Source organism: Melanostigma gelatinosum, assembly GCF_949748355.1.
Source record: "Melanostigma gelatinosum genome assembly, chromosome: 16".
NCBI classification, from domain to species: domain Eukaryota; kingdom Metazoa; phylum Chordata; class Actinopteri; order Perciformes; family Zoarcidae; genus Melanostigma; species Melanostigma gelatinosum.
This window is the reverse complement of record NC_136649.1, coordinates 16883632-17167267: the sequence shown is the minus strand read 5'-3', so window position 1 is coordinate 17167267 and position 283636 is coordinate 16883632. Positions and strand designations below refer to the sequence as shown.

Below are 283636 nucleotides of genomic sequence, written 5' to 3'. Positions count from 1 at the left end.
AGTTGTGATCAATACATTTTTTGGAAACTGTCTCATAAGAGCCAAACTATTGTTTCAAAGATATACCTTGTATCAAGACCAGCTATTTTTAGCAGAACTAAGCAGTAAGATTCATACCATATTAGTAATCTGTTAAGTGCGTTGTATTGATTTGGCAGCGACGACTTCTCCTCATCGTCATAAATTATGCAATGCTTTTCTGTGCTGCACTTAGCTGTCACTTACTGACACACATACACACCCATGCACTGTAAACTGAAGAGGATTGAGAATGATTGTTTCTACTATGATTTATCCTCTTTCACATATTCACACAATCTGTGGTAATATTGCACAGCCTACCTATCTGCCTGTAAAAAAGCCCATGGGATATTTTTTACCCGGTGATAGGCACTTGTCAAAATTACTCATCGTGTCTCATAACATGGTGGCATTTACATTTTATTTCAAATAGTGCCATTGAGTTGATGAGGTGTCAGGAGAATAATTTCTCAGTCTTTCAACATCCCTCTTTGTCACACACACTGTCAAACACACACCTACACACATGCATGCGCACTCCCAAGGGTCTAACAACACAGTGGCTTTATGGTTGCTGGGGTGCAGTCAGTGAGTTGAAGCGTCTAATGAAGCATTTGCTGAGGTGACACTTTCAGCTTAACAACCGCACGCAGTGGCATTTTAACATATTAAAATAAATGAGCGACCGTAGAAGAAGCAGAGGAATGTGTAATGTTCAAATCTTAACTTCATGATACAGTACGTCTGCTGGATGCTGATAAGCAGGAAGAATATACAGGGGATTACCAAAGTCAGTAAGACACACCCTAATGGAACGATGATTGACCACACTCCATCCCAAACATTTCAGTTTTGACCAAAGTAATGGACCGACCGACCAAACACATACTAACTACACCAACAAAGAAAAACAGAGGTCGCATTTTTAAGATCCAGCAGTGATATGAAGTAAAGTGTTGTATGTAAAGGGCTGATACAACCTGGGCACCTGACATGCAGCCTAATGACCCGTCTTTGTAACAGTCCTTGCCGACCCCCCCCCCCCCGCCCCCCTCCTTGTGGTTTTCTGAGTACTCGTGAAGTCACATTTTTCTGTCAGTTCACAATTTCCGAAAGAACCTGTCTCTCTCCTCACCCCTCTGGGCTTTCCAACATGGAAAGGGTGCAGGGACATAACAGGTTCTTTCAAGCATTAACTTATGAGTTACAGAGTAACCTGGAGGGAGAGTTGCCATAGAAACCTAGCTCATTATAATGATGGCAAGTATGATGGCACAGATGAAGTGCACACCTACTTTTTTTAACCACTACCAGAGTGGGTTTTCTTTCGTTTGTACTTTGGCACCAGTCAGAGATGCTTCAGGACACATTAAGCTCGCCAGCAGGGGAGACGTGAAGACCACCAGGTTTGTTTGGAAGCAGCTGGAAGAAATGGGGCGAGTTGGAGAGTCGATTTTAAACATGTCTTTCTGCAATTGACAAAGTTTTAAATAGGGAAGGCCAAAAATACAAAGGGATTCCACCACTTCATGGGAAAAGTTAATAAAACCAGTGGACCTACAAAGACAGACCCGACATGTCTGATGAGAAGACCTTAAAAAGGTGGGAGTAAGTGTAAAAAAATAGCATTAAACTTGTAGAAAGATTAACTAAGTTTTTCACATCTCAAAGTTGAATTTAGTATTTCAGTTTGACAGCATTCGGACAGGGTGTGAGACAATGGGCTCCACAGGCTCCAGACCCTGGCTGCGTAAAGTAGCTCCGTGTAATAGCCTGCAAGAAGAGGGGGCACAACTTGAACCACAATGGACCCTCCCTGCTCTGCCAGTCACTGTGGAGCAGCCGGCAGGATTTCTGGGAAAAAGGAAGACAATCTTACCTCCGCTGAGACAAGAAACAACCCTTTCCACACTCTCAGGTTAGTACGTCTCCATGGCTCTAATTATGAATTCACATTCAGGCTTTTATTATTTTTTACAGACCGTTCTGTGTTGTGATACTGATTCTGATACTGTATAACAGTGTTGGCATGTGTGTGCTGTAAGAACCATACTTTGCAGGAAACCTCCCACCAAAGCAACGTAACAATTCAAGCATCATTCACTCCCATCCACCCCGAAGGACGCAGGTTAGCATGGGCAAAATCAGCTGCCCAATATGGTTTTATTAACTATAACAGGCTATTCTTGTTGAATGATTCATGTGAGACGTTTCTCATCTGTTCAATCCCGTGCTGGCAGACATAACTCTGAATTATTGTTCCTGACTGGTTGTGAGTTTTACCCAGACGTGCCATCATTATCTTTCCTCAGACACTGCTACCACTGGCCCTTCAAATTGGCCACACAAGCACTGCCAATCAAATTGCCATGGTAATAAAACAAAGAAACGTGTCGCCGCTGACTGTCCCAGCGTCACCGACCCCATGCCATCTCATAACCCAAGAAGGAATTTGATGTTTGTTGTAGGGCAGGGAGTCCAGAGATGGGGGTGTCCACCTGTTTTCTACAATCGGCCCGACAGGACACTCTGGCTCCGGCAGAATGATTCAGGTAAAGCTTGATGACAAAGTACGGAAGAGCTGAAGTGCATCGATAACATAAATAATTCAGATCATGCATTTTTATATCGAGACAAAATTAAAGAGTGTGCAGCCGTGTTTGCGAGAGATGGGGGGGGGGGAGATGGAGAAGAGAGAGAAAGACAGCTGTGAGCTGTGTGGGTTCTTCCAGTCCCAGTGGATCTGATTAAAGTGTTGGTGGAGTGGAAAGGTGGTCTCCAACCATGACTGGCCCCCCCCCCCCCCCCACTATTAGACACAAACAAAAGTATAGTCTTGACAATCACATGAATGGTTTGCTTTGAAATTACGTCAGTCCAGGAAATATATTAACTGAACTACAAATCCCATAAAGCATGTATTGTAATGCACTGTGTATATGCATCTTTACCTAAATAAAAGTACCAATACAGCATCGTAAAGATCTTTTATCCTGCTTTCAAAATCCTACGAAAGTAAAAGTACATAAGTATCATATAGAATCTCTTTTGTGGGACTGCCAACAACTGATCGACATCTGGCACTCGACACAGTTTCTTTGTAAGGGGACACAAGCCAAAAAGGTTGAGTTCTAGTCTAATCTGTAACAATGCATTGTATTTTATAAGCTTGTCATTTTTTTAAATGTAAAATCTAAGTATGAAAAGTAACTACACCCGTCAAATAAATGTAGTGGAGTAAAAAAATAAGTGTTGTAAAATAGTAATAACAAACAACATATTTCCATCTGAAATGTAATGAAGTAGAAGTAAAAAGTAGCATAATATGGAAACACTCAAGTGAAGTGCAACCAGTGTTACCTAAAGATTGTACCAAATGGACTTTCCACCACTGGTGTCTTGACTGTGGTCTTTCTAGGGAGGATTCCTGGAGGCCCAAACAGCTCTCAGTCAACAGGCTAATCGGCATCGGCGAGCTCACCTCCGACATGCCAGAGAGCAGAGAAGACATAAGGTTGTCTACTCAGTTAATGGTAAGACTATGAATTGTTAATCTAACAAGCAAGCGTGATACTAGGTGGGACACATGAGTTACCACCTTGCTCAAATGAATAGTCGCTGCCAGCTCATCGTTGGTCAGGTGATCACTAGCTGGCTTCGGCAAGGATATAACCTCCGCTGACTTTCATCCCTTACCCTGCACCACACAAATACAGAAGGCATCCAGAGGCTGAAACTTGTGAGAAGGCCCACAGAGAGGGATATCTTCTGGGATGAGACCACAGGAGAAAGTCTGGACCCCAGCTGTCTTCGGGACCCAAAATCTCTGCCAACTCTTTGAAGAGAGACACCTTAACCAGCCAAACACACAGCTCCTGTGCCGTGGAGAAGACGGGATCCAGACAGAGCGAGCTCTTGGTCCCAGAAACAGAGAAGAAAGACAGTCTGGAAACAAAAGACTTATCAAGGAGAACTGAAAGGGAAGTAGTGAGAAAAGAAGACGGGTAACACACAGATGGATGTGGCCTGAGTCTGCCAGAAAGTGTCAGACAGCAAGGATAAAAGGTGCATAAGGGATCTGAGACAATGAGCTGGACTAAGGACACTTAGTCAACCAACTTGCAATGTGAACAAACCTCTTGATGTGCTGCAGATACTTATGTCTGAGTGTATGATGCCCTCTATGGGTGAAAGCTGTCGAGGCAGTGAGTCTGAAGCTCATGCAGCCTTACTACAATATTGATAGCAAACATCCAAAAATAGATTTTATATTTAGTTCAAAGAGTTGAGATTCAGCTCAGCCAGCTTTGAAGCTTCTGCCCTATTATTGGGCATCTGCTATAGAAATCAGCACTGAAGAATCCCTCAGTATGAAGACATCCCACTATTTGAGAAGATCCGTGGCTCTTGAAGAATAATTAGTCTGAAAACAGGAAACGGCTAATTGCACCGTCGTTCCTCAAGCGGTCCCCTTGAGGCCGGCTCATAGCGGGTTTAGAGAGGCCGAGAAGAACTGGACTCCAATCAAACACCTGGGGGCCACAGTGGCCAACAAAAGCCTGGTCCTCAGGCACGGTGCGTTAGATGAACATTGCTGGGATCTCATCGCACAGAGGGGGCATGGGGGGAATTAAACAAGCAACGATTATCTGGCAGTGGTTGAGTAAAATGATTTCAATAGATGAAATAAGTATTAAAGTGTATTGAAGAAATCAAAGGTCGAACATGAACTTTATTGTACTCTACCACTGGGTGTCATTATTGGGTTAAGGGACACAGAGAAGTACAGTCCCACAGTTAGGTGGATAACAGTTGCAGTGTTTATAATAGTGTAGTTAATGTTTTGGTGTATAAATATTTTGGTATGAAAGTTCATTTTGAGCATTTAAGGCTATGCAACACTGAGCTATATTAACATGTCTGACAATCCACAGTGCTACTTTACTTTCACAAATGTATTTTGGCCTGTTATTGTTGTACAAAAGTGTTAATCCCTTTTTTGTATATGTGTATACAAGAGTAAAAAAATGATGACATGAATAAATAACGAATGATTCTGAAAAACTGTGTCGAACTAAAGACCCAAAGGTATGAGCTGAAGGCACTGGAGCAGAACAACACATTAAAACGAGTCCATCTACTTAGCAAGCCATTCAAGCAAAAAGGCAAAGTCAGCCAGTGAGAGGCCACTGACTGCAGACTTGAGGAGCCAGACCGACCACATATTGGGAAACTGAAGAGATTTAGAGTGGCCCAACTCCCCAAAAAAAAAAAAAAAAGTCTCCTTTTCCAGTTCGCTAGCCATACACACTGGGCCTTAAAGCCAAATCATCGTGCAGGGGGAGAGCCGAGAGGTCTCGGTGTCTGCCACTCCGTACCGCTACATAAAAAGAAGGTGAAGGATGCCGTGTGAGCAATTGGTTCCAATTGACAGAGGATTGGTCATGGTCAGCCTTCTGAGTGGAAATCCACGTGAGAATGTAGCATTTGGACCAGCAAGGGGCACAAGAGGCCAACAGCACACAATGAGGGCACTCAGAGGAGTCTGGCTGCTGTGGAGTAGTGGGGCACAATCTTCTTTGATTTAACCCTTCATCGGCTGGTGATTCATTTCCTTCATGCACTGAGGTGGAGCTTTCACAGTAGAAATGTAACTGAGTTGGTATGAAACCAATCATAGTTCAGGTAAAAAAAATAGTTAACAGTGAGAAACATGTGGAACTACGGTACATGCCCCTTGTTAAATACTATACTTTTAAATTAATTGAATATTGATTATAATACTGCACTGATACCTGTTATTACAATATCAATGAAAATAACATACTAAAAGTTCTACATGAATTCATTTAAAGCACTTATGCAACCTGGAGGCGACCCAATCATTTCCATTCTTGTGACTTTTTCACCAATTAGGCAGGTCCTTCTCTCTGAATGGGGCCGGCTGCTTTTTAAGTCTCAGAGGGCCAGAAGGTCAGCGCTCAATCACAGTCTGGCTGGAGAGGTTGAGTGTTTGAACTAGCCACTAGTTGACAGGGCGGGGATGGGTTCAAAAGGGGTGGGAGAGTGATTGGTGAAGGGGGCAAGGACTCCTGCCAGCTCTAAAAGAGGAGTCTTTTGTAGCCAAGGCACTGGCCAGAGCAGCCTGGCCTTTCACAGCCCAGCCGCCCCTCTCCTCCAGGCCCACAACAGCTGATGACAAGGCCCCAGCTGCTAATTATCCGGGTGATAGAGAGTCACTGAAGTGGGACTGTCAGAGCGAGGGGTGGCCCTTGTGTCTGCAGTGGGATACATTTGAGGGAGGGTGAAGGTTGGGGGATGAAAGAAGTTGGACGACAAGAACAGGTTGTTGTTGTTTTTTTTAAGTATCCACCAATCAACAAAATCAATACTTCTGTCAGTGAAAGTTTGCACATTGTGAGCTGTGCTGAATGAAAGCAAAATGATGACATGATTATATCAATTAATTATTTGTAATGCTGTCTAAATGTTCTATCATTTGTGAGCTCTGCAGTAACAACAGGACAGTAACATGTTTTATGGGGTCACATATCTAGTATGGATCACTGTACAGTATTTGCTCAACAGTTTTCAGTCTTGTTACGTTACAGTGAACCGAGCACCGAGCTGCTCTTAATGTATCCGTGCTACAGCATCATCGGCCCAGAGGACACCGGAGCAGTTCCAGTTGAATTCCATATGAAGTACTCTTTGGATTGAAGTTCTCGGGCTGAAAATGAAACAGACAGAACATTTGTTTAGTGCCAGAAAATGTGTATACAGCAAACATTTTGATCGGAAAACTATTGTGAGCTTACATGTTATAATCCGCGGTTTGGCAGAGGAATAAACCTGCACTGAATGCTGGTCAACACAGCATCCAGAGAGCGTCATGTCCGGCACTTTGAAATACAACTGTGAAGATAACAATGGGAGTGTTAAACACTTCACAACACAATGAGTATACATTAATAAATTCCATTTTACTGTCTCCCATTAGCTGTTTAAAAATTGCTACAAAATGCTGGAAGTGTAAATAAACAAACTGGATCATAAAATATATATTTATATATACACACACATATTAACTTACTTTGATATAGGCTGTAAATTCTGTGCAAATGGGGTCAGTGGGTCCTGGTGTCGGCCCAGAAAAGCTGATCTTGCCGTCCATTGTGACCTCACGAGATTTAGGGAACTTTTGTCCTAAATATCAGTGAGAGGAAAACTACTCATTAGTATCAATTTCAAATAGACAGCTGCATTAAAGTGATGTTTTTTTAAACATTTAACAGCAGCCTACCCAGGCCCCAGACCAGGAGGTTCTTCTCCTTTGAAACGTCCATTTGTCCAGAGCTCACCTTCACATCCACAACACCCATCTGATCCCTGCACAAGACGCAGAGTCCACATTCAGATGTTAGTGCACACATACTGATTTAAGTGGTTGGATTCAATCACTTCAGATTTGATTCTCTCTGCTCTACAAGAAAACCCACAGGGACAGTGTACTGTAGGTGTATCAGGACAGCTTTCTTCCATATTACAAAGTCCCACATGAGACACAATAAAACAAAACAAATAAATACCGACACAAAATCTTCTCAGCAATAGACATATTCAATGATATGTCAATCGTGTGATAAGTAGTGTTTCCAATGTTAGTAGCTGTTTTTAAAAAGCAAATCTCTAATTGATGGTTGTATTTGACTGCCAGCTGGAATTAATTCTACATTAGTTTGTCTGCATAGCGAGTAAATATAAGCATTAAAATACAAATATTTGACCTACATGTATTTATCATAGGAACATTCATGAAGCTCTTTGCTCTACAGGAAACAAACACTGGGAGGGGCTCAGGTCTGAAGGATGACATCCTCTTGTGCTTCGTACCTGTTAAAGAATGGCAGGTGTGCCTCACAGTACTCAAAGCTGTTCTTCACACTCTCGTGAAGTTTGAGGGTCACTGACACATGTAGCTGGTACTCTTCCTCCCTCAGTTGATACGAACCGAGGATAGGAGGAACAGGGACCTAATAAAATATTGTAGGATTCACTTATGACATTAACAGTAACGTGTGGGATGATAAGTATGTTTGTTTGTCTGTATGTTTAATACCTGAGATGTATAGCTGCATAGTCTGAATGGCTCCAGGGGAGGCGAGAAGGGGAACTTGTATGGTCCAGAGAAAGCTGAGCCATCACAGTTATCCACACTGCTGGCAGTGAGGATGCAAGAATCCAGTGAGGTGACACAAGGATGGACCAGGATGTCCTGTAGTGGAGAACCATTTGGTGGCAATGTGAGGGTCACTGTCACATTTGGGAGCATGCCTTCCACTTCACACTGTTAACAGAAAGACAAAAGAGTAGAATAAAGGAAAAGAATAAAAACAGGCGAAGAAAGTTGGAACATTACTGGCTTTCCTTTACACTGTGCTCTTACTTTGCATGTCACAGTGCCATAAACATCCCACAGGTCCTGTCTGCTCCGGTCGCCATACTGCATGGAGCGCACCGTTTCTTTCAGTGCTACGTTCACCACAGCTCGACCGCGGTGGAGCCCCGTCTTCCAGGCTGGCTGCTTCTGGCTCCCAGCGGGAGTAGGCACTGTGGATGTAGCAGGCGCCCCCAAAAGTGGCACATCCAGGGGTGTGCCAAGTGGACAAACCTGTAAGAGTACAGATGGGAGAATGGCCAGGCGAGAGGCCAGCCCCTCGTTATCAGGCTTTCCCCCAGAGCCAAGAAGAAAAGTTTGCAGACCTGCCAAGAGTGTTAGGCCCTGGGAGACAGACAGCAGACTGGCAAGGGGTGGCCGTGGTTCAGTGGGGGCATCCACTATAGGCAGGCAAGCTAGGGTCAGAGGCCCGTGTGAGATGGCCAACACTGGCCACAGTATTCCCTTTCCAGGACCGTCCACACGCAGCTCCAGGGCTGGTGATCGCTGACGATGAAGGCAATCATCTCTGAGAGCTACATAGTACTTGTCCGAGTCTGAAAGTCCCATCTCAGTGAGCAGGAGCTGCAGCACACTGTAGTCTTCTGGGACTGCCACATATGAGGAACCTGCCAGGCTCTTTGCACGGTGCTCCACAGTAGCAAACCTCCTGTGGGGGGAGAGACACAAGACATTATATTACAAAATACTCGAGGCTGCCAGCAGTGAGCACAGCGGAGATTTTACGAGATTATAGCGTGGCGACACTACACTCAACACTAGTATTGTAAACAGGAAAAGCCATTCAAATAACATGACGTTACCTTGTAAAGCGTATTGACACATTTTCTCCCTTCTCGTGAGAAATGATCCACAAAGCACGCACACTCATTTGTCCGGCTGCACTTCTGCCCTCTATTCACAGACTATAATGTGACTTCAATATTAATATTCACATCCTATCGTGCAGTTGTTAAATTCAAATGTTCCGTATCAACGCTGCATTTTTACTTCCTGCTGCTGTTTCATGTGACACCAACCACCAATCACGCGACATCCGCGCTTGCGCACTCGCCACCATTTATTCCCACCCATACAGGAAGCCGGACTGCTAGTCAGCCGACGCTAGCTGTCAACAAAGGGCGAAACTGTACGAAATCGGTAAATCCATGTGGAAGTCGGCGGTATTGTCGACTCGGAGAGCCTTCCTCTAAATTGCATTTCACTACGCTGAATCTGGAACATGGCGACAACAGCGCAGCTGTTCGAGGTAAAATGACTGCTGCACCCGGGAGCTGTGTTAGCTGTCAGGCTAGCTAACACTAGGTTGCGAACTATCATTACCGGTAGCTTAACGGTCAGTTATAAGACAGAGACAAATATAGTCCTTTGAGCTATTCGGGGTGAGGTCAATGTTATTAGAAGACTGTAAAACGTTACAGTAGGGTGCAGGTTATTCGTGTAACCTTACCGTTTGTTGGTCAAGACTATTGTTCTTCTATGTTTTGGGGTCCTTAGCTGGTGTTTTGCTGATGTTGTTATTGTGTGGGGCAACGATCGGTGCACTCACTACTTCCTCTTCCCCCCCCCCCTCAGGAGCCCTTTGATGCAGACGAGTACATCGAAAGGTTGGCATGGAGGACACCAGGGGGAGGCTCCAAAGGAGGAGCCGAGGCATTTGACCCCAAAAGGTACTGTAGGTGCATATCACTCAGCTTTACTGTACACATGAACATGAGTCTGTCAATCAGTAGAATATCACATGCCATGTTTTCACCTCAGTTTGGTGAATATCACTGCCAATGTGTCCCCTGGGTCCATACATATTTGCTGTCTCGTGATAGTTTAAAAACACACCAACAGTTGCATTGTTTTTTCTTTATTTTTGTACATTTAGCTCAGTGACGAGCAAATTTCTTTAAAATTGCTTGCTTTGTTTTCTGTTGCAAACAATATTGTTTTCAAGGGCAATGCAGCATTTCCATTCGTGTCTGCTGACAGTGTAACACAGCTGAGCATCTCTAACACAGAACTCTTTCTTAGAATGACATAATTCAATTAAATTCAATTCAATTTATTTTTGTATAGCCCAAAATAGCCCAAAAAGAGGAAGAAACCTGTGAGGTGAGAAAGCACAGAGACTCTGGTGAAGAAGCAGGTCAATAATGTGCATTAATGGTATCGGTAATATGAAATGGTAATGTGAGTAATAATAAAAGTGATATTAGCAGTTGGAGTCAGCAGGGCCATGGTAGGAGGAAGGACCAGGGTCCAGATGAAACCATGCTCCATGGAAACCTGTGAGGAGAGGAAGCACAAGGACTCCGGGGAAGAGACAAAATCAGTACTGTGCATTAATGGTATCGGTAATAGGATTAATAATGTTAATAATGAAGATCGTAGTAGGTGCCATGGCTGGTTGAAGAACCAGTGTCCAGATAAAACTGCGGTCATCCTGTGAGGCGAGAAAGCACAAATACTCCGGGGAAGAAGTAAAGTTAGTAATGAGCATTAATGGGACATCAATGCATACAGACGGAGGTGAAGAAGAGGAGGAGAGAGGTGCTCAGTGTCGGAAGTCCCCCTGTAGTTTTTGCCGATACCAGTTTGTCCATGGGCCGGTCCAAGGCAAGCCAGAGCCAGCCCTAACTATAAGCACTGTCAAAGAGGAAAGTCTTAAGCCTACTCTTAAATGTGGTGAGTGTGTCTGCCCCCCGGACTGAAACGGGAAGCTGGTTCCACAGAAGAGGAGCTTGATAACTGAAGGCTCTGGTTCCCATCCTACTTTTTAAGACTCTAGGAACCACAAGTAACCCTGAATCACTGGATCACAGCTCTCTAGTAGGGCAGTATGGTACTATAAACTCTTTAAGATATGATCAAGATATGAGCCTGACCAATTCGGGCTTTGTAGGTAAGTAAAAGGATTTTAAATTATATTCTAGATTTTACAGGGAGCCAGTGCAGAGAAGCTAATACAGGAGTAATATGATCTCTCCTCTTAGTTCTTGTTAGTACACGAGCTGCAGCATTCTGAATCAGCTGGAGAGATTTAAGAGACTTATTAGAGCAGCCTGAAAATAAGGAATTGCAGTAATCTAGTCTAGAGGTAACAAATGCATGAATTAATTTCTCTGCATCACTTTGAGATAGGATGTGCCTGATTTTTGAAATATTACGTAGGTGAAAAAAGGCAGTCCTAGAAATAAGTTTTATCTGAGAGTTTAAAGACAAATCCTGATCAAAGGTAACTCCAAGATTCTTGACGGTGCTGCTGGATGCCAGCGCAATGCCATCTCGAGAAACTATATCATTCGATAACTGATTTCGGAGGTGTTCTGGGCCGAGTAGAATAACTTCAGTTTTGTCTGAGTTTAACATCAGGAAGTTGCAGGTCATCCAGGTTTTTATGTCCTTAAGACACGCTTGCAGTTTAGCGAGCTGGTTGGTTTCGTCTGGTTTGATCGATATGAATATAATTGAGTATCATCTGCATAACAATGAAAGGTTATAGAGTGTTTTCTGATAATATTGCCAAAAGGAAGCATATATAAGGTGAACAAGATTGGTCCAAGCACAGAACCTTGTGGAACTCCATAACTGACGTTGGTCTTCATCGAGGCTTCATCATTTACATAAACAAACTGAGATCGATCCGATAGATAGATCCAAACCAGTTCAGTGTGGTTCCTTTGATGCCAATATAATGTTCCAGTCTCTGCAACAGGATGCAGTGGTCTATAGTGTCGAACGCAGCACTAAGGTCTAACAGGACAAGAACAGAGACGAGTCCTTTGTCTGATGCGATTAGAAGGGCATTAGTTATTTTTACCAGAGCTGTCTCCGTGCTATGATGCTTTCTAAATCCTGACTGAAAATCCTCAAATAAACTGTAGCCTCTGGTTTAGCTAACTTCACGTTTCTCAGAATAGAGCTACCTATGACCAGAACTCTGCTGGGTGCAGAAGACCCGTTTGTAACGCGAGGTGGCTGCTGGGGAGTCGAGTGCTTCGCCCCAGGTTTAAGCCTCCCGGGAGCAGTCACCCGGCCCCCCGGCTGCTCGGGGGCTGCAGGGAGACGGTTAGCGGGAGCCACGTCTGTTAATGATGCCTTCCTGGCCTATTCCACAATTCCACATCTTTTCCTTTCACTGAAGTTGACTTGATGGTGACATTAAGATATTTGTCTTTGTCTGGTCAAGTCATGCTAATAAACCAAAAAATGCCCGTATCTATTCAGATTATATTGTGACTTAGTACAGCTCTTGTCTGCATTTCTTGGCAGCTTTTAAAGGGGTTGGGAGCAAACAATTTAATTCAGCTTTCCAAACATAATACTTAGGACATCATTAGATGTGTGATTATTGAAAGTCTTCCAAAATAAATCAAGATTTTTTGATATTTTCAGCCTCCAGTATCAGCTTGCTAAAGCTGTCATCTTGGTCTCTTATATGCTACGTGTTGGGTTGGAGAAATGCATCTATGTTCAAGATTTTGTTTCGTGGTATTTTCACTGCTTCTTGTTGTGTTTACACTTGAGGACCGAGTTACTTCTCGCAAGCAAAAATGCCATAACAGTTTAACTATACTGTGGATCCATTCTGCCTTATCTGCTCCCTCCACAAAACTGTTGCCACCACCTCCTCTGAAGCTCTTAGAGAAGAGCCAGAGACAACATATCTGTGGAGGCCACCATACTGTGAGTCACCAGCCAGTGAATGAGTGTCTATTGGGAAGGGATGGGAGATGTCTTTAAGCTGTAGCCAGTGCAGAGGGAATTAGTCAAGAGATTATACACTCATCATTTTGGGATGTTTCCTAGTCTGTGAAATGTGGTGCTGACTTAGAACATTTGCTCTGCCGTCCTGATGGCACTTAAAATGCAGCTGACGAAGTAGCTAGTTTTCAGAGCTTCTTAAGCCTGGGGACCCAGGAGTCAAGCCTCCGGCACTATTCTGTAACTAACTATAACTATAACTGTGCGTTCAGTGGGACGGATTTAACCTTGTGGTACCCAATTACTCCTCCAGAGTAATGCCATTGTCTGTGTGTTTTACCTGTAGTGTATGTTGATAAAGACCAATGTGAAGTTCTGGATCTACAGCCTGTCTTTCCTCTGTGATAGGCTGTTGGAAGAATTTGAGAACCACATCGAAGAGCTGAAGCAGTTGGACGAGAAGATCCAGCGGCGAGTGGAGAAGCTTGAGCATCAGTGTCATCGTGAGGCCAAGGAATTTGCCCACAAAGTGCAAGATTTGCAAAGAAGCAACCAGGTGGGTTGAATGGTCAAGCAGCCAATCGCACGTACCTCAATGTCTTTGAGCTTTAGGTTGTCGTTTTATTCATCACGTTACAGTACGGCTTTATCTTTTCTACACATTCCCTCGGCTCTTTGTCTACGCAGGTGGCCTTTCAACATTTCCAGGAGCTCGATGAGCACATAAGCTATGTGGCGACTAAGGTCTGCCACCTTGGCGACCAGCTGGAGGGGGTGAACACGCCTCGACAGAGGGCCGTGGAAGCTCAGCGTCTAATGACCTACTTCAACGAGTTCTTGGATGGGGACCTACGCAGTGACGTCTTCAATAACCCCGACAAGGTGAGTATTCTGCATACGCCCTCCATTCTCTTTAGTGGAGGTGTGTGTGTGTGTGTGTCCATTGACGAGGACCCCCACTGTGACACAGCTGGAGGTGAGAATGAACAGGATTATGAGGTAAACCATCCATATTAATTTGTCAAGTTTATCCCTTTAGTTGGATCCCAGGGCTAATTTGGATTAATAAACTGTCATTTTCTGTCTGACAATAGCTGGATGATTGACTAGCATGGATGTCAACATGCTCATGTCAACCCTAATTGCATTTACAGAAGGTTGTCTGGGAGCGAGAGTTTGGTTGGTCCTCAGCTTTGTGTCGCATTATAGCGGCGAAGAGCTTGTGGCATTATGGTACATGTAAGGGCGGTGATAACATGCATGCAGGAAGATGACTTGCACACTTTTACTTAGTTCCTGCCTACACAGGGACCATGTTGATGTTAGACAAGTGACCCATTAAAGTTTGATTTTGCAGTTTTCTAAGTGACAGTAGGAAGATTGGGATGCTTTAGATTAATTCCTGTTCGTAACACCATCAGTGGATGCAGAGCAGTGAGTCTCGGGGTCAATCCCAGAGACGGAAGCTGGAGATGGAGCTAGTTTTCCAGAGAGGCATGCAGAAATATCTGGTCAGATTCCTTTTTTCCTGAGCATACCTCCAGACGAGGGGGAAAGAGGAAAGCTGCAAGTGAATAGCTGAAGGGGGATGGCTTTGCTAATCCTTCTGAAAGGGAGGGCTGGGCCGCCAGCGTGGAGACAAGTGCTGCTAAACCCTGACTGCAGGGAGACGGCTACATTACTTACATGGGATTTAGCTAATCTTAGCTGGGGGACAGATACTTAGAAAACCTTCGCCGAGCAGAAAGGCTGGATCCTCCTCACGGGAGCAGAGTAATGATGTTAGCTGAGGCAGGCATCTGCGGGAACAGAGGAGTTGCGGACGGCGGGCCTTTCGTAGGTCTGGGGCTTTTTCAGCCAGTGTGTATGTCAGGAGGGGCGGGGGGGGGGGGGGGGCTCTCGACAGGGCTCCCTTTTTTAAGACAGATATCCCTGGCCGGACAGATTATTGAAGGCGATTTAGACTCCTGTGGGATTACAGCCCATTCAGAAAAGGCATGCCAATATAGAGTTGGATGTGCTGCTAAGTCAGGACTGCTGCTGTTGCTGCTGCCGATGCCCAGGTGAGCGCAGCCTGTCTGTTATCATATCCCTGTTCAACATGGGGAGGTGCAGATGGGCAGCTCTAAAATGATGACCCCCCAAGTGGAGACACCGCCGGAGGCCTGCCAGCTTTCTGTCTGGATGTCCACCTCTCATGGTCTTGTCTCTCTCTCTCTCTCGCTCTCTCTCTCTCTCTCTCTCTCGCTCTCTCTCTCTCGCTCTCGCTCACACACTCACTCACTCATGCTCTCTCTCCCCTTCAGATTAAGGAGGCTGCTGATATAATTCAGAAGCTGCATCTCATTGCCCAGGAGCTGCCATTCGACAGGTGAGTCGGGCATCCTGGAGGCAGCTTTAGACAAGAGCACTGTAAAACAAGGGGAAGGTGGAGTATTAGTGATGTAGGCTATTCCTCACAGTGTAAGCCCAGCACAGGACATATCAAGTATTAAAGTACTGAATTCATTTTAAGAAATGAAACACATTAACCTGTATGAATTAATAAAAAAGTATAGTTGTATCATTTGTAAGTGTTTCCTTGAGGATTCATTGTCTTTTCCTCTGACAGATTTGCAGATGTCAAGGCAAAAATTGCGAGTAAGTTTCAGAAAAATGAATGGCCTCATTCCAAATACAGTAGAAGTTATCTACAAATGACAATGTTATTTTGTGTCTTTGTTTGCGTTACTACCCAGGTAAGTACCATGACCTGGAGCGGCAGTTAATCCAGGAGTTCACAGCTGCCCAGCGCAGGGGTGAGATCGGACGTATGCGGGAGGTGGCAGCGGTTCTATTGCATTTCAAGGTGACCAAGAAGAGTCTACATTTTAATTTGAGTCCACATTTAGTCTGACCATAAGTCTTTGATATTTGGGATTGTTACTAGCTTCAAACAGTATATACTGTTCTAACGTGCACTTTTTTTTACACGTCTCTGAACTTCACAACTGCACTTCAGTGTAATCTTGCAGAAAAGTAACTTGCTGATCTTTTTGTTGAAGGGCTATGCACACTGTGTGGATGTCTATATCAAGCAGTGTCAGGAAGTGAGTGTAAAAAGTTTCTCTTGTACAAAACATTCCACTTTTTTGTGTGTAAGTAATATCCACAGACTCCTGGTTAACCCTTTGTTTGCCTCCATAGGGGGCCTACCTGAGGAATGATGTGTTTGAGGACACTGCAGTCCTCTGCCAGAGAGTCAACAAGCAGGTGGGCGAGGTCTTCAGCAGCCCAGAGACTGTTATGGCCAAACTCATTCAGAACATCTTTGAAAACAAATTGCAGGTATTTCTATTACTTCTCCTCCTTTCTTAGTGATATTTAGACATGCTTTCTCTGTTGTATTTAACACCTTTGTGTCTGCAGGCCCACGTTCGAGAAAAACTGGATGAAACGCGACACTCAGATGTAGAACAGTACCTCAAGAACCTCTATGATCTGTACAGCAGGTATTTGTTCTCTTGTTTTGATTCACTTTCTGTTTACACAGTTTCCTTATGTTTACGTTTCTACACACTTTCTTTTGTTGCACGTTCTCCAGGACCACAGCATTGGCCACGAAGCTGACTGAGTTCAACCTGGGATCAGACAAGCACACTTTCCTGTCCAAGCTGATAAAGAGCATATTCTCCTCATACCTCGAAAGCTACATCGACATGGAGAGGGACTACCTTCGCACTCGAGGTGCCATGATTCTGCAGCGCTACTACGACTCCAAGAATCACCAGAAACGCACAATTGGCACCGGCAGGTCAGATTTTGGGTTTAACTTTTTCCCCACACAAGGACGGGTTCGGATTAATTATTTGAATATGTTTTACTAAATGATAATGAATAATGGTGAAACAAAGTAATCACTATCTGTGTGTTTCTACAGTATCCAAGAACTGAAGGAGCGGATCAGACAGCGCACCAACCTCCCTCTCGGCCCTATGATTGACACCCATGGGGAGACTTTTCTGTCCCCAGAGCTAGTTGTCAACCTGCTGCAGGAGACACGTCATGCCTTTGAGAGATGCAACAGGGTGAGGAGACTTTTTTTTTTCCGCTGAGAGCAGCGTTAGAGAGAAAATCCTGCTGTGGGTGAAAATAGCTCAACCCTTTCTATCGGTTTTGGGGCGACATAGCTTTCAGATCCTTCAGACCTGCCCAAGAACGCCTTCTCAATCTTCCTGCTGCTGGTTGACCATCTGTGTGTGGATCACATCGACTACGCCCTAGAGATTGGCCTCTCAGGTACATTCAGCTCATTCTAACCCCATTCTGTGGGTGAAGACTGGGGCCACACCGCTCACTTCATCACAAATCAGGGCCACTGTGTCGTAAATATCTAAGTTACCCTGATGCACAGCGCGTTGTGCCTCTGTGGCATTTCTTTTCATGCTCCATGTGGCTGAATACAGGATGTAGCTGATCATTTTCAGGCAGCTACAGTTGAACTAAACATGTTCCTTCATCTCCTAGTGCTCAATTCATAAGATATATTCTTCATCAAAGAAATGCAACACTGATGTCTCCATAGTTTGATGCTGAATTAGTACATTGCTGTGAATGTTCTTTTACATTGTATTTCTGTGGTTACAACCCATATAGAGCAGGCAACAGTGCTTTTCTGGGAATCGTAATGACTCGTCCTTTCACTTACCTTGTTTGTTTTTTTGCCTGGACTTCTTCGCTCTCTCTTTGATCTACAGCGATTCCCTCATCAGATTCCAAGAATGCCAACCTGTACTTCCTGGACGTCGTTCAACAGGCGAACTCTATCTTCCACTTGTTTGACAAGCAGTTTAATGACCAGCTCATGCCTCTTATAAGGTCGGTTCCAGGTCAAAGTCTTGGTTATTTATGCCACTGCCTTTCATCAACACATACCTTGTAGATGAAAGGAAGAGCTCTGATTTTACCTTTTTAATATCTATGTCTCCAGCTCATCTCCAAAGTTGGCAGAGTGCCTGCAAAAGAAGAAAGAGGTGATTGAACAGATGGAAGTGAAGCTGGACACAGGAATCGACAGGTCAGTGTGTTTATAAGACGCTCTTATATGTGATGTGTTTCAAATGTCACCAAAACCCATCATGGAACAATGACTGCTCTTCAGATCAGTTTCTGAAGTGTTTTTCTGCTACGCACAGAACAATAAACTGCATGGTGGGACAAATGAAGCACATCTTGGCAACAGAGCAGAAAAAGACAGATTTCAGGCCTGAGGACGAGAACAACGTCATGATCCAGTACACTACAGTAAGACACAGGGCCTCAGCTTCCACCACTCGGCTCACATGCAAAGCTAAACAAATCAGCAAATGTGACTTGCAAATCACTTACATCTTCTTGTTCTTTGAACACAAATTGCACGTTTTTGGTATTCGTCAGCATGTTTTCCGTGTGTCTCCTCCCGGCAGGCTTGCTCTAAGGTGTGCGCCTACGTCAGTCGGCAGGTGGAGCACGTGCGGAAGTCCATGGATGGGAAAAACGTGGACACGGTGCTGACAGAGTTGGGCGTTCGTTTTCACCGGCTCATCCACGAGCACCTACAGCAGTACAGCTACAGCTCAATGGGAGGCATGCTGGCCATCTGCGACGTGGCTGAATACCGACGAAGAGCCAAGGATTTCAGGGTGAGCGGGGGGACGTAGGTCCAGGATATGTTTGTTGTCGCATAAAGTAGTTTTGTCAATTCAGGGGAATGCTCTTAGTTGTTGGGTTATTTTACATTCATTAAATACAAAAAGAGCTGCAACTAAGAATTTTCTTCATCATTGATTATATAATAGGATACAGAAGAGATGGAAATTCTCACGTAGGAGGACCTTTAAATGTTGTAACTAAAATGATAAATTACATAAAATGATCAATAAGTTAAAAACATTCTTTTTGATACATTTTCTGACAAGCGAATCATCAATAAGTTGCCCAATCAGCACTACATTACAAGTACATTTGCAGGGTCGGAGGAGATGGACCATGCGGCTATAGAGATATGGATATTATATATTTAATACGATACCCTGTATATATATTATACAGGGTGCATTTAAATGTACAGGTTTACATCATGTTTTGCATCTTCAGTCACAATACAATGAAACCTGTGATTATAATTTAGAGCATTTGTCATGACAGGTTTGCATGTATGCAGGGAATAAACGTGGGTATACTGTATATATTTAACATGGTATGATACGTTGTCTGTTCTCCAGGTGCCTTTGGTGCTGCAGCTCTTCGACACACTCCACGCTCTCTGTAACCTGCTGGTCGTTGCGCCTGACAACCTGAAGCAGGTTTGTTCAGGTGAGCAGCTCACCAATCTGGACCGAAACCTCCTGCACGCCTTCGTCCAGCTCAGAGTGGACTACCGTTCAGCCAGACTGGGCCGGCACTTCAGTTAATGACTATTTCAACACCTCGCTGCCCTCCGTCCAGAAACCCATGCTTTGATGAGACGACGCGCCTTGAAGAAACCAGTCCTGCTTCACAGAATGCGTCGTCCGGGCCCCGGCATGCAGACTCCACCGGGGCTGCTTCGTACATCATGGAGACAAAAGCCTTCTGCTCCTTGAATGTGGGAAATGTGCATTTCAACTTTTTTTTTTTCATTGTTCATTTCTTCAAGCTGAAGAAATCTAAATGTCTATTGACTTAATATTTCATTTGTTTTTAAATGCTAATCCATCACCAATCCACATGGCTAAAAAATTGACATATTATAGTAAATGGACAACATTGATTTCTGTGCTCATGTAAAACAATTTTTTTTTTGATTGTGCCAAATATATGAATTCTGTGGCTGCAGTTGTGCACAGAAATAGACCCCTAAAGCTGCTGTAAAGGGAGACTGTCAACAATCACGCTGTAACGGCATACTTAAAGGCTGCAGTAGCACTGTGTATTGGGAACAGCGACCCTTTGTAATGAGGTGCAGGGGACCTGACAGAGACAGCCCCACCAAAGCATGAGATACAGAGCCCTGTGTGGCTAAGAGAGACACATGACCACCTCTCTATCCTTTGACTTCTGACCACAAAGGAGAGGTCAAGAGGCCATCACAGAGAAGTGTGATCTGAACTATTAACAGGTCTGAGAACCTCCTCTGGAGGTTTGGGTGGTCCCCTTTTAGGCTGAGATGACTGGTGTGATGGGTCAGTGAGTATGTGTCACTGTAATTGCACAGATCGACACTTGCTCATCCAGCGGAGCACACAGTCCAAAGACATTGTTGGCTTGATCTGCAGTGTTTCCGGGTCAGGGGACATTGAAATGTTGACCTCGGCTGATTAATGAAACAAACTAGAGGGGACTTCTTCACACAGGGCTTATTTGGTCTCAGTCACTGTCTTCTGCACTAAAAAAGAGCAGTCAGATGTCCCTGATGCCTCAAACTGTCTGCGACGCAAAGCTGCTCCCACTGTACTGCTGTTTACCTTAATTAGTGACTCATTAAAAAAAATGTTGCATTTTATTATCGTCCCTCTTCTGAACATCCTTAATACATGGGGAGCTTTGACTCGAAAGTTTGCCCAGTTCCTCTCCGAATGTCACTTTCAAAGTGAGATGGAAAAAGTCTTCCTTTCTGTGGAAGTCAAGTATTCATGGGAATTCTTGTCACCAGAGTAAAGTTCTTTCTTAGACTTCAGGACGTGAGCAGAGCCGGAGGGGATTAGATATCTACGAGGTGATGAATTGTGTGCAGTAGTCATGGACTGGGGGAGAGCCGGGGCGATAGAGACGCCTGAGAGCTCAGTTCCAGCTCCGGCTGGTTAGTGTTGTGTAGAATGTACACACGGTGCTGTGCAAGTTCAAACAACATAATTAATTAGGCTAATATTAATATTATCAATGCCACATAAATTCAATTCTCTCAGCCCTAATCACAACTGGATAGCTTGTAAAAATTATTTTGTTGGGCCCTGATGCAAACAGTGGGTCTTTTCCAAACATTTGAAAACTATTTGTTTTTGCGGCGATTAATGTGCACGATGCAGGAAGGGTCGGGGGAGCGGAGCCGGGCCGGGGACGATAACTGGTGTGGAGACGGAGGCAGATGCTCAGCCTGGCCCCAGGGACTCCCAGCGCAGGCACATGGAAGAGGCGGAGGGGATGTGTTTTTTGGGGGCGGGTGTTTGAGCAGGTGGAGGGGATTAGTAATACTGTCAACACTGGAGAGCTGGATAAGACTGTCCTCTCTTACTCGTTGGTTTGAGCAGCTCTTGCATACACATTCAGACACATAAAGACGCCAACGCATACAAACACGGGGGCATCGGGACAGGAGAGGGAAACGTATCTGCGGTTGAACTGACGGCCATGGACAAGTTGTTTGTGTTCCACCTTTTGATTCTACTTCTACTAGTTTTACATCCACATCCTTCCAGACATGGTGACGCAATAGTTACTCCAGTGAATTTAGTTTTGAAGCAAAGTTTAAACAAAAAAATGAAAGCTGCTAATTAAAGTTGCCAGGCCTCAAACACATCTGTCATTTAGAAGATTTTTAGATTTGAATAGAACCTTCTGTAAAGACACACAATTTAAATATTCTGCAAGTGAATCCTCTGTTCCACTGACCACAGATACACTCATTTGTTTTTCCCTTTTTCATGCATCTCCCTCCCTTTGTCTCCTTTGCCAAATAATCAACCATACTTTCCTGTCTTTCCACTCTTTCTGCACAACAGGCTGGTCCTCCAACATCCCATAAATCCTTGCTCTCGGCGCATTGCTGCTACCCCAACTAGGCCGGCCCTCCCTCTGCCTCCTGGAGCACTGACAATAAAGCATTACAGCAGTCAATCCATGTCAACAACAGCTTTGCTTAATTCCTGCTAAACACGTTTAAACTAAATCTTCACCTAATGATGCATAATGATTTTCTCTTTAGTGTGCTGGCGGCTAGTATCAAATTTTGGTGGTTTGTTTTACCCGCCATCGCAAAGATGACTGAGGTGTTCTTAACTGTAGCAGACAGACGGTAAAGATCTCCCTCATACAGAACATATCAAAATGAAAATAATACTGTGTGGCTGAGTTGAGAATGTGGGAAAACTAGGTATCCATAGAAAGCACTTTGTCCTTTTCAAATCTATTCTTTAGGATTTCTGCGTGAGAGACTTTCGTGATGTGGGCACACAGCCAGGCCCTCTGATGTGATGCAGATGTTGCCCTGGCCTTGACCTCCTGCCCATACGATGCCGGGGCCAAAATGGCACAGGTGCCGCGCCACCTTCAGTCTTGGGCAGCCGGGAGCTGCGCTGTGCAGGATGTGAACGGTGCCAACTCTCCTCCTTTGCTCACTTTTCTCATTATCAAGGTCTAGTCTGATGGGGCTTAATGAAACTCTCTGATGGGGCTTAATGAAACTCCCTTGATTCCTGCAATCATACACAACTGTCCTTTTGATGATGCAAAACCAGTGTCCTTTTTCTCCACCCTCCCTCACGCCCTCTCCAATAAGAACACTAGTAATTCTCTGCCATAGTGGAGTGTTTTCCAGTGCTATTTCCTGGCCCGGTGCCTGTGCCTTGCTCTCTCTTGGCTGGGTTTGTCTGGTTGACTGCTCCACAGGAACAGACTGGCACTCGAGCTGAGGGCTCCAGGGTCTGCACACACAATCCACTAAACATGTCTCTGTGTGAGGAGCTGCACGGTTTCCCAAATAGGAACTAGCAGTCCTGATTTACCACAAAGTAAGCCTATTTAAAAGCAATCATGTATACTATTCTTTGTTATTATTATTACTAATGTGTATGACTATCATTTTAGGGCAATATACATTTGAATTAAAAGTGCTAAAATGCACATTTCTACTGTTATCTTGATATAATGTACATGCCCGCATGCTTAAAATCATACAACATCCACCCACTGGCTGTCAAATTGGCAGATGTACAAAAGCACATAAAAAAAGCATACTATACGCAACATATTAAAATCACACAGACAGTAAAAAGAACAAATTGATTCTGATGGTTAAGGGACTTTGGTGCTAAACACATTCACTCACAGGGCAAACAAACATCTGTTTGTATGTAAGGCCTATGGCCCTCCTAACCCACTGATGTTGAACCAAGCCTGCACACATGCCAATGAAACAAATGAGGTCTCTCTCTCCTCCTCTGAAGATGAAACACTGCATCACCAAAGCATGTGCATTTGTCGAATCAAGCTTTTGCCTGCGGCTACACTGAATGTAAATGAATAGGCTTTTGTGTGTCAGCCTCTATTTCTGTTCAGACTGGCTGGTGTTTGATGATGAAATGGTGCGGTGCACATCAGACAGAAGGGGGCACTAGTGCTCCAGTATTGCTCTCCTCCCCTGTGGAGCCCTCTCTTCCTCAGAGCTCCTCACAATGGGGATCTGCCTGAGGGGGGGAAATGTTGCTTTTTTTAGGTCTGTGAGCGCATATCCCTTAATCCCAAGCCATGATTGACAATCATGATTTAGGGTATATGGTGTCCCATTCTAATCCACGAGCAATGATTTCATTTGCATACCTTCCATACGTGGCCTCATTTAGGAGGAAACGGCTGCCTTTGTAAGTGATACCGAAAGAGAGACGGGGAAAGCTGAACAGAGTGCAAGATAGAGAAAAGAGAATGGATGAGGGAATGTTTGTGTTTTTTTTCCTTCTTCTTTTTTTTGCCAGAAGGAAGATGATAGCAGTCGCCATGCCCAACCAAGCATCCCTGTATATATGCCTTTTCCTCTGCAGCACATTCCCCTGTCACACACTCACACACACAAAATACATGTGCATATACAAACTCTCACGCACAATCACAAGAATATTCAAAGATGTATGGAGACACGGCGACACGGAGGAACACACAGAGATGCTCCCTCACACGATGCAAAACTAAATTGCTATTTGCTCATTTTATAACCAAGTCAGGCTTAATTATAATCATGGGAGTTTGGGAGTTACCGTATAATCTCTAGAAGGTATTAAGAATTACCCTGAGCACACCACAGTGTAAAAGAAACAAATACAAATGCGTACAATTATTTCCCAGTCATAACACCCAGGGGAGTCTAAATCAAATAATGCTCAGTGTTGGGTATACCCACAGAGACCATTCATCCTCACTTTTATCTGCTGAAGAAGTGCAACTAGAGTGAAACACTGAATAAAAGGTCAAAAGGGTCACATTTCAGGGTAAGGTAAAGGAACCAATTAAAGTTAGAGATGTATTCGGAAAGATTAATTAATGTTACGCTTAGATATAATCTAATCTGAATACCCAAAAATATTTTAAGGTTTTTAAGATTTCATGATAATTTATGTTGCTTTTAATTCACTGTGCATACCATAAACCCTACAGACTTCACATAATGTATATAGTACATAAAGTCATTTTAAATAATGAGCAAATAAATGCAAAATTACACCACTTTATCTGTTGTTTAATTACGATATCAAATACTGACAAATTAATTTGGAATTATACCATTACTTGTAATTAATTTATTATTGTTCTACTATTACCAAAAAAATAAAAAATATATATGATGTGTTATTTTTAGGGCATATTATTTGATTAAGAATTTAAATAGTATCATTTCAGTTTGCATCATCCTGTGAGGTAATCATTACTAAAACATTGAAACATTTCATTTAAATCACAGTATTTAGTGGACCTCCAAACGTGTATGAAATGACGCACAAGACATCTACAATATTTCTATTTGATGAAATGGTGCAGCCATAAATGCTTGAAGTTTGAACATTTAATTCAATGTTATAAAGGAAATATCCTGTAGCTACATATCGATCTACAGTCCAATTAAGAGTTGAAAACCAGCTGATTAATTAGTTTTATATCATTATATATTCATCTCTTACTTCAGGAGAAGCAAAAGCAGAAAACTGCGTGTTAAGGGGTTAAACTTCTTAAGATTTAACAAAAGATTGCATTAAACGCACAGCCCCTACTTTGCACCTATTTACATGCACACATCAATCCACACTTACAATATTCTAATAACAATGGTGTCATTTTCAAAACAAATGTCAAATATCCCTCATCTATATTTATCTGATTTTTAGCCCCCTAGGCGATGCAGCCAAGGTTATGCTTACAACAGAAGGAAGAGATAGTGAGGGAGCCTCTTCCCCTCAGTAATCACCACCATACTGTACCATCCATCCTTCCTTCCTCTCTGACTGACTGAGCCTGGCCAGGTCTCTGTGACAGAGGACTCCCCTTTGGAACAATAACAGCCTGATAATCTCCTCTTATCTCCAGTGTGTTTAGTGCCTGGTTAACAGGCTGTCTACTTGATGGGTGTCTGTCCACGCCTCCGCCATCGGGGAATGATCGTGTCATCATGAACCTGAGGGGGAAAAAGCAGTACTCTAGTCTTGTGAATGAAGGCTACATTAGAGCACGGAAGAATGCAGATAAAATCAAGCAGAGAACAATGAATGTTTTAGTATGAGTTGCACAATATTACATGTAAAAAACAGATGATGTACACAGTTACTTATAGGATGAACAGGCAAATTGAATATACTGTATGTTGAATTTCTGCAATACTTTCTGCCCTCTTAAAAAAATCGAAATACAGCATGACAATGAGGGCATGTGTGTGGACAGAGTTGTGTGTGTGTGTGTGTGTGTGTGTGTGTGTGTGTGTGTGTGTGTGTGTGTGTGTGTGTGTGTGTGTGTGTGTGTGTGTGTGTGTGTGTGTGTGTGTGTGTGTCTACCTGTCCTGAGTCTCCTCCCCCTCTGGCCTCGCCCAGCCCACTTCTCACCCAGGGTGTCAGTGTGGGAGGTGGAATTAGGCTGCCTGAGGATGTGAGCACTTGAGCGTCGCACCCATCACTCCACCTCCATGGGCCATCCCACCTTCATAGCACTGTTTACCAGGCCTGGTCTAATTGATTCCCTCTCTTTATCTTTTTACCTCCTTAATTTTGTTATTAAGTGTGCGGGAGAGGCGCGAAAGCTCCTCTTTTTCCAATTTTCAGAAATTATACTCTTGCACTTGATCCAGCTAACAGGATTTTCTTAAATTACTTCATAAAAGACCATCTTTTAACTTTCTTCTTTCTCTCTCTATCCATTCATTAGCAGGTCTGCCTGAAGGCCTGCTCACATCAATTTCTTGGGTTAAAGTTACAAACTTAGGCAGCTCAGCTCGACGCTCACGGTGGTTTGCGGGCGAGTGGGGGTGGCTGGGGGTGGAATGGGGACGAATTATTAATTTTTGAAGTATTAGAAAAATAAAGAGATTGAATTAAGAGTATTGGTCCTCTTTTATCCAGCATGGCCTCAGGGACTTACTGTGGTGGAGGACATTATGCAAATGCTCTCCCTCACTCTCTCATAGCCTGCTATCATCCATTCTCTCTCCCTCCCTCCCTTTTTTACCCTCTCTCTCTCTCTCTCTCTCTCTCTCTCTCTCTTTAGCAGTCAATCTCTGCTCTCCTATAATCTCTCTCTCCCTCTCTCTGTGTCTCTGTCCCTTTAATCTTCATCAGTCAGCAGAGACCGAGACAGTAGAGAGAGAGTGTCTTCTGTCAAAACAGCCCCTCTCTGGCTTGCTATTCTCTCCTATCTCGCTCATGAAGCGTTGGTTCCCAAAGTCTACAAAAGCAAATTAAAGGCACCGACAGTTCATAATAATAAATAAGGTTTAAAATGTGCTGTAAATTAGAGAGGAACCCACTTATTGTCTATGACTTCATCAGTGGGGTGGTGCATCATCTGTGGTTAGGATCAACAGGCTCAAGAGGTGTTGGAGTATAGGATCTAGAAGGGCACGCGACACCAAAACATGTTTACAGGTGTTGAGGAGTATTATAGTTACAAAAAGTTTGAATATGAAAAACACAGGGTGTGGAGTTAGAAAGAAGTGACCTTACCAGACCTATGTGGCTCCTCATCTCTAGACTAGCGGCTCAAGGCTATACTACTAGAAATACACACAAAGCATGGATTCATATAAGATGATATCTCTGGTTCTGGTGCATCGATTTTCGTCTTTTTTGTTTTAAACTGTCCATCATGAGTCCAAAGATCTTATCAGTACTCTTTTAATGGTCATAAAGAGGGGTGGAAGGTGGTTCGGTTGACGGGTGACATGGAGAAAGAAAGAGGTGTTTGTTGTACACATGATGACACAGAAACCAAGCTGTACAAACTCCAATATTCATGCATTCTTATTCATTGTATGTAATGGTCTGTTGTATCATGAATAAAACAATTCAAAATTTCAAGTTTTCAAAACACAAGTGAAAAAGTGGCGTTAACAAAACCAAAGATATGAACACTGGATAAGTTTTGACGCCTACATATTTATACTCTTTGACACATTCTTGCACAGATGTCAGTACATCAGACATACTTTGTATCCATTCTGTTGTTTTTATTCTGAATCTGATGTAGCAATTACTTTTTAGGTTGCTTAAACTAAATGTCAAAGCCGAACCTGGAACGGGGCCACAAATTACCTTCTGCTCGTTATTCAAATTTTTAGTTCAATAAGCTAAAAAATAAGATAAATAAATAACTGCAGAGTCAATGAAAGTCATTTGACTTACATTGTAAAAAAAATATTAAGATTGCAAATAGCATTCCTTCAAATGCTTCCAAGTACAAAAACCTATAAATATAATCAAATCTTCACATCTCTCTTTTGATCTTCTCCTCAATGTAGGTAGTCAGGCCAATAAATATCACAGGATACACAGGATCTTCCGACAGGTAAGTATAGCAGATTAAATGTACAAATTATCAACGCGTCTGTTGTACAATGACAATAAATAAATATACCTTGTAACATTGTAAAAATACAGATAGCCTAAACTGACATGCAAAACTTTGGTCAATATTGATGTTTATTCAAGAAGGCTGATGAGGCCCAAGTCCAGTTAATTAAACCTTAATAGAGGAGATAGTGGAAGAAGAAGAAGAAGAAGAAGAAGAAGAAGAAGAAGAAGAAGAAGGGGCGGTTTGGATGATAAGAGGAGGAAGGCCAAAGGGGAGGCAGAGAGGAGGAAGAGGAGGGTGGCGAGGTATGGTGTCAGTAACAAGGCTGGTAATCTTACAGCAGGAGGGGGAGAGGTTCCCAGCAGCACTGGTGACATCCTGCTCCAGCCGCGTACACGGCACTAGAGGCAGAACAGACAGGTTTGATGTTCGCAAATATTAGATTTGTGCAGGACGTGGGTGTACTCTCTTTGACACGCTCATTGCATATTCAGAGACAGATGTTTCAGAGGACGAGGCGGGAGGAGGGCGGGAGGCAGAATGAAAGGCCTGAGATGGCAGCGTTGCTCTCGGCGGAGCAGGTAATTGGCCCCTCGACGGTAGCGGCGACAGAGAGAGAGGCTCTTACACACACACACACACACACACACACACCTCTTTCCCTCGCTCATCTCCTCTGCCTCTCTTCCCGGATCTGATAAAGGTAAACGTGTAGCAAATTTGTCATTTGATGAGGGAGGATTTTCACAAACAGAGCTGACATGATGAGCCTGTGATCTGCCTCTATGAGAGTCAGCAGGGGCCCAGGCAGGCAGAGATCTCAATCCTCCCTCTTCCTCCCCTCTTGCTCTGTGCCTCTCTCTTCCTCACATACTGTCTCTCACACACACACACACACACACGTGGCGGTGTTCACATGGAGCCTCAGTCTCAGTAATTGCTGCCTGCCATCCATATCTTTCTCCTTCTCTGTCTCTGAGTCCCTCGCTCTGCTGCTGTCTATCTCTCCTCCTCAGAGACATCCTCTTCTCCTTTTTCCCTGTTTCCTCTTTGCTCCATCAAATAAAGGGCCCGGCCCTCGCCTCAGCATCACACTCAATTTCTGACTCTTTCACTTATCTCTGGGCTCCATGCCTGCAGACTGCTCAATTATCCACACTCACCTAGTTTCCTCTTCTTCTTCTTGCCCATGCAAAAAAAAAAAAAAATCAAATATTCCCATTGCCATATTGACAAGTTAAAGGGGTTAATGGTCAAGAGCTCAGTCGTAGACATGAGCGGAGTGATAAAGTTGCGACACATTCCTATGATAACTGGAATAATACAGGGATATATGAACAGGTTTTTAGCGGACTCTTATCAGATGGATTCAGAAGGACTGAGTTAAACTAGAAAATGCATTTCCTGCTGAAAATGCATTGGAATGCTGAAAGCTGAAATGAATCTCAAAAACATTGCTGAAAATAGATATCCAATTTTAAAAAAATTGCAAAAAGCTTTATAATTCAAAAAGTTGAAAGATTACAAATATGAAGTTATATCACCCCTCTCCTGAAAGAGCTGAACATTTTGATATTCGAACGGTTTCTGTAGCTTAAAAGAATTCCAGCAGTAGTGATATTTGTTGTAGTAGTAGTAGAAGTTGTAGTCGAAGTATTATTAGCAGTATAAGTATTAGTCAGAAATCCGTCAGAAAGCTGCAGCTGATTCAGAACGCTGCAGCTCGAGTCCTCACTAAGACCAGGAGGGTGGATCACATCACTCCAGTTCTGAGGTCTTTGCACTGGCTTCCTGTCCAACAAAGAATTTACTTTAAAATCCTACTGTTGGTTTACAAAGCACTGAATAGTTTAGGGCCAAAATACATCTCTGATCTGCTACTACCTTATGAACCATCCCGACCCCTCAGGTCGTCTGGGACCGGTCTACTTTCTGTTCCCAGAGTCAGAACTAAATATGGAGAAGCAGCGTTCAGTTTTTCTGCTCCACATATCTGGAACAAAGTCCCAGAAAGCTGCAGGTCTGCTGAGACCCTCAGCTCATTTAAATCAAGATTGAAGACTTTTCTGTTTGCTGCTGCCTTTAATTGAACCACATTCAATTAATATATTAATCAATTTCCTGCATTTCTGCATTTTACTACTGCATTTTATTTCTTACACTGTTTTTTAATTGTTTTTGAAATCTCCTTTTCTTTTGCCTTGTGTTTTGATGCTTTTAATGGTTTTATGTGAAGCACTTTGAATTACCTTGTTGTTGAAATGTGCTATACAAATAAACTTGCCTTGCCTTGCCTTGCCTTGCCTTGCCTTGCCTTGCCTTGCCTTGCCTTGCCTTGCCTTGCCTTGCCTTGCCTTCATCAGATCTGAGAAGGAGTCACTGGGTTTGAGCCCTTCCACTCAGAGGTACTGGTCCTGCCTCTGCCTAGTCCCATGACTATAATCCTGGGACTCGGGACCCAAGCTACTGCTCTCCTCCATGCTGCCTGCTCAATGCCCCTCTGTCTCTCTGGAATACCTCAGTTAATGTTAACCCTTTAGCACAATTCTATAAATATGTATGCAAATTAATTCAACTATAATAGGATTGCACAAAGTTCCGTTTTTGGGAAGATACGCCTTTTCACTTTTTTGCTGAAGGTTAAATGAGAAGTTCAATACCTCTCACATACATATCAAACATGTACAGTAAAGATGAAGCCAGAGCAGCAGCCAGTTAGCTTAGCTTAGCATAAAGACTGAAATCAGGGGGAAACAGTAAAGACGATCAAACAGAAGTCAAAAAGTCAAATTGCAATACAGACAAACAGAATAACAATTTTGGGCAAATATAGAGCAAAACATGATGAAGAATTACACGTGATATTTTGTGAGGGATTATTACTAATGTGGCGCACTCATGAGAACCTCCAAATGATGTGGTTTAGGTGAGTAATTCATCAAACCTTTTCCCTTCTAGTACCACAAATTTAAAATCTAGAATACCTCAACGTGTAAAACTAATTATAACCATTGTTCTCTACGGTAATATAAGGACAGGGATTGCTGTGGCACTGAAAATTGAGTCAGCAGTCCGCTGGGAAAGAATTCATTTAATAAGGATATTGATGAATTAATGTGGATGTGTCACATCAGTATGTACAGATATCGATAACTGCTAAATTATTGGATTTCAACCACCCGTCTAATCATCTAACAGCTTGTGTTTCTTGCCCCAACAATTACAGATGATGATGTTGATGTTCCCAGATCGCAGCAACTGACATGGTCATCGCTGATAGAAATAATTTAGAGAGCTAGGAAAATACAACCAAATTTGTAATTAACTGCAATTATCTTTTCAAACTCTAACCAGGCCTGGAGCTCCCTCAGTCAGCTGTTTGCTCTCTTATGTACATTCTTCCTGTCTATTAAGGCACGGTACCCTGAAACATCATTCGAAAAAAAAAGCCGTGCTGCTTGGTAGAGGTCTTCTGTTGGGGGGGGGGGGGGGGGGGGGCTCAGAGGAGAGCTGAACTTTGTTAATGGAGTGTTTCTCTGTGAAAGTCACTCAGCTTTGAAAGCCAAGCCCCCCGGGTGAGGACTCTGAAGCGCAGGAAAATCAGACATGCAATGCAGACATGAAAATCAGTTCCACTCCTTAAATCTCCCTCAGAATCATATCTTTTTGAGCAGCCTTTCCTTAATTTATTTCTCTATCAGTTAGTGGGTTGTGATCTGGCGAAGTGCTTCGGGAATAGGAGGCAATGCTGAATGGTGAAATGGAGAATGTTCCTCTCTTTCTGTTTTCTGCTCCCTCGCTGATTTCCACACACACTTTTACTCTCTATCTCTCCCCCTGTGCCCTCACCATCCATTTAGGCAGCGCCTCTGACTAATTTGCCCATCACGCTTGCTGTCTGGTGCTTTACGGTTGGAGATGTTTTGACGTGTCTCTCTCGGCTCGCTCTCTCCACTGGCACTGTCTCCACTATGATTAAGAATATACTGATAATAAGCAAATGCCAAGAGTCACCGAACGGCTGAGGAATCTGGAGTGCCACAGCGTGAGAGAGTGTGTTTCTCTGCATCAGTGGAAAAAATGTTTAGAGTGAGCGGTGCATGCACAGCATTTTCACTCAAAGGAAATGTAATCCAAAGCGCAGAAAGAGTCGGGCTTCTAGAGGGCAGACTCTTTACGCTGAAGATGAAAGAGACGCACACTCACAATGATCATTTATATCTCAGATTTCCCATTTAGATGAATGACAAATGGAGTCACATCACTTATTGATTACAGCCAATTGTTCGGGGGGGGGGGGGGGTTTAGGTGGATTTGAAAGTGCCAGCATGGATGTGGGTGCCACATGCACGCACCCACGTGGCCTTTCTGCAGGGCCTGAGACAACGCCTCCCGCCATGCAGCGGCTCACTCCGGAGGTCGCCCTGTTTGACTCTTCCCACAATCCCCTTGGAAAAAAGGGCGTGTCACTGACAGGAAGAATGTGCCAGGCCACAGCAGAAGCCCCCCATCATACCGGCCCCAACCCCAAACCTCCACCCACTGGACTCACCAAGTGATTAGTTGGGGATTAAAATATTTGCTGGGCAAATATCTGCCTTGGCTGTCTGACCCAACATCGCAGTTCAAAGACATGGGCTTAACCAACTTTTCTCTTTACTTGACAAACCATCAAGACATCCCCAGACCACACCCAGTACACAGACCTTGAATCATTTATAACCTCCGCTGAGAATAAAAATCTCATGTAAAGCTTTGCAACGGTAAATCTTCTGATCTCATGCTACATATAGCTGAAATGCTGAGAATGCAAGTCAAGTGCTGATGGGTCATGTGCTCCATTGAAACTGAGGTAATTACCAAAGGGCTCTAAAGAACATAACGTAGACTGTGGATTAGTACTGGCTGCTGGAAAACACAAACCTGATGCAGTTATGGAAGAATTCGATTCTTTACTTATATGCCACGATGTAAAAAAATAGGATTCCTGCATTTGAAATGATACTCAGGCAAAATAACTTTCAGCAAAATGTACTTAAAGTATTCAAAATAAATAACTAAGTACCGAATTTAGCCAGGACATTTAAAAAATAAAGTTTAATTTAATATAGATAATTACTTATGCTGTTTTGTCTAAATTGTTGTGTCTCAGGCCAAAAACCGTACAACTGGAGACACTTGGTGCCAAAGCAGCCTTTTGATGTTTTTATAAAACACGAAAAGAAAATATATATATTATGAGCTTTAAAGAGCAGTTTGAGTACTGAGGAAACATCTTTTTTTTTTATTTCCACATAAAGTGCTGAATTCAGGGGAGAGGAGGAGAAGCTGCCAAGTACATTATTACCCCTCAGGGCCAAACAACACGCACCCCTGGGGACTTACATCACTCAGCAAATTAAGAGCAGACTCTGTGTGGACGGGGCCTTCCACCTCAGCAGCCTCCACCTCCCTGCCGAACAATACAACCTGCACTACCACCGCAGAGCATTCATCTCAACTCTATGCCTGGTCTTGTTATTCCTTTATTATGAGTCCTTGCCACTGACTCAGGGGGCTGATATTTTTTTGCTTCCGACGGTCATTTGGCACTGAGTGTTCTTAATTTCTTGCGCCCCCCCCCCCTCTCCATCCTACCTTTTCTTTGTGTCTCGTGAGGGTGGGGGCAGACGAGGCATGTCGGCAAAATGCAAAGGTTTAATTACTTTTTGTTGAATTAATTAAGGAGGAAAAACTTGTTCTTGGGGAACAAAAGTGAGGCTGGCTGGAAGCAGCGGTCGAGAACGGGCGTGGGGCACAGGGAAAGCGTCATCGTAGCCTGGCAGCCTCAGAGGATTTAATTTAAAGTGGGTCTCCTGGAGGGCCCATCTACTGGAGCCTTGGGCCCCAAATCGACCACTTGGAGGCTCTTATTGGTACCAAGCTTACAGCTATCCATCATTGTCACGCCACTCTCTGGAAACCAGGGCACACTGTGGAGAAACTGCATCAACACTTGTGGCTTCAGGAATCTAGAAGTCGCTGTGTGCAGGGTGGGTGCGTTACACTCCAATCCACCTGGGCATGCAATCAATTTGCCTCTTTTTTCACTGACAAAATTCAGAAAATTAGACAAGCAGTCAGTGCCTCCACATCAACCACAGGATATGTGTTGTCCCGATCTCTGAATAACATCCATTCAAATATCATGACACAATTTCATTCAATCGACCGTAGAAGCCTGGAAGACATTATACAACATCTGAAGTCATCCTCCTGCTGCTTGGATATTCTACCAACACACTTTTTCAAAAATATTTCAAACTGCATGACCACTGATCTTTTTCACACATCCCTTCTCTCAGGTGTCTTCCCACAAGCCATAAAAACTGCAGTTATTAAACCACTCCTAAAGAAGGTTAGTTTAGACTCCGCAACGATGAAAAATTATAGGCCAATATCAAACCTCCCATTTTTGAGTAAAATAATTGAAAAAGCGGTTTTCCAACAGCTGACCAACTTCTTGACCGTAAATAACTGCTTTGATGTTTTCCAGTCAGGCTTTCGACAGCACCACAGCACTGAAACTGCTCTTGTTAAGGTCTTCAACGACATCCACTTAAACATAGACAATGGCAGAAGTTCAGTCTTAGTCTTACTAGATCTCAGTGCTGCATTCGACACGGTCGACCATGCCATACTCCTAGAAAGACTAAACATTTGGGTGGGACTCTCTGGCACAGCACTTAACTGGTTTGAATCCTACTTGAAGGGCCGAGAATACTTTGTATCTGTAGCTCATTACACATCATTACACATGTATTCGCTTTCCCATCTTTCATTACATTTTCTTCCCTCTGCATCAATTGTTCTCTTCGTGGACATTTTGGGATTATTTGTCGACCTTTTTCAATCGTTGGAAAACCTCTTTACGGGCTGTTGCCTCTCCTGTCCACCTGTTGTGATATCGGTACACAGACAACATGCTATCTCATAATTTCAACTTTCTATCTCATAATTTCGACCATGGGGATACTTTTATTTTCAGGTCTAACTTTTAATTATTTTTCCAAAAAAAAAAAAAAAATCTTTTTATTTTTTTTAATAAATTTTTTTCCTGGCGGATTCGCGGGCCACATAAAATGACGTGGCGGGCCGGATACGGCCCGCGGGCCTTGTGTTTGACACATGTGGTGTAGAGTTTCTCCTACCGGGTGGCCGTGCAGCCCCTTAGCTCTGTGTCTCTCCATGTGTCTGCCCACCCACAGTATGGAGGTGTTCAAATCTCCATTGGGACAAATCTGCATCTCTCTGGCCCACGGCTCCCTCTCTCTGTGTTCTTTCTCACTAACACACACACATAAACACGCATAAAGATCCACTTCTACCCTACGATAACTGGTAAATGGAGGTGACGGCAGCCAGAGTTCTTTGCTTTTTACCTCCACTAAAAGTATATGACACTGCACACACACATTCACACACAGGCATCAAAACACAGAGGTGTCCTTGCTGCAGAATCTGCAACTATGCTAATTAATTCCCAATTAAAAGCGGTGTAGCGTGGCCTGTTACCTAAAAGTGTTCACTTTTTTAGAGGCACCGTCTTCCCCCTTAATCACACTATCAAGTTGTAAGATCAATAAAGCTTAGTGCTTAAGCTCTGTTTTATTTTAGGGAGGAAAATGGAGGCAGTGTACTCTGTAAATGTTCTTCCTGGCACATGTGAATTTCTTTGCACTCAAATTAAGCAGGATTAAGGAGTGTGTGTGGGGTGGGGGGGGGGGGGGTAGAGAGGGACAGAGGGGGGAGCACCGGCGTCTTCAGACTACAGCTCATGTGACAATAGCTGAGTGTGGTCAGCCAGACTATCAGTCCAGCAGTAAGAGCCGTAGCATAGTTGTGAGGCTGCCCTCTGTTAGCACAACCGCCAGTGACTACAGATGGGTGGCAATTTAAAGGAATAAACTGAATAAAGTGTTAAAATAAGGTGTCGGGCCACCACAAGCTGCCAGAACAGCTTGAATGCACTTTTGGCAAAGATTCTCAAAGTCTCTGAAACCTAGCCTGATAATGAGACTGAACCGCCAATGTGCTTCACTTCCTTTATTCAACCTGACATCGTGTTAATGTTCGCCTCTTTCTAGATGTGAGGGGGGCCATTTTTGTTTGTTTTGCCGGACCAAATCAGTAGCTGGTGACGCATCTTTCTCCCTGACGTCAGTTTGAGTTTACACAGAACCTGCAGTAGAAATATTTAGGTGTAGTTCACAATATTTTTTGTTTATCAAAGAAATATGTCAAATTAGTTCTGTAAGTTGACTTACAACTACTACTACTATATCTGTGTCAATCTTATCCACACTTCTCGCCATTTTTCTGCTATATTTTCAGTAATTCATATTGGTAGCTTGCTAAACCAGTCTATTGAAAAACCGACTGGGGAGATACAAATATTCTTTGAAAATATACTCCCTTATCTGGTGATTTTAGGATGATGGTCTCCATGAATGAATTAGTCCACTCATTTTAATTGTAACATCTGTCTGTAATACATCAAAAACAGTGTCAAAGGTGCATAATACGAGATATAAACGTGGCAAAGCCTGAGCCTGTGACTTGTAGGTGACGGTGCTTACAGTGCAAACTACGGCAAACCTGCCGACAGAGCTAACAGTGTTTACCTGAAGGGTGCTCGGCTTTTTACGGGCGGCATTATCAGCAGTAACCACCGTATAAGCGCAGTGCAGAGCGGCAGTGAGCTCACCAGTGGGGCACGATCACATGCACGAACATGGGCCGGTCCGGCTTCATCAACAAAGTCTGAAGAAGCTTTGATTACAACATACACGGAGGGTGAGCGACTTCATTCTCTGCTCAGGAAGACATTTCTCCACTATATCGTTTTTTGCTGCTGTATTAATGCTCTGAATGTCTTAAATTGATCCTTTAATTTAGTATTGTTTTAGTGACAAACACTCTCCAGAGGGATCATTTCTATTCGTGAACAAACAGCTTTTCACTCATTACGTGCCCAAACATTTGGCACTAGAAACACATTTAACATATTGAGGAAGACATACATGGTAGAAGTCACTGTTGGAATATCATGAGTATTACCGTTCTTATTAGACGTGTATAAAAGCTATGTAGCTGTACCAATGTTTTCATGAAGCTACACTAATCCTGAAAAACGTGGTACAATCAGTCAGCAATGTTCAGTGTGACCAAAGAGGGATACTGTCGCTTAGGACGCCGATAGCTTGGTGTTGAAAGATGGATGATTGTAGATTGAGTTGTGCCTCAACTAAAACAGACTTATTAGCCAGGCCTCGTTATATTATTACTGTCCTTCTGTCTCTCTACATCATTTTCTGTCTTTATTTCTGTCTCTCTCACACATACACATGCGCACATATACAAATAAACACTCTCATACACACATCCCTCGCTCGTGTTGACCGAGAGCAAATGAAAGCAGGCAGACCCTAGAGAATGGATGAGGCTGTGGCCATAGTGTGAGGAGGGGAGTAGGCCCCAGTGTGCTGAAATAGCTTAGGCCCCAAAAGAAATGAGATCCAGGCACTTATTTGTCAGGGTGTCTGCCTGCTCTTTCCCCGTCTCTGCACTGTGTGAATATGCATGAGGATTTGAGAGGTATAAATAGCGGAGGTGTCCATATTGCCACTGCGTTTTCCATCAGCACAGAGAAAGGCTTTAATGGGCTTATTATGAACCGCATTACATCACCAACGGCAAATTACAAATTCCTCACAGGAGAAGGAAAGGGAGAGCTTACTCTGTGGCAAAGTTTATGCAGCTGACAGGTCACATGGCCCCATGTTTTGGTTTAAGTAGAGGCATTGGTCCAATGGGTACCATTTAATAGCTGTAGTGTAACACTATTTGTTTGTCTCCTTAAAAAACATTTCTTACATATTTATCATCAGATTATTGCTGAAAACATACACCTTGTACATCTGAGCTCACTCTAAAATGTGTTGGTAATATAACTACATGTCAGTTGAGACCAGTTTTGAACTAAAGGGTCATTTCACCCAAATTCAAATGTCATGTTTTGTGACATCCATCCCTGAGATTTCTGCCTCCACTCCAATTCAAAGGAGGTGAGCGGAATCTTTTCAAGTTGAAAAGAAAAGTCTCAGCGCTTGACTTGATTCGTCAACTTTTCAACGGGACGCCTGTGTGACAAACTAGGGCTGAGGAGGTTGAAAGACATTTACTTAGCATAAAGGGTCCAATGAATTACACTCTCCAGCTGTATTATGGGAAATATCCCAGCCTCTATTGCTTTGATTTCCTCTAATCTGTCTCTCGCAAGTCCCCTAAATCAATAGAAGAGCAACAGTAAATCGCAGAAGTAAGTGAACCTAAAGTTGTAGCAACATAACAGTGAAAAAACTAGAAAAGTGCACTCAGTAAAGTGCAGATCTCCCTCAGGTATAGCCACAGCGCAGGCCTCTGCTACCCACTGCTAACAGCTAGCTTTCTCTCATGAGAAGACACGCTCCGTTGTAGTCAGCGATCAGTTCAGTTTGTCATTTGCCAAGCGACAGCCACACATACCTATATACATACATGCAATTGCATGGTGTCCAAATAAAAAGAGAGACAATTTTTTATCCATCGCAGAAACAAGAGTCCAGACTGAAGCAGTTGTTGATCACATGTGACCCCGACCGGCCAGTTAAGAGTAGTGAGGAGTCAGCAGTCAATGACGATATAAAACGGTCAATAAAAGTGTGAATCACTGCAACCACGAGAGGTCCTGCAGTCATAAACGAGCTAAAAAATATGAAGCTAAGTAGTAGTATGTGAGATTAGGTGAGGACAGACTGACACACGCACACACGACCGAATGTGTAATCTCCTGGTGGAGATAACAAAAATTGAAACTCAACAGCAGTTTTACGTTGTTGTTACCTGTGTTTTGACTCTTGTTGGCGAATCCGATCCCCGTGCGTTTCTGAATACAATCTTTGCTTATCGTATTTAAATTTGTTTAGCAGCGTGCACCCTGGCCCACTTCCAACCATAGTTCCTGATGGGGAATCACTCAGTCAGACTTCTGCTCCACTTTCTCCTTACAGTTCTGTCTTTGACCCACTTTGATTGATCTCAGTCTCCTCAGCGTCCCATTAGAACCACATCTGAACATAGCGACATTGGATGAAACAAAACTGGAGGACATATGGATGTATAAGCGAAACATTCCATCCCTTGGGGAAATGAAGAGATGAGTATGAGGTTGCGTCATCAGAGGATGGCAACTACATGGTAAACGGTGCATTCAAGAAGAGCACAGAAGGTCAATAGCAGAACGCTCCCTGTGTGGCTGAAGAGAATGCGTACAGCCGTGAGAGATTAACACGTGAGATACAGCCAGAGTCAGTGTAGGAGAGAAAGAGAGTAAGGAAAGTTGAGGAGGAAATGAAGCAGTGATCTCATGATAAGCCTGATAGAAAGAGGGCTCAGAGTCCTCCCAGGGAGCAGGTCGAGGGAGGTGGATGGATGCAGCAGACGGCACATCGGGCACCCCTGCCATCAGCGGGACCTCGGCACCGGCAGAGGGCCTGCAGACGGGAAGGTGCCAGTGCAGATGCAGATGAACGAGTGTCAGAGAGAAACAATTGGGCAGGGGGCAACGGGACGGGCATGAGGGGAGGCAGATAGAACGAGAGAGGGAGCTAGGGAGAGGGTACCATCCCTGCTGCTCTTTATCTCAGCCATTGATCGTGGCGTGTGTGCATTGATCCAAGTCGACCATCTGCTAGAGTTAGATAAGCGTGCGAGGGCCTGGGCATTGTGCTGTCACTCATGGAGTGTGCACTAAGAGAGAGAGAGAGAATGAGCGAGATGGAGGGAGAGCGAGATAGAGAAAAAGGGAGTGGTGATGTTGAGGAAGGAGGGGTACTTTGGCTGCAGGGAATTATGGGGGCAGGATTAGCCTCCTCACTTGCAGGAAACAGAATTTTAAACGGCTGTCTCCTGGCTCCCTCACACAGACACACACACCCACACACACACACCACCCCCCTGTGTCTTCTCTCCCCGCCCCCGCCCTGACGCCTCACACACTCTCTATTACAGTGAACTTCATCATGGCAGTTCCAGTGTGTGTGTGTGTGTGTGCGTGTGTGTGTGTGTAGGTGTGTGTGTGTGCGTGTGTGTGTGTGTGTGTGTGTGTGTGTGTGTGTGTGTGTGTGTGTGTGCGTACCCCCAGAGGCCACACAGTGAACTGTCTCGATGACTTCAGTGGCCTTGAGCTCCGGCCCTCGACTGCTTTCTCCCTCCTCTTGCCTTAGTGGCTTCAACCATCCCATAAGGAAGGGAACCCCATTTCATTGAGATGTCTCATATCACATTCAAGTCTCATCATCATCGTCATTCTTTTAAGTTCGTTTTTGGGAGATTTCTGATGCAATTCAGTTCCTAGAGATGGCTCAAAAGTAGGGGTGTAACGGTTCACAAAATCCACGGTTGGGTTGGGTACCATACAGTGGAGCCACGGTTCGGTACGGTTCGGTACAGTAGAAAACTATAAATGCCAGAGAAATGTACTTGATTTTAAAATATATTTATTCATTACAACTAACATCATGAAGTTATTCTTTGACTTTGCACAATGATGGAACTATACCTGAGTGACCCATCTTCTGGGGTGTCTTCTTAGCAACACATAAGCATAAAAAACAAAAACTGCTCTTTAATGTTATGTACTATTGTTACTTACATCTTGCTTACATCTTGTATTGTTACTTACATCTTGCAAAAGAGATTTTTAATCTCAATGGGACTACCTGGTTAAAAAAAATGTTTTAATTGTTTTTAATTCAAACGTATTCGGTTCGTCATGCGTACCGAACCGTGAGCCTCGTACCGATCGGTTCAATACGAATACGCGTATCGTTACACGCCTACTCAAAAGACATCCAATTTGGTACAAAATCCTGAATCACCACAACCTGATTACAAAGGCACACAGCCAGTCTGTCCCATGTGAACATATCCAAGTAGGCAACTCTTGTTTAAGGAGCCTGAAATGAGATTCACATTTTGTTAATGATTTCTGAAAAATCACTTTTGATCCACCAGCAAAGAGAGCCCTTGGAAGCCAGAATCCCCACTTTTTTCTGTTTGTTCACATTTGGCTGCCTTTTTGTTTTACTGGCTAATCCAGCAGGATTTAGAAAGAAACAATATGGTGTATCACAGTCGGTATTTGTGTACAACGGTAAGCCCATGTGCATTCGGCTGAGTGGCACCTGTCCCCTTCCCCCTGGCTCGTAGTCTCTCCAGAAAATGGAAAATACGGAGGATTCGGGGAAACATTTTGGTTGCCAAGGAGACCTATAAAAGAGCAACTGCGGCAGCATCGGGGCCCGACCTGAGGGGGAGAGAGGCAGCAGAGGGAGCGTGTGTTCTCGCAGCGACGGAGCCTACCATGCCCCCACCCTCGCCCCAGAGCTCACCCTATCTTCTGTGCAACTGTCTTTAAGTCTATTCTGCTCTGTTGTTGCAACTTTTTCTTTGCTCCATTTTCCTCTTTAGAATTTGCACATTGGGGTCCAACGCACAAGACCGCTGCTTTGTGGGAGGGTGGGGGGGTTTTTGATGTGAAGGCGAAAGTGGTATGGAGGGATTAGTGTGGCCGGTTGGATCATCTTACAGCCGCCGACCCCCCCACCAGACTCGTGGACAATGGGGATTAAAACTTCTCTTATTCTTCGGCCCCAAACGGCAGGATGACAAAGACAGTATTCCTCGGGGTCTTTTAACACCGGGCTGCACAGCTGAAGTTGTGGACAGGGTGGGGGTTGGGGGGTCTGGGCAGTGGTGTTATACAGAAAATTAATCCTATGGAATTTTCTCCTCATTGCAAATGGAGATTTGTAGCTTTTGCCTCGCTATCTTGGTCAATCCCACATAACGCTTCAGTGTCACTCAATAGAGGATAACAGCATCCGGTGGAGTGAATGTTTGTATCTGAGGCACCCAGGGGCCAGACACAGCTGATACGCATCTACATCCACGCAGCAGCACGGCTTCAAAGGGAAGGTGTCAATGGCTCATTTGGAATAGATGTGATAGATTAATTATATTTCACTTACACTGGCGTCCCACAACACAGCTCCTTTGCAAATTACAAGGCCCAGGCAACAGTCACCGTGTCCAGAATGCTGAACAGGCCTCGATTTCTTCCTCATCATTTCACTGAGCAGTGCAGGACTGTAATTCTCTGCACGGGGGAGCGAAGGTGTTTCTCATCTGAAATTGACCATTAAACACCATGTTATGTATTGTGCCTGCTAGGTCATCTGAATCATGTGAATGTCAATTACCTGACTATTATAACCTGCCTGCCGCTCTATGACTCCACCACAAGTCAACAAAAGGTTACTTCTAGGTTCATTTATGCCGGTGTCTGAAATCACTCTGCCATCATCACATTGCATTGTGTTGTTGTTGTTGTTGTTTGGCTTTATCCCACCAGAGAAAACTCACAATGTCACTCCGTTCCCTTTCACTGATGAATGGAGAAATGCAATGTCGTCTTTGGGGGTTGACAGCAAGCAATTTCCAACAACAAATGACAAACTACCCCCTCCTCCAACCGGGTGTGTGGTGAAATTGTTTCTCTAATAAAAAAAAAGCATATTTTGATTGTGAGGGTGCAGATATTTTAAATATATGCATATTATCTTTCTCTCTTTCACCCTAGCCTCTCTCACCCCCTCCCCCTCTCTCTCTCTCTCTCTTACACCCTCTTCTCCCCTCTCTGTCTCTTGCTCTCTCGCTCCCCCTCTCTCTCTTTGCAGTAAATAAAAGATTAAAATGACTGTTCTAAAAACACCGACTGGTCACCAGAAGATAATTGTTTCAGCTTTGTTTACTGTGTGAATGTTTTCTCCCTTTTTAGTCCTTTTTTCTTTTTCATTGTGTCCATAATTAAAATTCCTTTATTTTCAAAGTAGTTCTAAAAGAGGGAGCTAAATTGCCTTTTCTGTGTTTATGTTGTCATTGGCCCACTGTCGGGAAGGGTAGAGGAGGGGGAGAACGGGAGACAGCAGCAATGTCCTTGGGCTGAATGGAAGATCAACTTTTAGTGTATAGCAAATGGCATTTACACCACAAATGTGTGTGTGTGTGTGTGTGTGTGTGTGTGTGTGTGTGTGTGTGTGTGTGTGTGTGTGTGTGTGTGTGTGTGTGTGTGTGTGTGTGTGTCTGTGCATGGCAGGCAACTAAGTCAATGTGTTTTCTTTTGCATATGTACATTCAGAGGTGCACATCTGCTGCAATCAGACATTGTGTGCTCATTTTAATGCTAAGATTTACAAAAAACATCTAATCTTACTTTGTGGTTCGGAATTAAATTCCCACCTGTCTTCTGTGAGGTGGTGCATGCTGGGTGGGCTAATCTAATATCTTCAAATTGGTCGTGATACGCAATTGAGGTGTTGATGGATCCCAACAACAACAGTACCGGTATGTAAATGTGAATGAAAATTACACGAGCCACTCCAACACCTTGTAATGAACCCAGCGTCTCCTTAAAAAACGCACTGCACAAACACTGACCTGAAACATGCTTATGTGGCACAGGCGACAGAAATGAATTTCCGGAAGCCTGACTTTCACACACATTGATGAAGCCACGGTGTAGTCCCAGTTCGCCTCCCACAACCAGGCTTTACGTCTACACCTCCTCCTCCCCCTTTTTCCTGAAGCAATGTCAGAACTGAGAACACATTTGATGATCAGGGAACTCATTAGAAAAAGGTGACAATGAGTTTCACAACTCTGAATTTCCACCAGCCAATTTTCCACATCTCCCTTTGCTACCCAGAGCACGGCCCGGGAAGACTGACGTGGGCTGCCTTTGAATGATGACGAGACTCCTGGAGGGAGAGATTGGACGGCCTTTTGCCCCTGATTCAAGCCAGCAAGGGAAAGAAACAACACCACATTATAAGCCCTCATATATAACTCACCCACAGTGACCAGGAATGTTCACGCATACATACACTTCACACAGATACAGAAACATATAGACAAGCTCCACTACACAATCACAGTGCCCTCACCCCTGCTCGCAGTGCTATCCCTCTTCTGCTTAGCCAGGCGCCCGTAATTGAATCTCAGGTTGGGATTAATTCTAGGAGCCGCACTTGACTCGGTCAAAAACAACTATTACAGAGAGGCAATGTATTTTTTTACACAGCACTTCACATTGATTAGGCAATGTGCAGCGATGAGAGATGCATTGGATTCTAGATGACTGTCATTTGCATTAAATGAGGGGTTTGCCGCATCCAGTGGAGTGGGGCTGCCTGACACCGAGCGGAACAGACTGAATAGCACTTTCCATAATGTACTGAGAGCTACACACACACACACACACACACACCTGCATGCGCTAGTGCATGCACAAACACAAGCCTGCACACAAGTTTGGATTCATATAAACATACCAACTCTATCTGCCACGCACACAAACACAGCTGGTCATATTGTATGGTTCAACTTCATACAATCAAAGACTTTTGACTGAGAGCCACACTGTTTTTGCTAGAGATGGGTGGAGTTTACATCTTGAGAACAGCTGATTAAAATGACCAAATGTAACTCTGTTGAGGATTGAGGATGAGCTCAATGAAATGCGGTGTGATCTCAGGGGAGCTAGTGGTCCAGAGAAAGCTAAGGCCTGTTTCATTGCAGGGTGAAAAGAAGAAGAGGGGTGAGATGATGGAGGGAAGGCAGAAGTGGTTGGCGAGGAGGTTGGGGGGGGGGGGGGGGGGGGGGACTGAAAAAGGCCCTCTTTGAGTTTTGACTGAGAGCAGAAGAACGTTTTTCTTGCCTCCTCCCGTCGTGCTGTCAAACTCGATCAGCACTGAGGAGCAGTGACGCTGCTCGCCTCCCAGACTCCCCCTCTGCACAATGGAGTCTGCGAGGACCCACCATGCATTTCACATTCAATTTAGCCCTCCCCGGGACATGGCTGTCAGGGTCAGCATCGGCGGTATGAGACAAGGCTGGGGGTGGAGGCCAATGTCTTGGACTGTGGCAGGTTTCGAGGGGAGGAGGGGTATAATGACAATGCTGATGGGTTTGGGCTCATAGTCGAGAGAAGGGGTGCTGGTGCTGGTCAGGTTGGAGGGAGGTCGGCGGGGACAGAAGATCCAAGGAGAATGGACAGGAGATTTGGGGTGAAAATGGGGGTGATGGAGGGTGGCCTCTTCCCAATAATAAAAAACTCCAAAAGAAAGGTCTGGCCAGGGCCTTTATTCGATGGAGCTTATGTTGCTTTCCATGGGGTCTTCAATGGGAGCTAGGAGACTGTTACTCTGCCGAAGCCCATTAGCCAGCATTAGGAGCGTCCACACATCCGCACAAGGAGATTTGAGACAAACCCTAAACAGCCCACAATAACCGCGAGGTACAAGCCTTGAGCCTTAAGACCTCGGCTTGGCCCAAAAGGGCCTTGAATAGACGCGCCCCAAATCATGTTGTTGAACAAATCAGGTATTAAGGAGAGAGGAGTTTGTCCGAATTTACTTTCCCTAAAGACTTTAGTTAAGCTAGTTACTGCGGAGCTTTAGTTAGGCGTCGGTTGCTTGTGTGTGATTGTGCATGTGTGAGGGGCCATCATTCTTCAGACGTCTTACACTATGACACCCTACAACCCCCCCTGCAACATAAAGCACAGCCACACTGAAGCCTAAATTCACCCACTCCAAACAATGGGCTGCTATTGGCAATTAAATGGCATTTGGCAATCCAGGGTGCAAGTTAATGGTATTACTGTTGCAATTCTTCTCCTGAATGGCAAAAAGGATTCCCCTCTCCACCAATAAAGCCCTACTCACTGTCTTACCAGCATTACATAGCTTACCTTAGGCTTATGATTCACGGCCTTCCGATTACCATTTGAATATTTCCCTTTTCCGAAGCTCTGGCAGATGTAGTTTTAGGTGCGGCTGGGCCTCCAGCTATTCATGGGTGAGGGGGCCGGGCTGTCGTCACCCATCGCAGGCCTGTCCTTCAAGCCGGCCTCCGCTCTCCCACAGCCCGTCACTGGACAGCCACCCAGGTAGATATGCTGTTTGGATTTGTCACTCACACCCTATAGAAACTTCGAGCATAAAGACAACCAGTTTCAAATGCATCAGTAGCTGTTATTGAACGCTCTAAATCCTTTCAGGTGTGATGGATGCTTGTTCAATTAATTAAAAGTAGTTATTGACGCATGAAAGCCTTTTTATTTCCACCTTTATGCTATTAGAATTAGTCAGATTTCCCCTACGATTTTCTATTGCAACCAGTAGCAACGTGGAAAAGTGGAAGGCAGAAATAAGAGGAGACAATTTTATTCCTCTTCGGTGGTTAAATAATTTGCCTCCAATAGGTCTCCCATTTCTCTCTTTCTTCACATCTCGTGTTTGTCCAGAGATCTGTTTTGGCAGGCGTCTTTTCTATGGACAAGATGCTTTGAGAGGAATATGAAAAGGCAGATTTAAAGGTGACGGCTGGTCAGAGGGGAGAGTGAGAGAGAGAGACTGGTTATCACAGCTATGCGACTACATTTAGAAGCCCCCCCCCTTCACCCTTAGCTGAAATGAACAAGAGGGGAAACGGTGCAATTGAACAAAGTCACAGCGAGACAGGTCTGCTCCTTACAAAGATGAATGAAATGATGAAAGGACCGAAAAGCTCAGGGGAAATATCGAATGTATTTCTCTACTGCTTTACTCATTCACACCTTTATTCTGCTTTCACAATGTGAAGTGAGCCTGAAACTTTATTGCATAGATACCGCCAAACCTAAAATTCATGTGCGTTGAAATATAATCCCCCTACTTCAATATGGAACAAAAAAACTGGCCATTTTGTTGTAGGGCCCAATTAAATAATGATTCCCATTGAAGGAGCAGGGACGATGCCAGGCCAAGGACTATACATAGGAAAGGCTCAGAGATCGGTGGAGGGTTTGTTTATAGATTTGGTTCCCACAAGCACTAGAGGGGCTCCCTTAACTTGACAGACCAAACAGATCAGGCGGAGAACAGAGCAAGCCCTGTCAATAGTGAGGATTATGGGGACGGCTGTTTGGCCTCCAACCATTTTGCCCACCAGAAGACACAAGAGGGCTCCAGTTTGATTCAGTTCCACTCTTATTGTCAAGTGTCTCTGGCGCTAACATGCCCAGGCACTAGCAGACAGACTGACAGAGATTTGGCGATTGACCTACTGTAATCTTTGCCTTATTTACATAAACATTTGAATAAGCAGCAGAGTACCATGTGCTCAATTAATCAACATATATTTTAAAACGTGCCATGACATTGACACCAGCACACTGGGAGCAGTTCTCCTTCATGCTTTGTTAACTTATATTAATGTAAAGAAAAATATATGCAGTCATGCACCCTGCCTCCCGATAAAACGTAATAACTGCTCTTACCCTAATGTGTGCATTCATGGGCTGCAGGAAGATGGCGTCTCACTGGCATTGTTCAGTTCCTCTGGGACCCGACTGGTATTGCAGTACAGTTTAAGCCATTTCAGCCACAGCTATGATCTTAATTAGCTACACCTAAAGCCCATCTCTTCCCCAGACAAGTCTAATTAAGCACAGCGCCTTTCCCCAGCCAGAGCCCTTCTGCTCGCTAAAAGGGAACCCACGATCTCTTGTCCGAGGATTACAACCTGGGATACATCACAAGCAATCATCTTCCCCCACAGCCCCAAAACCTTGAAGGCTGCCACCCACCAATGCTTTTTTCATGAAAGGCACAATACCGTTCCCTCACTAATTTGCAGTGTGTGTATTAAACAGCCTCTTCACGCAAGTCAAAGAGGAAGAGAATCCCTCTCACAGGAGTCTTATAAGTCCAGGGCACAGAGGCTAACTGTGTAGCAAAAAGCAGTCATTCCTTTGTACGTGGCAGCAGTCGCTCAAGCTAAACGGCTTGTTATTAGCAGACGGGGGTGTATCTTTTCTGCATTAGCTCGAGCAGCGACTCTTGCCTCGCTTGTGAGGCTCCAACTTTGTGTGAATGCATTGAAAGGCGCGAATCCTTAATTGGATAGTTCCCTTAACCCTGCGAGAATCTTTTGATCCTTATTGTAAACTTTCATTGTTGTCCATCAGTCTTACGGCAGCTACTGCAATTGCTGCGTCTCATCTTAGCATCCTAAACTCCTTAGTGTTAGTATCAGCTCAAGCTCTTAGCGCTGGATAAGCCCTTGCTAATGTCATAATGGTGATGATTTGGCTGAGCCCTCCGGCGTTATGTCAATTCAGCCGAGGGAAGTAAGAGCCACAATTAACAGAAATTAGCTAAATGCTGTTGAGTGGTTTTGCGTATTTGAGGGCAGGGCACTGACCCCAACAACCCCACACTGTGTTGCCAATCAATTGTATTTTCACTGCTGCAGGCCAACTTTATGATTGTGAGCATCGGGCACAATCATTCAGTCAATTATCCAAGTAGCTGTTTGCAATAATTCCTGGAGTTTGAACACTTTTTGCCTCATCATCAGTTCACCCTGACCAGATATGAGTACACACTTTTATAGAAATGTCTAAATGTTAATCAATGATGCACTCTTTGTCTCCATAATTACATGACTGTCAATGTGTGAGACATAAATGTATGCTATTGAGTAAACGGAACATTTTAATACTTAAAGGCAAATTATTTCAATGTTAAAGTATTTATAGAAGTGTTATGGTCGGAGCACAGTGGAAGGTGTTATTGGCTCCACTCTGAGTTGAAACAGCTGAAATGACTCTGAAGCACTCTCACTTTGAAGTTCCTTAACAGACATGTGGGTCAGACCTCCTGAGGAGAAAGAAAGACTCAATTCATCAGGGTGCAATACAAGTGAAAGTAGAATACTCTTCATGTCCAATCACTGGAGGGGAGGCAAGAGTGTGAGGCTGGAAGTGAGACCGCTGCAGCAAAGACGGAGCAGAGCTGAGGAGTGTGTGGGGAGCTCCTGCGAGGAGGCCAGCCCTGGGTGGTTCTCACTGAAAGCCTATTTGTGGATGAAAGTGCAGCAGCCCTGGGGTCCACTCGCACAGAGAGACGAGGCCAGTGATTAAAGGGGCGCGAGGGCAGGACGGCCCTTTAATTTGGGGCTGCGGAGAGGGGGGGGGGCGGCACTGGTGTATCTGTAGCCAGACAATGGCGATTACCTTCCTCTTTATCTGGCAGAGAGGGGGCTTTGAGAGAGCAATCTGAGGAGCGGAGGAAATGGCACGACACAGGATTAGTGGCACAACAGGACGGTAAATTAAATGTTGGAGATGAAAGACTGAGGCTCTGACATGCATCAACAGAGAGCATTTGCTGCATTCTAATAACAGCAGCCGAGGAGAAATACCTGTAGAGATTAGCGTGTGTGAGAGGGAGGAAAGATACACAATCATATAAATGACTTTGGACGTCTTTTGTCATGTAACAACCCTCAACGGGGACGCAAACAGGAAGGTTGTGTTGGTGACCATGAATGTTACTCTACTTTAAAGTGTGTCTGAGAGAACATTGGCTCCACGTCATTATAACTGCACAAACACTGAATGTATAGAACGATCCATAGTGCAGTACCTCTACCTGGTCAGGTGGGATTTAAGTGTTGGTTTTGCACGGCCATCCCTTCATGAACGGTGTTTGTTGTGACTTTTTGGACTTTTCTTTCACTTTGTCACTCCACGATGACCCCTGAAGGATGTTTAAACACATGAGAAACAAAGAGTAGAGAGAAACGGAAAGTAAAGAATGATATAAAAGGTGAATGAATAAACAAATATACTAATGAGCAAACAAGCACAAATATTCAATAGATGCATAAAAGTACCCATTATTTAGCATGGATTGGTTAACTCTTTGAAATTCTTCTTTTTGTAATCATTTTCAGTGGTTGGGTTAATCTTATCATAGGATACTATAATTTATCAGTTTCTATCTTGTCAAAGCTAGGACAACCTAGCATGGGACATAATCACATTAATCTTTTTTTCTAAATTGGCAGATCACTACCATTTACATTTATTCTTTGCACATGGATAAGTATAAATACTTATAAATGAGGGTTATTATGAATTTCTTCATGCCAGTCCCAAAGGACCAAATCCTTGAGTCAAAGGTTAATATCGCCGCAATTATGCCATAAATATGACAACCCAAAAGCATTAAGAATGTTTCCAGGTTCTTTACTGAGGATTATGGGAACCCCATATCTCATTTTTATACAGGAAGATTGGGTTTTATCATCTGGTCAATCAACTCACATGGAAATCACCTTTTTACATAACATTTACATGATGTGATGTATTTGAGTGCCATGATTTCAGTATTCAAACAGAAGTCCAACTCAGATTTCAAAAGCCCCAAAACCTAAAAGACATGCTGCACCATTTCCTGGCCTCCTAATTTGAATATGAGTGTGTGAGTGTGGGTATATCTTTATGAGGCTGGCACCTATCAATACAAACTTCGCACTGAATACGATCCACAACTCCCCCGGAAAGATCATCAAGTCACTGTTGACTCCCACATGACGCCAAAACACAGCCGGATTCTCCTATAGCCCCCAACATTACAAAATAATCCTGCATTTATAGATTCCTGGGCATGGCTGCTCAAATGAGTTACATCATCCGGGGATCAAAGGAGGACTCAAACAAACCTATCAGAGACTTGATGCAATAATTAAAAGTTCAAGCAAAAGTTCTGTCCTGTGTTAGATACAGTTGGGATATTTACAGACAATATTCAAACATATTCAAGCCATCATTAGTGAAAAATCAACGCTCACAAACATTCTCATTAACGTCTAGCATGGTGACTGACAGGTATTACAGATAAATAACAACAGAGATGAATGACATAGTGACAGCGTTATAACGGGAAAGAACGAGTAGAAACAAAGTGTCTGATGCACAAGCGACAGGTGACGGGGGTGAGCGAGAGCAGGTCCCGAACACGAGCAGAAATGATTCAATCAAAGAGTAGCTTTATCTATGTTATTACTACACTGGAGCAGGATGATGAAGAGGAGGTTTGCCTTAATCTCAGCCACAATGGAAGGGAACAAAGGCGTGCTTACAAGCACTATCAGCCACAAATATCAAATCAGCTCGAGCTGCACCTAATCCTGCCAGACAGCATTGTTGATTCAATGAACCTGCGGTCAGAGACATACACAGCCATATGTGCAAAGGAGGTACACACACTGACATGCACACATTAGGTGAGCGCTGCAATGTGTCTCATGCTGTCACGTCCTGCACCGATGCAAACTGCTGTAACTGGCTAACAACCAGAAGTACAGTTATTATTCATACTTAAATCGTTTTCATTTGGACATATTATGTATTTCAGACGAGTGGTGTAATAGTCACCTGTTTTTCGGTGACGAGCACTGCTGCATGCATCTGCTCCAAATCATTGCTATCATTAAAAAATGACTTTACCGCTGCACCACTGTCATAAGGCAGTCTCTTAAACATTATACTACGAAACATCATACTATGACCTAACAAAAGCCTTCAACAGATCTCTGACACACTTTGTGACCTGTGAACTTCTCGACAGCCTTCTCCTCGGGGCACTGTCCACAGCAACAGCAGCAGTGGTGGGAACGTCCTTGTTCAGGATGGCACTTGGCAGAGGGAAAAGGACACTGGCAACTTCATTATCCCACAATAACAGGCTCATTATTGTGTTTGTTAGCAACAAATCAGAGCACAACAGCCTGCATGTCCCTGTCCTGTTTTGAGCATCTTAATTACTTACCCCCCCACTCCCCCATCCTTCTCTCTGTTGCCACTGCTGCTGTTGTTATTTTGCATATAAAAGGCAACAGCTAATTGTCTGGACTATAAATATTCGGCATGCAATTAGCGTCCTGGCCTGCCTCTGCGTTGTGTTATCACCTCGCTGTTTGGAACGCGGTGCAGACCGCACACTCAATTCTCCATATCTAATGGGAGTTTGATAGCAGCACAGAACCTTTGTTTCTAAGAACAAATGACAGTGAGCGCCTCCCTGTCGTCTCGCCCCTCCACTCGGCTTTGAGGAAAGAACACATCCACATCATCATTTGAGTAAGGGCGCCCTAGAAGGTTAATGCCCCACAGATTATACCTGTGAAAGGGGTGCTATGCGGTAGGTAAGGAAAGGCAAGTTTATCTGTACAGCACATTTTAAATACAAAGGCATTTCAAAGACGCATTAAAAACATTTAAAAAGCATGAAAACATTATAATGCAAAAGAAAGAGAATAGAAATATTTATAAAGGATGTTAAAGGGGTCATGGTAGGGTCATGTTGTAGCAGCAATGAAGAGTGCAGCACATGTGAGGGAATTTGGTTGAAGAGAATTTTTTGTTGTAATCTGAGAAAAGACAAAACTCATATTTGAAGCTCCAGGTGACAACAAAGTCAGCACCGCTGTTGCAAGTGGAATACTGCAAATGAAATGTTTCCCACTGGAAGAAAAAGAGCAAAAGCATGAGCAAGATGAGGAGGGACAGAAGTGAAAGAGTTCAAACACCCAGTATGCAGACACTCTCCTCCACCTGGCCTGAAAACAAAGAAGGAGGGGTCTAGGGGAGAGGTGCAGAAGAGAGACAGCGGGGGTGGATGGGTAAGAGAGTCTTCACGGATGATTGCAGCCCAGTTTGAGCTGCTAAAGTGCAGACGTGAACTTCTTTCATCTACCTTCAGGGTCACTGTCCATGGAGGGAAGGGTCCTGTCATCCTGCTCTCACTTCCCCACAGTGAGCTCCTCAAGATTCTCACCCATCAGAGCCATGGCACCCTGTGAAAGCCTAGCAAACGCAACAGGAGTAGCATCACCCCAAAGCTGAGAGCAACTATTTGCAGCAGAGAGTTCAGGCATCACATGGCCTGAAAGAGGCCTTATTTGCTCTCATTAAGTAGTTCACTTTAGGGCGAGTCAAAATATAGAGGGGGTTCACAATAGGGCCAACAAGGATGATTGCATGGAGCACATGGAGTAAAAAGGAAGACAAAAGCTAAACTGTGGTTTGAGTATAACTGTGGTGACAATTAAAAATACCAAAGAAAACTCTTGAGACCACCGCCCTCCAAAGTGGGTGAAACCAAAAATGATCAATGAAAGGCAGAATAAAGCAGGTGGAGAGTCGTTAGGGGGGGAAGGAGGCGGAGAATGAGTCAGACTGACCCCAGTCTGTGTGGAGAGGCCGAGTGGAGCCTGGAGCCTCGTTAGAGGCAAGATCCTGAGGGCTCCTAATTGGGCCGGCCAGGTCCAGGCAGTCTTATAGAGAGAGAGGGGAGTCAGTCTCAAGATCTGGGTTTGGAGAAGGGGAGGCTGGAGGGGTGTGGGAGTTAATGGTGAAGGGGGCTTTCCAAGTCACATGAAAGTTTGTGGGGATGAATGTGCCATAATTAGATTAATAAGTAGCTTAATTTATCGCAGCAGAGGATATCAGCGGCTCCACATTCGAGGCAGGCCAGAAGATTAGCCTCGATCGGCGTTTCCAAAACACGATTAGCCCCCCGGCACAAAGACCAGGCTCTTTCACAGGTTCCTACCACAAGGGCTGGGATTAGAGAAACATGTTGAATAATCAGCAGTGCCCCTGCATGCTCCCCTCAAGTCTGCACCGCAGCCAGGGGTACACTGCAACCCTTTGCCCCCTCCCTGTCCTGCACAACAACGCTTATCAATTAGACTATTACAGGGCCAATTAAAGTCACGAGCAGCTACACTAACACCAGGTCTGCCTGTACCACCCAGGTTCAGAAACCTTACGCATGTTCCCTTCATCCACCTGCACCTGTCGATTCATGAAAATCGGTGTATGGGCAGTATTCACCCAATGGCATTTGCCCATGAAGTCAAGCCCAGTTGATTAGCATCTGGGTGTGTGTGGTCACTAAGTCATTTGGATGTCCCGAGAGCCCATGGGGACAGACAGCTTCATGGCTTATTGATTGTCCCTCAAACATCCTCTAGAATGCCAGTAAAGACCTCAGCATATGTTCGCTCCAGCCCCGGCCACCAGCCACATGCGTCATGAATACAGTGCTCTTACTAAGCTTTAGATCCCTTGATCCTCTACATACAACCTCCACATCCGGCCTCTTGTTTGAAAAAAAATAATAATAAAGTAGATGAAAAAAACCTTGGTAGAGTAGCCCATCTAGAGTAGAGAGGTTGCAGCTGTTAGTCATCTCCTGATAGGACTCTCGAGCAAAATCTCTTTTGGATTTGTCAAACGAGCAAAATCCTGGCACAAGAGGACACTTGACCGGTCTTTGTTTCTGTTTGGCTGGACAGTTAAGAGAATCGCAAGGAATGTGGAGAGAAAAAGCATCTCATACATTGGAGACATTTATCCAACCAGACGGCGCATATTTCTCCCAAACTGAGAGCCTTGGTATTTCAGTGCTTCTGGGCACCAAAGGAGCACATTTACAGCATCTAATGCCACTTCTGCTGCAGATAAGCTGTTCTTCACATGGTTTGTACCTCTCAGAATCACAGTGTTGTAACAAATATTCCAAATAGCTAACAGGATTTAATGCAACACCAACACGATGCTAGTTTTGGCCACTAAAGTTGCAGATCTCAGAGAGTGGATGTCCCGTCATGAATATGGACCTTCTTCCCAAGACCATGTTCATAAATCAGTTTGCTGCCACCACCTTGTCAGGGAGGCGAGTCCTGTTTACCCTTGAAAAACCAGCAACTTTTACATTTCCCGCTGCTCTGCCGCCACTGCAGGCCAATTATCCTGTGTGACTATGCAGCGCCATGCATTTGGTGATAATGTGCACAGAGTCAACATGTCTCACAGACTGAGCTCGCTGGCTGGGGTTGGCCTACAAGCTCCAGACCAACCTGTCATACAGGTCACTACAGCAGGGCTCACCTCTGTTAGCAGAGCTGGACAGTGTGTGTGTGTGTGTGTGTGTGTGTGTGTGTGTGTATGTGTGTGTGTGTGTGTGTGTGTGTGTGTGTGTAGGTGTGTGTGTGTGTGTGTGTGTGTGTGTGTGTGTGTGTGTGTATGTGTGTGTGTGTGTGTGTGTGTGCGTGTGTGTGTGTGTGTGTGTAGCTATACTACTACTTCCCTGCAATTTGATGGAAATATTGTGTTGTTTACTCCACTGCAAATATTTGACTGTTTTAGCTATACTTTCAAATTTAGATTTTTAAACATATAATAGCACATAAAATATGTTACAATGTCATAAAAATCAAACAACAGTACATAGAATTAGCTCCATCTCAACCAGATACATTAAAATGTGGCTTACACAGAATTATAATCCACTAATATATATTAATAAAACACTGGTTGGGCTCAATCTGCTACAGAATGAGTATTGTTCTTTGGCACATTTGCTGATAAAAATTGTGAATGTAATTTTACTTACGGTATTTTTATATCACAATCTTGCTTGTTTACTTAAGTTAAGGACATTTACAGTGTCACGTATGTTTTGTAATAAAATCCTCACGTGGAATTTTATGAGCTTACTTTCACTTTACCAGAACTTTGAAATAATAACCGCATATTGGAACTGGAATATAGAACATACTTTTATGAATATGAAACTTTTTTCATTGCAATTACATTTTTGTAAATAAAAGTCTTACAGTGAACTCTAGTGTCGGCAGTTTCCATATCCGCTATCACTCCCAACTAAACCTTTAATACCTCTGGGCTGTTTATTATATGAATTAGTGCTTAAAGCCGAAATCAAGCTTGGTTTGACTTTTTAAATTGGTATCTTGACCTTTGAAATCCCTCAGTGGCATCAGGCTGTTAAATCTAAAGGGTTGCCTGGAGTTGAGAAGAGGACTTACCTAGCTGGTAAAAAGCAGTTTAGATGTACAGTATGTGCTGTGGAGAGAAAGCGACAGCTCAGATATCTCGTTGAAGCAGTGGCCAGCCAGCTCTCTCCAACACCTCAGCCCAGCATCACGGCCCAGCACTCTCGCTGCACTCTGCTCGTTAGATAGCAGCTGTTACACTCTCTCTTGGAGAAGCAATGTCTGTTGCTGAACAAACGAGGGAAAAACAAACAAACTCTGGGCTTGATCGGGCCATGTGCAGCGTGCGGCGCGTTGCGCACCCTGCTCCGCTCCGCCAGATACCCCGGCAGCTAGCCTTCGCCATGCACCAAATTAGAAGCCCTCGCCATCGGGCAGACAGCTGGCAGCCTTCCCTCGGGAATGCCAATTAAGTTTGTGAATCATTTAGACAACAAAACTGTACAAGAGAAAAACATCCCATCGAGGCGGACGTCCCCACAACTCCCAGCAGTCCTCACCATGACCGCCACTGCACCCCGCGCCCATCTGTAGCAGCCTCAGGAAACATACACAGGCCCAAGAGATCAGCAAATATGCTGAGAGAAATACATGAATATCAAATCAAAGTCATTGATTTTGTCATGCTAATGTGTTGTTATAGCAAATTAAGGGATGATGTTTTATTAATAAGCCTACTCCATCAGATGAGGATTGGCAGAACAGTCTTCTCGTAAACAGTCACACATTAATCGACAGCTCCACGGCATTGTAGTTCATATCACTTAGTTTGACAGTAGAGTCAGTCGAAGACAGGTAGGCATTGAACACCTCAAACCTGCCATTGTTGTCTTCTTATGCCACACACCGTGTTGCGACAAACTAAACCGTGGGTTCAAACTTCAGCACTACGCCTGATCAAGTGTCCAAAGTGGTAACCTGAGTGTTTGGCCTTGGGGGGGGGGGGGGGGGGGGGGGGGGGGAAAGCTGGGTGGGGATTAGAATTATACCTAAGTAGCTTTCTGAAAATTGAACCCTTGAGTAGGAAAGGAACATGGTGGCCTTAGGCAGGAGTGTGACCCACGCTCTCCTGATGAACACTCGTGCTAAGACTTGTTGTTTGTTCAGCTCAGGCAGCCCACTCCACAGTTGTTTCAGTGTGACACACCAGGATGTGACAGACAGAGTGACAGCGCGGGTAACTAATTGAGACGGGATGCGAAAAAGATCCTCTGAGCTTTAAGTAAATGGAAGTGGGAGAATGCCCTCGTCTCCCAGCACCCCCCACCCCTCCACACACACACACACAGAGCACTATCCCTGCTCAGGGCATCTCAATTAATGTTAATTAGCTGAGCAATGATTAATATGGAAGCTAATGCAATCTGTGTTTCTGTTGAAAGATCATTCATTATGTCAATAAAACTCTGAATTCCTGGAAGACAACATTGTTACAGCGAGAGAGGAGAGGTGACGGAGCTGAAAGACCTAAAATGAAGAAACCATCTATGAAGAATGTAGTCTGCAAATTACCACACCGGCTCAATTTATTCATTCATGACAGAGACTTTCTTTCATTCCGTCCGTTTGAACCAAATTGCCCTTCTCCAGTTTCCTCTCTGACTAGCACTGATTCAAAAATGTCTTTGTATCAATAGTACATCCATGTGTTGGCCATTTTCTGCTGCAGATGGTTTAGAAAAACTACATTTTACACAATTAAGATGCAAAAACCACAAACAAAATCAATATGTCCGACAACTAGCATTCAGATTTTATAACGACACTTCTTCGAGCGAGACTTACTTCGTTAGACACAAGGACTAACAGACCGGATCAAGCGAAAAGGTAAATAAAAATATTCTATTTATTTTTATGGTCCTTTCCATAAATTTGTCAGACACTTATAAGAGTGGCATTAGCAAAAACAAGCACTTTTAGTGGACTTACATTGACAGTGAGGAGTTGCCCCGAGCGATTACACTGCAGCTTGTTTAGCAGCTGCCGTCTGCAACATTTTGGCTCAAAACGCCACCAATTTAAAGAAATTGTTGTCCTCATTAGTCACCTAGACAAATCAGGGTGCATGTTGAAAAATACAGAAGTTAATGCAACATCAATTTGAATTGACTAAAATGTGTAAAACCTGAGATCCATCCCCGTGCTCCGAACAAATAGTCGAAAAAATCAAAGTTGGTATGGGCGAAAAATTTAGCAGTTTCCTATTGACACCATCAAACACAGAGCGAGATTATTATTCATCACTGACTCCTTAGCTGCTAAATGCTCCACCGTGTTTACCAGCAAGTTGCTAACTTCTATCTGCTGTTTACTCGGCACGTACAGCACACAGTGGGTTTATCTGAGCCTCTTCACTGTAAACAGCTGCCAGCTGATGGGAACTATGAAGTTGAGCGCAGTGAGAGTGAACCAAAACACCAACCACGAAGGCCGTCAAACCAAAACAGTGAGCTGAATGACGCTAAAAGCCCTCGGAGAAATCCCTTTGGCATCACACAGTCATTTGATTAATTGCTTAAATATAAATTATTGATCACGGCAGCTTTAAGCGTCGAGATAACTTCTACTCAAAAATATGTAACAAGTAACAAAAATGTCTCTTTCGCCTTCAAGCTGTGATGACCAACAAGAAACCCCACCACCAGTAACACCACTCCATTGAAACCCCTGTCTTCTTCATTTCACCTGTAAACCTTACATACAAAGGAAGTTGATTCCATCTGCCTCTATGGTAATGAGAAAGTACACTGTAGGTGACGCAGAGCATCAGCCACTGGAGGCAGTGCAGCACAAAAACTCAAAATCTAACTTTCTAATGTTTCAGCTCTCTTGTAAATCAAGAGCGGCAATCAGTAGATTAAACCGTTTCCATTGTCGGCGTCTCTGCTCCTGATTTACTCCTCCTCTCTCTCATCATCGCTGCTATCAGATGACCTCTCTTCCCACATATGGCACAAGAGCATGATGCTGACAGCTTCATAATTGTCCCGACAAACAGCTCAGTAAATGATCACTTTGCCACGATGCTAACTGCCAGAGTGGCTGTAAAGCACTCAGAGCCAGGAATGAAGCCAGAATTTAATTTCAGCAGACTGTGTGCTCCATCTAGATATACTTTTTATTAAGAAATGGAAGCTAGTAATTTTAGATACAAGCAGTGTAAATGCACAGACAGCTAATGGAGTTCCATTTTGGAGAGGCCTTTTCCCTTTTGGGGCTTTTAGAATCTAATCTCGGCCTATTGTCAGGATGGTCAGGGTGTCTAATCACCCTTAACCTTGCATCAGTGCCATAACCCCTTCTTTTTTTCTTGCCCTCCAACAATTTAAACATGATTTTAACATAATAACGAGACTTTAAGCATCATAGTGACTGCACCTTCCACCAGAATCACCACAACTAATGGGATCTAATCTATACAATAAGGGACATTAATATATATGCAAATCGGCTGAGGCTACATCTCTCATGGGGGAGACAGACCGAGCTGGCATACACTTGTATCATTTCTGTCACATGTGTCACTTAGTTGTTAATTACTGTTAACATTCCTAAAATGCAAATATGTAGTTCTGCAAATACCGCAGCACGTGTATCCTCAAGTAATAATGTTGTGGTGAAGTGAAAGGCCCCCTTCCCCCCTTGAAGGTCCAGCAGTGTGGAGAGAATTTGAGGAATTGGGGGTTGCAGGTCGGCTGTTCAAAGCCACTCTGTGCATTGTTGGGTAGTAGGGGATTAGGTCTCTCCGGGCTGCAGAATTTGCTTTCTAATTAAAAGGGATAAGATGTAGAAAAATAGTGAGGGGCATTACTACTGTAGAAAAGAAGGGAGAAGGGCAGGGGGGGGGGGGGGGTAGAAATGTTGAAAAGAGGGGATAGAAGTTTGCAGTTTCACCACTGGTGTTTGATCACAAGACTAAGCAAGAGTTACCAACCTCTTGTTCTGACTCTCACTGCCCATTTTCCCCCCTCTGTGCTCCATCTCCAGCCGCCATCTCATTAACTCCTGTTGTTTGCTGTTCACTATTGTTAAGGCAATGAATATGCATTAATACTGGATGACAGGCTGCAAGAAGTACAGCGGCCTCAAGTTTCTGTTCTGGTCTCTCTGTTCACAACATTTAAAACCTTATTAGAATTAAACCTCACTTGGTACACTTTCCTTTTAGTTGGTGTTGTGGAAGCAACTGGCATATTATTTCATTAGCATAAAGCAGATACAAATAATGCAGCTAAATACATTTACTCAAGTACAGTAAGTACAATTGTTGAGTATTAAAACGCTACTATTGATGGTGCTATTAGTACCACATAGTTCAACATTTTAGGAAGTTATTTAAATGTTAGGCTTCAGCCAGCAGCCGGTTAGCTTAGCTTAGCATTGAGATGGGGGGAAACAGCTAACCTGGTTCTGTCCAAATGTCTATAATAATAATAATCCATCTACCAACTCCTTTAAAACTCATTAAAATGTAAAAACAACACTTGGCAGTTTTACAGAAGGTTGTGATTCCAGTTAAAGGATTCATGCTGCACACAACCTCCCGCAAATGTGCTGTTTTTCCACTGGCTTTCATTCAGATTAAACGAATTAAATAGATTGTGTTGATGTAGAGGTGCTGTTAGGAGGACTTTGTTACCTTTAGACACAGGCGCAGGCTAACCGTTTCCCGTTTTCAGCCCTTTGTGCTAAGCTAAGCTAGCTGCTGACTGTAGCTTCATATTTACCGTATCATTCTTCTCATATAACGTTCTGTCAGAAAGCAAAAAAAAAAAGCCATATTTCCCAAAATAGCCAACAATTGCTGAAGTACTTTAACTCACTTTTCAGGGGGAAATACTATATCCTATTTGGTCCACTAAATTTATCTGACAGTTAGTTTTCAGTTAAATACTGACTAACTAGTTAAAATTAGCAGCATGCCAAACTACTGTAACAGTACAATGCAACTTACACACACAGAGATTTGCTTATTTCCCCCTGAGCCCTGGGAGGTTAACGACATGCCAACGCCATGCCAGTGGAGAACAAGACCTCCGTCTCACTCCCCTCCTCTTTCAGCCCATACCAGCACACACTGGGACTTTGTGGTTGTTCTGCACCAGCACAAACCTCTCTCAAACCTTCGAACAGAGCTCATTTCTTGGTAGTGTCTTGTTGCGGGAGCACCCCCCTTACACCACCACCCCTACTACTACTACCACCTCTATTTTTTTTCCAAGCTCCATGAAGCTCTCACCTTCTACTCCCAGGCAATCCGATCCTATTTGGAGTGTGTGATGAGGGCCATTCTCCATCACCTCACTGATCAAGAGCCCCCCTGTAAAGCGGGCCCAGGGATGAGCAGGTACAGATTTGGTGAGAAGAGAGAGTGGGGCATGTAGTGAAAGATTCTGCAGTGAGCCAAGGAGAAGATTAAACAGGGGCTAACCATCAGTGCTCCTCTAACCCCCCCCCCCCTCTTCCTTCAGCACTCCCTTCTACTTTACTAGTGTCCTGAGGGGGAGAACCAGGGGGAGAGAGGGGAGGAAGGAAGCCAAGGGAGGCCAGTGGCACAGTGGTGGCTGAGCCATCTTGTCATCATAGCAGGACAAGCACATTCAACCGTGTCCTCTGTACCCTCCCATCTTATTCCAGACACTGTATTGCCCTCTGCCCCCCCCCCCCCCCCCCTCTTGTTGGAAGAGTGCTCTCTGCTGGTGTCTTTTCTTTTTTAAAGGGCAGAGATGAGTCCTGGGCTCTGCAGTCTTTCCAGGCATCCAAATTAATTTGCGTCTGGGCAGCAACATAAGCAGCACGGGGCTATTTGATGAGAGTGTAGGACGATGACATGCACTGGCAGTCGTGCCTTGATCTCTTGCTTTCTTTCCTTGTCACTTTCCACCTCACCTTAGTGCCAGACTCATGCCAGCCTCATCCACATGGGTGGCACATCCAGACCAATGCTTGCATTTCTAAGAGGAGTAATAACTGGTGCGACTGAGAATACACTTCAAATCAAGTGTTGTTTTGTGTTCATCAAATGTCCTTCTTAATGCAATCTTAAATTACCAAACCAAAACCACCAGCAACCCAAAAAACACATAAATCACAACGTGTATTGTCCTCACAGTGAATAAAATGAGGATGCGCTACATTGAGCAATTTATGAAAATCCCTCTGCTAATTTTGCTGATCAATACCTCAAAAACAGATCAGTTTCATAATAATAAAACACACTGAGGACATCTACAAAACAGCATTCCTTTAGTTTGATAAATGGATGTCAAAGTGAACTTAATGCAATTTGACAAGCATTTGAAGTTGTGATCCAAAAAGGGGCCCACAGTTAATGCCTAATTAGCGTCCCTAAATAATAAAGCAACTTAGACTAATAATTATTGCATGTACCCATTCTACCAGTTGCACTGACAATTAACCTTTCTCAACTGGTGATTCGCAATTTGAGTAAATCCTGTTATCAGCAAATATAACACATGGCACACACACACACGTTTCAAACACCACTCAAGGAAATCTATGCAGTGTTTACGGTCGGAAAGCAGAACAACAAAACAAACAGCAGATATCCACTTTCAGTAAACACCACCCAGCCACTTATGCAGTATCTTCCCAGTGGCTTAGAGTGGGTGGGGAATCAACTTTAGGTGGCTGCTGTGAATGTCATTGAACTACTTGTGTTTACCCAGGCTTAATATTGGCATGACAAGGTCTCTTTAAGCACACAACGAATGCTTCAGAAGGTATTGGGTCAATTCTGCTCCAGGGCCTAGTTTTATAAATGCCTGGCAAAATAAATTGACAGTTAGAGTTTTAGAGCCTAAAGAGTGGTGGAAGAATTTAAGTAATATGGAGCAGTGGTGGAGGAGTCACAAACGAAAGCGTGGTTGTCTCTGCTGCTGCTGACCACTGTTCAAATAACGAATGCTGTCCAAGTCTCCGATATTACATCAGTGGAGCCAAAAACATGATTACTCAGAGACAAAATAAAGGTGAAAAGATTCAGGGTTGAGCATTATCCCAAAATGTCTCTCCCTCATCCCAATTTGGCAGCACTTGGCTTGTTGCCCACTCACATTGTGTGGACGGCCCTGCCACTGTTGCCATGGGGATGTGTGGACCTGCGCAGGCCCTGAAGGCAGAATGGCCTGGTGGTGAGGTGGTGAGGCGGGGGTTATCATCAGCAGCAGACTCCGCTGGGCCCTCATCCAGGGGCCTGGGTGCATGAGGAGCACCCCCAACATCTCTGCAGGGCCTCTCTCCCGGGTGGACGCTGCTGCCGATTCAAACCCAGTATAGAGGCTCTGAGATGGGACGCAGTAGTGTAGGGCTCCGGCCTGTCCGCTGGGGGTCGGCTGCCTGACTCCCGTAAGCCTGGGCCAGACGGGGTGGGCTGGGGTGGGTAGGGGCCAGGCGAGGCGAGCTGGACTGAGGCCCAGTGCGGTGACTGCCTGTCTGCCCAGGCGCTGGGCCGCGCTGCCACTCCTCCCTGGGCTCGTGCCCCTGCACTTGGATTTCAAAGGGATGTGACAGGGGGGACTGGCTTTCCCTCTCCATTGCAGGATGCCTGCCCTACCAACTTCTCCAAAGCCCTCCCCTCAAACAGCTTTCAGCCCCCGCTCTCCCCCAGCCCCCAAATGCCCCACCAACAGCTTTTCTGTTTCAGCCATGAACCCAGGCTCCCTCTCACACTGTGCCATTCCCACCACTGCTGCCTCACATTTGGGAGGGGAAGGGGGAGGTTGTGCTGCTACACTGCACCCATCTGCCCCATGTCTTTCCATGCTGTGGACCATGATGCTGCAGCATGGCTCTCTGGGCGCCGTAAAGACTTTGGCAAGTACACTGGGCCTTCAAGCACCCCTCCCGTTGTACTCTCCCCGTCCACCACATGCACACACTGATGCACACCATCTGATTTAAAATGTACTTACACAAAAACTAGTGCATGTGATCATGCTCAGGTCTTGGCGAGACAGATGGTGGTTACTACAGATGGATGATTTACACTGAAACTGTAAAACAATGTGTTTAAAATGCACTGACTTTACTTCAAGCTACCTCAGTTACGCCCACTGAACCCCAAGCCATCTGCAAAGGATCTAAGTCGGATGCGGTGCCACTGTGTCTGTGTGGCAACCAGCTCATTCAGCAACTGGCCCGTCATCAGTAAGCATCCTACAAAACTGAGATGACACTGACAGGCTGTGTTCAATTGGCTGAGATCTCCTTTTCTCCTCTCTCTCTCTCTCTCTCTCTCTCTCTCGATCGAGGTTTCTCTCTTCATCGCTCCCTGCATGGCATTTCTCTGGCAGGTCCTCCAGTAAAATTCCTCCCCTCCTGGTCTCGGCATTCCCGCAGCACAGCCTCCCTGCCTGGGCAGAGCGGAGTGGCAGGGGCTGGGTGGGATGGCGCTTCCCCCGAGCTGGTCCCAAGCTACGGCTACAACTCCAGCCCACAACACATTCCTCCAGCCGCTGACCAGTCCCCCCAGCAACCAGGAGAGAGGTGAAGAGAGGAGGGCCGGAGGCTTAGTGGAGGTTTTTATCTGCTGGGGTGCTACACAGGAATAATACGCATGTGCATGAAATACCTTGCAGGAAACAGCTTCCACTCATCAACATGCTCATCGCTGAACATGGTCTGATCTGCAAGGCTGTCAGATCATCCTGAGTGATCAGTTTATTTTGTAGTTTCTCTACAAAGATTCAGTTCAATGACGAGCCTTCTCAGAGGTTCACTGATGCTCAACAAGGTACAAATGGAAATGTGATGTTTCTCAGCATGTTAACAGACTGCACTCCCCTCCACATCTCAGAGATGCGATGGGGAGTGTGGTCCAAAGTTGCTCCTGGACAGCTCAAGTAGCAGTAGGACAGGAGCCGGACGGTCCCCTCCTCCGTTGCCTCCTACTTCTCCCCCAAGCCGAGCCAGGCGCTGTGTTTACTCTCCTAATTACAGGGGAGGGGCCGGCTGACAGGCGAGCCATCACAGATTCCCCACAGGCCTGGGGCTGGGAACGTTACAAACACCCGCCGCTGTCTCCCAAATGTGAGGGTGATGTCCAACTGTCACAGGGGAGCCTTTACTGGCAGAAGCCAAGGGCCCAAAGAGAGATATTAAAGACATGAGAGGAATTGGCAGAGTTGGCACTAACAGGGAGTATGCTTGAGAAGTCGAAGTGGGGAGCTGGGGGCATCGCCAAAGTGTCATTCAAAGCAAAGTGGGGTTTGGACAGGGCATAAACACTGATTTACACACACACACACACACAGATACACGCACAACACTGCTCTCGCTCTTATCGAACTAAGGCGGGAGAGTTACATGTACCAGACAAGAAATCCAAGCAGGGAAGCCATCAAATGATTCTGGACCATCTAAAACGCATTTAAAGCCCCCCTCCAGTCGTAACATACGTTTGCTTATTGACACTTCACTTGGATGGTTTACCTTCACTCAGCAGAATGATGCATGTACAGAGTTTGACACCACAAAGCAGTTTTCTAATTAATTTGCTGAAGGAGGAATGTTTCTCTGTGCTCACCTTAAGTATAAGTGCAAGATTGTGTGACGTCACAACGAGTCTGGACCTCAAACACAGAAGTGCGATGTGGAAACTTGAAACGTGCAGTGATCAAACACTGAGAATGGATTTTTACACAAAGTAGGAGACAACTTCTGTCCAGCAGTTCAACTTTTGAAATTCAAAATATTTTGAATAGAATGCTTAAGTTTTCTACTTCACTGTATTAATGCAAAGTATGGAGCACTTTACAAGACACGCTGGAGAAAAGAGAACGGCTTATTAATCTACAGCTGTGGCTTTGATCAAATAGACACACTTTAATAAACTGTACCCTCAGAGAGAGTGTGTGTGTGTGTGTGTGTGTGTGTGTGTGTGTGTGTGTGTGTGTGTGTGTGTGTGTGTGTGTGTGTGTGTGTGTGTGTGTGTGTGTGTGTGTGTGTGTAGGTGTGTGTGTGTGTGTGTGTGTGTGTGTGTGTGTGTGTGTGTGTGTACACTAACCCTCCTACCAGGGAGGTATAATCCACTAGACTAGAGGTTGTAGTAATGCACCAGTGCTGTTGGGGGGTCTTTGAGAATCCCTCTGGAGGCACGGTGGCTGACCACATATTCAGGTCCAGAAAGAAAAGTGTTGAGAGAACGCAGGAATCATCTCCTCAACGGCTCTCCCGTCCGACGGACGAGATCTTCCCGTTCCCTGCCGGCAACACACACACACCTCACCCCCGAGAGGCAAGACAAGAAAACCACTTGATAAATCATGAATAGTCACAGTCGTGCAAGTGCTGTGACCATTTCTAAAATGTATTATGGGGATTACACACAAAATCACACAATGTAACATTTTCAAATGTGTTATGAATGCCTCCCAGAATCCAATTCAAATCCTAGGTTACCAAATAAGCCTGAACAAATCCCCCACATTGAGTTCCTACTCCTTTGAAGACTTGAGAGGTCCGGTCTGCAGGGCAGGTTTTACTCGACATGCAGACACCTCAGCACACAGAGGAGAAGGCTACTGGTGGCTCAGGTTGAGAGGGAGAGAGGGAGCCAGCAGGGTGGTGGTTTGACAATGATAGTCTTTATTTGCAAATTCGTTTTTTAATTACTTTCGGGACATTGTGGAGGCAGAGAATGAACAGAACAAACACTTTTTTAGCAAAGTTACAAAATATAACATCAACGAAGAGTTATTCGGGGTGTTGAATTCAAAAACAGCGAGTGATGTGTGTGTGTTTGTAGAAGAAAGAACGATCCAGATTGCGTGAAGTCGAGTTCTGAACACAGTTCAAGTTTAACCTTGAGGAGGCCGAGTCTTCTTCCCTCTTACATTCGTCCTTGTTGGTTTTTCTACCAGTCTTGACTTTGCCTCCTCATTGATGATCTGAAGGCGAGAGTGTTTAATTGCATCCGTTTGTTTGTTGGCGAACTCCTGCACAAACAGAACACAAACAATTATGGCACTAATTAAAAGGCATGACGTATTAATGGAAAGAGCACACTTGGCAAACACACACAGCCACGGCTTTATTGAGGCACCAACGTTTGAATTGACGGAGAAAAGAAATGTGTGTTTGGAAAATAAACCCAATATTTTCAGGATCAGCACATCTTTTTCATTACAGAGGCACAGCACTGAAAGCTAGATTACAGACTCATTCAACAGCATTCTCTACAATCATTTTAAGCACAACTTTGAGCCAAATCTAAATTTGTAACATTGTGAATGATTTTAGAGAGATAAACTCCCAGATGCAGATTGCTGCCTCTGTGTCAGTAAACTCTCTCCAAACTGACACTGAATGGGGTTTCTCCCTCTTTAATCCCTGGGGAGGAGACTGAATGTGTTTTGATGACCTTTCGGGTCAGTTACATGTTACATTACACAAAGGTTTAGCTCCTTTGTGATAAGAAAACAGTGTGGGGAAAGCCCTCTGTTTAGAGACCTTTCTCACCACGCACTGCACCTTTTTTGCAAAGCAGCAGCAGCAACGTATCTATCAAACCTGCCAGGCTAATTAAAATACAGCTTGTGATTATCCTACTTCAGCTTCTCTCTCTCTCTGTCACCCACACACGCACACAACCAAACAGACACACACACACACACACTGCATATCTATCCACAATAATAGCTTCTACAGCAGGTTTTAAAAAAGATGCGTACGTTATGACCCAATAAATTGAATTTAAAGAATTTTAAAAACATTATAACACCATTTAAATGTCAGCTTTTCAGTCACAATAATAATTGAGATGTGTCAATCTGTAAAGCGAGATTAGTTTAAAGGTGTGCATATCTAAAGGAGGTTTTCACCCAGTAGGTTTAAATTATAACTTTCTGGTTTTAATAACAAAAAAATAAAGAAGCTAAAAAAAATAGATTGACAAAAGGAACTCTAAAATAACCTATTGTTGTAAAGTAAAATGGCAGTATCGACTCAGGTAGATTCAAATCTCAAATGCCGAAGGAAAAGCTTTGTCTTGACATTACAGATTGTCATCATTTCTATATGAATAGCCTTTCTTGGATTTAATTCTCTTTTTTCAGGTTCTTTTTTTCAGCTCAGAATTAATACCACCAACACATTCCTCATATTCAGCCATGCGGATATCAAACAAGGAGGGAAAGAGGCAAAGGAGAGTAAAGCTGCCTCGATAGTTAGAAGATATATAATGTGGTAAATATGCATATATTCTTTAAATTCACAGAACTCACAATCTGTCTGTGATTTATTGAGCAAAAGAGACGACATTTAAATGCTAATGTTGTTGTGTCTCCATCTGCTCTATTAAATCTGTCGAACATGCATTTCCCCCATTCTATGATTTGTTGATTATTTCTTTTTATGCCTGGGTGAGGCGCAGAGCAGGGGGGAGAAGGAGGGCTGCCTGCTCGGTAATTATCCAATCTTGAAAAAAGATTTTTCTTTTCAAAGCTATCAAACAAGGGTCAAACACCCATGCCTGTGCAATGCATTAGTAAAGATGCATAGGCTATACGCATTAACTGGTAGAAATCACAGGTTGGAGCCGGCCTGGTGAAATCCTCGCCCTCAGGTTGAGTGTAGCAGAGGCGGAGATAAAAGCCGTCGTCGTCAATTAGCCGGGAGTCAGTGGGAGCGCTGCTCGCCAGAGGCGTTTAACTCATTCTCCCTTTAAACCTCCTTTTAAGATACAAAGTCCCTGCGGAGGGCCTGGCTCTACACTTTAATAAATTATTTAGCAATTTAAACGGTGAGATCCAGCAGATAACTGCGTCAGACGTCACGATTTTGCACGCAGCCGTTTGAAAGTCTCGCGTTCGGGTACATTACCATGCAGCTGCTAAAATATTAGCAGCTTAAATTCACGTTTTTAGAAATCTATTTTTTTTTTTTAGCTGCAAGCTGACTACTCTGAAATCTCAGGCTATAAAGTAAGGGAAAGAATATAAAACATTGTATGTCTCTATAGCATCTCAATATAAACGTTGCACCCCGTGATGAATATGGGGATTTTTGTCTGGAGTCTGTTGCAGTAAAAATGTGGGAAGCATGACCTTTGTGATGGTCATAAGACAAACAGCAACATAATTAAAATACCCAAAGAGTTGATCTTTCCACCCATGTGAAGCTGCTCTCTATAGGCTCGATGACATGGATTTGAAATCAACATAAACAGGTGAGTTTATGTGGTTTTATTCCACTTTTTTCATCTCGTCAGCTGACAAAATACATGTGTATTATCCATCAGTAAAAACACAAATAAAAAACAAAAAATAAACAAACAGGGATACCTGATTGTGTTGCAGTTCCTCGTGTCCTAACAGACTCACAGCAAAACCTCCCCTCCTGCAGATAGGTGGTTAAAAGAAATCCGGGGTTATGATCCATTCCGCGGCTTCTTCTGATCGAAATCTGTCAAAAGAGATGTCACTGAGTTGGTAAAGTTGATAAATGCTGTGTGAGCCCCAGCAGGCTGCAGCTCTGAGTGGAAACCAGTTCTCCCAGCAGCTGTCACTGCACCTTTGACTCTGGCCTTCCACACCAGCCACAGAGAGAGGCAAAATGACGAATCATAAAACCCACGGTCTGCCTGTGTTTATAAATCTAAATCAATATTCAAATCAGTTTGAAGGGAGCGGGTGTGTCCGTGCAAGCGCGCAGTGTGTGTGTGTGTGTGTGTGTGTGTGTGTGTGTGTGTGTGTGTGTGTGTGTGTGTGTGTGTGTGTGTGTGTGTGTGTGTGCGCGCGCGTGTGTGTGTGTGTGTGTGTGTGTGTGTGTGTGTGTGTGTGTGTGTGTGTGTGTGTGAGAAAGAGAGTGTGTAGGTGTTCCGCAAAGCCTCTTAAGATGATACATTTACCAAGCCGTGACAAAAACCTTCGGCATATTATTTTGAGATGGGCACGCGAGTTCAAAATTCAAGTGCCATAGAGGAAGCGTGTTTGTCCCTTGCAGCTTTTCCTCCGGTAATTATGAAATAAGATGAATCCTGAGCTAAACGTCATCGTAACATCACGTTTTTAAAAACGACACATTATTATTATTTGCTTATTTATTACATGCTATTTCAATGTTGCAACATACAACTTAAAAATACCGGGTTTTTTTCATGAATCAAATAAAACAGTCCTACCTTCATATTTTCACATCTTCCTCTTGCAGAACGCGTGTCAAGTGAAATCAGTGAAAATGTCTCCATCAGTGGAACCGGCCTGTATCTTTCATGTCTCCTCATCTCTGCAGCTCCAGTGCTGCATGGAAGTCGTCGGCTGATTGGCGTCTCTCGGTGGAAACCCCCATGTAAATATTGTCGGTGGATTTTGGTGCAGGCCCGTATCAGGCTGATGGGAGCTGACTGACTGGCTCTGTGGATGGGAGGACAGTTTTAAGTAAATAAGTCGCTCTAAATCCCCTTTTTTTTTGCGACGCGCTGGAATGTGAGAGGACGGTGCAGCCTTCGAGCACTGCTTCAGTCCAGGCGATTTTTTTCCCCTGCATGTCTTTTTGTCACATCATTCATTTTATACTCTTCTATACGAATGAACAGACCTATACACAGTTTACATTTGTTTTGTTTCGGGTCTGTCCGCATTAAGATACTTTTATATTCCTCGATTGTCTGAAACTTTTAAAATGTGAATACATCTGAAAATAGAATTAACATTAATGGATGACACTGGAACTATTACAAATATGTATATGAGTAGGCTATGCATTCATATAAACTGGACATACATTGTGTTTTTAACTCTTTATTTGCGCATTTATCGCCGAACCAGCCGTCATGTAACTTTCCTCAGGTCAATGCATCCACAGCAACAGTAATGTCGAATATAAAATGGAATAAAAATGTGACTAAACTGACTTTTCCTCGATTTAAACTCCACTTCTCGACATCCACCGGCATACCGTTTATTTATTGTCATTGTACCCTCTCTGCGGAGGGATGGGGATGTTGTCAGTCGCTCTCTCGCTGCCATTGGCTGAGGACTGTGCGTCAAAAAAGTAGCTGGAGACATTTGTTTCCCAGGAGAAAAAAAGAAGAAGAAAAAAAACCCCTCATCCTCCCCACCGGTGAGAGAGACGGAGACAGAGACAGACCTCAGTTCAGTCCTGCGGCTCCCATTGGCTGGCAGTTTGTACAAAATCCAACTCGAACCACTTCACTCACAACACACCAACAAATCCTAAAGGCGTACATGCTGTCTCCTCCATCACTCTACCGCTGTCGCACCGCTTCTAAACCGGATGCAGACGCTCAACCTTTAACTTTTATCCTTCTATTTTAGCTGTTCTTCTGCCACTAAAGAAGACGACTGCCTCTGCTTCTACTTGGTTTTCGTTTGTTTTACGCGCCAGGACGCCGTTGATCAGCACCGAGTTGTATTTTTTTTCTCCAGGAGGAAACCAAGTAGACAAAGAACTTTACAGTCGTCGATACCAGGGTAAGTTTCACTTGTATTACTAGTGTATTATTATTTAAAATCTCGTTATTATTATCGTTATCATCATTATTATTATTAGCCCATTTGTTTTATTATGATCCTATTTCAAAATAAGTAATCGCGAAAGAGTCAAATAAGTAAAAAAATAATTAGAAGCTGAATCACACCTATAAAAACACATTTTAAAGGCTTTCAAAAGCATTTCTTTAAAAGACGGAATGCAGCGTTTCAACAGTGCTGGTGCTGAAATAAAACACACTGAAAAGAAATGGCATGAAGGCTAAACCCTATCTTATAAACTCAGCCTTTTATGGGCACAGAGAAGTAAGTCTGTCACCAAACCCTTTTAGAGCAACACAAGTCTAAGTAAATGATGCACATGCACACAGAGCATCCGATAATTATAGCAGATACCAAACTGATGAAGTGACACCATGATGGTCTCTGCTAATGGAAACAAAGACAGATGCAAAGCTACATTAAAGCTTTTCTAATATTATTATTATCAATGCCTTTTTATAATAATGGTATGATTCATATTTTACTCATTTCTCACTAACTGAAGCCAGTGCTAGCGAGGACTAATTCATTGAGCGAAGTTTCAACTTAAAACGAAACCCTTTTCATTTCATGCTGCACACTTGACCTCGACATGCATTTACAGACGACATAATGGATAACTGTGGAGGAGTGAAAAGAAAGAACATTTAGGCCTGCTGTCGAAATTAAATGTTTCGGGGCCTTTAGTCTCTGCTGACTCTCCTCCAGAGACGAAACATTTCGAGGACAATAAACACATCGCAGTTCATATTTCACCGGTGTATTCGAAGATCTGGTGATAGATTGTTTTCATGCGTCTAATTCGGGAGTTTAGCTCGGTTCAATAAACATTTTCAAGAATTAAATATATCTCCTCTGTAGATACATTTTTTTCTGAATAAGGGCTGATGATTATTCACGTCAGACAGTTGCTGATTTGTAGCATCATTTGAAGGAGCCTGCAGCACTTTATGCTGTTTTAATATCAAACCGCAGTTCCAGCTCGATGCCACTCGGATTATCTTGTTAATTCATCAACAGAAAAAAACAAAACGACATTTATCATAATTAATACTTGGACAGGGTGATCATTATTGAGCGGGTGTGTGCAACTGGTAGACGGGTGTGTTTTAAGTGTGACAGATTGGGATGAGGGGGTTAAAACCGTTGGATGTTGAAAAAAAAATGCAGCTAATCAAGACGCGCAGTGGGGATAGCGGGTGAGGGTCACTGCAGTTGAAGTGACTGCAATCACACATATACCAATCAACATCACGGAGCACATTTATTTCTGATTAAACAACTGTTACGTGTTCAATACGGAAGCACGAGTTGTTCTACTGAAAATAAAGCGTATCTGCACCAAATCATGTCGTGTTTTAAATACATATATAGATATATAGATATATATAAATAATGAATTGCCTTGAAAATCAATTCAATCTTGTTAAAAAGATGACAGATTATTCAGGATTTCTTAAATGACAGAGAATATAATTGAAAAGGTTTTACATTGATCAGTGGTATTCATGTTGACTAGGCGTGTTTCATAGAAAAGGTTCAATTCAGTTTCTTCTTCCACATGCCACTGATTTTCTGTTAACATTTCTAAACATCACTTTAAATAAAATAAGGTCGAACTATAAAATAGAGCCAAAGAAATCGAAACAAGGCGAAAATGAAGTTGTTGTTGTTTTTGTTGTGTTTTATTAAATAGCCTGGACAGTTAAAAGTTCCTGTTTTTAATTGAATTGTACTTCATATACAGGAGCCATTGTCTTTGAACTTCCAAGTGATGTGTTGCGATCACAGTGCCGGTGTATTGCTTTTTGTTTGTGGGAGGGGTGGGGGGTTGTAGAGACGGGGACAGCTGGACAAGTGCTTGGTGTTTTTTGAGGGGCGCCGTACGTTTTGGAGAGAGGTTCTTTTTTCACGACAACAGACATAATATCTCTTCACGAGGCGCATCTTCATCGGTGTCTTCTCCTCTTGTCGTTTTTGGAACAGGTGCCCGGTGTAAGACGGACCACACGGCCAGCAGAGTACCCCAAGTACATATCGGGAGCTCCATCCATTTTTCAAAATTTTTTCCAACTTCAGCCCTCAGACAAACATTAGCATGATGTCGTATCTAAAGCAACCACCTTACACAGTCAATGGCCTCAGCTTAACTACTTCCGGAATGGACCTTTTGCATCCATCAGTGGGCTATCCAGGTGGGTTTATTAAACGTTTTGAAAAATAAAAAAGGTGTAATGAAATGACTGTAATTGCTTGGGGACATAAACTTGATGGACTGGAAATGTTACAGCGTGTAATCTGGACCGATTTCAAAACTTCCAAATCTAAAGATTTAGTGAATATTGCATTCTGGGGGATACAAAGCAGACGAGTTATAATAATTGCTGAAGAAATCCAACATTATATTACAGTCCTTATTTTACCAAGTGTCTTGCACAAACGCACTCAACAGTGAAGGGAACTCTCACTGTGGTGTGCGTCTCCTCTTGTGTGACTTTATTTTTTTATGTGCCTTTCAAATGAATTACTGACAAATTGCTTTGATTTCTGCTCAAACTGCATACTTATTTTGGCCCACTAGTCTAAAGTACGTCGAGTGATTTAATTTGCCACCGGCGTCTAAGTCTCACAGGACTTGTGCGTAATTACGCAAAACAATAACACATAAATATACCGTGATTCTGTTAGACATCTGCCTTTGATGACTTTTGATCTTCGTTACTTGCTTTACCTTCTTTTTCAGATGGACATATACGTTACATGTTTCATTTGATTTACATTTTTCTTTTCATTGCAGCAACGCCACGGAAGCAGAGGCGAGAGAGGACTACTTTTACGCGCGCGCAGCTCGACATTTTGGAGTCGTTATTCGGCAAAACTCGGTACCCGGACATATTCATGCGCGAAGAGGTGGCGTTGAAAATCAATCTACCTGAGTCCCGAGTACAGGTGAGTTAACCAGAACATCAGCCATATTTTGAAAATGATCAACATCGAGAAATACTTTAGATGTGAAAAAACAAACTTGGCTGTTATTTGTGAGACAACAAAGCGAAAGCGCATTTTGTAAGACATTTTTCAATGTTAAGACAAATATTAGATTTTATAATGTGAAAAATAGTATAAACTACTCCTACATCTCTTTAACGGGGGAGGGGTAAATTAAACAAAAGAACCTCGAATGAAACTGAAAATATATCTGATGTCTGCACTGCAAGAAACACTTGTCGTAAACCCGTGACTGACAGTAAATCTAAAGCTTAGAATTTCGTTTTCCTTAAATTTCCTTAAAAACGTTTGCCAGTAGGGTGAGATAATTCAATTTAAATTCCTGTTTCGAGAATTTGAGCAATGAAATGAGACCGATCGGTCCACTGATACCAACAACTTAGTTTGATTATTATTAAAGAGAAGCTCGATCTCTAGACATCTCGATTTGGACTGAAATAAATGAATCACTATTCATTTATGGATAAATAAAAACTCCATATTATTTGCACGTGAAACTACACTGTATGTGTATTAGAGAAACGTAGAATTTGTGTTTTATCAATCAAACACTTACATGTCCCAATATGTGACTATTTCAGGTCTGGTTTAAGAACCGGCGGGCAAAGTGTCGCCAGCAGCAGCAGCAGCAACAGAACGGGGGCCAGAACAAGGTGCGACCTGCCAAAAAGAAAAGTTCCCCAACCAGAGAAGTGAGCTCAGAGAGCGGGGCCAGCGGACAGTTCACGCCCCCCACAAGCACCACCACCGCCCCCGTCATCTCCACCACCACCACCGCCCCAGTGTCCATCTGGAGCCCGGCGTCCATCTCTCCGCTCTCAGACCCCCTGTCTACCTCCTCCTCCTGCATGCAGAGGTCTTATCCCATGACCTACACCCAGGCCTCGGGTTACAGCCAGAGCTACGCCGGCTCGACGTCTTACTTCGGCGGCATGGACTGCGGCTCTTACCTCACTCCCATGCACCACCAGTTGTCAGGCCCCGGCTCAACTCTCAGTCCGATGAGCACAAACGCGGTCACAAGCCATCTGAACCAGTCCCCGGCGTCCATCTCCACCCAAGGCTACGGGACGTCCGGCCTGGGCTTCAACTCCACAGCAGACTGCTTGGATTATAAGGACCAAGCGGCGTCGTGGAAGCTGAACTTCAATGCCGATTGCTTGGATTATAAGGATCAAACTTCCTCGTGGAAATTCCAGGTCCTGTGAACAGAGCAATCAGCTGTCAAAAAAAAAGTGCACAAACAGTGACGATGACATCAGACACGGCGCTGCCACCACTCAATAAAACACATCGGACTGGTTAAAATGTCAGCCGGGCTCGGCCAGGCAGGGCTCTCAGGGGCCTCGGGTTGTTGGCATGATGGTCTTTGATCCTCCTAGAGGAGAGGTTTAATTTATTTTAGCACTGGCTAAGAGATTTTCTCCGTTCGTTCACAGGTTGTAGCCCCTCATCCATGTCTGTCAGTGTGTGCCTCTATGCGTAAAAACACCTGTTGAGGGCAACACAGGATGGACTGAAAGAAAAGTACACCACAGCCACGGAACTAATGTTTATCCAAGAACATAACTCACGTTCATTCTCCTCGTGAAGGGCTCGGGCTGGACAGACCTCCTTAAAGCTTCTTACACAACTTTGCCGACCTGCTGGCAGAGACATGAGTATGGTGTGTGGACATGGATGCACTACTTTATTTAAGAAAAAAAAGTGTTTATAAGGAATCAATATGTAGTTTCTAAGAGACAATCAGTGTGTGTCTTATATAAATGGTACATATGTGTTTTTTTTGGGTTTTTTAATCTGTGCTAGCCTTCGAAACTGTGATCTGTTGTATTGTATGCAATTTGTGAGCCCCCCTCGCATCAGACTCTGCTGTGATTTTAATAGATTTCTAACTTTTTTTGAACAACGAAATATGCTAATGGTTAAATGACCGGCATCACAAAGAGAGACGAGACTTTCCAAGCAAATGGTAGATATAATCAAGAGTTAGCCACACTGGAAATGACTCTCGGCTGCTGAGAGCTCCACACTTGCTCCCCTCCATTGATCTCAACACACGGTGATGGTGGATCCTTAACTGGCTCCAAAGATGGTGTGACCTCACCGCTGAAAAGACATGAATAAAGGTCCTGTGAGCTTACTCTTTCATCAACAAACGATCTGTGTGTGTGGGTGTATGTGTGTGTGCGCGCGAGCGCGTGTGTGTGGGTGTGGTGGGGAGAGAAAATGGAGAATGAACAAAGTGACAGGCAGTGTGTGCAAAAGAAAGCGTGTATTTTCAATATGCTTTATTTGAGGTGAATAGTATGTGTTCATATATACAGAACTACATTTAAAAATCAATAGTAGGAAAAAAAACATGAAGGCACATTTGACCTTTTATCAAAGGAAATAATGGTGATAAAAGCCAACAGAACCTCAACTTATGATGACGACACTTTTCATTGCGAAAAAAGATTTGAGGGTAAACTAAAAGGGAAAAACTCACTGATTTAAGAAGAACATGAAGGCGTATTTTCGAAAGGTGGAGGACGGCAGTTTTGCATGCGTTAATTAGACCAATAATTACCGTCTCTTGCTTCTCAATGGCGACCACACTCATGAATCATTAGTTACTCAAATATATGTGATATCATCAAATTAACACAATGCGGATAATTACATGTATCGATTGTATTGCATAGTAATATAATAATATGGGACGATACAAATATGTTCAAGTTCTGTTTACATCAAATAGTCGAATTAGTCAAACGCTTAAAAACATATGGGGTCGTAGTTTATCCTGTGCTAAGATGGCAGAATAAAAAATTCAAAATAAATCCCCTTTCTTACAGTTTCCGGTAGTTCAATTCAGATCGTCTCAACAAAGAGAGTGTGCGGCTTGAGAAAGCAGAGTTTAATCCCGGCCTCCAAGAGATGTTAATCCCAATATTTTACCGGCGGGGGGTTCTCTGAGGCGCAGGGGCAGCAATGCCTCAATCAAAGCCCACCACATGGGTTTACATGCCTGATTCTCAAATGTGCGCTCTAATATGAAGCCTGATATTTCATCAAACAAACACACGTTGATATTTCATTAGCCATCAAGAATCTGCACCAATTCGCTTCACCCACTTACTGCGTAAAACCCTGTAATGCAAAGCTGTAAATCCTCAGGGTTAACAAAGTACAAAAACTGAACTGAAAATCACTGCACTTATTGTTTTTACTGATGATTTTTGGTAGCTGGCAGTGTAGGTGATACTTTCTGTAAGTATCATATTTACAGAAATGATCACTGCTGAGTGGTGAATTTAAAAAGTGAGAAATCTAAAGACACTCGGCACTATAACCCACAAAGTCACTGCTTTAAAGCAACGTTATGTGCTGCATTTCTCATTTGAACCTGAACTCAGAAAAAACTCAATAATAATATTACTATTATGATTTGAGTTATCACGAGTGTAGAAGACTTTTAAATACCAGGATTACAGCTTTTTCACCTGCATAAAAGGGTTATTTACACATTTCATGTGACGGTGCACATGAGAGGTTAAAGCTTCTTAAAATAAATCTGAGGAGTCAGAAGGTGAAGGCTGCTTTTTTAAATGTAATTATTTATTAATGGTTTAAAGGAGCGTTTGTTTGTATTTACTTTTTTTGCCCAACGTTACTGTCAGCATGAGGAGACAAACAAAGTCAGACCGGCTCTGGGATCTGCAACGAGTCGACATGGCTCTGCAGCGGGCTAATTGTTAGAAGTCCAACATTCATTTAGCATCCTTGACATTGCCAATAATCTCTCTTTCATTGGCGTCTCCGCCAAAGGAGCACACTAATTAAAAGCGTTGCTTGAAATAATTGAAGCTTTAAAGAGGAGAGCGACTTTGATTCCACTCCTGCGTGGACATAAAAATAGGTGTGTGTGTGTGTGTGTGTGTGTGTGTGTGTGTGTGTGTGTGTGTGTGTGTGTGTGTTAGGCGGTTGGATTGTCCTTTTGAAAGACTAAATTATACAATAACCCGTATCCATAACTTATTCAAGGGTGAAGCAGAAATAGCTGTTTATATCCGGGTCCTGTTGGTGCCTTTGCTCTTTTAGTTTATCACACAGGCCAATTTAAACGTTATAATATTCAATAATAATTTATAATATCGCCACAGCGCCAAGTCTATCAACACACATGCATCGTTATGGCGATAAACAATGCGACAATTGAACTTGGAAACAATGGCCTCGGCTCACAGAAGCCTGAATATTCATGAGACGCGTCTCCTCTCGGTGTCAACAACTCCTCCATCCAGACTGCTCGAGCAAGAGAGGGAACAAGTGCTTCAGGCTGCAGGGGTCACTGCAAAATGTCAGCTGTAGAAAAACAAACATTCCTAACGACTGAGAGAGATGCATCGAGCGACTGAAAGAAGACAGAACCACGAGTTTCAAGACTCCACCCCAAAACAAATGTACAGCTACAAACATCTCTCAATATTAGGTGGCAGGCTAGCACATTATAAAATCATATGGAGTCACTATAAACTGCCAATTAGGAAGTAAGGCCCCCATAGAGTGATTTAAAGATGTAACACAACGAGTCACCGTCCGTGTCACTTTACATTTCCACGCTAAACAATGCACTCACATGGCCCGAATCAATGGCCACTGATAGCAACTGAAATGCAAGGCTTCACCGCGCTTGTTATTGTAACATTGCAGCCTCGTGTCTTCAAAGTGCACAAGTCATGAGGAGGATTAGACATCCGGCCTCCACAATGCTTCATACATACAATGAGTTTTAATCACGACCAAAGCAGCGCTAAGGAGCATATGGGCCCAACAGACGCTGCATTAATCCCTCTTGCTTTTTGTCTAACAGCGCCCCTCGTCCCCCGGTCTGGATGCTGTCCGGTCGGTCTCAAACACGAGTCCTCCGCAATACATCGGCCTGTTTAAAGTTGACGCAAAGCTGCAGCGCCTGCGGGGAGGGACGGGGGGGGGGGGGGGGTTATTCACCGAGTATGGCCTGATCATCATTTAGGAAAATTATATCAGAGTTGAACAGGCAATCTTTTTTTCTTTTTATTTTTTTTACTAAATATCATTTGGAATCAATCCGCGTATCATAGTTAGGATATGGTGATTGTGAGAGCACGATTCAATCAAGGTCCGGCACACGTCTGCAGGTGTTTCCCCTTAAACCAAGTAATCCAAGTCAAACGAGCTACTTTTGCTGCTGTCGCTGGAACTCAATGAATGAAGCGTAAGTATAAAGGAGACGAGAGGGCAGAATGATTGACAAAAAAGAGAAGGAGAGAAGGAGACACCATGAAAACTGCCCAGGAATGTGGGAGAGTTTGCATTAAATGTTTGTTTTTTAAAAGAAGAGGAGGAAAAAAAAGACTAATAATAATTAAGAACAATAATTATTTATGGCTCTCAATAAAAAACATCAGGCAGTTTAGATTGAAATTGCCAAATTGCTTTTAGATCTTAAAACTTGTTTGGAAGCCTGTAGGGTGCATGATATATACAGTATATGCATGTGTATTTATTGTAATGAAAATAAAATTTAAAGCAATAACGTAATGATGTGGAAAATGTGCCAACAACTAATAAAAAAAAATAATAATAATAATATTTTTTAAGCTAATCCAGCAGTATCCCCTTGAAAGTGCTTATCCAGGCTTAGTCGACATTTTCTGAAATTATTTAAGTTTGTGACATCATCAATGAATTTGATAATCTTGTCAAAGATTAAATTAAAAGGGTTTTGTGTAGACCTACATAATAACAGATTTAGATGTTTTAAAAAATGAAGTCTAAAGAGATTTGAAGTAAGCGCAGTAAAAAGCATGTTATTTTAATTTCTCAGACTGCTCACACAAATCCACGGATTTACAGAGATCCAAACCCGATAATGATACGAGCAGCTTGATAGCTGGAGGTCTGATGAAGCAAAGGGCCACACATTCTTTGCACATCAGCCAGCATCGCAGAATCTATATGAGATAAATCAAAATTACTCAAAATAGTTCACCATTTCCCCCACAACCTGCAGGGATTTATTAAAACACATTCTCATACTGTTGCGACCGAGGCCCTATTTTTTTCAGCATGGGTCCTTTGCCCACATAAGTGTTCTTTCAAAAAAAACGCTCTCACCAAATATGCCTAAACATTTGGCTTATGATCTTCATAAGCCCCACAGGACACAGAGGGCTTATCAGTTCATTAGCCACTTGATGGCCTATTTCAAGTTATAGTAGGTGGGAGGAGGGCGATGGATGAGGAGACAACCATCCATTATGAGGCGTATTTTGTTAAGCTATTATACAGAGAGAGAGAGAAAACCTCAAACCCATAAGAAGATTACCAGATCTCAGCATATGCTAAAAAAACGCACATTATTATGCTTGGGTCGAGTTAATACCCAGTTAGTTAAAGCTCAAAGGAGGCGGTCTGTAATGAAAGGACATTTCTGCTTAAGAATTGAGGTTCTATTTTGACAGTTTAAGTATAAACAAACTTTTTTTGGAAATGTTAAAACAAAAATAACAGATATAGTCAATGAGTTAATGTTCGATGACCTCATTGTTCTTGTGGATACATTACATTCAAATGTTAAAAAAAATAGTGGTAATGCACTTTGAGCTAACAGGTCTTTCAAACTCCTTGGATTAAATATTTACTGACCATTAATTAAAATCTCTTGAAGAGACAAATGGAAATATTTCCATTGGGGATCATGCTTCGTCCTAATAGGGATGCCCCCCCCCCCCAACACACACACACACACACACACAGCGGGATGGTAAAGAGTACAGTGCTGAAATATTACAAGTATAATCAGCCCTAACTGATAACTAATTGTGATTGGTAATACTAAAGTATAGAGTTCAAACTGACAGCTCAGTATTAAACTGTGCAACATTAAACTTCAAGGCAAAGGGCAGTTCTCACTCTTGCTATGTTGGTTTCTGTCATACATGTGTATGTAAAGCCACAATATGAAAAAACACTTCCGCCATATGCAATCAGAGTTCAAACGTGCACTCAATCCCAAGACCTATAATAAATACGTTACTTCTACGTTACATCTACGATCTAGAATTTACAACTCAAAATATACATGTTGACATAGAAATCCTCAACAAAATGTCAGGCTCATATGTTTGGTTTCACATCTCGTGGTTTTGCTCGGTGGATGGAGGGAGACGTAAAGAAGATTTCAGTTCTTGAAGCTATATATTTTCTTTTTTCAAGCTGCTGCTACCAAACAATGACTCTTTAAGTCATTTACATTTCTGCACGGTACAGTCCATCAAACGTACACTATCAAGGCGTGTTGCCGCAGTCCAAAAACTGATGGACGTAACCGCCTGTAATCCCACTTAAAATTGAAGCACAGTGAGGATTTTGAGCATCAAATGTGAATACAGTAAATAAGCAACAATACAGTATAATAAATGCCAGTACTGGTATTTAACAACATTTACAAATTGCACTTTTGATATTCTCTTCTGGTTTAATACTTACTTTCAACGGAAATCGGGGGGGAAATCGCAGGAACAGCTGACATTTGACATTGCATGGAAGCCATGATCAAACTCTATAGTTAATGGCCTCAAACACACCTTTTGATCACAAATGGCTTTCGAATGTAATGACTTCATGGTGAACGGAGCCAATTTCTCACCATCCTGCCAGTATTCTTACCACAGGCTACACGGTGTTTCAAAAACAGCTACAGTGTATCTCCAAAGAGACAAAGTAGAACAATAATATCATTTACTCATGCCCCATGAATTCATTCATAAAAACCAAGACTTCTCTCAGTGTAATTTACCATTTTCAGAAACACAATACAACAATCATCTTTAATTTCTATTTAACATGTTTAGACTATATATCAGTGCATGTGGTGCCTCTGCTTCTCTTAGAGTCTGCAGTTACGTGTGAAAGACCCACTTTTCTCCTCCTCACAGGCCGCTGAGCCCACGAGACGCCTCATTAGAACAATTAACACAGGTGCATGTGATGAGGCCTCACTGATCATTCACACCTTTCCAACTCACGCGCTATCTCTTAATCTCCTGCAAACACAAGTCTCTTGTGAGACAGTGGGCCTATAGGAAGAACCAACAATTAATTAGCTGCATCCAACAGATTAGAGCTTTGAGACCCCCCCCCCCCACCCCCCCCACCACACACACACACACACACACACACACCTAGATGGACAGTTAGGCAAATCAGCCTACAAGGCGGAATCTCTTCTTTGCTTATTTCAATATTTCATTGAGTGTTATACATCAATGAACTGTTCCACAGTGTCATTGCACAGAAGCGAAGCCTTTTGAATTCACAGCCCACATGCCTTCGTCCAACGTGCCTCGAACACATGGAAGCAGCCGTCTCTGTCGCGCAAGTTCATAACATAGTTCATAACTTCTAGAAACATCACTTCCACAAGACTGGGGCACTTTCCTACCAGCAGCACATAAACCACTGTAAACCCCAAAATCAAGCCAACACAGCATGCACGCCTACACCTTGGAATATACTAGATGTTCTTTGTTTCCCAGTGTGAACGCATGATGTAAATACTGTACTCAAAAGCCCAGTTAGAATGAGCTCGCATTATGGACCAGGGACAGCTACAGCGTTGGAAAATAAAGGCATGAATGCAGGCCTTTTCCATGGCAGACATCTTGGCATGTCACAGCAGGACAAGCGAAGGTGTAATTGATAACATTAAAGAACACCCGCTCTCCTTTTCGGTGAGCTGGTTCCAGGGTTCTGGTATTGTTGGCTCACTGGCTCATGGCTTACTGGGATACTCGATGGAGCTGAGCCACTGGTACATTTTCTGTTTCCCTACTGTGACAAGTCAAGATGACGGCTGTGGAAAAAGGTCTATTCTGCTCCACATGCACCGTGCTGCTCACAACTGAAAAAGTATCTTCACCCTATTCGGCTTCAACTGCTTTGTTAGAGGTTAGAGGCACAACTACGAATCGTTGTCATAAAAACTACCATATGTGAATGTTGTTTTGCCATTGGTCTGCTGCACACACATAACAGCTCAATATGAGGCTACTGAGTAAGCGTCACATTTACAAATGAGTACAAATGAGTTTCTGGCTTGAAAACAGAGCAGATTGCCTGAACACACAAACACAGCAACAGTTGCCTGTTGAAGGGATGACACTCTAGGGTGGGAGAGACAATATGGCCGTTATAGGCAAAGACAAAAAGTGCCTCCCATAATGCAGGCCAAACATTTAACATGGCTTAATAAGGGTTGAGAAGCTCCTCTAAGTGAGATCAGGAGATAGCATAAATCTCCTTCTTTCTTCTTATACGGCTAATTTGACCGTTTCAAAACCCCTCTATCCTCCTCTGATCCGTTTTTTACCTCTTAATCCCTTTTCCCCTCCACCTGTTAGTCTGGGTTTGCATGCATGCCTCCCTCTCTCCTTAGAGCATATGGGGCAGTGGCTGACCCAGGGAGACGTTGAGTGTGGGGACAGATGCAACCTCTTCTCTCCCCCTCCCCCTCCTCCCCACTCCCTCTTCGTCCACCCGCCACAACCAGCCGTCCCTCCCATCCACCTGTTTGGGTCACAGACCAGGGGGATGTGTGGCTGTGCGCGTGCCACACCAGCGGCTTGGCCACTGCGTTGTTCTCCCGCCCAAGACAAAAGGGTATTTAGGGAGGCCGGCTGCCTGCCCAAGGGGAACACAATGCCATGAGGCTGGCAGGCCTGTGGACTCGGGGCCGTCGATCACGTGCCCGCTTTATGCGAGTGAGCGTCAGGGGGCATCTGTTGTGTGTGTGTGTGTGTCTAACCTGAGGTCTTATGCCAGACGAGGGGGCAGGAGACAAAGAATATGATGTGCGTGTTCATTTGTGTGTGTGTTTGTATGAGAGCGAGAGAGAGAGAGAGCGAGAGAGGCAATAGGGGGGCACTTAAAAACAAGTGCATCTATTGTAATTAAATTAGGTCTACAATTGAATACATTGTGGTCCAACTAGTAACAGGTCAACTTCTGATGCTAATCAAATTCATATTGGAGTACTTGCCAACTTATGCTTCATATTGTATGCTTTTAACTGGTTTTAACGTGCTAGATAAATGCGATTCAGTCTTCAAAATGCGTTGTCCGTCCCTTATAGTGAAGAATGGTGAACTTGAGAGCAATTGTAATGTGTCAAGAGTAAAAGCCCTAAAAATATCTTCAGAATGTTAAGGAATGTTAAGGAACATCAAGCCGATCCAAATCTGTAGTTGAATATTTAATATCTTTAGAAAGCAGGTCAAAACATTAACTTCCTTATATCGTGGCCTCTGTAATGGAGGTTAAAGGGAAGGTTTACCCCAAAAACAAAAATGCATATTGATCCCTTCACCTAGACTGTTTGGCGTTGCCTAGTTTTGGAGATATCGATCATAGATATCTTCCTTCTCTCAAATATAATGGGAGTATATGGTACTATTTTCACCATTTTCTTTCTCACGGTAAGGTTTGTGGATTACTTTGAGTAACCCGGTCATGAGTTCTGTAAACATTGCTATTTGGTCTTTCAAATGTATTGTTTTGAGAGAAGGCAGACATTTCTACGGCCGCCATCTCCAAAACCATACAACTCACACTACAACAATCTGGATTCATAAACACTCGAGGTAAGAGGAGAAATACGTATGTGTATTTTTGAATTTGGGATGAACTTTCCCTGTAAAGAATAAATAGCAACTTGAACCTCCACTCTTTCATGTGCTGCTATATATAATGTGTTCTGACATTTTGACTACAGTTCGTCCCGGTCAGCACTTACCACAGTCTCTGCTCACTCGTATCGCTTCACAGGTCAATGAAATCGATCAGTTCAAACAAGCAATGATTAGCTGCTCCCTTCAGTGACTGTGCTGCTGTGTGATTAATGAACTCCAGTGGGGAGCGACGTTTCAATCAATCGACCCGTTTGGATTTCTGACTGACGTTGCTTCAAAATCCTTCTTATGAAATCTGAATTCTTAGACCTCTTAAACGCTGACACAGCAGCAGCAGTCAGTTGAGGTATATTTGTCTTAATAACTGCGTTTGTAACTGTTTAAGTCATTCATGTAATGTTCCTGTTATTTTGTCCACTGCCTGTATGCCGACTCTGAAAACTGATTTATTCACGCGTGTGTTTTTGTTTGGTCTAGACGATGTTACATCATTCTGGCAGGGCTGTTTGTATGTTATTGTGTCTATTGAGGCTTACTACATCGTGTCATGCTCTCTCATCAGGCACGGTTACACATGGCTTGTGGTGCCCTGACCTACAACTCCCCCTCTTGTTTGTCAGCGGTTGTTTGGCCTACTTACATAAAGACAAACACAGGACATTTGTTTTGTTTTGCATTTCCATGAAAATGGAATAAACAAGTGGCAGGGAGGGGGACAGTTGGAGCAGTTGTTTTTTTCCGTATGGGACGGGGAAGACAGATAACTGCTGTAGAGCAACTTTGCAACGGTCATAAAACAAACCAAAACAAACTCTAACCACTTAAAATAACCCAATGGATTTTTGAAAACCAACAGGAAAAATATTAATTTGCCAGCTTTACTCTTCATCTCAGTGGGTCTCCTCTGACCTTCTGGCCACGAGGCCAGCAGAGCATTGAACCGAATACGCCCGCCCTCCCCTCTTCTCTCACCGGACAGTAAGGATGCTACAGTTCGTTAATGAGTGTGCTCCATAGCTCTCCAAGAGTCCCTTAATTAGTGGCACACTGACACTGGCCAGCCATGCACCAGGAGGGGCATGGCTGGGAAGATATGGGGAGGCACACCGGGGGAGGGGAGTCAGGTTTATAAATCCACCGTTGGCTTCGTTGTTGAAAAAAACAAAAATGGACATCGAACCTACTCTGAATTACAAGTCCACCAATTGGATTCCAAAAGAAAAATCAATTGTTTTGACATGAGGAACTTGATCAAACACAATTGATTAGGTCTTTGAAGGGGTGTGACATGGATAGCACTCCACGGCTGGGCAATGGACTGCAGCAAACACATGTGATTGAAAAGCTTTAAATGGGTGTCAAACAAGCGCGGACATAATGTTTGACTTAAATTATCAGCGGTCCCACAGGAGGCTGCTGGGAGCGCTCCCCAGAGCCGGGGTGTGTGTGGAATACAAACAGGGGATTCACCAGTGACCAGTGGGTCAGCGCTGGAAGAGGGGCGGGTGCTGGTCGCTCCTGTGGGACTTGGCGAAATTCCTACAGCAGCTTTTTTAATTTGCTGGACATGACCCCCCGCCCCCCCCTCCCCAGCAGGCGCTAACAGGACAGACAGCACTTTAACATACAGCCACAGTCGAGTGTGTGTGTTTGCGGGGCAGGTGGGCTGTTGTCGGGTCCCAGATGGGTTAATGGGGAGTTTAGCATCAGGATTACAATGCAACAGTGTGGCTTTGGATTGAGTCGTGATTGCCCCCAAGCTCACACTGGCTACCCCCTTCTACTGCTCACCAACACCACCGCTGGGCCAACAAGACGGGCGTCGTTAGGTGGACAAATTAATTAGATATGAACATTATTGCTGCAAATATAACAGAAGTAAATATTTTCTCGATAATTACTGAAAAGGAAATACAATTTACAACATGTTTTGGCCTAAAAACAAATGTATACCACCAAATGTCTTTTAAAATTAGTTTTTTGTGTAGAAACATGTGTAGAAATGAGTCTTGATGATTCTAATAAACAAGTTTAACCAAAAATATTGTGCAGAAAACAGAGTTTCTCCACAACACCAAAAAGGTATCATATGTTATTTAAATAAATAATAAATATCCTAAGACCTCAATTGTAGCTATCAGCATTAGCTACTGAATCCAAGTGATTTAAAAAAAAATAAAAAAATGTAACGATGTGCTCCCTCTCATGGCCATAGCTTGTTATTACGATTTTAAAAAAAGCAGGATGTATAGCTATAATAATGTGTAATGTATAATAATGTCTTCATGCCTTTTCAGTCCTCATCTACTCCATCACCTCCCCCCACCAGGAACACTCCACCAGGGTGCTAGACGAATCTGTTTGTCAAACGCGTGTCCTTCCTCTGCACCCTACATCAACCCCCTTCCTCCCTCCCTACCGCCCTCCCTCCCTCCCCAGCAGCCAGCCATCTCAGGTCCAGCTCCAGCACCGCCAGCCAGCCCACGGAGATTGAAATGTTAAGGGCAGGGACGACAGCTCCACTAATTAAATTCCCCAGGTTAATCCCTGCCGATCCCCTCCACGCACTCTCCAACCAGGCCCTGCAAGGAGACAAGGGGCAGCGACCAGGGACACAACAAACAAACATTCAACACCAACAGTGGGCACGAAAGAAGAGGCTGAATGAGAAAATGAAAAGACTGAAACGCCTCACGTGGTGGGGGTGCATGGTTTGAACAAGCAAAGATGTGGACAAACAAGCATTCCTCTTCGTCCTCCTGACAGATTTTGTTAATAAATGTAAAGTAAAACAAAGCTCCTGCTGATTACAGAATTGTTTCTTGGAAACAGACTTATTAAAGTTAACGAGTAGCTCCCATGTTGACCGCCTGTGTGACCCTCACACTCCCAGTGCAGCCTCAGCCCTGTCATTATCTCAGCATGTACAGTGGCCTCGTGTCTGACCCTGTGCCACTGTACCGACATGCTGACCGACCACTAGCACACTATGTGACCGTGGCAGCATCAGAAGAGGTCACACATTCCACCCCTTCATATGTGCGGGGTGGAGAAATTACTTTCAAACTGATCCGAAGGTAATATTGTGCTTTTTTTTAACCCTGAAAGAGAGCACCGATCGGCCTTGATATCATCATCCAAAGCAAACTGACCCTAAAAAAAGGAAAGGGAACGCTTAATTAAGGCTGCCAATGCTTTACACCCCTTCTGGAGTACAGTAAGTTATAAACAGGCTGAGCAGGAACACCTTATCTACCATTGCACACGTCAAGTGTTGAAACATCACCTCTTATTAAACTGGAAAATAAAGACACATATATGCATCTGTTCTAATATTCACAGCAGATCCATCATGGAAAAACAGCACTGCCGAAAACAATATGACTGTCTCAATAGCTCTTCAGTAAATGGACGCAGTGGATACAGGGACGCAGATTGAAAAGGAAGCGATTAGAGCAGGTGCTTTTGTGCACGGTGGTGGGCGTGGGGTTGGAGAAGACGCGGGCGGATCACACAGTGTGCCGCGTCACTGACGCCACGCGCCTGCGTTGTGGCTTCGCTCAGAGGCGTAATGCCTGATTAGGGGATTACAGGAAAGTGCTTCTTTGCAGTTCTGTGAGAAACAATTATTAACATGTTGGTGTCTCTAATCCTGGATAAACACAGCTTTTCAAGAACAACAGCGAGTCTTTCTTCCCCCCCCTTTAAAAAAAAAAAAAGAATCTGTGTTTAAACCCCGTAGTCACTTGAACTCCAAAGCCCAACTAATACCAGCGGAGCAGACAGGCCAGCCGTGTGGAACACTGTCATTACAGAGGTTGTGCTCTTGGTGTGGAAGACATGGCTGGCCGGCAGGCCTTCACATCAGAGGGGAAATCCAAATTTAGCTGAGGGAGAGAAGAGCATTGTGCGGAGCACAGCTTGTTGAAAGGGCATTAGACTGAAACATGTTCGCAGCCTGTAATCTTGTGTTTGTTTGTACACTTTGCTCGTGTAATTAATGCTCTGTAATCGTCTACAGAGACGATTTCCTAAGTCATGCTGGGGAACCCGTGGATAACAGATCCAGGTGGGGTAGCGTCACAAAGACTCACGGCAGGTTGACGTCGCACACTACTGAATGTTACCACGCACACGCTTTTGTCAAATAGGCCTGCTAGCCGGAGAATTGCACTTTAATCCTGGAAATGTTGATTGGCTAGTTTAATCCACTTATTTTAGGTACAAGAAGCAGCACAGCCTCTGTGGGATGCTATCGGGGCTTTTAGAGCCGTTGTTCAGTTAACATTAAAGCTAACCTGAAACAGAATCCTGCATCTGATACCATTGTGAATTAGACCTGCTTGCAATCATAAAATCCCAGTTTATGCTCCTGTAATAGTCAATGAAGTGTGACGAAACACGATTAAAGAAGAGTGTCTTCCAGAGATCATAACTCTATGCATGAATAACCTCAGAAATAAACACACAAATCTAGTGACTCTCGAACTGAACTGGAGACTATTTAGTGCCGGTTGTGTGCTTTAAAAGTCGAGCAGGAAGCAATCAACACACTGCTGATTCCTGAGCCGCCAATCTACCCTCACACACACACACACACACACACACTATCATCTCAGTGTTGCCTGTGGCTCTGAAATACAGCACATCAAAACAACCTGTAAGTTTCATTTCCGATACCCTTGAACCTGCTGACTGGCCATAATGTCCACTAGCTGACACTTTGAAGAGTATTCCTCATCTCAGTCGTTTCTGCTGCCGCCATTCTGAGTGGCCCTGTGAAGAGATGACCGATGACACATTTACGAAGATGGCTGCTATGAACACACGTAACCAATCTATACAAGGAACTAAGTAATTCTAAAGAAGGGATATTCTTTGAATGCAAAAATTTGGTATTTCTTTCAAATTTAATAGAATCTATTGTGACCATTTCAACGTACTGTAATTGACTTCCGAGTCATTGGAGAAGCGTACCAGTGAGTATCACCCTGGTTCCAGTCGCCTGCTTTCCACAGAAGAAGGTGCTGGTGCTCGATGCTGAGTTTGTGATGTGCCCATCTGGCAGGGCAGGGTTTAGCCCTAATCCCAGAGCCCCTCAGCAAGGGAGCCCCAGTCTGTTGATCACTGCCCCCCTGTTGGCTTGTCCACACTCATGACCTCCTCAGCGCAAAAACACACAGACCCCCCCCCCCCCCTCCGTCACAAGAAAACAAGCCTGGACACCACATCAGCACATAAACTGCAGGGCACTGTATGCGAGATTAGTTTATGAGACCTTCATATTCCACCAACCCGTCTCTCATCTTTCCAGGCATGTGTCAATATTGGGTGAAGAGTTTGGATGTCCAGTAGAGACATACAGGCTTCGGCAGCAGCTCCAGTACACAAATATAAACAAACACTGTGAAAGACGAGAAAGAGATGTGACCCCAACCAACAGGATAACACAGAGACACGTATCCACGCACATGCAGAGGGCGCTGAGACTTGTTTTTGTGAGGCAATGTAGAATAACACATTTATCACACACACACAAGTAGAGGCCGAGTAAATATACACACACATAATTACAAAAACACAGACAGACAGGCAAACACAGAAAGACACCCAGAAGCAGTCACCCAGCCATACACACCACACACCTAACCACTGATAATCCCCTCGACACAGGAACACACTCACGCACACACACACACACAGAGCATCATTATGTTTATCACTGTGAACCAGCCCACCGACACCCATCACTCTAATTCCATTTGTCTGTTTAGATTCGTTTGGCTTTAATCCTCCCTTGTTTGTGCACATCTGCAAGCACTGCAATAGTACCGACACAGCGAGACCGGGAACGAGAGGGAGAGAGACAGGCAGGAAGAGACACAGAGAGGGAGAGGGAGCTCACAGGGAGCACTCTCCCTCCTGACTGGTCCCTGTAGATCCGGCAGAAGGGGGGAGACAGGCGTATCTCCTTACCCAGGGAGAAGCTCCCTGTCCCAGCCACGGAGCCGCCGCCAGGCCCGCGGGCCCCTGTAATCACTGCAAACAGTCAAACACCCAGTCACACAGGCTCTTACACCAACACAACATTACAGGCTTTTTACACAGTATTACACCACATCTTATTATCCCATTCAAGTCGCCCCATTAGCTCAATTGGATGGTGGGATTTTCATTTGTAAATTGGGGGATTTTAGATTAGCTTGTCTGTCAGCGATGGAATGCCCCCTGAGACTGTGAATCATGTGACCAATCACATATAAATCAATGCTTACGCATACTGTAGCGCATGAATGGATGGTGTCAGCCAGAGAAAATGAACAACCTTAACCTAGATGATGTGCTGTATGTCTACTACATCACAGATCTTATCGATGCAAGCATCACGGCTGTATTGCTGGCTGGTCACAGATTAGACACACTATAGTCCTCAACTGAAAATGCTAAATAGAGGCATATAATTTACCCTTAATGCAGCAACAAAACGTGAATGACAACATCTTTGTATGGCTGACAATGGGCAGTGTTAGCTTTTATACGGCAAATAATATTCAGGTCTAACAGAGAATTATTAAAGAGATAGATATTAGCTGCAATACACACCAAGCAGCAACATTATGCAGAACTGAAGCCGGTTGGTTGAAAGGAGGCGAATGAATTACCCCTCATCCTCCCCAGGCCTTCCATTCAGACACGGCGTGAGAGGGAGAGCGAGGAGAGAGAGAGAGGGGGGGGAAAAGGCACCCCGAGCTAGCCGAGAGACCCGGCAAATTATGAAAATGCCTCTCTGTGTCCTAAATGGAGGCCGAGCTCTTTAATGTGGCACAAAATTAGAACCTGGGGGAGGAAGTGTGGCCCGCTTGATTGGCGAAACCCCTCCTGGCCCACTACCCTGCTTCCCTCCCCCTCTCAAAGCACACAGAGATATTATCCTGTGGCTGGTGGCACTCTCTTGTATTGGGGAAACTGAAGGACCCCAGAGAGAGCCCAGGGGCGTCCATAAAGGTGCCTAATTTGTCAGTTTACTCCTCAATTATTTAAATAGATCTAAGAAGGGAGCGGCGAATGGGGCTTTTTCTGCCTCGTCGCAGTCAAAGGCAGAGAGAGACCTTTCTTCACGGTAGCCATTTTCAATTGCGCTCTGCACTGCTGTATTTGATATACAGAAGTGCTGTAGTGGAGAGGGGCTGTATCAAATAAACAAATGTGTGTACACAAGATAACAACGGGAACTTGGGGATAATATTCAGTTTGCTCTGAAGAACTCAAAGTTATTTCACATTTACAGATTCAAACAAACTTTACCAACGTGTGCACACAAAGTACACAGACACACTTTAACGCGTCTGTGTCGTACATGGGCAAACACACACATTTGCACATCTATCGGTGAGGATTTAGGTGAGGTCTCGATATAAAGTGAGTCCCCTTTGTTACTCATCCCTCTGCTCTTCTATCCATCCACACTATCAGCTTCATAACCCCCCCCCCCCCCCTCTCTCATATCAGCATCCCCACATCCAGCAGGAGTACCAGCTCACACAGCCGGGCAGTGCCAGCTCTCAGCCAGAGAGTCCACTGGAGGTATGTGGGGGCCTGGGGCCAGAGATTACCAAGCGGTTGAAGATTGATCCTGGAAATGGAGATGTCGCATTCCCCAACCCTCTGACCTCTAATCCCTCACATATCTGCCTCTATTGTTCGGTTTGTTTTACCAGAGGGGTGAGGTTGTGCGGTCTGAGGAGGATGAGGATGCTATGAAGGTGGAGCGGGTCCACACAGGGTCCTAAGGTGACCTTATCTCTCACATGCGTCTGGTGGCGGCAGGTAGAGGACCCTCTCCATTTGTGAATGCTTTGCTTCAGACCCCTATTGAGAGGAACTCACATCTGTGCAACAACAATCCCTTTCAATAAGCTCTATATCAGCAGCGATGCCAGCACTGCATCCAGTGGCAGTACAATAGTCTGGGTGCTCCGACACAAAGACGTGAGCACAAAGACAATAACAGAGTCCTTTAAAGACCGGAGAGAAACAACAATACTTTGTCCATGTAGGTACAATAGACACATAGCAACCCAAATACAGGGAACACAATGGAGAGCACTACAAACACCTGGACAAATAAACTCAGGAAAACCTGCAAACATGCTGTACCCGACATACAAACGGTGGCTACCACACACTGAGGAACACACGCATCAAGAGTGATAGCAAACACAAACCTGAGACAAGTCAATCATGACATGTCAACACAGACCGACGGTAATAGGTCTAATTCTACCCAATACACATCCCTGAGTCCATAGGAAAATATTGAATGTAGCCAAAACAACAACTTTAAGTATGTCAAGTGACAGTTCAGGTTCCACTGTATTGAAAATCTCCTGGTATCTAACACATTGCAGTTAACCAACTGACAAGAGTTCCGGGTAAGCCTGCAACTTAGTGCACTAAAATAACAACAATCCTCGGCTATAAATATGTGTGGAGTTTGGTAGCAGGCATTGGCAACCTTCCCAAAGATGGGTGGCACCTCGTAAACATCCCTGAAACAGGTTTCTCATGCTTGGGAAAGGGATCGGCAGGCAAAGTTTTTCCAGAGTGCAAGATTCTGCAAAATCTGCGGCCAGCTGAGTGTATCATGCCTCTCACACCCTCTATTCTCTTCCCAAACACTAACCAACACACCCCAGCCCTCCGCCTTCCTCCACTCCAAGCCTACATCCAGCCAGGGAGAGGAGAGGAGATAGGCCCAGTTGCTAAAGCTGTCTTTTCAGCCCCTGCTCCCGCTCGGTCTATCTGAGATACACAGCAAGCGGAGGTGTCGCTTTTCCGCTGGCATTTCGGACAGTATCTACTTATAGACGGGAGAAAAAGAGAAAAGAAAAACAGAAGGGGTATTATCAGGGAGGGATGAGAGCAGCAAAGGCATTTTGTCTTTTTATTCCCCTCCTAAGCCCTGGGCTTTGCTCACAATCCGATTGGTCGATACGGCCAGGGATGTAAATGAAATGCAAAGAGGAATAAGGCTGGCTTCCCATCTCCAGTGTGTGCCCCCCTAAGTCCTCCGCCCCTCTTTGTCTGTCTCACTCTGTCTTGCTCTCTGGGCTGTTTATGGTGTTGTGTTTTCTGTCTCTCCATTCACAGACTTGCTGCACTCCCTGTTTCCGTCTCACCCTCCTCACTCTGCGCCCCCCCCTCCCTCCCTTGCTCCTCTCTCGCTGCATCCCTCCCCTCTCCCCGGCTGGGCTCACAGCTCTTATCTCCTCAGACGCCCCACATTCCAGCGTTGCCGTGGCTCCCTGCCTGCATCCCTGGTCACGGCGATTCCATGGGTTCCCACAATCCTCGGCAGCTTGCTGATTTAGGGTGGGCAACTGACTCTCAGCTCTCAGAGACAGGAGAGAGGAGAGGAACAGAGGGGTTAGGGAAAGACAGGGTGAGAGGGGATGAGAGGGTGGGAGACAAGAGAGGGATGAAACAGGCGAGGACAGGAAGAAAGTAAAGTAAAAATAACAGGAGGGCAGGAGGCAAGAGACGGCAACAGTTTGGAATGTAAAAACAATATGGATGCGGAAAATATAATCAATATTGATATATATTAGGCCTCGTCTACCGTGGAAAAAGGAGTCAAAAAAGTAATAAAACAAACGGAATCTTTATTGAAATATTTGAATTTGTAGAAAAGCAGAGTGACAGATTTCTTTCTACGAGAAACCAAACCGTCTGTCAGCAGGTCGAATCTCATCATCCGGCCAGCTGACAGCCGCTAACCAGGCCTGCGAACAGAGAGGGAAGATTACATTCTGAGGAAGCTACACATGTACTTTATACCGTCCTACGCCTTCTAGTGGTGTTTCAAACAGCCGGCTCCTCCGGGAGTGTTTGATGAACCTCATAGCAAAGGACTGGTTTCACCTCTGTGCAACACATTTCAAGGGCCGAAAGGTTCAGCACCAGCATTTACAAAAACAGTGTGGAACTGAGGGCTTGGACGCTGAACACTCCAAAGACATGTGACTCTGGTCCACTCGCTTTGTTTCCGTGCTACATTGATCCTCCAACAACCTTCACAGGGCTAACAGTCTCATGAGTTGGGGGGCTGATGGGCTGAGGGTCTTGCGTGTGTCCCTAGAGTTTGCATGATTTTGCGCTTGTATGATGATCAAAGTAATTTGCCTTTCAGTGTGCCGATCAGTTTATCGACTATGTTCATATGCAGTTCCGGCAGGGAAAAGGCTTGGGTGGAGATTTAAGCGTGTTCACACACATCAACATGCAAACACAAATCAACACACAGTCACACAGGAATGCACCTCTAAAAGGGTCCCTGGCATTGTGACATTTCAGATTTCATATAAACCCATGAGGGATTACACGTTAGGAAGCAAGAGAGGACAAAAAACACCCATCGAATCCATTCGTTTTTGAACATTTAAAGGACCATCTAAGATAGACTGATGTGAGGATAGAGGGGTGGGTGGGTGGGTAGGTAGTGCTGGTTATGCGGAGTGAGGTCTGTGTGGTACAGCACAAGTCTGTCCTAGATTAAACAGTCGCTCTAATCCCCCATTTCTGCCCCCAAATTGGTTTTCCCTCAATCTCGGCCTTGCCATCCTAATGTGAGGAAAAGAGAAGTAGAGCAGCAGCAGAAGGCAAAAATAATCAGCACGTTAAAAGCTGCGAGAGCAGAAGAGGACAGAAAAAAAGAACGAGATATATATATATAACGATAAAGCAATCGAATGGGTGATGTTAAGGGGAGCGTGCACAGTTCGATTGGGGTCAGTCGAGGCTTCCTGGAGTCAAGCTCTGTCCCTGGTCAACTGTAAACGTTGATCAAATGAAGCATTGCCGAGTGGTGGTTGTCTGTCCTTTGTGCAGAGTTCTGCTTGATGTCTAAGTCCCAGTACGTCTGCATCACCATTCACTCCAACTCCCAACTCATAAGTCCAATTTGGCCAAAACCTGAACTAAACATCAGTCCAGCCTTCTGGAGCACCACCTTCAAACCATGAGAAGAGGCACGTCAGCTGGGCTCGTGGCACTCTCTGTGGGCCGGCTCTGTGTCGGTCTCTCTGGGTCTTGTTATGGGGTTTGCCTCCAGCTCTGGCGGAGCTCGTCCCTCTCTTTGAGCAGGTCGGTAATGGCAGAGCGTATGGCAGGAGTCTGGGGATCTGTGGGTTCCTTCTCCAAGTAGAGACCAAAGTGCCTGGTGCTGCAGGTCAGCAGGCTGTCTGGACTGTAGCCCCGGTGACCCGATCGTAGCAGCCTCTCGCAGGCCAGAGCCAAGTTCTTGTCCCAGTTTGGAGGGTAGTCTGAGTGGGCCTCCACAATCTCCTTATACAGCTGCCCATCAAACACACAGACACACAGACAACAGATGTTACGTCAAAAAACAAAACAAGGCCCTGAATATTTTATACTTTGCCTTGTGTGGCACTTAAATCTGCCCTGTTCCGGTAAAGGAGAGTGTTGTTGCGTGTTTGCCGAGGTCAGACTCACGGTGTAAGACAGCTCAAACAGGCGAGCTTTCCCCTCTCCCTGCATCCTTTCTGCCAGGTCAAACAGAAAGAAAGCCGTCTTCATCCTGAAACAAAGCACGCCGGGCTCAGGGCTAAGTGCTGGATGGATGAGCCATGCAGATCCACACTCGCAGACGCACCACTCCAATGGAGTGATTTATGTAGATGCCGCCACCAAATAGAATGTACATGTAGATGCGCCACCGCACAAGACTGGTTTATGGAGATGCTCTAGCGGGCTAGTATGCATCGTGACGCAGCTTTTTATCTGCACACTAAAGTATACAAACTCTTTAAAGATGAAACCAATGTAAAAAAGAGTTGACTGTACCTGGCTTGCCACATCTCCTCATTAGCGACACGCTCCCAGGACGCGGGATGGAAACTGCTCACACGTGAAAGAAATACATATTTTTTTTATTTGTAAACAGCTTCTGGCTTGTGCACAGTTCCACAAACTATAAATGATTATTTATGTGAATATATTGTTCCACTCGACTGTGCAGGTTTTGGATACACTAAATATCAATCTTTGCTGCATAAACATTAAACGACTGCGCAACAATACCAGCGAGCAACATTAGACATGGAGCGAAACCACGTCTCCCTGTTTCACTTTGTTGACTGTAAACACTTGACCTCTTCTTCAAAAGAATATTTGAGCAGGGTTCCCGAGCTAATATTTGGCTTGTGGGCATCGGCGGACACGCTTGTCGTGAGGGTGCGGGAAATAATGTCACAGTATTCAGTCGTGGATATCTGAGTGAATGAAGGGCTGCTGGCAACGGCAACAGAATATGGAGCTTTCACTAATTCCACTTTTGACACAGTTATTGACAAAATGCAATGAGAAAGTCATTATTTTTCATCTCCAGTCTCATTTCAGACTGCTGAGGGCCTAATGTCTTGCTCTGGTTGAATTGACAAAGACCTGGATCACAGGCGTGGAGAACAGAGGACAGCCTCACTGAGGCGACCTCTGTGGAGTCTTTGGAAGGCCGATTGAGGAGACCACAGAGAGACGAGGGGGCAAGGAAGGAGGTGTTGGCGATGAAACACGCGGTGAGGACTCATTAGTTGGGGTTTATTATCTTTCTGAGGGAATATTTCTTGTGTCATTGAAAAATCGTGAGTTGTTTCAACAATATGCACGAGGATTCTTCTAGTATTTCCTGGAAATGACATCCTCTTAAACCAACTGACTTGCTACTGGGCCAGTCTTTACGAACGCATACTGTGGAGCTAAACAGTGTTCAAACCTACAGAAAGTCTCGTCGAGATCCCAACGTTTTCAGAGATGAATATGTCAGGCTGAACTTTAGAGGTGTCGAAAACGATGCACAAGACGGAGAATATTTCCACTGGATGCTGCTGTCAAAAACATGGACTTTTGGGTTTGAATATTTCACTCAGTGTTGTCATACAGCTTCAATGGAGAGGAGGAACAGGTCGATACAAGGTCCCTATATTATTGTCCAACAGTGTGGAATAGGGCGATTATTTCAACCTTAAAGCTACTTAAGAGGCTTAAGAGAGTGAAAAAGAGAAAGCTCTGATTAGGGGTTGAACCCTTACCTCTGGGGGGATGTGAATGATCGTGTATATTCGTGTATGCACCTGTTGTGTGGCTCACTCCAGTTGTAGATGTTGCGAGTTCGCTGGGCCCACCTTTCAGGGTGAAACTGCCTCTGAACTGGCACCAAGTAGTCACACACACCCAGGGGCCAACGAGAGAAGCTATGTTCCCAGCTTGGGTCTCCTTCAGGTAGCCCGATGCAGGCAAACACGTGTCTCCTGCAGAAAAACATGGGAAAGAGGTTTTCTCACTTCCTCTTTTATTATCCATGTCAACACCCCTCTTTCCCCGGGTCACTGATGCCGAGACAGAGAAACACCATGTAGACAAACCTTTCCTCACATCACAACACGTTCTAGCTTCCCTCCGGTCACCAGAGACTTGGGCCTTGAGGGTTAATCCAACAGGTCAGTGTTGCCCCGCTGAGAGACTGGCATGTTGGCCTGGCAAACACTGCCCCCTGGTGGGCTTGGTATTAACAGGTCTCCAGACAGTTTCTGTGTCTGAAGTCCTCTTGGAGGAGTGAGTGATGAGAGCAGGGAGCAGCAAGGAGTCCACCAGAGACTGTTTCAACCAAATTAAGTAGATTAGTCGACTTCTGTGGTTCATCAAACTCCTTTTAGGGCCTCAACAGTTCTACGGATTTATCTTCTCCCTGCACTCATCCCACTGATCTCTACCTCATTAGATCACCCACTTGTTCATTTGGGCCATTGTTGCCCTCCCAATTCACTCTCTCTCTCCATTTTACACTCTTCCATTCATCTGTTCACTCTTTCATTGTCTCGGCTCTCTCCCGGTGACTCAGTGACTCACTGTGTGTTGTGGGACAGAAACTGCTCCAGGCTGAAGGTGTCTCTCTGCTCGGGGTGGCCTGGGTCCCACCAGCGGCCAGGAAAGTGCACCCCAGGGTGGTGTTGCGCCAGCTTGGCCACATACCAAGCATATGTCATCATCTAGAGTGAAGAAAGAGTACCACCAACTCTGTTAAACTATATGTATCGCTATGATTAGCAGGGTGCAATTTATTGAAAGAAAAGGGCTCATTGACTATTGCAGTGGCTTTTACTCCACATTTGAAGTTATCAAAGGGTTTTTCTTACTTAAGCGTCTAAAGTTGGAGGCTCGTGTTTTCACTGAAGCCCTTTATGATTGCGATGCTGAAGAGATATATACGAACGTATGATGTACTAACGACGACATACTAAAGCCTGCAAAAGACTTCCTGATGTCTGGCTGTAATTTATTGGATTCTGTATGAATTTTAAACAGTTATGATACAGCCAAGGTAAATTGCCATTCTGTCCAAATATATAGTTTGCCACAAAGATCTCCCTTTCATTTTATATTTGTTACGTACAGAAATCATCCTCATCTGAAGAAGTCTATCTTTCTTACTTGACAACCAAAAGAGACTGAAGCAATTCTGTCAAGAACCTTAAATTTCAACACAATGCAATCGTGTTTAACTTCTGCTTGGCCTGCAAGTATTTTTTCTCTACGTTTGCAATACGAACTGAACTACTAATTGAACGACTTGAGTTGATTTTTGGTTCTGAAATTGAACTATTCTTATTATTACTAAATTCTTACTTTAGATTTGTATCAAATATCAAAACGTCCATGAGAACATTTCCACATAGACAAAGAGAGAAGAGAAATCACAGCTCTGACCTCCTGGTCGACCAGACGTACGTCGGGCCGCACACCCTGGCAGTAGTATAAGTAGCGCAGCGAGTTTCCGGGCAGATCTCCTCTCGTCAGGATGATTGAGTCTGTCGGGACGGAGGTCAGAAGCTCCCTGCCGAACCTCTCGACCACACTGTTTCTGCTCTGGTCGCACTCCCTTCGGATTATCAGCACATACACCATCATACTGTATAACGTCATCAAAACACAAGTTGTGTTTACTTGAATTTAAAAAATCGTGTCGAGTGCATCCTTTACCCGTTTAGAAGTGTGTGATATGTGTACAGCTGTGTGTATGTGGGTGTTTGTACGCTTTCAAGGTGCTCTGAGGGTAAGTTGTCAGTGCCCCCGCCCCTTCCCCTCTGCACAGTGTTCTGGCTGCCTATCTAATCGTGGGGAGACAGGTGTGATGGGTCTGACAGCACAGGCCATGCTCTCCCCTTGATCAAAGCCGCTCGGTGATGGCTGTCTGGCACTCCCCAGCACTACGCCGGTGTAATCTGCCTTCTCGGACAGCTAACATCTCAGACTGAGCTCTGTGAGTGGAATCTATGTGCTAACCGTGCCTCTCTTTAGCCCCTACCATTGGGTGAGCAGAGAGAAACCTGACATGTGGGGTTCAGACCTGCGGTATGAAGCTCAGAGGAGAAACAAATCAGGTTGACTCAGGGAAAACTTATGCAAGGGGATTTCAGAAGGAACTAGAATGAGAGTTTTTATTTCACTTTAACTTTACTCATCAGCAGTATTTAAAAGAAACTGAGGACACATTTGTCTCTAGTGTGGTTATTGCAACAAGGATACTGTAAAGTGAAACTGATTCCATAGACACATGCACACAGATTGTACAGAATCTGACAGGACAACTAAACAAAACTCTACAACAAGAGCATCTTGACACACTAGTAGAGCTTGAAATCACGAACATGAAGAAGTACAATGTAATGCAGCTAAAGTTATGTGTGATCACAACATTTCCTGTTGTACAAAACTGTCTTGTGTCTTAGCCCTAAAAGAAAATGGTATTTTAAGGGCAGTTGTTTTTTTGGCTCCATTTCATTTGAAATGAAAGAACCCAAAAGCAAACAGTGCTGTGGGCCTGAGAGCTCAACACACTGCAAATAGACACAACACAAGCGAATGAGGAAACATCTTCACCAACTTGACGACACACAAAAACATCGATTTGACACCAAAATGTGCAGCATTTAGAAAAAGCGCTGCAAGAAACTTACAGACAACGGAAACTGTTTCCAGGGACATTAAAAAGTGATGCACATGGCTGAGACGTGTTGGCCTGTTGCTTATTATTAGACTGTCAATTCAAACTGAGTTATCTAACTAGTACTAGTATCCCCCATTGGAGATTAGTTAATTGAAGGATGGCCAGCTAAGGTTACCTAATTAGTAACTGATAAATAAATTGAGCAAAGGGATATAATGTTATTCGTCATGTCAGCAAAACCTTCCGGTAATTTAACTTCCTTGTCCTAGTTACTACAGGTTCTGAAAGTAACTGTTAAATAGCCAGCTAACATAAGGTTAACCTGTTTTTGAATTAATTGTGTTGATTTTGTCTTCTTATTCGAATTGGCAGTTGAATAATAAGCAACAGGCTAACAGGCTAGCCTAACCGCAGATCTGTAATCCCCAATAATATCTGAATCGGGGGATCACAGTGGGAAAATAAGCCAAAATAGATGTGTCGCAAGTTGGTGAAGAAGTTTTCCGTTGTTCACACCCAACAGGAAGTTAGTTACTGCGGCTGAGTGCCATGCTCACCTGTGATTGGTGTGCACCATATGTGCCAGCAGAGCCACGGTGAGGACCCAGCCTGTGGTCTTCCACAACCCCCCACAGCCCAGCCTCCTCTCCAGCTCAGAGTGCGTCCGGCTCAAGCCGAGGCCTGCCAGCACACACACTGCAGCGTCACTCTGGAGCCAGAAACGCTCGACCTGCAGGAAGTGAGCGTGCATGTGAATACAGACAACGTGAGCGTGCATGCGAATACAGACAAACGCATGCACCAGTGTTTCCTGCAGTGTTTGTGTTTTGATTCTCAGTCCAGTCCTGGGTTTACTTCTGGACCCATCCCAGGATCAATATCAATATATACTTCTGTTTCGGTGCTTGCATTTCTAGATGTGTGTACCGCCTACTGTACGCCTACTGTACAGCTCTCTCATATATTGAACATTGAATTGTAACTCAATGTATAAGCACTCATTTTAGACCACTTCTGGTAAATAAAAACAATAGAAACACGTCGACTTAGAAAGGATGTAAAACAGAGTTGAAGCTCACCACTCCAAGCAGTAGGGGTCTGCTGATGTCCAGGTTGGCTCTCCAAGCAAAAAACAGTGAGTAGACTACCAGCATGGCAGCAAACAGCCAGGACACTGAGCGGCACGCCCTAAGATAAGATGTTCAGCATACAAATTATTATTCTCATTTTCATTATCACTTCATGAATTTTGTTCTGCATACTCTTAGACTGCCATTTCCACATATCAAGCCAAACATATTATATTGTCTGTTTACTTGTTTTGAATAAGTCCATAAAAACATGGAGATCACAAGCCTGAGAGCAAATGTATACTCCAGCCCGCTAAGAGGTGCATGATTGATTTTCTAATGCAGACTGAGTCATAATGAGCTGGTGCCAACCCGCTGAATCACAAACGCATTACAGTACAGCTGTAAAATGTACTCATGCACTAAAAGAAACACACACGTTGGCCTTGTGGCAATAACAAATCATCATCTGAACTGGAAGAGACACCTTCAAGCCAGAGAAAGTTACTTTTGCTTTTCCTTCCAACGAATTGATCTGATGGGTTCCACTGGCCACTAACGCATACCGACAAGATTGTGCTTTTATTTTACTCTTCACATTATGCGCTGTTAGTAACACACAAAAAAATATTTTTGTAATAAAATGTTCTGATGTTCTTCCACACTCCATAGTTCAACATTAGGTAAATTAGCATTTGCATGGCTTCCTTTTGGCATCCTATGAAATGACCTTGCTATTTTTCATATGTGTGTGTGTGTGTGTGTGTGTGTGCGTGCGTGCGTGCGTGCGTGCGTGCGTAGCCAAGTTTATCAAAGTGCGCCCCAGGAGAGGGGGAAGCGGGGGGTGGCCGGTGCACTAGAGAGCCCAGGGCTTCGCGAGGCTTTATCAGCTCCACCCCACAGACCCCAGAAAAGGCGCTGCTGTAATGAATTGCTGGATCACACTGCCACATGCAGATAAATACAGGCAGCCATTTACTTCTACACACAAACATGTCTTTGAAAATCCAAAGTACACATCAACCTCTCTTGATTTGAATGTGGAGCGTTGCGACATCTTGACAGTTGGGTGCCTCAGTGGCTTTTTGTATTCTCCTTTTCTAAGATCAGCATTTTGTCAGTCGTTTTGTTCCCCGTCTTTTACTGCAGGGGATTAGATTTTGGTTGAAGTGGCTGCTGGGAAGCGTCTGACAGAGTTTGGTGTTTTGTATGCCGGCATCTCACTCATCCTACCTGTCCCACGAGGAGAGGAGGAGGCCTATTCCTGCCAGCACCAGAGCAGGAATTGAAAGGTCTTCCAGGCAGTGGTCCAACTGGGCCCTGCACACACACACACACACACACACACACACACGTATGACTTACAGTATATGACGGACACCAAAGACAAGCTCAATTACCCTCGCTGCTACTGAACTCAAGGACACTAATTATCCAATGCCCTCCATCCCCTGTCAAAACAAACTCCTTGGACTGTTTGCTCCTTCATCCAATCGGATTGACAGATAGGAATGATTGTGTCATCCACCCCCCCCGCTGCCCCATCCTCTCCTCACAGTGCCCGTCAGTCACAGAGCGCTTGCTCAGAGCAGAGCGATAGTTTCCTGCCTCTTCCTTAATACCCATCTCTATTTGACAGCTTATTGAGTCTCTATATCTCCCAATGTACACCATGTGTGAATGTGCTCACCAGCGTGTGTTGGCGGGTGTGTGTGTGTGTGTGTGTGTGTGTGTGTGTGTGTGTGTGTGTGTGTCAGCTTCTCCAGTGGGTTTACGTCTCCAGTGCGACATGCCTGTCATGTTCGCCTCTCTTCCCCATCTTGAAGGTGTGCTTGTCCATCAAGCAGCAGGGGTGATGGGAAGGGGTGGGTGAGAACGGGGGGGGGGGGCTGGTAGTGGGGGGTCTTAAGACGCACATGCACCCACATCCCGTCAGCTGGAAAGAGATACCAGGAGTGGGATGACTGCGGTGGTGGTGGAAGCAGGGAGCAGGGGAGGGAATCGGGTGGAGGAGGTGGGGGGGTTGCTGGAGTGGAAAAATACAATTTCTCCAGCTCTATTGCAGTGTCTGTCATCACAGCTTGTCACGCTTAAACACCAGAGCTGAGTGATCATTTGAAACTGCTGGAGAAACAGAACACAGCGATTTGGCCCTCTAAGCAGGTTCAGTTCTGCTTTGATGGGAGAGAGTGGAATGGGAAGAACAAAAGCTGCTGGGGAGAAGAGAGGGGGAGCGAGAGATGATTCCGGGCTCTCACAACAGATTGGAGTGTCTGTGGTGAAACAGCAAAGCCAGCACAAAGAGCGGTTGGGTCCTCCGTCTGTAGTTCCACTGTGCAGCCCTTTGCTCCTAATACTTAGGATAGGTTAAATGCACAGGCTGAATTTTGCTACACTATACTGTGTACGACTGTATGTGATGATGTAATAGTTGTTGTTTTGTTTTATCAAGTTCCTCTCGAGTTTACCAATTAAATTAAATTTTAAATATGTTATAAATAGTTGTGTTTAGTATTTACAATGTGTGTACAATTAAGGAAAAAAGGACAGAAAACTGAAAAAGGACCAAGCAGACTCACTTTAGCACCGAGGTCAGGGTTACAGAGCTCTCCGTCTTTGCCTGCATACAAAAATTTTTTTTTAAATATAATGAAAACAATTGGGATACACGGTGAAATGTGACAAGAGTACATTGACGAACTAATGGCACATAATATATATAATCTATAGTGTGTTGGTTTTAGCTTTATTATAGTGGGGCAAGCTGCACGTACCAGACTGAAGGTGCCATACTCGGCCCTCAGCAGGTGAGTTAGCAGGCCTGACAGCGTGGTCTGATCCCCCCAGCTCCAGCGGGCTGTGTTGAGGTAGGAGGAGATGGGCAGGTAGACGTACGGCAGAAAGCCAGCGAAGAAACACGCTCCCAGAGACACGAGGCGGCGCAAAGTCAGCTCCTGTTGATGTCGTTTGGAGAGAAATGATCTCAATTTTCTTATGTTCTCCAAAATGAAAGTAAAACTGACCAACATTCAAAAAAGCAGCATCCCAAGAAATTCAGATTTTCATTTTCCATGACTTCATATTCAGTATAGAGTATGGCAAGTGCCTACACTGTAGATGGGATGGCAACAAGACCGGGGAAACCTACGTCTTTAGGTTTCTTAAACACCCATTTAGACTCTGTTCTCAGTGAGCTTGTATAAAAAGAACTTACCCTGAGAGAGTAAAGTCGGTGAAGCACCCAGAGAATGATGACCAGTACATACAGCACCAGGGTGTGCTGGTTACAGAGCCCCAAGCCACAGCATAGCGCCCCCCAGTGTGCAATCTGACAAGGTCAAGCATTTGAGTACAGCACTGTGAGTTTCAATTTGAAGTCATCTTAAGGAGGCATCTACGCAGCGATCAGAGGAAACTGAAAGACGGGTCCACAAAGTGGGTGGAGGATTTACCTTCCGCCTCTGAGTGGCGTTGTCAGCACAGTGGAAGCTGGCAGCCGAGAAGAAGAGAAGACCGACAAAAAGGTTGTTGAGGGTGAAGACCTCTGCCACCACGGACCACTGCCAGCTCAGCCTGGACACAGCGAAGAGCCCTCCAGCCAGCACGGCTCCGGGGCCAGGGCCCTCCAACCTGCCAGAGCGAGAGGAGACGCCTTCATAATCATCAACAACTATAAACAACAAACTACATATATTTAATACCACATCCAGTAACTGATTCCAAGCAAACTGAGTGATCAGACAGCCCAATATTCAAACAGACCAATCCAAGCCTTACTTCTTCTTTGGCACTTTTAAAGGCTACAGAACTTCAAGTGATTTCTTTTTTGTATTTTATTTGATCCAAGTCACACTTTTCTGACACAAAAGGCAAAACAACAAAGTCAGCAGCTTTTTACAATTATTTTTATTTTTGCCGTAACAAAAGCCACCGCTTCCCCCAGACTAATGTGGGGACCCACTATAATCTTCCCTCGACTCAAGTTTGCTTCTCGGACAAGACCTTGAAAAACACCCAGTGAATTGGGCCATTCACATATCATGAGAACTCCCTCCCCAGCAGCTGATCTCCAGCAGACTGGAGCAGAAACCACCGTGGTAGAGATAGTACTTTATCCTCCGCTTCTTAAATATAATGTGTGCACAAAAGTTTCCCCTTCCTCCTCTCCTGTACTGTCTCCATCTCCTTTGCGGTAATTGAAGCAAACTTGGGATAATCTGTCATATGCTAAGACCCACCACTTACTAAAATGAGAGAGACAGAGGGGGGGGGGGGGAGAGAGAGAGGCGACAAATGACGGCGAGAAGGGAAAGAAAAGAGAAATAGTGCAGAGAAGTGTGCGTTAAAGGGGTGAGACAGTGTGCGGGATAAAGGATGAAATATAGAAAAGGGAAGAAAAAAGTTCAAGAAGAGAGAGAGGGGAAAAAAGAGAAAGGAGAAAAAAAAAAAGAAAGAAAAGCAGCCCAGTCCCCGGCATGCTGGCTCTGAAATATGAGCAGGCTCGACAATTAGGGAAGTCAGGCAGTATGGCCCTTTCCGCCATTGTGTGGAGTGGCTTAGAGTCCTCATCAGCCTATCAGCTAACTGACAGGCAGAGAGCTGCTCTATTCACCACCGCAGATACAAGCTGCAGGCCAAATGGCTGCCAGGTCCCTTATGACCCCACAATCCCTTGCCGGTGACAGCTTCAAGCTCCATAGCAAATTAGGCGCTCTCACATTACAATCGCAGAAGACAGATTCCATTAACGGTATCTGAAATTGAGTAGAGAGCAGGCCCGTTATCAGACCTGACTCATGAGCACCGCCATTAATCACAAGGCATGATACCATTTATACATTTCCAGCTCTCTGCCTGCCGCTGTGATAGTCAGCCACAAAAGGCCTGATGAGACTTAGGCTAGGGGAACAATGGAGCTTTCTGAGGAAAGCGCGGTAAATCTGGAAAAAAAAGGAGAGGGAGAGCGAGAGCAGGGTAGAAAAAAGAACTCTTGCTTGCTGACTACTTCCCCCTTTTTTCTTGGGTTTTCTCTCTCCTTCCCTCCGCTATTTCTCCCTCTGTGTTCACTGTAAGGCGCGCTTGGTGAATGAATATGTATATGTGTGTGTGTGTGTGTGCACTTAAAGCGGGGGTGGACTGTGTTGATTGGGCGTCTAGGAGTGGGTCTTAATAAGAGATAGCGGCGTCTTTCTCACTGCACCGCTCCAGGAATTAGTTGGAACTTGAAGGCAGGATGAAGAGGGATGGGGCAGATGGGGACTTTTGTTAAGGTGCAGAGACCCCCCGCACCCATAATTCTACCTCCCTGCATGACAATTAACCCATAGCTGCCTTACACCCCCCTGCCTTACAGCAGGGGGGCTGATTTTGGGGCAACACTGGGTGCACAAAAGTCGCGGGGATCCGTGGACGAGGTTATTACACCGAGCACATCCCTGCCTCCGAAGCCTCGTCTGACAGTCGGGAAGCACTCGTCACATCTTCAGAGACACACACAAACATGCACACATACACATTCCTGTTCTTCAACTTCTTTATTCTCCCCAAGTGCCTGACAAATCTCTCTGTTGGAGCCTGTCAGTGTGTAAGAGCCCAGCGATGTGTGCGGAGTGCAGGCTGTAAATGACCTGTCTGTCTGCGCGGGACCACCCGGATCCCAGTCCGCCTCTCCAGAGCTCATTCTCCAGGCTGCTCCCAGGGCGCGCAGATAAAGCAGGACACATTCTGACACCGGTGTGGCCGTGTTCCCCGTTATCACCACTCAATGCGGTGCAGGATGCTGCTGTGCTGAAATGTTGTGGCTCAGTGACAATGGCCTGGTTGAGACGTGGCAGAAGAATAACATGGCTGACAACGAGACCATTCTACCCTGAACTGATCCGCCCTGCCAAAAAAATGTCTGTGTCATCACTTGGGTAATTAACCCAATGACAAATAGTTTGCATGAGGCCTGGAGTGAAGCACAAACTTGGTAATAACGCGAGTTGTTAGAAAAGAAAGTTACAGATAATTACTTTTTTTTTTGGCAAAAAAATCAAACATAAAGAATGAAGATGGTGAAATAGAAAATATTTAATGCAAAACAATTAGTGAAAACGGGTTCAAAGGTAAATAGAGAACTAATGAATGACAATGATAAAACGGGCTCTGGTAAGCAATGCCCCCTTCAAGGACACAACAAAAGCTCAGCACAATCACTTTGAAGTGTCAAAATGGGACCTGCCTCATTCACCCCTCGGTTCTACAGTACGGGCCAGAGGCGTGCCAGCGCCAGTCGTCTGTGCTCAATAACAGCACACAAAAAGCCGACACCAGCACTCTGCACTATTGAGGCTTTCACAATGGAGCTGGCCAATGGAGGCACTGTCACACGCCACCCTGGGGAACAGACAATACCACAGCTGTGCCATCGCGGATCAGCGCCGCACTGTTCGCTAACCGAGCGGCGGTTTGGGGGGAAAGCGGCGCTGGAAAAGAATCACACATTCCTGGAGAGGGTAGAGAGCCCGAGAGAGGAGGTGGGCCTGCTCGGCCTTGAGACAGAGGTTTCCAGCTGGCCCTCGCTGACACCCCGGGGCCCTCCTCTGGCAAGGACACCAGGCAGGGTACTTAGTGGCTATTATGTGACAGTAAGTGTCTGGTGCACTGCTTTGACATTTCAAAGCCAAGCAGCAATTGATACAGAAATTTAAGCTTTTAAATAATACTTTATGGATATGCGTCATAAAACCAAATACTAAATAAAATACCACAAAGCCGGTCAACGTATGAGTTAGGGCTGCGCAATAGCATCTTTCAGTGGAATTGTATCATTACAATATGATCATTTTGTGTTTTTATTTTAGCAGCCTGTGGAAACAGATGTCTGTTTTGGTGGCTTGACTTATGTCTGCCACTAAAAGTCTAAATATCTCGGCCTTTGCTGCTTCTTTATTCACATTCATCTCTGGAAGTGCAATAACAAAATACTGCAATGCCCCTTTAAGTTAATGTTTTAAAGCTTCTTGTAATGAAAGACAAACAAAATTATATATTATTAATGCTTTGTGTGTGAAGAGCATATAGTGCAACAATTAATTGCACTGTACAATGTAGTTTTGCTTAAATTTGCAATATCATGATACCTATTTAAAAAACTGGTTTCTTACCAATATCATGATTTTAGCCATTAAAAAGCCATCGTTTTATCGATGTATTATGCTTCATTACATAATATTTTGTTATAGTTCTATCTGTGTGAAATACCCAATGGATGCTTCTACTTGTTTGTATCATGTTGTTTTCATTTTTCAAAATTATTTGGTTTGAAATTATCTTCTAAGAAAACCATCATCAAAATAATACATTATTAATACTGAGGTAAATATAATACATATGATATCCCTCTTTAGGTATTGCCCAGCCATCATCCTTGTTTATAACTGACTTTTAAAACAGTATATTTGAATCTGTGATGCCACAGCCTAATTTTCAGCAAGTCACCAAAGCAGCCACTTCCCTGTCTGTCCTGCCTCATCCGCTGTGCGAATGAGAGGCATTCTGCTCGAACAGAGAGGAGGGGAAAGAAGGGTCCCGGCGCTCAGACACCCCTCCTCCAGGGGAGAGCTCCAGTGCTCCAAGTGCGTGTAAAATTAATCACCACAATTCTGCTCAAACAATGCAGCCACTGACATGACAATTTCTTCCAGAATGCCATCTTAATCTCCACCCAACACACAAAAAATTACAGGAAGAAAAAAAAACTATTTACAGAAAAAAAACTATTTACAAGAACCCCGTGTTTATGCAATTCACTGAATGCCATTTTTATTGCTGCTTTTTCTAACAGATTCATTAGGCACACACCAGTGACACATGAATGTTGCTGTATAGATTCCATTAACTAATTCTGGGTGAATTGTAATTGCCGAGTCTGATCCGCCTCCGTGCCCAGTGCCTTATTAAGACTGCCCGTGGTGGGTGAGGAATGTAATATTGACGTCCGAGGCAGACACAATCTCGAGCCCACGGGCGAAAGGAATATTAAACTGGTACTGTATTCTGCTGTCTATCTAGCCCTCCTCCCCCCTCCTCTCCATCCCCATCCCATAACCAGTAATGAGGAAATAACATCTTCATTAGACATCTGTTTAACTGTATTAGAGGATGAGTCCTGGGGGAACCATTGGTCATGCTGAGGATGGGGGGGGGGGGGGTAAAGGAGGTCTGTTGGACTACAATATGACGGATGAGATACAGCAGAAATGGAACAACGGGTTCACAGATTTGGGCCTTTTTAAATAGACAAAAGTAAAATTGTCTTCTGCATTTTCAGGAGAAAATAGCAATGGGTGTATCCTCTATTGCCACTTGGGATGAAGATTTGAATCGGGACCGTAGCAGATGTGAGAGGGAGGGGCAGCTTTGCCACCTGCAGGGAGAGGTGAGAACGTTACCCGACAAAAACTCAGACGTTTCCGAGAACAAAACAAAACTGGGCAAATGGCTGCGAAACAACGCTCCCCACACACATTGCTCCTGACGTGACCCCGACAAGTTACATGCAACCCCACCCCTGTGGAAAAACAACCCACCTGAGCGAGGAGGGACGGCGCCACCGGGACCATATGGTGAAGGTCCTTATAAGGAGCCGGGGATGGCACCACGCCCGCCCTCGGGTCCACTAAGGTATCAGCTGTGCCACATGGGCCAGCTCTTGGTGGGGGAGCCTCTCGCAGGTGTGCATTTTGTTTTCGAGAGCCGCCCAGGGAAAGGGGAGACCAGGCACATTTGGTGCGCTTCGACAGCCCCGTTATGTAATCACGTGATCCACCAAAAAGTGCTGATGACTGAGCGTCGCCAGGTTGTTTTGCAGCTCCCGGCGGCTGTCAGCACGCCCACGTGTCTGCTCCGGGTTTCTCAGGATAAGCTCGGGAATGGAGAGCGATTCTTCTCAGGTAGCAGAGATTCAGAGCAGCTTTAGCAGATAAACTGTGAAACGAGAGAGCACCAAATACCGAGCTGTCTGGATTATCCCGCTACGAAGGGTGCATTCCTCCAGAGACTCATGATGGCTGGGGCCTTTTAGCGTTCCTCAGGCAAAAAACGTGTCTTTCTGTGAACCTCCGAGTGCAATCGACAGTAATTATCGTTACGTCCACCATCCTCAAAGGCTCGTCAGGCCATGGTGTGAAAACATAACGAGACATGCAATTTGGCCATTTAACCATATGATCAAGCCAAGAGAACTGTAATTGACAAATCAAAGGGAGGCTAAGTGCTACATTTGAACTTATGCAAGAGAGAGAAGTGGCTTCCAAGCCTATCAACTTACATTCCCCCACATTGAACACGGCAATCTGGCCGACTAATTTAAATTGATACATCAAAGGCTTGCCATGTTGGGTCTGCTCCAGATGAATTTCAAGGTCTTACAATTTACTATTTGAGAGAACTGCCTTCAAGTACCCGTATTAACTTCAATACATTTTGCCATCTGAAAATAATCACACAAAGCGATGATTTGTTTGCGGGCGGGAAACTCTACTTCTCAGCTGAGGCAAACCTAAAAATAAGAAGTAGTGGAAAAGTTTATAAGGGCCTCATAGGGACAAAAACAACAAAATATAGATCGGAACTTAATTATGTCGGGAAAAGACAGCAAACTGGCGTCGCTGCGAGGACGGAGAAGGTACGAACGGGTGTCAACTGGTCAGTTTTGGCATTTCATCTGAGGGACGGGCCTGGCCAGAGGATCCCTGCAGGGATGTGGCATGGAATCTATGCCAGTCGTCTTGGTACGGTCAAAGCACCCAATGCCCTCTGTGCCAGAACCAGGAGGGAGGTCTTGACCATCCGGAAACCCCACTCTTTCACCCTCTTCATCTTTTGCCCTCTCCAGTAACCCCTCACCAGGCAGAGTCTGCCAGCTGATCCACAGCCACAAGCTCATCCCAAACTAGGCCCTGAGCAGATAATGACTAAAACCTTTTATGCTTATTTTTCAAATTGAAAGCTTAGATTACGCGTTCATACTTAAGCGCTTACACGGTGTGACTGTGTACTCTGGCTGAAGTCCTCACTACCCATCATCCCTTTTTTGAGTAGTGGGTGGGGTTGGAGGTCCTCATAATGACTTTTTACTTGACCACAATCCAAAATTGGATCTAAATCCCCAGAGATTACAAACAGGGCTGCAGTTAACATGCACTCTGTGAGCCAAACATCACCCAGACTGCATGGATATTTTCTGGCCTCAAAAGAACTATCTGTAAACGTCTGGCCAAGAACAGAGTCCAATCCTCCAATTGACTGGTAACTCATCAAATCTATTAAGACTAGGGGGGGGGGGAGTACAGAAAAGCCCAGAAGAAGCACTGTGTTCCTTCCCTTTCTTTCCGTCCTCTCTTCATTATTTTCCTGTACTATCCTCGGAAGAGTGGTTGAAGCTGGCAAGTGTTGATTCACCTCTGAGAAGCAGTAAGGCCCTCGTCTTACTGCTTCTCAGAGATGAAAAGACTGATCTGATGCAGTCTGGGCTTCGGGCCAGTCCCCTGGGGAGCCCTGCCCTACTGTAGCAGGGCTGACCCTGAACCCTGACCTACTCCGGACCATCTGCCCCCTGGCAAACACTGGCCAAGCACACAGGAAGTATAGGCCCAGTGCTGAGCTCCATTTTCACCTGCTTTCCCCCCCCCCCCCCCCCACAACTGGGTCCGCACAGCCTGCCAAGATGTACAGCAGGACAAAATGACATCACATTCAACAATTCCTATTCTGGAAGAGTCAATTACAAGTATATGACATGCTTGGAACTGCCCCAGTATGCATAAACGGCGACAAAAAGGAAAAATGTTGACACTAAGCTGCCACCAACAATGCGATGTGTAAAACTACTAAGATCAGCAAAAGGGTGATGTAAGGTAGTCCAGCCAAACCATGGGAGATAAACACACACAAAGAGGGAAGGGGTAAAATACTCCTTACATGACAGGGTCAGCAGCAGGAGAAGCTGCAGGGTGGTAGATAGATGGCAATGCAGAGACCGTAAACTGTGCTCATGACTGAGCAAGGGGAGAGATGGTTGAAGAGAGGAGAGAGGGAGGAGCAGAGTTAGTGATCCAGGAGGCAAGAAGGGGGAGATAAGAAATCGTGCCATGTCAGGATTGGGAGCATGCTGGGCATTGGGAGAGGGGGGGGGAGGCAGAAGAACAGGGACGCCGGGGTGGGGGTTGGAGGGCACGATAATTGCGATATACATACACACACACGCGCACGCTCACAATGGGTGGCTGATGGGTAAACAGGCAGGGCAGGGTGGTGGGAGGGAGGAGAGCGGCTGGGCTCTGCTCCTGAATACTGAACAGAGGATCAGGGGGCGACGCCGGCAGGACCCAAAAATACCACGCTCTGTTCCAGACAGCATCAAGATGCAGAACGCCAGTGAGGGAATGTTTGAAGACCCCCTCCACTCAAGAAATGTCTTCTTTTCATTGTAACTTCCCTTGGATGTTTGACTTTTGCTGTACAGATTTGACGCATGTGCAGAGTTTGTCGCTAGACGCCTGCTGCCAGATTCCTCTGCTGAAGGGGTGAAAGCTTCTCTGTGCTTTCCCCAAATCTAAATTTGAGACATACACACACAAGCTTGTGACATCACAGCTTGTGTAGATGCCAATTATGAGAGAGAGTCAGGACCACTTACAATGGCCTGTCTGGGCAGTGTTCTTACTGACGCACATTGCTTAAAAAAAAAGCAAAGGAATTACACAAATACGACAACAAACTGTGGAAAATGACATTGGAAACGTATATTTCATGTCCCTACCTGCAGACTGTAATGCAGAGGGTTCCACAAGATGCAGCCCCCAGCAGGCTACTCATCAGGTTGACACTGTGGGCTGGAGAGAGTGAGGGCAGAAGACACATAGCCAGTCGAGCAAGTAAGGTAAAGACAGGGTATCCTGGAGGATGGGCCACCTGAGAACAAAACGACAAAGTATGAGATTTAAATCCCACGATGCAACGAGAGATACACTCACAGCAAGATAATGCCTCACTCCAGATGTACCTGTGTGGATAACAGGCTAAGATGGCAAAAGTGCAGATGCACCTTGTTCTGAAAAGATATGTGAGGAATGAAAAGAACTGGAGAAAAGCAAGGATACAAAAGCCAGAATGACAACATAGGAGGTGAAGCAGTAAGGGTGCGTTAACTTCTTCCCTCGGTAGATGCCAGTAGTGGTGTGCTGTAGAGCTGCAGTTATAGAAAAGCAAGACACATCCCTTAAGGCCTGACAACAGACTAACTGCTATGACACCAGAGCCCTTCTCTCCCTCTCTTTCTACATCTTCTCACTTCTGTTTCTCTGGCCTTCTTCCCAAGGACAGTGCAGCTCCCTGGAGCCCGCGGTACAGCACGTGGTGCTCGCCAGCCCCAGCCCCCCCAAACCACCTCCAAGCCGCAGTCATTCTCGCCTGAGGGATCTCGGCAATCACAGCAATTAGCCGCTAAGTCTCCTCCACCCAGATAAGGGCTCAGTCATTAAACACAGACTCATTCCCTGGCACTGATAACACGAGCCATGCAGGCAGGGAGAAGGGGGCAGCTCTTCAAATGAGAAAAAAGAGCTGAAAGGTGAGAGTGCTACCGCCTCCCTGGTCACCTCAGACACAGCAAAAGGCTCCATGGCAGCATTCAAACATAGAAACAACTTCACCCAAATCAGAGGGATGGGCATGTAGGTCAGAAGAAGTCGGGGGGCAAAAGACAATAACTCGTGTACAGAATGAAAGAAAGAAAAAAGGATAGCAGACAGCTTGGTGAACTACGTGTTGGTGTCAGACGGGTAGGTAACATCGGCTCAGAGCATGTGAAGGAGCGACTGTGTGGCCAACAGGAATGGACAGACATGCAGCGAAAGCACAGCTGGGGGAGAGAGGCCACGGGGAGCATGGGGAAGCAGAACTCTGGAGCTCTTGGGATCAGTAGGGGGGGCAGCAGCCTGGGGCCCAGGGACGAACTGAGAGGCCCTGGGGAGGCCTGAAAGGCAGACAGGCAGGCCACACGGACTGCAGCACTAACGGCAGGATTACTGGCATAGTGACACCGACACAGCCTCCCTAAAAGGATCACAGCAGCGTAATAAACTTTATTAAATAATAAAACTTATTATAACTGTTAACCCGATTTAGTTCATTCTTCGCGGCTTACACACACACACAAAAAAGAGGGGTGGATATAATAAGCCTTGTACCGTACATAAGGCAAAGCCTACAAAATCCATCGCCTTACCATTGACTTTAATTGGATTTGAAAAACGGGTTGCAAATTATAGCATTCTCTACATGCAACTTAGTAAAATAAGTGTATAGAAAAGAAGGGGAAAACCTGTGGACTGAAAGTAAATTAATCTGCTTTCTGCCCATGCTTAATTAAACTTCCTTAATGCGTATAAGAGTTAATGAGTGAATTGATTAAACAATACAGCTAATACTTACCCCCAGCTCACAAGCAGTGGTGATCAGCTCTCCTGTGGAAGAGAATAGGGGAGGAAATTAATGTAAACCCAATAATTATTATTAACAGACAAGTCTGCTCCCAAAGTTTTCCCAAATCAAATACTTGCACTGGGGTTTTGCATTAATTTGCCAGGATCAAAACCTACAAATCTTCCCAGTGTGACATTTCCTAAGCGGCACGCTCATTCTCTTCATCTCTCGCTTCTCCCCTGATGCCTCCCTCTCCGTCTCTCCAGCACACAAGCACACACACACACACACACACACACACACCCATTAGACTCCCTCGCCAATGCTCTGTCACACAAAGACACACATATGCTGATGTGAAAATAATGCTTCCAGTCCCATCCTCCCCATGCATCAGGGTCCTTTTACTTCCTCTTTCTTCTGCTGCTCTACGTGCCTCTCTCTTGCTCCCACACTCCGAATGCCTCACTGTCTCCTTTAGTCCGTCGGGCACAAACAGAAAGGCAACGTTGGTGACAGTCACAGAATGAGGTAAGCTGTAAAAAAAATAAGAGCCGGTTGCACAATTTTTTGACAAGCTCTGTGTGAGGCGCGGCACAAAGTGAAAAGAAAACCCCTAAAAGCTATTTGAGGAAGCTTTAATGTATCTGGGCACAAACCCATTTGTGCCAGAATACACCCGGAGCGTTTCAAATTATACTGATTTCTCACCCAATGTTTGCATCTCCCACTCATGGAAATTGAAATTTGGTTCAGATTAAATGACATTGATAAATGTTAGGGTTCAAGACAGCTCCCTCTACTGGTACTAGATGGGTACTCATCATCTCCTCCATCCAGTACAGCCAATTAAGCAGTGGCCTTGTTTCCCACATCAGCACTGTTGAGTAAATGAATACATAGTTACATTAAAAAGGTAAGTGTTTTTAATTCGATTTTAACCAAACATTACAAACAGCTACAGAGTAGAAGTTCAAAATAAACATGTGAAGAGCAAAGACGTGTGCCCTGATGCAGCACCAGCCCTTATAGAACAGAACGGCTGAGTTTCAGACGGCATTGGCTGCATCACGTATTTTGCAACCTTGCCGATACAGTGAATTATTATGCCTAAATTTCTGCCACACGAGGAGCCCTAACTCTTATCACTCTAATGGACCATGAAGTCAGAACTCCTGCACCTGCACAGCTTAAATGTTTTCTCAGCTCCGTTTCACCTGGCATGAGCCGCCAGCGAGCTACCGGCCATTATTTTACATCGCACTTTTCTCATCCCTCATCGGTTTCTCATTTCACTTATTTTCCCTCAGTAGTTGCACACTTTTACGCCATTCAACACAGGGGAAACTCAAACTAACACTGAGCCAAAACATCCATCTCGGTGCCACAGAGATGCAGTTCTGCAGCCCCAATACTGAAACGGGAAAATATTGACTCAACGAGGTAGCAGCATGGGTGCCAAGAGTCTTTGTGATAGTGGAGCATGGGCACCCACATCAGTCTTCCCATAATCCCCATCATTTCCACACTCCACATTCCTAGACAACAGCGTACCCGCGGGGCTGTGCTCAAGCCTCTCCAGGGCACATCACACCTAAAGAGATTAGGACACAGAGACGGAGACCTGGAGAATTCAGAAGGGTGTTCAGCTGGCACTATCAGAGCGGGCATCCTGCATGGTCCCTAAACACTGTGGAGAAGGGGCTGGCCGTTTTTTCAAAGGCCCCGTTTGCAAGGCGGCAGCACAACCAGCAGGGCTACTCCGCGCTCCAATTGCCTGCTCTCTCCTCGCTCATATCTGGCGGAGCTTTTCGCACGCTTTCATTCTGCGAAATGAGCATTCCCCTCCACAGCGGCTTGTGTGCCAGAGCAGCGCAAACCTAACAAGCACAGCCTTCATGCCCTCGAGTTCACATTTACAAGTTTGTAACCTTGCTATCACTTCTAAACACTGTTTGTAATTGTGCGAGGCAGTCCTTCATAAACTGCATTACAAGAATGTTGTAAAATGTGTTGGCCTACAACATAGGACGGTACTGAGTGGAATACATTGTGGGACCACCGTTAAGGCTGGTTACAGAAGAGAGCAAATTAGAAGTATGCACAAACATGATATAACATGTAAACAAACGGACCCACGTTGTTTATACGTCAAGGGCTGTCAACAATACTTTGTCATTACAAATGGTGTCTATATTACCGTACTGTCATGGCCTTGTATTCAGTATTAAAAATACTGCTCTACTATTGTTTTCTCCTCGCGGCTTCTGAAGAAATAAAAGCACAAATTGTTTAAAGAATAGTTTTTGCAAATGTGTAAAAGGGACAACATTTTGACTGTGAAAAACACATGTTTGGTTACAGTGCGGGAGAATATTAGGTGTGGGTCAACGTTAATACTGTGATAACTATCAAGGCATTAACTCACTGGGCCAAATTTGTTTTTGATCCGGACATCAGAGCATGATTAAAACATTTTTAGATTTCAAAGACACCGTCTTCTCACAACCTTTCATTCAAAAGTAACATTGAATTCCTTCTAAAAGCATTATCTACATTTTAAGACCCTTTCAAAACTCATCTTTATAATTGAATATATAAACTCAGTTGCCCCACCGGGGCAGACAATTCACCAAGAATACACTTATTTTTCTTTGCCAGAAATGTTCGTGCAGCAGGAATTATCTCAAATGTATTTACTCTTCGTTGAATTCTGCCTACAACATTCATTCAATAGCATTTAGTAGATTGAGAAACCAATGCTGGTATGCTCTTCAATCTTACGTTATTAGCTAATGATGTTGAGTTTTCTAAGAATATGTATCACGTTTCAATCATAACGCAAATCGTATGTGTATTTCAAAATAAATGTATTGGTGTGTTTATGTATGTTGTTTTTGAATACAAGCCTTTTGATTCTCATATTAGCAAAAGTTTGGCTTTGGACCTGCAGCACCACGGACAGCACCCGTTTAGCCGCAGCAGCTATCGTTACAACAATGCGCCACGCGATTGGCTGGCTGGCAACACAACAAAGCCACGTGACCAGAGGAGCATGAGCTAGCTGGCTAGCACCAACCTGAGTCTCCACCGGGGACCGTCCTCTGCACACAGGGCACATAGAGAGCGGCGACTAAAGCAGCCGTAGTGCCCGTCAGTATCCAGCTTGTCCTTTGCTCAGCAGACATGTTGAATAGCGGTAGTGTTCAAACAACTGCTAATGTCGACTATCTGGACGGCGTGATACCGTTAGCACATAGCGTTAGCATCGGTACATTTAGGGTGCTGGGGGCTGTAAAAACAACTGTCCGCTACCAGTAACTTGAACACCGACATTAGTCGAGAGCTGAAGTTACAGTTACACGATGCAAAGTAAAGACCTGACTTAACTTTACGGTTTTAAGTCTGGCGGCTTAACAGTTGACGTTAGCTAAAATGAAAGTCTTCTGTTCCCGGGGAAGAAGCGGCTCAATTCACGCCAGCGACTTAAACTCGCGATAGTACCTGACGCAGTCATAGAAGTAGTGATATTTTACATTATGTTTATGTTCGTTGAAGACGAGTGTTCATTCATCGGATGCGTTGCCTGTGTAACCCAATGCCAATGCCTCCTAGTTCACTGTGACCTAGAAGCTAAGAATGAGGAGATGAGATCTCAACACATCAGTTCATATGCACACTGTCTACACACGCTCTGTAAACTGATCTGAAAATATCTCATGATGAATACTGTTTATTTGTTCCATATTTGTGTTACTTTCTTCAAATTAGTTTACATCGTACTTTCAGGTTTTTTCAAATAGGCCTATAATATGGATGTGAGCTAGATTGTTAAATATATCTACAGACAAATACCACATTTTGCCGACTGCTTTTTCTCAAGAATTAACTCTTAATCTAAACTTTTATGGACGACAACAACTGTGATGCTGTCGACGAATCGGGTGAATGATCAATGCAATACAAGGGGTTCGATAAAGGGGGCCAGTTTAAGAGTGTTGACATTCCAGGTAAACCCAAACTCAAACATAGATGCCTGTCTCACCCGATTTGGATTTGGCGATTTTGAGCCTTTAAAAAAAAAAAAAAGCTCCACGTCATAGTCACTGTAGCCCTCCGTAAACTCCTGGGAGTATAAGTATGATAGATGGATTTGTCTGAAATTGCTAATAGATGTTTCATTATTACCAGTCTTTTGTAAAAGGAAAGAAAAGGCATTTATTGTGTGGAACACTGCCAGCACGGAGACACTTTGATACTCCTTTAAAACTTTACTTCACAACCTTCATTTAAAACACTATCCTATAGCTGTTACTTTACTGCAAATACACAATTAATTGTTGCAGGACAGCAGTAGATTATAAGTGAAACAAGATACATGCACCCATAAATGTCTCACAAGTGTCCATATTTCACAGGTTGAAGGGTGACTGTAATAAAGAAATTGCCCTGTTGAACTGATAATAATCAGCCCAGCATAAATGAGTCTGATCCCTCAGTAAATTGAGCCCTTGGTGAGGTGGAGTGGTGTCAGCACCTAGCCAACTCAGATGGCTCTCTAATCCTCGCTTCCCTCTCACCACCACCCTCATCGTGTAATCAGTCTTGAACACACACACATAACGCTCACACCCATCTGACACACACACAAACGCACCCGAGTATACTCACCCTTCCTCACACTCGGGCTCAGCCATCTCTTCAGTGTGATGTCACTACTAATCCATGCTTGGTTATCCGCCGGGCTGCAGTGCTGCCAGAGGGATATGGGGAGGAGATGGAGTGAATTTGGGGAGGAGGTGGTGTAGGGGAGGGGGGGGCGTCATAAAGTTTTCTTGCTAAAACCACCGCTTCCATTAGCCCCCCCCCCCCCCCCCCCCACCAAAACCAAAGTCTTGCACCCAGCCAAACTGAATAGCATATGCACTGACAAAGGCTCAATAGAGTGTTTATATGAACACATATTACAGCTCTGATAGGAAAGATAAAACACAGCTGTGGCGCGAGGCCTGTAGCTCCCATTCGAGGGACAGAGGAATCATTAGAGAGTCTGCTGGATTAAGCACATCCTCCGGCCTCCCCTCCCCCTCAACCACATGCATCCACAAAATGCAAGGCCTTTTTATTGACAGCTTGTCCAAAAAGAGGAATTACCCAGACTATTAACAAACATTAGTTGACTGTAATAGCGGTGGTATTAAATTCATTATCTTTTCTATGTGAGGTGTGTGTGTGTGTGTGTGTGTGTGTGTGTGTGTGTGTGTGTGTGTGTGTGGTGCTAGAGTGCATGCATGTGTGCCAGTGTGTGTGATTAGAGACTTCTAATGTTCCAGCTCTGGGGATTTGTAGCATGAGATAAGAAAGGGCATTAATGGTGAATTGTGACGGTCCAACAGAGCAAAACTGTTGTTTGAAATGTGCGTATGTTTCCTTTGCTGAATCGTTTTTTTTACCCTAACAATCTACATATTGTCTCACATAGAAAGGCATCTGATTTTTTAGCTCAGCGCCTCACAAAAACACACAGGAAAGCCATGCATGAGCAAGTGGCTTACAAGACCAGTGAGCGAAATTCAATCTATTTGATTTTCTATTTTCCTCACTTACCACATATCTGTTTTAATCTTACCTTAAGCATCCTTGAAATTAATTGTAATCCAGTTAAGCCTTTTTGAATCTGCTTCACAGCCATATTACACCCATTCATAGTACCATAAACATTCACACTGACAAACAGTAGCTCACTGAGTGACAAAATTCACATACTGTAGATGTTAAAAGATCAAGCACTGGCATTTGCATTCGTGCAGACACTGCAAAAAGAAACGGTGTTTAGTCGACGTTCCCCAGGTTAAAACAACAAGCAATGTTACAACACATACATTTTAGGCACAATACAATACTGTAGACAGTTTGTCAAGTCACTCTGGAGAATCACAACTTCCTGTCATGCAAAACTGTCACCCTCTCCTTTTACTCAGAAAAACATCGAGCAATATTCTGGGCATAAACTGCCAAGCGAAAGCTAAAAGGCACATGACAAGTGTTTGTATTAATATTCTAAACCTTGGATCAAATGCTGGGCCGACAAAAATCAACAAAACAAGTCAATTTTCCTCCATTTTCTCCAGTGAATACGTCTTCAGAGGGATTAATTCTCCTCTGTGATCCTGTTCTCATTACAATAAGCAGGGAAGTCAAACACACATAATAACAGGGCTGACTGCTGTTCCTTTGTAACATGTGGCTACCTAAATGATCCTAAATAAGATAGATGACATGGATAAAGCAAGTCATAATCGACATTTTGCACAATGGAACATAATAGTCTGAAGAGAACAAGGGACAACACACAGAGCTCCTGTTTCCATCGCCTGGAGCAGCACACCTAGTCGAGAGCAATTAAAATGAGAGGATTCAATTTTGTCAAACACCGGGAACCTGAGATAAATCTTGTATCTCATTTTCCAGCGGAGGACACCGCCTCACGCCGGTGCTATCATCTTTGTTATGGTATTTTGAAGAAACAGCTGGCTACTGACAGAGTTGGTAAAACAACCACCTTCCCCCAAATGATGCTAATCCCAATCATTTCGAGACCCAGGGGTGAGAGAGAGAGAGAGAGAGAGGGAGAGTCGGGTGAGACTGGGAATACATTTGATTTCAGACTGTGGTGTTGGTGGAAAATGTAGACAGAGCAGGAGGGGGAGCAATACAGCATGGTTTCCATGTGGGAGAAATCCACTTACTTGAACTGATAAAGATTTAATCAACACATGACTCTGCAATTACTCCATAATTAAAGTAATGTGTCCCCTTGTTTGGATGAGACGCCCCATGCCTCTGTGAGAGCACATGAGAGGAAGAGGACATCAGAGGCTCAAAGAGGTACACTCGTAACGTTTGAATTTCATTTTTCCAAACCTATTTCCCCCCTCATATGTTCGAATGAAATATTTGTTCCAGCTCCTCTCCAGCCTGTGTTTATTTGCCTTTTATTTGACGACTCATTTGTTATTCATCGAGAAAGGAATAAGCTGAGTAGGCTGAGCACAAAGTATCATCAAGAGCCACATGAAACAGTAAATAGGCCTGATATAATCATAATCCTCTTCAAACTGCACTGCATACAGCTTCAATTGTGTAATGTTGGCGCTACAAAGCTTGCTGAAAGCTGGAAAAAAAATACCTCTGAAAAAGTGATGCTTTTGTTTGACGAGATCAAATTGCATGAATCAAAAGTGAGATTCAGACGAAAGAAACGTCTAATGTACTCCACCATCTAATTTTTAATTAAAAACTAGGGAGACTAATGTGTCTTGTGTTTACTTCTAAATGGTTGTTACTTAATTTAAATGAGGGGAAGAGCACTATCTCTTATTTACAGGTGATGGTCTGCATATCATTTGACTCAGTTGCATGCTGGGTAATTGGGGTAAACATCGCAGCCTTCAACTTGCTGATAACTTGGCTCACAGCCCGCAGACACCTGTGGCATTTCACATGTTAGGGCTCAGGACAAGGAAACACGTAGAACGAAGGCCCAACTCTTTAAAACTGGCTCTTGTCAGAAAAACCTAAATCTATTTTTTAAATGCTTACCCAAGAAAATTGCTTGATCACTATTTCAAATTTTGTAGTTTTCTTCAATGCAAGTCTGACAGAATGTTCTCATCTCGTAGAGCAGACTGGAGTCTGAGATTAAAACAGCAGTATTGGGGTAACTGGACTGGACTAGTCTAATAAAAGACGGGAAACGTAGGATTCGGCGTATTTTACATATTCTATAGGAACTATAAGTTTTTCCAGCTTTTGTTGTTATTTATTTGTTGAACTCTCCCTTGTGGGTTCCTTGACTTTATGAAATTGCAATACTAAAATGCTGGAGTATCCCTTTAATATCACGAGTTTACTCACTGTATTGAATTCAATTGTCAGGCTAAATAATAATGAATGTGTATGTGATGTTACTTATCCAAAGAGGAACTTCTTTGTAAAAATATAATGCAGCTGAAAATAATGATCCCTTAAAATTGAGATGTGCGGCTGTGAAAAGTGTGAAAAGTTAATGAGGTTTAGGCAAGGCAAGGCAAGTTTATTTGTATAGCACATTTCAACAACAAGGTAATTCAAAGTGCTTCACATAAAACCATTAAAAGCATCAAAACACAAGGCAAAAGAAAAGGAGATTTAAAAACAATTAAAAAACAGTGTAAGAAATAAAATGCAGTGGTAAAATGCAGAAATGCAGGAAATTGATGAATATATTAATTGAACGTGGTTCAATTAAAGGCAGCAGCAAACAGAAAAGTCTTCAATCTTGATTTAAATGAGCTGAGGGTCTCAGCAGACCTGCAGCTTTCTGGGACTTTGTTCCAGATCTGTGGAGCAGAAAAACTGAACGCTGCTTCTCCATGTTTAGTTCTGACTCTGGGAACAGAAAGTAGACCGGTCCCAGACGACCTGAGGGGTCGGGATGGTTCATAAGGTAGCAGCAGATCAGAGATGTATTTTGGTCCCAAACCATTCAGTGCTTTGTAAACCAACAGCAGGATTTTAAAGTCAATTCTTTGTTGGACAGGAAGCCAGTGCAAAGACCTCAGAACTGGTTTGGACATTTGTGTGCAAGGAGATTGCACTCTCAAAGAAAACACAGAAATGATCAGAGAGTGCAACATCAGTCACAGCAACCTTGGAAATGTTTACACCTTTGGTGATGATTGTGCCCCCTGAGTGCCCCATGAGTGTACCTCCTGTTGTGGGTGGGTCCTGTCACATGCTGAGTCAGATCATCAAGGACACATAAAGAGGTTATGATAGAAGCACTGAGATGTTTGTCTGTTACTAAGACCAGCATCAGTGTAGCACATGAACCTTATACTTTCTCATCCAGGAAGCTGGTTCAAGAACAAATATTGTATCATTCCACTTCATTTGCATAACCCTGCCCTGCTTAAGGCAGCGGAGTCACCGAGTGATCTCAGAATTAGCATGCTGTCACCTTCAGAGTCTCTTCTGTCATTCAGAAAAACAGGCAAGTGTGCAGACATGAACCCATCTCACATCTACTGCAGCAATGGTAATTAGGAAGCATGGCATCCCACAGCTCCATTCCTCTCCAAACGCCGAACTGACATGTTATGTATTTAAATCCCTTTCATGTGCCCTTATTATAGAGGCGATGAAGTCACATGCGAATGATGGAAAATGTCATCATCGTCGTCGTACAATATTTTTGCATGCACATAAAAATAAAAGCTAAAAATGACTCACTATACCGTGCATATCTGTCAGCCATGTCTTATGTACGATGCCAGGATTTGAATCTAGCATCAATATAAGAACGGTATAATTCATTTTGAAAAACAATATATCGAAAAAACGAAAACGCATTAAAGATGAATCAGTAAATGTCCAACTGTAAATGTATATCCTACATATCTCCTGTGGTAGCGTAATTATTGTCAGGCATCTATGGCCATGCACATTTAGTCCGTTCATTTTCTCTTGCTTCAAATGTATTTATACAGAGTATATTTCATCATTAACATCAAACTTTCATTTCTTTGCTCTGTGTTGTTGGCTATTCAATGCCGCAGGCTCAGTGGTTCGGTGGGCATATGGTGCCGACCTCTCTGTTGCTGAGGAAATAGTGCCCTCCTGTGGCTCCACAGGGAGACTACACTCAGCACTCAACACCAGCGAAGGTTGCTCATGCACTCATTTCCTCTGGTAAATATTAAGACGACGCTGATAAGATGCACCGTGAAACGTGAACAAAACAGACTTCAAGAAAAATGTGTCTCTTATCTCACAGAATACTGGGTTTGATAGAGCCATCAAAATAAAAGGGCCATTTTGGCAACCAAGATAGCAGGGAACTGCTCACGCTGAGGAGTGATGAAACACACATGTAACTGTGATTAAACATTACGCTGTGTTGTGCGTACACAGCTGGAGACATCTGCAGTTCAAAAGGCAGAGAGGCCTCACAAAAGTAGCTCCGTCAACTGCACATGCCGTCATAAGCCACTGAATCAATATCTCATCCATACCTTCCAGATTCTCAGCCTAAAATCATAAACAACTCACTTCAAGACATTTTTAAAAACTTTTATTCTTTGCAAAGGAGGCATTGGGAGCATCAGTGTGTTCTATGGCTTGTGTACAGACAAAATCATTGAACAAGGCCTTGGGTGAACCGAGAGCCCCACCCATGTTTACCAAGGAGGAATGTTTGGGGCCGCTACTCTGATGATTACAGAACAGCTGTTACAGAACACGGTCTTAAGCGGCGGGCACAGTGTTGGAGCTGAAGGTGTTGGAGAGGAATGCTACTGTATAATACGGGGCTTGGTACTTGACCCTGCTCGGAAGTTACATCAAAATCAGAAAAGCTCTGTGGTGCGAGTGAAGCGTAATGATAGGTATGCTTCTTTTAAGAAGGCGCCAACAAAGTCAAATCCCCCAGCAGTCCACCACTGCTATTGTGATCATGTGGAGTTTTCGTCTGTGAAGCCCTTCATCAAGGTGGATTCTGCCCCTCTCTCAGGTCCATTCATCCTTAATGCAACCTGAAGACCATTTGAATGCTCTAATAGCAACGCCACCCTCAACCTCTCATAATGTTAACGCTCAATATTTGATGTTCAAGAGGCAGAATGAATGCCTCCAACTACACTCTGCATATGGGCACAGTCTGGTACGCTAACATCACAGAAGAATGCACGATTCGTCCCAGATTCTTCAGTTTCAATTGATCTGCTACTTGGGTTTTTTGGACAACTTGACTTATCCACACACACACACACACACACAATAGAACCTACCAAATTTGGCACGGTGTGTGATAATATCATTATTCCCTTGGAGCTGGTTGCGAGCAGCTGAACAGCCTCGACTATAATCCAGAGCTGTCAACATTCCACCGTAGCAGCAGTTTGGGTTTAGGATTGTTTACAGAAACACTTTGGATCGGAGAGAGTGGTCGTTACATCTTGCATGTGGGGGGGGGGGGGGGAAACCAGCTCCTCCTTATATTTGGTATAATCGCTGGATGCTGCTGAGACTGTGCCCAGGTTTAACAGCGTACAAATCATTGGATCAGACCCAGCATGGGATAAAGCTAACAACAGTGCAGATTGAATACAGTACGTGTGTGTGGGGGGGGGGGGGGGGGGGGGCACGGCTAGCTAGCAAGCTAAGCGAGCAGGTGCGGCTGATGCATACGGTAGTACAGCTCTAATCTTTCGCTGCCAATTGGCCTCGCCTGTAGCTGTACCAGCACAGCCATTGAGAAAGTTAGTTGCATGGTTAAAGTACCACCAGTGAGGCGAGTCGATGTATTTCAGTACATTCATTGTCAAAGCCTGCCAGGTTGGTTTGCTTCCCGTTCTCTCTGGTCGTGTTTTGGGTGACGGGCGAGATCATAGAAAGGGGATCGGGGTGAAATGATGCAGGGCGATTTAAACAAAGCCCAAAGGGAGTCCAACCCACATACACTCACACATTCTCACACACGTTATTTATGCAGGAGAAAAATATATTAACATTTGCATTACAAAACAGTACATGGGCCTCAGTGTAGTAAAATACCTCTTCTGTCAGATACAAACGTGTTGAAGAATCCATGTGTCATTTCCATATGTCTTATGAATGCAAAACTATCTCTCCCTTTGCCATCTTCTCTCATTTATTAAAAATATTCCCACCATTTAATGGGATTTGAGGCACTGGATTATATCTCTGTACATTAAGTCCTTAAAGTCTGTTTAGCAAACGGAAGCCCAAATCTGGAGAACTACATGACCGAGATGCCATTAGGGGGTTCAGGGCCGACGGGGCAATGGGGAGCACTTAACTAGTTAGCCATAAGACCCAGAGTCTCTCTTGGCTTTTCTCCCAGCCAACAGTCCAGCTGTCTGGCTCGGTAAAAACTTTAAATCATTCTCAATTTATTCCTTCAACAACCTTAATTCTCCAGCCCTCGGAATGGAGAACCAGCAGTCGTCGTATTTTAAAACAGCTGAAACAGTATTTCATTCTGGAGGAGCAAGGCACCTGTGGTCCAGTGTGCTTCACGTCTCTGTGTCCCACAGTGGCCATCCAAATAGCCACATGAGGCCCCTGAACAAGCCGTAGTGGCTCTCTGTTGTGCAGAATCCACAGTATATGACCGGAACTTGAGAAGACTTACTTCTTCCCACAGCTGGCTTACATGAACAAAAGAAAGCACAAAATAATCGGAACAGTTTCACAGCATGTTGGCATTCCTGTCTAATTTTCCCTGCCGGAGCGGGACCCTTCGGCTCAGTCCACCGGGCCCTGGAAGATTAGCTTGGACCAGCCCTGAGTGAGGCCGAGCTGGGTGGCACAGAAGGGGCAGGCGCTGTGGAAGGCGTGGGTGCCGTGGGGCAGAGGGATGTCGGCCCAGTACTTGACCGACTTCTCCGAACACACGTGTCCGCACGGCACGAAGGCGTGGGTGGGAGCGCCCGTGTCCACGTAGAAGGCCGGCTCACAGCCCAGCCACAGCGGCACGTAGGGCCCGACCACCCGGCACATGGGACACTCTCGCTGAGCGCTGGCCTCCTGCTCCGAGCGGTGGCCCCAGTTGTGGTGGCCGTGAACGTGGCCACAGGCCAGGTAGACCCACGGCTGCTTGTCCTCCAGGGAGGAGAGGGCGCGGCTGCGTTGCATGCTGGGGAAGGCGAGCGTGTTGAGGCCCACGGGGCACTGGGGGCGCCCTGCGTTGATCTCCTGCCTGAGAGCCTCCAGGTGCTTTTGGGTGGGAGTGTGAAAGAGGCCTTCTGCAGTACGCCACAGCAACGTGGCTCCGCACAGATCCACCAGGGAGCCGTCCTGCAGTATATTATTCTCATGCTCCACCTGCAGACGCATATTTAGTTTCTGAGAGAATGTTTTGGACATGCATGCAACCGTCACAGACATATTTGTGCATTGAGAAACATCTGCTCCACTGAAGTCACAGTGACACTTCTGCTGTGTAGGTATATACCGCATGTATGTAGCTACTGACCAGTTTGCCTGGAGTCTGTGCTGAGCGGGTCTCTCTCAGTGTGTAAACATCCCCACAAACAGAGATCTCTCTCCATACGCCCGGCTTTGACTCCTCCATGAACCCGCCCCTGGGGTGCATTACCAGCACACCATTGGTTGTTAGTCCGTCCATGTGACCGTCGGGGTTCTTCCACTTGGCGGCTTTTTCCTGCAGGCGAGACGGAGTACAGACGAAAGTGAAACAGTGACAGGAATTTGCTTATCTGATTAGAAGTCGGCTAGGACTAGATTGAAAGAAACAAACTGGCCATCCAGCCCTCCAATGGGACGGCAGTGCAAGTCAAACTGGTAATTACCCCGAGGAAGATGTTTTTGGAAGAATCAAACCCAGCTGCGTAGATGCGAGCCGTGAAAGGCGGGTTACGCTCGCAGACAACTCGGCACGCAAAGCGGGAGATGGTGCTTTGTGTGATGGGAGTCTCTTCTCCCTCCTGGCCTCCTGCTATTGTGTCAGTCACCACAAAGTCTATGGGGCTCTCAGTGGAACGCCCAATCTACAAAGCAACACAGAAACCAATGAATTTCATGCTATATTATTATATTGTTGCATGTGATATCAGACCGCCCCCCCCATGAAATAAATGTCCCAACGGTTCTTAAAATGAACAAGCGGAGGTAAAAAATAAGCATTTCTTCATTACCTCATTTCTAACGTCTACAAGTGTTGCTTGTATCTTAGTTTCCACTTCTCTGCTGCTTGACTATTTAGTCAGCGTTGTTTAAAGACAATTGGACACAAAACAGAGCTCAATGTGAAGCACGTGCCTGCAGTGCCGACTTCCCTCTGGTCGTCGTCTCCTCGCTGTACATTCAGATTAAGACAGAACAGTGGACAGTGCACGTGCACAATCTGGGGCAGTGTTAAGTTCAGGAAGGGAGAAATTTGGATACATGGGACTCTGGGGAAGGACGTGTTATTCTAAACACAATCCTAACAGGTGACAGTGTCGTTTCCTGGGTTCTCACCTGAAACATGTCTGTGTCTTTGTCATGGCTGTACTCCACCACCACCGTATGGTTCCTGGACAGTGTGTAGGAGATGCTGTGTTGGCCTTTACAGTTCACAGCCTGAAACATAACAACCAACTCGTTACAACCATGCTACCCTATTGTGATGCCACATTAAAAACACAACAAATATATATTCTAACTATTTAGGTCGAAGCACTTAGCACACCAACAACAAGGGGGTGTTTCACGGTGCTGTGTCATAGTGACGTCAGTAGAAACCCTTTCATGTCTTGGCTTGTGGCTTTAACACCAGATCTGAGTGCCAACGGTTCACAAACAGGAGCTGGAGAGAATATATATTTCCACCCTGTTATTTACAACAACAAAACATCGTCAGGCGTTTTACTACAATGGATTATTACTGGGTTATAACAAACAGCAAAGCAACAACATTTCTTCATTATATTACCGACAAGCAAAGATCTGTGGCAGGAATGTCTGGTAGAGGAAACGGGGAAGTGCAGGATAAGTCACACTCCCGTGACAGTGACCATAAACTGGCCTCACTTAACACGAGCTCGCCGACCAGCTGAGCTGCTCTCAGTCAGTGTCGTGTAGGCAGGGTGGGTCAGAGCCACTCGGGCCCCGCTCCCATCAACACTTCACCACATGTGCCACTATTATCATCGCGCTCTAATCTGCAAATTCCATTTCCCAAAACAATCCCCCCCTCCAAGTGCAACAGGGAGAGAGAAAGTAGGTCATCAACGCTTCCACGCACATCAGAGACAGATGACACAAATGTCATCGTCTCGACCGCGCCGCTACAAACAAATGGTGCTCCGCTGAAAGAAGTTCATGTGTAACTGTGTACTGTGTTTTATAAGCACAACACCCAACCCCCAAAATGTCTCTCTCACTCACACACACACACACACACACACACACACCCTTTCTCAGTCGAAGGATTGGAAATAAAACCACCGGTGACACTTGCACAAATGCCGTAATTGAGATCAAATTGGGGGGGGGGGGGGGGGGGGGGGCAGAGGCATCATGGGAGCTCCTCGTTATCCGTCATGAACACCAGAGTGTGCACAGACACGTGAGCTTCTGAGCCACCACCCTGCTAGCTTCTTAAGGAATGGCTATATTTGGCCGTGTGTACAGCTGAGGGTGCAGGGTCAGCCAACTGAAACAACTTCCTCTTCAGTCGACCCTCCTGACCCAAGGCCTGGTAACAGGCTGGCCGAGAGGGACAGTACTGAAAGGTGGAGGAGGTCACGGCAGCTCCCATCTCTCAGACAGCCGTGTGTCTAATTGCGTAAAGGGCACTCTTTGCCAAGTTGAGCTGTGTAGTAAAAAACGCTCGGGTCCGGTGCAAACATTGTTTTCTGACTGAGAGAGAACTCGTAGGATGGAGCAGCAGAAACATTCAGCCATACTTCATACAGGCCACGTTTAAGCTCAAACGCAACCGGAATGATGCACAATCCCTGCGATGAAGAAGCCTCTGTCACAGAGAAAACCTCAGAGACCAGGAGTCAGGTTCCACAAGGTGAGAGTAACCTGAACCAGAGGGCCTTTTGCCAACCGATCTAAACGCCCAACAAACGTCTGGAATATTGGCCTCCGAGAGGTGCAGGGGTAAGCAGTTCCTCTCGCTTGTTTAGCAGTTTTTGCTTGGGAACCAAAGGCAGGAATGCAGACGTGTTATACTGGACGAGGCAGTTTCTGGCAGGCAAAGAAAAGCTGTGAGGCCCAGGTAGGAACTACGGTTATTGTACTGGAAATGTCAACATGCAGGGCTGCCAACAATAATGCAATGGAGCTCACTGCAAGTTCCATAAGCTACTGAAAAAAAAACAATCACTGCTGCTCTGAAATAGTCTGTGGTGTTTTTTTCCCCCCTCAGCTGTCGTTCCTCCACCTTTAATCTGCTGAGGTCAGTTACAATGTGAATTTAAAACTGCACACGTACATTAATACATACAAAATGACTCAATCTGTCCAAGTTATTCACTGACATGCTTGTATACATTTAGTCAAAAACATACAATAACAAACAAGCAGACGGCTGTTCATTGGGACTCGTCCCCTGATGCGGTCTGTACCTTGCTGGCCTGCGGCGTGTTGAGGATGTGCACAGTGCTCGGCTTAACGCCGTTGGCTTTGGTCCTCCTGTACAGCGCAAATCTGCTTTTCCGTCTACCCCGATCTCCGTTGGGCAGAGAGCCATTGTACCTGTCACGGGAGGGGGGGGTGGAGGGAAAGGACAGCAAATTAGCAAGAATGTTTATGAAAATGCTTCCCATCATTAGCAGCTGCAGAAAGATGTGTCCAATGAGATTTAAAAGGCTGAATTCATATAACAAGTAAACAGGGAGACTTAGAAAACATTTCCGTTTTGTAAAGAGCTTTTCCGTGCATTACATCATTGGCAAATCTAATGCCCCCTATTAGCAATCTAAGCGTTACATTGGACAATGTCTCTTATTACATAATGCACTCTGGTACTTGTGATTTCAGTGAGCCAACTCTGTGCTAACTGCAGCTGTTCTTTTGCGCCGTGTCCCAGGCAGGAGCCGGGTTTTAAGATGCACGTCAGGTTCGCTATCACTTTGGGAAAGCACAGTGTGGGCGGAAAGCTGGCTCACGCGACTGAAAAGCGGTTTTCTCATCGTTGGATTTTTTTTTTTTTTTTTCACACACATGAAGTTCTAAGATCTTAATTTTAAAGCCTCGGCAACACTGGAAGAGAATGCTCTGTTTTGCCCCTTGGTCTGCTGCGAGGCGCCGAGCCTCGGCAGCTCCTCGTGAATGAAGAAGCCCCCTCTCCGTTAGGACCGCTCCTCTCCCAGTCCACCAGCTGGGACACCCCATGCTCTACTCCCCATCCAACACACAGGCCGTCTGCCACACACTCGCATGTAACCACGGTGTGCTGAGCGGACACTTTGCACAACGCAAATATCTCTATCTAAAAGCCTGGCGTTTTGCAGAACAACGCATTATCACGAGGGAGTGAACTCTTCAACCACGACGTGATCTGCAAATCTTTGTTGCAACACAAAAGCAACAGTCGCAACAAGAGGTCCCTTTCTGCTCCTCCCTACGTCCCCTCCAAAGCGAGTCCACCTGTCCCGTGTCTCCTCACGGCTGGCCAGGCATGGAAACACATGGTCCCAGTCAGCACAGTGCACAAAGCTGGCCTGTAGGACAAGCCTCCCAGAGGGGCACTGAATGAAAGTACCAACACACTGACGGCAGCAGGGAAATACATCACCGTATTAGTGTTTAGATTGTTCACTATTGCAAAGGCTTTTAATTCTAATGTTTATTTTAACAGTGGTTGTCTTTTACATACACTCTGGTAACACGGTACAGGACAGAACACCTAAAGATTTGAGAAATATAATGTAAAATGGTCCAATATGGTCCAAAAAGATCCACGTGGAAAAGGAATACTGATGATCTATAAAGACACTTTTGAAGCTAAATCAACACCATCCTGACTCTGTACTCCTAAATAAAGAGCGACTAGACATATACAGTATGTCTGAGTGGGATACCTGCCTTGATGTCTCACACATTTGCAGCACACAATAAGATGATATGCAGTTCAGCATTTCTCCATGATGAATTCTAACCACAGAATATAATCCTGGCTCTTTAAAAAACTCTTTCTATTATTCAGCATTGCATTGAGGAACAATGTTCTGTCATTTAGGAAGCGCCACCGTCACACTAGGCTCAGGCTTTTTAAAGCTGCCTTCTAACCGTCCCTTTTGACCTGTGCCAGACAAGACAGCGGCTTTACCCTCCAATGTTCAGGAGCCGGGATTAGAAGACTTTGGCACATCACCTATCGTCCCCGGGGCTGCACTGAGGAGCCAACAGCACCTCCTACCTCTTATGCTAAATGAAAAGGCTAGTGTTCGCAGAAGGAGGAGGGTCACAGAGGCAAGATGACGCTGCAAAAGTAGGAACGCGGGGGTGCAAAGTGCTTCGGATGGGTCAATCTAAACTGTGCAAATATATAAAACAGTAAATCATCACTACACGGGAGGCAGCCAGATGGCACGGTGAGGGAGAAGAGCATCAGTCTACTGACTCAGATTTAAGTACCCATCTGACTGATGAACACCACATCAGCATCTAAACAATCTGTGCCCGTTTTTACCAAAGACGTTGATTTGTGTACTTGCTTTACCGAGTGGTTCTTTAGGGGGAGACGTGTACAAAGTTCAATCAATAGGCCCAGTCTCCCAGTCACAATGGACAGAGGAAGCGGAGGAGAGGCTGAGTCCTGATCAATCCATCCTTTCATTTCCAGGATACCCCTCCTCCTCACTGACCAGCACCAAGCCAATCCGTCCAGGCAGAGAGATGGGAGGGGGGCAGCCATGCAAGTAACAACAGCCACCACCACGGTCATGGCAACAAACCACCGAGGGAAGTGCTGCTCAAACAAGCTTTGTTCCGTGCCGTCAGCTATCTTGTCTACCATCAGTTTTATCAGCGGGGATGTGATGTCATGGCAGTGATTATACACCCGTCACATCTGATTCAAATATGTGTCTTCATGTCGGGAGACAGAACAAAAGTATCAGCTACCCACACGCCATGCGTTCAGTCCGGGGTAATAAGCAGTCAGCGCTTTTTTGTCCCCTACAATAAGCAGTATGGCTGTGGGAGTACACTGACTCCACCATGCTCTGCATCTATACCCTTTACAAGGATCTACAGACACGTCGTCTCTACAGCGTGTTGAGCACAAACACTTCAAAATGCTCATTTTAAGTCAGTTGCCGTACTGGACAAAAACCCAAATCACTGATGACACAGCAGGTGTTTTCCGTTATCTGTGGCAGCCGTTGGCCCCGACAGATTATTAATACAAACATGATTGTTCAAAATGATGATTGGTCACAGTCTCCTGAACAGATCCTGAAAAAAGACTCACCAGCTTTTACTCAGTGGCAGGATAAGACACGTATACTAATGACACTATAACTACCTGGTTTTATAACATCAACAGATTATGGATGGGTCTTGTTTGACATGTTGCAATATTAGTGCCAATAATATGATATTTTCAGTGTAAATGGTAAAGCTTGAAAGGAAAAACCTGTGAAATGTTGCCTAAACACAACGCAACACTTTGATCAAGATCTAGGTTATCGGAATAAATTATAAGCAAACAAGATCTCACTGGGCATGTGGTGAGTTTGAAACAATCGATTGATTGGTTGATCGGAGGAAAATTAATCAGCAACTATTTTGATGATTGTGAATGATGGTTTAAGTATTTATTGTGTTGTAAAAATTATGAACAGTCATCAGTTCCAAGTGTTTAGTTTGCTGGATTAACTAAGAACAGATATGTCATGTTTGGCAATTGTATCCATGCAGTTACTCCACATTTCCCTGTTATTATTATTATTATTATGACACGATTTACATGGATATTGTGAATTAAAATTGTATATCGTGATAAAGGACTAGATCCGAGCTGATGTTGGGCTTTAGTGGTGATAAAGCAAACAGTAAAGGTCCCCTACCTGACCATGTGGACAGGACACGTCAGTGGATAAGCAAGGTGTGTGATTTCAAACGATTGAACGCAACAAGGATCTATAGGTCCATCCTAGCACCATGGACATCGTACAAACCATGGCCTTGTAGTGCGACCACAGTGTAAAGTTGTGCGGTCTGAGCTACAGATACGTTTAGAAAATAGGAAGAAGCCTGGAGGCTGGGGGAGGGGACCATCACCACTTCCGAATTCCTAAAACCCCATGAACCAAACTTTTAAGATCGGAACGAGCGCCCTGGGTCAGAGTTGCTGACAGTGTCTGGGTTTCCGGGTTACTTAAGTTGCCCTGAACCAACCTTGGGACACTTTGGTTGGTTAAAATCTAGCTACAGTGTTTGTATTTTCATCCCAGTTGTCAGAGACTGAAGCACTGCTGCCACCACCTCGGGGACGCGTAAACGTACACATTTCTGATTGTGCACGTGTCCTCATTAGTGGAGTAACGTGAGCGCGTGAATCTAAAACTGGGCTCGATGTTTTTTCCTGAAAATATCAATATAAATGATATATATTCAGATTCATATATAGAAATATATATATATATATATATAGAAATAGAAAGATAGCTGTGAACAAGTCGATGTTTGTCTAAAATAAAAACACAGTGAAAGAGTTCACACCTTATTTTACCAACTTACACTCAACGTTGCTACGTCACCTATGCGGGTGCCCTCTTGTGAAACTTCCTCCAGATAAACACCCGCCTTCATGTTCTCTCTCTCTCTCTCTATATATATATATATATATATATATATATATATATATATATATATATATCGGCAAGGCTGAACTTACCCCAGCACCACCAGCTCCCCGTACTTCACCGGGTCTTTGGACGGGGCGCATTGCTCCTCCTGGCTCGAAGAAAACATGAGGCTTCTGGCTTCACTGACTAACATTAGCTTTACAGTAAGAGCAGCGGCTCAACCGTCACCGGGGATTATCTTCAGAAAACACGACGGGCTCTCATTTCAGACCCTGTATCCAGCTGCGTACGTCTCTGTGCCCACGACAATCCAGTTTTCTATCATTAAAGTGGTCTCAAACTACTTTAGCGTGACATGGCAAAATGTAACTTACTTGGCGGTTGAATCCGCTCTGAAGCAGATACAAAAACAGCGAGGAGCAGGGCCGGAATGTACCATTCGCTTATTCTTTACTTTGTGTAGGGGGGGCGCCACACCAAATATTTGTTTAAAATAGTGTTTTGGACCCGAGTGTGCTATGTGAGGTGATAAATGTACTTAAATACATTAGATAGAAGTACTTTTAGTTTGCTTTATTGTTGGGTAAATAAACGTTATGGTACTTGGAGTAAAACGCCCTACTTTTGCCACCTCACATGGTCAATGGATCGCACCCTATGTTATGTAAACAAAGAGTACAATTCTTAAAGGGATCATACTTTCTGATGTGTGTTTGTGTAAAGTTTCCAGTTTTCCATATCTAACGAGAATAATGGTTGACGCATGTTTTCGTCAAAATATCCTTTGAACATTGTCATCACTCGCTTTTTTCCCAGCACAAATGTATTGAGGATCACATCATTTTATTAGATATGACTGCTTTTGTATAAAGTTACACAGGCCTATATGAGCCTACAGAAGGTGGGGCAGTAATAGTGGGAAACACATGAAGATATTCTTCCTGATACATTTCCTGATTGTGATATCATGTACTCTACATGATGGTGAAATCAGGTTTGCTTATTTTATTGTTGACCCCTTGGGCCCTTTAAATAACTTTATTTGATTATGGCTTTATTGCAGTTGGCTAATGCATGAGATTGTTTGTGCAACCCAATGACGTGACTTTTTATCTGCATGCCTGGGAGTTTTATTTTCACATTACTATTGCTCATTTTTATAATTTCATTTAGTTGTCTGGCTTCCTATTCTCATCTTTGCTTTTGTTGGTTGCTGGCCTACAGGTACATCCTTATTTCTTTCTGTAATAGCTTATTATTCACCTGGCTCCATGTGAGAAGATGCAAATCAGTCTAATAATAACGCCATGGCCTAGTAATCTGCTTAATTGCTTCTTCTGAGAATGGCTCACAGAATGGCTCATGTAACCAAATGTCCACACCTTATGAGAGGATGTCAAGGAAAATCTCAACCTTCCAATATCCCCACAAGTCCAGTTGTTCTCACGCCTCTCTGATGAATGTGCCACTTCTCCACTTTTCTCTGGCATTCTCATCAACATTTTACTGCCCCTGTCTTGTTTTCACAAGGAGCTTCATGGCTGGAGGTGCCCTTACTGCTTCAGGCCCCTCCAGTGGTCCTATTGCCTTTGCAATTATGGCCTCCTGTTTGAACTGGTGTTCAGTTTCAAAGTGCTCTCTATCACTTGACACAAAAACAAAAGGTAGCAGGGGGTCACTGGGGCCCATGGAGGAAGCCTCCCCACCCTTTAAGGACTGAAATTCTGCAGTACAAAAAGAGACATTGTGTTATTTCCATTTGTAAGCATTACAACTCAGATTAAACCAGTGGCATTTGTTGGTTCTGTTCATGGCTGTGCATACTTCTCCATTAATAGTACAGAGGAAGTGAAGTTCAGCTCCTCCAGCACTTGTGCACAAGGATCAAGCGGCATTAAGCCTTTAACTGCAGGCCTGGAGGCTGGACTTAAAACTGTGGGTATAATGCATGTTTACTGCTCTTTTGTATCACTGTCTTTCCACTTGCTTTCATCCATTGGGGCATTGTCTGTGTAAACGAGCACGACAGTCTTTTCTATGTCTGTCTGACTCACCCTCCCGCATGCACATGCACACACAGTAGAGTTGGGGGGGGGGGGGGGGGGGGGATCAAAGGCTCTCTAGCACATACCACACTGATGGAGAGCAGATGCAGGGAGTGGGCTCCATTGCTGAAAGTTGTGCTGGCGAAGTCTGAGAGCAAAATGTAGGAGGAGTTAAATGTTACCAGGCAAGAAGGCATGAAGAGCAGAGGCCTACTGCAACAAGCCTAATTGCGCAATTGAGATCAACAGTATGAGCAATGATGACATAGGAAAGACAAAGCCCCTATTAACTTCCTCACTGCTCGGACTTTACACGTCAGGCTGTTCTGTGGAAGTCATGAGGCTGTCATGAGGCTGTCAAAGTGTAACCTCAGGCAGATTTATTGCTTGTTTTTCCCCATAATTTGAAAGCTTTCGTTATTGACGCACATAGGACGACAGGCTATTCCAAGAACTGAGAGACATAATATATGGGATAAAAGGGACAGAACTGTAGAACATCATAAACTTGTAATTTTAGAGATCATACGGTGAAATGTACTGCAAACAGCTTGTTTATTTTATTCAAAGGGATCAAGACATTTAAGTCCATGCTCTATATTAGGAATCAGCTACATTACAGGGGACTGTGTGTGTGTGTATATATACCGTATATATATATATATATATATATATAAATATAAATATATAAAACAGCAGGCACTCCCTGTGTAATGACGAGTGTGTTAAAGATACAGAGATGCCTGTTTTGTCGCACGGTTTCCATGAGGGTAAATGCCAGATCTCCAATCAGCTGACTGCAGCATGACGGTGTGGCAGAATGCGAGGAATGTGCTGATCCCATGTTGCTCACGCCTCTGACCTGACCTGACCCCCCCCCCCCCACAACAGTCCTGTTTCAAAGGCCTTTTCACATGCGAAAGATGACAGCAAGAGCTTTCTGTAAAGATATACCAAAGTCAAGTTATGGCCAGTCATACAGTGCGTTTATCCTTTCAATCAAATAAAAAGCTGGTAGTGGTGACGATGAATCTAAAACACTGAAAGGGAAAAGCCCACCCATGGCACATCTGGGTTTACAACACACTTCCACGCTCAGCCACTCACAGCATCAACAAGTGACCACAAACAAGTGTCACACATTCTTCTGGGTAAGCTTTTGATTCTTTCAGCAACCAGCTGAAACTTCCTTTCATTTAAAAAAAATTTTTTTTATTGAAAGACACGAGACAATATTAAGACAATACATAGACATAACAAGAGGATGACAACAGTGGGATAAAAGCCAGCAAATATCATATAGTCAGTGTGTGTGTGTATGTGTGTGTGAGAGAGAATGTCCTTGAGCCTTTCGAGATGGAGGGAAAAAAATATATGTATATATATATATATATAATTTAAAAAACCAAACCAAAAAAAAATAAATGAAAAACAGGTAAGTATGTGTGCATTCATGTATGCATGTACGTAGGTTTCAATTGGTTGTCCGGCAAGAAAAACAAAACAGAAAACAGGAAAAAAATACACAAAAAAATATATATATATATACACACACCGGTATATATACTATACATATTTCAATATCAATAGAATGGGTGGTGTCACGTTTACAGAAACTTCCTTTTATGTCTTACTGATGGAAAGTAGTTTGTAAAGCTGAGAAAACAGCCTCCTGTTCTGAGAGATCATACAGCTCGCTACCATCACGGGAAACTGGTCACACCCCAAACGTTTCCATGATTTAGACTGCAGTGTGTCACCTTACCTGAAATAACAGTACATGACAAACCTGTTTATCATGTCCAGGGAAATCAGACTGATGTTCTGCCAAGCAATATTTCCACCTGCCAGCATGAGCAGAAGCTTTGGAATTTTCCTTTGCACATTCAGGTTTTTCAAGGTTATGAATCAAATCGGTGTGAAGTGTTAACTGAAGTTGCATGCTGCCCCCCAGTGGTGGGGAGAGAGAAGTGCAGTGGAGGAGAAAGATTAAACACAGGATGCCGGTCAGACTCATTAAGCATCCCTTTTATTGACATCGCCGGTTACAAAAAGAACAAAATCTTCAGTGTTAATGAACTTAGCAACAATATAGCGAGTGTTGATTACAAATGATATGGGACGCTTATTCCTAGAGTAGTTGCAGAAGGATTAAAAACCTCTACACTGTTGACCTGGCCTTCTCTTCTCACAGCCAGGGTCACAGGCTTACTTCTCTCTGGAGCTGCAATACAAACCTGACTACAATATGTCCATGCATCTCAATAGTTAGTCACGTAGTGACCCGTCTGATATGCCGAGACCCCTTTTGATCTCCCTTCTCCCACCCAAAACTGAGCCAAGGTATGCATTGAGCTATGAATTCATGAATGCACAATGATCCGCAGTTTTCTGGTCAGGAGGCAAACAGAGCAACAACATAGTGTTTCAGCAGGTTCTAACTGATATATTTAAACAATACATACCTTTAAGTTAAGAAAAAAAAAAAAAAAAAAGGACTGAAACTCCAAAGTTTGTTTCAACAAGTTGGAAATTTGTATCACTGCCCTCTCTTGACAAATAACAACGTATTCAAAAGGAGGTCATTGTAAAACAAAAGGTGTTTTTAAAACAGAGGAATGGTTGCCACACAGTTAAAAAATATATTGGATGTCACTTAAGTTAAGAATAAAAATGAACTGGCGATGCTGCTGAAAAAGAGGAATGTGGTGGGAGTGGAGTAGTGTGTTTTGGTACAGTGTCTGGAGTGTTGGAATTAACAGTGACCTCTACCTGCTCCCTTACGGCCAACAATCAGACTATGAGCGGTTTGCTGGCGGCTGCCTCTAGTACAGGTGGAGGTGGTTGGGAAAAGGGGACGGCTGGGTGTGACAGTATGTGTGACGGTGGTAGTGATGAGACCAAAAGGTCAAAGGTGGTCTCTGTAGTGCAGTCAGGGTGGCTGCGTGGGCGTCTGTCCTCCTCTCACTATACCTTGGGCAGCTCTTTGTCAGCCTCCTGGAGGAAAGCACAACATGTATATTGTTCAGATACACTGTTGTGAGTAGAAAGCCTACGACGTGAGAACAGCACAGTAACAGGCCTTACCCCCTCCTGTCTCTTGGTGAGTTGCCGGCTGACGCCTTGTAGCAGCTGCTGCAGTTCTTTGACCGTTTGGTTCAGTCCTGCAGCCATCTTCTCCTTTCTGTCAATCTCTTCCTGTCAGAGACACACCGGCGGGTTTAGGGCTCAGTGTGACCACCTTACTACCATACATGCAAAGACGTACACCACCAACTGTTACAACACCCACACTGCCCGCAGCTCTTACCCTCTGTGACGACAGGCTGCTATTCTCTATCAGGTCACCAGCGTTGTCCGTCACTTTTGAGAGCTCCCCCTGGATCAGATCAAGAGACTGCTGGGCCTGGGAAAAGGGCCGCATAGATAACCATGATAACTTGTTTACACCGTGGCCTGGAGTTGGAGCCATATCAGCAGTGTATAATAACAGTTTCATCAAAATATAAACAAGTATTCTTACCGTAGACAGGTCACCAGCCACCTTTTGCCGCTCATTCTCTTCGGTCTCCAGCTTGGACAGAGTCTTGGTGAGCTGGGTTTTCAGCTGGAATCAGAACAGACACTTAGCACATGCTCTACAGCACATTAGAGCCTCCCAGTCTCACCTGTGAATCCCGTTACACATGTAGGCAAGGCAAGGCAAGTTTATTTGTATAGCAAGTTTCAACAACAAGGTAATTCAAAGTGCTTCACATAAAACCATTAAAAGCATCAAAACATAAGGCAAAAGAAAAGGAGATTTAAAAACAATTAAAGATGTACCATTTCATATGTACAAAGAACATGTATTCAGAGCCTTCTGTCAAAATTAAAGCGACAGGTCACCCCAAAATCAAAAATACATATTGTGAGTTTCAACAAGGTCTGTGGATTATGTAAATAAGCAGTAACTGGGTCGTGATTTTAGGAAAGATACATTGGAGTCTTTTTTGTTTTGGGGGTGAACAGTCCCTTTAAATGCATACATTAAAGTGCTCAACATTTGCACTGATTTAACCTACTCTGACAATGTTCAAACCAAGAATAGCACTGTATAGAAAGAGTGCAAGTGGCTGCATTGGTGTGGGCATGTTGCTAAAGGTACAGGTGAGAGGACGACTCACCAACCCGGAAGTCCAGTTTGAGAAACACATTCATGTTTTAAAAAGGCATTTCAGATGCCATACTAGGCTCATGTAACAGGACCAACTCTGTAAAGTCATCACCACTGCAGTCATTGTGAAGAGTTAAATGATATCATTCACCTTACAAACACAACCCGGACACTGTAGTAATGAAAGCAAAAGTCTGGCAACCCTGTGTCGTTTCTTTTGAGTTATTTTTTTTTTTTAAGTCCTCGTATTTAATCAGGAGGCTACATTTCTGACGGTGCTGTTGTCGGTCTGAACACAGCCAATATTTCATCACTAATCTACAGACGACTAGCACTTCACAAAAAAAACCCGCAGAGAATTGTCCAGTGACATTATGGCTCGCTGGGACTAACAGACAGACGGGGTTTGTGAGAAGGCTGAAGAGGGTTTAATCGTGTGCAGTTCAGAGTGTGGAGTAAAATGAAAGCAGACGATCGGCAAAATTAAGCATTCTCTTGGACTCCGCAGAAGGCAAGTTGACCAGAAAGCCATTTGTTAGATGCCTGACAAGTCAAAGTGAGATGAATTGGAGTGCCAGTGTAGAGGAGGAAGAGTTAGTCTTGTAAGTACCACAGAGTGTGAAGGCGAGTCATCACTCTCAACCTCTGATGTTTGCTACTTCACATGTTCTGGCTCCTAAAATAAGAGAACCTACTCTTGAAGTTACGGGTAGAGTAGGTTCACTGAGGTTATGGATGATGACCCGCACAAGCAGAAGATGGAGAGCCCCGTGTTGTAGCAGTCAGTGTAGAGCCACCGTCGAGTGCAATAAGGGAAAGGTTTAACATGAGCTCCAGCTGGAGGGTGAGCCACGCTTACCAAAGCCAGCTCCTCATTCTGTCTGACAGCCTCTGTATACGAGCCATCGAGTCTGGTCTGCAATTCAGTCAACAGATCTTTGAGCTGAAATTAAGTTTGAGATTATGTGTTTAATGGGAGTCTGTGAGTCACTACCAGCACACAGTCTACGCAAGGCAAGCTCTTACTATTAAGCAGAGCCGTGTAGTGATACATAAAGCACAGGATCCTGTTGTGCATGACTGTAAATGATTAAGTTAGTCTGTTGAGTGGTGTAACCAAGTCAATGCAAGTGTGAAGATTGTGTGTGCTTCCAGTTCGACAATGTTTAGCATCTGTGTCGAGTGGATTCCATATGCCCCAAATAAACAGGATGTCACAAAACATGCCATGAACACAACGGAGCTCGGTCTCTTATGACGTGACGGAGGATCACAAAGGAGGAGTCGTCGTCGTGTTTCTGCTCACCTCTCTGACTTCTGTTACATAGGTGGCACTCTCACGCTCCGCTCTCTCCAACTCAGACTCAAAGTGCTGCTTTTCTCTTCTCAGCTACAAAGCACAACAGAGGTTCAGAGTTACTCATGACCGAGACAAACACGAGTTAAAATGGCAGAATGTTTGAATTACAATCAGTCTTAGAAGGAATGAGAGTGCGTTAAGCTTTTCCTTGACCTCGATGGAACACATCATGAGGTCGAGGTAAGATGTGAAGGAGAATTCAGAAGGGCTTAGGAAACGCCAACCGCAGGCCTCAGAAAATCCAGCTGCACTTACAATATGAAACAGTGGATGTTTTTCTTTTCAATAAACTTTATAAAAAAAAGAAATGTGTTTTAAGTGGACTGACATTTTCCAACTCTGCTCCATCAGTTAGTCTCTCGATGTCTTGCTCCAGAGCTGTGACTTTCAGGCTCATCTAAGGGAAGAGACAGAAGAATGATGCAATGAATTGAGCACACTGTGCAATATTCAGTGTTTTGGTATTTAATGCTGGGAGTTGGCTCCTGCTGAACCTCAACACATACCTCTCTGAGCTCTCCCTGTGATAAATCCAGCTTCCCCCTCCAGCGAGTCTCCTCCTGCTCCACGCTGTTCTGGAGGCGCTGCAAGATGCCCTCCTGTGGAGGCAGCAGGAACGACGGCTCAGTTTTGGCAACAGACACCGCTTTAGAAGCACAAACGTTAAAAACCGCATCTCACCGTCTCTGCCAACACCTTCTTGTACGTCTCACAGTCCTTCTGGAGAATCCTTTGGCTTTCCTCAGCTTCTTTCATCTTCTCAACCAGTCCCTAGTGTGAGAGATAGACAAGTATTTGTTGCTGAAGATTTCTTCAGTTGAAGAGGAAAGATTTACATTTCCACTTTATTTACCATAGAGTCCCCTGATGCAGGGGTGGATTGCGCAGCTGAGCATTCAGCTACTGCCCCCTCAAATCTGTGGAGCCACTCCTGATGGTTCTGGTGAAAAGAGAGATCAAAAGTAAAGAGGGACATCATGACACAGGGTGAGAAGTAACACGGAGTTCAAAATCTTAATACTAAACATACCTGCTCACTGGGCAGAGGCACATGGGGCAGAGATCTGTGCAGAACTTCTCGACACTCGGCCTGACACACTCCCAGAGCCGTCTGGTTCTCCTACAAGGCGACGGGAGGGAAAAGAAAAAGAGAGGAGGAGAGATTGAGCACCGACTGTTCAAATAGTTGAGTCTCTTCGAAGACGAGGTCATCAGAGAGAGATACGACAAGCGCTTTTCCTTCTACTCTCCATGATATTCATCCATCGAGCCTCCAATCAATGTCACAGGAATGACTCACTTAACATAATCCTAAATTAGAATTCTACAGCATTAGGATAAACGCTGTCTCGCTCCTACTTTCAATTAGCCCAAAAAAAACCCAGCATCGTTCAACAGGCCAAGCCTCCACCAAGTGTCAGCAACCTCGGATTCAGAGCACATCACATGCTTCAGTCCTCCTTTAACCACAAACACATCAATCTGCTTTCATGAAATTGTACAACGTACCTTGAAAGTCTTCAATAAATAAGAAGGTAGCTATCAGTCCTCCCACAATAAGCAAGCACCATGCACTGTCACTCTGAGGCCTGAAGGGAGAACGTATGCCAAGCACAAGCCAGCTGGCACTCCAACCACCATTCACATTAACACACCGTGTCAAAGGCAGCTCTGAGACGACTGTATAGAGTTGAATACAGCCGGCGTGCACTGACAGTACACAGCAGCTGCCAAGGAACTCCCTGGCTCAGCTCTGTGAAGGTGCTTTCTACTGTACTCAAATGGCAGAGGAGCAGCTGCGGAGCAGATGGTTCCCTAATGTAGGGGGAGGGCGGCAAAAATATACGCTCACTGGAACTGTAAATAGACCGGCTATCTGGTAGCCCACTCTATGTCTACGATCTGCAGCTACAAGAACTACGCTGTAGATCGCGCTTCACGTTCTTACAAAAAGGTCTTTCAGTCGTGAGTACGGAGCATTGGAAAACATAAGGCCACTGTTGCATGTTCATTTAAAAAAAAGGTTTGAAGGATCACATTTCCTTTAAAAAGAAGAAACCGCATTGAAATCAAAGTAAATTAAACAGATTTTCATCGATTAACTGGTGATATTGACAGCACGGATGTCAGAAAGCAGAATGGGGGGGAAAACATGCTAGAAATGAGTCGCATGACAGAAAGACAGAAAGCGGCAAAAATGATTACCATGAATCTCAATCTAATGGCATCTAGTGACACAATCTCTAAGTCACTGCACACTCATTTCCTTGAATCAGTCTGAGCTCTGGGCAGGGGGAACTCTTCTATACATTTCAGAGCTTACAGCCTGGAACTTATATTTGTTGAGTTCGTAAAGCCTGAGATTTAGAAAGGGGAGTAGCTTAGATCAACACAAAGCCAATTGAGGGCAAACAACAGAGGGGACAGTGAGGTAAATGAGTATGCAGCTTTGTTATGGATGGTGGCAAAAAAATAAATAATTCTCACTGGGTCAATTATGGCAAAAATGATTTTCGGGGGGGATGCATCAGATCGGAACTAGAGTGACGGAGACTGAGGTGGGGTGTCGAACCTTGACAGCTTTGCTGAGTTTCCCTTGAAGCATGGACTCGGTGGCTGACAGAGCTTCCATTGCACTCCAGTTTTTCTCCCGGAGCTCCTGTTTTGGTCAGTTCCAGAGAGATACTACCTTCAGTTCCGCCTCAGGAAAAATGCATTCAGTGACCCTTCACATAACACTGGTAAAGTAACAGAACAATCCGGATGCATTTCTCATTTTAAGATCGCTACACTCGGCTTTTCACCAACAGCTAACTATAAGAATGCAAATAGCCTCGAGAGTCCCAGTCTCGCACCGTGTGTGGGTAAAAGCAACATGCACAATACGCAAGATATGTATTGTAACAATGTTCTGGGAGTAGTTTATATTTAAAATAAGGTAATGTCTGAAGATATATACACGGTAGACACAAAAATGAAAAAACAATGTCCAAATATATATGCTTAGGTAGGTGAGTTTCTAATACTCTGAATCACCAACGAGCACCGACAAGCTGGCCGAAACAGTCAAGGCCAATAGAGAGCATAACAAGAGTAGGCTAGAAGCCCTGTTATGCAACACGCAGCGTCAGCAATCCAAATCAAAATAGACATCTGTACTAATGTGTACAATCGTGTTGAGAATACAACCCTCAGCGAGAGAAAGCTTTCCATTTGTTATTAAATGAACAAAAAGAAAAACATGTGTGACTAAGTGGAAAAAAGGCAGTATGGATGCATGTACGCAGTGTGCAACTCCAGTGTGAGGAGAGAGCGTTTTGGGGTACCACACAAAGGGAGGGGGTGATGTCTTGCAGGGCAGCTACTGGTGTTACACAGTTCAAGTAGTCGCTGCAGGAAACCTACGTTGTTCTTCTTCCTATGAAGCTCCAGGGAGTCCCTCAGCTCGGCCAGCTCACCCTGCAGATCTGAGACCTGCTTCTCCTTCTCCGACAACCTGATAAGACAAGGACATGCATAAGATCTCATTATGGATTCTTGTGTAGTCAAAGGGCCTTTAAAATGAAAACATGTGGGAAAGATGTATTTTATCGTAACAGGACTCACGCTGTAAGAAGCTCTGGGCTTGGCACTGCAGCGTGAGACTGCTATTTGGAGGGAAAAAGACTCAATTAAAACTACGAATGAATGAGGATTTGATCTCTTTACTGCTCTCATAGAAGAAAAGAGGAAATTGAAGAACAGTTCAAACATGAACTCTGTGGTCTTCTCTGAGTCACTGGCCAAAAGAGCTAACTTCTTCCAACAAAATGTGTTCTCTTATGTTAACTAGCCATCAGACCACTTCCAATGAGTGAGCAGTTCTTTGTTCCTCACCTGCTGATGGACCTGCTCCACCTTCTCACTCAGCTCCTTGGTTCTTGCCTCCAGCTCAGCCTGCAGCATCTGGATGTCATGGTCCTTCGCTGCTAGCCTGTGGGTCAGATGTGCTCATCATTAGTCTGATTTGCGAGGCAACGCTACATGTTGAAGAGTGGGGGTTAACTTACTGAGCCTGGAGTTCTTGGAGCTGGGTACCAGAACGGGTCAGCTCTTCTGGCGTCTCCCTCTGTCTCAGCTGCTCCATCTCCGCCTGCAGGGCAGCCAACTGCTGCTCCAGAGCCTGAGAGACAAAAAACCTCTCAGACAAGAGCTCAAAGTAGAACACAGCATGAACAATAAAAAAAGGGAAACACTTCAAAATGCAAACCCAAAATGCAAGCCCGCACCTCTACCGTCTTCTTTCTGGTAGAGCTGCCGTCTTGTGCCGTCTGCAGACTCTCCTCCATTGACTTTAGCATCACATCCTTCTCTTTGATCCTATAAAGCAAAGTCAGCAACGGTTCATCATACAGAACAGTTTGAAGTCACACAGAATTACAAATATAATGCTACCCCTTGCAAGAGGACATTTAACACTACTAAGCCTGTCGTTCTAGAGTGGAGAATTGCTATCAGGGGTGTGTATAAGGAGCGGCCTGGACTGTCGGGAGGAATTTGCTTTGAAAAGCTTACAGTAGAGTAAGTAATGTTCATTGGTCTCATAACATGTACTCATGACTTGAGACGAATCAGCTGGTTGGCAAAGCTGCTGCCGCTCGCTGACAGACATTAAGGAAACGAAAGTGAAGTGTCTTTGTGTGCTGTGGATGGGGTTGGGTGATCAGATGATTATGGACTGTTACACATTGGCATGATTCCAAAATATCAACAGTCAACTTGATTGCTCTTACGTTATCTGGAGTTCTTCCACTATGGACTCTGATGATCCCTGTGATTAGTGGAGAAGACAATTCAGAAAGAAGTAAGTACAGAATAAGTTGTGAAATACCAGAAACTCCTTTCAGTGAAGAATTTGGACAACTCGCCTGTTCTGCTGTCTTTCTCTTCAGGACCTCGGTTTCTTCTTTTAGGGCCTCGGTTTCGTCTCGTAGTGCCTCATTTTCTTCTCTTACAGCCTGCATCAGGGACAGAAATGACTTAAATATTTTTGCCCATGAGGGTTTGTGATTACAAGGCAAGAAGTAAAATGCAGAGTCCCTTAAAGCATGCTGATGTCAGTTAAATGAGTGAGGCAGCACAAGAGAAAAACACCTTGAGCTCTTCTTCCTTGTTGGCCACTTCAATCAGCCCCTTCTCGAGCAGGTCCTCTATGGTTCTCATGTTGTCGTCCTTCTCTCGGACACTGGGTAGGAAGCAAAGTTTTAGAAAGTAATTCAGATATTCATTAAGTGAATTAGTAACAAGCCTAACCAGCTAAAGCACTCAAATTATGTTCCAGTGTTCCACACACGCACCTCTTCTGGAACTGGTCCAAAGCCAGTTGGGAGGCAGTCTGCATGGGGAGAGTCAAACAGAGAGGGTGTGTCAACCAGAAGAATGCACAAACGCATACCAGCCTTTTATATTTGGAAAAACAAGGTACCGGTACATGGCTAACCTGATCAGAAATCAGGGCCTGCAGATTGTGAACCTCTGCCTTTAGGGACATCTTGTCATTGTGCAAGGCCTGCAGGTGAACAAACAGGCGAGAGAGACGACAGTGCATTAGTTTGAGCAATGTCACAGCACTCTACAAGCATGTGTGAGGTTTATAAAGCTGTGAAATAAATGATATCCGTTTGGCAATGGCACTCGAAATATCTGCAAATGTGAACCAACATGCCCCGTTTCTAGCAGGATGGTGCACATGGTCTTCAATCCATATTCCCTCTCAACACAAGGAGGCCGAGAACACGTTTCACTAAATTCCAGCAGACTAATGAACCAATGGCGTGTTAGTATAGGAAGCTGTAGATGGTGACTATACCTGCATGTTGGTTTCTCTACCAGCCCCACTGCTCCTCTCAGCATTTAGAGAATCCTCCAGACTCTTTCTTTGCAACTCCTTATCAGCCAATCTGAGGAGAGCAGGGGAAGAGTTGGGAGAGCACATGAGAAACAGTTTCACTCGTAATGCAGTCGCAAAGTCTGAAAAAAATCAAAATTGTTTCTCACAGCTTCTGCAGCTCCTCCATGTGAGAGACATGGGTGACCTAAATGAGAAAAAAACAAATGTTATTAGCCTACATACATATTGTAAGGCAGGCTGGCACCTTTGTCTTATTAAACACAGATGAATGTGGTTGACCCATATACCTGTGAAGAGATCTGGGCCTGCAGGGTCTCATTTTGGACTTGCAGGGTCTCACTCTGGACCTGAAGACTGTTGTTTTCATTCATAAGGTCCTGTTAAACACACACACACACATATATATAATTGGATCCAATACAAGCAAAGATGTACTGTAACATCATTGTGTAGGATGTTGCTCACCTGAACCCGGACTTGCAGCGAGTCATCAGGCATACTGTGCTGGGACATCTCCAAAAGCTCCATCACTCTCTGCTCCAGCCGATCCTTGGAAAGCATGTTCTCAGTCAGACTGCTGTGTAGGGTCTGGATCTCCTTGTTCTTGTTGTTCATCTCAGTCTCCACTGACACAAGCTGGCCGTGGAGCTCTGCAGCCACACAGACACACAATCAGCTGCTGAAAGTAGCCCGTCGATTCACTTCAATAGAGTGGAAACATTAAGTTATAGGACCACTGTGATGTATTTTATCACCTTTATTTGAGGCCTGGAGTTTCTCTCTCTCAGCATTGACATTGTGGAGGAAGTTCTGCAGCTCTTCCCAACGTCGCTTAGCATCCTGCAGTTGGGCCTGGGGATGGAGAGATGTATCCAATTTGACCATCACTATTCTCCAACAAAATATAATACACAAGTGCTGTACTGCCACACAACACCAGGTAAACTAACAAATGACACCCACCAGTCTTCTTCCCTCTCACTGGTTGATTTGCATTAAGGCCATCTGGATTTCCACGAGCCTGTTATTGTCTCTTTTTCCTCAAGAATTCAAACACAACTTTGGATCTGCTAAACTAAGTTAAGGGCAAGTCCAAATTACAAAACATCCTGTCCACGTTAGAATTGTATTTTGTGCAATCAAGAAAAACGGATTTCTGTCATCAAAGCAAAGGTTCTTTGCCGAGAGTCTTCTGTGTAAAGCCAGCAACTTAAACTTCCGTCTTTGATTGTTGACAATGAAAAGACAGGAAAGGCTGCTCTCGGTGTCTCACAGGAAAGTGTTTATACACAAGCACAAAAGCCTCAAACGCTCTAGCTTCCCAAGTCAACACAATCCTCCCAACTCAGGTTCTGTTTCCCACACATCTCCCACCCCAGGATTTACACTACAACCTCCTCCCATTTCCTTGGTAATGCTTCCACAACCGGCTAACCAGATCTGAAGCCGTGCGGCACGGCTCAGTTCATTTTCATCTCTCGGCTGGGGATACTGAAGCACAGGCTAAATAAACATATTGTGCATCTGGATTAGTGTACCTCCAGCTGGGACACATTCTGCTTGTAGTTGACCTCCAGTGACTTCCTCTGGTGCTCCTCCTGCTGCAGTTTGCTGTTGTTGTCCGCCAGCTCTTTCATCAGACCGCTGTACTCAGAACGCAGCTTGTTCAGCTCTGCTGAATTCCTATCACGGAAGAAACGCACACAAGCGCAAATGAGTGATGTGAAAATGGTTAATGGGGGCATTATTGTGGGATGTTGTTGATGAATTAAACTACAAATAGCCTGTATGGAGTATTTCATATGCTGTTACTGTGCATACAGATGGTTCTCTTTATGTGACAGAGGATAATGTTCAAATCTGAGCTAAAAATGCAGAGACAATGATCTGAAATTCGAATATGAATAGAATCCCTCGGACTGTTTCACCAAGATGAGCAGATGAGCCATTTATGACGCTGTAGAGAGCATGAGCAGTAGGGTATTGTCTATTGTAGTGCAACACTGACTTGCTCTCCATCTGGTTGGTGGCAGAGCTGACTGCGTCCCTCAGAATGCAGTTCTCCTGCTGCAGCCGAGTGATCTGGCTTTCCAGCTGCTCCCTCACCTGCTGGAACTACACATAAACAAGAGGTTTAAGCCTTGAGAAGAAGGCCAAAAGAGGTCTGGGTTCCTTCACACTCCCCCCCCCCCCCCCCCCACAGTACTGATAACAGAGCGTTGTCTAATATAACGTAATAACTGTACTGTTGCAAACCTTTATCTGCATGCTCTGAAGCTCCTGGTAGCTGCCCTGTGCTTTGCCTTGCATGCTGCCCAGTTCTTTCTCCATGGCTGCACGTTGCTCTTTCATCACGGCCTCCACCCGGCCTGTCTTCTGCTTCTCAACATGAAGCTCCTGAAGTACAGAAGTAAGACGGCACATGAAGCTCTTCACCGAAACAAATGGAATTACTCTATACATACAAACAATACATTGGGAATCAAATCATTTATCACATCAAGTACTTCACTAAGTAGAACATAGGAATCCAGACCTGGCTAAGCTGTTTCACTTTGTCCTTTGCAATGGAAGCCTCTTCCTGCAGAGTTGTAAGAAGTCTCTCTCGTTCCTGTGCAGCTGGGTCAGGCCGAGCTGCAGACTGGTGGTGAGACACATAACGTTAAAAAAAAAAAAAAAAAGGTACAACTACAAATACCAAATGTAACATTTATTAATCTCTCACTTTGTGCCAGGCATCCAATGCATTGGGGCTCTTCTCCCGGAGGAGAACCATCACACTGACCGCCTCGGCCTCTGACAGAGGCAGGCTGGACAGACCAGAGAGCAGCTCCTTCAGCTTCACCCCCGTGTTCTCTGTTGAAACACACAAGATAGGGAATGCAATTTAGCACATTATTATATGGCTGGAGAGTATATATGAAAAAAAGAAGCAAATACTGGGGTTTTTTCTTGCCTTTGTCAGTCTCATTCTTCTGCTTCTTGCCACTCCCTTTGGATGGCACATCATCGTTATGGCCCGCTTGGTGGTTGGCAGGAGTTGCATTGTCAACCAGAACATGGGCTTCATCTACTGGATTTACAAGGTGACAAGTTTAGGCTTTGGTTTGTGTGCAAGTCCTCATCTTTAAAAACTAATTTAGCATGTGGGACCACTGCATCACCATTAGTATGCTCGGTCTTCTGCTTCTTGGCAGAGTTCTTCTTCTTGCCACCGGTAGCCGCTGGGGTTACACCGTCCACAACTCTGGTTTCAGACATAATAGGAGCCTCCTTCTTGACTGGAGCTAGATGCTGCTCAGCTATAACCTCTGGCTGCTGGTCATTCACTGTAACTAAGGAGAAATTCATTTAATTGTTAGTTTCTCATGGAAAAGATGGAAATTGCTAAGTGGCACACCCACTTTCAACTGCACTATTAGCTACTCACCAGACTCGGTTTTTTGTTTCTTCTTCTCCTTTTTCTTCCCAGAGATCTGGGGAGGTGTCTGAGCCTGGACAGGAGCCTGAGCGGATTGGACCTGGACCTCAAGCTGAGGGGAGGAAGGTTGCTGTGCTTTGCGACTGACCGGCCGTGAGCCGTTCACTTCAGGCTCCTCAGAAGGAGCTGCTGCAGAAGCAGCGGCGGCGGCGGCAGCCGCTGCTGCAGCCTTGGCAGCCTTTTTCTCCTTCTTCTTTCTCTCCCTCAGACCAGTAGGTGCCTCAGGTGACACTGAAACAGGCACATTGGGACTTGGTGACAGTGGAGCAGGATCTGGTGTAGCTACTGGTGCAGGTTCCTCCTCTACCTCCAGAGTGGAGCCATTGGTGCCATCAGCGACATCAAAATCCCGAAGATCCTCTTCTGACTCTCCTCCACCTCCACCTCCACCTCCACCTCCGCTGGCACTCTCCTTCTTCTTGCTCTTCTTCTTTTCATTCTTCTTCCGGGTTTCTGGCTTGGATGGTGGTAGCTTGAGGTCGCGTTTCTGCCTGGCCAGAACCTCATCGTAGGAGGTTTCCTTCATGAAGAGCCAGAAGAAGAGGAACATGAGGGCAATGACCAGGGAAGGGGCCAGGATCAGCAGGTACTTAGAGTCGTAGATATCCATCGCCATTCTGAAGACAAGGAAAACAAAAAAAATAAAAAATGTTGGCCACTTGGCAAACAGTCAACACAGTCTGGCATCTGCCAATATTTTCCACATATTTAATGTATGACATTAAGGTAATAGCTTTCTGCAAACAAAGGCAAGAGGCAGAGGCTGCTCAAATCCATAGATCACAAGAACACAACATGTTAAAGATTGAATGAAAATGAATCTATTTGCTATGGATGAACTGGTGAAGGTTTGACATATGAGAGGTGGAGGCGTTAGTCCACTAATGGTGTTGAGAGGGTGTGAATGAAAGGACTCTCACTGACACCATGTCCTCTCTTAGTGATATGATCCAATTAGATAGCACCACCCCAGCGAGACAGCTTGAATTCCCCATCTTTATATGGATTCATGTACGATAAGGTGTGTGTACTCGGCACACAGCTTGGTGAGAGCCAGATAGAAAACTTGGTTGAACAGGGGACAATATAGGTCAACAACATCAGAGAGACAACTAGTCTAAAAAGAAGATGACCGGCTGCATTATTTCACTTCCCTCTTTAAGCCCCCACGGAGACGATATGGTGGTATTTGAAACTCATGAGATGGATTTGCAAGAGGCAAAAATACACATGTAAGTGTCACCCGATGAGGTCTGCTGCAGCTGCAGTTTAACCCCTGCCTGCTTCAAGCCACAGGGGGGGAATTCCAACACTGCTAAAAATGTTCAAACAGGGAGCCTTCAGTTCTCTTGATTTTCCTCCGTTATGCCCCATCTTCTTCACTGGTCCGATGTTTGAAGAGACAAAGTCAATAACAGAGCCAAGAATTCTTGTAAAATAAATAGATCTCTTTCCAAACATTATTGCATCTGGAGAGTACGTCTTGCAAACTTGCAAACAGCGATGCCTTGAGCAAACTTATGCACTTATTACAAAAACAAACACTGTTTTTGAAAAACTAACACTGTTTTTGAAAAACTGGGACAATTTAAGCCCTGGATTACGACAGCAGCGTTGTGTTGTCAACAGTGCCACCGATAGCGAGTGACCTGAAGTGCTGCACAATCCCATCCTATAGCCAGGATCTGTGGCATTAATATAGTGTAGGAGTCAGCGTCGTAGACCAGACCTCTTTAGTCATTTGGATTAAGCAGATTACCCATGATAATACATTTAAGAATAACTTTCCACTGCAGGGCTTCCTGAGGACTGACAGACTGAGCTTTGTAGTGTAATGTTGACCCCGTTTCACTCCCATCTCAAAAAACCTCCAATTACATCTTCCGCAACACACAAAAATGTACCAGGCCTGTTTTAATGTTTAATTTTTGACACATTTTACAAATATTACGCCATTTTTAGAGGAGCTTTGATGCTGGCTTCATGAATACATGCGATTGGCAGATCTTACTAGTTTATTGAATGTTTATTTTGCTTTATACAGTCAATGCAAACACTTCTCCTGAGGCGTTTGTGTGGCATCTGTATCAAAGAGCACGCATTTCTTCACACTCCATAGGCTACAGCCGGGGGTAAACTCATACTATGTGTATGTGACTCGGCATGTAGCAGTTGGCTTATAGAGCACAGTGGAAACTAAGCTCAGAGTCAAAACATGAAAATATTGGACTTTGAGTTTTAGTTTTTTTCTTATCTTCTGCAGTTTACTCCATTGGAAAGTGTGTCGTATTACAATGACAACACAGAAAGCACAGACTAAGGCCAAGTCAGCACGCCAAGAACAAAAACGCCTTTCAGTGGCCTGGAGAGTAAGACTAAAATGTCTAAAACGTAGAAATGAATCAACGAGGCCAAAGTTTTATAAAATAAGACCAAAGATATAAAGAAGCCATAGTACACCTCATACACACCACGGGTGAACTGGGTAACAAGGTTTTAACTGCTACCTTTCAGTGGCTACTGAATCAAGAAGTTCTTTGTTACGTCACATTCATTGTATGTTCCAGGAAACGCCCATGTCCGACTAAATGAAGCTGCGAAATGATTCTGAAAGCAACATTGCTTCTTGACATATTAAGTATGGGTGGAGTAAGTGGCGTAAACGTTTTGAAGCCTGATTTCTTGCTTTCGTCCTTTCAGTCCCAGGCCTCAGAGTGGAAGGTGCAAGAGTTTCCTTGTGTAGCCGGAGCCCTATCCTAGCATCAAAATGAGCCCTGAGGACAAAGCCCTCTCGGGCTGTTGGCTCCCCGGAATCTAGCCACTTGGCTGGACAAGCCTCCTGATTTGGCAGACGAGAACAGAGAGAAAACTCCCGATAACCATCGGGCCCAAAAAGCAGTCCAGACCGTACTTGAGAACAAGTCCATGCAGCACTCTACACGTAGACTATGATGGTGCTAGTGCTTCGCAAAATGGCTCAAAAGTTTATAATTATACAAAATGTCATATCAAATAATAATTTGTTTATAACATTTTTTTATCTGTTCTGCAACTGTAAAGGTCATGTGTGTGTAATAAACACATTTTAGGCATGATTTCGAAAACAAAACAAAAAAAAACAAGACCATGAAACTACATTTACTCTCCGATAACAGCACCATTTATCTTTAAAGTTTCAATGACTACAAATAGTTAAAAATGATCTAGTTTAGAGCAATGGGTGAGATAATTGGGAGACGAGTCTGTCTGAATAGTTGGGCTGTAAGGATGACAATCTAATACTTTACCAAAATCAGTATTACAGTCATAAACTAAACAGAAAGAAGCAAAGTACACAGTGGGGCATCTGATTATCGTGGGAAAACTAGTCTGATCTTCCTGGTCAGGCCACAACAAGTAAACCTGAGAGTGTCGTATAGAATCAAGTACAACCACGACACCAGAGATAAGAGCTTATCTACAGATAGACCTCAAGGAAATCGAGAAAGAAGCCAACAAGACAGAACTGACACAACGCCAAAAGACAGGAGAAGCTCAGGAATAACTTGATGGACTCTTAAAGCCAAAGTTTCTAAAAGTGGAGTCATGAGGTGCTTTGACAGATTCAGACAGTGTGAGGGTCATATCTTTAGTCACCACCTTATTGCAGATGTAGCAACACAAGTTTCATTTATTTTAAGTACTATAAATAAGGTATAACACGGCGACTGGTCTTTGACGTCCAGGAAGCCTCCTCAAAATTCAACAAGGGTAGAGTACCAAATGTCCCAGCATGCTCGGTCATGTCTAATCGCCGGCCTTGTGCACACTATTGGACCAAGATACGTAATGGCAGCTGTTCTTACACCAAGAAAAGACTGCTTGGCGATACAGCCTGCAATCACAGATACAGCAGATCTGATCTAACACGAGCTACAGCGTTAACCTTCCGTGCCCAAGTTAGCCCAGCTAACTCTCAAGTCACACATTAACGCCACAATCAAATAAACCATAAAAGCGAAACAAGAGGCACACATGTCGACGACAGGCTCACTTCACCGACATGACTAGCAAAAAAAATGTGTCTTGAAACTGTGGTTAACGTTAACCGAGTTGCTACACTAGTTATTTTTAACGATATATCCTTACAGGGGAAAAGGCTTCTCGCCACCCAAGTTAGTCTCAGAGTGGCTCGAGCTCAGCGTTATGAATGAGCTAACGTAGAAGCTAGCCAACTAACGTTCGCCACGTACTACAGTTCTTCCACCAAACCAATTATGAGTAACGTTACAGAGGCAGTGTTCAGGGGTGAAACCGACCACCTAAATTTTAACAAAACACCCAAGTGCATTTCTTTCACATACACGCAGCCCGTATGGAGGCGTGGACGTCTGCCCCCACGGGCCTCGTCTTGACCCAGCCTCCCTCGCTCCTGAAATCTCTGACCCGGTCTGCGGCTTTATTCTTCGGTTCAAGTCCTGAGGGCCGTTCCCAGGCCCGGGTAAAGAGCTTAGCTGTGCTAAGACTGAGATGCGCGGCCTTTCGACAAGAAATAAACAACATATCGCCGATAAACACGGCATACCTGGAGCGTCAGTTTGCTGTTCCCTTAACTGGTGGTGAAATGGCGTTGTTCTGCGTTGACTCTTGCAGACTTCCGACTTCCCGGGTCAGCTCCAGCCTGGCTTTCTTCTGCGCTATCCGTCAGACTATCTCCTGTTTCTGGTTCGCGGGGGCGGGTCATAGTGAGGCTGCAGGGGAACGCTTGTTTTGTGACTCCGGGTACAGCGTCAGGAGACGTAATTGCGCAAGGAAAAACCAAGAGCAAGCCCCGCCTTTTCGAGACAGCCTCGGCTCATAAATCTTACTTTCGGGAAAAAAATCAAAGAGGGGAGTTGTCATTGCACTTCCCCAAAGTCCATAAAACACGAGCACATTACATGTGTACTTTCACTATATCTGTTGTATATCTTGTGACCTAACCATACTAAGTTTATTTTAATTTGTTATGGTATAAGGACAGTGTTACTTTAGGGATGTAACATATGTTTTGCAACAATGTTTTCGATAACATTTTCCAAATTAACATGTGGTATAATATTATTTTTAATATACTGTCCAAAAAGAAAGCCATGACCACTGAAATTCAAAGAAATTAATTTATTATTAAATATGTCAATCTCAACACAATATGCCCAGTAATGACACATGAACAATTATTTTTTTGAATGACTAATTTCAAGCTGAATCAGTCATTCCTCTTCTGTGTCAATGGACTCTGGCTGCCCTGCTGCCAGCAGCTCTGCCTCATACTGCTTCTTTAAGCCCTTCAGATACATACGCAAGCTGTCACGGTCCAGTCTGGAGTTCCTGGCAGTCTGCAGGAGGCGGGTGGCCAGCTTGTACACCGCTCGCTGCCTCTGTGTTCCCGGATCACTGTGATGTTTGGCCTAGAACAATAATAAACCACACCATGGATACTGTTTTACTATGCACTTCTGATACAAATCAGGATTATATATGGAGCACAGGGAATATTTGTGCTATCGGTCACTGTACACAGCATTTGACTCTCAGGGTCCAATATGTTTATTTTTCAGGAATCATACCAAAAGCTGCTGACTAACTTTGGAGGCAATCATCTTTGCCTCTTGGATTATGTTTGAGGGAAGTGCCGTCATTTCTGCTGCTCTCAGACCTAGAAGAGCAAAAACGAGCTCTGTAACCTTTTTTCATGACCAGTTTCCACAGGATTGTAGTCAGATGTCACTGGTTTCTGTACCATAGTGTCTTTCTTCAGAGCACCCTCGATTCAGCAAGTACGTATACACAACACTCTCTGCACCAGTGTCACCACTGCGTGTGTGCTGAACCTCCATGTGCTGGTTCTCCGCGTTGGGATAAAGAGACTCTAGTTGGCACAGCTCGAGAAAGTGCGTGGCAAACAGGGTGAATGCCTGCAAACAGCCAGGAAACAGCACACACCTTAGGAAACTAAAAAGTCGAGCTATTCCTGTATTGACTTTGCTGTTGATCAAAGAGGTGTAACACAACAGACAACAAGTTAAACAAGTCATATAGAGCATATGCATCTGATTGAACTGGTTTTCATCTTAGACAAATGAATATCAGTGCAGGGTTGGATAAGTGCATACTCTACCTTGAGGCTAAGAAGGAACTCACAAACTGAGTGGCAAATGCCGATGCCCTCCTCAGCACTGGTACCCCGCCCCAACTCGTCTATGATGATCAGGGACCGGTCGCTCACGTTGTGGATTATGTAAGAGATCTTTGGGGAGTAGATATGAAGTCAATCATCATTTTGTGATTTTAGTTCCCTCATATATGTAATTAGAGATCATTAGCAGCCATAATGCTAAAAACACACAAACATACCTCCTTCATTTCCAACATGAAGGTGGAAGAATTAGTTTCAAAATCATCATCCACACCTATTCTGGTGAAAATCTGGTCAGCAACACGGAAAGAGGCGTACTCAGCAGGGACAAACGAGCCTGGAATAATGATGTAAGGGCGTCACTCAAACATCCAGCCAAGTGCATGCCTAGCACTGTGCAGCTTTGTACTCCAAATTCATGAGAGGCTGAACTGTTTGCCGCTGACCTATCTGAGCCATGATCTGACACAGCGCCACCTGCTTGAGGTAGGTGGATTTGCCGCTCATGTTGGGGCCAGTGATGACGACAAAGTTGCTGCCCTCGGAGATGTAGCTATTGTTCGATACAGGCTGCTGTCCAACTATCCGCTCCAGAATGGGGTGACGACCCTGCTTGATGGCCAGTGTGTCTGTGAACTCAGGGCGCACTGGCAGACAAAGCAATGATCAAAAATGCATCGATTTGTTGGAATTCTGTACATATAAGAACATGGAATGATCAAAATACAGCTACACTGCATGAGTTAGTGTTTGGCAATTTTGTTACAAACCTAAAAAGCCAGTAAACTGTGACTAAATTATTTGGTATATGATTTCATCTCTATATTTTAAGTTCTTAATTGCCAGTTTAACTGAAAAGTGTGTCACAATATAATAAAAGCTTATTTCTGACAGAGGTGTGTGCAGTTGTTACAGCCAGCTATAGCTCTTCTGCTGAGGAGATTTGCCTCTGTGAATACAGCACATCAGCGCACACTTATGTAACAAGGGTAATCTGAGTACATGCTGGCTGGGATAGAGGGGGGGGGGGGGGGGGGGGCAGGCAGTCAGCACATGTCTATGGAGATATGCTTTCAGACAGCTGAGGGCCAGCGCTCACCACCCACGTGGCTGATCTGGCTGGTGTTGCAGACGACTCACAAAACTGAGGCCAGCAGAACTGCCAGCTCAGAGGAGCAGTTTCTGGCTGTCATGTGCGACGTTGGCTGGGTGCTGCATTGTGTGGACACATCACTCCCTCAGACAACATATCGGTCTTCTTATTGAAGGTTAATTTGGCAGTTTGGTTGACAGACTTGGAAATCGACAGTGAGTCATACTTACCATAGTCTGAGATGGTGCATGCATTGGCCAGTGACAGCAGCATGTCCAGCATGGATACGGCATCCGAGAGCTTGTAAAGGCAGTGAATGTGCTGGTGGATAGTGCTCAGCAGCTGACATATCACCCTGTATGGAGACAAGTCAGATGCTACAGGGGCACTGCACAGGAGGGAAATTAGCTAACAAATAGCACCCTCTGGTGGACAAAAAGTAGTACTCAATATTTAAAGATGATCTTTGAACTTAGGCACATTTCTGCACAGTCATATTCTGTAGTGATAGGATGATGATCTCCTTACACATAGGACATGTGAAAGATCTCCCTCAGGGCCTCATCACAGCGGTCATTCATCTTCATCAGGTCTGCAATGGTGAAGCCGTAGTTGTTGTTGTGCTTTGTGACCTGCGGTGGCATATGGTTTTTTTGTGTTCATTCGTTTCATTTCACTTTATTGTTGCAATTAGCTTTTCTGTTCTTGGTTAGTCTAGTAGCCCCGCCTCTCGTGGACTGTACCTTGATAAACTCAGAGGGGAGTTTCCCTTCAGGTAAGACCACTCCCTCGAGCTTCATTTGAATGAAGAACCCTCGAGCTGTGCTGTAGCTGGTACGCATTGGCAAACCGTACTTCTCCCCCATCTGGTTCACTAGCCCTGTGCAACACAACGCCATTCAATGAGCTTGGATGTATAAATAACATACACAAACATCGCAAACCAAAGATATTAACTGAACGGACAGACTACACACCTGCAATGTCATCCACGATCTCAGTGTAAGCTCTGCGCGCAATGTCGAGGAACTCGTTGATGTTGGGGCGGACAGCGTAACACTTCTGGGTGCGCATGTTCAGGCTCCCCTTCAGGTAGGTAGTGTCCTCATTAATCACGGTCTTGATCTGCTCTAGGATCATGTCAAACCTGAGGCGGACACAAATACGGTGGCAGAAGTCTGTACACAGTACACGATAGTAAATGTGTGTTATATTTACAACATAGGCAGAAAGCTTGGTACCTGTTGTCTTCCAATGCGGTGCTGTAGGCCTTGAGCAGAGCCGTGTTGCAATTCTTCAGCCCCATCTGTTCATAAAGTGCAATGTTTAACGGACGAGTACAATACTTTTTGTGGGGTAAAAGCTTTTTTTTCTTGTTCTATTCATGGCTACAGGATGATGTTGAACAAATTTCACAGACCCTTAACCGTGGCACCAGGTCCAATGTGTGTTTCAGCTGAATGACGTGTGTAATCTTTGCTTCAGCAACCTGAACCTGCAAAAACAAAGGAACCGTAATGAGAAAGGCATGAAAAGGGAAAGAAATACCAAGTGTCTTTAAGCATTTAAACACACACACACACACACACACACGACATTCCACTGCAATGAAATCATCTTATGCAACTATGAGTACTGAAAGTACTGTACGCACCGTTTCCTGCTTAGGGATTTGGACAAGAACAGAGAGCAGCTGGTCAATGTCAAGGAAGTGAGCTATGGCTAAGGAGTACAAAAAGAGCACATAGTCAAATACTGTGTTATGCTCCCATCTCCAGCATGCACTTTACATTTGACGTATGATTAAATCCTGACCATTCTTCAGGCCAAAGAAGAGCTCCTCATCCCGCAGCAGCTCTTGTATGGTGTCCAAGCGAATGTTGATGGTGTCCACATCAACGAGAGGCTCCAGAATATTGGAGCGCAACCGTCTCGCACCACCAGATGTTTTGGTGTGGTTAAGCACCCCTAAAAGAGTGTGCTCGCTCCTGGAGAGACAGACTGAACACTCACTGTACATGATTATACAAGCACTACACATGTCATACTCTTGCCCTCTTACCTGTGGTCTCTGTTATTGACAACCAACTCCAAGTTGGCGGCAGATGTAGAGTCAATCATTGCAGTCTGTTCACTCCCTTTAAAGCTCACTTTGAGAGACTTGCCAGCGTAGACGGAGTTCTGGATGAATTCTAAATACTTCAGCAAAGCAGCGGCTGCTGCTAGGCAATAATACCTGAAGAAATAAAAAAAATCATGATAATTTGTAACAAAAGATTTGTGTTGCAGTATTTATATTTTTATACGTTATTGTACTCAGTGGCGTACTTAGCTTGCACTTCCATGAGGACTGTGCCGAATTCTGGAGCACACAGCTGCTGGATGTACTCCAGTCCTTTCCTCTCATTAAAATACTTCCTTTGGATAGCAGTGAAAGCTACTCCCTGACAATAAAAACATGTAAACATTACCACACATTAACATTTAACAAAAACACATGTCAATCGGTGGGATGCACCATACACAGTTCACAGTAGTGCCAACCAGGAGTGAGTGAGCCACCTTCTTCTTTGAAAGTATGCATTCGTTTCAATGAATTGTGTGTTTTGCTTATGACTCCTATACTGTATTGGTACCGGGAAGTTCTCTGTGATGAGGTTGAACAGCTTCGTCCCTTTCCCCTTCTCACTGGCTGTGTCTGGCATAAGTATTTCCAGTGGCACCATGATGTGAATCTTGGTTATGACCTTCAGAAGAGTAAAATAATGAATGACACAGGAGTTGCCTATATTTCAGAGTCTCTGCTGAGCGTAGCCATGATTAACGAGCCAATCAAGCCTGTAGGTTGTACTGTCGATTTTGACCACGGACTGGTTACCTTGGCATACGTCCCAGTGTCTGCAAACTGCGAGAGTATAAGCTCTGGACATTTCAAATTGAGGCTGGCCATGCCAATCTCTCCCCGAGCCAAACCTCGCCCTTCAACCACTGCCACGATCACAGAGGCACCGGAGATTGTTGTCGCAGAGGAGCTGCTTGTTGCTGCAAAAACACAGGAATCAGAATTATAAACACAGCTTCAGCCATGTTCAAACATGATGTAGGGCTGAAGTACCGGTGTGATCGGTCAATGGGGTGCGTGCTGGGTGTGTGAGTGTGGCCCCAGCAAACCCTGGTGTCCTCCTGAGTTTTGGTGTTCCTCCACGGCTGCGGAGGGAGGAGCTGTCCGAGGTAGATGTAAGGAGGGATGAATTGATCCTGCCTAACAGGAAGCTTTGATGCAACGGACCTATGTCAAGACAAAACATGAGGAGAGGGCCTGTGTCATATTATTACTGCCGAGCCCAGGGACAAGGTGTAGAAGCCATTACTCTGATTTGTGTTTTGCCTATAGATTCTATCCTTGTTAGTAAATTATAATCATGCTACCGCTTGTACATCAAACCATGCTAATTATGATTTACTGTTGAACCTGTTAAGATGTTACTGCCGAAATGCTTATGATGCAATGATGACGTCAGGGGGCGTTAACTCTTTATGTAGACCTCACCTGAGGACGTGCAGGTGTGTTTTTTCGACTAGAGAGCAGAAGGGCTAACTATTTTTCATTACGCATTACGCCTTACGAAATCGCATTAGAAGACCGCATTATGAGACAAAGCGGGTTTTTCTGTTTAAGATGACTTCCATGTATGCTTTTGATGCTGTTCTGGAATAAAATAAAGTTTTGAAGTGACACTACGAGAGAATGCGCGTTAATCGACCGACCGCTCCTACACAAGGTTTTAAGTATTACAAATGTGGGCCCCATTGTTATTCCATCATTTTGTAAGCCACTGTTGTGACAGTAAAGACGTTAAGTGTTAGCTTCAACTAAACTCACCTGAGGCCGCTCGGGGGAGTGATGGACCGTGGCTGGAGCTCGTACTGCCTTCATCTAAGCTTTGGTGGGATGAACCAGAGGAAGCTGATCCGGGATCATACGAGGTAGTTTCATTTAGTCTGCCTCTGTCCGTTGGGGGCACCCCCCATGTCTGCCCACATTCAGAGGTGTCACCGACCTCCTCTGTGCTGCTACGAAACATGTTAGACCCTTGCAAAGGCAGAGCGGTATATTACCAAACTAATTGCTACATTTGAGAATGCTAGTAACAAAAAAAAAAAAAACTGCGGTCAACTGAGCCCTAATTTGCGAAAAACCCGGACGCCTTATGTGGAGCGCAAAGAAGTCTCACAGCTAGCTTAACTGTTAGCAAACAAAACCGCCTCTGCTAGCTACGCGCGCGATCATGTCGGATCCTGTAAACTAGCGTCGGCGCAAATCAGTCACGTGACATTTTAAAACCAAGGCGATTGGCATATTGATTGATTGACATTACTGACATAGTTATTTAGCCTATATGTTAAATGATTGATTGATTGATTGGCTACACACAGGAATGCAGTGTGCACCTCAAATCCACAATAACTCAGTTTAATTGACCTAATATAGGAGATCAAACATAATACAGTAAAAAATAAAATGAAAGATATTAAGAAGAAACAATTGTTGTGATATTCAGAGTAGACTATGGTGTCTATGGGCTCGTTTCATGGATAACGAGTTTATACACATTATAAAAAGAAGAGCTCAGAGATCTCATATTAATAGTCACATGATAGTCTTTTTAAATTGTATTTATTAATTAAATTTGACCAGGTCTTGGGAACTTTCTGAAATAACACAGATTTTTATTGAAATTTTCAAGTTACATCTGAAACTGAAAATTAAATGAAAGCACCGTAATTGTAGATTGCCAATAGGAGGCACATAGACAGGGAAATGGTCATGATGAGAACAGTATACGCAGTGAAATTGATTATAGTATGGTTTGTATGACTTATCATTTGGATAGTTTTTCATTTGGATGATTTATTTAGTTACTTTTGGGGATGTATGAATTAGAGTATAGATTTTAAAGCAACCCTCAAACCAGGAACAAAATCATATCACTTTACATGATTCAATGTTACACAGAAATACCCTATACAAAGATGTGTTCATCATTAGTTGCCACTAGACCATAACGTCATAAAATAGGCTGGGTAACAAAGGTAACAGCTATCCAAAAGGTTAAGCGAAGCATGACTTGGAAAGAAGAGGAACTAAAACAAGTGAAGAGGAAGAAGGAAAGAGGAAGCAGCTAGAAGTACACATACAATGATAATACATGGCCTGAGGAGTGTTTTGACAAATTTGCTTTCCAAAGCAATAAGCATCACGTGTTTGAGGTCAAGTTCTTGACCCTATAGTCTGAAAATATTTGTGTACGTGCCTTGTGGTGGAGGCCTGTACCCATAGACTGTATATCGGACATAACTTATGTTGTCTATATTAGATTTATTATATATATTAGCTATATATTACATTAGAAAAAGAGCTGCATCACTTTATATCTCAAAACAGTTGACAGTGCTGCTGAAGGGCCATTACCTTTATTTGAATAATAATTACCACAGACAGTATTTTACAGAATGAATACTAACATTTTGCGCATAATTTATTCTTCTGCAAAAAAATAAGTTTTCTGCCTTTTGTGTAACGTCTGTTCATTCAGTGCAATTGCCCTGATATGAAGAGTTCACTCTTTTATTCTGGAAAGATCAAACCGGAAGTTCTCTACCCGTTCCTTCCTGCCGCGGCCAACATGGCGGCGGACGCAGATGAGGGGGATTATTTTGTGAGAGAAATTGAGAGAAAAAACGGGTGTACCCTGAAGGTGAAGCAGTGCTACTTAGGAGACGTTGGCTGTGTCGTGTGGGATGCGGCCATCGTCCTGGCTAAATATTTAGAGACGAAACACTTTTATGACCCGTCCTCTGGAGTGAACGTCTGGGCGGGCAAGAGAGTAGTGGAGTTAGGAGCTGGGACAGGAGTCGTTGGTCTGATGGCAGCAACACTGGGGTGAGATGACCGCTTAGTTTGTATGTTTACGTGTTACTCTGTCCTTAAAGCATCGATATACATGTAGTTAATACTAGCTTGCTAGCTGAGTGAACGACATCCATGACATCCTTTTAGTTTTACAACCATAGACTGTTATTGAGAATATTAAAACTACCAACGCACAGAAAGCCAAAGGGCAGTTTTCATTGCTTTGTGCCAAATACCATAGAGCTGCAGTTACTGTGACGGACCTGGAGGACTTGCAGACCCTGCTCAGAGTGAACATCCAGGAAAACCAGGCACTCATCAGTAGTGGATCAGTAACTGCCAAGGTACTGAAATGGTTTGTACTTATGTTTTGTATTTTTGGATTACATTTCTATATCCAAGCCAGTGTTTCAACAGATTGCAAACTGTGTGATTTCTTATTATAGGGGTGAAGATGTGTCTGACTTCCGGCCTCCCCCACATTATGTCCTTATGGCAGATTGCATCTATTATGAGCAGGTAACTTACAAGAGTTTTCTACTTTAATCTAAACTTGACCCTTTGCAACTTTGCACTGCATCACCATCATTGTAAATCTGAATAAAACATGCGTGTACACTGCATTTCTCTTTGTAATCCCTTATAATTTATTTCCACACAGTCCATTGTTCCGCTGGTGGAGAGCTTGAAGCTGCTCTCTGGGCCAGAGACCTGCATTATTTGCTGCTATGAACAGCGCACAGAGGGTGTCAACCCAAAAGTGGAAAGGCAGTTTTTTGAGGTGAGAGCCCAACGGTGTGTTCCATTTGTTAATACTAATAAATAAGTAAATGCGTATTAAGAAGCTGAGATATATGGCATCATTCCTCAGTATGTGGTTTTTTTGGTTATCTTTTAGTTGCTGCAACAAAACTTCGACTACGAGGAGATCCCTTCAGACAAGCAAGACCCAGAGTTTAGTAGTCCAGACATCCACATCCTGCTCATCCGGAGAAAAGTCTGATGTGCTCCTAATCGATGTATCTTCATTTGTGCACTCTTGGCTCTTATATATGACTGTGCTGGTACAGTGATTGGAGTAAAACTAAATGGAAAATAAAAATAAAACATTGTAAAATGTATTGTTTTCATACACTACACCAACGTTTAAGCCAGAGCGTGCCCCCAAATGGGGCACTGGTACCGGTTCCGAATGGACTTATCATCAAGAAATATGAAAATTGGTCCATACATGTAAAATATCGAAGAAAAAAAAGAATTGTCCGGGCAAAATCACCATGCAAGTCATTTTACGCAATTATACACACCCTAATTCAATACACTAGAAGATTTATCACAATATCAGGATTTTTTGACCAAAATATCTGCCAGCTATGCACCCGAAATTCATCTTTCATCACAAATCCGGCTTCGTCCAAGGTGTTAGGATATATCATTTCGCATTAGGGCTCGAACCGGCGTCGAACCAGCGTGTCCAAATAGACCTCCGACAAAGCATTTAAAACTTACAGCACAAAGCCCAAGAAACCTCACACTGCTCTGCAGAAATAAAATTGAAAATCTCAGGGAACAGGAGCTGCTTTGCGCATGCGCGATTAATTTGCAGTCTGGACACAGGAGAGTGTGGGTCTCCTCTTTCTGCAGCTGGGACTGCTGCGTGAGGGGCTACTGTGAGACTAACCACCTTTAAGTGCTTTGAGGCGGCGGAGGGGCTCACGGCAGCTCCCGCTTCCCGAACGGTACGCGATTTCACATCAGAGTCAAAACACCAGCAAAGTCTCCAACAGCACCAGAAAAAGTAGCTAGATTTGTCACTAGTAGCTTTTGAAAAAAAAAGTCGCCATGAGGGTTTGGAAAGTCGCCAAGTTGGCAACACTGGTTCCATGTGGAAACGGGGCGGATCTTTCAACTGGACCAACTTATTTCGAGGTCGAGCCCACTTTATAAAGATTTTTACTGACTAATCGCCCTCAACGTTCCAAATAGCACCCCTGACGGCTTTCAATGGACTATTCCGGACCTAACAACATATCATACGACTAAATCCACCAATCACAGGCCTTAAAAATCCCACATAGACACTGAGTCACAGCAGATTTTTTTCAAGGATGAGACATATGACACCTGGAAATAACTGAACATGACTGAAAATTATTGCAAACTGCTTCATTACGATGTATTGAACACTCTTAGTGATGAAGCAAGTGAATATATAGTTAATATGTAGTTATATAGCATATCAAATTTGAATAGAGCAGCGTAAAATCTGGTTCCGAAAATCAGAATTTTGCTTGAAATTCTGTACTCAGACCTCATTTTATGCTGGCCTGCTCAGTAAAATTAGCTTGGACAGACCACAAACCTGTTGTGCTATGACTGTGGAGTGATTGTAGGGTTCATTTGGCATTATTTCAAAAACAAATGTTCAATACAGGTGGTCTTTTTCAGGCGAACCTGAAACTTTTTCAATTTGAGCTGTGCCATAAGTGTATCAGTTATTAACCAGCAACATATACACAATATTTACACAATTTAACACATCTCACAAGTGTTACCTGTATTCTGGCATCAAAATTATTAAAATAGACCTTGTAGTTAGAGCTGGGGACTCTCTTGAGTATGGGTATGCAGTTTTCGAGCAGATGGCAGATGGCTAGGCATAGGGCTTATAAGGTTTTAACTGGCATTCCTGTAGGTTTGTCTGCAGTCCCATGCCATAAGTCCTGCCAACCGTGTGTTTACACCAAGAACCATTCCTACTGAGTAACTCTCTACAGCCAGCCAGGCCTGCAGTGGCGTCACGCAGCTGCTCCAGCCACAGCCGGGTCTGAAACGGTGTTATTGTTACTGGTAGCATTACACAAAGAGGCAGTGGACTGTAATCAAAACAGATTCCACCAAAAGTACTTGAACTTATTCACCGGGGTCAGTTTGGTTGTTTTCAAATCACTGGCCCAGTAATTTGTCTTGAAGGCAAAACAACTCAGGAGTGAGATGTAAAATCGTTCAGACACAAAGCGTGAGCTGAATATTTACAGGGGAAATAAGTTTTCAAAAAAACTGGACCTATAAATCACTGAATGAGGCAGATAGTCGTTCTTCAGTAACAATGACGTTCGAAACTAATTTTCAATTAGCTATGCTCTAAAGCAGGGGTCCCCAACTGGCGGACCGCGGTCCGGGTTCGGACCCAGACGCAATTGCATCCGGACCCAGAACATATATATGTTTTGGAATTATACATATCAGACAGTTAGTTAAACCAAGTTTATATAATATCAGTTTCATTGGTCTGTGCAATTATAGGGCTGTGAAGATAGATGGCAGACATGACAGCAAAGGCTTATCTTCAGTCAAATGTGTTTAAGCGAGAGGGGTTCGCAAATAGACCAGGAAGGGACTGAACCATGTTTTGGTGTTCATTTGTATGTTTGAGGATCAGTCTTGCAAATGTCTGTGATCTTTTTTTAAACATTTTTATTCAAAACAGAGTGAAAGCCCAGAGTTTACAGCTCAGTAAACTGCAGGAAACTACAAACACGAGATTTACTGTGCTTTTGCTCTTGAGCATTTCTGCTGTGCATGACTAAATATACATTGTTGCAGGTCATTACATTAGGATAATACTCACAGTCACATGTAAGATTGAAATTGTTGACCTTCCCCCAGAGATGAGCAGCTACTGATGGCCATCTTGCTGTAAGAGTGGTTTTCACTGTAACTGAAAGGATTTCTTATAATTGTGAAATGAGTATATTTTATTTGGGCAGTTTAGCCAGCTTTTTTAAAAATGAGGCCAACATTGTGTATGCTAGCTCCTATGAGCCCTCAGTGCATGGGGAATTCCACCACAAGCCCCAGATTAGCTGGAAGATTATGGCTCTTTTTCAAACATAAACCATGAAGTACGCCCGTCCTCCCACAGGCATGCAGGAGCCCCTCGCAGCCTTTCATGCTGCTCTCTGTTTACACAGTGGAGCTGTAGCGTAATGAGCGGGGTGGCCTCCAACGCTCAGATCAAATACAAATGTTGATGTTGAAATGGGTCGAGTCAACACTGAACGTCTCATTAAAATCATCAAATCATTTCATAGAACAATTCAGTATGGAGCAAAGTTTGATTATGCATCAGTAAGATGCTCATCCTCATTTTTTCTCGATATGGATCCTGGAGTGCAAAGCTGACCTTGCCTGAAATGTGCTTCTACTGTACGGCAGGAACATCTGTGATGGCGTACTGCGTCTGAAATTAATGATTTGATTTTTAATTTGAACAGAAACAAGCAGCTCTTCAAAATGAATGCCGAATCATCATTTCGACAGCTGTCCTGCAAGATGAACTGTTTGCGTGCTTGAACCAGTAGAACTCTTCCTGTCCAAACTAATAGAGTCATTATTCCAACTGATCGTGGTGAATGTTTAAATGTATGATGGAGAAAGACAGAGGTGTGGTTGAATATCACAATTTAACAATCTGACCCCTGGATCTTGGTTGATGGTATGGCCTATCACAAGAGAAATCGTGACATTCATGTTTTTTCTCTCTTTTGTACAGTTACTAGAACGATTACATCGGATCATTTACAATAATCTCTCCCTGTGGCCCTTCTCTGAACTCTCACTTCTGGCTGGGCCAGCTGGACTGCTACAATCTGAGTCAGCCTACTATTGAGGTCTCCTTTGGCTGTGACCAGGATATGTTCAGCTAATTAAATTGACTCACAGCCGGTATTAAGCCCATGTCCCTCCAGTGTGGCGAGGACGGGACCCAGAGGGGTTATTGGGAGATTAGACGGGTAGAGGCCAGCTCCGCGTGTCAACATTTCATCCTCCTGTCCACCCATAGCTCTGTCAGTCGAATCATTTACAATCTATTTTCCAGTCTCTGTTAACCCAAAATCATTTATATAATGTAGTTATAGTCTTCTTGTGGTTGGCTAATTAGGCTGGCACTACAGGGGAATCGGGGAGGTTCGGAGTAAATGAGGACAGCCCACAGTGAAGCAGAGGTGTCGCTAATCTGTTATCATATATACGCGTATACCAGTAGATTCCAGCGACCGTAAAGATTCATCACTGAACATGTGCCGTACATGCTGCATGCACCAAGACAGAATGTGGGCATTTTCTGCCAACAGATGGTGCTATTAGTAGAAATAACTCTTACCTGTGTGGAAAACCTGCAGGAAGAACAACACAGTTCATGTCCTCATAAATAGGTCACAAAGAGCGCTTTAGGCAAGGCAAGGCAAGGCAAGGCAAGGCAAGGCAAGGCAAGTTTATTTGTATAGCACATTTCAACAACAAGGTAATTCAAAGTGCTTCACATAAAACCTGCAGGAAGAACAACACAGTTCATGTCCTCATAAATAGGTCACAAAGAGCGCTTTAGGCAAGGCAAGGCAAGGCAAGGCAAGTTTATTTGTAAAGCACATTTCAACAACAAGGTAATTCAAAGTGCTTCACATAAAACCATTAAAAGCATCAAAACATAAGGCAAAAGAAAAGGAGATTTAAAAACAATTAAAGAAACAGTGTAAGAAATAAAATTCAGTCGTAAAAAGTAAAGGAGATTTAAAACATACATTGAAACAATAATTGATGTCTCCCTGAGACATTACGCTGCACGCAATCAACCATACACTGCCGCAATTCTGCAATTACTCGCACACAAACCACGTCTGGAAAAGATCTCTGCCGATCTGCGTTTTATAGTGTACGCCTTGCACGAACTCGGTCCCGGAGGAAATGGCGATATATTGTGCAGTCCTTTTAAAACCATTAAAAGCATCAAAACATAAGGCAAAAGAAAAGGAGATTTAACAGCAATTAAGAACAGTGTAAGAAATAAAATGCAGTAGTAAAATGCAGAAATGCAGGAAATTGATTAATATATTAATTGAATGTGGTTCAATTAAAGGCAGCAGCAAACAGAAAAGTCTTCAATCTTGATTTAAATGAGCTGAGGATCTCAGCAGACCTGCAGCTTTCTGGGACTTTGTTCCAGATATGTGGAGCAGAAAAACTGAACGCTGCTTATCCATGTTTAGTTCTGACTCTGGGAATAGAAAGTAGGCCGGTCCCAGACGACCTGAGGGGTCGAGATGGTTCGTAAGGTAGCAGCAGATCAGAGATGTATTTTGGCCCTAAACCATTCAGTGCTTTGTAAACCAACAGTAGGATTTTAAAGTAAATTCTTTGTTGGACAGGAAGCCAGTGCAAAGACATCAGAACTGGGGTGATATGATCCACCCTCCTGGTCTTAGTGAGGACTCAAGCTGCAGCGTTCTGAATCAGCTGCAGCTTTCTGACGGACTTTTTACAGAGACCTGTAAACACACCATTACAGTAGTCCAGTCTGCTGAAGATAAATGCATGGACAAGTTTTTCCAAATCCTGTTGAGACATAAGTCCTCTAATCCTTGATATATTCTTCAGGTGATAGTAGGCTGATTTTGTAATTGTCTTAATATGGCTGTTCAGGTTGAGGTCTGAATCCATAACTACACCTAGATTTCTGGCTTGGTTTGTGGGTTTTAACATCAGTGACTGAAGCTGAGCGGTGATTTTCAATTGTTCATCCTTGGTACCAAAAACAATTACTTCTGTTTTATCTTTGTTTAATTGAAGAACATTCTGGCACATCCAGTTGTTGATTTGTTCAATGCAGTTACCCAGCCCTTGTATGGGATTATAGTCCCCTGGTGACATAGTTATGTAGATTTTTGTGTCGTCTGCATAATTATGATAACACACTTTGTTGCTTTCCATAATCTGAGCTAGTGGAAGCATGTAGATGTTGAACAGAAGAGGCCCCAGTATTGAACCTTGGGGAACACCACATGTCATTTTAGTCAGCTCTGATGTGTAATCAGCCACAGACACAAAGTATTCTCGGTCCTTCAAGTAGGATTCAAACCAGTTAAGTGCTGTGCCAGAGAGTCCCACCCAGATGTTTAGTCTTTCTAGGAGTATGGCATGGTCGACCGTGTCGAATGCAGCACTGAGATCCAGTAACACTAAGACTGAACTTCTGCCATTGTCTATGTTTAAGTGGATGTCGTTGAAAACCTTAACAAGAGCAGTTTCAGTGCTGTGGTGCTGTCGAAAGCCTGACTGGAAAACATCAAAGCAGTTATTTACGGCCAAGAAGTTGGTCAGCTGTTGTAAAACCGCTTTTTCAATTATTTTACTTAAAAATGGGAGGTTTGATATTGGCCTATAATTTTTCATCGGTGCGGAGTCTAAACTAGCCTTCTTTAGGAGCGGTTTAATAACTGCAGTTTTTAGGGCTTGTGGGAAGACACCTGAGAGAAGGGATGTGTTTACAATATGTAAGAGATCAGTGGTCATGCAGTTTGAAATATTTTTGAAAACGTGTGTTGGTAGAATATCCAAGCAGCAGGAGGATGACTTCAGATGTTGTATAATGTCTTCTAGGCTTCTACACATTTATTGATCACGGCATGGTGATGAATAATTTGTCGTGGCTGTTTTGTTTGTCAGTGTGCTATTAGTTCACCTAAGATTCATGTAGAATTCAACACCAGGCTGTATCCCCCCCCCCCTTTTGGTTCTTTTAAAACAAGAAAACATGAGGGAGCAGTGCAGCTCCCCTCCAAACCAGATGGGTGGAGGAGAGTCTGACTCCGTGCAGCCTGTGTGGTGTGCACCACTTTGCTGCATCACAGCCAAGTGACACAGAAGATCCTTTGTGTCACCATCATCACGCTGCCTGGAGCCAAGAGACGCTGTTCCAGAAAGGAAGACTCATTTTCTCGCTAACTATTAGGGAGTGGCTCGAGAATAGACATCAAACTGGGCTGATTAAAAATAGAAGACGGCTGCATAAATGTGTGACTCCTCTGATCATGCAAAGGTGTCTAACCCTCCACCTCCACACACACAGATCATCTTTTTCTCTTAATGCTTCACTTTAGGCTACACAAAGAGACAACAGGCCAGAGCTCCATTCCAAAATAGAGCACGTGATCAGTCCCCCAAGCAGGGGAACAAGAGGAGGGCGGGGGTGCTGTTAAGACAGCTGTGCTGCAGTTGAGAAGGGACACAAATCCAGTACTGTGAGAATATGGTGCATACTTGCCCCCTTCCTCCATTACTGTAAACACACAGGCATATCAGCACTACGGCACACCAGTGATTGTCCATATCAAAATGAAAGGACCTGAACACAAAGCTGTATAACTCCCATTAGTCTTTGTAGGCAGTGTTAGGTCATAATAAACACTGCGTATACTATTAGTGATGGTTCAGTGTGGCTCTAGCGCGGCATCAGTAAAACTGGAATGGTGTATTGATTCCTTGCTTGAACTACCACAGCTTTTGCGGAGACTTGACTGCCTGTGACTGCTGTCCCTACGGCATTCTAGTGCAATGATGTATTTGTCATCATTAGAATATGTGGCAGCCCAGCACCAAGCGAAGAACTGCAGAATGGTGGGTCCAGCATCTCTCTCTGTGTGTGTGTGTAACCTTACCCTAACTCCTTACCCCATTACCTCTCAGTAGTCTGATTCTGCACTGTGTGTGAGTAGTAGCACCTGACTAGCCTTAGAACTGAGATTTCTTCCCAAGCCCAAACTGTTGTCTAATCCAGACGTAGTGTCACTCTAAACACTGTCTCAGTAATTAACAGTGATTGTGTCAGATATACATATGTCAGCCAGTCATGGAGCACGACAGTGTGGTGGCAAGCTGCTGAAGGAGGCCTGACTTTGAGGTTGCTTTGCATGCTGTGCGTGAATACATTGTGGCTGGTGGATGCTGACTCCTCTCTATGTTACTGTATACTTTGGTATTAAAGTGTTTCGGTGCGTGCTGAGGTTGTTGTGCAAATCCAAATTGCAGATGCCACATGGCAAAGGTCAGTTCATGCTCTGCATACTGTGTGAAGAAGAATCTCAAAAAAACATCCAATTTATTTCATTTTGCTTCAGAAACAGATGCACTTAGATTTCCATTCCTCGCAGCACCATCCATAATGCTGACCCCCCCCCCCCTTTTCATATACATAGCACTGCTTTCTGCTTACATCTGAAGGCAAGATGGTTGACCCTCAGCTATGATCCTCTTTACTCTCTGTGTGTTACAGCTGGGAAAACACAGCACATGAGTCCAGAGACACACTGGTTCTCACTCAAACAGCTGTGTCAAACATCCTGGAATTCTCAAGCGGAACCAAGTGGACAACTTTCAGAGTTTTCACAAAATGGAATATAAATAGAAGCCCAGAGGCATAACAAAATGTAATGGAACTTAGATTGGATGTTTTTTTAAGTGGAAAAAACAATATGATTAGAGGCCAGTGAGACTCTACAAACAAACTGTACGGTTAGTGGCTTAAATGATGTAGTTAATGCTTGTTTGAGTACTTCATCTATCCGTTGAAAAAAAAAACAATTGGTTCTGTCGTGTGGACCCCCAGCACATCATAATAATTGTGTGCTTCTCTGAGTTTTTGATTTCACCACAGCAAGAAACCTTCCATTGCAGATACGAATGGAATGTATTTAGGACCAGTGCACCGTGGACTTCACAGCCTCACATTTTCAACCTTATTTAGCTGGCCCACACCACAGCATAGCCCCTATTCAAACCACAACACGTTTCTTTTAGATTGTTTCTGAGTAAAAACCTGCACCGACACACCTGCAATCAAAACCAACTCAAACCACACCTACAGCAGCTAAGAGTGCGTCTGCGTGAGGGGTTTGCATGCAGCGTGGCATTCAAGAGCGCTAACCACAGCAGGAAACCTGAAACACCGTGCAGCCACTTCCGGACTTGTTTTACACTGAGCTCTGCGTGAGCTCATTATTTAACAGCTCACTCAAAGAGGCTACTGAAGGTGCAGAGAACTTAACCAGCAGACGGAGGGAGAGTTTTTTTTTTTTTTTAACTGTCCTTGAGGATAAGCAGCCACTGAACCGAGCTGTGTGAGCTGTGGCTTAGAGTAGGTGTTCCCTCCTACCATTTGGCAGATAAATAAACCGCTTTAGTGACGTTGTCGGCCAATGTGCACAAGAACACCTGTGACTGCAGGCATCTCAAATCCAAGTTATTCATCCAGCTGGGTGTGGCTGTTGAACTGTAGGCCAATGTTAAGCCACGGTGACTTCAGTCATAAAGGAGTATTACATGAGTCCTACCTGCGCAAATGCTACGCTGCAGCTGGTGTTATGAGGAAGTGAAGACAGTGAGGAAGACAAACCACACCCCTGAAACCCACAAGCATAATTCAGGCTGGGTTTGGAGGCATATCAGACGTGCAGCTGTAACACCAGTCACCATAGTTATTCCTGAGCTGTTTTAAATATTTGTCAAGTTGACGCAATGACAGAGGGAGAAGAAGAAAAAAAAGGCGTGTTCCAATATTGCAGAACTCTGCTGACAGAGCGTGGGGTCTCTTTCAATTTCTCCCCACTCTTCCTCTTTCTATGTAGAATAGAGGAACTTACAGGAAACTTGAAGCACAGTCATCCTCGTATGTGATGACACCAAAAGCACCAAGCCACACTGGCAGAGGTCTCATCAGGGCGTTGTCATAGGAACTTCCCTAACAAGCCCGAGACAAATCTGTCATATACCTTCTTGTAGAGGTATTTAAGTCCCTTACCTTTTTACTTTTTTAATTATGCCACCGGTGAGTTAGGATTCTGAAATAATGCGTTTGCATTGGTGAGATGCTAAATGAACACGTTGCTGTGCTGCAGGGAACACAATTATATTCAACACCAGTCTAAGACTTCATTAAGCAAGAGGAATGACGCCTATTATACCAAGCAGCTATGACTGAGCTTTCCTCTGTTTCCTCTCAGAAGGTGTATGGCATTCCAGCCCAGCACAGAGGGAGTTGACATAAGGGCCAGGAGGTCTCATCTTTACAGAGGAGAGGTCATAAAGCATTGCTTACAGTCTCTGCCCTTGCCCCGGGGGCCCCAGTGTTACCAATAAAGCTGTGAGGATCATATGGTTGTAATGAAGTGGTGGGAACCAAAGCGGCCATTACAGCCCAATTAAACTGCCATCAGCATCTAATGGAGGCCCTTGACCAAGACCTTATAGAAGGCTAGTATTTACAAATACCCTTGGAAGCTTGCATACTTCCTGGACTTCCTGGATGATTTCGATTTTTTTCTGATGGGGAGCATTTAAAATCACGGTTGCAAGAGTTGTGTGGGTTGTGCGAAACATCTCAGCATTAAAACTGTCTTTGTCACCTGACCTGTGTGACGGAAACCTCTGTGGTGCTAAAGCAAACATCCTGAGGCCTCTTACAGCAACTTGCTGAGCACCAGATTCTCCACACAGCGAATCTGCCGGCATGATTATACAGCCAGTTGCTCGTAGACGCAAACATTTGTAGGATACAGTGTCAAACTGACAGAGTGTGCATCCTATTCTTGTAAATGCAAAGCTAAAAAGAAAAATGCAGACTCTGTGATTTTTGAGCAGCTTACATAGTGCCAGTTTTTATGTGGAGGTGTAAAACACTGGAAACAGTGCCCTGCAGTATACAGAGTGGAAAAAATCTGTGGAATATTACCGACTAATCTTCTGTAGCCCTAAACACAGTACGTAGTCAGACCATTTGTCACCATTAATCCTGTCTTTGTCAGGAGTGCAAACACACTTGTTAATCAGCTTTAATGGAAACTAAAACATTCTTTCACTAAAGGAACATTTTTCGAAAATACCTAAACTGAAATGATTATTCAGCAGTTGCAGGACTCAAATGTCAGCGTTTTAGCAGAGTAGAAAAGGGGAGTAATAGACACTCATCTTCCCAACATGTTGGAAACACTCCAAAGATCGGACAGAGATTACACTCATATTTGAGAGATTATATAGAAACACAGATTATGTACTACACACACATTATGCTCCTGATTATGTGGAAAGAGTGCAACACATGGTTGCGAGTGGCTCCCATGTTTAAAAAGGTGCAATAAATGGTCTCATTAGCAACCGGCATCTGTTCATGTAACTCATAACTTAAGTGTTTATCCTATTTACATTTCTCAACACCAGCTCTGCATTAGTCAACTAGAACACACAACATTCCCACTGAATCAAAACAACTGAGACTCACTTTTTGATGCCAGTCCCAACTAATATAGCAAACTCAGGAAGTTACAGCTGACAGCTCAGCATCAACTCAACTGTGCCTCGCAACCAACACGCAACATTGAAAAATAATTCACAATTCAGCTGTATATCTCTGCTGCAAACTATCATGTGTCTCTGTTGTTGCTCCAAAAAGACCAGCCGTTGGACTTCCTGTTTTGTACATTTTCCCCCTCATTTACTGGCAAGGGAACTGCCAACCACTTATTGAGGGTGGACATAAACCCTTTATGAAGAATCTGCCCACTAGCACTAAAACACAAGAGAATTTTAACAATACAGACTTCTACTTTTAACTAGGAGCATTCTTGAAACTCCCAGTTTTCTTTTTTATACCGCTGTTCATATGTTAAACTACTTACAAATAGCTGAAATGAATATAACTTTTGGCAGATCACTCACAGGCCTAGTTACTCCAACTGCCTTTAATCCTTGAAAAAACAAACAGAAATAACAGATTTAAAATCACTTTTTTAATAAGACATTACAATGACATTGTTCTGTACATGGTTTCCCCCCCCCCAGTCAAAATAAGAGTAAGAGCTGCACCACAGGGTGTCTTCAACATTTCACCAGTACACAGCTCCCTCTGACTGCACAACAGATGGACTCTGATGTAGGGTTACTGTACTTTCGTACTCATGCTACAGATATAGGCTATCATATAATGTCCCGATACTGAGACTAATCAACTGTGGAATCAGATTTAGAGAGCTCGGAGCTGAATGACATTCCTTTGGAAAGATTGAGTCAACTTACAACGTGTCACCCAAAATCAAAAATGCATCCCAACAAGCATGTTTAAGAGTTACTGGAGGCCTATTTGTTGAATATCGAGCACAATTAGGTATCAAGACGTGACACGGAAGGTCAATCAATAAACTATAAAGCCCACCGAGGGAGATTGGGAGGGGTATCGAAACATGTCTCAAGTAGTTTTCTTCCTCTGATACCAAGACTGATGACAATGAAATGGAAGCAATGGTGATTTATTTCTGCTTTGTTTTTCCATTGCAACAGTCAATACCATTAAGAAATACTTTTCATCACAGTACTGTGTTCAAACAGATGTCAAAGTCCATCAAGTATACCGTGACATTAAAGATCTCACCTCAGAAAGAAAGGAAAAAAAGATCAGAGTTCAATGCAACAGAGACTGAAGAACCTTGAATAAAAGTTTTAGTCCAAGAATGAAGACAAACGCTTCAGCTTCATTAGAAAGAAAAAAATAATAATCATACAAACAGGGAAAAGAATAGGCAAAGGCGGTGATCTCTCTGGCTTTAACATTAGGACCAATGTATTCAATATTCATCGAGCAAACCCCAAGATGATGAATGTGATATAGGCCTGCTACAGAGTACAAGCAAACTTTAAGCCAGCAAACCCAGTTAAAGATAAATTAGTCGTGGGGTAAACGTAGTATTAAAAATAAATGGGAGATAATCAACTTCTTCTTCTTAACCATATTAATTTTGAGAAGTTAATTGTTACTTGCAACGGTATTATAGTTTTGACCTAAAACAGTCAGCACTCAATCATTAAGATTTGTAATTCGAGGTTAGCCATGTCAAGCCCTCATACAGTCCATCACCTGTGGTCGCACAGGAGGGCTGAACGTACCAATTCCTATCTCTGATGCGGGTCAACCCGAGCTTCTCTTGGATTTCGTGTGGCTTCATGGCGTCCGGAAGGTCTTGCTTATTGGCGAATATCAAGATGATGGCGTCCCTCATCTCCCGGTCATTAATGATGCGGTGGAGTTCCTGCCTCGCCTCGTCGATGCGATCCCTGTCCGCGCAATCCACCACGAAAATTAACCCCTGGGTGCCCGTGTAGTAGTGTCGCCACAGAGGGCGAATCTTATCTTGCCCCCCAACGTCCCAGACGTTGAACTTGACGTTTTTGTAGGTGACGGTCTCCACATTGAAGCCGACTGTGGGGATCGTGGTGACAGACTGTCCGAGTTTCAGTTTGTAAAGGATTGTTGTCTTTCCCGCAGCATCAAGTCCGAGCATTAATATTCTCATCTCCTTGTTGCCGAAGATTTTAGACAGCACTTTGCCCATTTTGAACTCTTGTGCATAAATACTTCGATCCTAGCGAGAAAAAGTCTGTTAACTGTGCCGATAATGATTCACTTTGTTATAGCGTCAGTTTACGGGCTTACTTCTGAAAACATGACTCAGTGAAGAGCATACGTGGTGAAAAAAAAAAGTCAAAAATGCACACCTAACTGAACAGTACTTAATGGCTTTTTACTTTACAGTATGTGCCTCCAGTGAAGTTGTGGGACATTTATGTTCAAAGTAGCACAGTGTTCGCGGGCCCTACGCACAACATGGCACGGTTAGACTAAGAACTTGGCAGCAGCTGTTGCTGGACGTTCATTTTGTTGCCCAAATCAACATAAAGCTGTGTGACAAAGACAGGCCGTGGCGATTAAAATGTGCCGAGAGCAGACGACGTGTGTAGATAAGGCCCCGAAAAGGCCGCGGTACTTGTGAGTTCCTTCTGGTGTCCGGTCCTCCACATCGGGTGCGCCCTTGTTCTCTTCACCGCTACCGGAGGAGAAAAACAGCTTTCAGCGGCTAGTCCATAAAGCGTCGCGCCGGGTAACTTCACCCTGCTGCCGGCGTCTTCGAAAGAAATCCTCGGTGACTCAGCAACACGTGTATCCTCTCATGCAACTCCACTTCTTATCCCCCTGAAAAAAAAGACGTTCAGGAGGAGGGTCAGACATGCCAAATTAGCAAGCTATCACTCATGGCTGCTAAAGAGGGCTAGCAAGCTATCATTAGCTAACTGTTAGCTTGTTCCCTAGCAAGCTAGCCTAAGGCTAACAAGATAACGGTACTTAGCTGTCGCAAACTGATAATATCTGCATTCAAAACATACGCGACAGTCGCAAAATGTTTGACTCACATCTCCTTGAGTTCAACATTAAAATATGATCAATTTACCTCCTATCTCCCCCTCCTGTCTCGATAAATCCACCCAGCTCTCGTCTTTCTCCTGTAAGTCGAGCTGGTCGCAGTGCTGCTACACCGGAAAGGTGTGGAACTGCATTAACCGCCACTTCCTCCCGTCGACTTCATTCAGCTCATTCAGCGGCTGCTGCCTCGCACGCGCTGTGTAGTGAACCCACGATTTCAAGCATTAAACAATAAAATGCCCAAACTTACATGAAATAAAATTAAACGTTATTTATATGTACACCATGTATCTAGTTATTAGTTAACGTACATCTAACGTTATGGTTTATTTTGTATTGCAACTTTGCCCGTTCTCAGTGCCCGTTCTCAGTGTATAGGATTTAGGGGAATTATTGGCAGAAATGTAATAAAAAAATATGTCTGCAATAGTGTAAAATGACCTGAAACTAAGAGTCCTTGAGTTTTTAGTTACCTTATAATGAGCCATTTATAAAGAGAGCGGGTCATCTATTCTACACGGCCACGTTTTTACAGTGGCCCAGGCCGGGAATATACCAAACAATGAGCCTTTTGTGTTTTTACCTTGCCTGAAGGCCATAGTTCTCCGACATGCTTGGAAAGGGAAGGATGAGCAGAGGGTTATTCAGTTAGATGCAATCTGCAACCTCACCAATAGCCACAACATCCTACACGCTGCTCCTTTAAACACAGTCATATTGCAAAGGTGGCAGTCTGAATTAATTATACAATGAACACACGCACACACACCAAATGGGTCATGGCGAGAAAGGATCTGAGTTTTTAAATGTATAGGGTTTGTGGTCATTGCAGGCACTTCATCAGGCAGCCTAGGAATCATGGGTAATGTATCCACCCTGCCCTCGGGCCCCAGTGCAACCGCTCTGTCTGCACTGTCTAGTTACGTCCCTGATACAAAGCAAGATGTCATAGGTAGTGAGGTTACACTACTTTATTCAAGTATTTTAGCAGATGCATTGACTGACAGAACTCTTGAGTATTACATATTATTCAAAATAATTTCTAAAAATATATACGGCCGTTTCATTATAATGCTGACCCACATACAGTAGTGTCCATCAAGTGTGTTGCCCTTGATGTGAGAGACAGCGAGATCCTTCTCGTGGCACTGGCACCTCTGCGTCACTCAGCGTCAGTCTGTGTCACTCAGCGTCAGTCTGTGTCACTCAGCGTCAGTCTCTGTCACCCTGCGTCACCCTGCGTCACTCTCTGGCAGATTGTGTCACTCTGCGTCACCCTCTGTCACCCTGCGTCACTCTCTGGCAGCTTGTGTCACTCTGCGTCACCCTGCGTCACTCTCTGGCAGATTGTGTCACCTACTGACTAGGGTTGGGCACCGAAACTCGGTGCCGGTATGGAACCGGTTCCTATACGTTCGGTACCTACCGGACCGAAACGTAACGCAGATTTTGGTGCTTCATTTCGGTGCCTGCGCCGATTGAAATACTTTTTTTACACTACTCTGATGACTCCGTCCTAGCAGCAGGACTCGGTCCTCCGCTCCTCACTCATAGTATTATTACAACGGGGTACGTAGCGCTGTCGCTCATGAGCACAACAACACAGGCACACAAAAGCTTCTTCTTCTCCTCCTTTGAGGTGTACTGGCGGTTGGCAAACGACGAATTGGCGCATTGCCGCCACCAACTGGTAAAATAAAATAAGTCATGAGACGTGTCGTATTTTGCCAGAGGGGGAAAATATGCTCATATTTCTGCAAAAGAATTGCTGCAGTGTGTGTACAAAGTGTGTGTGTGTGTTTTGTATTTATTTATATTTATTTAAGTATACTGTAAACTGTTAACAGTTAACATATTGTTCATAGTTAAAAAGTTTGAAGCTGTAGTTTGAAGCCAAGTGTTTTGTATTTATTTATATTTATAATATACTTTAACAGTTAATATATTGTTCAATTTGAAGAAAAAAGTATCGGTTCAGGCACCGGTATCGTTTTAAAAGTATCGTTTTAGCACCGGTATCGGAAAAAACCCAAATGATACCCAACCCTACTACTGACATACATATAAGTAATCACTCTGCGTCACCCTGCGTCACTCTCTGGCAGCTTGTGTCACTCTGCGTCACCCTGCGTCACGCTCTGGCAGCTTGTGTCACTCTGCGTCACCCTGCGTCACTCTCTGGCAGCTTGTGTCACCTACTGACATACATATACATATAAGCAGAGGAAGAGTGAAGATATTTTCAAACATGTATTTTTGGATTGGACATTTTATGTCTTTTAATTTTTATTTGTATATATACTTTTAAATGATTATAAAACGGATGATTTATTTTCATTATTTAGCCGATTGTTGTAAATGACTATAAAAGTAATAATTTGTAAAGAGTGTATTATGTTCCATTTTGTTGCAAAACCAGCAAAATCATACTTAAATAAACAATACTTAGAAACAAAAAAGTACAACGTACTTACTCTAAGGATGCATACAGAGAACAGGGGGCTCCGGTGACTCAACTAAAATCATAAAACTGATTTATGGAAGCTGATCTGTCGTAACAACAACGGGTGTTCTCAGGAAATGTCTCAGGAAGGAAGCTTCTTGACGGTTGCCGAACTATGCTCGCCTGCCACAGCTGAATCTTTCCGCTGAACTGACACAGACTGATGCTGAGTGACACAGACTGACCACAAGAAGGATCTCGGCCCTGCACCTTGAGGTCTCACCCACATCAGGTCACAACTACGGACAAGGGTCCTGGGGGAGGAAGAAACAAGTACTGTGGGCTACAGTGATATGTAAATATCATTAAAACCGTGGTACCGCCCACTGTTTAATCGCATGATCATGATGTAATCGGCGTTACTAGGCCGCAGGATTAGGTGCCATGTTTCAGCGTGCCTGCAGCCCTTGAAGGACCATTGTTGGTGTTGAACAGTTGCAACCAGCGTGTTTAAAGGGCTAGTACCCGGCGCTCACTCGTAAGCGTCATGGCGGACTCCAGCTTCAACAACCTGACATCCCTCGCGCGGGCTTTATCGCAGCCTACGCTGGATCTGACAGAAGTGACCGATGTCGTCTCTCACCAGAGAAATATCCAGCTGCATTCACGCCGGAGGAGAAGGTTGTCGAGCTGCAACTCGAGTGAGTCCGTGGAGTCTGCGACTTCCCCCTCCGTCGAGGAGGCGCGAGTCCTGGTTATAAACACCGGAGGGACCATCGGGATGACGCTTCGTGATAACGGTATACGGTCATCGGAACGTAATGGATTGTTTTTCTGTTTTTCTGTTTTTCTGCAGCTCGTTAGCACAGCAGATCGCGTGCCGATAGCAGCTTCGATGCATGTTCTCATTAAGAGTTAAGTTGAGCAGCTGCGTGACAACAATGCGAGCGCATCCCAAAATAGTCCTTCAAACAATTTATGCTAATTGGAAACTACGTTGGTTTACATCCGTAAACCTGACTCCTAAATCCAAATGTAACACTGAATATTATTTCAGTGATGAACAGTACATTCACATTGTGAATCTATCAGGGAGGTCATGCTAAAGACAACAACTTTACAAGCTGCCCCTCTTGATGTAACTGTGGTGGGATCACATATTCTCTCAATTATTAACTAGATGTTGACTTAAGGGATTGGGCAACATCTGGAGCAGGTAGTGAGGCTGTTGTGAGTAGCCTAACATCCAAGGTCATCCATCTTTGTTTCACTTCCTGTACACTCCATGGACTCTGTAGTATTTACTCACCTCTTCAAGCTGTTTGTTGTTTTGACAATGCTATATAATAACATTGTATTGTGATTGTTAGGCTTGTATTTTAATCTTAAAATGAAATGGCCTGGAGATGAATCACACTTTTGTCTGTGGATATGCAGGTCCATAATGTACACGCACACACCTCATGTGTCTCTCACATCTGGTAAGTTTAAAGACTCTGATCAACAATGTCTAGACGTCGCCATTCAATCTGCATGAAAAAGAAGTTGAGTTTACTTTAGACCAGGGGTGTCCAAACTTTTTTCACTGAGGGCCACATACAGCAAAATATACCAAGGGCTGGGCCACTCAGGTCCGATCGCCTCACCCCTAGTGTGTTAAAGTGAGCAAAATCAATCAAATGTGGTTCTCAATGTGCTTTTGTTCAGATTTAACAGAGATGTTTGCTCACGTATGTTGAGCCGAACAGACTCATTATTCAAATAGAAGGGAGTTGAGAACAGCTCGATGTCTCTCTCAATGAGAGAAACATATTGAAAGCCATGGCAGCTGGTGGAACATGTTCTAGGTAGGGCTGTGCCACATCCAATCAATTTCAGCAAACATCCCAGTATGATTTAATGCTAAATAAATGAAGGTATCAAACACGTATTGCTACTTTGCAGTTAAATATTTAACATTTATTCCAACATGAAAAAAAGCAGAAAATAACACTTAGACAAACACGTCAGGACATCTTATTTACAGCTGGTAGCTTCATGTACTGCTTCCCTTTCCTGCTAGTCTGCTGTCTGATTGTGAGGTCAGGCTGATCTGATATCAGCTCTGCAGTTTCTCCTCAAATAGATTCAGCTTGGGGCATTCTGACCCAAGCTGAATCTATTTGAGGGTGCTGATTGGCTAAATTGTATGTCACACATTTATATCTTTAATCAGCAATTGGCTAAACTGCTCTTTTGGGCAGTTTCTCCAGCGCCACAGAGCTGGAGAAACTGCCCAAAAGGACATGCAGGAAAAGCATATATTTACCGCAGATATCATATTTTACACATTTCAAAAACACAAATATTGACAATTTGTATCGTTTATTATTATTCATTTCATTTTATTTGTTGTGGCTCAAGGTGGGGCGGCGCCCTATCGCCCTCTATTGACCAGCCGCCACGTAAGCACTGACTGAGTTCTGTCATGAGAGACGTTATCACGGACACGTATTTCAATCTGCATGAAAAAGAAGTTGAGTTTACTTTAGACCATTGATACATGTTTACTAAGTGTTTCAAAGTCAGAGACTGTGGGCCTCCCCTTAGACAAAGCTTGGACAAAGACTCTGGGAAAGACAGGAAAAACTGTAAAATCCCCCAAAACTACTGTATCTCTTTAGCCAAACCACACACATAGGTTATTCTATGTACGATTTTTTGAAAACTGACATAATAATCCGTTCACCGAGCCTCCCCTGAAACAGTTTGGAGCCCCCCATAGGGAAGCCCGCCTCCCACAATGCAAAGCTCTGCTTTAAGGTTGTGTTTGCCGGTGATTTCCCCTTTACCGTCACTCTTATCAAGTCATCCTGTCTTGATTCCCGACGGTATGATGACTTATGCTCATGTGGCTGTCAGCTGCAGTGGTGCTGTGCTCACTGTATTCACAGTTCTCCACTTTTATATTATGACTAATTCAGTGGCCTAAAAACGACTCAGTCATATGTAAGAATCATCGTTCGAGGGGATTTTTCAGCATGTGCAACAATGATACTTCTTACAATTACCACTAGGGTTCAGTATGAGACTGATGTTTGGTGTTGAGCTGATTGTAATGCCTCTTGTGCTTTTCTCCTAAACTGTTACTGATTTAACAGAGCGCACGCTAAGAAATATTACAATAACCCCCTATTTAAATATTTTTGCAACCCACAGTGCTTGCCCCAAAAGCCAATTATTTTGTGCAGGGCCTGCGCAAGTTGCCCATCCTCCACGATGAGTTGTATGCCCAGCAGACCTGCCTGTATCAGTACTATGGATCGGAGAACAGCCTGGTCCTGCCGTAAGTGAACCCAGAATTCTTCCCCACTCAGTCAGAACATATAACTTTATTTAGAAAATGTACAGTAATACATGTTCTGCTCTTCACACAGGATGTGTTGTATCATCTACTCCAAGGCTTTTTATATGATGTATATGTAATTCACATATTGTTATGTGGGGTTTTCACCATCTAAATACCTAAGGAAGCTTATCACAATATTTTTTCTTCTTAGTTCGAAAGAATGTTACACTTTATCTCATTTAAAGTTATTGCCCTGGAGGGCTGAGCCTGTCTACATGGAAACGAATCACTGTCCTCACTGCTTTTAATGACTCTAAACTGCTTTTGTTCCTTCAACAGGAAGCCAACGCCCTATTCTGACCATCTATTTCATGGGTGCAGTAGCACTGGTGGCATTGTTTGTGCTTGAGAGTGGTTTGCTGTCTCTGCAGTCCTTGAGACCAAATGTTTGGGTGTGCTTGCCTGACAGGAAATGCATGCCGACGTGGCCTTAAATACCAGGAAGGACTCATGCGCATGGAGCTGTGTATTGCCTGAAGTATTGTCGTGTCTCTTATTCTTCGCTTGTCATCAACACGCCACCTGCCTTAAAGAATCCCAGCTGAGATAGCCTGATCTTTCCTGGAGGGTTTATTTGTGAAAAGCTGCTGTTGGCATACTAGGAAAAGCAAAGCTAATCTACTCTATTGCTGTTTGTTTAATCCAGGTTGTCTTGATCTCTGGTGCATGTGCTGTGGAGCCCCTTGTGACAGGTTCCCCTCAGCGATCAACAGCCTCTTAATGGTCTTAAATGTCAGCGATAGCGGGGGTGCCTCTACCAGAATCGTACCCTTACTCACTCATTTCCAAACCTCCTTCATGTCGACTGCCACTGTGAAAACCGACTGAGCGGCAGCAGGATGTGCGGTAGAGATAAGAAACATCAGGCGGTGGTAGACTGTTTGTGGAGCTTATGAGAATTATTTTGGAGGACTTCAACCTCACACTGCTCCCACACCTTCAGCAACTACACAAGAGCTTCCTGTTTGTACATCGGCTGCTCGGTAAAGGTCTTAAAATGTTAGCAATCGGTTAACTTTGAATAATATTAAAAACCTTTGCTAACTAATTGTTTGGGGGTGAGAGCATGATTCACTTTTTAATATTTGCCCATCCTTGAGTTGGCATTGTGTTAATATATGCAGGCTCATATGCAAGTCTAATCCTGTTAATAGTATGTGGTTCCAGTCTATGTTGAAGGAGGGAATTAGTTTATTGATTTGTTGAAAAGCTTTATTCATGATGTTGAGAGGCAACGCCACAAGACTGTTTGCCGCCCCCCCCCCCCCCCCAACCTCCAACCCCCCTCTTCGACTTTTTAAGTCCCCAATCATGCACACGCACAGAAACACACAGGCATTCATTATTCTTAAGCTATGAGGCATCTCAGCACGGGTATGCTAATGTGTAGCGTTGCTACACCTTAGGGTACACTGCCAGATAGATGAATAATTGGTGATTTGAATAGTGTTTTCTTGTGGCACTTTGGCTTCAGGATTACCAACAACATATGTTCCAGGGTCCTGTGTGGACTCAAGGCTAATTAGAAGAGTGTCTGTAGGACCCCCGGTTGGGTGAACGGGTGCTCGTCCTCCCGCTAGTCCATTCAGCTCCTGTCGTCATGTTAGAAGGCTGCCCTATGGTAATGTGGGGGGTGTCCCACCCAGTTTCTTTAAAAGGGAGATTAAAAAAAAGAAAATCTTTCCATGGCTCTTCAGCCAGTCACGCTGCCTAGTGTGGAGTGTCGCAGGCGGAGCCGTGAGACGCCTGAGTTAAAATCCACATAGAGGCAGCATGAATATGTATACACCAGAGGCTCCTTCCCTGGTAACTGGAAGGAAAAGAGAAACATGGGCTTTCGCCCCCTAACCTGAAATGGCTCACCGAATAACCCTCAAGACAATAATGTCCCTCAGCGTTGCCTGTGTTTACCATACACAGTGGTAAAGCTCCACAGAACATTAAGTCTTTGCTGGGGAAATGGCGAAACAGTAAAGTGCCGCTCTCTTTAACAGTGTGCAGACATGCCCCTCCCTTTTACACTTTCAGAATTCTCTGTGTGTGTCTGAAACAGGTTTTGGCACCCTGCTGCTGAGACAGAAGGCCTGGCTAAATAGACTTTGCCTCGCTTCATAAAGTCAGCTTGGTTTTTAGCATTCCCCTACCCTTCTTTAAACTCACTTCTCAATTTTAACCTGCACTTAATCCAACTCTGTTCATTTGTCACAGTGAAGATAATAATGACGTGTTTAACCGTGTGCCCTTGATGTATTTTGGAGTAAATGTTTTTGCCTGCAAAGACTAAAACCACTGATTTATTTTGGGCAGTTGGTCCCGTTTGAACTTGTGTATATCATGACAGAACCTCTCTCTCTTGCAGGCTGAGTAAAGACAATAAGAGGATAGTCTACACTGTTATAGAGTACAACCCTTTGCTGGACTCCTCCAATATGACCACAGATGACTGGGGTAGAATTGGAAAGGACATTGAGGTACTTGCTGCTGGATCCATTTCATTGTTAGGTTTCTGATTGCCTCCATTTCCAAATACAACACCGAATGATTTCTGCTTTTAAAACGCGAGGCATCAATCCATCCTATAATATTCATATTGCTCATAAAATATACGATATAATAATGTAGAAAAAAAGACAATTGTCTTTATGCTGCCATCTAAGACGATCCACAATATGCTGTCTTTTTTTTTTTCTCCAGAAAAACTACGAAAACTATGACGGTTTTGTGATCCTCCATGGCACAGACACTATGGCGTACACAGCCTCTGCCCTGTCCTTCATGTGTGAACATTTGGGCAAACCGATCATTCTCACCGGCTCACAGGTAAGAGCTGCTGTCTGCAAAGGGCCCAACAGACGAAAAGAACAAAATGTGTCGGCGGCATTTCAAATATTCTCTGCCCTCTGAAGACAAGGCCCGTTCTGTCTTCAAGGTGCCGATCTATGAGCTGAGGAACGATGGCAGAGACAACCTGCTGGGGGCGCTGCTGGTCGCAGGCCAGTTTGTCATTCCCGAGGTGAGGAAAGGGAGATGGGACATAAATGAGACTCGGCTATTGTATTCGATTATTAGAGACATTTGGCAGCCTCGCGGAGAAAACATTAACAATTACCCTCTTTGTGAAAGAAACAGAGAGAATAAGAGACTCTAGAATCTAGAGTCTCTTATCATCTAGAGTCTAGATGATCACCAATAGTGACTTAGATTTCATATGTGGGGTTTAATAAATGCTAAATCAGTTTTAAATGAACCGCAGAATGAAAATAAAAACCTTTTAACATTATAACCCTGTATATTTGTTAATAAGTTGAGAAAGGTGTCACTACTGGCCCGCAAGAGACAATAAAAGCTCTGCTAAACGACTTGTCCGGTGAGAATACTCTCGAGTGTTTCGCAATACCGAACAACATATACTAGAACAGGAAGAACACTGGAAAGTGTTGTCACACATTCATATGGGCTGCCACGCAAGGTGCAACCTGCCCATCAGGATCTAAACTCATGCTCAAACACACACATGGCTCAGCCTTCGGGAGCGATTTAGGGTTCAGTATCTTACCCAGGACACGTTGACATATGGACATCAAACTGCCAACCTTCTGATTAGTGGTCGACCTGCTGAGCCAAAACCTCGTATCCACAACCCAAATGCAGTAAAAAAACTGTGTCCGTTGAATTTAATTTTGCTGCATTGAGGGTTGTACTTAAACAGACGAGTGTTTTTCTGTGAAAAGCATTTTGCAATGAGTTTCTAGAAAACCGTTCCATCTGTAGACAGGTGCGCACAGGTTTTCATGCATATGTTAAGTCCTGCAGCGGATTCTTTTGTCTCCGTAGAGGAGCAAATGGTGTGCAGTAAATGTATGTCTTTATCTCTATTCAGGTGTGCTTGTACTTCTACAACAAACTCTACAGAGGGAACCGTGTGACCAAGGTGGATGCTATGAGTTTCAATGCGTTCTCCTCTCCTAACCTGGCTCCTCTGGCCGTCGCTGAAGTGGACATTACAAGTGAGCCGGTGGCGTCATGGGTCTGTCTTCATGGGGAAAATAAACGTTGCGTTTCTCCACTTTCAATCTTTTTTTTTTTTTTAACCCTCCGTCTTGTCTTTTAGTCAACTGGGATACAGTGTGGAGGGCAAACACCACAGCAAAGTTTCAAGTCAGCACCGAGCTGAACAGGAACGTGGGCCTGCTCAGGCTGTTCCCAGGAATCACTGCTGCTACTGTAAGTCGCTCAGAGCCAGAACCGGACCAGAGGTGTTCACTTTGTCTCTGTCACAGCCCCCTAATGTCCAGAGGTGTTCACTTTGTCTCTGTCACAGCCCCCTAATGTCCAGAGGTGTTCACTTGTCGTCCAGCAAAAAGTTGCCCATCTTTTTTTTTTCAAGTGAAACGTTCAAGTGGAGTTAACCTTATTTAAAAAGTCTCCAAATTTAAGGAAGGATTTAAAGCTTGAGTTCATATTTTTTTATTTAATGGAAATTTGGTCGTTATTATGTCCTTGGTCTTCGGCTGATGTTTCTCACAACAGAATAATGAATGGGTGTTCTTTTTCTCTTCGGGGAATTATTCAGCTGCTCATAGTTTGATGGATTTCTTGATATGTCCAGAATGTTTGTGGTGCACTCCAGACAAATACACCTCATAACAGATCACTCATTACCTGCTTTGAATATATAAGTATTTGCATCGTACTACGATTCGCTTTATTTCACCTGAGGTCTTTTCAATATTTATGGATAATTACAGAAAAATCAAATCCACACAAAATGTATTTAGTGAAGTGATGACGGGTAAATGAAAGGTAAAGTAATCATTTTACCAGCTTGTTGCCAGTTTCAAGTTTTCCTTCACAGCGTATTAAAATGTAATTAAAAAGATGTTCTTCCAAGGTAACCGGCTGTTCAAAAACTACTATTTTGTCTAACTGCAATAAAATATAGTTAACTTTAATTTAATTGCGCTATTACCCGCCTTCCGTTACCTTCCCGGTCATGTAAACTGCCATCAAAGCTCAGTCCAGAGAAAGATGAGAAGGAGTTATGGGCCATGACCAATCACCCTGTAAAGAGGGAGGACTGGCGTAGATACTGTAACATTTAGCTGCACCTCCCCCTGCAGAGGCTGCCGGGAGACCGACTTTACTGTCTCAATCTGCTCACACTGCCCAGCTCGGCTATCAAGACTTTCTTCCAGCCTTTAACTGCCTTTTACGAGGCTCTGTTTTGATTATGCACCAGGCTCTTGTGTGCCCACTGTCTCTGCTGCACGAGAGCTTCAATGGTAATCTGCGTCAAAACGTCTTTCGGCAAACTGCTTATCGCATCAGAAAAATAGCGACCGAACTTGGCACTTATAATGTCGCCGTCTTCTTACATTTTACGGTTACTGCTTTGGTCTTGCCAAGTGACTTTATGCTTGCTAACACCTTCAGATTAATTGCTCTCCTTCCTGTCATTTCAGTCATCTGCCATTCTAGTCATACGCCATGGCTAATGATGTGGTATAGGGCCTCCCGGTGCCAGCCAACTGAGATACTGGTTGCATAGACGGCACCAGATGGGCTTTTAGGAGAGTGAATGGTCTCATGCATTAGAGTGAGAGGGGCTGCAGGAAAAATAACACGGAATACTAATTCCGCAATTTGATTACACGCAGTTTAGAGAAGCCGGTCCAGTTGGCCATGGATCTCGGGCGTTTGTAATGTGAATCCTTGGTATATATCTGTGTCCAGGTGAGGGCTTTCCTGCAGCCGCCCATGGAGGGTGTAGTCCTGGAGACCTACGGCAGTGGAAATGCCCCCGATAACCGACCTGACCTGTTGGAGGAGCTGAAGAAGGCCACCGACTCTGGTGTCATCATCATGAACTGCACCCAGTGTCTGAGGGGGACCGTGTCTGCATCTTACGCCACCGGCAGGGCACGTCACCACTAGTCAACCCTCACCCATTTCTACTACATTTTGTGAATGTTGAATTTCCCAAGTACAGAATGGAGAGACTGTACATGTATAAATATATATATATATATACCTATGACTTCTCAGGTGTTGACGGATGCTGGGCTCATAGCTGGTGGAGACATGACTCCAGAGGCGGCCCTGTCAAAGCTGTCCTACATATTGGCCAAGAAAGAGATAAGTTTTGATGCCAAGAAAAAGGTTGGTTTCTACTTTCCAAAGCGATATTGCTTTTATAGAAGCATAAGAGGATCACCATGTAGATTACTATAATAATCATGTGTGTTTCGCTGTGTCCAGATGATGGGTCAGAACCTGCGAGGTGAGATGGTTTCAGACTTAGCCGGAGCCAAGCTGTGTCTGAGCGACAGCCGTTTCATCCAGGTCATCGCCAAGTCACTGAGCATCAGCTGCAACGAGGTGATGGCACCACCAATACACAGACTTCAATAGCAGTGATAGATAAGACAAGATCCTGGTCAGGATAAAAGTTATTTCCAAAGCATCTTGGCCCTTAAGAGAGCTGAGGAGGAAGACTTTTAAGAGGCCTCAGGGTTTCTGGAGCAGTGGAGGAGATGGAGAGACAAAGATTCTCCAAATGCTGAATGACAGTGAGTCAATGAAACTGATTAGATGGTGCAGGGGTAACGTTTGTGGTCCATCTCATTAGAGATAGAGATATCTCCCGCCCAACACAAAAAAACGCTATAATGCCAGAAATGACAAAATGCTAGATTTTTTTAAATTTTATTTTTTCAGGCTAAGTTAGGAGCTCTCTGAGATTATTCTCTGAATGTTCGTGAATACGGCCCCAGTTGCTTTTTATGTTTGCCTTCCCCAAAGAAAAACCACTCAACTCACATAGACGTCCAGAACATGCGGTGTTGAAAGTCTATTCCAAAAAGGCCAAGTTCATTCATTTCAACCTATTCAGAATAGCAGCAGTTGTTTTCATTGAAGTCTGTGGTGTCTACAGGAGCTGGAGGCCATCCGTGATGCCATGACCCCCTCGCTGGCATGCGCTGCTGCCAAGATCGGAGACATAGAGGCCTTCGAAGCCCTAAACGATATGGTAAGCGACCGTACGATCGCAACTACGCACAACCCTTAAATTCACACAGCCTGGGGTTATTATTCTGTGTTTCAGGGAAATGTCCTTTGCACGGTCAGCCTCTCCACATTGCTATTAAAATACATCAACCCTCTGAGGCTATGATACACAGCTTAGACTTCTAAACCAGCGGAGCAGCATATTACCAGGCTTATCGCCATCGTGTTTGTTTTGTAGGGTCAACGCACCCAGGTGAGCCATTCACATTGATGGTTCACCAACAGGTTTCCAGGGTCACTATCCTGTATGAGGGGTATGGGAAACACACAGCCGAACAAAACATGACGCTCGACTGGTAAGGCAGGCCTAGAGTTGCCCCAGCGGTCACGTGGACATGTTTGTATGTGGCTCGACTTGTATGCAGTCACTTCATGGATTAGCCTGCAGCCTCTGTGGACAGATGGAAAGTGTAAATGTGCTGTGGTCACACCCACACAGCGATCTTTTAATACATGGTCCCTGCTTGTGATTAACTTTTTCTTTGAGGGTTTCTTTGCTTCACTTTAATTTATCCTCCTACGCCGCATTTATTTGTTCGTTGTCTCTACATGCGCTGCTGAACAGTAAGAAAGAAGGTTAACGAACTGGTAACTAAAGGATAAGGCTGCCGTTTGTCTATGTTTTTTTAATTTTTTTTTATTAATATGTCCCATTTCTAAAAATAAAAAAAAATAAAAAAAAATAAAAAAAGAATTAAAATTAAAATGAAAAATAACTCTCAATCTATTCCAACACTGTGTGTAGCGCTCGGACTCATTCATTTTAAACTACAGTGCCCATGTTAATTGTGATCAAAGACCACGTCACCCAGTGCAGCTGTGTGCTTTATTGATGTGTTTTTAATAGTTTTCGCTTCACATATAATATTTATTAAAGGGATGAATTTATTGCTGGCTTCTGTCTTTCCATTTCATTTTAGGTTTGTTGACAATAAGGCACATCTAGAATATCCCCAGACCCCCAGGTGAAGTACCCTGTGCATGTTTGTCTTCGGCAGGGCAGCAACTTGTGTCTGAGTGACTACGATGGACGCACACCCCTACATATTGCTGCCTGTGAGGGCCACCTCAAACTGGTGGAGTACCTACTGAGTCACGGAGCCACGGTCTATGCTAAAGATCGCTACGGGGACACCCCCCTCAGCAACGCCGTACGCTTCAGGTGTGTGTTTGTGTTTGTTTATATCCGTCTGTTAAAGTAATAATGCCCTTTTATGAAGTTGCAAACACAACATTTCAAATCCCCCTTTGGCCGTTAACAACATTGAGTCTGTTGTTAATAGCTGCAATAGAGGGGACTTCATTAAATGAGCCGCTGCAAGGGAGGGAATCTGGCTCTGCTTAAATGACAGGAAGGGAGCAGCGGCTGTCAGAGGGGGGGGGGGTTGAGACCAGGGGAGCAACTCGTAATGGAGTTTAGAGACCAGGCAATAATTATAAACTAATTAGGCTAATTGTCACCTGACCGTTTAGACGGTGTTTATTTTTACCAAAGCAGTTTTTTAATTTCATTTTTTTGTCATTCGTTGGCTTTGCCGTGAATGTCTAACGGAGAAGATCCGCTCTTAAGGTTTCTCTTTTAGTGCTATGGTGAGCCTCGGGGTGAAAACATTGTATGTGTCGAAGCTGTGCCAAATGGCTGTTGTCCTATTTTAACGGTTGGCACTGCAAGTGTGGACTTGTTTCCGTTTGTGACGGTAGAGGGCTGCACTGGAGCGCGAACACCTGTCGTTACTCTTCCGATGCTCCACTCCGCTGCGTGCTTTGCCCTTCCCTGAATGTGTTTCGTGAAATGACCGTAAGCACGGGAGCTTTGAGTTTGAGCTGTCAGGATGTCACCATGTCACCATGTCACCATGTCCGACTCTACTTGAATGTCTCCGACATTTCACAGTGCACTGAAACCCATATAAGGAGTGGCAGAAAGCATAGAGAAAGAAGGGTTAAAACAACTATGGGGAGTGTCCTCTGAACCAGTCCAGACCAACCTGCTCCCAGTTTCACAGATGAGAGATACTGGCTTCTCAACAGGAAGCCTTCGAAATGCTTTTAATAGTTTTCTTAGCTGCGCGTTGCTCTAAATACCTCTACGCGTCAATTGTAAGCTAATTTACCGTATAGCATAAGCAAGCTTAGCTGTTTATTTATAAACTGAGCAGTCCAGTGGTGAACCCTGTCAGGCCCTTTTGGTTTTGATTTCATCGAAAGTTTCCTGTCACCACAAGTGTCACTGCAGGTGACTCCTGCGTGGGTGGTTGATTGCAGGGGATGAGGAACTTGTTCTTACATGCAAAACCACAGTCACTGCCACACATCAAATCAAACTGTACTGTACAGATCATATGATCCAAGTGAAAAATGAGGCTGAATGATATACTTGTAGTATTTATATGTTACACATGAAGTCACAAGTATATAACTCTATTGCATCTTCTCTGAATAACTTAGGCACAAGGAGGTGGTGAAGCTGCTGAGGAAGACCGGAGCTCACTTCTCCAGAGACGAGTTGGATGAAGCAGGGACTGAACTGTGCAGGTGAGACGCGCATAGATCACGTCTTCAAACCGTTGCACACGCATTAAGTGACAAATTTCCCGGTTGCTTCGCCATCATTACAGTTACCCATCCTACATAGTTGACACAGGCTCAACCAGTTGTCCCACTGTTACACAAACGGTAGGAATGCTCCCCGGCAGCATAGCGGCGCATCTGTTCTGTGTGTACGAGACAATGGCTGGCCCCTGTTACATCTACCTGAGACACCCGACAGGCTTTGTCAAGACAAATTACAGTTTCAGAAACACGCCTTTTATAAGGTTCGATGAGCATGGATTGTTAAGATAAAACTAAAACATCTAGGTCATGAGGTGCAACATTATCAATTTATTTTCCCTTGATGTGCTGCCTAGTTTCAGAAAAGTCTCTTCGCACAACAATTTGTCCTTCACCCAATGGCTCTTTGATTGTTGATCATATTGCTTTTGGGAAACGGAGCCCTGTGTTGCAATAACTCTGTTGTGTACCTGCTGTGTGCCAGCCTGGCAGCCAGCCGTGACCTGGAGGGCCTAGAAATGTGGAAACTTGCTGGAGCTGATCTGAATAAACCAGGCTATGACGGACAGACAGCACTTCAACTGGTGGGTCCTCGGGACATGTAGTCCACTTTTAACAACAAAGTTCATAAGAAAACCCTGTCTTATTCATTCGTTTTCTCATTCTGCCCCTGTCACAGGCCCACGCTCTCGGCAAAATGGACGTGGTGGCATTTTTAGTCCAACTCGTAGGCAAAAAATCCAAGGTAACCACTATTCTCCACTTTAGCTGCTTCACAGCTCCATTTCTGTCACCAGCTTTAACTTTGATATGCACACTAGCGCAGCACTCAGATTGGTATAATCCTCTGTCTATATTTGCCTCTCAATTACATGTTTGTTCTGTTTGATTTCAGCCAGTATTTGGTGAATTGAATGTGTATGATGAATATGAGGATGAGGATGATGATGATGAGGTAAATTAGATGTGGTGCGTTTTCCGAGTTTGTGCATTTCCCAAATTGAGCATGAGCATGCCTGTTATGAAGCCATACATCCATCCGTTTTGTAAACCACTCATCGTGTTCAGGCTTGTGTATCCCAGCATGCTTTGTGTAAGAGGCAGGTTTCAACCCTGGTTAGGTCACAGGACTAAAGAACATCAAACTGCTCACAGAAAAAACTCCGTCGTCCCTGCTAGGTTTCAAAGCGAGGGCTTTCTTGCTAGCGGCAGTGCGAATCACCCATGGGGCCCTTGTGCATATTGTGTTTTAAACAACACATACACAGTCAAATGCATTAAAAGAGGTTTCAAGGGATTCAACAAAAATGAGTATAATTGGTAATAGTTAATGAAAAATACATTTCTAAGTAAAGAAAGTGATGAATCGATTATGTTTCATTTTCCAGTCAATCGACTAAACAATGTTGACCCCTTTCTAAAAGCAAAAATGTTAATCATTTCTAGGTTTGAGTTTCTCAAATGTGAGTATTTCCTGTTTTTTTGTTTGTTTTATAACTATGTAAATCAATCTCTGGGAAATTATGACTGGCCTGTTTCTCTGCTTTATGACGTTTAATTGAAAAATCTTTTTAAGTCTATAAATCAAGAAAACAATCAACGGATTCATTTATAATTACAGTAATTGTCAGTTGCGGCCCTGCTTTCGAGAAGCAACCGTGATCGTTGAGAGTTCGGCTAAGCGTGCCTCAGACCTCTTTTGTTTTTCATCAAAACTACACCAATACCTGTGAGTGCTAAACCTGTGCAGCCTGCTTTACACTCGGCTGACTTGTGTGTGTGTGTGTGCACATTAGTAATCAAGAGCACTGAAACATCTCTCGCCTCCCCAGTGCTTCCTGTTAATCCTGTCCTCTTTTTGTGTCTCCGTGGAAGAGCGGAGTGATTGAGTTCACAGCCGCCCCGACAGGACTGTGAGCTGACGTTGTCTCGACCAACAGGAATCGTCCTCCTTCCGCATCCACGTCCCTCCCCCGAGCCGTCCTCTTCACACCGTCCACAGCACTGCTCTATACTTCACAGAGCGACTGTGACTTTGAATGTTAGATTGTCATACTTTCTTACAGTGTTTCCCTCCAAACCCATTCATAGCACAACTGTGTGTAAGCACTGCTTTGAGTGCAAGGTGAACAGAAATGACAGCACTACATGTATGCAGATGTATTATTGTTGCACAGTAGTACATGTATGTGAATGTCCAATCAGGGATTGAGGGTGAATGTCACCTGAGCTGTTTCAACATGGAGAACGCTGAAACCTCCCATTACATCATTGTGTTATATGTACTAAAATAGTTACAGAACTCTTGACTACAGTAACGTTACTTTATAAGATAATATAGCAATATATTCAGGATATCTGAAAGTACAGGGTACACTTACAGATTTTATTTTTATGGTTATTTTTACAGTGAAATGCTGCAAAGTTTCAAGTAAACCAATGAACATATCTTTTTATTGTCTGTGATGTGATTCAACTCTAGCCCTTGTCCACTGGCCCTGAAGCAGAGTACTTCCTGTTGCTCAAACAGGTACTACAAAGACCTGTAGCTATCTGCCAGACTCATCCAGCCTGTTTCTTGCACTGACTAGCAAGATGGAAGAGTCGCATATCTCACTTTGAAATGGAAAAAGGAAGGACATTTTGATGTCAACTTGTATTCTTTGCGTCCACGATCACAAGCAAATGGCTTCATGTACTTTCCTTATTTTTATTGTGTGACAAGTAAACTATTTCAAACAACGCTACTCTTGTTTGATTTGGAAAAGTTAATAAATCAATCTTTGTCTGTGTAGTTTACACTGTAATGTTAACATCTGTCAGGGAATCTTCTGTGATTAATGGGACTTTGAAGTGCAAATGTTACTTTCCCACTGATGTATTCAAAAACAGTGTCTCTCTGTGTGTGTCTGTGTGTGTGACAGAGAAAAGGGGATTCGTGGTCTTCTGTGGAAATAAAAGCAACGGAAATAAATCTTTTCTTTCAAAACATCGTCTCCTGTGATTGCTTCTGAGTTGCTCCGAACACTGAAACTGTGCTTATACTGCTCCTGCTAAGGACTCCTGAGCAATTTCCAATTTGACATGGTTTTCTATATGAATTAGCGCGGGTCTAACCAATTGTTGAAGGTCATTTCTCTGAGTGCGCAGAGTCCCTTTGTGTTCTCTCAAGAAATGTGTTGTGAATAATAATTGGATTCATTGTGGTTGCAGTAGGCCTTTAGGAGAAATACATCAAACCCAAACGTGACGCTTTCTGTGTGACTTTTCACTGTCCGACTGAGAGATAAATCAGACGGAAATGAGACAAACTTAGAAGACAAAGATGACTTCTCAGCCTGCTGTGGCAGGTATTTGCTATCTCCGTCTAGAGGGCGGCTGCCCGTCGAGCTCCTTGCTGGTGGAACCCAGCTCAGCCGGTCGGACCAGCATGGGCCTCATTCCTGCCTGAATGAGAGGCTTGTATGAACCTAGCCCCAAAACAGTAGATAAAAGGCAGTTGACTCTGCAGTCACTCAGTCGGGCTGGGATGGCACCAAGGAAGCACCGCTGCGAGGACAGAGTTCACCTTCTCCAGGTAAGCACGCTTACAGAGAGCTTGCAGTTTGCCGCTTGTGTAGGTCGATTTTCTTCGTACTGATGCCTTTACTACCAGCAGATTATTCCAGGAAACTAACTCTAGCTGCTGTTTTTTTGTTTGTTTTGTTCTTTCAATAGTGGAATCAACAGTTTGAAGGAAAGACTTTTCCCTGAAGAAGCCTGTGGTCCCTCTGATTAAGTGGTTCTCAACAGTTCAACAGTTCTTTGAGAAAATTGTGAAATGTTTAGGACCACTTGACCAGTCAGACAAATGCTGCCAGCTTGGGGAAAATGCTGCCTTTGAGTCGATCTTTAACAAGGAAAACCTCTCTCAAGGCCTGACTTTGGACTTTGAATGATTTTAGAACAACCGTTCTGATTTCCACTGTTTCCTTAATGTCTCTCTCTGTCTTCTACTCCCATTGTGCCCCCTTGTGTTACAATGCCAACTGCAGTCCAGGAACCGTAGGGGGCTGTAAAAATCGCCAGGCTTCAGTAATTTCATTCTGCTGGCACACATACACATTTTGAACAGCTCTGCTGCTGCAGTAACACCCGTCTGTTGTCACTATTCAGAGGTACTGATTAAAACAAGTCAATAAAGAATCATTTGCCTCTGTTGAGTCGTGAGGACAGTCTGCAGGGACGGCGCTGTCCAAAGTACTGAAACTTGCTGCAAAATCAGTGTATCATGTACATCTAATTTTCAAACGATAAGAATTATGTATATTTTATATTCAATGTATGCTCATGATTAGACATGGGCAGTGGAAGTAGTATTCCGATTCTTTACAAAGTAAAAGTACTAATACCACACTGGGAAAACACAACCTCCAGTAAAAGTGTGTAAGTATAATCAGCAATTTACTTTTACAAGTACTCACTTGTTAATGTTTTGGTATTGTTATTACTGCTGCATTTATGTATATGTTCCATTTTACTGCTGTGGATATGTATGTTGTGCTAATTTTAACTACTTGATGTACTTTTAACCCATGAAGGAACACTTCATCCTTCAATTTAGCAATAAAATTCTATTTCAAAGTCACCAAACTTGGAGATTCGTGGTTTTCACTGGACAGGAGGGCTTTGAAAAATCGTAATCTGAAAGTAACTCGTTACAGCTGTCAGACAAATATAGTGGAGTATAAGTATAAAGTTATATAAAATGGAAATACACAAGCTAAGGCCAACCAGTATATCGACTTTGTACTTAAGTATGGTATTGTAAGTGACCAATTTCCTGGACATTTGTTCTCTGTTACACTGATTATTAAAGTACTTATTAATCCAAAGCTGGACTCTCTTAGACTGTGAATGCTTTCATTAAATTCTAAACACTCATCTTTCCATTCAGATCTTTTATTTTTTAATTAAGTTTGGTGGGAAAACCAGACCTAAAGACTCAAACTCAAGACACAAGAAAATCCGAGTGCCCCTTTTTCCCAATGTATAGGCTACTTTATGCGGCATCAATAATTCATGAGCGCACTCTGCACCGATTATTCCGAGTCTCCTTTTAGACAGCCCCTTCTACTTTTCCCTTTGATCTCCTCCATGCGCCAAGAACTATCAATATTTGCTAAACGTTTCTCACAAAGGCTGTCCGTGCACCGGGAGAAGCCGCAGACTGAGGGGATAAGACATAAGAGAGGCATTAATGAGAGGCCCAGAGCGATTCCCCTGTGCGTCCGCAAGGGCAGCAGATGTAGCACATGCAGTCCCAGGGGATCCCGTCCTTGGAATTTCATCAGCGGCCGGGGGAGACCCAACCTCCTCCACCGGGGAGGGCTGGGTGACGGACGTGGTAAATCATCTTTACTATGGATTGTAATTATCGGTCTGCTGACAAGCCCTCTGCCTCTCCCCTCTCACAAAAAGTGTGCGCGCGCGTGTGTGGGTAAGTGAGACTAGGGCGTGATGAGTCGCGTGGATTGCGAGGTGCTTGTGGGATCAAAAAATAATTTATTCATCCCTACAATATTTATGATGTATCCCCCTCTGCTCGGCTGTTGTTGTTGCGTGAGTTTAAATCCCCATTCTCTATAAATCATCTCTGACCAGATACAACAAATAAATACTGTGAAAGCACATCAAACGTTTTGAATTCTGTCCCACTGACCTGCAACGGACACATTGAACTACATGAAGTTTAACTCATTTTCTTTTTTTTTTTTTACAGCCAACTGAACTCAGCCTCGTGATCAGAAGTGTCAAATGATTCAAGTAAAAATCCACCCTAATGTATTTCCCCTTTAGCTATTCCACCATGTTTTCTTTCAGTTAAAGAGGTGCTCCATCAACGTTACAGTCAACCTGTGAAAACAGTGCGTCTACTGTGGCTTTGGAGGCAGGATTCCACAGTGATATCAAGCTTATACTTTTAACATAAACTGTGTTACAATCTGAGGGCATTGGGGTATAAGATGTGGGCATTTGGGGGCAAGCAGGAAAGTTCTAATGCATTATGGGACATGTAGGATCGAGTGTTTTTTGGAGCCAAGTAGGAACTAAAAGGCAGGATATCTGCTCTGCTGCTGAGATTTTGAACATTTTTAAAAATCTGTCTCTTTGGAGTCTTCCGGCATTAAGGGAGTGCAATACTGAATCCCACAAATCTGTAACAACATTGATTCATAGAGTTTTTTGTTTCAGTTGTCACAATTAACATGAGTTTGCATTCTCCAGCTCAGATATCTCAGTAATAGCTCTGTCATATTTTGCCCCACTGTTCACCCTCTGCGGAGCGACTCCATGGGGATGTTGAGCTTCAGGAGAAACTGGTTCAACTGAGCTGACAGAATGATCTGTCACTTCTGATTTAGATTGAACTTTCCATAAAACACAGTTATTCACATTTTCTTTAAGTCAGCCTATTACATCAACTAATGGCTATCCACTCAGTCCTTCAATCTATGGGAGCCTCAGCCTGACAGATATGTTGAAGGCTATTCATTGACTATCGATTGCCAATTATGAATTTTAGACAATAGACGCATTATTTAGCATCAATGGCTACACTACCTTAACCCTCATTCTAACAAACTTAACATGCAGGGACTGAATGAAGTACCGTAAGACACAAACATCATAGGAATAGGAACACATTGGTTGGAGTGACAGAATGAAGCGCCTGTGAGATATGACAGAAAGTTCATCTCAGGGGTCTACGGGGACCCCGGTCGATAGGATTAAGGTTAACTTATCAAGTTAAGAGGTCACAAAATAGTTTATTCAGTGGAAGCACCGTTTGTGTGATTCTATTTTGATATGGCCTGCAATAAAGTATATCAAAATCAATACAAATCAAATCAGTTTTATTTGAATTGGAAAAACAGTTGGTCTTCATCATCAATAAGAAATCAAGTGTGTCCTATGATGTTCCATGTGAAAAGTGCAATGTTATAAAGCAACTCTATAACCATAGTACTTTATAGTACATCACGCAGGAATATTATGTAGGAGAAAGACATAAAGCCATGATGAGGTCATTATTGCGTGCCACAGACGTACATGAATATTACAGGAATATTACAGGGAATGTGTCGTTAGGGGTTATGGCCAAGGCTGTCACTGTGTTTTACATCTTCGTGTGTGGGGCTGACAACGACGCACCAGCAAATCGGGAGGGAGAGCAGGTCATCACTGTCTGACAGGGGGGGGGGAGAAGCGGGAGTGAGAGAGAGAGCGAGAGAGAGAGAGAGGGAGGGAGAGAGAGGGAGAGAGAGAGGGAGAGGGAGGGGGGAAACGGGAGTGTAAGAGGGAGAGAGGCTGGAGAACAGAGAGCAGCACTTGCACAAGGTGCTCTTTTCGCTCTCAGACCTGCAGCTGCTCAGAGATCAGCCATGACCAGCCTCGGGATGTCTTAGAAAAGTATTTCACTTGCACGTGAACCGTTTTGCATGTCGGATGGATTGTATTGCTCTATTGTCTTCTCGGACTACTGGAAACCTGAGAGGTTATTTTACGCACACGTGCCCACAGCGCTCACCGTGAGTCACTGGATGTCCGGATTAAAACACCTGGTGGATCTTTTTGGAGGGTACGAGAGAAATGAGTTAGATGGAAATACAAATCAAATAGGTTTCCCGAGGAGTGGAATATTTTCTAGGCTTAACTCGCAGCCCACATGGCTTTGCCAAACTCATCGGGGTCGCCCGGAGCTGGGCAACCCAACCCCAGCGTCATAGACCTGGGTACAATCTTCGTTGACTCCGACATCATATTTGGATTTACAAGTCATCTGCTGAAGAGAAAAACAAAGGTAAGAGGACCCTGAAGGGATGACTGAAACACAGGTTATAAAAAAAGAATGATGTAATGGGTTTGTGTTGTCAAATGTAAAATAGTGAAGAGACAGACAACTGATGTGCGTTTGAAGGCTCTTATCCGGTGTTCAGGACCTTGAACAGCACCTCGCAGCATCCTCAATCCCCTCGCTTGCCCTCAAACTTCATCTTTGCATCTCGCTCATCACCAGATCGGCTTATTGAACACTGTTGGAAAACGGAGCTGCAAATAAAAGTGTCTTTGCAATTAACTTTTATTCTGCTAAATGACTGCTCGGCGCAGAGATCTATGGTCAAAATACCGCCGAAAGCGCTGACAGAATGACATTTCAAGCTGCTTTAATTTAACACCCAGCTCATTTAAATATGGTTGATAACTTATTGTGGGGTCGTTGTGGACGATGAAGATATACGATGACGAATCATGATCTTAGTTTTGTGTTTTTTAACATAGGCTATTTAGATTTGCATTTCGTTCAGACAATCCTTTTACAGCATCGAGATTTTTTGCAGGCCAACTTGAAACGGCTTTTAAATGACAAAAGAAAATATATTTGACCGTTTACACTTTTCAATTCGCCCCTTCACGTCGTGTCATTTGGCATGAGTTGCACAACCACAAGACAAAAGACTGCGGGTTTCCCTAAATAGGTCGTTTGAGGGCAAGGAAAAGAGGAAGCGTTTCAGAGCACGCGGCCACTGTCGCTTACATCACCCACATGAAATATTAAAAGTTTACAAATGAAATATTTAACCATTGCAGTTTGAGAGATGTTGTCTGCATTTCACCAGAGGATGGCGCCAGACACCAACAGCGCACAGAGGCAGCGTTGCGTCTTCAGGGAGGCAACAGTTGCTGACACTGAGCGGACACAGCTGAACCAGAACCCAAATCATCTTTATGATTCTGCTCTATTCTATTCTTACACGTACAGTAATCGGGATATAATGAGCGTGAAGTACCCTGAACTTAATGTGTACCCAGTGGTGTATAGTAACGAAGTAGAAATACTTCTGTGTACCTTTTCTGTGGTAAAATGACTTCATGTGCATTTCAGCCAACAAAGCGAACAATATGAAAATCTTGTGATCAAAGTCTTGTGATCTTAAAATTTGGAGAAATGTGTATAACATGTGTAAGACATCTACAATATTTCCATTTTATGGAATGATGAAGCCATAAAAACGTGGAGTCTGGGGTTTGGCTGTTTTTTCTTCGTGTAAGCATCACATACAGCTTCAATGGAGATCTGGACAACTGACAGTGAAAGCCTGCTGTCGGACTGTGTGGAATAGGATGCTTTTCTCAGCCTTAGAGCAAGAGTAAATATTTGATGGGGTTAAATTAGTAGACCAATATGTCACTGTTGACCACACAGACAATTCAGAGTGATCTCTGGTATAATAAGAGCTCTGAACTGTCATAGCCCCCCCCCCCCCCTCCCCCGAGCAGGAAAAAGTTTTCTTCAGCCCTCCCATTCCAGGAGTAACACCGCCTACTGTGCTCCTCCTCTGCTGTAAACTTCATGGTACATACTCACCAGTTGCCTCTTCGACCAGCAGCTACTGGTCCAGTACAATCTGTCAGATGACTGGTAGCCCTCAGTCAGGTCTCCAGTCCGGTCTATGGCTCTGCCCTGCGTTGTGACTTTGGTGTTTTGACGAAGACGTTGTCCTGAAGGTGTAAGCTTGGTCTGGGAGAATGAGCTCAACTGGGTGTAATTCAGCTCCCGATGGAGGGGTCCCCAACAACCGCACGTTCATTGTAAGTGTCTCACTGCACGCGATTAAATGTATCAATAATGTATTTAAGATGACGTAGGTTGTATCGGTTTAAAAGCGGCAAAACGCGCATCTCAATGGTGCGCGTGTGGACAGGTGCGCACTGCGTTTAAACGCGTCGTCAATTTACAAACAGTTTCACTCTCACACCTCAGCGCACTGGAGGTGTGACCTGTTGTTATTCCTGCAGTCGAAGTTAACCAAACTTTTCCCCTCCTGCTGAAGGTGGAGGGATGTCCGAGTGAAGGGTCTCCGGTAACCCCCAGGAAACGACTTCCCTCTGCGGAGGACGCGCGGTGCAGTAGCCGGCCTCCCCCCGAGGGCGCCGGCTCTGTTTCCATCTCCGAGTCGGAGGAGAAGGGAGGCTTCTGCCAGCAATGTCAAAAGAAAGTCACGGAGCTGAAAAAGCAGGCGCTAGCCCTGATCGACCAAAATTCACTGAAGGTTGGTTGAATCACTTTTTTTCACACTCTTTTAGGTCATGTAATATTCACAATTTTTACAGCACTTCACACATTAAAGTTTGAAACACTGACATCACCCGAGCTGCATTGCTATTTCACAGTATGTCTAGTTAAAAAAAAATTGGAATATAGAAATAGGATAAAAAGAAAAATCCAAAACATGTGAGCTGGTTACACTCTGTGGCAGCAGCCGCTCAGTCTGAGCTGCTGTAACATTTCTATAGCACCACTGTTGTCTTTTCTTGTCCACCTGCACCTGCTCATCTATGGACAATGAAATCCAACAATCTTTATGGTTTATAATTGTACCAAGAAAGCCCCCCCCCCCCATCCACTTGTAAAGTTGTTTATTGCATGCTTGACTTCAAATGCTGGCCTTGGATGTGAAAATGGAAGCCTTTGAAACTTTGAAAGTGGCCCATTGTTTGTCTAAACAATGCTTATCTCTTTATTTTGTTGTTGGGTGTGTGTGTGTGTGTGGGGGGGGGGGGGTTTGGGGGGGTCGATGGGGTTGAAATGAGCGAGCTGCTCACGTTGGAGACTGAGGAGGAAGTTAAGTCCCAGTCGACCTTCGCTGTGCATTGAAAGTGTTCCTGTACGGCTGCTCCCACAATTCCCACCGCTGTTAAATATAGGCCCTGAGACTGCTGTTGTTGTGGCGGGCCGGGTTTGCCCCCGGGTCGGTTCTCCTTTGTTGTCCCATTTTAGAGAGAGAGAGTCCCAAAGTTGTATTGGATTACAGCTTTTTAAGGTTCACCCCGAATCCCACAGCACCCGATGTTCATACGGGAACAGGTAGACAAGGGACAAGGGGGCATTTCTGAAGCACCTGGGCTCTCTGTTTCAGACGTCTGCATGTGTGGTCTAATCTTTGTTCCAAGCATATCAGATCTATGTTCAGGTATCAGGTAAGTCCACCCTGTAAACACATTAAGCCCACCCCGTAACTGCCATTATCTGCCATGGGAACTGACCTCCCCTTTTTAGTGTGGGACCCTTCAGCACTGCTTTGTGGCCTTCACCAGGTGCTCTGTGTTGTAGAAAGAGACGGGGGCAGCCCCCCCCCCCCTATTTTGCTCTTGTTGATGGCTAAATTGGGCCTTAATTCTGGGGTGACAAACAGTGATGGCAGGGTGCTCTTATTGTACCAGAGTTATGGTATGGCAGGATAATAAGCCCATTGTTTTTGTGAGCTTGAGCTGCCCACCTGTTGGGACTCATAGGATGGAGGTGGTTATGGATGATCGCTTCCAAATTGCTTCCTTCTTGGAGGGAATAAGGTCAACAGGGTGACTCAGGTGGCCTGTTGGAGTGTCTGGGATCAGGATATACCTGCAAAGGCTCGGCCAGTGTTGTGTCTGTGGCTGTCATGGGAAAAAACGGGAGCGGAGACTGGTTACCCGAAGTCGCACTTCCCCGCCCTCCCCATCCGCTGGCCGTCCCGTTTTTGTGGAGAGGAAGTCGGCTTGGTCCCCAGACGTCCCTCTCCCTCTCACCCTGCTGGCAGACTTATTGTTTGAACATCGTAGTTGTAGCGAGTGGATACAAATTGAAGGAAGAGCGTTGGGGTAGAGTGAATGTGCTTTTCTACATTAAAAGTACTGGAGGGAAAGTTCACTCACACACACACAGACACACACACACACACACACGCACACACACACACACACACAGAAGCCCTCCCAGACAGCTTTTGTGTTTTCCTGTTTGGGTTCAGAGGAACCTGCTATGCTATGTCCTGCAAGTCTGCAGATATAAGGAAGTGAAGGCCTTTTCCCTCCACACGTGTGTATGGGGGAACCCTAGCAACGACGAAGTCAAAGTTTTGTACATAAACCACTTGGTCAGCATTACAAAACTCAAAATTAAAAATGATTTCTTTCCACATCCACTGGCGGTAATTAAATATTTGTCATGCTTCCTGCCTTTAAGTGCCCGCCTCATTTCAAGAGCAACAGGGCACATGGTCTTGTGTTTGATAAGGTTTTGAAACTATGCATGCAACTGTATTGCCCTTCATGCACTTCATTTGCAATGATTTTCTAATTATGAATATTTTATGACATTGTGTTGGAAGGGCTCAACCCCAAATTAACTTTGCTGAAATGATGTCCTTGAGCTAACACCCTTAAGTTTCAGCTGCCGTTTGCACATTTTATGTTATTCAGACGGCAGATCATTAAAAAAAAACCTGGGAAAAAAATGCCCATTGCTAAAAGCCAGGCAGAAAGAGCAGATACTCTGACAACCTTCAGACTGGCTCTAATCAAGGTAATTCACCTACTTAATTTGCATAATTAAAACCTACACTAAATAATCCCTTCAGTAGTGAACAGCAGACAGTCTGGATTCAATAACTGCAGACTGTGTTTGTTGTGGCTGGACACAGTGGCTATGTGAGGTATGATATATAGAAAGACGATCACTTCATCCTCAACTTCAAAGAAACCAATTAGCTTCTTACTGTAATCAGAGGCTCTGGATTAGATCCATCCTCGGTTTATACACGCTAACTGCTCTCTGACTTGACCGCAGGGTGATACTTCGTATGTTGGTTGTGTGTGTGCTGATGAGATGACGTGATGATGTCATCAACCATCTCATGAAAAAGTTAAGAGAGTGTCATTGACAACAAAAGGCGATAAGGTTTGTAAGGAGCCAGTCGCCTGGAGTCCGTGTGACCTGTGAGGACTATAATTCCTCGCCCGTGGCCAGGCTGCAGCAGCTGAAACCCCTCAGTCACAGCTTCGACAGAAGCTCTGTCACTTGATATTTGTGTTTTTTTTTGTTTAAAGGCTAACCATAATTATATTTGCTGATCCATCAGAGAGATGACATTCGGGGGGAATGGGAGCCAAAAGGAAAATGCAAGGAGGCGCATCATAGCTGCGGTTCAAAGAATATTTCAAGAACAAGTGCAAAACTACTTTGGGAAATGCGCAAATTCACTTTCTTGCAAACATTGATGTCTGTGCGGTTAATATGTAGCTGGAGCCAAGAGCCCGTTTCCCTAGATTAGCATAAAAGCAGGAAATAGGGGGAAACAGATACAGTAGCCTCGTTCTGTCCGATGTTCTAAAGCTCAGTAATTAGCACGCTGCATCCAAAACGTTGAATCGGTACGAAAAGCAAAGAGTGAAAACGACACGTTTCGGTTATCTGTTCTACAAGCTGCAGCTACAAGTTTAGCGTACAGACATGAAAGTATCAATCTTTTCATCTAATTCTCTGCAAAAAAAAGAAGCAAATAAGCACATTTACCAAAATGTGAAACTATTCTTTTAAAATGTCTGCAAATATGTGTTTGTTGCCCTCAAAGGCGACATATAAAGTATGTATTTCGTCTGCTAAAACTACAGTTGGGAACATGGAAACACATTCAGTCTTTTCAATTGTCAAGCCATAGTTCGAGAGCAGACACATTGGGGTTTGGTATGTTGCAGAGACTGCAGGTCAGTAATAATGCCAGAAGAGCTAAAACCCCACTCATAAATACTCAGGCCTATGAATATACAAGCACTCTTGGACCTTGTGTGCTCCACCAGCTCACTGACTGATTAACAGAGAACGTCCTGTAGGGCTGCGAGGGCTTGAACATTTGGATTAAGTTGGAGGTGGAGGTCAGTTGCAGCCGGGACGTACCTATCTGATGACCTTTGCCCTCTGCATATGGGGAAACTGCATTTGTGGCGAGGTCCCTTTGAAGATGAAGGTGTAATGAAGTTAAATCTTCGTGACAGAGACTGAGCCAACCACCAGCTAATCATGGATACCGTGCACTGCTGATGTATGCACAATGTGTCCAAGCCTATTATGGATGGTGTGTACGAGTGTGACTATGAATGTAGCTGCAGGAATTAATTTGTTCCATGAAGCCTTTTGCCAGGTTTTTTTTTCCATGTGAATTCATAAATGATGGGACCAGTAATTCTCACAAACGACTCATTTGGATTCATGTTTGATTTGTTTCTGCTTTGTTCGTCATTTGACCCTCGATCCGCTTTACATGCAGTTATTAGTGAATTCATGTCAACGTATCAAATCGTGTTTAGTCTCCTGAAGCACCGAAGAAAGCAAATGAATCATCCACGTCATGCACAAAATGTTTCCCGGCCAAAAATTCAGGCACGTCTGAGTTTGTTTGACTTTGTGTAGAAATAAATTATTATGTGTGACCGCTGCCATTTTTTAAAAAAACATTGTGTTCCTGCTTGCCCACTTATGGATTTGTATAACTGTCATAGAAGAAGTGAGTGTTTGCTCCGGCTAAGGAGCCGGCAGGAACATTGCTGTGTTCTACCTACCTGGCTACTGTTTCTCAGGCGAGTTGGGAGTGTTGCTTCTCCTTTGTTGACTGACCCCTGACCTTTCTGTCAGCTCGCCCGCTCTTTAATGGTGGGTTAGGGTTTCAGGGGGCCGGCCTGGGCTGGAACAGGTGTACGCTGCCAGGTTCGCTGCAGGAGGCCAGACGACAGGACAGAGTGACTTGCAGACGGACGGATGGAGAGAAGGATAGAAAAAAGACTGTGTGAGAAAACCCCTCTGGTGGTGAAACTTGAGCTCACGTGGAGTTAAAACAGAGCATGACGATATTATTCGATTCACCTCTAAGCACCTGAGCCCCTGGGGCTCTCTGTAATGTGTGTGTTGTGTGCCTGTGTGCCGGCTCAGCAGTGCATGCACTCCAGAGAGCCTGGGAGGAGATGAGAAATGAGACAGGAGAATAGAGGAGACTCTGGGCTGAGCCGTCCCCTCGCCTCTTCCCTGCATGCAGTGTGACTTCTGCTTTATGGCATGTGGCTGTATTAAACCGCAGAGCAATAATCTGGTGTCAAGTGGTGCAGAGACCATAGACATCAGTCATGGCGCTACCGTGCCGTACTGTATCTGTGAGCCTCGGCAGCATGCAGCTGTCCGCTGCTAGTTTACCTCAAGTCTCCACAGCTTCATTCATTCACTCTTTCAGCTCTCAGACTCCTCTTCATGTGACACATTTGCATGCGTTGTATTCTCTTCTTTCAAACCCGCTGTTGGGGCTCGGTATCGGTGAGAAATATGTCCGTAGCACCAAGTATATTAAGGGGTCTGAAGTACTGAAACCTGGCATCAATGTGTCATGTGTAGCTAGATTAATAATCTTATTAGCTTATTCTTTCATGAGACAGTTCTCGGATTTAAATCAAAAGTTTGTCCCACTGTAAAGGCTTTTGTAGAAACTCTTTGTTGTAATTCTTAAAGTAAAGTATAAAACCCTATCATTTGGTAGTTGTATAAAACTCAGCTGTCTGTTGCGAGTAGCATTAAACAATGTCAATCAATACCAAGCTGTACTTACTGTTCAGTAGAGTATTTCAGTACAGTGGACACAGAAGAAAGGACTCAGTTGGCTAACGTTTCGGTTCAAGTACTGCAGGAATTTAATTGTCCTTTCCTTCATCTCCTTTATTTTCCATATTTCTCCACCTGGAAACTGCACTTTGCAGCCATAGTGCTTTAAATGTGGACAGTGGAACAACTCCGCCAGTAGTTAACGGAGCGTAAAGAGTTTCTCGTTTACTTTCCTGCCTCCAGATTTTCACAGCTGGTCCCGCTTTTCAAAGTAACTGACTTTCACTGTCCAGAAACCTTCTTTTTTTTTTTTTCTTTTTTTCGAACCTTCAGGCAGCTCTGTAATGAATGCCACATCTTCACTATGTCTGCTGCAGTTTCATTTTACATCTTTAATTTAGTGAGCTGAAAGTGAATTGACCCCAGTTGTTGCTGCCCAGTCCGCTACTTATCGCAATTGCAACGGTAAATTGCCACGAGGCAGAGTGCAGGAAATTGGTTCAGGGTGCGCAGATGCAAGGGTTGATAGGTCTGCTGGAAACAAGCCGAAGCTGCAGTAAGGCTGATGCTTATTGCCTTTCATCAAAAGGAAAGTGAAGAAATCTGTCAGAGGAGGAGGAAGAGGAGGGATTCTCCACCTGGAATAACGGCCATTCCTTAAGTCTGCACTCGGCTGCTGGCTGCTCAGAAGAGCAGATCCCCGGCGGGCAAGATGAAACAGGAACTGACTGAGGCTCCTCAGCAGATGCCCACTTACACACACAGCAATCTACATACACAGGCACGTGCACACAAGTGAACGCATGCATGCCACTGACACACTGACACACAGATGCACAGACTTTACCTGAATGTGTCCTCTTCTGGCCATCTGGCCCTTTCTGGTGCGGCTGCAAGCCACTGTCGTGTCTACAGAGAGCCGTCCAGATGTTCCCTCAGTTACCTGTCAAGGTGAGAAGAGCAATTTACAGCTGCTTTCGACCTGGGAATTTACTTTGCTGTCTTTAGTTATTGTGAGGGTTGCAGTGCCTCTCTCATTCACTGAAGTCAAATATGTACAGACGACCTACAGCCATTCAGAGAAAGACGTTCAATCAAAGTGTGTGACTTGGGAGACCAGCTGCGCCATCACCTGTGTAACGAGAACAAGAAGGCAATAAGCTGTGGCTTCATCTTTATGTTCTGCTAAGAAGCAAACCTGCTCACTAACATTAACTAGCTGGTCTCCTGGTTGTAGCTGCATGTTTGATGGACAACGCTAACTCTTAGCCAGAAAGAGAAAAAGGTTAGTGTAACTGCCAAAACGTCGATTCCGATAAACAACATGTTTGTTGGCAACATGCTAGCTGGCATTGCGCAAATTAGTGAGTTATGTGTGGTCATTTTGAGTTGGTGCAATAATATTGAAAGTACCTGTTCACAGGTGTATGTTTACTGATTTAATTCAGAAGTCAGGCAATGAAAACGGAGGCCTGGTTTTGCTTTATTAGCGACCTTTTCATCGATTTTTTTTGTACTTAAAGCACCAGATGATGCTGAGATTGTGACAACACCTGGATACTTTTAGCTATTTTCCCATTGTTAGTGTATTTGAAGAATGATTGCCATGCATAAAGCACTTGTCGGAATGGGTTTGCTGCTGTTTGGTGAAGGATCATGCGTTACAATGAGCCAGACTGAAATGAAACAATGGATCTGCTGTCGAGGCTGGCAGGGCGATGTGTTCCAGCAGAGGTCTGCAGAGCATGAGAACGGAGCCACAAAGGCAGAAATGTCAATGAGCAAATGATACAAATGCAACAAGAAGTGTAACCAGTGGGAGTTAATCAGTTTGACTTGTTAATTTAGGGCAAGCCGCCTGTGTGTGTGTGTGATTCTGAGTATGTGCTGATGTATGTATGTTTTTAATGCACTCGGCGCTCCCACTGCCCAGCTTCATATGTCATGGTGAAGTGAGACGTGCATGATCCAGGCAGACTGCAGTCCATTATTGAGTCTGATTCAGAGTATTGGAAAAAAACATAGTTGTTGAGATCAATTTTCAAGACGGTACACAGACACAGAGGAGCACTGAGTTGGAGGTAATCTCCTGCTGGCTCCATAAAAAGCGTTCAATTGACAGCAGGCCTTGTGGTAGCAGACAAATCGCCTGGCTTATAGCAATGTGCTGAAAGAGAACGCCAGTGCTGTGTGTCCTCGCCAAGATGGATATGCAGACAGCAAACTCCGGGCTGTTTGGGCGTGGCTCCCTTGCTCACAGCAAACAGTGGATCAGTGGAGTATGGTGCCTCAGTGGACCCTACGATGCTTTGTTTGTTTTTCTCTTTGGCAGATGCTAATCTATGTTTATCAGTAATTGTCAAAGTTCCAGGAGCAAGGCACTCAAGGAGTTTGTTTTTTGCAGGAACTGTAATTTATTTCCTACTGAAATAAACTAATAAACTAAAAGAGGACTGATTCGATTATATAGAGTATTTTGCATACAGGTTGAAGGTATGTTTAATTATGATGTATATAGGAAGGGGTAATATTGCTGAAATTAAGCCAAATGTTTTTGTATTTGCACTATTGATGTACACAATTAGCAAATTATGACAAAGTTATTATTATCACCTCACAAAGCTGATATTGAACATGAAAACAAATAGTGGCTTATTTGCACATCAGGCATACATATTAGACACAGCATATTAGCATTCGTTTTGAGTCATGTTTCTGGCCGCCTGCCAAATATTCACTTTTTTTTTTTAGCTGTTTTAATCTCCAAAAACTCCTGAGGAAAATACCCCTTAGTGGATGAATACAAGTACAATTTTGTAACCCTAGTAAGCTAACTCAAAGTTAATGTATATGGAGTCCATACAGCTCTTCAAAGGTAGTGAAATAGTCTTTCTCGCTGTCGTGATCCTGTTAGCGAAGACATTTTTCTCAACGATCCCAACAATCACATCTTTAGTTTGGGACTACTGAGTGCAATTTGATGTCTGTTCCTAGAGGAGCCTCTCAGTGACCAACAGTAGTAAACTGTGTAGCTGCTGTGTGAATGCACCAGTGTGCTTTCATGTCATATATATATATATATATGTCTGGTTGCCAGTATGCATGCATCCCAGTGTTATTCTATTTGTGTTTGTGTAATAGTAGATGGATTGTGATGGGTTGTGTTGTGATTGGTAGATGGGTTATGCTAACCCGTCTCACTGGCCTCCCCAGCGATACGCGTTGGGCCATTCTTTATTGTCAGGAGCTCATTCTGATACCTATATAGTGCTCCATAAATCCTGGCGCTGTGTGAAAATGCCAGTCAAAGTTCACGCTGCTCATGTTCATTTCATGCTTGAGTGTCCAGCTCCGTGAGGCAGGATGAGTGCGCGTATTGATGATGTGTGAATGTGCGTGTAAGTACCAGAGGAAAAAGAAAGAGACGAAGCACATTCGGAGTCCCTCCATCCTTTCCACTTTACCGCAGAAGTCATCCATCTTTCTGAACTTAACTGCTACCAATTTATGATTGCATTATTACAGTCAGAGTTTTATAAAACGTAGGCCTGGTGGTGGCCTGGTAAATGGAGAAGGTGACTGGCCAGTGGCATTACTCTGGTACTCGGCGGGCTTTGCTCAAGGAGAAATATGATGAGAATACAAGCTCTCTTCAGCTCTGATATCGGCCCTGCTGTTTTTTGACTCACTCTCGTGGCTTGGTGCTTATAGGGGCTGGGCAATAATTCAATATGTTTATTTACTGAATCACCAGAAAACAAGATATATCATGATTTATATTTTTATCAAGATATGAACTGTGATAGAAGAGGTTGGCCGTATTGCCCAGCCCTACCCCATATACTGTAAAACTACAATTCACTCAGTTATTAGAATAATTATTATTGGTCTGTTAAATATCCCAAACCTCTGATTTCCACCAAAACATTGATCCCCTCTATAGACGGAAGGGGTAGAATAACAGACGTGTTGTAGCACAGTGCTCATTTTTCTTTCATTGTTGAATGACTTGACTTTGCAATTTGCCTGCTGACATTTGAAAGGAAATGGCATACCATGCATTTTACAAAATGGCAGCAAAGTTGCTTTTAATCCCGCGGAATACGGTGTCGCATTGAGTTTCTCAATAGGCGGAACACCGAAAAGGTCAACCTTGCGCTGTATGGATTTTCACAATGGATTTTCACCAGAAAGAAGTACACTAAGATACAGTAGCGGTGTTGTTTGTCTGTGAATGGCAAGTGAGGTATTTTTCGCCGATTTTTGCACAAACACATAGAGAAGCATTCAAAGCAGCGACGGGCGAGATACATTGCGGTTTTCGCTACTTTCATTCGGCTTGACTTCACTTCATCATGAAAGAGAATGGATTTTCATCCCTTCTTTGCTAAACTTGGTATCGCCTCAAATACTGATACCGGACAGCTTTCCTTTAAATGTCTCATCCAATGATCTGCTCGGCAGAGTGATCACAATGAGAGAGAAAGAGGCCCTTTGTAAAATCTCCTCAAAGTGGATAAAAGTGTTCCATTGTGCCTCGAACTTTCAGAAACAGGAAAGAAAAGCACACTTACTTTGGAGGTCACAGAACACAATGCAAATGAGGCTAATTAGATTTACACTCAGATCAGCAGATATATACAGTGCTGTCTTGAGAAACGATGCCAGCTTGAGCTTGTCATTACTCCCAGCGGATGCTTGTGGAGTAAACCTTCCCCTGCCTTCTCCCATGATCCGACTCCCATTAATACATCCGTCCTTTATGCTTCCCCTCTTGTTACTGCCGCTCTATTTTATGATGTCAGTCTCTCCACTGAAGAGCTCTGGGCTGTTTTATCTCCTTCGTGTGTGTCGGGCACTTAAACGTAAACCTCTCTGTTTACGAGTCCCAAACTGCCTCTCCATCCTCTGTGTTTGCTGCTCAGTATCAGTTCAGCATTGCCCATAAAAGCCCAGCTATCCTCGCCGTTCCGGGGACTCGCTGTTGGGCCTCGGCCTGCAGACCCCCAGCTAAGAGCTGCCCGATTCCCATGCTGAGTGTGAGAACAAGTCTGCAAGAGAGTGTGCGGACAAGTATGTGTGTATATGTGTACATGGTTATTCATAGAATTGCCTCTTTGGCCCAACTGAACGTAGTTCGATTGCCTTGGCATTTTACTTGTCTTTGGAGCTGCTTTCATTTAGTATTTTGTTCCTACGTGCTGGCGTTTATTTTCTCTATGTATTTCAGGTGGTTAACTGCTTCTCTCAGAAGCCTTTAAATCAACACGATCGGCAGTAGCTGTTGTTTACTACTCTAAATTTGTAACATTTTATTTAGCATTTGGGCCGGAATGCCTTTGAACGTGTCTGTGCAACACGGAAATGCTTCCCCTCCCTCTGTGAAAAGGAGGGAAGCTCTCGGGGAGCACACCTGCGTCTTTGGCATTGGTGGATTCCTGCTTTACTGTTCAGAGGTGGAGTGGAGGCTACTGTTGTGATCATTTTGTGTGCATTTTTTACAGGTTGTGTCAGCTTCAGTTGGAGGTTTAAGCAATGTGTTGTTTTCCAGGGGAGGCATTGGTCCAACAAAGCAATGCTGACCTTTGACTTGACTTCATGAGATGTTCAGATATAATTTATATGATCAACATCTTTAATTCATATTTTCTTGTGGTTTTCATCGGGCTTGTAGATGCACAAATCGTGATTTTTCTCTTTGACTTTTCTTTTCTTTCCTTTTCATGTGCGGCTCCTGCCCCCAAACACAGGTAAACATGCACACAGGTATTCAATTTCTATAAAAAGGCCCATCCGTCAGTGAGAGCATTTCTTCACTAAAATGTATTCACCGCTGTCAAACGGTCATTCCCACTTCCATCTAGCGAGAAGCTACCCTCCTCCTCCCTATTCTGTCCATCCACTGACCCCTCGGCCTCCCCTCATCGCATGCTGGGCATTTATGTCTTCATCTCTTTGTGAGTCGAAGGCTGTTTTGGCTGCCGCGTCCAATGGAGGAGTGAAACCAGGGCACACTTGAACTCCCATTGGAGGGGCCGCTGGAGACCACATTTGAACTGGATTTGACCTGTCCGACTGAACCTGATTTGTGTGCTTTGATCTCTTTAAGTCCCTTCTTAAGCATTTACATACACATCTAGAATCAGTTTCCAGCAGCGGTTGGTTCCCATGCTAGAAAGCATTTAGGAAAGGGATTCCTGCTTAAGTTGTTAAGTTATAGAGGGTGCCGTAAAAGCCCTACAGTAGCCATTCAAAGTCATGGTGGCGCTGTGGGGATGGAGGGCTCGAGGCCCCTGCGGTAGCTGAACAATACTTAATTAGCTCATAAACAAAGGCTAGTGTGGGATCAGAGGGGGCAATCAAAGCGTCCCGTTCCTTTGAGCTTCTCTCGCCATCAACAAAAGCCTTCTAATGGCCCCGTCACTCCGCTTGTTGTGTCTCACTACGGTGTGCTTCCTGACAACATAAAAGGCTCACATTCCAAAAAGAGCCTCGGACAAGAGACGCTGCCCGTCCACACCTCCCTCGGCCAGCGGCGCTCCCCGCCCTTTCCTCTCGCTGCCAGATATTGACATTGCTCCTCCGCTCACCTCCGCAGTGTATGTTTGGTTCCCCGTGGCGACCGCTGAAGCTTTCATCTCCCGTCTTTCAGTCTTGTGTCCGTGACTTTGGTGGTCTGTTTTATTGCGTCCCTTTGTGTGACGCTGTGGCTGGCACGCTGCTGGGAGCCTGTGAGGGAAGTGCACCACTGTGCCAGGATCTTTTGGGGTTATTCAAGCTTGGCATGAAGACAGGTGTGTAAGTCGTGTGTGTGTGCGTCAGGTGTGCATGCCTGTGCGTCACAGTGGCGTGGTGTCCATGTTTGTACAAGACAGCGAGTGTGTTATGTTTTGTATGTTTGGACACGAGGCCCTCCAAAGAAAACAGACGTGCACCGCCACACGACGGCCAGGCAGCAGGTCGGAGGCAATCTCTCCTTGTTTGTGCGACCATGTTATCATCTCCTGTTTCCTGTCAAAACAGGAAAAGACATGTGCGAAAATGGAGGTTAGGAAAGTGCTGCCTTGATGTGCGTTGGCTGGAGATCCAGCTCTGCCTGACAGTGACCCTCCTGGCCAGGAAAAACAGACCCGTTCAGGGCGTAACCCACTGCGGGATACTTCATGGTGTTATTTTTATCACTTTCACAAAGCAGGGCGAGGGATGCTTTCCCCAGCTGTTGACACAGGTCTGGGTCATTTTTGTCTCCAAAACAGTGCCGGAGTAGCGGGCGGAGAAACGGAGGGAGACGTCCCATCTGGACGTGTCCCTTTGGCAGGCAGCCTCACATGATTGTGGTCTCTGTTTAGGAAGGGAAATCCTTTTTGACGTTTAGTTAATCATGAAAGCGAGACACTCCTTTTCTTTGGATGATCCCTGGACCTCCATCACAATACCTTTTCCGTCAGGCTGGAGGTGTCATGTGATTTTATCCATCCATCACACATATTTGTTCATTCTTTACAACAGGATTGCACGCACACACGCACACACACTCACACACACACAGTAGACCTGGTAAATGCTCTTTTATGGGGCGTAACTGCGAGAACATTCCAGACAGTAGAGTCAGCTATCAGTGTGGTTCAGGCGGCTTACTGCTGATGGCATGGCAGGTAAAAGCCCCGGCGTCTGCTGTGATATGGCTAAATGAGAAGGCACGGACAGGCACGCTGCACAAACAGCTGATTAGGGAGCCGGCGAATTATTGACTGTTGAAAAATGATAGCCATCTCCCTCTCTGCTCCGCTTAGGGAGTCACTGGGTACAACTGAGAGTTACTCTTGTGTGGAATTCCAAGAGTTCGAAGGCAGAGTTAACTTTAGCCCTTTATGGGGTCTCTAAAAAAGAAAGAGCTGCGTGCACAAGAATGCTATTGTTAGACTGAGCAGGTTGCACCAAGCAGGCTTTTCGTTTTCCCAGCAAACTTGAGGCCTTAGTGACCTCAACTTTAATTCACTACCACTGCTTCAGTTTTTTTTTGTGTGTGTGTGTATTTGATCAGCAACTGAACACGAGTCCTGACAGGTAAACATTGGTGCTACTTCCCTCAGCACGTAGCGTCTAGAGCGGCAGCAGCGGCCTGCTCCTTTCTCCGTGACCCAGATTAAGATACGGCGTGTGCTTGTTGACTGGGGTCGTTGTCATCAGCAGGCGGGTCGGAGTTCATTTGTCTTCCTTGACAGACCTTCATGTGGTGTTGCCGTGCTTTGGCAGAAGGCCACACCGACGCTGACCTCCGTGAGTCGCGCAATTAGTTACCCTTTGACCCCTCAGTCCCACAATCAAACTCAGGGCATGGACCGGGCATGCTTCTGCATCCCCAGACCCACTTTACATATGGCTACGTGTGTGGGTGCGTGTGTGTGTCGCGTGTGTGTGTGTGTTTGTAGCTCAAAAAGGCACAGATGTAGCATGTGATGCAGTCTGACATGATGTGATAGCTTGTTCTTCTTTCAGTCTACTTCAACACTTGAAATTAAAGAAAATAAAGCGTCTCGAGTCATGCATAAAAATCTTCACCCCCAACCTGATGATATACAGTGTCAGGCGACTTTCCATTCTCCACTCAGACATATAACAAAGATCCATTTGTCTGCCTCCATCTGCTGCAAACTGTACAGCTTTCCTCCTTGAGTGACTATTGTTATTGAACTGATCTTCACTGGGTGTTTCTCATGCTCTTAAAGAGCAGTTAAAGCGCATCACTCAGGGCTCATGTAGACAGACAGACTCAAATGAACGCCATTATACCCTTGAGCCAAAAATATAAATCTCACTGCAGACTCGAGCTCTCCATTTTCACTTTGTTTGACATGATCCGTCCTTGCCGTGTGGCTTTGAACACGCAATTCAGCTGTGGACCTGCAGCTTCCTTCTATTTCTCTCAAGACTGCGTGTTTCTCCATCACGACGGATTCCTCGACTCTCACCAAGCTCTTCTGCGTTTTGACATTTAATACGAGCAGGCAGAGTGAAAGCCCCTGAAGATTGTGAAGAGCACAATTCAAGACGGAGCTCAACAAAGCTGCCAACAACTCCAAGGTTATCTCTTCATTTCGCAATGGGAAATGACAGCAGCAATGTCCTTGTCCCTGTCATGTGAATAGAGACGGTTTCCTAACTTGTTCCCTGTTTTGCGTTTGGCTGGGCTGAGAAAAGTCTAGATTGGCAGTCTCCAGTTAGCGCGTGTCAGCGATTTGTCCGACCTCTTAGTCGTGAGGAGGCTCGTTCAAACAGGTGGATACGATACAAAGCTTTCACCAATAGGTCTGCTTTCTCCAGTGTGCTGCCGTGTGGTAGAGCATTACCTCTGCTCGTCCTTTTGTTTGTCAGTTTTTCAGTCCGTCTGTCGGTCGGTCTATGGATCCACCACTTTGCTCCAGACTGCAACATCTTAGCACAATTGAATAAATTCATCAATTGTTATTTCTTCATAAAAAATAATAAAGTGAATATTTCTCAGCTCAGCCAATCCTCACCTCAACTCATTTGAATATTAAGTGAAATGGTTGGAGTTGCCACAAGGCCATTTGCAGGATGCTATTGTTTCTCCAAGACAAAGTGGCAAAATGTGCGCGTGAAAACATTTTGATAAGACAAGCATTTTCTAGGATGGTGAATGAAAATCCTTCGGACGCAGTAAGTGGATTAGTGTGCGCTATTCTCCACCGAGATAGTTCAGCCGACTTCCTTATCTCGCTGATGTTCAATTGAATATGTCTAGACGTCTCAATTAGCAAGAAAAAACCCCAACAAAACCCAGATACTGGTTAGTGCTTATCTAGCAGTACTCCCACCAGCCTTCAACAACTAGTTCTCATAAACAGACTACAGTTTTCCATCAATACAGCCCTTCCTGGCTGAAAGCCCTGCTGATGTTTCAATTTCTATTATTAGTGATAATTGTGTTCTGTGAGAAGTCATTGGCATGGTAATGACATCTTTCATGATAAATTAGTATTCCCGCCTCTCTCTGCCTCACCTACACTACGCTGTTGCACCAGACTGAATCTGCCGCTCGCAACTCTGCTGCTCCATTGTTCTCCCGACACGCAGCCGCTCTGTGAGACACAAAGCATGTCACTCTCTGAGATAAAGCTCTGCAGACTGGGAGTGGATGGGATGGGGACGCTCAGCACAGCTCACCTTGGCTCAGGGTAATTTGCACTTTGCTGTATGAACACGGTTAAGGAGCCAAAATGGGGGGGGGGGGGGGGACTAACCTTTAGCTCGTTCTACAGTCCCTATACGGCTTTGTGTTGCTAATCGGTCACACGGTTGCTCCCGCATCCGCGCCGGCACATGGGCCGATAAGTGAAAATTGAGATATCCTCCAAATGAGAAAAAAAAGAAAAGTGCCATGCTCAACAATAACCACTTGCAGTGGCTCATTATGTGGCTCCACAAACCAAATCTAGAGTCACTCCGTGTGTAGAGCGGGAGTGGGAGGGAGCCTGAAACTCCAGCAGCAACAGAAAACTTGAATATTTATCCCCATGGCAGCTCGCCAGCATAATTACTGTACCGTCCATTCCAAGAGGAGAGCGGAGAGAATAATTGTCGCAGGATACTCAACGCTTCACCTTGTCATCACTTTCCTGCCACTCTATTTTCATGACTTGGTGTATGCATGCGTTGACGCGGAAGGTGTCTAAGATGAAATATTGCAATGGTCGTATAAAATGAGGCCAAAGCGCTCCTTATATGTTCATGCGCTGCTCGGCATGAAAAAGTACTTAAATTTCGATCTAAAAATGATTAATTCTGATCATGTTGTTGATGCGTAGACTGAGATTTTTTTTCTTCCATTATGGGATCTGGAGGATGTTGTTGGAGATACCGTATGCAATTACTTCTGTTTGAGCATGAGTAACCCCCTTTGCATTTTTGTCTGATAATTAACCGGTTGCGCGCACACTTGCACGTCACACTTTACTCTCCGCGTGGCTGAGGGAGTCCTGCGATGGGGATCAGTTGCCATGAGCTTCAGCGGCAGTTTGTTTTCTCTGTAAATAAACTGCAGGGAACCGGGAGTGCTCCGTTTCCCATTCCAAACCAAAAGCCCTCCCGTAGAACAAACTGCAGAGAATGCAGCTCTATTGGTGCGACAGCTCCCAGAGAGGAGAAGCAGGTGGCTGTCATCACTGCGTGTAGACTGAATGGGGGTTTGAAATACAAGTGAAGTCGTGGTTTGGGCTGTTGGAGGGAACTATTGTATCAGGATCCTCTTATTTGGCAGTGAGTGTTTTTTAGAGTGGGCTCTTAGACAAAAATAGATCTCTCAACGGGCTCCAGTGGATGGATACCATACTGTTTCAGTTTCACGCTGCACACTAATGAGGACTTTGCAAATGTATGGAACAGTGGGGGAAGTTTCATTTCAGTCTAAAATGCTCAGTTTTAGCTTTTAAGTGCCAGCGGTCATATGTTTTTACTCATGCATCCTTTTGCAAAATAGCAGATTGAGAGGAGAGGACCAGCCACTAATCTCTACATTTCTTTAGCGATGCTCTCTGAGAATGTGCCAGATGATTTTTAACCCTCTCACCTTGTTTTCAACCTCCATCCCCTCACCCAACCTTTCCTTCCCCTCCTCTGTCCTTGCTCTCACCCGCAGGTTACAGCAACACCTGGCTCCTGCCTTTCCAGCTTGCCTGTTGAATTTTTTTATTATGTACTCATTTTTGGTTTGTTACCACAGCCGAGCCTGGTTTGGGGGGGGGGGGGGGGGGGGGGGGGGGAGAGAAACTACCCTGTGAGCGTCTCTGAGCCAAAAATCAGCCATTCTAATTAGAGGTGCACAATTGTTGGTGCAAGTGTACATAAACACAATCCACCGCGTCCCCGCCGAGAGCAGCATAGCAAGCAGCCCTGCTGCTGTCAGACAGTGGAAAAATATTTCAGGTGTAAAAAAAGTGTATCTGGCAATGCAGCTGAGCATTACTTCCACTAATGAGAAAACTTTGGGTGGATCATTCTCTCTGTGAAAGCCAGAGCACTGTTCCAGCTCTGAAATCAGTTTCTTATTGAGTAGAGCTGAAGGAGTCTTTGGGGCTAGTTGCTAAAGGCCCCTCACTCTCCCACTGGTGAGTCCAGGCTGGACCTCCCAACAGCCTGACCTCGGCCAAAGCCGATGAAAGCATGACGGATCTGGGGCTGAGACAGTAAAGGCTGCCTAGCGTCCACAGGAGGGAGAGCGAGAGAGAGATGTTGGAGAGGGGGGGGGGGGGGGGGGGGGGGGGGGGGGGAGAATGAAGTCTGTCCAAACAGTCTGAAAGGGGCTTGTTTTCTTTTTGTGCGTGAGTGAACAGGAAAAGGTAATTAACTGGCCAAGTGGCGAAAGACTGGACTGATGGATGGGTGTGGTGTAAAGAGACAGCCACACAAGGACACACACACACACACACACACACACACACACACACACACACACACACACACACACACACACACACACACACACACACACACACACACACACATGCATCCATTCATCCATTTCTTCCTCTTGGTTTACTGAACCTTTTATATCGTCATACTTTTATAAAAACATGTACAGTATGTGTCGTTCTGCCTCCAGTAAGAGGAGCTTCAAGGACTCCCACCCTGATAAATGGGTCCACCATATGGAGTGGTGACACATCATTATGGGGGGTCGTTAATGGTTGCAGGGTGGTTTGGCAAAGACTCCTGAGTGATTACATCTGACTCTATCTATGTTTAACCTGAGGGTCAGCAGGATCCATGGCCCTTTTTATGTTTGATGGACAGCGACATCTGTTTTTATGGATGACAGCAGAAGCTGGAGGCTGCTGTAATGGGAAAATATGTCACAGTATCATGTGAAGTTTTAAAGAATGTAAGTACGAAAAGTGCAGACACCAAACAGTAGTTTCAGTAGAAGATTTGAATTAGTTTTGTATCCAGGTGTCTTGTTATCTTGTACACTGTTTCTTTCTTGGTAAGACGGCGACACAGAGAGGCCTTGACTAACAGACATCCTTTGTCTGAAATACTTTGACTTCCTTTGTGACGCATTATCTGAAGTTGTAAAGGCGTGAACCTTTGCATGCATAATGTTGAATATTGCATTTTGTCAAAGAAGGTTTCACGCAGTCTACTGAATACGTGGTTGCTGTGCTTTCTTCCCTCTTGCAAGAGAATAAATGCAAAAAGACAACTTTGAATCTTCTGATGACTTCATTATTAATTTGAGAACACAAACTCTCTCTTCCCGATTAACCTAGAAATTTCCCACCACACTGCACTGTGGCGTACAGTGAGCTGTATCGCAGCGCGAGTCAGCCCGAAAAAAAGTCTACATGTCGCACTTATCAAGATATTCCTAAAAAAAAAAAAAAAAGCTCACAACTGCACTCGTTCTTGTGTGCTCTTTCTAACGGCATATATTGCTCGACCCTGTAAACGTTCATCATCTGAGGATTTGCCGGTGGGATGTTCTGGACAGGTGGGGCTTTCCTGTGTTGAAAGTGTCACTGAGGGGTAAAGCCTATTTGCATTTTCTGTCAGCCATTCACTGACAGTTAAAGGGAGGTGAGAGCTAAATCACACGGGGCGAGCTCCTCACGAACAGATGCTTGATGCAGGGAGACCTGGCTGGTCATCTGAGAGAATGCCGATGCAAAAAGTCTGATGTGCTTCTCTAAACAAGGTAATCGTCTGTTTGATCTAAAAACGGGGAAGTTTGTAATGTGTTGTTGACTTTGTAAGTAAGCAGTTTGTCTTCACGATAGTTCTTATAGTATCTTATCGCTCTGAGGAAAATGTAATATTGTAAAGTCAGAGGTGAAAATGTGTAACACTGGATATTTAGTCGACCTCACCTGGTGCTTGTTTCTTGGTGCTTCACCTTTATTTAACCAGGAGGTTTACAAGAGAAAGAGGAGCAGGGAGAGAAGCCTCTGAAAAGCATTTTGCGAACATGCAGAAGCTCAAACTACATTTGGACTCTTATCGCATTATCTGAATAATAGGATGAGAGTTAGACAAAAGCCACATTTCACATTAGAAATGCAGTGAAAAGCAGCAGCAGAGATATTTCACAATGATTTGATGGAAACTCATTGTGCGCCAATAAAAAAAGCCCAAAGACTGACAGAAAAATGAATCATTTTTTTCACACAGCTTTAGAGGATGAATGAATTCAGCAGTGCATAGCGCTGGATGCTTTTTTGGTCTGAGGCACTATTATGTGGTAGGTAATCACGCCGTTGCTCCAGATAGCGTGCTTTGTTTGGAGGAAAGTCTTATTACGGGTTTGTTTAATCTTGTCAAGTCAGCAAACAGGGGCAAACATCTGTTTCATGTGATTTGGTGAACCGTCCCATTCTGTGTTCTACCAAAGGCATTCCCACAGAGTTAAATAGCATGCTGGTGTGACATCCTGAGTCATTGTCTTCTCTGCCTCCGAGCAGGCAGTGGTTACATTTAATGGTCTGTATCCCAGATCTGCTGCTGCACTAAAAGTTCTACCTGATAATCAGAGTCGCCGGCCTTCCGCCTCTCTTCTCCTTCAGGGGATCCCAGCCGAGTCGGCTGGCTTGAAGGTTGAGGTGCTGGGAACGGTTGAGAAGGAGCAGGGGGCAGAGAGGGATTACACACCGCTGGATGTGTTACTTTCATCCTGGGAATGTAATCTGCTTTAATGCCCTGCGCTCACCCGGGGCAAGGCCAGCAGCTGTGCTCGTTTTTCTCCCAACTCGGCTGTCAGGGTGAGCCGGGCTACCTGTGGGAAAGCAGGCCTGCTGGAAGGTCTCGTCCTCACCCCGGGATCTGGACTGCCAGGGCTCCTGCGGTTTATTGTGTGTGGGGGGGGGGGGGGGGGGGGGGGGGGGTGATCCCTTTGAGACTTATGGAGACGGTGTGTGGTTAGGGTCAACACTGTCTCACGCCAAGCAAACACAGATTGGCTGGTTCGCATCCTTACAGGGAAGCAGAGGAAGGGAAAGCCGGGAGTTGAAACTGCATTACATTTGGCAGCTGCTGTGTGGTCTTGACTTTACAAGAAATGCAGTCATAGGAAGTACTGGAGAGTTGTAATGTGTCAACAGGACTGGTGCCGGTGAGAGCAAAGTTTAGTGAGGACGGATATAAAGCAGCGTGGTGTAGTACTTGACTCTCTTGGAGGAATGTTTCCACGCTGCTCGAATAATAAAAGAGAAACCTGGAAGGGGAAAGAAAGAAAGGAAGACTGAACATTTTAATGGTAAAGTCAACTTTGCTACAACGCCGCTTCTGGACTGATTCTGGGCGAATGACTGATGTTGGAAATAAGAAAGTACATCCCATTCAGACGGAATGCTACAGATTACAATTGTAAAACAGTTCAGACAGGAGCTGCTCCGGGTATGTCAGAACTTTTCACTGTGTTTCTTTTCTCATCACAGATGCACATTGATACAATTTTGCTTCATTTCTCACAGTGGGCTCTAGTGGAATAGAAAATATGGTTTCCAGGGTATTTTACTTTCAATGGAGCGTGCCTAAAAGTCTCTCGGCTAGCAAGGAGCCTCATGCATTTCAAATCTCTATGACCTTCCCTTGATTTAAGGCAGCTGGCCATGGCGCTCCACATCAGAGGCACATCAGACGCTGAATGCTGAAACAGTCAGAAGGCGTTTTTTCACTTTGTCTGGTTAGAGAAAAGGTGTTCTGACGAGGACGCGGTAAATGAGGTGTGATTTGAGGAAGAATCCTACGTGTGACTTTGCCCGCTGGTGCCGTTTGCGCCTGAAGGAGGCACGGGAGAGAAATCATGCACATCTTTCTCCCCGTCTCCTCATCCATACAGTAAGTGGTTACGGCTGAGCTTGTTTCCATCAGCCTCTGGGCATGGGGTGTCTGTGATGACACTCTCCATCAAGCCAGCGAGACAGTCAGTTAGTCGGGTGGCTCTCTCTCCTGCTGCTGCTGCTGCCCTGGTTTTCATCACAGTTAGTGCGAGGGACAGAGACAAACTTAGGTCTCTAAGGGCAGCGAAGGGCTCATTCCAAAGGCAGGGCTTCCTCTCCCCCAGTGTGCTCGGCACACCATGCTTTCCATAATAAGGCCATCGCATCTGACTGCATTTGTCCCCAGAGTTTAATAAAGATCAGTGCTGACAGGCAGTAAACCAACACAACCACCCACGAGCCTCCAGGCAAGGGCCACAACCCCGGCCTACCTCCTCCCACCTCCCTTTCTCTCCCTGTCCTCGTGCAGTTTGAGTCTCTCTACGGATAAACCCCGGGTTGAAAAAAAACCAAACCATCTCCCACTCGTACAGAACAATGGCCGAGGAGTCAGAGGCCTGAAGTAGCTCCACGCCTCTCTTGGGAATGCTTTGAACATGTGGCTTGTGTTGATGCCGTGCATTACATACTTCTCCTCAGCAGTGCTGCTCTTCACACCCACTTGCGCCTGTCAGTAATAGATCACATGGTTGATAAAAGAAACAATATGACTTTGGGGGTTGGGCGCACCCATGCATCATATGTTTTATGTTCATGCACAGGCTCTCGAGCAGTTTGCTTGACCGTGATGGCACAAACATAAGAGTAAACTGTTTGAGCTTGAAGCTACACGGTACACGGCAAGCTTTACTGTGTTCGATGTGTTTTTTTATATATCCGAGCTACATTGTCTGAGCGATGTGTGAAATAGCTACCGGTCTGGATGTCCTTGCATGATATGCTCTTCGCCAGCTTTTATGTACCATATCGAGATGGATTCTGTGGCCTTCAGTTTCATCACATCCGCCTCATTCTCCTCCGCATCCTCATCATCAGCGCCATCATCGTCATCAGCCTTGTGGCCCTGACCCTTTATTCACTCCACAGGGCATAAAGCTCACAGACAGCTTTACAGGAGAAGCCCCGCTCTCTAACCTCCAGAATCCTAACTGAATAGCAGATGGGCTCAGCTTTGTGTGTCTTTTTATTAGCTCTCCTAAATCAACACCTAACAATGCATGGAGAGAGAGAGAGAGAGAGAGAGAGAGAGAGAGAGAGAGAGCGAAATTGATTTCTTCCATCTACCCCAGGTGGGTAAGAGGTGGTCGCAGGGTAAAGGGTGAGGGGTGATGGAAGGGCGGAGTTGACTGGTTGTGACTTTACTTCAATTTCCTGTCTAGGGACCACGTACATGAAGCCAGACGAGACTGTGAAAGTAGCAGCCAGCGGTGTTTTCTCCAGCTCCAATTTGTCACAGACTCTTTCATCTTATTTCAGCGGAACCGTGCCGACTTGTGCATAAGTATCCTGCCCGAGCGTTAAAGTCGAGATTGTTCACATGCCAGGATCTAGCTGCGTTTGATATCATTTTTTTAAAATCCCTATCACAGCTTTATATTTCTATTGTAAGCTTCTTACATTTTAAATCCATTCCTCACCACAGCATCAACATCCACCATACTGCACTTGATCTGCCATCAGCCAGTCGTCAGCCCATCTTTTTCGTTGTGAGATTTATGGGATTTTCTACATATTTCTTAGATGTGCTTGTATGTGTAAGCAGCCAGTACAGTAAATCATTTACCAGAAGCACTCCTACGTCAGGCCAGGATCTGCATGAGTTTACTTTAAGTGATGATATGGAGATGATGCTGATCCGTCATTGAGTATAATTCCGCTGGATACCGGTTTTTGCCCATTTTTTGAGAATAAGGACAAATGCACAGATGATGTGTGTCCACTTTCTGTAAGGCTGCAGGAAGGCCTAAATCAACACCTAACAATGATCATACCATTAATGCTGCGGGTGTTTGCAGAGAAAGGTCATCTCAAAGTCTTTGTATTGAGCTGCTTTCATGGGGAGGAGATTTAGAGTCCCTCAGCCTGCCTCTTTGGTCTCTGGGTCTATTGGGTTAGCTGTATTAAGTGCCACTACATTAGGGCATAGGATTGCTGTTTCTCCGCTGCTTCACTCCTCCTGATCACCTCGGAGGTTCCACGGAGCAAAGGCCTCATAAACATTTATGCACGGCCTGCGGGCTCCTGTCTTAGGCCACGACTCCACAGGGCGGGAGCCTAGTGCCCCTTTATGCCTCTTAAGAGACTGTGTTGACTGTTGGTGTTTGTGTGTGTGTGCGTTTGTGTTTGTTTCCCTAAAACACAGAAAAATTGTTATGTTCCACCCTCACTTAGGATTTGAATAGTTCATTGACAGCTCAGCCTGCCTCCAGCTTCCTGGAGGAAGGTGGTTATTGTCACATTTGGTGGCTTATCATATGTTTTCATGCTGGGACACTTATCATATGTAAATTGTATGGTTTTTGGGCACTAGAGTCCCCTCAGCTGTTGTTTTGTTTTCCTCCCAAGCAGAGACTGAAACCCTAGGGAGCCTTCTTAGAGACGAAGTGAAAGGACAACACTGCACTGGACACCGTCACTAAAAGCAGTAATAAGCGGAAATATGCTCGGTCTTGTTATTTCTAAGGCTTCACACATTTCTGTTTGTTTGTTAGGAATGTCTCTTGAAGTAATCTCTCCGAGCCTTATTTCAGAGTTGTCTCCTCACGTTTGGCTTGTTTGGTCTTAGCTCCCCGGCGGACGCTGTGAAATGAGCACATGCCTGGCGAACCTGATCCGCAGTCTTAAATTGCATGCAGGCAAAGCATCTCAGTCTAAACAAACAGCCGTCCCACGGAAGAGGAAGTGTTTAAAGCAGGGGTGTGAGGGTCCCGGAGGGCAGCCAGGGACCACACTGCTAGCAGACCACTGACGCGCCTGGAAAATGTGAACAACAAACAGGAAACCCTTTCTGAAGAACAGATAGTGAGATATGCTCGAGATCAAGTTAGACCTAGAGTTGTTTTAAAGCCCCTCTCTTGTTTGTGTTTACTCTGCAGGATCCTGGATATGCAACCTTCCTGTTAGAGCAGCTCCAAAGACCCGGGAGCCATGAAGCTGGTGTTAGCTGTTGCCAGGTGTGCTCCACACCGCTCCACCAACTGAGGCAGGAGGCCTTGCAGACGCTCCACGCTCCCATCCTCACCCTCAGCTCAGACATGCCAGCCCTGCCCACTAAGTCCTTTATACCGCAGCCTGCTAGATTCACTGTGTCGTCCTCCAGCGTCCATGCAAAACAACTGTCCAAAGGCCAACCAGCTGCTCACTCAGTCCTTCCCTTGGGGGAGCGGCACAGGGTACCAGGCTGGTCGCAGAGCCCCTCTGTCTCCTCAGGGCCTAAGACAAGTGTCCAGGTGACAATGGCAGGAGGGCAGATCAGTGGATCCCTGAGCTCCGTCACCATTCAGGCACAGCAGTACCTCGAGGGCGTGTGGGGCATCTCCAGGCTCAACAACTTCATCCCTCAGCCGAAACTGGTATGTCTTTCATGTGTTTTTGTTAACTTTATATGACATTTCATACATTCGCATCCATTTAGAGTGGCTTTAAAAGAGTCCAGTAGAATAAGATTAAACTCTTAAAGGGTCAAATAGCAGACAATAATTGTTAACATAAAGTAGCCATAAGTTCCATATATTCTCGAAATGTATTAGAATTCAATCATGAGGAAAAGTGACGATACATATTCCAAATAATCAACTTAAATCAATGAAAGTGTATCATGAAATACTTTGATGAAACATGCATTTAATGCTCAGGTTGCGTCTCTTCAGTACAAATGTTACATTTCGGACCTTTTTAGAGGCGATGAAGCCCGGCAGAAAATGCGTGAGTCAGAGCGTCTGCAGGAGTGCTGACCTCTCATTCCTCAGTAGTCGAGGAGTCTGAGTGATCTGAGGTCAGAGGTCATAGCAACACTAATCTGCTGACCTTCTCCTCAAGGGCATTTCAAATGACCATCCCGCAGCGTCGCCATAACTCTTCTGTCGCGTTGGATCAGCATTAGCCTGTGCTTTGTTTGAACTCCAAGAGACTTGCAAAGGTCCTGAGTTTTGCCCTTGGTGTCATGGAAGTCATCGTCCTGTATCTGGTTTACGACTACAGATACTCTCTTTGCACATTCGCACGTTTTAGACTCAACAGTGTACGTTCTGTTAACATCATGAAGCATATTGCTGGCTGCTGATATGAAGCTTTCTGCGGATGTCTCTTCCTGCGTGGACGGGGACATCTGGTCTCAGACCTGATTGACAAACCTTTGTAACATTCTTCACCAGGCAGACTCGGTATGCACGCCAAACGGCATGTGCTGTCGTCATCTAGTCCTTACACGTTAATATCCCGAACAGATACAGTATGTAAACTGTAATTTCGCCATTTTTTTCTAACTGATGTTAACTGCAGTCTGTTGCGGGTCTTGGCAGTGTTCCTCCTTTCTGCTTCACAATTGAAGACAGATTTTCACTCCCCCCTTTTATGTCAACAAGTGCCTTCAGACATGGTTTATGGGACGCCATCAGAAGCTTTCAACTGCATGTACACAATGTAGGTCAAATCAAACGGCCTGGCACGGGAGGGAGAGGCTCCATCTATGTGTCTAAAAGCAATTAGTGGCCCTTAGAGCTGGAATGAGTTGCTCAATGCCACATAGCTGAGGCTGAGTCCCTCCTCGGACAGAGAGAAATGTCCCTTCAGGACATGAAGTTATAGACACAGCAGAAGTGCGTGTTATTTTCCCCAAGCTTGTTTCTTTCATTAAAACCAGATCTTTCAGAGAGACAAAAATCCACACACACACTCACGAGGATTGGGAGTTACGCTGTGCCGAAAGGCACAAGCTTTATTCATGAGTCCCTCTTGGTTTTTCTGTTGGCAAAAGCATGATATTCAGACAAAGAAGCAGAGATGGACGTGTGTGCATGCGGGAGACAGACATAAATCCTGTCGACCAGGGAGCCTGGGGCGCTCCCACACACTGCCCATTATAGGGCACCTTGAATCTCCCATTTGGGAAAAGGCTCTGGTTAACATCTGGAATGATGTTTGTGGTCGTTGGAATTGAAGCTATCTGGCTCCCTCTTTGTAATTGACTGACACTGGTTCATACAAGAATAGCTGCCTTGAACTCGGCAAATGGCACCCAAATGCACTGATCTGAGACAAAAACCCCAACTTCGATAAGCTCCGACTTCACAATCGCTGAAGCAACTCCTGGTGTTATTGGCTGTTTGAATACGCGCTTCAAGCTGTTTAAGTAATCCAGAAAAACACATTTCAAGGAGTGTTATTATACGATTCAAAACAAGAAACTGACTGACCCAAATTTGTGATTCTCTCTTTGCCCCATAAAATCCACAACCACATGTGCGCTAATCGACTAAGACCAAGTGCTCTTGACCCATGAGGGTCTCCGTTATTGGCCCACTGGCCGCCTGCTGCCTCGGCCTGCTCCATTGCCACCAATTTGAAGCCCAGCAGATGATCTTGGCTGCTGTTTCTTTGGTGCAGCTGTGCTCGCATGGCTAAGTGCCACCGACAGCAACGAAGACAAGAGAAGAAATGGATACAGGAAGGAAAGGGAAGGATGATTCCTGCCAAATTAGGAAATCGTTTTGAAAAAATGGCAATTATGGTATTTGCTTATAGACGGTGGACATTTTCTGTCCAGAGTGAAATCCCTTTCTCACATGATAGGTCTCCAGTATTGTTGGAAGTCGGTTTTCACCTCAGATGGACTCTGTTGGTTCCAGAGGGCAGCCAAGCACGACAGTCAGATTAACACAAGGCCCATTTCACTTCAGTAATCGTCTGTTGACCGCTGGGATCAAAGGTCACAGGGGAGTCCTGGTGCTCTCAGCGGAGGAGGAGAAGGTCTACCGATGGGGTGCTGGCCTATGCTGTTCACTTCAGACTTCACAGGACGCGCTCTCCCAAACTCTTTTTCTCTCTTTCGACTCTCTCCATTATGTTCAAATCTCTCTCGCTTCGTCTCCTACCCCCTCCCCCTTTCTGCCTTTTCTTTCCAGTGGTAAACCAAGAAAAAAGGGATCAGGGAGAGCTGGGGGTTAAAGAGTGGAAGGCCAGCTCATGACTGGCTCTCGGTATAAACGGGCGAGCACACATGGCTCCACTGACACGGCCTAATTACCTGACCAGGGGATAGATTGTTCTTTTCAGTCAGAATCAGGGCCAGTCCATGTCCAAGGCTACAGAGAGCAGCTCGGCTGAGGGGTTTAAGTCCCCAGTCTTAACACCAAGGGGGCTACTTTTTGATGGGCACTGTGATGAGCTCATGGGTGTGTGCACCTATATGTGTGTGGTTTAGTCGTCAATTTTGAGCCCACACCCCCGCTACGAACAGCTGTCCCTGAATGATCCTGAAAACGTGCCACCGATTGATTTAAAAGCCGACGCCACTCCGACTCAATCAGTGACAGATTTGATGAGCTACACACAACAGCTTCCTGTACGGCTGCGTGTGAAGTGCTCTAGTCTTTGGTGCCAACGTGTAATGGGAGTTCCTATAGCCTGACACCGACACCAGCATGGTATGAGGCTTTCCGCTCTGGCGTCTGCTGAGGATCTGCATTTGGTCAGTGAAGCTTTTCTGAGGAAAGAAAGTTCCCCTCTTCTTTATTGTGCTGCACGTAGAGCTAACAGTGGCAGACTCTTTGCAGAGCAATGGCCAAGCCTCTCATGTGAATATCAGACTGTAAGTATGTCCTCACATTATGATGAATAGCATTCACATGTCAGGCTTGGCATATAAATAGTGCAGCTGTCAGCCTGTTGACAAATGACAGATAATAGAAAGCCAGACACCTCATGAAAAAGATTGTGAAGAATTTTATTTTAGTTATATATGCAGAGGGCCTGAACTGTGTTTATAATACATATCCTGTCAAATGGCACTGAGACTGCAGCGCTGCGTTGTGCTCAATACAAGGTCGTTGCTGATTACACAATGTGAATGTGTCAGTGTTATAAATGTTTTTAGGAAAGCGTTGGCCTTTATTTATTTAATTTCTGATGCTGGAAAACCACAGAACCGGTTCTTGTCAGCTGCTATTGATCACTGTCTCGCAGGATAAACTGTAGCGGCTCCGGTGAGGATTAACCTTTTGTCAGTAAGGGGGCTCCAGCTGAAGCATAGTCTCTGAGTTGACTTTGGCTTGTATAATTAGCTCTCTGCACTCCTTCAGTTGGACTATGAGCAATCAGTGAACCACTGCAGGCTCCTGAGCTCCAGCCAAGCCTTTATGCTTTATCGCCAATAAGCTACACCAGAAACAGAGGGCGAGGCTTAGTGACTGGCTTCTAGTTGTTCTGGACTACGCATCTGCAGGTCTGCGTTAAAACCTTTTTAAGCCATATTCATACTTGAAACTTACTTACATCTCAACAATTCTAATCATTTTTACATAACGTTTTGGAAATATGTGCAACAAGAAACAAGAAGCCATTGTAAGAAGGCCTGCAGCAGCACATATGTAACACATATGGAGACTTACAGGTGGTATATCCAGCGTAGCTTTGGCATTAGTTACCAGAGAACCAAGGGCTGAAACAAATGCAGCTCACCTCTGTTTCCAGTTCAACTACCAAGCTTCCAGAGCAGGGTGTGCCCACGCAGGCACAGTTTCGATATCTCATAAACATTTCTGGAAGGAATCACATTTCTCAGATTGTTGTTGATGTTGTTTAGCCCCTTTGAAACAACTCCCTCTTAGATAGTCCGAGTCGAACTCGGCCTGCAAAGTGCCAAATTAGCCATGGGGGTATAGATATAATCAGGAGCGGAGTGAAGTAAATCGCGTGTGATTTAATTACTAATTAAATGTGGGTTATCACTTAATTACAGTAGACTACAGCCAGAGCAACCTCCAGAGTGTTGCCAGAATCAATGAATGGTGCAGCATCCTTGCTGTTCTGTAGGGAGCTCTCTGTCGTGGATACTGCTGACTCTTGCTAACCGGTGCTGGCTGCAGCAGCTGCCTGTCCATCTGTGGCATAGGGAGAGTAAATGGAGTGGAAGGAAGGTGGGCAGGAGCACTAAAACATGCAAGCGATGGTTGTGGTCTTATCTCTGTATCTGTGTGTCAACAGGCTCAGGGTTTGACGGGGGAAGCAGACCAGGACGTCACAGCCTCGGAGGCCCCAGTCACCACCATGACCACCAGCACCCTGCCGCCCTGCCGACTGAGGAGCTCCAGCCAACCGGGACCCGCGGCACCTGTCACCAATGCATCCAGCTCCCCCTCTCCGTCCGCATCTGCAGCAGCCTCCTTCTTCATTAGGTAAGCGCTCTCCCCCGCTCCGTCAAATCGCTGTCACAACATTCGGAGATTAGATCGTGTTTTTGCTGTGCTAAATGAAGTGTTTCGTGCTTTTGCGAGCTTGTGTGCACACACGCCTGCATGCAGGTTCCTGTGTGTGTGTGTGTGTGTGTGTGTACAAGAAGAAAGCTGACGAGGAGATATGCACAGACTCGCCTTCAAATTTCTGTCGAAGGTCGTGGTTCATGGCGTTAACTTCCATGTGGGGCACCTATTCCAATGGAGATGTTGTTCTTGCCATGGTTGAATTATAGCATTGCCTTGGGATACACACCATCCTGGGACTAAATGAGCCTTCAGTTACAGGCACCACTGCCCATGAATGGATAATAGAATTACATCATTTGATGTAAAAAGGGAGTGCTTCTCACGAAGGGGCTTAGGTTAAAGCCGAGTGTTGTCCTGAGTTATTTAATGTTCAGTTATTTTTTATCGTTCTTTTGTTTCTTCTACTTAAAACAGCTCTTCAGATTTTGCAGCTTTTGCAGCTTTTGCAGGACAGTAATTTAGTGTTTCGGTGAATCCATTTGGCCGCCGTGTTTCTCAGGCTGAGCGAGGCTTTTTCAGCACTGCTTGGCTCCGGTGTTGTTGTTGCCCCGGAGAATGCTTCACCCTCTTCAGGCGGGTGGATGGCTGGTGCAATGTGCTATATTGTCATTGATAGATTCCCTGGCAGGCTGGTCAGTGCATACATTCCCTGCCTCCTCTCTCCGAGGAGTGCTACGCCATAATGAATGTTGGCCAAATGGAAGCTGGCTAAGAATGATGCATAGGACCATTGAAAAACTCTGCACCGCAGGAGGTTAAGGGACATGTGGAGTGTGACAGGAAGCCCATGGGGGATCACTGCGGAGCTTCGCTTTTCTCCAAGCACCCCAAATGGAGTTTGTCTTGCCAGTTTTCACAGGGTCGGAGTATATCAGTGGGACCATGAGGCCTCTCCTTTAGCTAAGAGGACATTCCAGATCCTCCTAAACTTGCAACTTCCTGTGCTTACCACTTCCTGTCACAAGAGCAGAAGTCCTGAACAACAGAGCGGTGTGGCCCTGACAGGGTTAATTCCCGACACAGTTGTATTAGTTCTTATGTTTTCTTTGGACCTGAGCTCTAAAAGAGCAGCATTCTGTCGGGAGCCATGTCTGGCCAGCCAGTGTGGGGTAAGTGCAGGCTAAAGAGGGAGGTGGACTTGTTTTCCCCCTGCAGCAGGTCCTGGTGGGGAAGCGGAGTAAAAGGTTTCGCCTCTCATTTCATCCTAAAGATAATTTGCTGCCAAGAATGTGGTGTTTTACTTGGCCCGGAGAAACACAATGACGACGAGCCAGCTTTAAACAGCGTCACATTCTGCAGACACAGAAAAAGGTGGTGGAGATGCACTGTGCTTGATTTGAAGCACATGCCCTTTTCCTGACCCTCTGCAGCTGTTGCCTGCAACAGGAATATCATCATCATCATCATCATCATCATCATCATCTTGTTGTTGTCTTTGTTTTTGTATATCACTGCTGATTGAGTGAAGACAAATTGAATCAATCAACCGATTTGTCTTGTCTTGTTGGTAGCGCTGAAACAAAAAGAAAGGCCCTACACTTGATTGAAAACTCATATCTGATTGGTATTCCTTTTTGTTCTCGAATTAGTGGGACGCATGTGTAAATCCTGAGAGCCCAGGATGTGGGAGCAGAATAACCAAACAGCAGTTTCTACCCCAATGGAGTGGAGAGCGCTCCTCAGACACTTGTCTGACATTCACTAACACCGCTCCACTGCGAGATGAAATTTTAATTAGAACGCAATTAGCTGGAGTCTAGCTGCTTTAGCTTTTCTGCTGCTGAGCGAAAGGAAGAGCGCAGTGAACAAAAGCGATTCGTCGTTGAATTTTTGTCATTGCAAAAAACAAGTCAACCGTTCAACTTGTTACAAAAAGGCTTTTAATTTGTTTCATATAAGATGTCTACTGACTTGAAAAATCGTTTTAGTTTGAATGTTAAATTGATGAATACAGAGACCAGCAGGTCAGTCATTTTTTGACAATTTCTGTGCACAAATCAGTAATGTGTCCCCTCGGAATATTATCGGTGGCCCTGAATATGTCAAATCATTTTCTTTCAAAATTCCTTCCAAATAAGGTGAAAGCATTAAGTTATTGTAAGAACTGAACATACAGAATGTTTTGATGACTCAACAAATCACTGAATTGTTTTGCCTCAGATTCTTAGTATTAAGGTAATGCATTCATTTCAGTAAATAGTTTTGTCTGTTAAACGCAACATTTATATATTTTGACTTCCCTGAAACACATTGTATGGGACTGTTAGATTTGGCAACTGTTGAGGCCAAATGATTCATTTGAAGGACGTAGTTCTTAATTGAAGGGAACAAATGACTCTTCTGCTTCTCATGGGAGAAAGTCTGTTTATGAATTGTATCGTGTGATGCTTCGATTTTCAGAAACTAGAAAATGTCTTTGATCACACAACAAATGTATCTGTTCAGGCACTTTTGCAATTCCAGTTATGAAATGGTTCTCTCTTCCTGCTTCCTGTCTCTGGTAATTGTTGAAAGCAAAGCGATAACCCCGGGGTCAGTAATGACCAATTGGCAATTAGACTGACTATACAGTCGCAGGGAGACAGGAAGAGGCAAGGGTCAAACTCTGACCGGATGGTGTGTGTGTGTGTGCGTGCATGTGTGCATATCATTATGTCAGTGTGTGTGGGGCAGGGGGGGGGGGGGGGGGGTAATGAATTTAGAGCCATGTGTTCAGCTGACTAGCACGTTAAGCACTGATTGCCTTGTGACTGAGCATATGATTAGTGTATTGACACAGCGTTGTGTAATGAAACCAGGCGGAGCTCACAGCGGGGGGGCTAGACGGTGTGGCTAACTGCCGCCTTGCAGATCCTTCTACCCATCTTTCTGTTCCATTAACACCTGCTGATTGTGTGTTTATTACGCACCGGGCCCGTGGGACGTCTCAGGGCACACCGCTGAGAGGAGTCGGCTGCTCACTTTGCAGTCTACTTATCTCGCTGTGCTTCTTTCTGCAAATCAGCATGAGACAGTTTTCCATGGTCTATAGGTGGTCCCTTGTTTATGTTTGTTTGGAGGGAAGCTAGTCCCTCATTTGTTTGCTACTTCACACTAACTACACTCGGGAGAGTTATGATTTACTCACTCTAAAGATACATGGAGGTAATGAACAGAAGAGTATAGAGGACCTCAGAGGTGACTTCAGAGGTGGCACAAAGGCTGGCGGGCGGGCTGTTGCAGGGGCAGGGCGGACAGCTGTTTGCTGGAATGCTGCCCTGGAGGAGAGTCGGGAGGATGTGGTTTTTATGGTCGTCCATCAGCCGCCCTGCAGCTGCTGCCCAGGTGAGTGTTTGTGCAGTAATGACTGTGATTGTGCAGAAGGAATCCTCCTGTAATTGTGTCAGCAGGACCATTCAGCCTCTGTTCTCCTGCACACACAATACCTTTTCTTTGTGTCAGCACAACACTCGCGCTGCCCTTCATCCCCCAGCCTGCTCTGAGTAACCATAGAAACAGGTCATTAGCATGTGGGAATAAAGTGTGACAGTTTTTTTTTTTTTTTCCTGGAAATCAGGAAGTTGAAATGGCCCTCTCTACTCCACTGGACTATAATTGACTTCTCTCTAATGAGTCCCGCGTGTTGCAAAGTAGAAGCACTGCAGGACCACATGTGCTTGTTCTTCTTCTAAACAACGCATGTTGGCTTTGCTGAGGTCTATTGTGCAATCAGTTTATAGTTTGATTGTTTATGCAGTTTCCATGAGAAACTTGGCCACTGAGTGCATCCTGTTTGTTTGTAAATGTTGTTGCTGGGGGGGGGGGGGGGGGGGATACAGTAGTTCCAACTCTTTCACAGGAGGGGTCATCCATACAGAGAGGCTTGAAGCAGACTAAGCAGGACAGTGATGTGTTTGGTTGGCTGTGCTGTGATTGACAGCAGGGATCTCCATCACTGACAAATAGGCAGGACATATTGTGTGGAGCAGAAGGGTCTGCTGAGCACAGTGGATCTGGCCCACATGGCAGGGGGATAAAGATACAGAGCAGGACGGTTAGCTGCCTGGGACGAATGTGCTTATAAATGTTGTCACTTGGGAAGGCGTGCTCGGGCTAATGCTTCCATTCTGACAGCATCAGAATCAGGAGGTCTGTCGAGAAGAGCGTTGGATTCACTGCCATGGGAGTCAAGTAAGTTATGTTGTGCACAGACAACACTGAGCTCACATGGATGTGTGTTTGTGTTACACATGCAGCCAAATGCATGTCTGTGTGTCAGGTTTTGTTTTGAGCTGCATTGTCTGTTGTCTTTTCTCTCTTTATCTTACTTTCCGTGTCGCTCGCTGCTTTCCGCTCTGTGGAATGTGCAGCTTTGTGCAGTCGGAGCCGGACTGACTTTCTCCCTGGAGGTGAGAGGGTAATGGTTTTGTTGTCAAGCCACAGCGAGATGGATTCCTCCACCAAAGCGAGAGTGTGAGCAGAATGTATAGCATGGCAGAAAACATCCCGCTGAAATTGCTGGCTCCATTTTGAGGAAACGGCCACAGTGGAGCTGAAATGTTCATACTACCTCTACCTCCAGAGCCTGACAAACCAGAATTGAATCCTATCAATCTGTTGAATCTGAGCAACACATGCCCAGGGCAGCGAATGGCTCATCAGAAGTATTGAGTGGGTGGTAGCTGGGATGGTTGAGCTGCTCTGTGGTACTTGTCTTTGTGTACTCTTGGATAACCAGCTGGCATTTCCCTGCCATAATCAGGCGGATGGGACTAATGGCTGCCTCAATGCAGCGGCAGACACAGTGGCAGCACCAGCTGAGGCCATGGAGGGGCTGCAGTCTGTAGATAGGCTCAGGTGTGAATCTATCCAAGGCGCCGTCAAGGCTGAGGTGTTGATGGAGATCCATCCTGGCCATGCAAGCCTCAGGGATCTACAGCAGGTAGATGCATCCCACCACCCTCATGCTTCTCATCCTCTGTCTGACTCATAATCCTCCATGATTGTTGCGTAACAAACATCTTTTCGTCTAACATAGAGATACAGATTTAATCTGTACTGTATCGGACATTGTTACAGGAAAGACCATGTCCAGACAGCCTGAGTGACTCTCATATAATGTATGCTGCACAGGAGTCTGTACTGAATATTGCATGAGAAATTCTTATTGGGATTCTGTCTGTTGCTCTTCACAAAATCGGTGCTCAGAATAATTTGCGGCACAGCTGAAGTAGCGCTCTCCCTGTGGCGGATTCCCCTGCGTCTTTTTCGGGTGCGTGTCACTTTCACGGGATGCGATAACGTGGCGTGATAGTGCTGTGCCCCTGCAGCACCAGGGTGATGGGCACTGCTGTGGCAGGCAGCGTAGAATCACTTGTGCCTGTCATCGTGAATGGCAAACAGCTCCAGTGATAGAGGAAACAAAAAAAGCAGAGCGTTTGTCTCAGCCTGCGCGAGGGATAACCTCGGTGCCCTTTTCCCTGTTCCCCCAAATAAATCCCTGAGTCAGCAAGTCTGTCTGGCCCACTCATATAGCCTACAGGGGGGCAGTGGAGGGGGGGGGGGGGCTGACAAACAAAGAGATGAAGGCGCTGACTCAAGCCTGTGCATTCACCCTGGGTCCACGCGTGCTAAGCCCTGTAGGGGAGAGGGGAAAGCACTGCCATCCACTCCTGACACATTCCTTTCACGAGAGGATGTGAAGCACAGACCTCTGTCCTGTAGGCTTGTCACCTAACATAGGGCTGCCTTTGTCTCTCAGCATGTCGGTGAGGATGATCAGAAAGGCTAGGTTGTGTGCGACTAGTTGACCGTGGGCAGGAGAAGTCACGCCCTCAGCATTAATCTATTTCCTGCTCTGTTTGCCTTCCCACGTGGGGCATTCCCCGACTGGATAACGGCTCTGATAGTTGCCCACTGGGCTCCATGATCAGCACATTAGTGTTTGGTTATCCCGCTCGACTCTGCTCGATTCTCGAACCCCCATCCCGCTAATGGATATTACGCATCAGGCCTGTGGGGGCAGAGGGATGCCATCGAAACCTCTTCAGTGTCCCTCAGTGAAAGGTGTCATGCAAATGGAGTCTATTTTCTTTGCCATTACAATTGAGTCACATGTGCATAGTGGTTGAGACACAGTGTGAGAGTGTTGTGGAATAAGAAAGAGGGAATTGCAATAGCTGGTGGCAGGGAATACGCGTTGAGGAATTTTATGACCCATTGTGTGCAGATGCAGAATAGAGCCTGTGGCCTCTGCTCCCATGAGCGGGGAAACAAAGATGGCTCCTGGTGGGGCTTTCTCAAGCATCACTGCTCCTCAGTGCTCAGCATCACCATGGCCTTATATTCAACATGAATAACTCGCTGGCTAATCGCTGGATGTAGGTTGATTTCCCCAAACAGCATGCTTAATATTTTCAGACACGCATATAAACTGTTTGTCAATGGGAAGGGCCCAGCTTTTAGGGACGGAGATCATATTACCGCTGAGGATAAGGCCATTGTCAGGACAGGTGGTTTAGCGTTTACCTCGTCAGCCACAATTGCTGAAACCTTTCAGCATCATCACACCGCCTTCTTTCTTTTTTTTTAAACTCCATCAAGAGCTCGGCTGCTGGGGCTTTGCAAGCCGAATGAAAATTGTGGGGAATTAAAAAGGAGTTATAGCACTAATGAAACATACTGTGTACTGTTGAGTTTATTATCTGTATAAAAGTAACCTTTGACTTAACTGTTGACTGGTGCAATAAATGCATAATGATCCATTGTAAGACACCGGGGGAGCATAATAGTGCTTCTAGTGCACATTCCCCATTATATTTGAACCTCAATGCGCTTCTGACTTGAGAATTAGTAAAGATTAAGAGTTATTATGTAGGATATTATGCCCTCGACCTTTTCTTTCCTGACACGTGCGAAACCATACTGTATCGAACTTAAAGTAGCAAGGATGATTGATCTCCTGTGTGTTTCTGCTCCTGCCTTCCCCATGCACAACGTCTTAAATGGAGAGGATTATAGCCTGTAATCGGTTCACGACCCAGCACGAGAGAGCCAGCTGCAGTGTGCTAGAAATCCCATTATCCCCGTGCGCTGTGTGGCCCAGTGAGTGTGCTGTGCGTTATGTCTGTGGTTGACTTTATGAGCGTGTGATACAGGATAAACTGCTTAACTTGAATAATGCGGTTGTAGTCACTCACGTCTTAGCGGCTGTTCTCAGGGACACATTTCCTCATGCAGTTAGATTCGTATTCCCCTTTTCTATATGCATCTGTGATGTGTTTATTGATCCAAATAATTGTGTCTTCCTTCTATCTTACGACATGTCACTTCATCGTCTATTCCCAGAGCTGCTATCGTGGTCATCTCTGTGACCGCGCAGCTCATTTCACCTGACTTGGACGCCCTCTAGTTTTTGTTAGGTTTGCCCATTGACTTGAATATAGATGAAAGATTAAGGAACACGTGTTTAGAACTCCCCTCCCCCTGCGTTCTGTCTCTCCGAACAGCCCACTGATTAATCACTCCCAAATGTTCTCAGCAGCCTGCGGGCCTGTTTGTTGTGATAGCCTCTGTGTGGAGAAGTGCAAATAAATAATCGCTAGGTGTCTTACCGAGGCAGGAAGTGATTAATGAAGAAGAGGAGGGGAGCTGGCTTTCTTTCTCTCTGTCTGTCTCTCCCACACTCATCATTCTCCTAAGTTATTCTCAATTTGGATACGGTGTTGTGTATTAATCTAAGAGGACATTCAATTTCATCAGGGGGGCATTTCATGTTACTAATAGTCCTCATTTGTCTCTTGTATACCAAATATCCATCTCCACTGTGTGCTGTGCAGGACAGTAGACGGGGAACGTCACTCAGCCAGCGATGACTCAATGCCAAGAGTTATTTTCTGCAGTGCAGAACAGCCTTCCTGAGGTTTTCAAGGCAAGACATGGGAGGGATGGTGGGTGAATCGGAGTTCAACATTTGTATTGAGAGTGTGAACGTATTCCTGTTATTGCAGCCTTCGAGAGATGCATAGCAGAATACCTGCAAGCGGTGTCTGAGGAACAGAGCGAAAATGCACTGGGAGAGATGAAAGCAGCTGTTAATCTTTGTCAGCAGTGCCAGGGGTGGGGAGGCTGCAGTCTGCAGAGCAGGGAAGAACATGTATTCATTATCATCTGTCATCCATCAGCTGAAAAGTGAATTTTCTTCCAAGACTTTGATTTTTTGCTGCCTGAACCAATTTTGACGTAATTGCTGTGCTCTTTCCCCGCTCGCATCTGAGGCTGCAGTTTTCTGGAAGCCTCATGCAAACAAGTTGGGGTCAATTGCTAGAGATTTTCCTTCGAGGACCTCTTGACTCTCACTGCAGGTATCTCCAATTCTTTCCTCTAGGGGCCTTAAATTGGCCCCTTTATCTCATTGACTGACAAACGGGTCCTGCAGAGCTAATGCCATGTGCTTTGTTCACCTCTCCACGGCCTAATGTTCGAGCTAGTTAAGGTCATATTAGCAAGATGCAATCCTGAATTCCAGAAAGAACAATAAAATGAACTGTGAATAGAATTATAGCTCCCGACATTTACTCTTAAGCTTCCAACCTTTGCTTGTCTTAAGCCCCCCTTAAGCCTCTAACTTGGCAAGAAAGCTTTGTAGCCTTTTCTGTGTGGGGATTGGTGGGTGCGTGACTGTAGGGCAGGGGTGTCAAACTCATTTTCACTCTGGCCACAAAGGGCCGCCCTCAAAGTCGCCCTCAAAGGGCCGTTTGTAAATGTAATGCTGTCTAAATGTAACTACTCCTAACATATTGGTAAATAACTCTCTCTGCATTTGATTATTGTTTATTCAAGTGTTAAAATATTGTACATGCAGTTATATAAATGTAAAACTATATTTAAGCACATTTCTGTTATTATAACTGAAATCCTTTTAATTTAGGGTTAAGAAACCCACATTACTCTATCAAAGATCAAACTATTAAAGAAAATATCAAAGACAAATATCAAACAACGTTGTTCAACGCTTAAAATCCTTTCAAGGGTGCGTTTGCACAATCCCACGTGAAGTAGTTCATGTGTTTTTAAAGCCACGTTTAAAGTAGTCTTCAATGTACTCAAAATACATTTATATGTCAAATGTACAGTAACCAGCCAAAGAGCTGCTTCTATGACTGTGTTTAAGTATCTCATCATTATGACTTCGACTTTCTATCTCATAATTTCGACTATGGGGATATTTTTATTATCAAGTCTAACTTTAATTATTTTATTTTTTTAAAATAAAAAAATAAATAAAAATAATAATAAATTCTGGCGGATTCGCGGGCCACATAAAATGACGGAACAACGGGGGCTTCTGTAGTGAGTTCATAATATTAATGAAGAAATGTCTCAAGTGATTGATTAGTTATCCGCTTTTCCGTATTCAAAGGAGGAGTTGTTGTTGTCGTTAGCCGAAGCCTATTGAGCTCAGGATGTATCCAATTGATGCGTTGATGAGTCTTCTTCTTCAGCTGTGTCTTTATTGGATCACAAACCAACCACAACTGCTTACCGCCACCTACTGCATGGGAGGGTGTAGGGTGTCTGGAAACACAGCGCTTTACAGGCAAAGCATGAAACAGAAAAAGCACCGGATGTCGGTGTTACCACAAGAAGGGTTTGACACACACTCCTGCAGAGCGCCACTGCACCAGCAATATTCCCTCCTCCGTCATTGGGGGGTTTAACCTTGGCACAGACACAGAGCGCCGTGTTTGCACAGTCCGTTGGAAATCTGTTGGCATGAGCTTCCTGTTCTTGATCTGATGTCCAAGGGCACGGATGATAAGACTTCTTTACATAGCTCCTTTGATATTTCAACACTAATTCAGAGCAAGATGATTGACGAAGATTCTTTTACCTCTGTGTTGCCAGCGCTTAAATCCACTGTTGCTTACTCAGCTACACTGTCGGACCAAACCAAGCTTTCTTGAATATTGATGAGTTTTTTTTCACTTTTTTGGCACCAACTGTTCCATTTAGTCTTGGCCGACTGGGGATTCCCATCTTTGGGAATAAAGCAATTCCAAGCTGGCTGTGGCATAGCCCCAAAGATCATTTTTCCTGTTTCCTTTTCAGGCAGAAAATGATTTACCTCCTCATGGACAGAGCCTCACTGGCGCAGAGCCAGGCCCACTGCTCCCCCTCTCCCTGCCTCTTTCTTTCTGTCGCTCTTCCTCCTTCCTCTTCCTGGCTGTCCTTCCCCTATTCCATCTCAGCGATCTCTAATTTGTTATTTTTTTCCTCGCCTCCGCACCGCTTTCTTCTCACTTGCGCTCCCTTTCTTTCTTCCCCTGTTTTTCCAAATGATCCCCCGTTATTCAAGCAATTCTCCGGAGGACGCCCTAATCCCTCGTTTTCCACCTCAGTCCACAGACCGTTTCGAAAAGAGTTCTGAGGAGACCGTGACAGAACAGGTTTACAAATCCCAGGTAGAATTTAGGATCTTATTTACGCAAAGCTGCGTGTTTCTCTCTTGCTCTGACAGAAGTGCTCTTTGAATCTGCATTGGAACATGAGGATGACAAGTCAGTTGCACGAGGCAACATCGATTTTTGTGGGGAATACTTTCTTTTCTATGACAACACCTTGTACTCACAGATGTTACATGAATGCATTTGGCCTTACCTAATTGGCCTGGGGATTGGTTCAGCGAAGACGTGCGTGCAGCCTTGGGCTGTCAGCAGTCAGCACACAAATGATGCCCCATTTGGTATTCGGTGTCCAAGGCCAGACACTGTGCGCGGACAAAGGCTTGTTGAACACCTTGTTGGAACAAAGAGATTTTCTAAAAGGCCTTGGTCCAATGTGTTCGGATGGTGCCACTGTTCAGATATTGCTCAGCTAACTGGACATCACATTCATAGCTGTTTGGCTTAGCGGGGATCAGTTTATCTATTTCTGAGGATTTATAGGATTTATAAATCTTAGCCTGGAGGTGTTTGGCCACTTCTTGCAAACTGTAAACCGTCACAGGCGAGAGGCGCTCTGCCTTCAGACCGCTATTAAAACAGGCAGGAAACGGGCTGGCAGTCAGTTGAAAGCTTCAGAGCTTTGGATTGATAAGATTCAACTGACAGCCAGATAAGCCTGTTGGTTCTCTCTTCCATTTTGATTTATCTTGGGCTGCTGGTAGGAGAGAGAAAACACATTTTTCAAACTGACTGGAAAGATCTGGGTTTTGGTTGATTGTAATCGGAATGACAAGATAACAACACTGCATGGACGGGGAATGTCTGTTTCTGTATCTCCAGGTGCAGGAGCTTTTTTATTTTTTTTATTTTGCAGCTTCTGTGAAGTAAAATTGCACATTTTTGCAACAATTAACGTTTGTTGAACCACATTCCTAGATGAATTACTATATTCAGGATGTTTCAGCCATTTTTTTTGTTTTGAGTGATTTAGGATAAAGGAGACAAAGTGAGAAAAATGAATGTTCATAGCGCGTTGATTGTAGGGGGACTTTAGACAGGAGACAGGCTCATTACCAGCCTAAACCCCAGCGCCACACAGGAGGCTCGGATCAGCCTTGTCATATCAACAGCCTGGGCCTTTGTTACTGTCCCCATGTGCCTAATGCGGTCTCAAGTAACCAGAATCCGCATACGTATCTCTTGGTTATTTTCAGAGCCCACCCTATGACCCCCTGTGCTTTTAGTGTTGATGGTAATGCATATATTTATACATGAATGGCCATAAATCTGGTGGATGCTGACATTCACAGCAAACTGTCTTTACTGACCCATTTCGACACAGCTACAATGACTGTAAGAAAAAGTGCTTTATGGTGAGGAAGCATTCGTCACATAATGATCGCCATCCTGACCTCGCTAGTAGATCTTGTCTTGGGTGGGCCTTCTCGTGCTGGCTGGCAGAGTATGACATCATCTCCCCTTGTCTGTGCTCCACATGAATCTGTGTGTGTGTCATCACAGGCTGATGTCATAGGCGCTTAATCACCACTGAAGCTAAGCTGCGGCTTGGTCAGGCTGCGGGTGAACCTGGACCGCAGCCAGAGAGGCCAGCGCAGAGATGCTAATCCAAACCAAATTTAGCGAATCATGCGGAAATGTGTTTCTGCACTGTGGAGGCTGATCATTAGTCTGGTGCTCTTAATTTAACTGAACTAAGTCTGGATTTCTTTCAACAGCTCAGGTAGATTTATGTTATCCCCCCTACACACCTTCGGGGCACAGGGCTGTTTGATCGCGTCAAGGGCAGCCCATCAATAAGACAGTGTGTACTGATTTTAGCTCTGGGGATGTTTCCTATTGATTATTATTATATGACTCAAAAACATAGCGCCTCACCTGATAGACCAACACACATCCAGCCCAATCAATCATGACCATCTGCTGATATGGCATTTTGGACTTGCCAGTGTCTCCAGCACTCAACAACATGGCTCCATGCAGCATCCGGTCTAGAAATCTCACAAATGCCTCTACTACAGAGTCCGTGATCCATTCTGAATGTCTCCAGCAGCGTGCCAGCCTGACTCATTGTGCTGTAGTCATTAGCATTGCAGGCTGGAGCCCAGTATTCCCACTTCCATTCATGAAGAGCTACGCCGACCTGCTAATCAGCAGCAGTGTGAAGCAGATTCACTGTGGGAAGGTAGGAGGTAACGCAGTCTGATATCGGACCCACTGATCTGATCCCTGCATGAATGGTCAGAGTAGCCTTATCTTGTCTGCAGAGGGTAAATAAAGGAGAAGCACAGAAAGAAAATGTCACGGATAGTAAATGTGGCAAACATGATAATTAGCCACAGAAAAGGGGCAACCTAAAGAGGTGTACAGCCGGCCTGGAGAACAGAGACAAATGTGCACAAACAAGCAAATGGATGCGCCAGCTAATGATTCTCTGGGGAAGAGGAATTTCTCTTGTTCATTTGACAGAGCTTGAAAACAGGGCTGGAGTGATTATTGACAGCTGGCCTAAGTGAAGCTTCTGAAGCAGCGGGCAAACTCTGCCTGTTCTCTGGTCATTGACCTCCTCTCCTCCCTCACTGTCAATCCCTTTATAGGTAAGGATGGACTCTAAATGTCTTTTCTTGAACAAAGGAACCAGGAGACCTTTTATTCCAAACGACCCTTGATTTTTACATCTGTCTTGCTTTGGCTCATCTACATATATATATATTACAATCATTATCTGTCCCTGAGGTCTGTTCAGAAGGAGACAGTGATAGAGCTGAAAGGTTGATATATAACACTTGAAATCACAATAAGGGCAGCAATGAGCGTGAGAATAATGACTGGTCGCACTGTCAGGGTGACCAATGTCCACATTAGTATTGTCCCGTACTCATCGACTGTCGCTAGTCATGGCTCAAAGGGATTCAGTGTAAAAGTAGCACGTGGCAAAGCTTCAGGTTCTTGCTCTTTAAAATAAGCCCACCTCAGGCGAATTCATTTGGACACACTGCAGAAAATCTGAGGTAAGCGTGCTGTGGCAAGGAGGGAGATAAAGGTTATGTGATATATCAAACAGCTTCATTACTACCGTATACTGTGCTCTCTAGGTAGGCAGCGGTGGGTTTTATTTTTCTGCTTTTTTCTTTTGCCCCCAAAATTGATAAACCGGCAGAGTTCACACGAGGGGCACCGTGTCAGAGGGCGAGAGGCAGAGAGCGCTGGCTGTGGGTTTGTGTTGAATTTACTTTCATCTGGCGAGTCTCACACCCACTCTGTCTGCCGATATGTTGTAGTAGGCACTCTGCAGCCAAAGCAGCAGCCTTTCAAACAAGGCTGGCTGGTCGGGGGCTGAGAGGGCTTACTGGTAAATTGGCAGCCGAGGGAATACAGGGCACTCTCGCCCCGGCGCTCGCCCACTCGCATGCTTTCATTCCCCTTTTTACCCTTGACCATTGACTGACTGCACTCTCTCTCTCACTAGCCAGCATAAATCTGTCTTTCTAAGATGTCATCTGTTCATTGTTTGTCCTCTCTCCCTCTCTCCCTCGCGCTCACTCTTTTTTTTTAATCTCTCTCAGCTTTCCAATTGAATCAGAGCATCGCTCATTCAGGCAATCCATCTTTCTGCTCTTAAGTATATCCTTCCTTATCTGTGTGCCACTCCTTGTGATTAATAACACTCTCATTCATCTGGCTAATTCCATCCCTCAACAGAGGCAAAAATATATATATACAAATGTGCAAGTGTACACTCACTAGCCGCACGCACACACGTACACACTCGTGCTCATGCATGCATGCACTGTAGGCATACTAACCAAATCTGTTTGAAGTGTGCGACCCTAAAAGAAGAGACGGCTCCTGTATGCATTAAGTATTCATGTGACGTGTGGTGGGGGGCATACGTGTGTGTGTTGGGGCTTGTGTGAGACAGAGTGTGTGTGTGTGTGTGTGCGCGGGTAGAGAGAGAAAGAGAATACTCACAAATTGCGCCGCGAGCAGCCAGCAATCGAGCGCTGACACCTCGTCTGGCAATCGGAGGGAAAAGGGGCTGGGCTGAGGAAAGAAAGAGAGAGAGAGGAGGGAGTGTGTGTGTGTGTGTGTGAGAGAGAGAGAGGACGGTGGCAGGGAGAGAGGAGGGAGTGTGTGTGTGTGTGTGAGAGAGAGAGAGAAGCAGGGAGAGAGAGAGAGACCCGGCAGGACAGCTGCCAGCATTTCTCCGATAGCAGGAGAAGGACCGAGAGGCGGAACAGGAGTAGGAATTCTCCTCATTCTCAGCCACCCAAGGAAATCTTCCAGCTCAGCCAAGCGTGCTTATTCTCTGCCCCTCCTCTTGCCTGTAAGCAGCAGAGGCTCTGGGAAGGAGCTGGGCATCAGGACCTGCAGCCACTCACAGCAGACGCAGCACCGTGGATTTACTAAATGAGAGACAGCCATGCAGCCTGTGGGATGAATGCAGAATTGGATGTGAAAGAGGGAGTGGAAAGTTGGAGAGCGAGCTTTTGCTGGGTTTTTGCATCTCCGAACTGACGCTGAACTTTTTCTGGTGGAAGAGGCATGGAAAGAGTTCGAGGTTCTTTAGCGGCGTACGATCAGAGGCTGTGCTCCTCCTCATCCTGACCTTCTCCTTACCTCCTCCTCCAAAGCTCTCTGGACTACCTGCACTGCTCACTGTGAACCTCCTGCAGGGTACTCATCCTGTCTGCCGACCTCCGCTCTCCCCCACCTGCCGCTTGTTCCATTTAGTTACTATGACGCCCACGCCTCCTCCTCCTGGTTCTCCCTCGGCCCCCCCGGCTTCTTACAAACCGCTGTGAAATCAAGTGGAACCTCGATGATTGCGATCGGAGCAAAGAGGACCCCTGTGCCCCAACTAGTGAGCAGCCCCGCCTCGTTCTGGTCTCGGGCCACTGTGCCGGCGTGTCAAATGTGCAAGTAATGGAGAACAGTGACAACACAGAAATGGACGGCAAAGTTGAACTCTATCAGTTGTCTGTTTTTTGACTATAGGCATAAACCAGATAATGGATTGGAAAGAGCTGTAAGTACACCATTGCAGCATTTTCTTTTACTGGTGCATGTTCAAACAAACCCGTGGTTCAGTCTGTAATATGTATAGCACTCAGCAGAGCATATGCAGTGTTTGGATATTGTGTACTAACTGAACACTAACTGATATCTGAGGCACAGTTGCTCCTTTTAGACTAACTTGTGTAGGGAAACGGCTTCATTAGCATGGAGATTGGGAGTGAACAGGTGGACAAGCTGTTGTGGGGCGAAGAAATGGGAGCCTGTCCTCACCGCCTATTTTCCATTGACTGCTCATGTAGTTGGGCAAGCCAGCGAGAAGGAAGAGAGAAGGAGGGAGGGAGAGAGAGAGAGAGAGAGAGAGAAAGTGACAAGCAATTAATTTCCCTTTGTACTTTTGGTTGTGGTGAAAAAGAAATCCAGCAATATCCTCCTTTTTTCTTCTTCTCACCTTCCATTGAAGAGCACGTGCACTGGTCGTCATTGTGCAGCATGAAATAAACCTCAAGGTTACCAGCTGAGCTTTGGGTTGTGAGCGCTCCTCACTGGTCGAGGCGATTATAAATCAGTACAGGATAGTAGCCTCTTTTCTTCCCCTTCGTGGTGACTCGTGATGCTTGATTTGTCTCTCCGCTGCAAGAGAGAAGAGACAGAATGAGGTGAGAGAGACCGAGTGAGACAGAGACGGAGTGACGGGGTACATGTATCTTGAATGAATGTGTTTTGGATACCTCTCATAAATGCGCATACACACACACACACACACACACAGTCTCACACAGCCACGTGTACCCTGGTGTAGTTTCCCCTTTCTCTCCGTCTCACATTCATCTATTCCATCTCCTTTTTATTTTTCAGTCACACGATCCGTCTCGCATGCTATCACACATAGGCAGCTCCCCGGGGAGAGCCTTCTTCTGTAGCCCTCTTGGATGCAATAATTATTCCATCAGCTGGCAGTGTGTTCCCTGATTGTGCTCTTGGGCTGTCGCTGCAGGGGGCGTACAGTAGAGAGGGGAGGGTTGAGGAGACGAGGGGGGCCCTGTTGTCATTCCGGGACGCAGGAAAAGGTAAGGGAAGGGGGTTTGTGTTTTTGGCAGCAGCCCACCCAGTCCTGTCCAGAGGAGCCCAGAGCAGGACTAATGAGCTCAGACTGGCCCATTAGAAGACTGCTGCTCACCAGGACACACAGGGTTCTGCCCTTTTCTGCTCTTGCACATGCTCTGCTTCTTCTACTTCTCCTAAAATCCCATGCGCTGCAGATTTGTCATCTTTTAATCTCACACTCCAAATTGTTTTTCATTCCCTGTGCCAGTCATACCTTCACGTTGACAACGGCGTCTTTGTCTTCCCTGCATTGCTCTGAAATCCGACTGCCCGAGTTGAAAACCATTTGAGTGCATTTGAATTTCCTTGGAGTATTACTTTCCTTCCTGACCTTGAATTTCCAGCAGAGGAATGGTGTTAGCTGATCCAGGGCGATGCCATGCCTGGAACCACTCTAAGTCTGGCCTGAGGCGGTGCAGAGATATTGGTGCTGTCCTTTGAGGTACAGGAGTTCAGTCAGAAAGGAGTTGCACGTGCCGGACTCAGTTGGCCCTGTGACCAATACGTGTCTCGTTAGCACTGACTTTTGGAGGCAAGAGGACAGGATGACAGTGGATTTTAATTAGAGGACTGTCAAAAAGCTGGATTCAGTTACAGAAGAGGGTTCCGTTCGATGCCAGCGCAGCAGAACTGCTCAAGGAAAGTAGACGGTTGGGTTTACCAGCCTGCCTCTCAACTGCTGGTGTTGGCCAGTTTATTGTATAATTTAAATGATCAAAACTCCCAACAGTACATGCTCCAGCTTTGCCTTCAATGATGGGTGAACACTGTCTCATAATTGCTCAGCTTTAGTAACAGAGATAGACATGACTGTATCCCAGAGGGCAGTGTGTTAGTAGTCTTCGCCTGTCATGTCTACAGCAATTGTTTTGTGTTTGATCACGATGAAGGCGTGCGTATACCATGCCTTCCTGCTATGACAGCCTATGTTTGATCCCTTACAGGCACAGAGAGTTGCCTGGTAATCATTTATCTTAATGGATTTGCAGTTTCTGTTGCAAAAATTGAGGTATAAGAGCACTCTACGTGCTCTAGTTGAAGTGGAGGGCTGAAGCATTCTTTTTCTTGGTAGGGGAGTTTGAGGTGGGAGTTGGAAGAAGGAGCAGTTGGGAATGGTCGGGAGTGGTGGCACTGCGTAGCTCTCCTGCTGACTTTGTTTTCTTTAGGGAAACTAAAAGGAGCTTGTTGACCTTTATGTTACAGTTTCAGCTGGGATTTCTAAAGGCTTTGCAGCACCCTTACAAAAGCTCTTGGCTGGGTACAAAATATTACATGAGAAAATAATGATTTGCTTATGAACAAACTGTATGGAATGGTGTTTTTTAAAGTTTAGCTTCCACCTCAAGGCGTTTTTGTTGTTGTTGTTTTTTTCCAGGGCCGCTCAGAAGCTGAATCTGTCCTCTAAGCGGAAGAAGCACCAGCCCTCACTCCTCCACCCACAGGAGCCCTCCATTTACCCCACCAACTTCAGTGGCATCTTGCAGGTCTCGCCGCCCCCTGCCCCGCCATGCCTGCTCCGAGCCGTGTCCAAAGTGAAAGAGAACCCAGGGATGGGAAAGGTGAGAACAGACCTGTATCAGTGTACTCAAAGCTGAATGCCACACACACACACACACACGCACACAAACATACAGACACACATAGACCCCCATTTGAAGGGGGGAATGCAGGGTGGCGACACACTGGTCCACAGGCAGCGTGCCGTCTGGTCCAGTCCATGCAGATCTAGTCAGATAAGCCTCCTGGAATGTCATGAATTCATGCAGTTTGTGAGACCAGTGTTCCTCCGTCTGAATACAGAAAGACAGCAAAACTATAATCCACAAATGTGCGGTCACGTTGAACAGCAGGATTTCTAATTCCATGTTAGGTACAGTGTGCGCTGATGAAAGTCAGGCTGGCAGCAATAGGGCAGTCATTAAACGAAGCTGTATAAACACGTCGCTCTTCCTTGGTGGTTTATCGGGTATTGTTTGTCTGAGCTGGCGTCCTGTATTTCTAAAGCAGAAGAAGTCGCCCAACAAGATTAGATCCCACCTGGATAGGAAGTGCTCGCTTCTGTTGCCAGGTATCCAGACGGTTGAGCTTTTGCCACATATTGTAAATCTCCCACTGACACAAGGACTTCATGAACCTGTTATTAACAAGCCTCCTCAAGCCCAGACCTGAGGTATACTATACATCTGTGCAGCTAAAGGGGCTGGTTTTAAAGGGGGAATCAAGATTTATGACATTGTTTCAAGCCTGTCAGGCCAGATTCTCAGGTTTTCTTATTGTAAAGCAAACGCATCAAAGTGCTTTGATCATTTGTCTCTGTCTCTCCTTTGCTTGTTGAATCACAGTTTCAATGACATTTTCAGTAGCCTACATGTTTTTGATTATGCCTGCGTCTGTTTCATATTCAACCTAAGATTTAGGTGAACGTCTTCTTTCCATGTATGTGGGTCACTTCCACGTTTCCACTTTTGACCTCGACACAGTTCTTTCAGGCATAGACAGTTGAGTGGGTGGAGGAATGCCAAGCCACACTAATGGCTTTTGTGGGGGACCAAGGGACAGGGAAGCAGGGCCATTAGCACGGAGTCCGAGGTGTGAAAATACTGTAGCCAATCCTCTGTGGCCTCCAGTATCTGATCCCTGCCAACATAAATATAACTGAGACATTAGCTCGCCTGGTAGCCTCTGTCTTGTCGACAGAGACTCAGCAGTCATGTGTGGAAGCCCAGTTTAAATGTCATAGCAATAGTAATTTACTCAACATATGCACACGTCAGTCACGATAACGGCCCCCTGCGGAGTACAGAGGCAGTTTGCACTTGGCCTGCAGAATGCAAGATGAATTCACTCATTGAAAGAAAGGGATTTCCAGTGACATTGTTTCAGAATGCTGGAGCCTGAGTCTGTAGCAATATTTATATTCTAGTCGTGGGAAGAATGGGCCTTTTGTGTAGGCGTGAAGAAGATGGAGAGTCCCAGGCTGAGTGAAATAGTCCTCTGTCAAAAAGGGAAGGGAGAGTTAGCTTTATTCTAAGGTTTTTATTTCAATGCCTGAGAAGCATCATGGGTACTTTTTCAAGAAGCTTTGAAATGGCTCCGGATTGAGTTCCCTATCACATATACGTGTAGGATATAGAAGCTGTACAGCTACACTGCTATTATGCCAGGCGTAACACGAAACACTCAGGGGGCTGACAGGGACTCCAAAAGACTGCTATTCATATCCCAAGAGCCGTGTATGTCTCCCGTCAGTCACAGACATATTTCTGCCGTGACTTTGGGGATATAGTCGAGGGGTATTTCTGACCGTCAGATTGTGGAATTACAAAAGAAGGGGATTGTAAAAGGAGGTGTCAAACAGTCTGACATGCACAAGCGAGACCACACCCGCACAGACCACACAAACACAGTACAGCATGGTAGAGGCAGGAAATGGTGAAATTTAAATTCTATTGTTCGTAAGAGGTGCCACTCGACACAACTGGCAGAATGACCTCACTTCTGTAACCATGGCAATGATGTTAGACACGAGTGGGCTTGTCAGAGCACTGCCGAACACTTTCAGATACGAGCCGGCATCCTTTTTTAGCGTAACATGCGGGCATGATGAGCATGTACTGTGACCTGTGGAATGCGTTTTAGACTGTCAGGAACACTTTATGAATGTCAAGCCCCAGAATGCAACAGCGTAGGTTTTGAGGCTCTTCATGTGGATCTGCCATTTTCCAGGCAACAGAGGGGAGGGAGAGGAGAAGGAGGAAGAGTGAGTCGGTGGAATACGAGGGGGGGCCATATGCTCCCGCACTCCCATGCTGGTGAGCAGCTCCTTGTCCAGAAAAACAATCCCGCTAGAGGGATAATCCCCCAGCGTGGCACCTCGCACACTCGCACGCATTCAGTTCCACCACTTTCTGCTGCGACTTTCAATACGCTCCTTGCTGCCTTTCACTGACACCATTAGGCGACGTGTTGACCCATCGGGCTCCCCAGTCAATGTGAGACTGGGTGTTTCCATGGCAACTGTCGATGTCCATCAACTCTGACATGGTGGATGTGATGTCAATGCACAATGCTGAGCCAGGCTGTGTTTGGTTACCTATAACCATGCCTGCTTATGGACTGGGCAGGAGGGGCCAGTGCCACCAAGCCTGAGGTCGTGCACGATGCCGAGGGGAAGTCCAGGGCCCTCAGTGCACACAGCACCAGGCCCCTGGGTGGTTATAGGGTCCCACGGCACCATGATCTGGCCCTGCCGAAAACCTATATTCAGAATTCAGAATACCATATATTTCTCCTCTTTCCTCTGATAGTGCACTGTTCGTAAAATATTTTAAGCTTAGCCTGAGATTTGTCCCTTCTCTGTGCTGAAGCCGGAAAATGCATTCTTACTTCTCTCTGCTGAGTCCCTCTGCACAGTTTTTCCATGTTTTATGCTTTCTCACTTTCTAATCCACACTTTTGTTTCCTTTTTCTTTTTTGCCTATCTGTCTCACTCTGTGGTTTAGGTGAAAGTGATGATGCGTATCTGTCCATCTCTGGAGACTGCAGACTCCTCAGAGTCACAGTCCTTCTTGAAAGTGGACAGCAGGAAAAAGCAGCTGACGCTCTACGACCCAGCATCCAGCCCACACTCCAGTTCAGGACACAGGAGATCCGCCACTGTGGCCGTCCCAAAGATATTCGCCTTCGATGCTGTTTTTACCCAGGATGCCTCACAAGTAAGGGCCGGGCAGGGGTTGTGTACTACATGTGTGTTTGTGTGTGTGTACAACATATGTGTTTTTTTTTAAGGTGTTGTGTGGGAATTGAGCCTCTCAAGGGCAAATGGATGTCTTCATGCTGGCAGGGTGTGGCCAAGGGCTTAGAGAAAAAATGCCTGTCTTGGGTCAGAGGGCATTCTTACCAGTGTGGGCCTAACAGCTGGCCTTTTAAGCCCTCTGAGGAATGATTTGAATCCACCACAGTTATATCTAACCTCTCCTTTCATAGAACAGCGATATGTAACCTCAGCCCTCTGCAGCCCACAGCAGGCATACCCACTGAGATCAAAGACGAAGGTCAGATACATGTTTACTATATACTGGCTTGGGAGCATTTCATCCAGGAGCAGACCTAGTCTGACACCATAGTCTTTTAATGGAATGACCGGATCTTTATTTCTACCTAAAAAATCCGAGGTCCAGTACTTTATTCCCCGTGGTGCAGTAAACTCTAAACAGCTAAGAGAGCAGATGAGAGAGTATTGTGTCTCTGTAGCGAAGAGAGCCTTAGATCTTCTATCAAACCACCTAATAGGAGCAAGTATTTTCCGAAGTAAGTTGCTGCTGAAGCCTAAATGTTGCTGTTGCAGAGCTGAGGCCAAGCTGCTAGATTGTGCCGCTGGGACAGCACTGCTGGTGGCTAACAGTAACAGCAAGCTGTTCTGCTGTTAGAGGCCTTGTTTGCAGTGTGATGTATGGGAAGGGGCCTCTGCTGCAGGAGGCTTGCCCCAGAGGACCCATGCTGAAACAGATTGCAAAAATGAGCAGCACACACAAACGAGCATGAACACACACACACACATACTCTTGAGTGATGAAAAATAGTGAAACCAATAATGTGATTTTGGTATAACGAATGCCAAATAATTGTTTAGTTCATCGGATATTGTTTTGGATTCATTGTTCTGTGCCTGTGTGTCTCTCTGTGTGTTTTTCCACAGGCTGAGGTGTGCTCAGGGACGGTAGCCGAGGTCATCCAGTCTGTGGTGAACGGTGCAGACGGCTGCATCTTCTGCTTCGGCCAAGTCAAGCTCGGTAAGCTCCTCCACTGGCAAGAGATTAGACAGGAGCCTTTGTTCGGTGAAGACAATTCTCATTGCTCTTTGTTAGCAGCAGTTGATGTCCACAATTGGCTTAGCGGTGCACTGGGGTGAGTCAAGGAATTGGAGAGTGGAGGAAAGGATGGTTAGTGAGTCTGTGGAGGAGGGTGAGGGGGAAAGTGCTGCATCCAGGCTTCAGGGCTCAGTCTGTAATTCAAATCTTAGTAATTGGCCTGGGCTCTTAGGCTGAAGGGCTTGCTCTCCGCATGCTGCTGTTTCCACCAGGTATAATTCTCCACACAATTACTGCTTCTGGAATGGGTCTTTGGATTCGAGTTTTTTATTTTGCATGTACTGGATATTACCTCCTGGACATAAGCCTCACATCAGCTGTTATTCATTTTATTCATCCACAGTTGTTAAACACAGTAACCCTCAGAAAATATCCAACGTTGGTGTCTATTTGTTCGACAACTTCCTGCCCACTCCAGACAGCTTGATGAAAGAAGTCATTTTAGTTTGAGCAAATAGTGAGTGCAGCTGGCTTTCAGACACAAGGCAATATTTTCACCCCCTCCCCCCCTTCTCTCTTTCACATGTCCCCAGGCAAGACATACACCATGATTGGCAAAGACAGCTCCACTCAGAGCCTAGGCATTGTGCCTTGTGCCATTTCCTGGCTGTTCAAGCTCATCAATGAGCGCAAAGAGAAGACGGGCACACGCTTCTCTGTCCGGGTGTCTGCGGTGGAAATCTTTGGGAAAGATGAGGAGCTGAAGGACTTGCTGTCTGAGGTGTCCACCGGAAGCCTGCAGGAGGGGCAGTCCCCAGGCATCCATCTGAGAGAGGATCCCATCTGTGGCACTCAGGTGAGAGGCATTCAACCTCTCCACTCTGTCTTTGTGCAATGATCCTTTCATTCTCTCTGTGGGTTATACAGTCTTAGTCTGTCTGAGTATTGATCTTTTCCTGTCTATGATCTAACTCTTCCTCTCGCAACATTTTTCAACTTTTTCTTCTAATGTGTGTGTATGTGTGTGTTTTATATCGCTCAGGACTTCCCAGGCCGCCTCGCTCTATCCTACCCGCCTCTCAAATCCTTGCTTTTGTCTCCACCAAACCCATCTGTGTTATTGATGGCTTTCTTCTTACCTTTGTATTGACTCTCCTGTCAGCATCCATCAGCATCTATTACCCGTGTGTTAGCGCTAGCCCTCTTCAGCACAATAGAAGTGCTATTGGGGGATGGTGGAAGACTGTAGGTTTGAAGGCACTCACAGGTGTTGCTGTCAGATGTTGTTTTTTTGGGGAGCTGTATGGACTCTGACTTCAAAGGCTGTACATTTCTGTGAAGCTCCGTCTTGCTCTTTTTCTCAACAGCCACGTGTGGGCTCCCTTCATGATGCCCCCTGCCTTCTCTCTCTCTCTCTCTTCTTCTCTTTCCCCTCCTCTCTTACTGTATCTCACCGCAACCATCATCACATCCATGGTGAGGGAAGTGCCCCCTGCCTCCTGCTCCACCATTACCTCTCCTAATCCTCCTCCCTCTGTGTGCATATCTGCTGTTTTAATCGCCCCCGAGACTCAGTCTAATGGGCAAGAAATGTGTTCCGGGGTCCAATTAACTGGCTCTCTCCTCTCTCTCTCTCTCTCTCTCTCTTCCATCTCTCCTCCAGTGGCCTTTTCACATCTGTGCTCGTTCCCAAGCCCTATGTGGTCTCCTTTGCTCACCTTAACCCTGTTCTCTCTCTTCCTCCACCCACAGCTCCAGAATCAGAGTGAGCTACGTGCCCCGACGGCTGAGAAAGCGGCCCTCTTCCTGGATGCTGCCATCGCCGCACGCAGCACCAGCAGACCCAACGTGGAGGAGGAGGAGCGCCGCAACTCCCACATGCTGTTCACGCTGCACATTTACCAGTACCGCATGGAGAAGAGCGGCAAGGGAGGAAGTCAGTACCATTCGATTACTTGATCTACAACTCTAGCAGTGTTCCAACAAGTTGCCACCTCGCATTTATGCAATACACTTATATGGTCATTGTTCAATTTCCCAATGCTTCTACACAAATCTTCTAGCATGTGTGTTGCAAATGAGTTCAAGAGCAGTATTATTTATTCAAACATGTCCTCCTCTAATTATAGCTATTCAAAGGTGACCTCCTTTTCACACTGAATAATCATAAGGTGTTTTATTTGGTGAGCTAGATTGCAGAAAAGTATACGTGTGAATGGAACATCAGACAAGTCCCTTATTTGCTGTGTTAATGAATGAATTGGTTTTGGTCTCTGCAAGACAGAAATGTGTTTGTATGCATGTATCATGCTTTGATCAAGAGTGAATGAAGATTTGAAGCCCTGCTGACAGGAGTTTAATGCGTTGCTGCTACAGTAGCAATTACATCAGTCACCCACATAACAATGTGCAGCCCTGTGATTTTTACAATGACAGCCGATTCCCTCGTGCTGTATTTTAAATCAGTAGAAGGAGAATGTATTCGTGCCTCCTTGTTACCATCAGTTACACATCTGGTGGACGGTTACCAGTCAGGCTGCAATTTGGATTACTTCAGTGTGGGAATCTTACTCATGAATAAATCATACAGTTCTAACAAACAACCGTCTTGGCTGGGCTGAGCTGTGCCGCTCCTGTCATCATGGCACTGTGCATTAGGAACTGACTTCAGAGAGGGAGTGTCTGGGCTGTGCTCACCTGGTTCTTCTTCTGTTGTTGGCACAGTGTCAGGCGGACGGAGCAGGCTGCACCTCATCGACCTGGGGAGCTGTGAAAAAGTCCTGAGTAAAAGCAGAGACGGAGGGGGAGGCTTGTGTCTGTCTCTAAATGCACTGGGAAATGTCATCATGGCTTTGGCAAATGGAGCAAAACATGTACCTTACAGGTAAGGAAACCACCATTAGTTTTACTGTCTTTTTTTTACTGTGTTTTAGCTTCTGTGAAGTTGTGTCTATAAGTAGTAGTCTCAGGCAGGTTGCTGCATGTGTCGTCAGGCTTACAAGTTTGCTGTGTGACAGTTTATTTCGTTTAGTTTGCCTCGTATAATAGCTTTCGCTAGTGTTGCACAAGATTATATTATAGTTACACAGGTATGAAGAGATTAATGACTCGTCGCAGAAGTAATTGTCAGCTCAGAGAATTCAAAATGGCTCTTCCTGGAATCATGTCAGCTAGCTTTTATTGTCCCTTTTAAATAGTACCTTGCCGTTTGCTAACAACAATGTAAATGCACCATGTAGGGACAGCAAGCTGACAATGTTGCTGAGGGAGTCCCTTGGCAACATCAACTGTAGAACCACCATGATCGCCCACATCTCCGATTCCCCCGCCAACTACGCTGACTCACTCACCACGATCCAACTGGCATCCCGCATCCATCGCATGAGGAAGAAGAAATCGAAGGTACACTGACAAACTACTCATGGTTTGTTTATGGTTTATGAATATGGTTAAACATATGCAGTAATAAACTGTTAAATAAGTGGTAAATTAATATCCAGTGCTACATTCTGACAAGTAGGCATTCAGCGACTTAAATGAATACTCCTGCATCAACTGTGTTCCATTTAATGTTGTTCATTGTCTATAAATGCAGAGTAATTGTTAATTTTAACATTATATTTAAGTGTTGCTATTACAGCAATTACATTCCTAATGTGCATGTGCAACTCTGATTGCATTCATCATATTTCATGCCACGACTCACGTCCCTAAATCTTTCTTCCTCCTGTCATTTTGGAGCTATTAAGCAAATGAATGTGTGAATGCTTCTGCAAATGAAAGATTATTAGTGCAGTAACTCAGAGCTAGTTTTTCTCGGCTCCTCAACGCATAATTGTGTAATCAATACCACTGCTCAAGGAAGTGTGTCATGCATTCCCTCGGATTAGAGAAATATATGCTCCAGATAATTAGGTGGAATGACAGCATGTATTTATTTGGTATTGGTCGCAGGCATGATTATAATGCAGTCCACATACAGCAATTTGTATTATTGACGTTAATTTCTGTGTGACTATTGATGTGCACTTTTAACCTTTAGATAAATATCGACTGGTAATGTTATATGAATTAATATTTGCCCTACGATTGATTTTCACAATGAAATTTCACTATGAAATGAATCTACTAGAAATGATAAGGATTAAAATGGTTTTGCAAAAAAAAAAAGAAGAAGATTGTTACATTAATATTGTAAGATAGAATCACATTACTGTCATCACCCTAATGAGATCATTTTTAAACCCCCAAAGACTATCTTTTCTGCTTTAACTCTGCTTTTCAGTATGCATCCAGTTCATCTGGAGGGGAAAGTTCCTGTGAGGAAGGGAGGATCCGCCGGCCACCCCACCTCAGGCCGTTCCACCCTCGGACGGTAGCCCTGGACCCAGATCTGCCCTCCATGCTCAGTGACCCAGACTACTCATCCAGTGGTGAACAGTCTTGTGACACTGTCATTTATGTGGGCCCTGGGGGAACTGCAATCTCGGACAGGGAGCTTAGTGACAATGAAGGCCCACCTGCCTTTGTTCCAATCATCCCCTCCCTGAACAGAAAGACATCTGCAAAAGAGGGCCCTATGCAGAGAGACCAGTTCTTTAAATGCAACACATTTGCTGAGCTGCAGGAGAGGCTGGAGTGTATAGATGGCAGTGAAGAACCCACTGCCTTTGTTGGAGAGGGCGAGCGAGGCCAGGCTAGCCCCAAGACCGACATATCTGAGAGCCAAGACTCCATTTCACCAAAGACTGCTGCAAATATTTCTGACACCCAAGAGGGCACCTCACCCAAGCAATCCCCTAAATCTGTTTCCACACAACCGATTTGCAGCCCCACTACTAAATCTAAACTGGACAATGCCAATCCGCAATGTATACCATCAGACAGAACCAGCGCTGATGGTGAGAAAGCCTTGGTTTCAGAAAGCAGAGTTAGCCCGAACAAACTAGCAACTGCCCCAGGGCCTAATTCTGAGCCTGTGGTGAGGGAGAAGGTGTACTTCAACAAGAAAGCTTTGCCCAAGCCAGCCCCACCTCCTTCCCAGCAGAGAGACTCCAGCAAGGAAAATACTAGCAATGAAGAAAGATCCAGCACCAGAATGCCTCCTGTAGGAATGAGCCACCAGGCTGTGAAAAGGAGGGATCCTTACACTTCCCCTCTGCTCAGAGCTCCGGTGGAGGTGTGCCAGGTGCGATCTACCTTGAGGGAAAGATGTCTGGATCGGGACATCCTTAGAGCCACTGTGACCTTGCAGCAGCCTGTGGAGCTGAATGGAGAGGATGAGCTGGTCTTCACTGTGGTGGAGGAGCTGTCTATTGGCGGTTTTGTAGATAATGGTCGGCCATCCAGCATTATCAGCTTTAACAGTGACTGCTCCCTTCAGGCCCTGGCCTCTGGTTCCCGACCTGTCAGCATCATCAGCAGCATCAATGATGAATTTGACGCCTACACGTCGGCTGTGGGAGGATCAGAGGTGAACATCGCAGTGGTCACGCCCCTCCAGGAAGGAGCAGCGGAGTGTATAGATAGTAGGGGTTCATCTATCAGCTCTTGGCTGAGTGAGGTTAGTGTCTGCACCTTGGAGAGTGAAGGGGCTCATTCCACAGACGTCTTCCTTCCACAGGCCAAACACATGGGACCAGAGGCTGCCTTTTACTTTGACTCCCTGGATATGTTCCACAGTGTGTCCTCTCCAAGAGATGCCAAGAACTCCTTAAATGACAGTGGATTTAGTTTTTCGGAATTAGACAGTGATAGTGCCGCGTCAAGCAAACTATCCTTGACAAAGTGCCCCGCATCTCCGGAATCAGCCAAAAGCTCACTCAGATTGACATCCAAAATAACTAAAGCTCACTCACTTAGCTCCTCTCAACTTCCACAGGGCCCCTCCATTGTCCACTCCAGTCTTCCCAGGAAGATAAAACCTACCTCATCCATCTCTCATAGTAGTAGCAGTAGCAGCAGCAGTAGAGAGCCACCAAGGCAAGAGGCTAAGAAGGAGGATCCTTGGCAGCGTGTTGACAACCACACAGAGCCTCAGTTTTCCGACTCAAGCAGCACCAGCAAATTTCTCCGAAATCCCCCCAGTGGCATCCCTTCCAGCAAAACATCCAACAACAGCAACAGTGTACCTCGCCCACCCAAGGTGCAGGGGTCTACCTCATCCCAGAGGGTGGTCGATGGCTGTGAGAAGTCAGCCAGTAAGAATCCACCCAGCAAAATGCCTCAGCTGAGACGAGGTGCCACCACCCTGGGAACAGTGCCCGTCATCCAGTCCTCCACAGACTACAAGGGAACCCAAAATATTACTGCTTCTACCACAAGCCTTAAATACTCATCCCTGGGGAAAAACAACAAGGCTAACTCACAGAAAACGAGCAATCTCCCTAAACCAGGTTGCACTTCACCTCCCCCTCCTCCAGTGCGAAAGTCCAGTCTTGACCACAAGACTAAGATCCTGCTGCCCCAAAGTGCCTTAAAGTCAGCATATGGGGAAGCAGGAAGGGCCTTTGGGGCAAGGGCAGCTGTATCAGAGGATGAGCTTGAGGTACGCCACAGAGCGGACTCTACCAGTTTCAAAACCTCTAGCCTCAACACAGCCAAAGTTACCTCCAGCCTGAAGGCCAGAGGGCCGAGAGGAGAGGCTGGGCAGCATTATGGAAGTCAAATGTCCCTGGAAAGGTGTGAAAGCCTGTCCTTATTGGGTTCCAGACCCGCGCTTAGTAGGGAGAATAGTGGGGCAAGTCTGGGAAGCAGCAGTAGCAAATCCAGCAGGACCATTCCGAGATTTGGTATTCCTAATTCATCCAGCTCTCCTATAGCTACCTGCCCATCATCCCCAAGCGGAGGCAGTATTGGCAAACTTGGTCAAGTAAAAGCCTCTGTAAATCCCAGAGCATTAGGAGCAGTCAATGGTAGTAAGGCACACTCACTCTCAGTCAACAACTCCAAGGGCCTAAGCTCCTCCACCAAATCTTTGGCCACCCCCGTGACCAGAAATACCAATGCCAACCTCCCGCCATCAGGACGGACATCAGCTCCTCGAACCACTGCTGCTGTCAGCAGTAAGCCTGGGAGAGGAACCATCATGGGCACGAAGCAGGCCATGAGGGCTGCCAATAGCCGTGTGAGCGAACTGGCGACAGGCAACCTATCAGGCAAACACCTGAGAGGCTCCGGAGATTCAGACAGCGGGAATGACAGCGGTGTGAATGTGAGTGATGACAAATCCCCCGTAGCCATGCTGCCCTCTCCGTACAGCAAGATTACAGCACCCAGGCGGCCTCAACGCTACAGCAGCGGCCATGGCAGTGACAACAGTAGTGTGTTGAGCGGGGAGCTGCCCCCAGCTATGGGCCGCACAGCTCTGTTCTACCACAGTGGTGGCAGCAGCGGATATGAAAGCATGATCCGTGACAGCGAAGCCACAGGCAGCGCTTCCTCGACCCACGACTCCATGAGCGAGAGCGGCATGTCATCTTCAGGCAGAACAAGGAGCTCCAAGTATCCCAAGAAGAGAGCAAATGGTGAGAAACTAATTTGGGTTTTAGGCTTTTACACGTATCAATGCAGGTAATATTCACACATATTATACTGACAATAGCAGTGTACTGTATGTGAGATGTATCAAACGGTGCTTGCCCGTGAAGTTCCACATATTGAAATAGCATCCAGGAATGAATGCCCTCTCAAAGGAAATTAAACCTTACAGCGGCTCTAACTTTATGAATTCATTCTCATTACATCCACGGATTGGTGTTTCATTTCTCTCCCCCTGAATCAGCAGAATACATTATTCATTCATATATGGGGAAATGATAATGAATGTTTCACACAAGACGACTTCGAACTGTGTGATGATCAAATAAGATGAATTGAACATGAACAGCAGTGACCTGGTTCAGTTTTTTGTAGCCCTGTGTGTGTGTGTATATATATATATATATATATATATAAAACCATTTGAATTCATGTGCGTTAAACCAACCTTTTGAATTATTGGGCTGTGTATATACAGAATAGCTAACCCTGAAACCCTCATAAATATGCAATCACCACAACTCTGCCAGCCTCTGTAAGGCCTCTCATCCCTTTATGTCTCAGAGTGAGACTCATACATATTTATTCATGAATCCCAGCAAATACAACTGTTGTGTGTTACCAATGCAACTGGTGCCTTTCTGCCCATATGCATGACTTTGTAGGCTTCCAGCGAAGACGGCTCATCCCGGCACCCCTGCCAGACTCCTCTTCCCTGGGGAAGAAGGCGGCCACAGCAGGCCAGTGGGTGGACTTGCCACCTATGTCAGGGCCTCTAAAGGAGCCTTTTGAGATTAAGGTGTATGAGATCGATGATGTGGAGCGGCTCCAGAGGCGGCGTCTGGAGGAAAGCACAGAGGTGAGCAGAGGGTCACTCCTGACTTGTTTTACATGGTGGTGCAGCTTGCTGAACTCATTGAAGATAATGTTTTGCCTGGGTCAAGGTCTCGTTAAATCTCTTCTTGCTAAGCCTCAGCCGTATTTTGCATGTGCGACATTGATGCCATGCACGCTCAAGATGTGTCACGTTGACTTGCACTGTGGGAATGTCTTAGCTCACTTCTTCCCAGTTTCCTTTTGAAGAACAAGACAGTAATGCTATGTCTCAGACGTCTGACCTTCAGTCAGCTCAGTGGCAAATCCCGGAGTTTAAATGTCTGCGTTCAGATTCCCAGAGCTTGGTATTTTGGCAGTGTTCCTAAGGAATGTCAAGAGTTCAGGAGGCAATTACTGACGAGGGTTAATTGGTTTAGAAATGAGTGATGACTCGGCTTACTGCTGACGATGGTGATGTGTGGGGGGAGTAAAATGAAAAAGATGATGTGAGAAGGCCGTTCAAAGAATGTGTGATGAATGCAGGGGCGCCCAACACCAGCCCAAATCAGCTCAGCGCTAGCACTCATCACTGGACGCCTGATCGCTTTTTTATAGCCGACTCCTCTTCTGTGGATCATTAACTGCTCCCACAAGTTTGCCGCAGCCAGACAGGGATTTGTTGAGAGACGATATTAAATCAGCTTCACGGTGGTTTGATTTACTTTCAATTAGGAAAAAATGATGTTAGATTTTTCTCTACCAGCCATCACTGCCTGAATGACGAAATAGCTTTTTACGATTTCAAGATTAGCATTGGAGTCTTGTGCATGCGCATCAGTAGCTTGTGTCTACAGTGTGTGTCTACTGTGTATTAAGATACTGGTTTCATATGCTATTCATTCTCTTCATATGCTGTCTTCTTTGACCATTCTAACTTGTTGTATCTGTTTACCCCAATCTTGTCTTCAGCAACCATTCCAGGATGTTGACAAGGTGAGTTAATATTCGGGGCGACTGAGGTTTCGTGATTAGCAACACAGGCTGTATTACGGTAGTTACATTACCGTGTTTATTATTCACCTCACAGTGGAGAAAACATCATTTTTTACATCACAAAAGCGAAACAATTTTTTTCCCTTTTTATTTAGAGCAGAACTTGGCTTCTTAGACTTAAAAGAGGTTTTAATTGATTGTACTTGCTGTGCCAGTTTCAACTTTTTTGACTTTATACTTTCAGCAACTTCGGTCAACTGAACTTTTGAAGTAGCTGTAATCAAACAATCAAATCTCCTTTTCTCTCAGGGCCTGCTGTATTTTAACAGTAAGCTGAAGATGCTGGAGAGAAGGCAACAGCAAGTGAGAGAACTGAGGGCAAAGTACGAGGTGTTAATGGAGGAGCTTGAAGACACCAAGGCCCGACTGATGATGGACCCCAGCAAGTGGATGGGAGAGTGTAAGTGACTGCTCAATGTTCTTTTACTGTAAGTTCATATCTAAACATGTAAAACATATTTGATGACAAACCATTTAACCAAATATTCAATTTCCCCTTTTTTATCAGTTGAAGTGGACCAGAATTTGGATAAAGAGTCTCCAGAGTACCTGGAGGCCTTGGCACAGGCCACAGAAGAACTGGAGTTCTGTGTCAATCTATGCAAGTCCCGTGTCATGATGGTGACCTGCTTTGACATCAGCATGCCAAAATCTGGTGCTCAGGAGGGACTGCGTGAAGTCGAAGTCTGAGGACAAAAGAAAGTCGAGTTGGAGAAGTGAGGAAGTGAGAAAACAAAAGGATGATTAAATGTAGCATTCGGTCTTTAGATATCACTGGAATGAGGAACAACAAGTGACAGAGATGAGACGAGAGTGGATCTTCGCATGAAAACAGAGGAAATATCAACCACCCAGCTACAGTGCCTCGTTGTTCGGGACATGTTTTAATGGCAGAGAAATTAAACGTGAGCACCAATGCAGTGGCCATCACTTACTCAAGAGTCAATGAACAACACCTGGAAGTGCCTTTTGTATTGTTTTGTTTTGAGTCATTATTTTTCATACGGTGCTGGTATCCTACGCATACCTTTGCAAACCCTGAACATATTGCTTTTAAGAAAAATATTTTATATTGCATTGTATAGTGTATTTATATGATTATGTGGTGTGTACAAATATCCTTTCAAGGTTAAAAAATAAAGAAGAAAAAAGAAAAAAGCAATAAGCTAATGTTATTGCGCTCCCGGACTTTGCCTTTTCTCTTTTTTCAAACCTCAGTCAGCATTTTATCCATGTTCATTCAGCCTCTTGCGCCTTATTTGAACTCTCTGGTTCTGTAGTTTTTCTAGATTTTCAAACTGGACTATGTTATCTCATCAAGGACTGCATTTGCTGTTGTCACTCAATGCCTGCCAGCTGGCCTGTGAAAGCTAGCAGGGTTGAGTGAATGTTTTTCTCTCCAGTTGCCTTGATCGAAATGGGTCTCAGTGGATGCACTAAGGTAGAGCAGCAGTTATGTTGGGGGGAAGGAAGGCTTATTCAAGCTGTCCTTGCCCGTGTTTATCTCACTGAAAATGAGAGATTACACCAAAACATATCAATCAGAGGGCCACTGTGATGGATAGTGGGTGATTATTCTTGATTCAGCCACTCACTCTGGTGCCTCAATAGAATATGTGGTCAAGCAACCCTGAGAGACTTAACCTTCCCTGTTACACTAGCCTGTGAGGATTGCATGGTGACTGGATACACTGATAGCGGTGCTCATCAGTGAGCCAAATTTCTCTCCGAAAGGACTCGGACTGGGTGCTATCGATACACTGTAAAACAAAGAGGAACAGATGAAATAGCACAAGTCTACTGGCCTCTTGTACAACACTTTTTCAAGCGCTACCAAGCCTCAGCTCTATGCATTCCAATACATTTACTGCAACTACTGTAAGAACCTCAATGCTGACTTGAGGGCAGCAACACAGTTTGGCCTCTTTTGTCCCCTGTTTTTTCATTTTTTTTAGAGGCAAATCAACAAAGGTGATCCAGACTCGTAGACTCAAGAATTGTTAGTTTCCTGTTAAATGATGCAGTGAGTAATAGCAAATGATCGTGACATGGTTTAGGAAAATCAATCATGATATCAGCTCTTTGTAGCTGCCAGAATGTGCTTGTTATGAATCAAACGGCTGACACAGAGAGAACAAAGATGATCGGGAAAATGATTGTTGAGGAAAACAAATTGGCTTTGTTGTATTTTAATATATTTGATTTCTATATCTGTTACAAATATGACTTTGTTTTCTTGATGTACTCTCTCAGGGCCTCTCTGAAGATGCTGCATGAGGTTTTTTAATCATTTTTTAAGAATAATTTCTACTCCATTTTTACCATTCAAATTTTTTACAATAACTTCAATTTTCACTTATGTGGGGTAAGGCTCATGAATGAAATAACTATTACCAAACCAAGACCTTTTTTCCAAGAAATTATATGTGAGGTCATATTTCATATCAAAACCCATATTTTCGGATATCTTTGTTTTTGTATAGGATTTTCAAACCCTGTGTATATAAATGTATGATACGGCAGCTTGTGTTTTACTTTTACAGTACCTGTGAATAAAATGTTTCTTCTTACTGATGAATCAGAGTTGAATGTTTTTTCCTGGTTCACACATTCTATATTCATGGGCTTGTTTGTCTCCACACCATTGCAAAGAAAAAAAGGGCCAAACAATCTTTCTGTCTGCAATCTTCTCAGGAAATCAAAACATTTACATTTATATTTTTGGCAGCTCCAAATCTCATATACATACATAATATAAGACATAAAATCCAGTATTTGACATACGGACATTGGTGTAGCTTGCTTACTTTTGCACACCTTCATTTTTGGTCTTTATGCAATTTTTAAACTCATAAGATTTCCATTTGTTTATTATAAAACAACACGATAGGCTGAAGACCTTGCCCATTCTGTTGCTAGGGCAACAGCTTTGGTCCAATTAAGGTTTATTGTCAGCTGCTGCACGAACAATCATTTCAACAGGAAATACAAAGTGTCCCATTATGAATGCTTATTGTAAGGTTTTAAAGGTCTGTATAACAGTATATATATTAGATATTAGATATATATATATATATAAGTATATAATAGTATATGCATTAGACAAACAAGAGTAACAACAAGGCTACATTTGTCACTAAATTGACATGTATTTACCTACACATGAAAGTATATAAGGAAATCCGGAGAAATGCTTATATTACTGCCGCTACCCTCTCATGCACCCTGCGCATGCGCGAGCCGGTAGCAGAGGAATAATACAAATATTTTTGCAAAAATGCATGTGATTGGGAACTACTGAGCATACGATTTATACTGCGCGAGTTGTGTTGAGATTTTGTATACGGAATAGTTTTGCTGTTGTTAATAGCCTCCATTTAAGTTAACTCATCAAGGATTTACTCTTCAAGAAGAAAGGTAACACCAGCTGAGTAATTGATATCGAAATGGCCAGTTTAAGGATTCAGTGTTCCTGTAACAAACGTTGCCCCACCGGATTGACCTCTTCTCTGAGACTTTGTGGGGGCGTGTCAGACTGTTGATTGAGTCTCCTGATGCACCTGAGCACGCCAATGCAATGGTGGCCAATTTATTCCAATTGTTAGATTATTAAAATACTGTTCACAGCGTCTGCTGTGGGATTGCGATGAACTTGTGCCAGGAAAGAAATCTCGCTGTTGATTTTTTTTTTCTTCATGTAATTATGTCAGTTTTGAATGTGCACCAGAACTACATATCATTCACCACCATTGCACGGAGACAGACGGATATTGCAGATAGTTAACGTTATTTCAAATCGAAGACCACCAGCAGCCGTTTGAACGTGTAAATACCAACAACATTAGAGGTAAGAGTCTTTTTCTTTTTTTATGTGGTTGATCTAACAAGCCAACTGGCTTATATTTGTATTCCCTGTATTGGTAGGCCTACATGACTCCAAGCGAGCATAGCTCTGTGCAGCTTTAACCATGCAGAGGTCTAACCAGCTATAATTGAAAACACCTGTGAGCCTATGCTGCACACATGTAATTCAGCTACACTTTTCATGAAAAAGAGGTGACAGTGGGTGCCGACTATTTTGTTTAATTAGCTTCATACCACACAAGAACACAATTAGTGGTTTCTTGTTGGAATGCTGTTCACTGAACAGCGTTCCAACTATTGTTCTTCGAATCTTTATTGTTGGAATGCTGTTAAGCATTCCAACAATAAACCACTAATTGTGTTCTTGTGTGGTATGAATTATTAAGCTTTTAGCAACTTTTTTGAATGGGTTTCTATGGAGAAGATTTTCAAATCCTCTTAAACTTCTTCAACTTTCAAATCCTTCACCTTCCTCATACTTTCAGCTACAGACACCATTTCAACTTTCAAATGTTGGGAAAACCCTCAACTATTGCTAACATGATTCAGCTTTTTGATATCTTTTAAACTTTTTGAACTGCAGCAATTTAACATTTATGATTTTTCAGCCCTTTTCTGACTTTATAATGGGTGTGTATTGCGCAGTTTAGAGTGCGTGATGTCACCGCTATCAAATATCAAAATGTTCAGCTCTTTCAGGAGAGGTGTGATATGACTTTTCATATTTGTAATCTTTAAACTTTTTGAATTATTAAGCTTTTTGCAATTTGTTTTTGAATTGGATATCTATTTTCAGCAATGTTTTTGCGATTAATTTCAGTTTTCAGCATTCCAACGCATTTTCAGCAGGAAATGCTTTTTCTAGTTCCACTATGATATCATTTTATATCTTTGTTTTAAGGTGCTTATGTAGTCATTTTAAACATAAAATTAAGAGATGAACATGGTCAACAACTGTATTTGTAGGTTGCAGTGACTGCTGGACCCAGTAGCCAGATAAACGTTGACATTGAAGACTGTTTTTTGTTGGAGTGTTTAAAACCCGTATACATCGCACAAACTCTGTGGACGACGTCTTGCTCCTTGTTGGAGAACATATAGTTGTCTCTGCTTACTTGAATCAGCAGTAGCAAATTGGCACAATTGTTAAAGTGTTTGAGTTTGATGTATAGGAACTGACATAAAAAGAGAAGGTGCAGGTCCGGAGTGATTAATTACTCCCTATAACAGGAGGGCCTTCTGCCCAGTGTGATACATGGAGTCCCGTTGAGCATTATACTGTATGTGCGTGTGTGTGTGTGTGTTCAGCTAGAACGTGGACCCTGCTGTGCAATAACATCTTGCCTCCTCCCGGTTAATTCTGTTTTGATCAAAAGCATAAGAGGTTAATTTGGCGGACTTGCAAGACCAGCTGGTCACTGTGTTTCAAATCAAATTCTTTGGGTGATTTTATTTCTTTATTTTTTTTTGCTTTCAGGCTCTTTTTGACTCTTGTGATAACAGTTCCAGGCAGTTTACTGTACAGAGGAATCTCGTTACACCCGATTCTGACGAATGCAATGTCGGAAATTCTATCTTTTTATTCAGTTAGTCTTCATCCTGTAGTGATTTGGCAGACGGCAAAAGCCTTGTTTTGACAAACCGCTCAAGATCCTGTCGGCTCAGACTGCACCTCGTTGCTCTACAGGAAGTCTGTGTCTGAGTGGTAACAGTTGGCGAGGGCTGCTGCAGACGTCTGGTGGCTGCTGAGCACAGTCAGTCCCGTGTGTCCCAGCCTACTTTGCCTCAGGGCTCTCATCATTAGGAGGGAGTTGGATGTTGTATGAGAATAGAAATGAGTTCACGAGAAGTCAGGAGTCACCCCTCACCCCAACCCAGCAATGAGACTTGAGACTGTGTTGGAATGCTACTCACTCCTCTCTGTGAGTTTTTCATCCAAAAGCAATCACAATCCAATTGATATCTTTCCCTTTCTTCGTCTCTTGCATTTTTTGTTTCCAGTATTGTCTGCCTGACATAACGTGCTGCAGGAATGTGACCTTAACCAGAAAATTAGTTAGCGGTTTTGTAGTCCTGGTTCCCTCGTCTCAAAGTCAATGGGGCCCAATCCCAATCTCCACAATCATGGACTTGGGGACTTTGAGGCGGGTGAGGGTTTAGGGCTGTCCCACTGTCAAACTGTCTAGTGTTTGAGGGCGCTCTCGCAGACATTTTGAGCCCTTTATAAACCCTTTCTGTCACTCCACTTTTCTGCAGGCTTTGCCCAAGGGAATTACCCAGAATACATAGCATTGTGATGTTAAACACGGGGTTACCAGTGTAGTGGAAACAAGTAAGCAAAGAGGACGGCACATGGGTGTTCAGTGGCAAATTACATTTACTCAGAAACATTAAGGATTAACGATGGAGCATAAAAATACATGATTAACAATTGTTAACGGAGGTTCCATTAAGTCCCATTATGATGCATTCAGGCTTCATTAAGTCAAAATCAGTATTTGGTGAAAGTCAATTTATAAAGTTATTATCGTGATCAAATGCAGTCTTATGAAATTCAGTTTTTGGCGAGAAACTTTATTAAATACTGTTGTTTGAAAGAGATGTTTTCACAGCAATATGAAATTGATATAAGAGACGGAATCATTTTATTATTTTTAATGCAGTGGTATTGAATCGGTAATCTGTATCGGCCAATAGGCAAGTTTAAATCGGTGCTGGGAAGAAAAACATGGTTGAAAGTGGTTTATCCTGTCAGAGCAGAGAGTTCGCTCTGACACTTCCGAGATGTTTAAATCCTACAAATGCTGGTCCAAATCTCTCAAAGAAAATTGCATTTAGACGATTTAATTCCTTTGGTATTCATCATTTTAGATGACCTCATGTCTTCAGACTGAATGTTATTAGCTTCAGACGTATTGAAGGAAAACTTTCATATCAAAGGAAGGCTTTTTGAACCCTCCCTATCCCCCGCTGCCTGTGTTAGGCCGCCTGCATCTGCCCTGGGCATTGTTCGTGGTAGTAGTTGCTCACTTTTTGGATTTATAGCTCTGCAGTCCCACAGATTGGTCTGTCTAAACCAAGCTTGCACTTTGAAGAAGTCCCATAAACCTGACCAAATGCTGCCACTTATTTTCAGTGATTAAAACAAGCTGCCGTGGAGAAAAGTCCTTAAATTATCAGAGGCTAGGCAAGATGTAAGCCCCACACACACGGCCTGTGCCTGCGTGGTCGTGCTTCAGGGGGGTCGTAACCATTGACATCTCCATCCTCGGAACAGATTGCACGTGTGAGGAGTTTTGCACCGAGACAGAAACATTTTAAGAGTTGTAGTCCTGAAGGCTTTCCTCCGTGTGTACTGTAAATTCAGGATGGGTGGCCATACAAGTCCGACGACATGCCGCTGAGATAACGCTACAGGCAGTAAATCAAACCAAAGCAATCCATAATGTGAAAGTGGATTAATTAGCCGTTCAGAGACAACTTGTAATGATCCACCACTGAAGATTTAACCTTTTTTACTGTGTGTAATTCAGCAAGCTTCGGGGCAAGAGAGACTCGGGAACTAGCAAGCATTGCCACATCATACATTAAGTTGTAATGATGTAGATGATAAAGGGCTAATACTTTATACTGGTACAAACTCTAATGTGAATCATCTCCCTTTCATCACCATCACTGAACTCCCCGAGAAGGAGGACGAGCAGGATGTGGGTCATGAGTTCAACCAGCCTGTTGTGTGTTGACAGCTTGCAGGCTGGCGAGGTAATGAGTGTCGAGCTGATGAAGACGTGCACACAAACACAGCCTCTGATGCTGTCTGACAGTGAGCTGCAGTCACAAAGTGCTGGTGGACGAATGAGTCACAGGAGAGTTGAATGTTTTATCTGCTTGCACGGATGAAGCGTTACATTTTCATCCTGGTGTTATTTTCTCTGTCGTCGAGCGGGTCCTGACCACAATCGATGACAGTATGTGGTTCAGAATGCCAGTTATTCATTGGTTTATTGTGTTTGCTCAGCACATGATGCACTGACTGACCTTGTCAAAGAGTGATGAGGAGAACTTCTTTCTCCACCACATGCACTGACCTTGTTCTATCAGTGGTCTCGTAGTCCCTTGGTCCACATTACTTGTAGATAACTGCTGATTTACATAAAGGCTTTGTTTAGAGACACTGTTTCAAAGTGCTTTCAGAATACTGATGTGAGGAGCTAATGTGCAATGAATATTCATGATTTAAAAAAGGTTCCACACAGAAAACATAGACAGGGTGAAGTCCTTGGTTACATCAGTAGTTGCGCAGGTTGCAGTACACAACAGTCAAGTTAATGACTTGGTCTTGTCCTATGCAGGTCTTTGTTGTTGTTTTTTCGAAGGTTTCCACCCTTTTAAAGATCTGCAAATTGCACTCAGGAGATCACTGGCCATAAAACCAAAAAAAAATATTCCCATAGAAGAAGCTAAATCATTTAATTCCAGAAAAAGTGCTCATTGAGATATTAATTGCACATTGAAGCTGAATAGCCAGTCATTCCATCAGGTTGCGTTCTCTTAACAGATGGGCAGGCGGGATGAAAGAGACTCTTTTTAATGAGTCTGCCTGTAGACGTTTCTTCATAACCGACAGCCCTCTTTACGTTTAAGTTTCAGTGGCCACCAGGCAGGCTCTTAGCTGGCCCCCAGCAGCAGCCATCTGGTGGACAGCAGAACCAGGGCTACAGGGTGGCTCCTCACTCCACTGAGCTCCACCGTAGCCCGCGGACTCAAGGAAAAAGGCTTGTGCCCGATGGTTTAATCTGGTACCTTTCTGCCCTGTGTGGGGATCAGGGGTCAAACAAACTACGCACCAAGATATGACGATATGTAAAGTCGGAAACGTGTTGGTGTTGTTGCGGCTAAATAGAATTTACTGTTGAGTGTGGAGCATTTCTTACTCGCTGCAATCAGAATATCTAAATGAGAATGTCTATCAGCATATAGTTTCAGAAAGATTACCACCTGGGGACTGCATTTTGACAGGCGGTGTGATGGATACTTGCATCAGCAGATTGCAGGACACGTTTTATTGTAAAGCACTTTATTTCTGCTTGGATGACTTCACATTCAGTGAGCTATGATTGGCAAGTCGTGTTTCTTACATCCTGTCCTTTTAGATCAGTACATGTTCAAATCATAAGAGCGTTGGCACTTTCCATCTTTTCGCGGATGAACTGTGACTCATGAAAAGCGAGGCTAATGTGATTTCAGGTCACTGTCATGGCTACTTGATTCTCGTTCTCATTGGATAGAAGAATTATGCGCGTTTCTTTCTCTTTTTACCGGGATTAGTCATTTTGTGCATCTTGAGGGGCTTTGATTTCTTTCTCAGAAACCCGTATGCATTGGATCAAGCTTTCTAACCTTTGTGAACCAAACCTTCAAGTGTGTGAAATCTATCTTAAGTACGGTCGTGTCTTTACACAATATGCTCTGTTGATTTGTTTGCTGACTTTGGATTTGGCAACACCAAATTGCAGTGTTGTGTGCAGAATACAAAAACAGCAGAAGTAACAAATTGGCAAATAAGTGTGACTAACTGTTGTATCTATACGATAACTTAATCTTACACCATGTGAACGTCTTTGCAGCTCTGTGGTTCCTCCTTCAAAAGGAGACGTTCATGCTATGTCATAAGCAGTTTGCAGTGCTGATGATATGTTTTCGTTATATCTCACTGTATTTCACCGTATTGTGACATCTTTTGCATCGCACCCACAGTTTGCATTATTTTAACACGTGTAAAAAAAAAGTACCGGTATACTGAATCTGTCATGGTCCAACCTCTGGGTCGATCCACCAGTCAGCCAAAGCCTGGTCCTCCCAACATGCTTTCGTCTGCCTCTCGCTCACACTTTTTGATTGTGTGTGCTGTTTTCATTGACACATGTAGATGATGATGATTATAGCTGTGAGGAGTTTTTTTTTTCTTCTTTTCTTTCCCATGAGCTTTTTCCATAGCAGCAGCGAGGGGCCCTTCATTGTCACCGCTGAGATCCAGTGCATTGTCTCATCAGACGGTTTCAGACGCACCACACTGGTGACAGCCCAAACACCGTCTTTGTGTTGCCTCTCGGTCTCCCACATTAGAGCGTGATTGGTGCAGGTTGCTGACAGGAGGCTGTCAGTAGTTGTGATGTATGAAGTGGAATACGTGCAAGTGAAGAGGTTAATTACGCAACGTTTAAGACCCTTCTTTACCCCACCGCTCACACTGTAGCCAATCGCGTCCAAGACGCTCGCTAATCAAAAGTAGGCTGGCAGCTCCGTGCCGTGGCAACAGTTGCCGTGATGGTGGATTGTCTGGCAGGCAGCGTGTGTCCTGCTGTTTGTCTGTTTGAGTTGCTTGGCAGGCTGATGCAACCCCCCCCCCTCCTCTCTCTCTTTCTCTGCTATTCATTCATAGCCAAAAGAAGGTGGAGAAAAAATGTGTCCTGTGAATTACTGATGGACCATCATTCATACTAGTCTGTGCTTCATTGAAGCTGGCAATCATGTTAAAATGGAAGCAATCTGTCAAACTACTGAAATATTCTGCGATATTTTTTTACTTGTAAAGTAGTCTTTTTTTTTATTACATTGCCTTAAAATGAGCTACACCCCCCTCTTTTTAAAATGTATTTTATTTATTTATCTCATTTATCAATTTAATTCCTCCCTCTTAAGTGTTGTTTTTACCTACTGTCCTTATTATTGCTATCATTACTTTTCCCTGCAACAACTCGTTATCGGTGTTATTGCTATAATTGATTACTCCAACAAAGAATTGTATAACTGCCAGAGATGATGCTGCAGAAATGTCTATTTTACAAAATGTGCTCGAACATATTCAAATATCTTCTATAGTTTACTTAAATCAATCAGCCTCTTGACCAGCGGGTATTGTTTGATAGTTTGCTACTGCATTAGACAAAGTATAGAAATGCGTGAAGCATGCAGAACTCCCCCCCCCCCCCCCCCAATCCTGTGCTGACACTTGTTGCTGACACGATGGCCCTCGTCCACAGCTTGAAACGTATGGCAGCCACCAGTCGCGCTGCATGTCAACAACGGCGTCTCTCGGCTGCCTGAATTAACAACCGCAGCTTTCATCTCCTTCACTTGAAAGCATGACCTCTCTGACCTATCGGAGGCACACACATCCACTCCTGCCACGCCCCGAGTGAAGGAGCTCTCACCGCTGCAGTAATGAGCAGCACTGCTGGAGCATAGTGTGGGCCGTTGGACGAGAGTGACAGAAATGAGGAGGAAACCTGAATTTGTGCACATGTTGAATTTCACATTTCTGTAGAATACTGAGATCTTGTTCTGAAATGATGACTTATCTATTACGCTTGTGTGTGCAAAGATCTTTGAATATCAAAAGATTTGTGGATGACTTTTATTTTACAGGAGGACCCTGCTAATTACTTTTCTTTTACGGTTATATTTCTCTGTGGATCCCCATATGGAAGCTGGTACAGTTAAGCAGATTCCCAAAGGTATTAAAATCACAGACTCCAGTAACCAGCCTCCTTTTTTACGATTGGTCTCATAGAATGAATAACTATTTTTTTAGCTGCCATATAGTGAGAACCGTTTTTACAACAAAGTGCATGTTTTCTTTAGTTTCGTTCTGTTGTAGAACAACAGTCATTTGACTTTGCTTCTTGTTACATTAATGAAAGTGGATGGAAACGCCTCTGAGGATAGAACAAAACATAATGTCCTTGACAACACTCGGCCTCTTTCTTTTCCAAATGAAGAAACAAGACTTTGCTCAAAATAGCCGCAGTAAGAGTATTTCTTGTGCAAATTTCCCCGAGGTAATATTCATGGTGTTTTAGTATATGTTGTTCCGCAGCAACTGAGATGAAATGGTTTTATTGATTTGCTCAGCAGCAAATTAGGCCTCACCCTGCAGTATCCATGCAACTCACTCTGCACTGCCTCTGCTGTGCTATGAACAACCTTCAACAGATATTTCTTCCTCCTCTTTAATTACCACTGGTTACCTGAATGGCATGGCACACGGAGAGCGGCCCTCGTAATTAGCCGTCAGCTGCTTTAAGGCACAGCTCATTGATTGGGTCATGATCGCTAATAGGATGTGAAATCCTGCTGCCTTCTCTATTGATATAGGCGAGAATGAATGGCGGTGTTAAATTGCCACCAGCCCTCAGAGTTAAGTATTTAAATCGGCAAATGTCAGTGTTTTACAATCGCATCGCAGTTCTGAACATTTTAGTGCATATCCTCGGGAACCCATTAATTTATGAGAGATGTGCTGACCATGCTGATTTTGTACTTGGAAATATACAGCAATCCCTCTTTGGCCATATTTACAGAAAAGTAGATGTCTTAACAGGAGCTGAACAGCTTTTTACTTAATTTATTTCCACCGGCATTTTGCTTCCTGCTTCCCTCTTCCCTGCAGTGGCCAGTAAACCAGATTCCCCAAACGCCTCCAAAATGATATATTTTTAAAAATAAATGGCACATACCATATAACCATATTTATTGTTACGTGTCACTATCTGTAAGCTTGTATTCTGTGCAAGTAGCCGCTATAATCAAAGCTTGGCAGTTGGACATCCAGACTTTAGCGCGTTGCTTCTTTGTTCGTTCGTAATAATTGATCTCCTCTCTGGGAATGCGACTATCTGGATGAACAGGTGGGCCATTGCCTACAGGCATGTGAACTTGAGGCCTCAGCAGCTCCACCAGCCACACTCTGTGCTCGGGAGACTTTTGGCGGCCGTGTGGCAGTCCCTCCTCCTTCCATCTCCACAGCTCCCCGAACACAGTTGTTCATGAATATGGATGGCAGGCAAGGCTCCCTGGCATCATTAATGTGCCACAAGCCCATATAAATCACATCACCATAAAACCTCCAAATGCTCTGATGGAGTGGGTAACACGATAACAACCGGCTGAAGTCAAGAAGACAAACAATTCTTGAGGAGAAACACTTGGGTCTTGGTTAGTTGCTAGTTCTGCAGTTTTGATTGGGTCATATCTTATTTGCAGTTGTGTAGTAGTGTTAACGGCCTCAAAGATCTCGTGTGACGAGGCCGGATGCATGTGGCAGGCAGAGAGGTTATCTTGGCTGAGATGTTGGCACTTATGCACAGCTGCAATAGACTTGAACCCGTAGAAAACTCCCTCCTCAGCATGGAGAAGAACACTTTGAAAAATCCGTGCGCATTTAGGGTCCACAGGGTCCGTCTCTGAGTATGATGGTCACGGTCTACAGAGCCCGTGTATGTTTGGATCGAATATCATGTAAAACCTTGATGGTGGTTCTACTAGTCCAATCAACATTGATTTGAACATTGGTACAATTAAGATGTATATATATTTATTTTAATGAAAATGCATCTCCGTCTTTGTCTTTGTGGAAATAATGAAGGGATAAAAGCACATTTAAATGGCACAATCAGCAGCTGGACTCTGCACTGAGGGCATTTTGACAATCTGTTGGCAGCCAGCCCCGTCCTCTCTCGTCCTCTTGCCATACACAGCCAAGAAACACACACACAAAATGCTTTGTGTGTATTGTTGCCCGTTTAAAAGACCTTCTAACCATCTGTAATGTTCTTGAATAGGAACCTTTATGGTTCGTGATACTCATGAACATGACCTGTGTATCCTCGGGCCTTGTTCAGACCGACAATAGCACTGCGTCAGAAAGCTCAATCCCTTTCAAGGAGACCCCTGCACTGGCAAAGCCCGGTTGTTGCAGCAGAGGGCTTCAGTTGAAAACACAGGGCTGTCCATCAAAAACGTTGCTCCCGGCTCAGCTTTTGCCACACTGCAGTGCAACACCCTCCAACCTTAAGCCTTGTACTCGAACGAGACACCGTGACCCTTTTTTGATGAGCTACTGCATCGCATTGAACCGTACACACAACACAGCTTGGTCAGTTTGCAAGGGAGACTGGCTGTAGCTTTTGATCACAAAATGAATGGCTAGTTCTATAAAAGCATTATGGGCCCTATTAAAACCATTTATGATCTACAATGCACAGCCCAAGAGCGTTCAGGGTGAGTCCAACTTTACGTTTGCTAGTTAAACGATGCATAATCTGCACGCAAAGACAAGTGCAAGGGCCAAGGGAGTTGTATATACCCTCTTAATTAATCATAGGTGTGCTTTGAACATGAACAGTGTCATCTCCTATTCGTTTTAAAAGCCAGGTGCAGCTGGCTAAACGCCAATCAATATTGAAGCAGAACATTTCATGACATGAAAACACACTTTTGGAAATTATTTCATTCACCTTTTTTTCAATAAATGTGCCTTTTGGACTTGATCTACAAAGCTCTGCAGATATTGGAAACAACAATAACAATAATTCTACAAATAGTAAAATATTTCTACTATTAGTGCAGCCTTATCGTTATCTGCAACAGAATGACTAGACATGCAAAAAAAAAATATATATACATTGGTTTTAAAAGTAAAATGTGAATGAAGCTTCTAGCAATTTGCCACAGCCATAGAATTGTCTTGTGTTGATGGGTTTTCTGATTAGGAGGGCACACAGGAAACATTTTGTCGCTGTCCATTGACGGGGGATAAAATACATGTTGCTGCTTCCCCGTCCACAGCAGTGTATTGCTTTGCTGCCGTGCTGGTGCTCTTGCCTGTTTTTCCAAGCTGGGGTCGTGCCCACCGCCGTCTACTATAGGCAATCCACTGATAAGTACCTCCATACAGCCCCACTTCAAAATACCCAAACTATCCTCTTCAATGTTGCCGTGGCATATTGTGAAGCAAGGGAAGGGAGCATCTGCCTCCACCGTCTCCCAATCCTCTGTCACATCAACATCTCCATTCGACTGCATATGAGCATCTATGTATGTCTGCCTATGAAGGTGCATCTTACTGTCTCGATAATGTGGCTTTTTAAATAGCAAGAAAATACTGCACCATTGACGTCAAACCAGGTTTCTATTTGTCAATGGCGCAATCGCTTTGTGCTGCCTCAATTCAGCAATGTTCCAACAATGTGCCTGAACATACCTTATTTTAACCTACATGCCCATTGGCTCACAGATGGGCACCAGTACATTGCATTTATTTTTCTATGGACATGGGGGGGGGGCTTACAGGAGGCGTAATTCTCTGCACCACAAAAGCAAACGCATAGTGTGCCTGCTATTTTGTATTTTTTCAATGACAGTGCACCCCTACAAACTTGAAAAAGGGCCCCGACCCCAAAAGACGTGGTGCTCCTCGTTCGACTTTTTGCCATGTTTGTTGAGTGAGTCCCCTCCACCCCCCAAATCCACACATGAATATGTAGCAGGGCCTCGATCAGGCAGGCAGGCATTTCCTCTCTTCTCAGAGTCACTTCAGAGGAGGTACCATGCGGGGGGGTCTGGAGCCTTCCTAACAAACCTGCCACTTTTTGTCTTCAGAGAGAATCCATGCAAAATTCATTGTTTTCACTCTCCAAAGACAGAGGATGGATACATATTTTTGAAGGCTATGTATGAGGAGAAGAGAGGGGATGGTGCATTGGCTTTGTGCTGGAACCTTTTCCTTTCTTTTTCATCCTCCAGAATAGCAATGTGAGGTACTCCAGATGATTCAAATACACTGTGATGGTCTCATCAATCGAAGAATTATGGAGAATTATTCAGGAAGGTTGTACATGATTGAACATAAGGCCTGAAGCACTTTGATCTTTCATGAGATAATGCATACAAGTGGAAGCT

General features: G+C 44.5%; 11 protein-coding genes across 20 annotated transcripts; 5 read left to right on the top strand and 6 right to left on the bottom strand.

Annotated features, from left to right (window-relative positions):
* Window positions 1–6396: 6396 nt before the first annotated feature.
* ap5m1 (adaptor related protein complex 5 subunit mu 1) lies at window positions 6397–9473 on the bottom strand. The gene is made up of 8 exons (XM_079286190.1): window positions 9283–9473; window positions 8468–9128; window positions 8141–8368; window positions 7915–8054; window positions 7325–7410; window positions 7115–7227; window positions 6840–6936; window positions 6397–6751 (listed from the first exon to the last, which is right to left on the bottom strand). The coding sequence occupies exons 1-8, from the start codon at window positions 9348–9350 to the stop codon at window positions 6669–6671; spliced, it is 1476 nt and encodes a 491-aa protein (XP_079142316.1). The 5' UTR covers window positions 9351–9473; the 3' UTR covers window positions 6397–6668.
* Window positions 9474–9562: 89 nt separating this feature from the next.
* Window positions 9563–20653, top strand: exoc5 (exocyst complex component 5). The gene is made up of 18 exons (XM_079286189.1): window positions 9563–9728; window positions 10055–10149; window positions 13583–13730; window positions 13862–14056; window positions 15481–15545; window positions 15786–15814; window positions 15913–16022; window positions 16219–16263; window positions 16361–16501; window positions 16583–16665; window positions 16758–16967; window positions 17094–17241; window positions 17344–17452; window positions 17911–18031; window positions 18144–18230; window positions 18349–18457; window positions 18619–18834; window positions 19417–20653. Exons 1-18 carry the CDS (start codon window positions 9702–9704, stop codon window positions 19603–19605), a joined length of 2127 nt encoding a protein of 708 aa, XP_079142315.1. The 5' UTR covers window positions 9563–9701; the 3' UTR covers window positions 19606–20653.
* A 52725-nt stretch (window positions 20654–73378) lies between these two features.
* On the top strand, window positions 73379–75497 carry otx2b (orthodenticle homeobox 2b; the record flags this gene model as incomplete). Of its 2 annotated transcripts, none has more annotated exons than XM_079287363.1 (3): window positions 73379–73475; window positions 74078–74229; window positions 74871–75497. In XM_079287363.1, the coding sequence occupies 3 exons, from the start codon at window positions 73379–73381 to the stop codon at window positions 75495–75497; spliced, it is 876 nt and encodes a 291-aa protein (XP_079143489.1). The 2 variants fall into 2 exon arrangements, with proteins under 2 accessions (XP_079143489.1, XP_079143488.1); XM_079287362.1 differs by having other exon boundaries at window positions 73379–73490.
* A 19208-nt stretch (window positions 75498–94705) lies between these two features.
* On the bottom strand, window positions 94706–118802 carry tmem260 (transmembrane protein 260). The gene is made up of 16 exons (XM_079287079.1): window positions 118645–118802; window positions 115575–115606; window positions 113902–114053; window positions 105548–105725; window positions 105310–105423; window positions 104870–105049; window positions 104675–104715; window positions 103329–103415; window positions 102105–102213; window positions 101583–101755; window positions 99786–99957; window positions 98928–99067; window positions 98153–98329; window positions 96867–96920; window positions 96516–96600; window positions 94706–96359 (listed from the first exon to the last, which is right to left on the bottom strand). The coding sequence occupies exons 1-16, from the start codon at window positions 118751–118753 to the stop codon at window positions 96099–96101; spliced, it is 2064 nt and encodes a 687-aa protein (XP_079143205.1). The 5' UTR covers window positions 118754–118802; the 3' UTR covers window positions 94706–96098.
* A 6860-nt stretch (window positions 118803–125662) lies between these two features.
* peli2 (pellino E3 ubiquitin protein ligase family member 2) lies at window positions 125663–136267 on the bottom strand. The gene is made up of 6 exons (XM_079287357.1): window positions 135991–136267; window positions 131711–131840; window positions 129612–129713; window positions 128942–129139; window positions 128605–128793; window positions 125663–128453 (listed from the first exon to the last, which is right to left on the bottom strand). Exons 1-6 carry the CDS (start codon window positions 136092–136094, stop codon window positions 127875–127877), a joined length of 1302 nt encoding a protein of 433 aa, XP_079143483.1. The 5' UTR covers window positions 136095–136267; the 3' UTR covers window positions 125663–127874.
* A 3686-nt stretch (window positions 136268–139953) lies between these two features.
* On the bottom strand, window positions 139954–157537 carry ktn1 (kinectin 1). 5 transcript variants are annotated; one of them, XM_079286979.1, is made up of 36 exons: window positions 157398–157537; window positions 152783–153450; window positions 152517–152687; window positions 152309–152425; window positions 152078–152208; window positions 151889–151993; window positions 151609–151749; window positions 151361–151467; window positions 150891–151035; window positions 150108–150204; window positions 149818–150002; window positions 149640–149729; window positions 149499–149536; window positions 149311–149401; window positions 148942–149010; window positions 148799–148836; window positions 148596–148686; window positions 148370–148459; window positions 148235–148272; window positions 147731–147821; window positions 147512–147624; window positions 147339–147435; window positions 147069–147109; window positions 146868–146958; window positions 146035–146121; window positions 144493–144582; window positions 144316–144402; window positions 144144–144233; window positions 143969–144061; window positions 143791–143859; window positions 143409–143492; window positions 142962–143045; window positions 141470–141553; window positions 141257–141352; window positions 141034–141144; window positions 139954–140943 (listed from the first exon to the last, which is right to left on the bottom strand). In XM_079286979.1, the coding sequence occupies exons 2-36, from the start codon at window positions 153447–153449 to the stop codon at window positions 140914–140916; spliced, it is 3849 nt and encodes a 1282-aa protein (XP_079143105.1). In that variant the 5' UTR covers window position 153450; window positions 157398–157537; the 3' UTR covers window positions 139954–140913. The 5 variants fall into 5 exon arrangements, with proteins under 5 accessions (XP_079143105.1, XP_079143107.1, XP_079143106.1 ...); XM_079286981.1 differs by having other exon boundaries at window positions 147069–147106; XM_079286980.1 differs by having other exon boundaries at window positions 152309–152422.
* A 527-nt stretch (window positions 157538–158064) lies between these two features.
* Window positions 158065–164168, bottom strand: msh4 (mutS homolog 4; the record flags this gene model as incomplete). The annotated part of the gene is made up of 20 exons (XM_079286949.1): window positions 158065–158262; window positions 158422–158510; window positions 158595–158769; window positions 158973–159101; window positions 159209–159327; window positions 159437–159637; window positions 160314–160438; window positions 160612–160715; window positions 160827–160963; window positions 161061–161230; window positions 161325–161389; window positions 161504–161578; window positions 161738–161805; window positions 161899–162071; window positions 162146–162319; window positions 162412–162527; window positions 162720–162830; window positions 162962–163125; window positions 163199–163372; window positions 163967–164168. The coding sequence occupies 20 exons, from the start codon at window positions 164166–164168 to the stop codon at window positions 158065–158067; spliced, it is 2769 nt and encodes a 922-aa protein (XP_079143075.1).
* A 1593-nt stretch (window positions 164169–165761) lies between these two features.
* Window positions 165762–167068, top strand: vcpkmt (valosin containing protein lysine (K) methyltransferase). The gene is made up of 5 exons (XM_079286234.1): window positions 165762–166027; window positions 166239–166352; window positions 166444–166516; window positions 166659–166778; window positions 166896–167068. Exons 1-5 carry the CDS (start codon window positions 165771–165773, stop codon window positions 166998–167000), a joined length of 669 nt encoding a protein of 222 aa, XP_079142360.1. The 5' UTR covers window positions 165762–165770; the 3' UTR covers window positions 167001–167068.
* Window positions 167069–178608: 11540 nt separating this feature from the next.
* On the bottom strand, window positions 178609–181229 carry arf6b (ADP-ribosylation factor 6b). The gene is made up of 2 exons (XM_079286988.1): window positions 181108–181229; window positions 178609–180851 (listed from the first exon to the last, which is right to left on the bottom strand). Exon 2 carries the CDS (start codon window positions 180211–180213, stop codon window positions 179686–179688), a length of 528 nt encoding a protein of 175 aa, XP_079143114.1. The 5' UTR covers window positions 180214–180851; window positions 181108–181229; the 3' UTR covers window positions 178609–179685.
* A 2622-nt stretch (window positions 181230–183851) lies between these two features.
* Window positions 183852–199520, top strand: aspg (asparaginase homolog). 5 transcript variants are annotated; one of them, XM_079287247.1, is made up of 18 exons: window positions 183852–184322; window positions 186721–186847; window positions 187190–187225; window positions 189270–189381; window positions 189605–189730; window positions 189840–189923; window positions 190791–190917; window positions 191022–191134; window positions 192644–192829; window positions 192956–193069; window positions 193169–193288; window positions 193845–193940; window positions 194977–195140; window positions 196427–196513; window positions 197016–197115; window positions 197211–197276; window positions 197978–197994; window positions 198407–199520. In XM_079287247.1, exons 1-17 carry the CDS (start codon window positions 184070–184072, stop codon window positions 197981–197983), a joined length of 1917 nt encoding a protein of 638 aa, XP_079143373.1. In that variant the 5' UTR covers window positions 183852–184069; the 3' UTR covers window positions 197984–197994; window positions 198407–199520. The 5 variants fall into 5 exon arrangements, with proteins under 5 accessions (XP_079143373.1, XP_079143369.1, XP_079143370.1 ...); XM_079287243.1 differs by lacking the exon at window positions 197978–197994 and adding an exon at window positions 197427–197486; XM_079287244.1 differs by lacking the exon at window positions 197978–197994 and adding an exon at window positions 197427–197500 and having other exon boundaries at window positions 198407–198428.
* Window positions 199521–204239: 4719 nt separating this feature from the next.
* Window positions 204240–269218, top strand: kif26ab (kinesin family member 26Ab; the record flags this gene model as incomplete). The annotated part of the gene is made up of 16 exons (XM_079286450.1): window positions 204240–204374; window positions 206407–206625; window positions 230863–231339; window positions 235970–236160; window positions 254188–254371; window positions 257315–257527; window positions 258511–258604; window positions 259216–259478; window positions 260375–260558; window positions 261347–261506; window positions 261862–262024; window positions 262908–266148; window positions 266827–267020; window positions 267947–267970; window positions 268280–268430; window positions 268539–269218. The coding sequence occupies 16 exons, from the start codon at window positions 204240–204242 to the stop codon at window positions 268718–268720; spliced, it is 6075 nt and encodes a 2024-aa protein (XP_079142576.1). The 3' UTR covers window positions 268721–269218.
* Window positions 269219–283636: the final 14418 nt, after the last annotated feature.

Excerpts from the sequence above, each read along its gene's own strand:
- ap5m1 (XM_079286190.1), bottom strand. The coding sequence starts at position 9,350 with ATGAGTGTGCGTGCTTTGTGGATCATTTCTCACGAGAAGGGAGAAAAT. Across the intron at positions 9,129-9,282 it reads GTGTCAATACGCTTTACAAG|GAGGTTTGCTACTGTGGAGC; the intron begins GTAACGTCATGT and ends CTCCCCCCACAG. Across the intron at positions 7,228-7,324 it reads CCTCCTGGTCTGGGGCCTGG|GACAAAAGTTCCCTAAATCT; the intron begins GTAGGCTGCTGT and ends ACTGATATTTAG.
- exoc5 (XM_079286189.1), top strand. The coding sequence starts at position 9,702 with ATGGCGACAACAGCGCAGCTGTTCGAG. Across the intron at positions 16,264-16,360 it reads ATATCAAGCAGTGTCAGGAA|GGGGCCTACCTGAGGAATGA; the intron begins GTGAGTGTAAAA and ends TTGCCTCCATAG. Across the intron at positions 18,835-19,416 it reads GAAGAGCCAAGGATTTCAGG|GTGCCTTTGGTGCTGCAGCT; the intron begins GTGAGCGGGGGG and ends TCTGTTCTCCAG.
- tmem260 (XM_079287079.1), bottom strand. The coding sequence starts at position 118,753 with ATGTCTGCTGAGCAAAGGACAAGCTGGATACTGACGGGCACTACGGCT. Across the intron at positions 115,607-118,644 it reads GGTCCCCGGTGGAGACTCAG|GAGAGCTGATCACCACTGCT; the intron begins GTTGGTGCTAGC and ends TCTCTTCCACAG. Across the intron at positions 99,068-99,785 it reads TACGTCTGGTCGACCAGGAG|ATGATGACATATGCTTGGTA; the intron begins GTCAGAGCTGTG and ends TCTTCACTCTAG.
- peli2 (XM_079287357.1), bottom strand. The coding sequence starts at position 136,094 with ATGTTAGTCAGTGAAGCCAGAAGCCTCATGTTTTCTTCGAGCCAGGAG. Across the intron at positions 129,714-131,710 it reads ACACGCCGCAGGCCAGCAAG|GCTGTGAACTGTAAAGGCCA; the intron begins GTACAGACCGCA and ends GTTATGTTTCAG. Across the intron at positions 128,454-128,604 it reads CACAGACTCCAGGCAAACTG|GTGGAGCATGAGAATAATAT; the intron begins GTCAGTAGCTAC and ends ATGCGTCTGCAG.
- ktn1 (XM_079286979.1), bottom strand. The coding sequence starts at position 153,449 with ATGGCGATGGATATCTACGACTCTAAGTACCTGCTGATCCTGGCCCCT. Across the intron at positions 149,537-149,639 it reads AGGCCCAGATCTCTTCACAG|GTCACCCATGTCTCTCACAT; the intron begins GTATATGGGTCA and ends TTTCTCATTTAG. Across the intron at positions 146,959-147,068 it reads AGCCCAGAGCTTCTTACAGC|GTTGTCGGAGAAGGAGAAGC; the intron begins GTGAGTCCTGTT and ends TTGTCTTATCAG.
- vcpkmt (XM_079286234.1), top strand. The coding sequence starts at position 165,771 with ATGGCGGCGGACGCAGATGAGGGGGATTATTTTGTGAGAGAAATTGAG. Across the intron at positions 166,353-166,443 it reads ACTGCCAAGGTACTGAAATG|GGGTGAAGATGTGTCTGACT; the intron begins GTTTGTACTTAT and ends TTCTTATTATAG. Across the intron at positions 166,779-166,895 it reads TGGAAAGGCAGTTTTTTGAG|TTGCTGCAACAAAACTTCGA; the intron begins GTGAGAGCCCAA and ends GTTATCTTTTAG.
- arf6b (XM_079286988.1), bottom strand. The coding sequence starts at position 180,213 with ATGGGCAAAGTGCTGTCTAAAATCTTCGGCAACAAGGAGATGAGAATA.
- aspg (XM_079287243.1), top strand. The coding sequence starts at position 184,070 with ATGGCGGACTCCAGCTTCAACAACCTGACATCCCTCGCGCGGGCTTTA. Across the intron at positions 186,848-187,189 it reads GAGAACAGCCTGGTCCTGCC|GAAGCCAACGCCCTATTCTG; the intron begins GTAAGTGAACCC and ends TTCCTTCAACAG. Across the intron at positions 187,226-189,269 it reads TCTGACCATCTATTTCATGG|GCTGAGTAAAGACAATAAGA; the intron begins GTGCAGTAGCAC and ends TCTCTCTTGCAG.